At 39.7% G+C, this 275,717-nt stretch overlaps 6 protein-coding genes and 1 long non-coding RNA gene across 38 annotated transcripts; 2 read left to right on the top strand and 5 right to left on the bottom strand.

Annotated features, from left to right (window-relative positions):
- Positions 1 to 76,843: 76,843 nt before the first annotated feature.
- LOC310902399 lies at positions 76,844 to 127,865 on the bottom strand. The gene is made up of 3 exons (XR_014586699.1): positions 126,803 to 127,865; positions 125,755 to 125,859; positions 76,844 to 79,340 (listed from the first exon to the last, which is right to left on the bottom strand). It is a non-coding gene; the product is annotated as an uncharacterized lncRNA (long non-coding RNA).
- An 8,623-nt stretch (positions 127,866 to 136,488) lies between these two features.
- On the bottom strand, positions 136,489 to 159,058 carry BMS1 (BMS1 ribosome biogenesis factor). Of its 2 annotated transcripts, none has more exons than XM_083843787.1 (23): positions 158,918 to 159,058; positions 158,345 to 158,580; positions 157,746 to 157,936; positions 156,107 to 156,186; positions 154,770 to 154,958; positions 154,128 to 154,270; positions 152,830 to 152,951; positions 151,996 to 152,192; positions 151,190 to 151,326; positions 149,830 to 150,629; positions 148,898 to 148,999; positions 147,611 to 147,768; positions 146,992 to 147,073; positions 145,962 to 146,038; positions 144,795 to 144,977; positions 143,012 to 143,200; positions 142,222 to 142,402; positions 141,627 to 141,685; positions 140,510 to 140,632; positions 139,360 to 139,507; positions 138,241 to 138,416; positions 137,701 to 137,862; positions 136,489 to 137,004 (listed from the first exon to the last, which is right to left on the bottom strand). In XM_083843787.1, the coding sequence occupies exons 2-23, from the start codon at positions 158,527 to 158,529 to the stop codon at positions 136,768 to 136,770; spliced, it is 3,921 nt and encodes a 1,306-aa protein (XP_083699913.1). In that variant the 5' UTR covers positions 158,530 to 158,580; positions 158,918 to 159,058; the 3' UTR covers positions 136,489 to 136,767. The 2 variants fall into 2 exon arrangements, with proteins under 2 accessions (XP_083699913.1, XP_083699914.1); XM_083843788.1 differs by having other exon boundaries at positions 145,962 to 146,035.
- Positions 159,059 to 159,216: 158 nt separating this feature from the next.
- On the bottom strand, positions 159,217 to 182,591 carry LOC310902381 (uncharacterized protein). 2 transcript variants are annotated; one of them, XM_083843867.1, is made up of 2 exons: positions 181,232 to 182,591; positions 159,217 to 161,451 (listed from the first exon to the last, which is right to left on the bottom strand). In XM_083843867.1, exons 1-2 carry the CDS (start codon positions 181,235 to 181,237, stop codon positions 160,513 to 160,515), a joined length of 945 nt encoding a protein of 314 aa, XP_083699993.1. In that variant the 5' UTR covers positions 181,238 to 182,591; the 3' UTR covers positions 159,217 to 160,512. The 2 variants fall into 2 exon arrangements, with proteins under 2 accessions (XP_083699993.1, XP_083699992.1); XM_083843866.1 differs by lacking the exon at positions 181,232 to 182,591 and adding an exon at positions 161,658 to 166,494.
- Positions 172,247 to 177,802, top strand: TMEM254 (transmembrane protein 254). The gene is made up of 4 exons (XM_083843906.1): positions 172,247 to 172,454; positions 172,574 to 172,677; positions 173,705 to 173,764; positions 176,225 to 177,802. The coding sequence occupies exons 1-4, from the start codon at positions 172,347 to 172,349 to the stop codon at positions 176,343 to 176,345; spliced, it is 393 nt and encodes a 130-aa protein (XP_083700032.1). The 5' UTR covers positions 172,247 to 172,346; the 3' UTR covers positions 176,346 to 177,802.
- A 139-nt stretch (positions 182,592 to 182,730) lies between the features above and the next one.
- On the bottom strand, positions 182,731 to 237,364 carry LOC310902372 (L-threonine ammonia-lyase-like). 26 transcript variants are annotated; one of them, XM_083843802.1, is made up of 14 exons: positions 231,314 to 237,357; positions 224,704 to 225,271; positions 223,510 to 223,582; positions 221,686 to 221,885; positions 206,315 to 206,657; positions 203,035 to 203,151; positions 201,924 to 202,165; positions 197,092 to 197,257; positions 195,746 to 195,842; positions 194,775 to 194,850; positions 194,210 to 194,335; positions 192,530 to 192,697; positions 192,162 to 192,219; positions 182,731 to 186,008 (listed from the first exon to the last, which is right to left on the bottom strand). In XM_083843802.1, exons 5-14 carry the CDS (start codon positions 206,480 to 206,482, stop codon positions 185,910 to 185,912), a joined length of 1,317 nt encoding a protein of 438 aa, XP_083699928.1. In that variant the 5' UTR covers positions 206,483 to 206,657; positions 221,686 to 221,885; positions 223,510 to 223,582; positions 224,704 to 225,271; positions 231,314 to 237,357; the 3' UTR covers positions 182,731 to 185,909. The 26 variants fall into 26 exon arrangements, with proteins under 26 accessions (XP_083699928.1, XP_083699936.1, XP_083699932.1 ...); XM_083843810.1 differs by lacking the exons at positions 224,704 to 225,271; positions 231,314 to 237,357 and adding exons at positions 210,142 to 210,168; positions 223,837 to 223,947; XM_083843806.1 differs by lacking the exon at positions 224,704 to 225,271.
- On the top strand, positions 227,281 to 242,927 carry PLAC9 (placenta associated 9). 3 transcript variants are annotated; one of them, XM_083843911.1, is made up of 5 exons: positions 227,305 to 227,367; positions 227,514 to 227,688; positions 240,299 to 240,399; positions 241,138 to 241,258; positions 242,743 to 242,927. In XM_083843911.1, the coding sequence occupies exons 2-5, from the start codon at positions 227,631 to 227,633 to the stop codon at positions 242,751 to 242,753; spliced, it is 291 nt and encodes a 96-aa protein (XP_083700037.1). In that variant the 5' UTR covers positions 227,305 to 227,367; positions 227,514 to 227,630; the 3' UTR covers positions 242,754 to 242,927. The 3 variants fall into 3 exon arrangements, with proteins under 3 accessions (XP_083700036.1, XP_083700035.1, XP_083700037.1); XM_083843910.1 differs by having other exon boundaries at positions 227,281 to 227,688; XM_083843909.1 differs by having other exon boundaries at positions 227,281 to 227,688; positions 242,525 to 242,828.
- Positions 242,928 to 244,150: 1,223 nt separating this feature from the next.
- ANXA11 (annexin A11) lies at positions 244,151 to 271,477 on the bottom strand. Of its 3 annotated transcripts, none has more exons than XM_083843849.1 (15): positions 271,252 to 271,477; positions 258,747 to 258,831; positions 257,460 to 257,584; positions 255,647 to 256,024; positions 255,082 to 255,169; positions 254,573 to 254,667; positions 254,036 to 254,149; positions 252,859 to 252,949; positions 252,662 to 252,741; positions 252,426 to 252,482; positions 251,408 to 251,501; positions 250,535 to 250,630; positions 247,853 to 247,911; positions 247,089 to 247,211; positions 244,151 to 244,919 (listed from the first exon to the last, which is right to left on the bottom strand). In XM_083843849.1, the coding sequence occupies exons 2-15, from the start codon at positions 258,820 to 258,822 to the stop codon at positions 244,860 to 244,862; spliced, it is 1,536 nt and encodes a 511-aa protein (XP_083699975.1). In that variant the 5' UTR covers positions 258,823 to 258,831; positions 271,252 to 271,477; the 3' UTR covers positions 244,151 to 244,859. The 3 variants fall into 3 exon arrangements, with proteins under 3 accessions (XP_083699975.1, XP_083699976.1, XP_083699977.1); XM_083843850.1 differs by lacking the exon at positions 271,252 to 271,477 and adding an exon at positions 262,069 to 262,182; XM_083843851.1 differs by lacking the exon at positions 271,252 to 271,477 and adding an exon at positions 259,082 to 259,104.
- Positions 271,478 to 275,717: the final 4,240 nt, after the last annotated feature.

The raw sequence follows: 275,717 nt of genomic DNA, 5'->3' as shown, positions 1-275,717 counted from the left end.
TAAAGACTAATAAAAGGTTGCCAAACTATATATGAAGAACTCTGTTCTCTTTCTCCGAGCAACAAATGAGTTATTTAGATTTACCAAAACACTTTGAACATGACCTAGAATACTCTGCTCTAGCACAGAAGTCAATTAGTTTCTACTGCTTGTCTAAGCATTGACTCACCTACCTGAAGTGTAAAAACCAACTTCCATTAATGAGAGCTAGAATAGCCAGTTGTATAGTGTAAACCTCGTGCATCTTGCCTACCAAATGATACTCAAAGGCTATCAGAAAAACAGCAGTTAATATTTTGTCTTTACTGAAATAGAGCTTTTAGCCATTATCAAAATATCCATATTCAAGGCAAACCTTCTGAATTTGTGAAGTCCACTTCCAAGGAACAGTGTCCCCTGTGTGTGCTCTCCTAACTGCCAAACACTCGCAGATAGATTTTAAATATTTTACTAAACAAAGTTCAGTATGATATTTTGCTGCCAAAACATACTTTAAAGCAATTTCAGCTGACCAGATAAAATATTCCACAGTCTCAGTTCAACCGTATTCTGCTATTTAATTATTTTTTGTACAACTCCACAGTTAACGTAAGTTGCAAATATATGAAGTCTTCACACTACTATATTTCAAAGCCAGGAAGAGTATGCAGAGAACAAGTTGTTGTTTTCATCGTTGCCCTGGAGCCATTATCAGATTGCTACACTGCCAACACCTGGCTCAGATAAAAAAGAAAAAAAAATCTGTAATTATTTTGTGTAGTAGTATGTAGTTGATAGTTGAAAATACCACAATAAAAAAATAAAAATAAAAAAAAGCTCAGAAAGAGATGTAAGAGATGTCACTGAAGGCAGTTTTCCAAAAAGTAGAACTACCTGCTCCAAATGCACCTGGCAGAAACGCACTGGCCTGCTAGCAGCAGGAAGTTTAAAACATCAAGATCTGTCTTACAATTAAATATTTAAAATGATAAATTAAGTATCATACTAAATACTTAGCATTCAAATGGAAAATGACTAAGAAAACCACTTTTGCCCATTTGTGGTTATCTCAAAGAAGGTCAGCTTCATCCTTAGTATAAGGCAAAACTCATTTTTGATGTAATTCATTATCCGTTGACAAAGAGGTTGCAGCAGGAATAAATGTGACCCATTTCCTTTAGAAACCCTCAAACTCCTTAATATTTTTTTCAGAGTACAGCTGAATAGTCTTCCATACTGCAAAATGCAAGCACTACCAGTACTGTTTTACTGATAAATTCCAAATGAAAGAAACATCATGAAAGTATGTTTCTCCAAGGAAAGGTCACAGCCCTAGTAGCACAAACACTGTGTTTCTACTTATTCAACAGAAGCTGTGAAATCAGAGGGTTTGATTCCTTTTCTTACCATGCTAAGGCTTCAGAAGTCATTGACCAGTGTTAACTGTAGCAGTTAACATAATATCCACAAGTTGCGATTGAGAAGGCTTAGTCAAGTGAATTCCTCGTATTCCGGTTTCTTAGCCAGCCTGTAAAAGTTAATATTTTTGTATTTGATTACTGTTCTTTTCATGATAGCATAGCTAGCATATCTCGTAAGAGAGCTAGGTAGTTTTACTATATCAACAAGGTATTTCTCTCCAAATTAGAAGCAATACAAATCACTTCTTGTAATGCTCACAATCAGATGATCCCTTGTACAAACAGCTTAAGGTAGTGGTGGATACCATCATCTCCTGTGCAACCTGTTTCTTCTCCTGCACAATCGATGTATTTTTCATCATCCCTTCACATCCCAGGTAACTTCCATGCAAATTAAACAAAAATTAATATCCGCTGCCAAGTTCCAGTTCTTAATGTATTTCATCATGAAATTGTATTGATATTACAGCGGGAAAAATTTAAACAGAATAAGCAGCTTTGTTTGCCATTCATGGTTACTACTTAATGTAATATATTACTATTTTGTGCAATACCCAGGCTGATGATAAAAGAACCAGTAAAAATAATTCTTTGTTTTGCTATGTTTGATCTTCTACTCAAACTGAATTTAATTTAAAAGTATAATAAGCCAACAGAAAATATTTTTCCCTAATTGAGATGTACCATCTGCTGCAGTAATCAGCAAAACACATCTCAACTCATTTGGATGTTAGATGCACTGTTTTTGTGCAACTGACAACAGGAAATATGATCATGATTAAAATACACAGTAATTTTTGTCCTATCAATATTTGTTTTACACATGCACTCAGCGGAGCTGCTACTGGTAACATTAACTTGTCCTGTTTTTCTCCTATCCCAAGTACGTTTTATTGGTATTGTATCCATGGAGAGTCTAAAACAGGGATTATAAAAGTAAATTTAAGTGATCTTTAGATGGGGAACTATCTGAAAGCAGCTATTCTCTATTCATAATTTTCACACAGAGTACCTGTGCAGATAACTCACACAAAGCGACATTCTAAATTACTTCTCTAAATTTTGAAATAGTTTACATATTGTAACACAAATAGTCTTATTAAGTAAGTAAAATACCTAAAATTTTGAAGTGGGTTTGCTAGTTTGAAATATTGTTCACTTACTCCACATACCAAACCAACTGTGGTTCAGAGGTTGGAGGTCTATGCTTAGTTCAAATTCATCTGTCAGCATTGGTCAAACCTTGAGGCTCTTACATATGTAGAGCCCAGAAGTTCTTCCAGCAGCTCAGCTTGCATGCTGCAATATGCACTAATTGTAAGAGGAAAGTGTTTCCAGAATAAATCACACCTGAGATAGACGGGGCTTCTTTACTGGAGAATTGCTTTTAAACTTAAGATGAATCAGCTGAAACTGTAACAATAAGAGAAATCATTTTAAACTGATGTTGATCTTCCCTTGTAGGAGGGATTAACGTGCTGTGAATCCACGGCATTTTGTCTGAATCTCCTTGTTTTTCCCTTATAAAGCAAGATGCAGAAACGTTTTAACCTCATACAAATTGAATTTTCACTTTGCTGCCTCTATGAACTGGATATGAAGCAAGTCATCCATTCTTCTTGAACAGTTAGCGATCGCTGGTGATCAAGGTGATCATTAGGCATCTTCTGTTTTGTAAGGCAGTTATAATGCTCGAGGTTTTCAAGGACTATTTTTCTGGGAAATAGAAATTTTAACTCAATTGAATAATTGATTTATTGGAATTAGTTTAAAGGTAAGGTTCTTATTTTAAGTGTATTTTTATTTTATATGACATTATTCCAGATTTACACTGAAATAGCTTTTTGTTTAGTAAAATTAGTTTTCATTATTTTTGTCATGAAAGAGGGACCAAGGCACTGCTTCTAATGATAGAACATGGATGAAAAACATAACAGCTACATAATGAGCAAAGTTGTGTATGAATTCTTCTGTGACAGAAGACAAACAAGGGCAAGATACCAAAATATACACAAACTTCCTTTTTCTTATTTTCTAGAATCTGTGCAAATGAAATAGCACTTCAGAGCTCTGGTCTCTTAAGTTATCAATTCCCTTCTTTTCTGCCAAAACTAGGCTTTCTTTTATATTTAAATTATCCTAGCTGTATATATATTTTTAATTAAGAGATATACGTGGAAAAAATAAAGATGACTTCAAGAGGAAGTAAGACGGTGTAAGGGGACTTTGGGAGGTATTCAAAGGCTCATCTGGTCTTGCAATATCTTAGCATTGCCAGCAATAATTCTCAGTATTGTGCTTTTTGCCCTCAGACCTCAAAACACAATGGAAATCTATTTTAGATGCAACAAATGTAGAAAAATGGCATAGCTCAGAAGAGAATTACCATTTTCCCCTCTCCCACTGAATAACTATCAAACAATTTAAGTTTATATTAAACACATACGGTCAGCGGCTAAGATCAGAACCAGTATAGGAAAGGTCAACCATTGGTCAACTGATCACATAATACATTCAGAGGTTTTGTACCTTAATTAACAGCACCGTTGTAAAGTTCAGCAGTCACTAAGATAATTTATTTCATTTACTTTAGTTCAGGTTTAAGCTTTTGATTGTTTGCATTAATATTTCCAATTGTGCAGTGATGATACACTAAAATTTAGACTTCTGTAAATCTATTCTACTTTGTAGCTATTATTTAGCTGTAAGCATCTGGTACTTCTTTTGTTGTCTGTTATTTCCTTTTAAATAGATTTAAGGAGAATTATAATGTTCTTTATTGAACTCAGGCTCAAACTCTCAACTTCAGAAACATAAAAAAAATAGAGCAAATTTGCTACATTTCAGTATTTTTTAATGTGTTTGAATGAAAAATGAATCATCACCATAAACTCTTGAGTTCCAATGCAAAGTAGTATACAAATAAAACTATCTGAAGTTTTTTGTCATTTTTCATTTTTAATTGAAAGAAAACAAAGATGCATCCATTTAACTGTTTATATGTAGATTAACAAAGGGATTTTTTTTTCTTTTCCAACTGAGTATGCTTACTCCTGTCTTCTGTCCTGTATTCAATCACTGAAACAATATACATGTGTGTATATACCCACACATGCACATATATATATATATGTGTGTGTATATATATATATATATATATAAAATGGAGGTATGGCTACTGGAATTACTGCTGCTTCTAGCAACTAGCATTGTTCCTGTGCTTTTACTTCCATGGCCTGCCTAGCTGACTTTATTCCACTAGCGAAAAGTTACAAAATACAGATCTCATATTTGGACCTCTTTACCTTCTTTCCATTGGGGAAACTATTCATGCGTTGGCTGCATTTAAACCCATGCACATTGTCACCATACAAGCCATGGGATTTTGCTCAAAATGTAGCTATTCATTTTCTCAAATATTATGAACTTATTTCTCTCACACCTTTTTGTTCTACTGTCCTCAATCTGGATTCTGTCAAAATTTAACTGTGGGAACAAAAATCTTAAGAGAATATCTTGCTAACACTTATATGTGCTCTTATACGTCACAAGATCCTTCTCTTACATGAAAAAGCAGATTTTCTGTGTCACGCCAAAGAGTCAATATGGTTGGGCAAAGGTTGGTAGAAGAGGATGAGAAAGAGATCCAATAACCAAAATAACTGTTTGTGTCCATGCATGAACACAAACTCCAAGACTGAAACTGTGGAAAAGCAGAAATCTAACGGTACAACGTACCACATTCCCAGAAACTGTGTTCTAGACTCATACGGGTCTTGTGAGTTTAAATAATAGTTGTTAGTTACATTATGCATAAACACCTTCCTAGTCTTCTTATTAATCTTCATTTATAAGTAACTAACAAACATGCTACAAATCTGCTCTGTTTGCAATATGCTGAGCTTTAGGCTGTCTCCCCAGACAATCTGTGGATGCAAAATATGCAAAAGTCATTGTCACCAACACAGAGGTGAATGCTAGCCTTGTTTTCAATATTTCAGGGTCCTAACTTGGGGCCTATTAGTGAGAAGACAGAGTGTTTTATTATTTGAAAAGCTGCTCGCTGTGATTTATGGCCTTGTATTAGTCTCCTCATCGTGAGATATTAGACAATCATACTGTGTCACAGACAATCCGAGCTGGGGAAAACACACAGCATTCATCTTCTCTTGCTATCTAGGACACTTCTTTTCATCTATTGTTTTTTTTCCTCTGGCATATCATTTCCTTGTAATCAATTTAAATTGGAAACTTTAATGACCTTCTCTGCATCTTACAGTCACCCTTCACCTGCTCTGGAAGGGATTTTCTGCAAGGAAATTAAAACCTCAAAACCTTCTAGAATTTGCAGCCTTTTTTTTAAATAAAAAATAAAAAAAAATAAAAAAGCACACATACCATCATATCTTTAATCCCATCGGTGATTAAAGGGTTTTAGCTAACTACAATTTATGCAGATTCAAGATACTTTGTGTAAACATTTCTACATTTTAACTTATAAAAATGTTTCATTTGTGTTAAAATTATTATTCTCATGTCTATCTTTTAAAGTAAGAATTTAATGAAAAACAGAAAATCAGTGAAAAGAGATTTTGGAAATCAAGAGCAAAGGTTTCTAAAAGCATAACTTTAGAAATAAAATTCTTCCTTGGGACTACAAGATTCTAAAGAGCAGGTACATGGCTAAGAGAATTACTGCCAACTGGTGACTTGAGGTTTTGTGTGTTGTTTTTTTTTTGCTTGTTTTACTTGTTTGTTTGTTTAAAAAAAAAAAACTCAAGGCCAGTCACTAAACAAACTAATATGGAAAAAAATAACCATTTGAGGTTGTCTTGATTCACTAAACGGGATCAGGTGTCAAGTGTGCATAAAAAGATGTTCTTGCACTAGATTTTAAAATCTCTATTTGGAAAAGAATGAATCAATGATAGGCTAAGTAATTCAGGTTGAAAAAAAAATCACAAGTATGAACAAGATCAATATATTCATACAGTAAAAATGTAATTTAATCAAAGAAGCATACAGTGAAGACTGAAGGGAAAAGAGTACCACAGACCTACACTTTCTACCTGCGCGTTTGAATGCATCCTTCTCATTAAAGGGTTTAAATGGACAAATTTTCATGACAGTAAAATACAGCGATCTGTGGAAAAATATTTACAGAATCACAGAATCCTCCGGCAAGAAAGCAGAAGATGAAAAAATAATAATCTGTAGAGCTAGTTAGGGGAAAATCAGGGAAATGGGGAAAAAAACTCCATTGGAAATAACAGATTTTTTAATCTGGAGCCAGCCAACAAGATTGTTGACATCTTTGTCTATCAAAAGAAATGTCAACATTATGCTTTATTCTAAGCTAACAAACAAGTAAATGCAAAATATGCATAGAATGAAAACAGATACTGACATTTGAAACTGCTCTGCCACAGTGCAACTGCACGCCTTCGGCAGAGTCTCCTGCAGGTCATTTGAAATGGTAAACCAAAAGGTCATATAGGATATAATAACTGATCTTTACAATTGTCTTTCTGAAAGATGTATAACCTGAGGACACATACAAAGTTGTTGAACTGCAGTAGTGAAGTCACAGCAATGAAAACCCAATGAGAGCAAGTTATGCTGGAGTACAGTATAAAGAGGTTATGGTTTTCTTTTTTTATATAAAACCTTGGATACAAAATAGAGTATGGCTTTGCAGTGTGGCATGTAGATAGACACAGGTTAATGTTTTCTCTCCTTACCTTTTATGTACAAGAAGCATTTCGCTGGCAACCCCACTACATCCTATTTTACTAAGAGGAGAACAGGAGACAAAAATCTGGTATTTATGTTGTTGTTTTTAAAAAAAAACACTACCATAAAAGCATAGTCTTCTTATCAATCATATTTTTCCTCTCCTTCTATCCCCATACAAATGAACAAAAGAGTCACAGTCCCCAAATCAAGTGACTTGTGATGAAAATATTCCCCCACAATGGTAGGAAAGCTGTGCTGCTGGACTTGAGGAAGAGCACGTGATAGAACAGAGGGCTCCCTTTGTCACATGAGCGTCCTAATAGCAGGCCACCAGATAACTCCAAATTGCCCTCCCTTACATTCATCAAAATATTTTCTGCCAACACCTCAGAAACCTTCCCAAGAATATCTAAAGAAACATGACTGTTTTTCCCAAAAATGTGTGTTTCAAGCAATTGTAACCTAACTCTACATGGGATAAAGTTTTAGGTTTTCACATCTCAAATACATAATGAGCTGAATTCAGAGCAAAGAATACCTAGTATTTAATTGTCCTAGGTGTTCAAGTGCCACTTACACACACAAAAAAAAAATAGAAACTGAAATAATTTGAGCAAAACGTCAACAGGATTTAGATCTGAATGTACCACCGGTACTACTGAAATTTCACTTCCATCTTCTTTGCGCTTGGTTTTGCCATTTAGACTAGGCCGACATGATTCATAGAGCAAACATTCACCTTCAAGCTGTGTTGAGCAACGAGCACATAAAATTGTCAAAATTATTTCAGAGACCAAAAAAGGATAAACCAAGAGAGCACTGAAATTTAACCAGGTGATTGATAAGCCTTCTATTTGCATTGTTTTTTTGGGTCATGACACACATGTAATAAATGTCTTCATGAAATGATTAAACCAGAAAAAATTGTCAGCAGTTCTATGAGTACATTATTTTGGAAAACAAAGCTAAAGCTGCTAATCCCTTTAGTCATTTCAAGACTGCTGTTTCTCATCAGCCAAAAGGTGCCATGTAAACTGTGCCATTATAGATATTCTTAGGTCACCATAAATTTTTCTGCAAGCAGAGACAGATTACTTTAGAGATATGCTCTCCTAATTCATGGTAAATCATTCCCACTGAAGTCTTAGATACAGAAATAGCCTTCCTCTTGTCCTCTGTGTTAACCCTTTGAACTTATTTTAAATATCTTTACATCAAGAAGCCTTAAGATGGCTGTCTTGCTGAAACCAAATGTTAGAGAGCTGGGCAGTTTGACAGGAGCAAGGATGAATTGTGTGCTCACACAAAACAAAGTTGCAGGTGACAAACATGATTGCGAATCCAAGTGAAAAAATTCAGTCTAGATTTTCAGCTGAAAAACACACATTAAAAAAAAAAAAGTAATAATAGACTACAAACATTTTAATGCTTCTTTTTGTTTGACTTACCTTCAAAAAACCCAGTTGCTGGGTATCTTTGTGGTTTAAAAATAAAATGGTTTTGTTGTGGCTCAAATTAAATATTCCATCAACCAATAAATGACCAAACAAAAACCAACGCTATATATTCTGTTTTTATGTGAGTAACATACCTGAAATACTCAGGTGCCAGCAGGACACATCAGACAGCTACCCTGCCTTCAGAGCAGCCGTGGTCAGGAGGGACAATGTACTTGACTGGAGCCCAGCAGCTGCCAATCAGAACAAACAAAGCAAACATTAGCAGTGAAACGCAGTTGGAGATGTCCATCTGGGCACTTTAGAAAGTCTTCACATACACATCAATATTTAAAACCTTTTCTTCTTTTGTGCGAATCAGCAGGAAAATCTGTTTTAACCAGACTACAGACAGTCTGAGAAAGAAGCAATTAAAATCTGTTATCTGCATCCTATCACTTTCACTTCAGGGATTTCTTTTCTCCCCACTCTCTGCAAAACTAACAACAGTACAAGTTATTGCCTTTATGATTTAACATTGCAGGGAGCATAAAGCAGCCCATCAGTTGTCAATATTAGGGCTTGCAGCTAGGATGCAGTTACAGGTATGGGCTGAGGATGAAGTGAAATAATCCTATGCTAGGACAGTTTCAGACTTGCACATATGCAGGTACACAGCACAGTACTCAAAAGTTATGCCAACAAAGGGAAATATTTAGAAGCCTGACTCTCTATCGCTATTTTCTTGGCTGCAGCTGACCGCCAAAAAAATAGAGGAGACATCATACTGATGCCTCATTTTGTGGTGGCTGTAAAGGCTCTGTGGCAAAACTCAGAGGATGAGAAGCAGCAGGAGTGCCTCTGAAGTGAGCCAGCAGCAGCATGAGCCACCACAAGCCATCGCAAAGCATACAGACAAGACAACAACCTGCCACACGTGTAACCTGGAATTTACAGCCAAAGCCAAAGGACAGCCAGTTTAAATCATGTCTGCCTGTGGATACAACATGCAGACTCCAATGTCACTGCCCCAGCCCAGGGCGCTGTCGACACCGTTCTACACCCACAGTAATATATAAAGGTGCTCTGAGGCCACGGTTGCTCAAGCAAAGAGCTGCTCTAGCACAGCACGGGAATAACCTTGGGTCTCACCAACCAAGCAGTCAGAAGAGCTCGAGACAAGCCCATATAAAACATTTCCCTGCTTAATGTCCCCTGAGCTCAGCAGAGCTGGCTGAAATCCTCCAACAAATATTCTGTGAAGGCATGCCAACTGCTGAGCTGTTTGAACCTCTCCAGTATGACAAACTTTCAGTGAACCAATGGCAAATATCTGAAGGATTTTTAGTTAACATTTGCAGCCTTCTTCATCCTAATACTTTCATACTAATACAATAACTACAGTGTCCAAGAAAAAAATATATAGGTTATTGATCCAACTGCTTTGAGACATAACTGATTATTAACAGGAGCCAGTAAGAAATATTACCCTTTGGTTCGGTGCAGTGTAATTAGGGATATTAATCAATCCCACGTGTTTTCTTGTGCAGAACATCATCTTTGCCATGAAAAGTAGTCTGAGATCCCAAAAGATAATGAATACTGTAGAAAGCATAGGAATAACCACATATAACAAGGCTAAATATAATAATCGATTAACAGATGTTGTTAGGTTCAATTATTTAATTTTCTTTAAAAAAAAGAAAATCCTTTCTATTTGAAAGATAACAAATTGCCAGCATTGGAACTGACAATGATCAATGATTAAAAAAAGACAAAGCATACTGGTAGCTAACAGCCTTTCTACAAATGAACATAAGTTGCTAGAAACTTATTGTTTTTTTTTTAAACAAATTGTATGTCAAAATTGTAAACTAACATCACACAGAAATCAAAAGCAAAAGGACAGGCCCTGTCCCAAAATATTGTCTCCTTGGAAAAATAAACAAACACTGAAAACCAGATGGCACTCAGAGGAGGGGGAAAAAAGGCAGAAAAAAAAAAAAAAGCAGCAGAATCTTCAGAGATTCTGGAAGAAGTTCCCCAATAAAGCAGTAAGGACAGAGATGATTTTTTGGCCCCAGCTTTGGTCTCATGTTCCCAAAACTTTATGTTCCCAAAACTTTAGAGAAAGCCTCTCTCGCTCATGCAGTTTCTTAGCAGCTGTCCTCAAATGCCAAAAAGTTATTTCATGCCTCGGTACATCCTGGTGCTTGTCACTTCCCAACCTGCAAATACACACCTACTGATAAATCTTTCTTTGCATAAGATCACCATCATTTTCAAACCATTTTCCTAGACTTTAAAGTGCATGATGTTACACATCACAAAGAGAACCTAAGGATTAATCAACAGGGTTCATACCCTTAAGTGTTGGGCTTCATCCAGCCTGTATTGTCCACTCTGAATGAAAGTATTCCCATCAGTACATTATTGCCACTTATTCTTAATGTACTCTTAAGCTTTTGTTGTGCAAGCATAAAGGGGACGAAGACGGACGAGGATGATCTTTCAGAGCATTCTGCTTTCTAGTTTTTCCTCCATACGGAGGAATCTATGTGCATAAAGCACAGAGTAATAACATTAAGGTATCTGACTAGCCAAGAAATATTACTTCCAATAAATAACCTAGACTTCCCATATTCTTTTCAGTGTGGCTTTTTCCTCAAGTATTTATGCATCCATTAGAAAATCCCCTTCAGATTTCATCTGAAACATCAAACATTAAATGAGGTTTCTAGGTGAAAAGACATACCAGTATTTTGGTACAACAGAAAATTAAATGCCACCATCATTTGCACATAATTTTGTTGTTCCTATACATGATACCAGATACTTCAGAAGCAACTGATAACCTTGGAATATGTGCAGGGAGCTCCAGCTTCTCTAAACGTGCTCTGTGAGAAGCTTGATCTCCAACATGCCCTTACCAGGACTCCTTAAATAGTGGCTTACAGGCCAGGGGCAGCAGGAGCCCTGCTGTCAGCACCAGTTGCCTTCCTCTTGCATATGACCCACGTGTAAGTCTCTGCAGCACAGGATTGAAGGTACCTGGATAGTATGCAATCAGCAGCAATCTTGACTATATGCATGTTTTATCTTACCTTTCCCACCTAATAAAAATAAATCAAGAAGTATTCTTTTGTATACATCATCTCTGTATAGTCTAAATGGGGGAAGAAAAAAAGATGAAAAAATCTCCTAAGGTTTGAACACATTTAGGGTTTTGTTCCATGCAGATCATTCATGTCACATCTTAACTTACATGTCACCATCAGACAAAAGAGAATTAGGAATCTTCTGCAGAAAATGCCTCTAGGTTGACACAGATCTTTCCTACAACTCCACAGTTGTCTCGCTCACTAGCTGGCCTGATAATCTGAGATAAAACTGAGCGACATCCTTTCCTCTTGGCTGAGTTTTTATGGGGTCCCTATTATTCTAGTGATCAATAAGATTTATTTAATGTAGTCATGTGTCTGAAATAGATGCTGTATTAGAGCAGACAACTTTTCTTGCACCAACTGAGGTTGTATTCATCTATGGACTACGCTTTATTGTAATTATATAGAAGAACTAATTAGCCACATAGAGAGTATAAAGATCATACACTATAGCAACTGGATTTAAAAACAGAAAGCATTGCGAGAAGTTGTAAAATATCTTCCCTAGGTCTGTCAGTAGCTTACATTTTGAAAATATAGATTATTTTACATCCTTCTTTCTTTTTTTCCCCAAGAAGAAAGTGCATCTTTCTGAATATTAGCACGAGCAATAAAAGCACTATCAACAAGCATGGTTCAGGGCATTAATTCTCTATTATATACATTCTTCAAAACAAGAAAACAAGTGGTTCAGGCAAATTGCAGCATAAGATGACTAACTCTCATGACATTATGAGATTTCTGCTACAATGTGTTGGGAAACACATTTGGGAAACGTGATACCTCACGGTGTCCACACACAGAAGCAAAGGTCTGGAAGGGAGACATGCTTTTTCTAGTTCATCAGGTTCATTTTAAACTATATTCGAAAACCGAAAAATAATATGTGCAAAAAAGTCTTGTGCCATACCAGTGCTGCAACATTTAACACAATATTTGGCATTCTTATTTCCTTTATATATTTTTCATTCCATTAGCAGAGTTTCACCAGCTCTTCTCTGTACAATTTATTTTCAGAGGCTTGACTTTCTTCTAAGTCAACCTTGGAATACTTGGCTCTTTGGCACTTAACTGGTAGCATAACACTACTGTAACTAAGCGTGCTGCCATTCACCAGGGGATCAGCACTTTGCTGTGCCAAAGTATTCTAAATGACTAAATTCACCCTGATTTTCCCCTGTGGCAACTAATGCCTATATATCAGCTACTGGCCAGCTGGCAGCTTCCTCAGAGGAGAAAGCCTTTTCCAGGACATGCTAATAGTACAGAGGACTGTAGCAGTGGTAAATTGCTGAGGAAAACGGAGTGCACAAAAATCTGTTGCAATACTTACACAAATAAGTATCATGCAGCAAACTGCACAATAGAGTAACCTAGTAGGCCAATTCTGAGGAGACTAAACACAGCGGCTGGCTATCATACCAGTTAATTCCAACCATGGCAGTGCTACATCCCTGGAAAAAAGGTGCAACATCCAAAATTTCCCAAAGCAAGCCTAATTTGGTCACTGATTTAAATGACGTATGGTAGCGTGTGAATATCAGAGACCAGCATTGGAGTAGTGCTACATGCTAACTGCCATTTAGAAATTCTTGATGATGCCAGACAACGCTTTGATTTCCATATAGCATCTAGTTATACAGCTTTCCAAATTGAGCATCAAAGCTTAGACAGGAAATGGTGTGTTTGACTCCTGGTGGGTTAGATTACTCTCTAAGGTTTATGAAGGAGGCCACAGTGTATCCTTGCTCTTTTTTTTCCCCAAAAACTGCAATCCAAATTTAAAACGCGCATAGAAAAACATATTCAATCTAAAAACTTTCATCTTCAATACTTCAGCAAATGTAAATGAAACATCCAATAAAATTTACAATTCAGAATATTTACAGTCATTTGTTTTGCCTTGAATAAATGACACACATCCTCAATTTAAAAGAAATTATTCATAAATTAATGTAGTCTTTGTCAAACATATAACTGAAATTCAACAAAATCTAAACACAGCTTTTGCAGGAGCCCAGAAGTGTCTATTCTGGAAACCAGTAACACAGTTACGTCTAACCTATAAATATTTTGCTTAATTTACTTGTATGCAATGCAGCAATATCAGGGAGACTGATGTTTTTTCCTGGTTCCAGCACTTCTTCTCACCTGTGAGCACTGCAATACACTACAAGGAAAAGCAAATTGGCAGGTCTTTGGAAGTTTTTTATCATCCCTGACTCCCACAGTCTAAACTGGGACATGTGAAACAATCCAATCTAAAACTCCCAGCTATGAGATTCCTACAGAAGCCTCGTTTCCTGCAAAAGCTGTTAAGACAGAGACTGTAGATGCAAGTTAACAGAGGCACAAAATATCAGCGCATTGTTTGGAACTCTGTTTCATACACTGTACCATTTCAAATAGATGACCGAGAGAATCACACTGTACAGGACAAAAGCAAAGGGAAGAGGTAACACTCAGCTTTTGTTATCCTTCTGTTTCCCATCTCCTTACAGTCCACTCAGCACAACATTTCTGTTCCTCAGATGCAGTTAATCTAACTAGTAGTTAAGCCTTATGTAACCTTACTCTGAACTAATTAGGATTCTTTGAGCTTATTTTGTCACTAACTGAAGAGATCATCCTCTCCTCCTCTGGACGTGTGCCTAACTGCTTATCCCACATTAATACACGTCTAAAACAAAGCTGCCTCCTTGCATATGTATTCATAGCTGTCTTCGGGGCAGTCTACCACACAGTCTAGGCATCAAATTACTATCATTGTAATGAAAAGGGGGTGAAACCCTCCCATGATGTGTATCTGCTGGTTGTCACTGCAAAGCAGATAGAACTCGGACTATTTCAAAAAGCCGCAAGTCCCGTATCCTCACTCTGGGTCTTGCTCTTGCTTCTTAGATGCCAGTAGCAGGGTGTAGCAAACCTCTGAAACCGTAGAGAGGTGCAGTTCTCTTGAGGTTTATTCTAATTGAGCTTTCAGCAAAAATGTATTCAGTCATCACCTACAGGCCTGCAACGCAAGCCTAAACCACATTTGTCTGCAATTACAGAGCCCAGTGGTAAGGTTTCATAAACCACAGTAAAAGGAAGGTTGTCAAGTATCAATGGAAGGAGAGTCAGAGCACTAATATTAATGCTAATAGCATCTCAGAAAAATCCCCTTCTGAAAAGAAAACCGTGGTGGAGTTTTACAGAATTCTGATATCAGACACTTTCTCAGGTTAGTTCACCCATGAGGCATATCCCAAAGTGGATAACCAGTCACGTTCACATAGCAGGAGAAAACCTCAATGTGAAGACGTCAGAAACAAAGAGAGGAAACAAACTCTTCCTATCACTTCAGGGCTGTCAGGAAAGCCCCTGTGTAGAGCAGTTAATAACCCTAGGATTAAATAGCATTAGGGTCCAAATCTGTGCATCCTTCACACAGAACACTTCACACTAAGCATCTTCCCCTGCATGTCCCCCGGATGAGGTCTGTACATATTCTGAGCAAAGTCTCCTGAAGTTCTCCTGACGTTGTTAGCCCTCACATACCTCCATTATAAATCTTTCCTTCCAGTCAGGGTTTGTTTGCTTCTAGTGTCCAGAGACACCAGTGCATGAACTGCAGACAGTCCCATGGTAGCTACTTGTCCCCTGGGTACCATTGTCTTCTGTTAGCTGCCTCCTCATGCAAAGCCAGACGGAGCAGGTCCCTCTGTGCAGTAACCACAGTGCCTTCCTCAGCTTGGCCCGACTGCCGTTGCAGCAAGCTGGCACTGCTAGCTCATGCAGCTGAAAACGTGCAGGGGACACACACACAAATGCACAGCAGCACTCACATATCACTGTGCTCAGTCAACACCCAACATGTATTACTTTAAGGGAACTGCAATGGGACATACCTATGCCTCAGTATCAGCTCACTCTTGCTCAGAACAATCTCAAATTTCTCTCTGAGAGACCCCTAAAGAAAGCTGAATTTTTAAGGCTTCCTGACAGGTTTCTTCAGATACAATCTGACACAACACTCAGATGCTTTAGCAATTACCCTTCCCCATGGTGGGTACTCATGGCAAACCCTGGCGTCTGCATTACAACAGCTTAGTACAGACCATTCATTCATGCACTGCTTTTACAAGACTATTTACCTCCCATTTGTGCCACAAGCTTTGTGCTTTATATCTCACCCTAGTTATGTGCCTTCACTTCCTTTCTATAAAATAGAGTTGCTTTGTGTTGGCTGAACAACAGAAACTGAGCAAAACAGAAAACAAGAAAGTGATTCACTAGATAAGTGAACCACACACATTAGCAATACTATATATATTCATTTCTCAAAACAGTTTCAGTGCCTAAAGGCTTTGCCATGGGGGCAGCAGAAATGATACACCGTAATTGTTGTTTCTGAAAGTCTCCAGATCTGATTATTGGCACTAAAAGTATCGCAGTATTTTACTAAACTGAATTAGTGAGCTATTCTTGCTGGAAGCAGCAAAGTGCTAATAGCTTGTTGTTACAATATTCACCACACTAAATGCCTGGGCTCTTGCAGACAATAACTAACTATGCTGCTGGTAAATGATGCCCAGTGTCCAGTGTTATACTGCAATATTCAAAGTAAAAATTTTGATTATGAATTTTCCTAAAAGAATGCTTAGCAAAAAAACAGGATTTTTATAAAATATATGTATTATGCATGCAGTTAAGTTTTCCATTCCTTTAAAACATCAACATTGGTGGCTCCATAGCAAGCAGCGGTATCTCAGCCACAATATAAACAGTTCTAAGTTGCTGACAAAAGACAAACCAAACCCAGAGTTCATTAAAATGCAAAAGAGCATATTGTCTTCGTAAGCCTGCCTATTACGCTGAAATCCCACAGTTCAGGACTCCGTAATGGTAAGATTCCTGTGCCTAAAGAAAGCGCATAGCAAAATTGATTTGACCTAAAGGAAGAGACATAAAATTATAGTCCTGACATATAAGGGGAAAAAGTGCCTAGGTGTGCATGTTTAATGTATATTTTCTATGCAATAACAGAATAATCTTTGATTACTCAATAAAACTCCCTTCCCCTAATAGCTGGCCTATCCAAACTCCTCCCTGCAAAAAAACTTTTTTACCAGGTGTCATTTTTCTTTGTTCATATGACACCTTTTTCTTAAATCTTTTCAAAAATACTTTTTCTAAAAATGAAAGGAAGAGCAGGATGACACAGCCACGGACCTATGTGGCCTGAGCCATGGACAAGGCACCGTGTCCACCACCAGCTTCCATCACCAGTGACACTCCTGTCCACCATATCTATGTACACATTGGTTGCGCTTCAGTACCTTCACTTTGGAAATGTGGACAAAGCCAGAACCACAAAAGTCTTTGTAATGAAAATTAACCAGGGACAGAAGAAACCTGTCAGCATCAGCTAGAATGTCCCCATTTGTCAGTTTTTCCATTTTTCCAGAAGGAAACAAAACCAAGCAAAACACAGATACTTCAGGTTTATACCCAAAGCAAGTCCCACAAGTTAGAAGCAATTTTATTCTGCTGTATGGTTTGTGTTCACAAAGAAACAGGAGCTCTAGCTAGTTTTATTAAACTTCTGTACTTCAGTAATAGCCTCAAATGTGTGAAGAGAGGATCAGTAACTAAAAAAATTGTTCAGAAAACTTTCCATATTCTTAAAAACAAACATAATAAATTGTAAGTATCTGCGTTTTAATTAGTATCAAGTACAGAGCAGTTTAACCCTTGCACAATTCCCTTAATTTATTTTGTACTTCAAAGTTCTTAATTTTTGCCCTGTCCCACAGCACGCTGCTTTTCAAGACATAGCAGTCACCTGTGTTGCTCTGAAGGTGCACCTTCATTTCCATCTCTTGATCCTCTCCCTTCCCTCTGGCCAGCTGGAAACCACCAGCCCGCCTACTTAGATTGTGGCCTTAACACTAGCACAGCCATATTACTATTTGCCTTTGTTGGAAATTCTGTCACTAGTTCACTATTTATTCTTAAATACTGAATTTTACAGCAGTTGAAACCATTCCTGCTTAATGGCTGACAACTACTCTGGCTGCTCCTTTGTTTACTTTTACTAGTATAACTTGACACTTGTTCTTACCTCATCTTATAGAAATATTTCACATTTATTGCTTTATCTATTGGCACACACTACTCCTTGCCAAGATAGAGATGAAGGGACAAAGAGCACAAAAGGGATGCTTATGAAGAATGAACCTTAAACATTGCCCAGAGCTTATGGATTGGTCTTGCACAGCCAGCTATGTGTCCAGACAGAGAGTGCAGAAGGTGAGGGATATGATGCATCAAAATAAATACTAATGGAAATACAGGAAATAATTTTCATCCTCCCCCTTAACACTTTGTAAAGAAAAAGAAAAAAGAGAGAGAGAGAAAGAATGCAGAGAGAACGAAACAGTTTGGAAACCACATCAGTGAAGTGGTGAACACACAGTAATGGATTTTGTGTGAAAGAGTCAGCTGGGGCTTCCTGCATGGAAGTGACTTGCTGATTCCTGCAGCTGCAGAATGTGTGTCACCTAGTCTCCACTTTTTGCTCTCACAGATATTATGACGAATATAGCAAGCAAATCTGATCTGACTATCAAAACTTGCGTCACTCTCAAGCCTGGTCCTGATGGACATTATTTCCTCCTCAGGCAGCCAAAAAGCACATTCCACTGACAGGGAGCAGCTGCTGAGGAGACAAATGAGCATTTCCTGGCAAGCAGTCAGGTCACCTGTAAATGTTTTTGAGTTAGAGCAACGCAGGCAGGTAGGAATGCCAGGCAGAAATGATGGCATAATAACTCCCCAGAGCCTTGCGGGCTCTGTGCCAAACATAAATAGGCCTGTGGCATAGCCCTGGCCAGCCTGGAAATGTTCAAATCCCTGGCGGTGCAAACCTCCACAGACCACCCCTGATTAAAGGCAGTGGTACAGCAGCCTGATCAGTGGCCAGAAGCACAACAGTGCAGAAGCAATTGCTCACCCTAAAGAGCCGCGTCCAGCCTACAGATAAGGAAAACAATGGTGACGTGAACACTGTCTGCAGCACCAGCACAGCTGAGGATGCCTCTGTGCATGTAGCCCTCCACAGCAGCGTGTGCTCATTGCTCTGATGTAAAGGGGCTTCAGACTTTTCCCTATGGCTGCTCTAACCCAGCCTTCATAGTCATCTCTTCACCATCCTGAATCCAGCACACAAATGCAGTGCTCTCCCACTTATGGCACAGTCCGCTGTCACAAGTTACTCAAGTACTGAGACCTCCTAGAGAAGTCGTGCAGACCGACACAGCAGGTACAAAGGTTATCACCATTAGCAAGACCCGTCAGGCTGGTACTACAGCCAGCTGCTGGGTGACCTCAAAATCAAGCAAATTACACAGGACAGGCACTGGTACATGAAACGTGTCTGTTACTAGCTTTAATATTAACTACAGGTGAGGATCCCTGAAGTGACTTGAGCACAGATCAGATATTAGAAACACAGAGGGGCAGACCCAGCAGTGTTGCCTTCCAACTCCCCTTACTCACTAAGGTCATTGCAAGCAAAAACAACAGAGATTTTCCTCAGTAACACCCCTTTGCAGATGAGTTGGTACCTGCCAATTTACACTGAAATCACACTGGGAAGTTGACCTAATGCAATGTGGATTATCAAACAACATACCTAAAAGGCACGGGGTATAATCAAGCTAAACCAGGTATGACAAAAATGAGCTGATCACACAACAATACCTCATAATAGATAAAATCTGATCCAGCAAATGATACAGATACATGTAGGTCCTGCTACATGTATTGCTACTTTGCTCGGGAAATGAGAACCAGAAGTCAAAGCTTCTCTCCTGAGTTGCCACACATTGTAAAGCGCCTTATGGAGACAAACAGATTTTCCTCCCAACATTTGTCATAACATCCTACAGAATATGCCATTGCTGACTAATATTCGGGCTATTCAGTGAGCATGAGAGCATGCTGTGTTCCACACAACACAGTTACCATCCACCTGCATTAATTTATGTGACTGCCATCAGCATCTGCTATTTTGTCAGCTAAGGATAAAGACAGGAGCTTTCAGTGCATATGCTACAGGGCATATGCTGATCATGGGTTGGTGTCAAGAAAGAACATACCCTCCTTGTACACTGTTATACAATTACAGGTAAATGTATTATGGGGATTTATATCTTCATTTGAAACGTCTGGTATAAATCAACATTGTGGGCAGGATACGAGATTAGATGGGTCATTGGGTCTTTCCTGATACAGCAAATAATTTGCTCCATATCAAGTGAAGCGCTTTTTTTTTTTCTTCCCCAATTCCAGTAACTCCATTCAACAGCTTCAATTTCCCTTGAATGTTTTTGTGAAACCTCCTCAGTGTGTCAATCACAAAAGCAGAAGCTAATCATCCAAAAATGTCCTTTCCACTTCCCCAAACATCTACTTAACAGGATTCAGGCAAAGAGATTAAAAAGCTAAACTCAGCAACTTGTTCTGACTCTCCCCATGTCATTCGAGTCACTGAGGGGTAATTCCTTTTGCTTAAAAAAAAAAAAAAAATATATATATATATATATAATGGCGTTTATTTAGACCTTCTTGCTTTAAGTAAGCAAGTTTTTAATCTATCACATACATTCCTGTAATGTAGGTTTGATGTTAATGGGTTGTAAAGTGGGTAATAATTTTCTAACTGACCTCTTCAATCAGATTAGATCATATTATTGACCATGCTGTTTGTTTTATAACCACAATCATATTGTGGAAGAACATCTCTTGCTAGTAGCACATTTGTAAGTGCCCATTAAGGCAAAGGATGACAGGTCTGCATGTTTGGCACTTTTTTTTTTTTTTAATATTTCTTTTTTACCTTGCTGGCAGTATTCCCATCAGCATCCTAAAGCTATCTATTTGTATGTTTCTGAGTTCCTACTGAGGTTTTTTGTTTTGTTTGAAAAGATGATGATCTGTGAAAGCAACAAAGTCCAAAATATGCAAACACAGTCAATCTTGAACAAACACCCAAATCCACCAGGTATTCCTTCATTTTTGGTCACTGCAATATTACTTCTACAGAGTAAACCCTGGACATTGTTTCATAGTCCCATAGCAGGTATTTTTCACACAAATGTTTGTAAGAAAATGATCATTCTTGTGTACTTCTCAGCACCAAATACAATTTGTCTGCATCAACACGTTGTAAGACTAACGATCAAAAGCATTCTTTAAACACCACTTATGTCTCATCCACTTGTGCATTCAATAGCTGCATTTAGCAGAGATTCTTGAGGTCTTTAGCAGAAATGGTAACTCATGGCCTGGCACTGGGCTGGGACTGGCCCAGTACATCCCTGAGTCCTCAGGAGTAAAGTCAGCCAAAGAAAGTTTCAAACCTCAAGTTCCCCAGAAAGTGGTTTTACTTTCCTTTATCACAGTTCATCAGACAAACGATCTGTGTACAAAATACAAATCTGAAAAACAGCAGTGGAGAGAAGCAGACAAACAGACTGGGAACTGGGTTTGCTGCTAGAGGAAACAGAACATCAATTTCTGTCATCAAGACTCTAGTGTGGCTTTGGCAAAAACATTTTTCTCCTAATGAGTCAATTGTTCCTCTTTAAAATGAGGATAATACTTTCCCTCACTGTCCTTATTGTTTTGTCCATCAGGTTTTAAGGTTTTTCAAGACAGGATTTATGTTCTTGTGATGTTCAACATAATAGGGTCCTAAAATTAACAGTAGACATTAGAAATGAAAACACGCTCCCATAAAGAATTCGGCTTCATGACATGAGAATCCCAACTGAAACAGCTGCGGTATTTATGATGGGCAAGCAAGGGCGGGGGGGGAAATCCTGTCTTCCATTTTCATTTTATTACACTTCACTGAGTCTCCAAATTGTGTTTCAGAGTTGCAATTCAAATGATAAGCACAGAAAAGTAAAGGCAAAAGCTAGGAGGAGCAGTAGTGGTGTCAACTACATATTATTTTCTGGATGTTATTTCTAATAATGAACCAAGCTGTTTTCCTCCAGTTCAATGAATATAAATATACAGATATTCTCTCCCTCCCTCACGCACTTTTTTCTCATTTTATGAGAATTATTTCTATAGTAGATTTGCGATGACTGATGCTGAGTTCTTAGGTTTCTATTACAAATGCCCTCTTTCCATAGAATATAAGAATTTCTCCTGTCACAAATGGAGTAACTTCTCCAGAATTTTCTACACACAGAATGAAATTCTAACTTTTGCTAAATCTGTCCGTTACTAAATCCCTACTGAATTTTAATGCAGAGTAATTTGAGTAATCTTTACCCTGCAGTAACTTCTTCATTAGTCTGAGCTCTTACACACCTAAATTAACCAATATAATTTGGATTTATGTAAAGTCTTTCTTCACTACGTACACAGAAATTATTCTTAGTCAGGATTCTTAGTCAGGAAAACATCAATTAAATGTTAAACTGAACAACGGGGATTCAGCCCAACAACTGCTCGTTGCTGTCTGTCTAAATTAGGCAGCAACATATTTTCTAGGAAATGCAAACACGATATGAAACACAAAAGTTCCAAAAGCATGGATTTCTAGCAGAAGTACCTGAGTAAGCTACCATATCCACATTGCACTATAACGCAGCTACTTTCTAGGAGGAATATAGCTATACTATCACCATGCTGCACTCAAGTGACACATTGCTCTAGGATGGCAATACTGCTTCCAGTGCCAGCTCAGGTGCAGCAACATATTGAGGTACCCAGAGTCTACGCCACAGGTTGTAACCTGTCTTCACTCATTGTTCCCTTATATATGCCTTATGTATTAGGTTAAGGATAAATTCAAAGAAACCAAAAGCAAAATCGAATTTTTCCTCCCCACTAAAGGTCAGGTAAATTCTCCTGGAGAACTCATGCCCACTCTTCACTAGGCTGATCACACAGCTGAAAACATGGACCAAGTCTGTGCTGCAAAGTTGATTTCAAAAGACTTCCTGTCTTGGTAGAAAACAAAGCACAATTATATTTTAACTGTAAATGTTGGAAACTGTAAAGAAGGTTCTCCATTTGATATAAATCAGTAATGGTGTGAAACTAAAGAAACAGTCTGTAGATTTAAGTACCACCTCAATATTTAAACCTCTTCCGTGGTTTGTTATGTAAAGGTGCTCTGAGTTTTTTAGACAGAAACCTCTGAAGATATTTGGCTTTACAAAGCAAATGTTTAAGCTAACTTCCAATAGTAATTTCCGACTTTAATTTTTTTTTTCAAAATTACAGATTGCAAAAGCATTGTTAAACACTCAGATTCCCTGTTTTTTCCCTCTTCTCAATAAGCCTTTGAATGCTGTAGACTTGTGTAATGCTTAGAGCCTCTCTTCTCTCACTCTTCCAACACCATAATAGCCAGATCAGATATTTCAAAACCTACAAAGTGGAGATTTCTATTTTACCAGTAAAAATCTACTCATGAAAGTAGCAGAATTAACTTACAGATGCATGTGGTTTTCCAAGAGTAAAATATATATGTAATTAAAGTGTATGTTATGAAGATGGTGGTTTATAATCAGAATAAATTGATTTGTGAGTCTGAAGTAGAGCAAGAAGCAATTATTGTACTTGACATCTGACTTACTCATTTAACATACAGCTCTATACCAGGAACTGTAGTTATATGTTACTGAGACTTTTGGTGGTGGTAACTTGATCTTAAAAGCTTCTCTTTAGCTCTCCCAGGTCAATACATTCTTTTGAAAAGAAAAGATCAGCAAAACTGGGTAGTTACAAACCTTGCTCAAATGTAAAGGAGGAACCTTCACAGACAACACACCAAGACTATAAAATTAAAAAATGAACTCTAGCTAAATAAAGTAATGGTCCTCCAGTGGAAAGACAAAACACAATTAGAATTCACATACTTATTTCAAGATCAATATTTTTCTACTGATTTGCTGAGGAGGCTTTTATGAAATTTAAGCATAGTTCACTTTTAAATACTCTTACCGCCAAAGGGTATGGTAGGCTGTTTTAATTCCTTTCCTTTTATAAATCAATAATTAGATTGCTGATTTGCTTAAAGTGCTTTGGAAAAAAAAAAAGGAAGGAGGAAGGAAGATGGAAGCTATATTTTATCATTCTACAGCACGTGTTGAAAGGTTCAGTAACTCACACCATCAGAGTTAACGAAGATCATGACACTCAGAGACCAACGGGAAAGGAATCAAATCCAAATAAAATACATTATCCTCTCAAATTAAATACATATACATTAAGTATGTATATATATATATATAAATATATATATCTTAAGGTTCACCAAGACAGACAGCACTCAGAGTTAAATATAATTCTGAGGTTAACTCCGTTTTCCCAGCTTATCATGTGCACCGTAAGGGTGGAGACTCAAGGCTGGAGGTTGAAGCAAGGGAAGGATGATAAGTTGAGTGTTAAAGAGAGTCTGGTATGATTTCTGTTAGCTAGAGGTCTGTTAGCTAGAGGGGGAAGAGAAGTGAGGTTAGGAGGGAAAAAATTACGCAGTCACCATACAGACTACAAGTTGTGTTTGTACACAGTACTGCACAGTATCACCCAGCCCTATTCAATACACAGGTCTCCAAAACAAAGTATTCTACAGGATTGGGAGGATTGAATTTTCTCAGGGACAAGGACTAAGACTTAGAGAAAACGTACAGTTTGGGGAAGCTGTAAAAGCCCATGGATGGATAAGCAGAAGAGACATCAGCTTGCACAAATAGACACAAGTTGTGCAGAGAGGATTAAAATACACTAGAATATTTGGAGGAATCCTTGAGAATATTTGTTAGCATTAAGCTCCCTGGTGTTGGCTGACTCCTTGGAAAATTCCTAAGGAAAAGCATATTGTCTGTACTGTCTTAGAAAGATTTAATGAGATGAGTAGAGATATACTCCTTTCAAGATCATTCCTTTCTGAAAGAGAATGAGACAAATGGGTATTGTTAAAAAGACTTTTTTTTTCTTGCAATCAGTCATTGAAGTAACAGAGCATCTGTGACCAATGAGTATCCAGTTTGTCTTACCACTCGTCTTATCCTTAAAGACAAAAAACAGAAATCACCACAATCTAATCCTACCTTGCTACCTTGTGGTATTCTCTAGTATCTTATTCTGTAAGGTAACTTCAGGAAATCATATTTTCTTTTATATCCTTGCACTGAAGCCTTAAAGAATGTCAGAACTTTTAAATCCTTATTCTTACTTCCTAGGAAGGTGTATCCAAGGCAATCAAGCTGACTAGCTTGACTACCACATTCATTCCAACTTATTTTAACTTAAAATGGACACATCTTTACTTTCTACAGTAAGACAGGAAAAAGACCATTCCTTTAACCTTGGAGAAGAACCTGAATAAGTAAAAAACAAACCCCCAAAAAATAAAAGTATTTTCAGAAATATCAGAAGGATATTTCTGCATGAACCATACAGTAAATACCTCAATTTCTGAAGCATACATTTTACTTGATGTTTTTGCTTCATGAATTGAGGTTTATTAAATCAAAATGTTTAACTGAGTTCAGGAAATTCCAGGGGAAAAAAAAAAAAAGATTGGAGGGTTAGGGTGAGAGAGTATTAAGGCGGATTTTCAGAGATATTTGCGTAATGTATGGTTTTGTCCCCAGCACAGACAGGATACTGGATCAGATAGACCAGTGTGTGTGATAAACTCATGTATAAGACCAAATATAAAAAAAAAAAAAATAGGAATTTTTGTGTTTGTAGAAAAAGTAGAAACCATAAAAGAATACTTGGAATACTTCAAGTTAGCTCATTGTATCAAACCAAAGACTGCCAACTTTTTAACTAGTTTCCAATGTTAAAAAACTTAAAATGATGATATTTTCCTGATAAAAATAGAATGTGAGTATTGAAGCTTTCCTGAGAATAATAGATCTTGCACCTCAAATCCATTCTGAAAAAGAACGGTGAAATGATTCACTGATTGAAAGATAACAGGAGGAAGGCAGAGAAAATTTGTTTTCTATTAATGATTTACACGATTAACTCATTTGCAATATCTAAATTCCATGTTAACTAATACATTATTAATACTAGAAAAATAGTGTATTAATACATAATAATTCAGCAAAACAATGGCTTATGCTTGTATCTAGATAATCAAGCCAATAATATTGTTCATCCATCTATTAGTGATCAAAAATAAGTAATTATAATTCATAACAGAGTGAAACATAATACTCTGTGCCTGAGATCTATATGGGCAAACAAACTTATTCCTTCTGAAAGATCCTGTCACTGCAGACACTGCCTTGACGTAAGGGTCTTTTGTCCTATGTCAGTGGGTCCCAGACAACCCTCAAAACATTGATCTGGATAAAAAGAGGCACAAGTCACTCACAGATGCCAGGAAAGTGTCTTTTATGGTACACCACTGCGTGTTCTGGACTCTTTCATCTATTCCATCATTTGCAAATAAGTTTTGATACCACAGGAAGAAGTTAAGACTTGGTTTCTCCTATTACTCACAGAGATGAAGCCTCCTGGGAATATGTAGATGCCCCAGAATGGCTCTAATGGGTGGGCTGCAGCAGAGTCTGATGCTTGAGAGTCTCTCCTATGTTATGCAAGAACCACAAGTGCTACTCTCCTGTCTGACTGGCGGGTTCTGGGTTGCAGATCCCTGCAGCTTCCTTGCATTAGAGCAGCAAGAAAGCCCATAATGCCTAACCTCTGCTGGCAGATAGCTGCATAAACAAAACACCAGTTTGTAATAAGCAGCAGCTTTCTGAAAGGAGAGATAACAGTAGTTGCGGAAATTGATAATTTTGCAGGTTTTGTTTAGGAAGGAGGCACCATGCACAGCTTAGTTTTAATCTGCTTTAGAGAAAAAACTGTATTGCTTTTGGCATCAGATAAATACAAAAAGGAGACTGAGGAGATTAATTAGTTTTAGTTTACTGAATGCCCTTCATTATTATTGTTGGAAAAATGCACTTAGGCAGCTAATAAGGAAAGTATTTTAACTCTAATGGACATAAACATTGTATTAGGTTTTGGCATCAGAAAATGGAAGCAGAGTTGTCTTAAGGCTGGCTGACATATTAAATACTATCTTCTATTCTTCCACATTATAAATGTTAATTGAACAACAAGAGACATCAATATACCAGAGAAGTTCTTCTCAAGTATTAGCAACTTTCCCTGGTGACCCTGCAATACTGGATAGGTGAACAGCTGCTCAGGAGCGCAACCGTTATGAATTTTATTCCACTTAATAGCAGATGCAGGAAATGGAAGGTTATATTACAGATCAATACACAGGCTAAGGGAACCTGACAACCTCTGGTTAGAATCAGAAGAATAGATGGCATTAATTAATTCACTGAGTTGTTGAAAAAAATACCATTTTTTTGCAACTGAGACAGACTAGAAATGCTCTGCTCTGAAATACAATATTGATTAATGTGAAAAGCAGCCTCATTTATAAGTATCCCTCTACTGTAGGACTATTATATTTAAGAAGCCACTTAAAGAAATCTTGACTATTTTCTTTTGATCCTCAAAGTTTTAGGTGACATGGTTGTACCTAGTTGTACTGAATATATTTCGTATTTTAAAAATAATCCCTCTAGAATGACAGTTAATTTTTAGAACTCTATTTCATAGCACTTGCAATTATGCTCATATATTTACATTCCCCAACCCTGAAACTCTACCTTTAAATGTCAAAAGCATTTGAAAAACTGGAGTTACAAGCCCCATTTATAACTGGAGTTTTTAAAACTTATCACTTACCAAGAGTTATACAGAAAAAGCACGGCACACTATTCATTCATACCATATAGGTATGTAAGAGGTTATTTCTGTAATGGGTTAGCACATTAACTCCAGAGTACTGCACAAAGGATGCTGAAATAGGTTCATATGCACAACTGTTTATTAGCATGGTCCATTGCTGACAGCATATTTTGAGTCTGAAAGTAAAAGTTATTTTGGAGAAAAAAAAAAAATGCAGGGAACCAGAAGGGGTATCTTTCTTTGGGGGGGGGGGGGGGGGGGGGGGCAGGTCTAGAGTATCTTTGATGAGGGGCAGCTGCTGCATATGCTGCATAGCTGGTTGATGGTAAGCTCCGTGCAGGCCAATTATTGGGTCTCCTACTGCCAAAAAAAAAGCTGCTATCAAGGGGTAGAAAAACGGGTAAAAAGGGGTTATTTGCACACTCGTTGTGGTCATTTCCTGTAAGAATTTGCGAGAACAACATCAGAGTTTGCATCTGTAAAGCCACGGGAGCAGCAGCATGAGAACACCAATGGAAAAATATCACCCTTTTACCACATTAAGGATTTGGGGTGCTTAGGTCAGTGCTTTTATTTGGGAAAACAAAAAGGGAAAAGCTGAAGTGTTTAGACCATAAGTATGAGATAAAATGTCAACTCACATCACCACCTGCCTCGGCAGAAAAACTATGTATATACACGTCTCCATTCCTCAGTATTTACCTTAATAAATCAAGTCTAAGCTTCTATTTTGCCGAATGCTTCTAGTGCTTGTTCCCACAGCACTTCTCACCTTTGCCTTCGGACCTTCCCTCAGTACAGGGCAATCCTCTGCATAACTAGCTTTTAGCTACCAGGAGGCACCTGCTGCCAGGGGGAACTCAGGAAGATTGCTCTGAATCTCTGTGAAGCATTTGATGCCTATGTGTAAAAAACACAACCCCAGAAAAGCAATGAGCTAAAGGACAGAAAAGTGAAGGGGCTCACTCATTCAGCTTGTTCTTGATGACAGCTGTCCCTGAAGTCACTACAGAACGATCTTTCCAAAGTAAACGAGGACCAATCCTGCCTTCTGTGTCCCAGTGAACAGAGATAAACACCATTTGTTCCAGTGGTAAGCCACCTCTCTACCTGATCAAACCAGTCCCAAGCTGGGGCAGCCAGCCTTAATGGACAATGACAAAACACAAAACAAGCAGAGAGAAAATAGCATGAGTCATTCTGACTTGATCTTTGTGATGTACTTGGGGAATTCTCTGTATGCATTATCAAGATAGATCTAAATATGATCAACACCATTAATGCCTTACCATTCACTGGTACAATGCCATTCTGAGAAAATCAGCAGAAATTCTGTACATACAGCTTGTACTGAAATAGGGGACATGAAATCATTGGCTACCTAATACACACCCTTAACACTCAGCTTACTGGCTCTTACATTTTTCCTTTCTTGCAGCAGTGGCTAGAGCTGGTTCTCACAAACGGCACACCATGTAGCCAAAAAGAGCACATCCACATAGGCTTATTTTCTGCTTCTCACTCCTCCAGCATGAGCAGCCAAGATTTCTTGACTACCTTCTCCTGAACACCAGAGCCAGATAACAGCTTTCCAGATCAGTGCTTTCACTGTCCTTCTCCAGACATACTAGGAGAGGATATGAAGTGGGCAGGCCAGAGCATCCTCAACATTTCGTCCACATATTTGACATCTGTTCCTCTATTCATATATTTGTACTTCTGCTCACACACAGTGGTACCTGTTCACAATCTGGAAGGGAAATATTTGTGATGTCTTCTCTTCCAGGACAACCATGACTCACAACTATCTACAACTCACTGGAAAATCCCGGTACATCTTCTCTTACATTAACAGCTCCTCACTGAAATTAACACTTTAACCTGTCAGCTCTTCTCCTGTTGACATCTTTTGTTCATGTATTCTGTGTAGCTTTTCCCCTAAAAATACAGCTGGCGCACAGACTATTTACTCTTCTCTCAACTATATGACTCCTCGGCCTCCAAGTTTCCTTTCTCCTGCACTCTCCTCCTCTCTCCCATTTTTCTGTCTTGTCGTGCATTTACTTTCAGGTCTTAGAGATTACTGATAATAAAAAATCTTGTGGAACTGTCACCTTAATGTGGACATGTTTGCTGTATTTGTGCCGTATTTTTGAAGGGGGGTTGCTTCCACCCACCACTACCTTTAGAAATACCACGCATATGTGAAGGAAACATCAGTCTCAAAATTAAGGTGAAGCAGGTACCTGCTGAAGTGGAGGACCAGCTCAGGAACCAGAAAGAGGAGAATGCAAGTCCTTTAAATCCTTCTGGTAGAGCAGAATCATTTCCAGCTGAATACCACCCGGGAGTTCCCAGCTCACACATACATAAAAATATCATCTAAATCTAGGGACAAAACAGAAGTGACAGGATAGATGTGATCCCTGGCTGACCATTATTATAAACTCCAGAAGTACTTCTGCTGTATTGATCTTCTCTGTATGAGCATCCTACTAGGAAATTGTTCCAGCACTCTCTCTTGGGGATGAGCAGCAGGATGACCATCCAATTAAAATTCATGGATAGTATTCCCAAAAGCCTGGCATGTTAATATCCTGTAACTGTTAAGCAGCAGATATTGCATCTGGAAGAAGCCACAGAGCAGTCCTTACATAACCATAAGTTTCCTGTAATTTTGGCCAGGTTTTCCAGACTTGCCTTTGATTTTATCAGGAGCCATCTGGTAAGTGTCTTTTCAAGCTGCATTTGTATTTAGATAAGGGATTTTTAATGTTATTGTTACTGCCTGTAGCCCAAGATGACTCACAGTCACCCTAGTGAAAGAATTCCTGTAGAAGTGGCTGAGGGCTTCTAGGACCTCTATATAGTTTTACCAGCTGCTGAAATGGGTGTCAGTCATCTTTTCTTTTTGGGCCCCAGATTCTATTGTAAGTCTACTGCTTGGTCTTTGGAGTTCTTTCTGAAAGACTCCTAGCAAAGATACTCTCTTCCAGCCATCTAGTGTACTAGTATATGAATATGTTCTTGAAACCCGTTAGTTCCAGTACAATGGCATTAACTACAAATTTGAAGGTTGTGTCAGTGGGAAATGCATTCATCCAAAATAATCATTGGTGGCATCTACGTATCTCTGCCCTGTTCTCAAGCTACAAGTTATCACTCCTATTCCCCCACCACAGTTAACTACCCAGAAGGTCAGAAACGGACTTCCCCTGTGGAACAAACTCTCTTGACTTTCTGTGAGAGGGTGCAACAATTTCTGAGGGCTAGCAAACCAGGAATGGATGCAACTTCCAGGACAGTATTACAGCTTTCAGCACAGTGCTTTTTTAAAATCTTCAAAATAGCACAGCTTAAAATAAGCAGTTCTGATACAATAATCTCTTGGAAAGTGACAGTAGTATACCATTTACCTGCCTCTTATGGCTATGTGATCATTTTGGTCTGGCTGTCTGCGAGACCTGAATCAGTCTGCTTATGCTCAGTTTGTGACCACACTACTATGTATTTTTTGGAATTCAAGTAAAAATTAGGAGTGACTGACTGAATCCCTTCAAGTGAATCCATGAAGCAAGTACATACATTGAACACAATTCTCACAGCTTGCATTGTACGATGCTACGTGTCACAGTGAGAAACACGCTAAGTTGAAAATCTATGTAATTAATGTATTTTTCATCCTCTTTTGAATGCTTTGCCTGCTTTCTGCCCTCTGCAGTATTTCCCGCAGGACTCTTAACTATTTTATACCCTTAGGCAACTTAAAACAGCTGCATAGTTTAAAGAATAATACTCAGAGAGTCCCAGAACTGCATTTCCTCCATCTACTCGCAGAAGTGACTTCCTTCCAAACGGTACCCCAGACCTCTGACAGTTGAAATTCATGGAACAATAAGATGGTTTTTTCAGCCTACCAGTTAAGTACCATATCTTAAGCCACAGAAATGTAAGCTCTGCACTCTGATAGAGACAAAAGACCCAACTTCCCATGCTTTTACTTTCAACCTGGAAAACCCCCAGAACAAGAGAGTCAATAAAACAAGGATGTTTTTTGTATGCATCAACTGCAGTTTGTTCCCGTACAGTTCCCCGCAAACCTTGCCCAGTTAGCATAATGAACAGCTGAAAGAACAAACAACACACTACAGTTCCAGATGTTTATTTCTTAATATATTCCTTCTCTCACCAATACATAGCATACATTGCACTGTTGCATGCTGCTGAACAGAGTTGGACATGCTATTGACACCTACAGTTATAACTCACTTGTGCCCAAGTTGCACCACAGAGCAAAGCAGCATATGTCAGGTCTTCAAGACCACTCTGTAATCTCCCTGTTTAGGAGAAATTATAATTGTTATCATCTATTTCAAATATTACTGCAGAGAAATTTTTAAAACATTGAAGAGGATAACCGTGATGATATAACCCACTTGAATATTTCCTTAATCATTAGAAGGAAAATAGGGCCCAAGCAGTTGTGATTTTTTTGTGGGAATTAATAAGAAGCCAAGTTGGAATATTCAAGCCTGGGGAGACTCTCATGCAAAGCTGGGTTACGTATTACAGGCAAGAAGGTTAGAAAGGAGAGGAATCCCTCTATGTCTCTCTCTGGCTGCTAATGCACACAGGGCTGGCTTTAAACTAGATGTTTTAGGGAATTTTGCCCTCCTCTTTTCCTCTTTTCAAAAATGCAGGAGTGGCAACAGAGCATACCAATAGCACTGAAACTTTTAGGTTGGTCTTCAGCTTATAGGCTACCCAAAGATCTCCAAATTGCTCTGATAAATGGCGTTCCTCAACAGCTTTGGATGGAAACTCAGGCAATTCCTTATATTCTCTTTTACTTTCTACCTCCTACTTAGATCTATGCCGGTGTTTAAGTGCTGCAATTTTTGTGCGTCTTTTTGAAAATATGCTTTGTATTTTCAGTCTCCCCTCCAAGATTTTTTTTTTTTTTGTGTTGGCCTCTGCTTTGCTGAAGTAATGCAGAGCAGCTTCTCTCCTTTGAGAAGGACAATATCCTACCAGCTGCTTAAGCAGTCTGAGAACAGGATTGCTCCTACTCACTTAACTGGGACCTATGACACACAGTGCCTTTGATCTAGTAACATTACACAGATAAATGATATTTCATCTACATTTGTTTTCAGTGGACTCACCTACCTCCTTGGTGACAACAACAGTGCTCACCTCCGCCTCTTCCACGCATCTCCCCAGCTCCGGAGGATTTAGAACGTCTAGCTGCCTAAGACCACATTTATAATTTGGAATAAGACTTCAATAAAGTAACTTTGGCTTTTGACCTGCCTATTATAGGAAGGAGCAAAATCTCCCCACACACTTGCCTGCAAACATGCCATTTCAAAGACAACTCCATAAACTGGGCTGGAGCCAAAGCTTTCAGACAGAGACAGGGCTTGTTGTCCAGCCCAAGACACTTACAGGGCTGGTTATGTTTGCAAAAAACAGTTGCAATATACCACAAAACACAAGATAGGATTTGCATAGCTGCAAAACATGCCATTATAACTTATTTACCAATGAACTGGATTTTTCAAAAGGAAGAATTGCTATACTTAAAAGGGGGAAAAGTACCATACTGATGACTTAATCCACTCTTTTTTACCACAGTGAAGAAAAAGCAACTGTGGGCAAATCAAAGCTGCCAAATACTACTACTCTGCTTTGCTTTGCCAAAATACATATGTTACAGAGCTACGATTTATTAAGTGCACAGCACAGAAAACTTTATACTGGAATACACCTATATTTTCTTCAACTCAGCATAGTTAAACAGGGAATGACAAGGATTCTACAGGCCTCACACAGTAATACTCATTGACTTTGAGGTGGATATCAGCTGATCCTAGTTTTAAAGGCATGCTCACATCCACAGGTACTACTTAAAATGGAAGACTAAAGGATATAATGTGCCCCCAACACCTGAACGAATTTGATATTAAGCATTCCCACTGCATGTGATTTTGGAGTGATCTTCACACATTAAATAGGACCATTCAACAACGGCTGTCAATCTGTCTTGTAAGTAACGAGAATTATATTCCTGACCGTATAGAACTAATATATTGCAGATCTATTGGTATAATTTTCCTATATCTCGTAAATGTCATTCACTGTAGCAATAATGTATAAGCACACAACAATTTCATTTCAGTAGGTATGTTGCATTTTTCAATACCTAAAGATTAAGCCATGTACTAAAAGTGTGGTTTGGTACAGCTTTATTGATTTAAACTGAAATTGTTTGCTTAATCGGACTGGTAGCTCTACTCACTGAATTCAAATTTTTTGCACTTTTCTTTCCCTATTCTAATTTTTCATATTTTCTTCCCTTTTGAAGTCAATTTAATCTTGATCTTCAGCAAATGAATACCTCTTCTTAAAATCCATTTAAAGTTTTGATTTAGAGGTCCATTTTGACAAAATTCTATCTCATCTTCTTCTCTTATTCCCAAAGGATATGTCATTATGCACATGTGAAACATAAGAATAGATATTTGCACAAGTTATCTTTCTACCCTAACTTTTGTGTATAGAATGGTGATTTATTAACCTTTTTATTGAGATTAGCTACTGTTTTTCATGCTGTTTTGGGATTTTATTAGCAAAAGTCAATTTGAAGTGAAAAGCAGTAAATATCGGAGGAGCTTATCCTCGGAAGAAAAGCAATTGCAAGTGCATATTCTGAAACAGAGGCGAGTAAAGAAGATTGCACATGCTTCCTCTGTGAGACAAGGCTGCATGCAGACAGCAGCCCGTGCAGGAGATGGGGCCCAGAGCTGCGCTGGCTGAGCAGTCAGACTTGGATGCCCTTCTCCAGAGGTTTTTGGTAAGTCTGGGCTTCAGACTTGAGGGAGACAGGTCATGCAGTTTCTTCTACTTCAGTTATGTCAGCACAACAGCCTGGAGGGCCATGCTCTAAACTCGCTAAGAAGTAACTGCAGCTAAGAGCAAGCAAGGCCAGAGACATCTCGTGCCACCATATCATACTACAGCTGCAGTGCTCCTTCCCTTGGGATCTGCGAGGCTGTTAGTACATCTGCCCTTTGCCTGGCACTGTTTATATTCTCCATTGACCAGCACAACTGTCTGGCCAGCATATTTTATAATATAAACTTATGAGAGAGAAACAATAAGATCAGCATCTGTTCCTCCCACTTCCTGCGTCTGGTTGCCTTTCATCTGCTTTTGTAATTGCACATGCACATGACTTGCCTTCAGGTGCCTTCCCACCCCTCTGACCCATGCTTCTGCACACAACTAGGCATTTCGGAACCTGCTCATCTTGCAGGACCACTGCTGACAACATGAAATTCTTCTTTGTATTTCCTCCTCCTCGTTCAACAGAGACTGACCATCTTCAAGAGTATTTTCAGCTTCCCTTTCCACCCTCTAGACAGGTGCAGGGGTGTGGTGGAAAAAGAGAACTGAAAACTGTTCAGAAGCTCTATTTCATTCTTATCCCTAATGTAGCTTTGTTTTGTAAAACAAACTTTTTTTTGTTTCAGCTTCCTAGACGTCAACATAAGTTTCATATTTTTCCAGAGATGCTTTCCTCTAAAATCTCTTGGTATCCCAATCTATTTATATGTGTGTATTTATATGCGTGTATGTATTTATATATGGAGTAGGGATGAGGGAATGGAAATTTAAAAAAAAAACACATGGCAATGCAACCTCACTCACAACATAATTTGCTGATATGAGTGAGGCAATTTAGACAGTTTTGGTTAGACAACCATCTACCATGAAGTTCAAAAATTTCAAGTGCTTGAGTTCTAGCTAGACTTAGGGCCTAAACTTAAATCTTTTAGTAAAGTCATTTAATACAATCATCACTTTAGTTTCTCCTATTTTCATCACATTTGCCGAGGTTTTCAACAAAACTACTCTTTTTTTTTTTTTTTCTTGGTCAAACTCTCAGTTTGCCTCATTGAAAACAAAGGCATAATGTAAGACTGGAGTGTAAATTAAGTTTTTGTGGCTCAGGCTCTCATTTTTCAAATTGCATCTGTTCTAGGAGTTCTGTAAAGCTGGAATAAAATTTCTTTCCATCAATGATTTTAAAAACAAGACCAAAGAATCTGTCATTTGTTTCATTGTGTATAATACTAAAAAAAAAAAAAAAATCATAAATAGCACATATTTGGGCAAATTAATTTGCAAATCTATGTACTAATAAAAGAAAAGCAAACCAGCTAACTGATTAACTCGTGTGATATTTCAGATGCCTCTCTTTTCCTAAGGCTAAGTACTACTCATTCTGCTGCTTCCCTATTCTCTGCAGTCTTGGCATTCAGGGTACATTGCACACATATAAAGAAGAAAGGAAAGGTAAACACAAAGCTATATGAGGAAGTCCTCAAATGACTGAATCCTTAGCTCCATAGAGGTGATTGCACATGGTTAATCTATGCTTCTGAGATCAACAGTTTGCGCTGTCATGCTGTATGATTACATCGTTTATTTTCTTTTCATTTTAAGAGCCTAAAAATTAAGAGATGGATCAGGTCAGGATGGAAGTGCAGAGTGAAATGCACTTTCTTTTTTCTCAATAAGAATAGTAATTTCTTTGGACTCCGGTTCTGCATAATTTTCAACAAGGATTCAATATATCAAACATCCAATTTTACCTTCCTTTCAATGGGGAAAAAGCTATGAATTAGAAAGTATAAAGTTTAAATGTTATTTAAAAGACCCCACCAAATCGCATCTGCACTGCTGTGACAGGCATCACATCAGGGCTGCCTGATTAAGCTCTCTTCTGAACTCTTTTAGAAAACTCTCCATTTTATTATGGGGGCCAGGTTCATTATGAACCTTAAGGTTCAGCAAGTGAAGGAGGAAAAGAGTGGTTTTCATGTTTTTTGTCTAAAAATGTAATTCAGGATATTTGATAATATATGATCTAATTCTTAACTCTTTGCTGATTCAATATAGATTAGTGATAAGATTCCATCAAATGCATTACTCTGAATCCCAGTAGAATAGCCATTGCCATTTCCAGATTATATCGCTCGTTATTATACGTATACTGTCACATTAATGAACTTCAGTAAGTATGACGTCATAAGGTTTCCGAGTCCAGACTGGAAGGTTTTGAAACACAAAACAGAACCACAAGACAAAATGTGAAGATTAAACTTAAAGCACAGAAGAGATTTTTAGATACATTTTACTAATATCACATTTTAATCTTTTCGCATCATCATACCCCAGCAATTTAAAAAAGCTTTAGGCCCTCCACTTGCTGTCTATGTACACCCAGTTACAATTATGTCCATTAGTTGCCTTAGCAACGGAGGCAGAGGTTAAGTCATTTTCTAGAAGAGGCCCAGTGCAAATTATGGCATTATACCAACTTATTGCCAATCGTTTTAATTAAAACATTTCGCTTTCAACTCAGCTAACAGCAGAGATCAGTAAACAGGGCAGATCAAATTACTGATATTTAAACTCCCCTGCCTTTGGAAAGGCCCGCTAAAGCTTAATTACTCTTGGGCAGGACTGATGAAGCGAGAGCAAGGAACCGCAACCATTCAGGTATGCCTTGACATGTGAAAAACACAGTATCGTAATTCTAAACGCGTGCAATACAAGATGAAACTGATATCATTTCTAAGCAATTACCACTGTGCTATGGAAACGTCCATGATACTGGTAGCAAGAATACCTTCTTCCATAGTTCTGTCCTGCCTCCTTCCCACATTCTTTCATTAAGCTGTCACAGGGCAGAGGATACTCTCCCTGCTTTGCCTCTGTGACTGAGGAAACTAATTTTGGTATAGCCAAGAACTGTGCTAGAGCGAAGTAGATCAAGCATATGCAGGCTCATGTACCTAGGGACATACCTGGCAGATGCAAAGGAGAGAAGAGGGGGCTCTTAGGTGGGAAAAAGATTTTAAAGACTATATAGTGTGGTATAAGTCAAGAAAAAGGGAAATGGACAAGGAGATTCCAGGACCAAGCCTCGGGACAGGGAGAAAGCAGAAAGCAAGAGCTCCAGCGCACGGTCATCACCATGGGACAGTCATACTATCACAGCATTTGATTGCATTAATATGGAAAGAATTACCACCCCTCCTCCCTACCCCCTTCTGCCACTCCGCACTCCCACATCTCTACACACCTGCAGGAAGGAGTCATCCATAGACCAAATCCCCCCTTATCTAATGCAAGGTAGATAAACCTCTCTTTAAACCTGGATGGAAAGAAAAACAAAACAACATCAATGAAACAGATGCTGCATTTGTTCTTTTCATCTGTGGTATAATATTCCGCCACACTATTACTGAAACACTATTACTATTTCTAAAGGATTCAGGAAGAACAGCAAAATCCTATGAAATGTATAGAGTGGGATGCACCAGCCCCGACTTTGCCTGCCTGAAGATCAGACATGTAAGCGTGCCCCATTTGAGGGCAGCTACTTGCCCAGGGGCAGGGACTTGTGTTCCTCAGCTCTGAATAGAACTTTGGTCAACTTGCTCAGGCTCTATTACAAAGCTCCCATCAGTCTTCTACCTCTAATTAACAAAAGCCATTCTTACAGCAGAAAATCCTATCTTTGGCTTCTGGCAAGCATATCTTTCCTTTTCAAAGCTTGTACACATCCCTCCATTTGATCTAGAGAAATAAAACATACTTTTCCCATCACTAACCAGATGGCATTCAGGAAAATTTCTTTTTTTTCCTTCTCCTCTCCAAATAGATATATTATTAGCCCTCACTCACAGAACTGCTACAGTATGATTAGTCAAGATGGGCAGGTCGGTAAGGGAGAGAAAACATTGAAGTCAGGCTTTCCGAGAACAAGCAGGGAGGATTCCTTCTGGAACATGATTAAAGCTTGGTTTTCTTCACGGTAATATAGACAGATTTATTTGAAAAAAAAAAAAAAAAAGCCAAAGTAGAAACTGTTGAACAAGTTTTACTAGAGAAATTTAAAATTTGTCCTTGACAGTCAAAAAATACCTCTTCACACAAGAAAAAATAATGACATTTTTAGGGCTTACTTCTATGCTTCCAATAATTTTGGAAGATGAAAGATTTAGTTTAAAACTGCTTGTTTTTCCTCACCCCCTACCCTCAGCAGTAGATACTTTTTCTCTGAGTGAAAAATAGTCTCCATAACAGCAAACAGAAAAAGCAAACGTGAAAACATTCACTTCTCTCTAGTAAGCTGTCCTTTCCAAGGTGAAAACTTCATAGACTCTCAGGGTCTATCTAAATACTGTTATAATAGAGAAAAAGATGTTTTTCTTGCTCTTGGCAGCAACCAAATTGCAAAAGGAATTACACAGACCACTTTCTCCTAGCTCATAAGCAGCTCAATTATTCTTTCCAACCAAAATTCTTAGGGGTCTAAATTTTTATCTTCCAAAAATACTATAAACCTACTGCCAATCTACTGCAAACTAACACAGGTATTTTTGCTTTATGAGTAAAATTCAGAATACAAAGTAATGGTCACTCACTTATGCTCTGACATATCTGGAATGCATTAGCATATAATCCTTATTCCGTTGTTTTTATTACACATCACATTTTGATGAAGAGGGTTAAATCAGAGAAAAAAGAAAATATCCATTAATGAAATGCCATTGTTCTTCAGATAATTGCAGAAACTAATCAGAATAATTAGCCTAAGAAGAATCACAAAAAGACACCTACTATCTAAAATATACAAATGCATGTAAAGATCCAGGACTGTTTCTGTAGTTGACCTTCTAAGTTATCTTACTATCATAGCACTCTCATGCAGTCAGAATACAGGTAATTTGTAAAAAGAAAATTGGCAGAGAGAACATAGGTCTGTAAAAGGTAAGATACCAATGTATTTCAAGTCGCTGAACATTTTAATAATGTCTGCTTTGTATTTCTCTGCTAATCACCTATTTAGTTTCATGCACAGTAAAATCAATTTCTATGATTATTTTGAAGTCCATAAAGTTTACTTTTTTCTTTTTTTAAAAAAATAGTTGCATAGAGTTTTGACACAGTTTAGCAGCCAGTTGCACAGAACTATGTGCTAACAACACAAAAACAAATTTCATTTTTAAAGAATGAAGAATTTTAAATAATATAAATCAAATCTTTTTTTCCTACCCTAAAGAATTTATAATAAAACCCTCTTACACTAGAAGTGCTTTAAGTCCTAGATCCTGAAATAATATTACAAGAACTTCTGTAAGAATATGAACTTTTTTTAAGTTCACTTACTGTCTATCTAGCAAAAAATGAATGTGTAACTAAAATCTCTCAGCTCAAAAGCCTAGCATTAAAATAGATTTAAAGTTTTCCCTTTATATTTTTTTTCTACATTGATAAATTGAAATTAGAATTTTGAATGGCTGATACTACAAAACCACAGTTGTATCATTCTCTTACATGCTGAATTAATGAGCGCTACAGCTATCTTAAGGAGAAACTTCTAAGACCGCATACTGATATGACACGCCTGTTTGACTCTGTCATGTGCTCTTAACTCTAACAAAGATAGTACAGGGATATGTTGATGTCTTTGTTTTATTACACTTTCCATTCTGTCTTAATATCTGAAGAAATTATTTTCTAGAACAAGGTATCAGCTTCTCCAGAGTTCTGGAATAACTGGCTGACAAAACTTCTTGATACCAGGCTCACTTTACTTCTAGTTCCAAATGATTTTGCCAAACCATGGCCTTGCATCCTACAGTGTAACTTACTCACAACCACTCAGTATTTTATGTAGCCATTTATGCCCATTCTGATCAGGTACGACTCAGCAGACAAGGGGACATTTCATCCATCCAGTCCAAAGTTTCTAAATGGCTCCTCTATTCCAAATTCATGATAATATTTTGATGACTCACATACTGCTTTGGTGAGTTTTTGAAGCCAGTGATTTGATTGATTGCAAGGTTTGAAGAAATTACAGGAAAACAATTGAGTGGAGCCTGATAAGGAAGAGTTCAAATTGAATTTCGTCATGATAAAGATGCTCTTAAGCCTACTACGTGCTGTTCCAGACTGCATTTGATATCCGAACTCACTCAGAACAAATCTGTATTACCAAAGGATTCTACTTTTAACTGACTCTTAATTAAAGCCTAGCATCTTTTAAGAAAAGATGCAAACATCTGTGAAATCTATTGCATTTAGCACTCTGGAAAAACACAGGGCTAAACAATATCAAAAAAGATGATATCCTTTCAAACTAGACATTCCTTATGGGCCTAAATTTACCACTGTTTTCATAGCTAGAACTTGACAGTTCCTCAGAGATTATTTTATGAATTAGCTAAGCGGTTGACAAAAGTCAAACGGATCAGTACCTAATCCCCTGAAGTAAGGCAAAGGCTTTAATGATGAAAAACTGGAGAGAAAATAAAAAGAAAAATATAAAGCAACTCTTGCCACTATTATTCTAAGGGGAAAAAGCATTCTGTAAATGAGCCTTGTTCCAAAATTCTCATCACTATCTATCCTGTCCAGTACAAGGACATTATATAGAGAGAGATTACATACACATATGTAGGCATGGACCTACACACACTGGTGTTGCTTCATTACATCAAGAATTTGATTGCAATACCATAGCTTCAAAGAACCTCAGCTTTGGGCCAAGTTTCCAACCTTAAGAAATGGAAATAATCTAGTAGAGTATTGCAGCATAGTTTATGTCAATAAAATATGACCATGCATCCTTAAAAATAATGTTGCGATAGAAGTCAAGATGCCTTCACAGAAAACAAACTTTGCAAACAGACTGTTAAGAATTTTTTTTAGTTCTGAAATGTTTGGTTCTCATAAATAATGCTGACTTTGAACTTCAGCTGCTAGAATGTCTATCATCTATTCTCTGATGTACGTTCACTGACATTGTCTTTCTTTCAGTGAAATGATATGCTGTAAGGTTGGAGACCTTCTTTTCATCATAGCTATTTGTCTCTTGGCCAAGATACCTAACCTATGAACCACTAGATTGATATTATGATTTTGGTTTTGTGTTGGACTTTTATATAAGATTTTTTTTTAAAGTCTTCATTTTACATTATTTTCAAATTGCTAGTTTTGCAATTTTTTTCCTTTTAACTTCTCATGCAAAGCATCAAGCTCAGAAAAAAAAAAAAAAAAAAGCAAAGGTTAACAACTCAGGATATTTCATTCCAATAAAAATATGTTGGAAAAAAAATACTTAGTTTAGACTAAGAAAACCATGCTGTGTAAATAGGTCTGCGATGCTGCACCCAGGCCCAGAACCAGCTCACTGCAACAAGCTAAGGTCTACAAAGATGCCACCCTGGAAGATGCCCACCTAGTGAACCTGCATGGCACAGGCACAGACAGCAAGATGGCATTGACCCTTCAACAAATGCAGTTGTTAGGTAACCATTTCATACGCAAGGTCCTAGGGTGGAAAAGGATGGAAATTAAATAGCAAAGAACGAAGAGGTGAATGAAGCCTGGCAACAAGAACCACTGGGGTCCCACCTACAGCTGAGATGCAAATCATGTTTTCCTGAATCCTGAGATCCTGAATCAACCTATTAAAACAGCGCTTGAGCAGTTTTATTTTTCTAACTATGAATACAATTCAGGCTCTTAATGACTGTATTATAGGAACACTAACAGAAAGGTGGGGGGGATGGGGGGCAGGGGAAGGAAGAAACTTCAGTTACTCCAGTCTAGACATATATGTTGCTATGAACAATCACGTCTTTGCAGCAGCACTTTTTGCATGGATTCTTCCAAATACATTGACAGAGAGTACCTCATTTTAGCCTCAAAAAAGTTGCAGATTACTCACCTCCACCACCTGTTTAGAAGACTGAAAAATTCATCCACTTAACACAGATTCTAGACAGATCAAGAATTCTCTTGCATTTGGGAAGTTTTCATTAAGCAAGGAAAGGAACACAGAGTAAATGAGTGTCCCAGCCTTGGGATTGCCCTGCACTCTCCTCTTCCTCCCTCACTGTCACCCACTCAATATGTAAATGGGGATGTAATGAGGATCTCCTCTAACACAAGAGGCGCTTGTCCAAATATTAGACGACTGAGCAGTAAAAGACCAAAATTCACTTCCCTACCCTCAGAGAGTCAGAGAGTAAATCTGAGACCCTAGCTGAGTAACTATGAATTGATCAGTAGTTATTGCATTTGATTTCTCCCCACAAGGTAATAAAGACATCTGCTGCTAATGCTAATGGACCACCTGCCAACAAGAAATTGTGGTAAACCATGCAACAAATGATACAAGAAGCCATCCTGAACATCACTGAAACTCTCCACTAAACATAAATCCTTTCACATACCAATCAGGTGCAACAATGAGCCATTAATTCATTTACAGTTTCTTCCCTGAATACCTGCATACATCTATTGCTTACTTCTCCTTACTGCCCCTTTGGGAGCAATGCCTGTTAATTGAAATGGCCCCCCTTTGTAACAGTCAGCAGCTGCTTTGATTACTGTATTCCAATAAATAATACAGCTGTATTAATTCAGACAGAGCAATTAACACACAGGCCAGAAATTTTTACTGTGTCACTTTTACTGTATACTGCCAATTAGGTGTTTCTATCTGAAATACAATCCTCTATTGAAAGCCAAATAAATTCAGCTATGGTTTGATCTTTTCAACAACCATGTGTCCCATTAAGAAGCATCTGACAGCATCCTTCAAACCATTCAGTGATTCTCTCTGCCCTGAACCAGCATCTGGATTCACTCTCAATCTTTTGAGGATGCCTTTTATTTTTAAGGAACAAACCTAAACACTGATGTTTTGGATCAGATATTGAAAAATGACATTGGCTAATTAGACCTATGTTCTAAATTTACTTCCTACAAAAATGAATATTCTATCAAAGCAACGCCAAAAATTTTGAAAGGAAGGGGGGTAGGAGGAGAGAAGACATGGTATTTGCAAAGCACCACAGTATTTGTAGAAGAACATCCCATCTTCTGCCAAAAATGTTGAATGATTTCTCAGAAATTTGATTTTCAGGGATCACAACAATATACTCATTTCGTAAAGTCGCATTACAGCAAAAACTGAAGGGACGTGAGGATAGGTATAATTCAACAGTTTGAGATTTTCTGAATCAGAACAAAATCTGAAAATGCTTTATGATTCTTAAGCACAACAAACGATAGATGGATGTTCATTTTTTCTATTCTTTTAAGTGTTTTACACTGGGTGCTATCTTCTTATTTATTTTCTGTATGCATTCGAGAGGTTAAAGAGAGGTCTTTGTACCCATATTTCTCTTATTATAAAAAGGCTCTACTGGTCATTGCTTGGACAGTTCCTTGACAGTTCCTGGTGTTTTCCAAAGAGTCTGTGCTAATAGCCTAATTCACGCAGATATAAAGCTGTTTTAAGAGTATATGGTACAGAGAAACTGAAGCCGTACTTAATATGTAAGGACATTTCATGCTTACACATCCTGCATTCTCTGCAGGTTGCATTTCTAAAATGGAGAAAACAGTTACTGTCATCTGCTTTTCTTGTCTTACCATGTCCACTTTAATCCTGGTCTAACTTAAAAAATCAACACTTGTAGGAATATTCTGACGACATTTTAAAGGGAATACGAGTGAAATACTTCAGAATGACTCCTTGTTTGAGAGAAGCTCGTTATATATTTTGTTTCTTTTCACTTTAAACAATCATAGTCTCGTGTTTTGGCTTATCAAATAAATTCAGAAGTTTGTCATTAAAGCTATTAAATAGAAAGACAAGGAAGTAATAGGGGTTTCATGCTTCAGAGACCCGAGCAGATTGCTCGTTATCCCCCTTACTAGATCATATGACTATGAAGATCTTTAGCATTACACAGTGTAAAGAAAATGTAGGACCCAGGCAGTGATTTACTGCATAATTCCTCTAGAAATAGGCTTCCCATCCTTCATTTGAAGGAAAGCCAATTTGTGAAGACAATGGACAGAAAGTACAAGATACCAAACATGGTATAAGACACTTGATCCTGACCACTCTCTACATCCTGTTGTTGCATACTACAAAATGTCCTGTTCATTCAAAGCATTTAAATTCTAGTTTATAATGGTTCAAGAAAATGATAAAAGTCTAAAATAACTGCTGTCAAGTTAGTGGGTATGTTGCCTTTTGACCTCTTTAGTTCCTTAAACCTTTCTTCACATCTTCTCTGCTTAGCCAGATATCAGCTTTCTCCCTGCAGAGCCTCTGAGCTGCACTCCCGCAGATGGCAGCTGTGAAATGAAGCAGAGCCAGTAAGTGCAGCAGCAATACAAGCTACCTTCAGGAGCCCACGGCTGCTAACTGTAGTAAGCAAGACAGAAGCCATAGTTTCTGCAATGTAAAATCTGCTTCCTGGAAGCTTCACAGAAGCCAGAGGAAACTATTTCAAGGAACAAAGAAACCCTACTGCTACATCAGTAGCAGTACATGTACAGATCCCTACCTCTGTGATCTCCTGTAAACCTCTGGATAAGGCATAAATCAATGTAGATGTCTGTCACAATTGCTTGAGAAATGAGTGCAGCCTGCTTGAATGAATCAGTTAATCTCTATCACAGCTTCATCTTCCTGTCACCTAACTGACATGTCTTGGGAAGAAGTAGCCATCTAAGTCTCAACGTAGCCTTGTGGGAAGTCACAGTAAACTGTTTCCCCTATTCCTTCTTCAGGGGCAATTGTCAGCATTTCTTCTTTGGCCCCCTGCCAAATTGTTTTAGATTTAAAGAATCAAATGCTCATGTGCAGAGAAAGAAATGCTGGCTTGAGATATTAGGAAAGCGTAAAAAGTTTACCATTCGTTTAAATCTGGGTGGAACTGCAGTCAAAGTCAATGTCGGCACTTCCAAGCACAAAGCCCTAGAGAATGAGGAACTTGCCAGGAATAGGAGATCTTGAGCTGAAGTTGGAAGGAGGTTGCTGTATTCCTACTAAGCCAAGCATGAGAGAGACAGCTCCTTGGGTAGTTAAGTTAGAGAGCAGTTCTGATATGTACAATTTGGCAACTTCCAGGTTTTTAAAAAAGCCGTCTCTGAACTACCTAGAATGACCTTCCCATACAGCCTAGGACAAGAGTAAATCAGGCTGAAAGGAGAAGCATACAACCCCCCCAAAGTATTCTCTTCCACCTGCAGCCATGGCCATCAAGAAGACCCCTAACTGCAGTCCATCAGCACTGCCCACACTTCTGATCTGCTTGTGCAACTGGTCCCTTCCCCGTCTCTGCTAAGGTCAGTGCACTACCTTGGAGTATTTAGCCTACCTCTGCTGACTCAGACAATCTCGACGTGGAGCATGCTCACCCAAGTGGGAGTTGGAGTGGCCCAAAGAGCAGGCTGGAGGAGATCGCATGAAGCGGGAGGCAGTCAGCAGGACGGCAGCGGGAAACTCACCCAGAGGGAATTTCACAGTCGGACCATGAAGTTTGCATAAACCTTCTTTCCCTTTTTAATTCACCAGATACATGCTTTAAACTTTTTCTTTCATCAATAGAAGATACCACATGATGACAATTCACTGACTCAGCTTAAATAATAGGCACTCAGAGATAACTATTCAACATGCACTGGAAAAAATTTACAACCACAATGAGAGAAAGCCAACTGACACTCCCAGCACAGAGTAAACCACTAGAATTCTCTGCAAGCCCTTGGAAAGGGAGCTAAGAAGTGAGTTTGTGCTAACTTCCTTTTTTACCCCCTGTATGAACAAAGAAAAAAAAAAAAACTTCAGACCTTCAGAATTAGGGTTTTTTTGTTTGTTTTCACAAATTACTGCATCAGATCTAGACTATCCTCCCTTAGCACCACCTTCTTGCACCTTTGCTCTTGCACGCTATGCAAATGACATCATCTTCTCACAAGTCTCGGTAGCATAGGAAACACTTTCAGAATAGGCTTTATAATCCACTCATATTCATTTAAGTTCTTGCATAAAAATCCAAGTAAACACTCCAAGTTTTAGTGTTAATTCTCTTATTCTAGTTTCCCTGTCACCACAGACAATACACATAAATACAGTGTGGCTGCCTTGGCACATGCAGAAATGAATAAATGGTAGCTCTCCAAGGACTATAAAAATGATCACTTAAATAAAGCATACATTAATCTTAAAGACATGGATAATGCCAGATTTCAGTAATACCAGAAGAATCTGATGAGAAGCATAACGTATCATAGTGTCCTTTACTTTATATTGCATAATACCTTCATTATTTTCAATTCCACAACAAAACAAACAACAAAAGTAAATAATATCAGTGGTAGACACTGTATTATAATTAAATACAAAATAACCCCCCAGTGAACAAGTAGCAGCCCTAACTGTAGAAGTGGTGGTCTCTTTTTCATTGAAAGCTAAGAGCTTTATAACTGCCTAATTTAGTTGAAAGATGCACAAAGCCTGGGGAAGTCATTTCAAAGTTTTGAGTATAAGTTAAAGTAAAACATTTAAATAATTACCAGCTACATCTGACAAATTGAATTTATATTCTGATTCCATGTGCTGCTGTTGGCAGCACAAGAGCTGCTGATTATTACAATAAGCTGCAAAGTCCCTCATGTCATCCCTCTGACCCTTGATTGTTTCTCTGATCTGTTCAGAGAACACCCACAACGACAGAGGCTTCATAGCCCAGAGCTTAATTATCACCACCTTCCGAAAGCTTTTCCCAAACTGTAACCCAAATTTTCTTTGATACTTTAACTTTGTCATTTTCTATCCCATTCACCACAAATATGGCAAAAACGTATTTTATGGCCTTTCTACATATCTAAAGGCTGCTATCCTGTTCCTCCTTAGCCTAAGGATTCAAAATTCAGTCTCACTTAATAGGTTTCATCTTTACACCACTGCTCTTTTCTGGATTTTCTGGTCAGCCCACATTCTCTTCTAATGATGAGACACAAGAACCTAGTTGATACCTAACCGATGCCAAGCAGGGTAAGACTACATCATGTGTCATACAGATTATACATCTGTTTATAAGTCCCTGTTCAGTGTTTGCCATCTCTACAACCAGCATGACATTGCTGATTCATGTTCAATTTCTGATCTGCTAAAAACCTAAATCCTTTTATGCAAAAACTGTTACTTAGCCTGTTTACATCTGCTCTTAAGTAATTATTCACTTGGATGATAGCAATTTTCCCATCAGAGCAATTCCAAAGAAGTAAATATGCCTACTGCAAACACATTAATCAGAAGGATCTGAAATTTTTAAGTTACATGTGCCACAACTTAATACAGAGTTACTGGCAGCTCAGACTCACAGTTGATACTGGATGGCCTAACTTCTCTTTTATTTCCAAAAACGCTCTCTGTTTCACAGTGGCATGATAAATACAGCCATTTCTCATGTGGAAAAGAGATTTAAGGGAAACAGATAGTACATACACTATCTTCTTAATCCAAAAATTGGCTCTTAATTGAGCCATTAGAAGCAAAGAGATCAATTAACAGCAGCAGGACCCTAATTCTAGAACTGCTACAACTAAGTGCATCCTGCTGGTTTTAGCTGTTCTTTAGTGACGAGGTTTTTGTTCCCCTGCAGCCCAGTACTAGATAGTCTTTTGAGTGTGTGAAGACTTTGCATTGTGGTGATAATTTCGTGGACAATAGTTGATTTATGTATTGAGCCCAAACTTTGAGGGCAAAAATTTAATCTCAGCTAGTTCAGTCTTATTGTATTACTTTATAATGTATTACTTCATTACATCTATTAAGATTCAAACTAATTCAGAATAACAAAAACAGATACAACAATTTTACTCTGAGTTGAACCTGGCAGCTCAATCCATTCCTGAGTGACTGAAAAAATTAGCAATCCCCCTGGACAAAGCGAGATGACACTAAGTATCTACTCAATGCTGATAAGGGGAGGATAGGAGACCAGAAAAGGATGAATTATAAAAAGGAAAAGAAAGAAAGCAATGTGCTAGTGAACATATTTTTAACTTAACAGTGGTCCAGAAAAACACCAAAACTCATGATATTTTGTTTCACTGATGTTTTCTCCCACAAAACCATTAGCATACTCAAATCAAAGCTTTCACTACCCTTGTCAGTATAGTGGTATATCCTTGTTGCTCTTAGTATTACTAGCACAAGGAATACACACCATAAAATACTGCTTAAAAGGTGCGATAAACAGCACCCAGGAGCCGTTTTTGACATGTAATGAGTCTTGACAAGCTTTGGGCTGACTTTGCTGGCCTAGTGACCCTGCCCATGGGCACAGCATGTCTCTTTGCCACAGCTAATCTTTCCCGGACACCTCTGTCACAGTGCAACTCCATTTAAAACAGCTGAAAAGGTCAAAGACTGTCTCTCCAGTTTCATACTGAATTTAAGTCAATTCGTATCTAGGCATCCAAAGTACTGAGTTTACTACAAGATCTTTGCATGTGCAATGTGCTCTCTCTTTCCTCTCCTTTCCTCCATCCATCACATTCTGAAATAAGCTTTGGCTTATTCATATAATTATCAAATTGTTACTTGAAGGCCTGATTCCTGCATTTTATAGAGCTGTGCATGCCCTCCCGAGAGCAAAGGAGTGCAAAATCAGAGTAGGCTTTTCCACCCACCGTTGAGTCATCTTTCACCCGGTCACAAAATCCAGAGCAACTGTGAATAGAGCCTCTGGGCTGCATTTCCCCAGCCCGGGCCCTCAGACCCATTTCAGTCAATTGGAGCCACTGGGCTTACTCCCAGGAGTTAGAGCAATAGCTTGGCACCTACAGAAGTGGAAGAAAGGGAAGATCCACTCTTCCTAGGGATTCTGCCTCCAGTAACTCTGCTGACTGTCGCTCACAGCTGCAGTGTTTCTCTCATGCACTTCGTGTGTTCCCCAAAGCCAGAGCAGTCACCAGGTACTTGCTGATGCTTCCAGTCCCTTGCTACTAAGAGGAAGGGGACAAAAGCACCTATTGCTAAGGCTATTAGACACATCCAGTAGTATGGCATACATTCGTATATGCTGTATATTATCTAAATGAAAGAACTGAAAACTAAAAATTATCTTAAATGCCTGATGCAAAACTAGTTGGAATAGTGAGATCAAAGTAAGGAAAATTATGAAAACAGCATCTATTTGCTCAAGTATCTAATCCACAAAACACAATTTTTGTTACCTCCTAGTCAAAAGCTACCAACAGGTTGGTGAGCTTTCAGTCAGATTTGCCATCACAAGACCTGTTTTACTACAGAAGCTGCTGTGAAATTACTTTCAACTTAAAAGCAGGCATAAACCAGTCTATAGATAAAGGAACCTTTGATCAATATAACACAAACTGTGGAAAGAAGTGATTTTTTCTCTTCTTCCTCACTTTTTTCTCATTTTTCTCTTACATAAATATTATAGAGTCAAAAATATAGCTTCTGCAAAAAGCAGCAAGTGTTCATTCAAGAGATCTTTAGCTGTACATAAGCTGGAATTCTAAAAAAAATATTTTCAAAATAACAAAACTAAATAAGGTAACCATCTTCAACTCTCTCTGATCTTGATTAGAACAGAACAAATGCTACTTTCCAGTGTGTAACTCAGCAAAATACAGTTTAACCACCTCATCTTAAAAAGACATCAGGATAACTTTCCAAGTCCCAAAGTGAGTTGGGCTGTCAAGCAATGCCTTTTGGCATTCAAGAAGCCCTGAGAAGATAGCAAGTGCAAAGAATTAAAAATTGACCACAAAGAGGATAAAAGTATATCTGTCTTCTGATTTCCATTGTTTCTCCTCCCCAAGCCCCTTCCCAAAAATCAAGTCACACTGCTGCTTAGGTTTAACCCACGGCCCACAGATACCAATGGAAAGATACCCAGCTTGTCCATTTCTCATTGCCATTTTCATCTTTCATCAAAAGTGATGCATAAAGAGAACAATATCCACAGAGGTGACTTTGCTGAACACAGTGCTCCTCCTGCTCCCTCCCTGCCCCAATCTATTGGAGCAGAGCTCATTTAGGAAGAAAAATATTAATTCCCTAGGATAACAATTCAATCAGTCCCCACTGGAGAGCTCTCCAATAAGCTGGCTCTTGTTCCAGAGTCATTTCCAGCCAGCCATCTCACAAGTATATACCAACAGCTTAACTAAATGGAAGCAAGCCACACAATTACCTGCTGTCATCAGTGGAAGCAAGGTGTAAGACACCGACGATAATGAAAGTAAGTGTATTGTTTTCGTCATTCCCAGTGGAGGTACCATGAGGCAGGTAAGTTTCATTACTACATTATTGCTCCATGGTAGCCCAGAAAGGGGTTTGGCCAGAGCACAGATTTTGTGTCCAGGTCTAGAGCAATCATTGTTATCCACTCACATAGGCAAACTATTCAAGGGTAAAATTCCCCTTTCAAATCTGTGAATTTTACTTTTTAAAGTAAAATTTACATTTTTACATTTTACTTTTAAAAAATATTCTGTTCTCCCTGAAAACGTAACACACAAAGGGGAGTGAAGAGGAAATATGTGTGGAGAATGGAGATGTAAGAGCAAAGATCCTTTTCGCACAGATCCTGTTTCTTGTCCCTGGGAGGAAAAAGAAAGAACACCAACATTTTTTACAGTTGCTTTCTCTTTTTCATGTTCCCTGAAAACTCTTTTTTTTTTTTTTTTCCAAAAAAATTTTTGAAGGAACAATCAGATAAGGTTGATGTTTTTGACACATACAGAATGGGCCAGGTCCCATGGCTGTTCCCAGTGCTATTGCTATACAGAATGACACCTATGTGTAAAAGTTACTGATATCTTGCAATTTCCTGCTGTCATAAAATGATGAAGCTCCTCTTAAAATGATGGTTCTGCTCCAGTGGACATATTCCCTTCTATCTGTGGCACACACAATATATAACAATAATATAACTTGTTCCATACACACATGACACTAAGCCTTTGGCCAACAAGAATTTGAACTGGCAACCACTAGACCTACACATCTGTCCCATTTCAGGATGAGCTGAGAGCCAAGCAGCTGAAAGTTAGCACAGTACATATTCTCCGCAGATTTACACAACCATTCACCAAGATCCCACACAGATTGCGTTTTACTACTAAAAATGTGTTTATTTAATCTTCAGCCTTGCTTTCATACCTGACAATAAATTAAAACACAGTTGTGAAAAATAGGCTTCCAGTCAATACTAGTTTGGATCCAAACTGTACAGCATAGACCTACTATTACAAGGTCCCTTCAGATTATTCTCATCTTCCAAACATGTTATGTACTTGATTATTCTTTTGAAATTTTGAAAGGGAGGAGAAGATTTGGATTAGTGTTATACTGCACATTACATCCCATAAGACATTCTAACTTTCCTAAAAATTACCTTTACATAATTTTAAAGGGAAAGCAAGCAGAATCATGTATGATCAACTGCAGGCACTGTCTTTATGTATTCCAATTATAATAAAAAAACTAAACCACATTAATTATTTGCAGGTGTCTGTAGAGCTGTAGGTGATGTCAGGTTCAGCATACATGCTGTCTGACAGTGGGTTTCCAAAGAGTTAACATATTGCAGCCAGAGTCCTCTCTGCCAGTGATTGCTTTTCTGTTTAGTTCTATAAATGAAATTTATTAAAACCATTACATGCACAGTGATGCCACAATATCCAGAGCAAAGTTACTAAATCTAAAAGAGCTTTTATTTAATCAGGAGATAGCTAACAGATGTAATGACTGGGGGATGAGGCAGAACCTGGTTTTACATTCAGACTCTGACAACATGGTTTTATCACTTTCAATAATGTGGATTCCATATTTCTCTGAATCTATTACTTCAAATAAAAACTGTTCATTTCTAAATATGTCCCACTTATTACACCCAAACTGTTCTGCTCATGTACCTAACTGGAAGCAAATTTTTTCTGGTCTTCCAAAAACCTACCCCAGTCATTTTTTTTAACGAGTAGCTCTATCCCCCCCATCCATCTTGTCTGCACGAAGAAGGGATAACCTGCAGCTGAATTACAGAAAGCCTATTCTCCCACTGGGATCTGAGATAAGATAGACTGCATTAACCCTAAGATTCATTTCCCAGCTAGGAATTCTCCCTAACTCTTTTAAGAAGATCACAGGAAACAGGCTGGGTAATGGTAAGAGATCTATTGAGTGCACTTTCATCACCAGCTTTCGTGAAGAGAGAAATGGTAATAAGGTTGCAGAAGCCTGCAATGCTGTGGGTGGCTAGAAGACATTTCTCTAAGTACACCAGCATTTCAATCTTGACATACACTATGGCATTATAGATTGTGACTATCCAGACATCCAGGATGTTTTGTCCACGTAGGATGGGTTTCAGATGAAAATTCTAAGATAAATCAGCTTCATTAATCCTCTCCATATAGTTTGCTCTCTAAAAAGACTCATCAAAAAGTTACTTCATACATAGGATTTAATTCTACTAATTGTTAATGATTGCTATTTTCAAGGCACAGTTATTTGAACATTTCAAAATGTTGTTTAGAAGTGTCAACATTCCTGCTTACCATCTAGTACAGATCAGTCCTCTAAACCACAAGAAACAACCAAGTATTTTACACTATACTGTCAGTGCTTCAAGTTCCCAAATATTTTCTATGCATTAAAGAATGCATACAAGTCTTATCCTGTAACAAAGGGGTTTCAAAAAGCACTTTCTGTATCTGAGTAAGTTCTACTCAAGTACAGATGAAAGTGAGTACGCAGCAATTTAATGCAAAACTTACATTTTGAAAAACTGTCGCCTGCTTCTCCCTCTTGCTCACTGCAAACACATATCCCATAAAAGAACACATGCTAGAAACCCTTCCTCCCACTATAGTCTACAAGCCAAATGTGTTGTACAGTCTATTGATTTCCTTAACCTAACGTAACACCCTCTCCCTGCATTTCACATTTCAATGAGAACATCAAACTGCAGAGACATCAAACTTCCTGCTTCTGTTTCCCTGGTCCAGCAGCTTGATGAAATCTCAGAACAGATGGAAAACATTGTTTTAGGAAAAGGTCTCCACTTTGAAAGCAAATAGAGGGTGAAATAATTTCCTCATTATTGTCTGTGTTTTAGTCATAATTAGCCACCATCTTCAGAAAGTGAAGCCAGTTCTGTGACACACATTTGGAAAATTCCAGTCTATTTAACTGGTTCATTTACTCCCATTAAGCTTAGATGCTAAGATACACATGGAAGCAGGCTTCCAACAAAGAATATTACGTGAAGACTTTCATGCTTACTAATTTAGAATATATGTAGTTATTGAAAATAGAGTTAATATGTAAAAAGAAAATCACTCTGCTTTGATACATCACAGAACTCAGAAAGAAATTAAAGACCTGCTTTGTAAATACTGCTTGCACCTGGCTTTTATAGCTGTTAATGTGATGGGGCTGAGATGTTAGGTTTAGTTGTTCTGAGCCATCCTTTCTCTCATCCCCTCCAATTAGGATGGGCAGAATGATGAGACCGAATTTTTACCTAGCTAACACAACCAACTGCACAATGTTTACATGACCACCTTCCTCTTCAGGTTGTTCAGGAGTACTACAAAATAAATACTTAAGTTGTACATTCATTAGATAATTCAACTTATTTGCTCATCTGTGTGAGTATACGACAAAGTAGGCTAAATCATCTCAAGTTTAAAGCTAATAATTTTGTTTCTTGAAGTCCTTACGTCTGCTTTGCAGCTGTCTTTTGTACAAAATCAATAGCACAGCTGATTTAATGCCCTCTAGGACAGCTTCAGAAAATTCTTCTACAGTTAATGTAGCTGCAATTTTTCTCTGTTCCACTTCTGGCCGAGCACACAGGAAAGGTGCAATGTCAGGACACATCCTCTGATTCTCAATCACAGGTTGACCTCTATAAACTCAACATGAATTAGAACAACCGCTCTGAGCTGCATGATCTGTGACTGTCTCTGCACAGAAGGAGTTCTGCTCCTTCGCAACACACACGTAGCATGACTCTCTCCTCCTCAGCAGAGGGAAGGCATGCCCGCAGGTCTGGATCAAAGCTGTGACAAATAATCTTGGCCTGAAGGCTTCTCTTCCACTGCTAAGAAGTATTTACTGGGCACTACCTTTATAAACAGTGTATATCACACCACTAACAAGCAAGAATTATGTAGTTAATACTGCAAGGTCCTTGCCTCAAAAATCATATAATCTGTTCTCTCTAAAGCCATCATGCAAGTAACAGGTTTTAGTTTAATAGATTAGGGAAAGTAAGAGATAGCCAAAGTGAGTGAATGCTCTAGTTTTGTTCCTTATGAAGATAAAAATAGTCTTCTGGGGACTACCCAGCCACAACAGGTGACCATCCTCTTAACTTACCTCACTGTCCACTGTGGAAATATATTATCTCCTACACCTTAAAACAAATGGCTATCAGTTTTACATCATTCTAGTAAGATTTGTCTCTGGAAAGTGAGGCTATAAAATTCCAGTTTTGTCCACGGCTAAATACTATCAAAGGATTAGAACATAAATAATGTTGTATGCATGCCATTAACAGGAAGTTCTGTTTTTATTTAAAGAATATTTTTAAATAAATATGCAACAGGAAAGGTTACCAATAAGGAGAACAAGAACACCAAACTCTCTCCCCTCTCTTAGGAGCACTAGTTTGAAAGCAGCCCAAAACGTTATGTGGAATAGATTTGGCAGGCAGACACTGATAAAACATATCATGTTCTCACCATGGAGTCTGACGCACTGTACTTGGCAGCATCTGCCTAGCAATGGACAAGAAATAAATTAGCGCAGAGGCTAAGTGACCCCAATCTCACTCAGCAAACCTAGTTCCTTCTTACATGGGTCGAAGTTACTGGCAGAAATGTTTGCACTTGAAATCTGCATCAAACTGACTATGTATATTATTTATGTGTTCTAGATATTGCAAAAGCAAACATCTCCCTGAAAAGTTAATCTGTTACCAGTTCCTAAATCTTCCGTGTTTACAAGATACACTGACAACCCATTTTTAATAACTAGTTCACATTACACTAAAGAAAAAAAAAAAAATGCCAGCAAAGTGAAACTCCCATTTTGTTTACTGCTTATTGTGTAAAATCCCATACCATAAAATAGTAAGCATTCTGCTTCTCTGAATGCTATGAACGATTGCAAGCACAGTTTTGATGCAGCGGTAAGCTGCTATTTAAATGTGCAGGTAGCTTTGAAAACAAAGAGGTGACTAAGTGTAAATACCTCTGAAAAGAACTTATCCAACAAACTGGAGGTAGCCAAAACTCATGGCTCTGAATCTGCCAGAGGTACCATACATATCACGGATTAAGCTTGGATGCTGGCTAAGAGCTCCCAGCTCTTGAAGGGGGGAGGTAGCAAAATCATACAGTTAAACTGTAAATAGTCTAAATCTTACTGAATACTTTCCTAAGTTCCTGAAGGCAACGACTTTGCTAGAAGTGCCCTGAAAATTAACTTCCGTGTTAAACAGTGCCAAGCAAATGAGTCTGCTTGTGTGTGTATCGGTTAAAATTGTGCTCGGCACACAGGGAGGCCAGCACAGATAGTACTCGTCGCTTTGTAGACCCCATCTGCACATGTATGGCATCTTCTGAAGACAGGGTTAGAGCCTGGACATGGACTGTTCCAGAGCTGGTGTAAATTTGACATGCCCTCACATGCTGGACTACCGCTCGCAGAGTTGCAAACATTGATAATGGTGGTTTTAATGTCATTTTGCAATTAGCACCACTGCACCAACACTTACTATCCTTCCTTTAAAACAAAATAAAACAAACAAACAAACCCACACACATCCCTAAACTATTGATGCTTAGCTAGTTATTGACATGTTTAACACCTGCTCCCAGAACTGATTCTGCACAGCCCCCCTCTTTGCACAGTAGAGTTTTGAGAAGTACCGTCAGGGGGCAACAGGGAAAAAGCTTATCTTCTTTGTTACAGCCAATCCTTTTGTTGTGAGGATTTTGACACAGATAAGGACTTTACTAGCTCTACTGGGAATTAAACAAATTGACTCTAATAGGTTTTAATGTATAATGATTAGCTCATTTATAAAAGAGTCTACCCAATCCTCAATTATTCAGATATGGGTCAAGATCAAGGGAGTACATCAAAACAAATCCTGCACCTGCAGAAGAATTCAGATGTTAATTAAAAGAGAAACAGATCGATGGACTCTAACCTCATACAGAGAGGTAGGAAGAAACACATTAGAATTCTGGAGAGTCAGGACATCACCCCTCCATGTAACGTTGTTTCGAGTAGCAGTATCAGCTGCTTATACAGCACTTGCTGCTTTTTTCTTTATAAGGCTGCATTAAATAGAATTGTGGATTGTGATCCATGATTCACAGCCTGACATAGGTGGATGACATTTGACCCGCGAGAAAACATTAATAATACACAGTTGAGCTATAAATTGATAAATGCATCTTACGCAGAAACATTGAAAGAAAATAAATCATGGCATATGTCACATGACATGTCATTAGGCTGAGACTCACTCGCTAGGTTAAGCTTGAGATTCAACCCCCATGAAACAGTTCAACAAGTCAGAGTTGATTGGCTTCATATTAGTCTTTTACACTCGTTGTTAAAGTAGAATACAAAAGAATTTGAAATGCAAGAATATAAATCTGAAATGGATGAAATTTAAATGAAAAGGCAAATTAACAGCAGCAATACTGAAGCTGAGATCTCATTTGGTTCCTGCATAACTAAAAAGAATTAGCTCTGATATGCACTTCTGCCTTCTAGATAGTCTGCATTTCCTTTCCTTCAACTATTTGTCTTGATTTGGGAAGGGCCAAATTTTTGTTTGTTTTTTCTAGTAAGGGGAATGCTATCTAAAGTCTGAATTAGCCTTCCTTATAAAAAAAATAAAATAAATCATTAATTCTGATACTGTTGCCTAATACTCTTAAAAATATCTCAACAAAAGATGAAATAAATTATTAAAATGTGTAAACAAAGTTACATGTAAATTAACATTATGACTCTTATTGAAGTCCTGGGTCATCTTTTCCTGGGCATCTGACTTGTTTTTGGATGTGTACTAAACATCACTTAACTGCAGTGGAAGTAGCACCGGGCCATGTGCTTGCTGAATGACAATAACCAATGTGATAATTATTGATCTTGAAGAGCATTATTACAATTTTCAACATCTTAGTAGTAACGTTGGGGCAGAAAAGTGATAAAAACTTTGAACACTGAGCACCACAAGCAGCCATACGGCTGTTTCAACCAGTCACTGCCAGGGCTTCCCTCTCAGAACAGCCGCGTCACCGCTGTCACTCAGACACCACCATGCCACCTCGCCCTCACCGCAGCCCAGCTCCATGCACAGCACCACTTCCTCAGCGACAAAGCACTTGACCCCAAAAGCCTTGAGCCTTTCAGAGATACTACACTGTAGCATAAAAATAGATGAATAAAAATAAGAGAGACTCAAGCCTCTTTTTAATTTTTCAGAAAGCATTTTCTTTGCAAAAAGCATACATTCCAAAATGAAGATCCATCTTGTATGAAAGTAATGATAAATGCCATCATGTAAGAATTCTTTCTCTGAGGCGGAAAGCTACCCTGAGGATCCAGAATACCCACTCAGAAATGCTGTGACTTGGAACAGCTTGGCCAAAACAGCTCTCCCTCTACTCAACTCAACATCCAACCTTTATTACTATCTAATTCCACTGATTAGTACTGTATAATGAAAATTTTAAGCAATACTTTCATGTTTGCTATATTGCAAGTATAAAATAACATCTTAGGGCATTAAATTTATACTTCAAAAATTTAATATTAAACTTTCCTTCAACCAGTAAACACCCTCTCCTTTTTCTTATGGAAACACCATTCTCAGAAAACATGGGTGCCTTTTACCCCATTAATTTTAACCTGTTCTAGGGCTGTAGGAGGGACTTTCCCCAATCATGCTGGAATATGGGCTAGCACAAGGAAATAAAGGATCTGCTCCTGTACATTGATGAACCAAGACAGGCTTATGAGTTAGAAAACAATCCAAGCAAAACATCATTCAGGTTTCTCCTGTTGGCAGCATACACTGCATCTCCTGAAAAACTGGAACATCAAGAGGCCTTTGTGCCACGTCCTCAGTTACACAAAGGCCACTTATTGCAGTTCAGCAAGTGAAGAGGGGAGCTGGGCAGAACAGAGCAGAACAAGAGAGAAACATCCCTCAGGACTTGCTAATTTCTGAGCCTTATTTCATACAAAAAATGTAGCTTCACAGTGAATTCCAAAGCAAAGGAGAAATTAGGACAGTGGTTTTGCTGTCTTTTTTTTTTAATATATAAATACTTATCTTGTGCAAGAACACAGTTGTGTAACTCATGACATTTTGCTCATTATAGTTTAGATATGTGGGCAACCTAAGCTGAATTTATCTCTATAACCACTAGAGCTTCCAGAAGTTGAAGAGTATGTACTAATGATATGAGAAGGCATGGCTCCGAGCTCAGGCAGGTAAGAAAACTCTGCCATCCCACACACATTCACACCCCAAAGCCAGATGATGCTCTCACCACACACACGGTCCTTGTTGGATTTTTGAGAACCACAGAAACATGAAACTAAATGGAATTTCAGGAAATTAGCTTTTTTTTTTTTTTTTCCTAGCCATATATCATAGCAGTGAGCAGCTTTTCAAGCAGTATTTTCCACAGGCCAGTTTCTCATTTGAGTAAACATTTACCCAGATACTGGGGTGCTACTTTAACTGTGATGCATCTCAGATGTATTCCTTCAGCAGTGACAAACCCTGTGCACCCTGAAGTGAAACAGAATACTATATACATTTCTGAAAATCCAATTAAGTCTCAGTGAGGCACTAGACTTTCCTAAATCATGTTTTTCTCCTTCGTATTTTACAATAGAAGATCATTGTTCCTACCAAAAGCAGGCTTGTATCTCCATCGACCCAGCAGGCCTGCAGAAGAAACCTAAATTGCCTCATAACCAGCTCATGACCTCAGTGCCTTTTAATTATGTGGGTTTCCCTGTAGCCTTTAGTTAACATAGACATGTGGGGTGAGAAAGGGGGAGTCTACAACCCACACAGAAGAAATACAGGCAGTCTATGTATTTGAATGTACAGATACTGCATCTTACTTCTGAAATATGTGAGCCCTACATAAATTTAATCGTACTTCTTTTCAAACTACAGTGCTCCCATTAGTAGCCAAAAACAGCTTAATTACACCTCCAGCATTGTGTGTACAGCACCCTGCATGCACACCTAAGCACACTTGAGCCTAAGTACATCATGCACCAGCAGCAGGGGAAGAAACATCTGCAAGGAAAATATTTGGGCAACTAGTTCATGCTGAGCACTATGGTGCTGCAGCACAGCCAGGATGCTCACAGCAGGACCAAATCCCACCCAAGCCTTAGAAGAGCAATGAAAGCCTGTCTGACTATTTCGCTGCCTAATAAAATGGAGAGGTGTTGGTATTTCTTTTCAATCTTAGATTCAGACTGAACTAGCTTATTTCAGAGGAGTTCATGCATGGATAGGTAAGTCCAAGCAAGTAGTGCATTCAAATGACAATACTTACTAACCTAAAGTTTACAACATTTTTTTTAATTTTTTTTTTTTTTAACTAAATTGGGACTGCATATGGCAAGTTTCACCTCTATTTTCTCATTGTCTAGACATCTTAGTGTGTATTTATTTCTGCCATTTAAAAATTGTTATTTAGTTTTTCTCTGCGTTTCCGAGGTAATAGGTACATATCAAATTAACATTTTAGCTTTCCAGAGCATTATTCATTTAGGAAGTAAAAATTCAGACAAATTTTGACTGTTCAACAACTATTCCATGTTAATGTCATTGATGTACTTTTCATTCCTCTGGGAATCTTAAAGCAGAAACTGGTTTTTGCTTTCAAATTGCCCTTAACAGCATTCTTCAAGAATAGGCCTAAAAAAATCAAGTTAGTCTACCAAAGTCTTTAGGTAACTGTCTTAAAAACAAATTAATACCACAGAGCAAAATTTTTCGTGCATACCTCCCGTCCATTCTCATACAATGAAGTAAGTCTTATACTGTTGCATTCTGCTAGTTTGCAACACTGTCCTGTTTTATCTGTACCATAAAACTATTTTGTAAGAAGAAAGTATTAGTAAATAGTGATCCAAGAACTTAGGTTCTAGCGAACAGCATCCATTATTCCCGCCAAAATCACTGAAACACTCTTAGGTCATGCATTTCTCACTTCCTTGCCCTGTGCACCACACTCACTGTTGGGAGTGACTTGTTCCCCTGCTGGGTTTCCCCAGCTGGAAGATGTTCTGCTAACCATGGACACACAGCCCCCTCTGCCAGCAAGTACTAGAAACTCTCCCTACATTTAAAAACATTTAGTTTAATTGCAAAATCTAAACCTAAGCGTTTTTATGTTTTTTGAAGTAAACATCATTTCTTGTAATCTTTCGCGGAGATCTTTTATCCCCCAGAAGTTCTAAAACATTTTGATTGCATCTGTCCTGTAAGCTGTGGCAATGCCTGTACTGAAAACATCCTCACAGGATTTCAGCTGTTTTTGCAATGTAAGATGGCTTTCAGAGCACCAGTGGTGAAAGGATTCTTATAGCCTTTCCCTGTCCCAAATGCAGGCATAATATTTAAACAAAGCTGCAGACACATCAATAATGAAAATCTGGTGAACCACTTACTCTTGACTCTTATAGGAACGCTGAATGCAGAATATCCATTAGTTTCCTGACAACATGGATTATTTATAGGCAAGACTGATAGCACCACCTATTATTAAGGTTGCTCAATACTTCCTATTATATGACCCCTGGTTTCAGTCTTTTTATACCTTTGCCACCTGGGATGAATATTGCATACTGATGTCGGCACTGATAATTTTTTGTTGAAAGTTCATCCCTTCTAGGACTGAGGCTATTGAGAAATGTAATGTTTTTGTCCATGTTTCACAAGAATCTGTAAGCCATACTGAAAATTTGTTATCCCTTATTCTGCAGGAACCTGAACTTTAGAACAACAGAGCTTTTGTGTTGTGTTTGCAACTAAGAAAATGGCCCAAATTTAGCCAAGTTGCAGGGGGAAAAAAAAAAAAGAAAGAAAGAAAGAAAAAAAACTCTTTGATATGAACATTAGAATAAAACAACAAAACACATACGCACAAAAAAACAAAAACACAGTGGAGACCTGACTGTCAATGAGCATCAGTGAACAGTTCCTATTTATATATCATTCCTGCCTGATGTGCATACATGTTCTATAGCTCAAGGCTATGGGGAGAAAGTGGGGAGAAAAAGGCTTTTCTTTCCCCCCTAGAATGGTTGTTCTGTGATGTCTGAAAGCAACAAGTTACCATAGCACTGAGCTTGAGCACAGTGCAAGAGACTGAAAGCAGCATTGCACTACTAATACTGCTCCTGGTTTCAGTTCCTAAGTATGTTCAGTCAGTCACAGATTGGGATCCTCTGGACCAGCGTTGAATGTTTAATTCTACATCATTCTTTAATCTCATAATGCTCTTTTAAAGCAATTTCACTTGTGCACTTTATTAAGCCTGGAGATTGATACCAAACAAGGTTAGACTTGCATTGTGCGCAGCAGTTTAAGATCTCCCAGTAACAGACAATGCTGTCCCAGTTGGTTGCATTCCCAACATGCATGAAAAGTCCAAACTCAGTTGGTTAAAATGGTAAGGCCAGTGGCAGAACTAGCCAGAAACAGAACCCACATGTCCTGGTTTCTGCTGGGACGCCTCATCCTCCCAACTATGCTGCCTAGCATTTCATTCAAAAAAAGCCTGTAATGAACAAAGCAATTTAGAGTAAAGATTGGCATTTATTTTCCAATATCATCTGCTTCCACATACATTTTCAGCTCACAGCCATCCAGTGCTACCTACACAATCTGGTGAGCTGTATATGAATACAGAGGGAGGACTCAAACCGAACCATTCCTTTGAGGTATTTCAGCACAGCCACAATTCCTCTGACACACAGAGCTGCAGGTCATACTCAATGAGCAGAGATTCAAAGTTTCACAGCTTCATAAAAAGATCAGCTTGACATCTGACCCATGTGCAACTACACAGGCAAAGATGTAAGCAAAGGATTTCCCCTCTTTTTTCATTCTGTTGTCAAGAAACACACAGTATGGCAAAGAGTAAAGATGGACCTCTATCTTGTGATCCAGTGCTGGCCAATTGGAAGAGTAGCATATAAGTAGCCTCACAGTTTTTAAGACAGTTATGAAGATTTCTCCAAACAGCCCCTGTTACCATCTCTTCTGGAATACCCATACTCCAAACAGTAGAATAAACAGGCTTCCCTTGCTACATTTCAGATGTTGTTGCTGATTGAAACTGGTAGATCTTCCCAACTGCAGCTTTGATTTCAGATGACGTTTGCATCTGACACTGGCAGAGAGATAAGCAAAGTATTCCTTTCTGTGATGATGTCAGTTCAAGTACTAACACAGAAAAGCTTTCTCTTACTTGTTTCTTATACCCTGAGCAGTCTCACTCTGTTATGCAGTGTTTCTTTCCAGCTTGTGTCTACCTTTCTAACAGGGGTAGAAGTGTTCAAATAGCAGACTAACTATAAACAGAAAACTTCAGGTCAATTAGGTTGTTCTTCCAGTCTGGGACTTTTACAATTGCTGGTTTCAACAAGGAATGAAAGCGCCAACAGAGGCCTGAGCAATATTCTGATCCTACAGTGAAAACACAAGGGTTGTCCAACTAAAACCCAGGCAGCAGGCTGTTGTCATCTCCAGTTACAGTTACCTCTAAAACACATGTATTCTTAGAATCTACCGCTGGCATGCTGCTCGCATTGAGCCAGATTTGCAAGTCAGCCATAGATCAAAACACAAAAAATAGTTCCTGACAGAAACACTAGAGAACACAAAATAGCTAAGAGGTCTAACTCATCCATGGAAGCAAAAGAAAACAAGCTGTGATTCCCTGTGCTGTGTTTTCGTAGCGTGAATGATATTTCCAGTGGAATCACAGATCCTGTTGCCTTTTGCATCTGAGGAAGAAGCATTCTGTATATACGCCCCCCACAGAGTAACTGCTAGAAAATACCAAGTCAAACACCATAGCACCATGCTTCATCTATAACATTTAATTCAAACTGTAAAAGCAATCCCAAAGATAGCTTCAGCACAGAAAGAGTTAAATATGTAAAAAGTTTAGATTTCTTTTTAACTCCTATTTCCTGCTCTGTTTCCACGAGTCAGGAAAATAGACAAAAGTAAGAGAATTAGACGGAAAGTCAGCACAGCCTCAAAGATACCAAACTTCTGGGCAGCTAGTGCACGCCTATACAGGCATAAGCAACATGGAAGAAAAGCAGGGATGCAAAGGCATGTGACTGCTTTGTATATCACACCAGGGTGATAGTAATCTACAGAGGAAAGACCAGCCTGCTGTTCCCATTCAGGAAAGTAATCAGGTCACTTTTGCAATGCAGTTGGCCTTTACTGGCCTGCTGCCTATGTTGGAGTCATCCGGCTGTCAGAGCATCATGCTGCTCCTGCTGCAGCCTTTCACTGCTGCCAACTCCTGAATTACTGGAAAATTACTTGACCAAACAGCATGTGGGTAAAAAAGAGAATCCCAGAATTTCCCCCCATTACAGATGAAAAGGAATATTCTATTGCTATCTGTGGTCTCTGCTACAGAAAGAAATTAAATTAACTCACTTTATCTCATTTGTGTACCCATAACGTAGCTCTTATGCTATGAAAAGATGCTAGAAGAAAAAAGTGAAATTGCTGAAAACAGCCGCAGCCAACTAAAGAAATACAAAGGTTTGCACTAAATAAATTAACTAATAAGTTAGATTTTGCTTGTACTATTTTCCTCTCATTCTTTCCAAGTAGATCCATCTTGCTCAGTTTTTAGTATTTCCCAATGATTTTGGAAATTAGCACTGAGAAGCTAAATATGGAATGCCTCCGTCAATACAGCCTGAACTTAGTTTTTATAAAGAACACCCACAGCAAAGTTTGAATTTCACACAAAAATGTCCCAAACACTGAGATCCATATGTCAGTTTGAGTTTGTTTCTAATATTTTGTGATTATATTGAACTTCAGGGGAAATTAGGGTTCTCATAAGAATGCACAACCCTAAATAAATTCTACCAGCCTGGGATCCCAGCTGGACAATCCCCTTTTTAGAAAGCATTCACAGACTTGTGGGTTTTTTTTCCAGCATTTCTACTACACTATTTTCCAACATTTCCACTACATTAATACAAAACATTTAGGAATGTTTCTGTATCTTGCATGATTTTTTACATCTTCATCTTGTAAGCTCACTCATGTAGTAAAAAAAGACAAACCCAAGGGCTCTGATAAAAAGTTTTACCTTCTAAACGTGTCCACAGGAAGAAGTCATCCATGTCATGCAGTCTTCTATGAAGTCAGGAAGTCATTCAAGGCATCTCTTCCTGTAGCTGATCTTCTGCCAGGTCTCAGATCCTGAACTGTAACAAGAGAAACATACGACTAATTACACTACCAATTATTTTTGTTGTCAAAAATTCACAGAATAACAAAGGCTAAAAAACATTCCTTAGAAGGATTTCCATGTTTGTAACAGTAGCACTCAGAAAACCCAGTGGAGGCTAGGGTCTGTGACTTGCTAGGTGTAAATGGCAAAGGCAGTTTCTAACTAAGAACTCGCAATAAAGACGTCAGGTGTGACAGAGACAAACAATGGTGGAAGAGGAGCAAAGAGAAACATGGCAGAATGAAAAATAAAGCAACCCAAATTAGATAAAGATATCCTTGTTAAATGATCTTTTTTTTTCCATGAGCCCTTTTAGGGGAAGTTATTAAATGCTCTATCCCAATAATGGTACTTGTAGTCTCCCAAGTAAATATATAACATAAACACATTCTTGATTATACCAGCAGCGTTAAAACAAATATTTTGCAACACAACAGGTACGAACCAACTTTCCACAGAAAAGAAGAGAGCATGGCAGGAAAATTCTGCTGTTGAGGAACTCTGAGTTTTTCCTTTATATGCACATATTTATCTATCACATTACATATACATACATGTTGTTATACTTTCAGGGTATCTTATCAACTGGAAACATACAAAAAAACAACATGAGAAAATAAAAACAGAATGTCTGGATAGTTTTATCGCAGGCCACATTTGGGACAGTACAGCAAACAAAGTGGGTTCCAGGGACAGAAAAGTCTACACAGACCAGTTACAACAAAAATCAATGACATTATAAAGAGACTTTTCATGTCTTCCATGCTATTGACAGCTCTGAGAAGCTTTCCACAAACTCTCTGGGAAACTTTGCAAACACTCCTAGAGAGAGGGTGGAAATTTAGGAGCCCTGGAGTAGCATAGGAAGAATGAACAGAAAAGTAGCTGCAGTGGTCTACACAGAGTGTGAAGTAGAGATTCAGAGTTAGTATACCTTGATATATATCTCCTGTCACATACAATATGCCTCTATATCTTTTATATACATAGGAAGTTTACATATTAATGTTTGCATGATGGTAAATCGGAGGACTGCTTCATTAGATTTGAAGGAGCACTTCTCCTCAGGCCAGGCCTCTGGTTTGACTCAGATTGAATTACAAAGCTAAACAGAACAGGAAGGATCTGTGCTCCTAATTCTGTTTGATAGATCTCTTTGTCATTTTCAGATGCCAGATTGAAGATAGCTGCCTCTTCCTTGGCAAAGAACAGCGCTTTTAAGCTCCAGGCTATCAGAGAGAGCAAGCGCCTACAGTACGTGCACAGACTGACAGTTGCATTAAGATGTTTCCTGCCATTTCTTTAAAAACTTATGGCAACCTGCTCATTATTAGCCTTCTGTAGTTGCAAGTAGTTAAATTGGGCGAGATGAAGTAGAAATCACGGCTGAGGGTGCTCTGGGCTGTAGTAACCACACACCTCTGCAGATGTGCTGACTCGGGAAGTCATCCTATGGGAATAGAAGCAAAGTTTAACAGAGATTACACAGATTGATCGGGAAAAGTCTTCAGGAAATTAGTTTGTTTTCTCCCATTCTTTCTGAATCTGAGGGGATTTAAAAACACCTCATCTTCATAATCATTTCATGTTTAGTTATGGTTATTGAAAGCTCTTCTCCTAATTTGCTGTGCGATTCTCAAATTGCTGATTAGGAAAAAATGACAAAATGTGAAGGCAGATCTGAGAACATGTGGAGCCCATTAACGGAACAAACTCATAGCTTATTCTCTCTGATCCGTATTTAGTGTTTGTAGAGGGCTTTTGCTTTCTGCAATTTAGCAGGTGCAGGCTGAATGGATATAAAACAGACTTAAGCCAATATGCAAGAATGCACACACAAAACAATATCAGTTTAACTAAACGCAATATCATCCTCACTATGGAACTACTGTACCTCAGACCTGCAACTAAAAGCCCATAAATTCCGACCCCTACATCATGTTTTCTAATACACTAAGCAACATAACATTTGGGACACAAACAATAAAGGCAGCAGGTTTCAGGAGTTCTCAGGGAGTCGGCGACCAACTACTACTCTGCTTCAGCAGTAAGTGATGCACAAGTCCCCAGGGCTCTCTGGCCTGAGAGATTTCTGATACACTATGAAAAGACCAACATGTTGCTCTCACACAGAACCTTTCCCAAAAGAGCTTAGACACATACAAAAAATAGATATTAAATTTCATAGAAAAAATGTCAGTATTATTCCAATTGGACAACAGATGTATAACCTAAGGATTATTAAAATAGCAATACCTAGTCTTCGCTGAGCTTTTTTTTTTTTTTTTTTTTTAAATTACCTCAACACCTGTTAGAGAACAAATCTTCTGCAAACAGAGGAACAGAAGCTGTCTGCCCGGACAAAGCTGAGAGTATAGTTAAGAGCCCCTTGTTCCATTTTCTAGCCTCTATTCTTGACCTATCTTACACTAAGTAAATTTATTCACCATGTCTTAATAAGGACCTAATTTTTCCACAGATTTTAATTTCTTAAGACAATTAGCCTATAAAACAGATGACCTAGGAAAACAACTGCAATGAATTAACTTTAAGTAAACTGCTCTTTTTCAAGAAAGTACATGCAAAAGAATTAGCACTAAAACATCTGCAGCCATTGAAGAAAGATCCTTCACTTGTTTATTTCAAGCCAGCCAGACTGCTAACTGGCAATCAGGCTGGGAATTTGCAGCTGGGGGGCAGAAGGATGAAGGAATGAAAATCATGCTGATTTGAAATAAAACTTTGCCACCTGGGATTACTTAGGGATAGCTGGAACATGGAACCACTCCAGTTTGTTTCTGGAGGTGAGGTTCTATCTCTGACAGCAGATAGGCGCAAGCAAGTAGGCACAAACTGGGAAACACGTGCTAGACAAAGAGAGGAACAGGTCACATTGACCTCTATCCTGATATTACTTTTTCCATATCCTCACCATTGCAATAGTATTTCAGAAGGTTGCTCTAAGTTACAATTCATCTTTAACATCTCACCTTGCCCCCAAAGTTGCTAACCTGAACACATTCACTATCCAAGCTGATATCACAACTTAACCTGGGGCTTTGAGAAAAAAAATATTTATTGTGAGGCTTCCCTTATTTTAGCAGCTGAAAAGTAATCAGTTGTAATGAGGAGTCTAGGAAGGCTCGGTAAACATTCAGGAGCTCTCCAGCTGGACCAATCAGTAACCTAAACTGTAATTTGGCAAACAAAAATGTTAAAGTAAACATAATTAAAATGTTTACTTGTTCCAAAGGGGCACTTAATGAACAATACATAGAACGTCTATGAAGTGGTATAAATAATATGATATATATACAATAAATATAAACAATAATGGACAAGTAATACAAAAAACAATTCACATCAGCGTGGGGCTGGAACTGCAAGAGGGACTCATGCCCATGGTGGGGGCACGCAGGCCACAGGGCACCTGCACAAGAGGTGGGCTCTGAGACAAACCACCAAGACACTGGAGAGCAAGACTGGCGAGGTGACCTCCAAAAGAACAGAGACACAAACATGTGCTCTGCAGAATACTTTGGTTTAATGACTTCTTAATTCCTTTTTTGACTCAGATTGTTTGGGGAGGAGGTAGCTTGGGTTGTTTTTGTTTGTTTGTCTTTTGTCGTTTCTTTTAGTCTGTCTTTTTTTATTTTTTTGGTAAAGTACAGTGAACATGTTGTAAAGTAGAATCATATTGGGAATTCAACCTTTACTTTCCCTAAATCATTCAGTCATTTCAAATGAGGTTAGTTGTATAATCTCGGGGGAAAAAAAAAAAAAAAAGTGATTTAGATGAAACAATCTGTTCTACCCTAATCCATTTGTGGTGATTTCAGCTCTTTTGAAATGCATGCAATTTCATCTTTGAGAAAAAAACCTCAATAAGGTCAATCAGCCTCCACTAAAAGATGCTGAGGCTGTGATAGAGCATCTGAGATTTAAGGGAGAGTGCATCATAAGTAAGGCCCAAGGTTCAACTTTATGGTTAGCTACATTAGCTTAAGCTATTATTATTATTATTATTTCAGTTATTTTATCCAGCTCTTTTTTTGTAATCCAGCTGATCATGTGGCCACACACATAGTTTCTAGCACAGAGGAAGGAATATGTGGCCAGATGTGAGGGGAAAAAATAAAGGCAAAGCATTTCTTAGTTTTCAGAAGGGAAATATCTATTTAGAGCTTTGCTTTGACTCAAAATCTATATGGGAATATTTTTATACATTTATTTTCCTGAGAGATCCTGGCAATTCACACAAACAGAAAGCAAGAGGCAGTACTATAGCTAACCTGAGCATCTGCTGGCCAACCACATGACATCGGTCACTTGAGAAGACCACAAGGACTCTGAAAGTTTGCATAGCAAGGTAAAAACAGTTTTGTTACTTTCTTAGTCCACCATTTATTGAGATCACACTATCTAAAGAAACAGAAATATTTCCTACATCTACTGTTAGAAGTGCTGTTAATTTAAACTCAGCTAAAATGCAGTCTTTAACAACGGAGCACAGAGGGTTTTACAGTGTTGTGGAGGGTCTCCAGGTGCAGCTGAAGGGCCAAGGAACTGACCGAGCCTAACTCCTACAGTAACCGCCGCGGAAATCAAGCACGTGTGCTAATGCATCTAATGCCCAGACAAGGACTAGACCGAGTCCATTACGTTACTGCTATGGTTTGAGTAATGTTAGATGTTTGTGCCATTCATGTAAAAACCCTATGAGTAGTGAAATAGCTTGTACCTTATAAGGTCTGCCACTTCATTTCTTAACCTGCCGGAAACTTTTTTGCCACAATAATGATAGCTCAATGACTTAATTCCGCTTGAAGGAAATTTATTTATGAACACAAACAAAACTCTGCTTTTAGATTATGTCTTTTTCCATTCCTTGTTGCTGCTAAATTTAAGACTGACCACTTTTGCATTAGGCAAACCCATTTATTCACAACTGAGAAGCAGATAGAAATCCATGTAGTTACTTGCGGTCTATTATTCAGACATCAGTGCAGACAAACCAGACAAACTGTACTCCCCGGAAAATGAAGGATACAGAGTAGCATAGGAAATCTATTTGTCTGTAATTAGTAGCCATTTTCCTTAATGAATGGCTCCTGTTTAAACTTGGCTCCACCTATTATGACTGGAGTAACTGGGAGCCTTGTTATGCTAGGAAGAGTAGATATTACTTCTACAACAAATATTTTATTCTTACAGTACAATTTGCATCTGATAAGCAATGCATACAACTTGATTTTTGGTCACATTAGACCTTATTGCTTTTCCTGACTGAAATACTAAAAGATTTTAAATTTCATTTTAAACAAGAGTGAGGAACTGCTCTAGATGGAGTTTGAGGAGTTTAATCACTTAATATATCTTGAGAAAGTAGGAATTCATTGGCTATAATATTTTCAATAATTTGTTAATCTGTTCTGCAAAGAGATTCATTGAGTTCTTCAGTAGAAAAGTACAAATCTTATCACAAGTTTCTTATAATGTGCTAGTGCACTGGGACTTGGCCTGCCTGCACTTCTCATCTAATATAAAAAACACGATGATTCATTGATAATGGAAATGATTCCTCAAGTAAATTGCAGCCTCTGCTGTGCTTGGGTATTTCAAAGCAGTAACTGGAAACTGTTTTGATTTTGCTATGAAATAAGATAATTACGTCTAACCTCATATGTGTCATCAAATCAGTGTTTGTGGGGAACTTCCTGATACCCAGGCAAATGCTTCATCAAATCACTGTCCTGGGAAAGAGGACCACAATACCACACTAGCACATAAACAGGCAACAAGAGGCAACGTCCTTTGAAAAGTTACCACTGGTATGGAAGAAAAGTCCAAATGGTCAAGAGGTTGTCTTTACCTTTGTCTCTATTTGGCTTTTCAGATCAGTCCCTGGGACAAGTTCTGTGTTTTGTCAGTTGTTTAAAGTAGTAGTATCAAAGAGTTCAGGAGAGGAATTAGGAAAACAACTCACTGTATTAAACTGAAGATATTAATTGACTAAGTGTAACTGCACTTGCCAGCAGGAGGGAAAGAGCTCCTGTGCTGTCAGCTGCCACAAGAGAATCTTCTGCCAAAACCCTCCAAAAAGATATTACGCTAAAAGCACTGCATTGCACTGGCAATCCTCACTCCCCTGAGCATTTCTATCCCAAGGACACCTTCTTCTGTCTGTGCAAGCAATAGCTTTATACCTCTTAACCCCTTCACAGGTGTCACACTCTAAGCAGGAAGCAGAAATATCTAATGGGGGGATGTGGTGTGGCCTTAATTTTTAGACCATGCTGTAACTGTAGGAATTTCATTTAAAAAGCATGCACAGCTATGGTGTTACAATAAGTACCATCTCAAAGTGCCTGTAGTTTGCCCCTTTATTTGCCCTGAAGTTGGATCAGAATCCAAACACCAGACTTGTTGAAACCTGATCCACACCTGAAGCTTACAAGTGATATTTATTATGCTTCTTAAATAACAGAATGAATCAAAATTCTTGACCATTCTGCATATGGATATGAATTTCATGCATCTTTTACGGTTCCCAAACAAAGCTAATGGATGCCGCTGTGACTCACATTAGGAATCACACCACATTAAAAAAATGCCCTTCAAGATTAAGTGCCTGAGCTAGAGGGCAGACTGCATTCCCCGTAAACTCAATTCCTTCTTCTCTTGATGAATGTTATCACTTTCTTTATTTCAGTTTTATATCATTATATGCACCTGATTGACTGAAGCCCATTTAAAACCAGATCATACCTGTGATCCATTTTTCTTATGGAACAGTGAGAAAGAGCATTATCAATTAAATTCAGACTGCATCACACTTTAAAAATGACCCAAACACTCACATCCTGTTGTTCTCATTACCTTTCTCCCTCCAAGCAGTACTTTTATGAAAAGCGATCTATCACAAAGCAGAGCTGCAGTAGACTCAAAAGCGTCCAAAATGCACAATGCAGTAAATCTCATGCTGAATATAATGTATGTTTGCATTACCAGGTATGCTTACCAGCCGCCGAAGTGTGTGAGGTACACAAAGCCTACCTAAAGCAAAACACTAACTACTCTGGATCAAACCAAGCACTCGACATATTTCATCTCAACTTTACCACTGATTTGGTGAAAACTAAGCTCCCATTTTTAAGACTCTGTACATGAATACACAGAATTATATGTGCTTATATGTGTATTTGTGCATGTATTTATATCTACTGTATTTTTTTTCCTCTTCTATCACACGAAACCACTTGTGATGCCTATCAAATACAGGCAGTAAGGTATCAAAAATTTGTCATACGACCACACTAGCAACATGAGGAAAAATAACAACAACAACAATAATGCCTCAAAAGCCATCCATCTAAAATGTAGAATTAGAGAAAAATTTAGGCTAGAAAGGGCCCAAGCCAAGATCCGAGTAGTTCTGTGGATGGAGACCCCTCCACTTTTAAGGGCACTCATTCCAGTGTCTGACTACTTGCAATGCAAACCATTTTTTCCTTAGCATCTCAGGATGTTCCCTCCCTGGTTTCCCCTCTGTGCCTGCTGCCTCTCGCCTGGCTGCACCTTGCTCCTGTGGTCCCGCTGGGTGCCTCCGGCCCTGCTGGAGAGCTGAGGTTGGGAGCCCACCAGCACCATGGGCCAGCAGGACTGTCCTCAACCCCCACGGGCCCTGAGCCCCCCTACCGAAGTGCATGACCAGCTGTGAGACACCCCGCGAGGCAGATGCTCTTCCTCGTTGGGCTTTCTTTCATAGACAGTCCTCACTGACAGTACCTAACCTGGCTACAGATATTTGCTCAGATACTCTTCTTATCCCTACAAGATTAATATATGGCATAGGCTCAGAAGTTCGAGCTTATATCTGCTCCTGGATCAAAATTATGCACTTGTAATGACAGCTTCTTCCAAGATTTAAATTATAAAATTGTACTCCCTCCTAAGTATCTAACAACAAGGTATTTGTTTTTCAAATCAACACTAGAATAAACAGAGACCACGATATGATATATTTATATATTTATATCGTGGTCTCTGTTTATATCATTCTCGTTCAGGTCAGAGCCCAGGTCTGATATTCTCCCCTACCTACCTTCCCTATTTCTGTTTCAAATTTCCCAGCATCACAAGAGGCTGGCCTGAGATCAGATGCTACCAGGCAAAAGCTAACCCACTCCTCCCGTGCAGAAGCAATGCCTGCTAACTGTAGGACTTGACTTAGCTCCACAAGCAGCTATTGGGAAAAAAAAAAAAAAGTTGGCTTTGTCTGCCCACTGCAGCCAGCCCAAACTGTCCTATAGTGGAGAGATGGAGGAGAGGACCATCGGCTGTCCCACCACAGAGCGGTCTCCCCGCACAGTGGCAGCATGCCATTAGAGCCACTTAGGATAACAAGCCCTGTATAAACAGATTATCTAACAGGAAAGCTTTGCCAGAAATGCTTTGTCTTCTGGAATAGGGTTCTAATGTTTCAGTAACGCAGAAGGTGAATAAAAGTTTAGAAGCAGCAGATCTAAAATCTTTGAAGAAATAGCATTTGTTATGAAAAATAATATTGCAGTACAGAACTCTGCCTGTGTAGCCTTGGCTGCAAGCCTTTCATAGGTCTGGTGTTTTATTACAAGGGAAGTATTAAGCACCTGAGAACATCAGCAGAACATAAGTGAGGAATTTGTACTACAGGAATTCCTATGAATTTCTCCATCTGAAGAGGAGGAAGTTACAGCTTTCCATATGGTCCACTTAAATTAAACCAACCCTTGCAGCATGCATTGCTGAAACCGAACACGGTGGTTCAAACAGCCGGATGCCAGCAACTTTACGAACACCGTTACCCGGTCAGCCATCCTGTCCCCTCGGTCAGCAGCAGGCCATACCCCAGCGGAGAGCTCAGGCCATGCAGGACGCAGCAGGGAGATGCACCCTGGCCTGGGCTGGCTGCGGGGCTCCACTCAGCCCCACACCATTTCTCTGCCTGCCCCAGCCACCAGTAGAGCTGCTGGGGGGCTCGTGGCCGGCGGCAAAGCCCACTTAATAACCCAGGATCATAACAAGCAGCTCAAGAGGGCAGCGAACTGCAGAACCCAAGCAGGAAAAGTGGCTGGGGAGCCCAAGAAGGGGATTTTTGCTTTTGCACCTGAAGAAATGTTGGTGAATCAATGCCCTTGGGATGTCTGAGTCAGATAAGCCGATCTCAACAGAGATGGGATAGAGAGCACTCACTTTATCGACAGCCCCAAGAAATCTATCTGCAGCTCTACGTAAAAGCACACAAACTGAGTGCAAAAAAAAGAGCTGTCCAAAAAGCAGAGCATCTGAACTGAAGCCTTAAAGTTCTGGACTAAGAACTAAAAACAATCCCAGAATGCAAATTCTCAATTAACTGTAGCTATATTTACCAATTGTGGTCAGCTTAAATAAATCACTTCAAACACTATCACCTTAAATATAAAGAGTAATATTGATTACAGACTGGTCAAGTTATATTACTGATTTTGTGTGAAGCAATTCAGATCCTAAAAAAAAAAAAAAAAAGAAGCTGCTGGATTTGTCCAAAAAAAAAAAAAACAGATTTTGATGCTCACTTTCCAATAAAGTTTTTATTAAAGTCCATTTTATTTAAAGTCCATTTTTTTCTGTAATATTTTCAAAATGAAAAGCTGAAGTATTGGTCCAAGGCCAAATTTATTTCAGTTTAAGCACTGAAAAATTGAAACAGTATAAAATATTTAGGGTTTGAGTAACTATTTAACTTGAAACAAATATCCCATTAGTTTACATTACAGTTTGCATTTTTAATTCTTTTATGTCACCATAATAATTATATTCATTATTATTAATCTAGTATTTTATAATATTTTATTACATTTACGCTCAAGGATGGAAATTCCCAATCAATAATTTCTACATCTAAGGGAGAACTATTTGCAGTATATATGGCTAGAAATGCCTCATTTCCTTCTCCTCCTCCTACATTCAACCTGTATTGTCAATGTCCTGCATCCTCAGACCACTTCTCATAAACATACCATCAAAGCTATAGAAAACACCTTAATTTTAGGTGTTGATAAACCAACTATACTTGTAAAAAATTGTAACAAAACAAAACAGCACGAACAGAGGAAGCATAAAGCACTCAGATGTGTTTGGTACTTTTATTGCTCTAGACAATGAAAGTCAGGCCTAGGCCTATAAATGAGAGCATCATCTGGATGATAAATCAAGGACCATTTTTTTCTTTAATTTCAACAAGAACAAGCCTAGAGCTGAACAAAATTAGGAATTATGGACCTGATGTAGATAAAATTATCTGGCAGCTGCTACGTGGAAAATTATAACAGATTATCACAGTGGTACTCAGTGGCCTTAAAATCCTTGAATTTATTAAAACATTATGAAGAGATAAGACATGCAGTCAAACCCTTGGAAATTAAATTAGACATAGAAAACATTTAGTTGTTTGAATCCCTACCATGTGTTTCCCACCCCTTCTTGAAATGGAAGGTAAAAAGATGTAAAGATTTCGGGTCCTCTTCTTGGATGCGCTAGCTGGACAAAGCTCCACAGCGGTCACAGAAACCATGCTGACATACACACCCAGCGCATGTGCTTCTCATGTGGAAATCATCCATTTGCTTTCTGAATGGTTGCATTATTAAGAAAAAAATGCACTACAAGGTACAGTGTGCTGTGAGCTATCCTAAAGGAATAAAATTCTGCCTTTCCCCATTTTGTCAGTATGAAGATGAGATATGCTATAATAAAATAAAATAAAAATAAAAGTTGGGGGGGGGAAAAAGTGCGGTTTGTAGATGTCCTAATAAAACAATCAGAGACAGCTCTTTTACTGCTCCCCTCAGAATACATAGCTAGTAAGGAAATTTCAAGCAAAATATTTGTCTGTTCCATCACTCAAAGGAGAAAATCCCATCTTGCCATTGAGGCTACCGGGTGGTGTTCAGCCATATGGCAGGCAGCTGGGGAGGGTAACAGCTTAAGCCACTGCTGCTGAATTCACTAAACCCATCTGACAGTCCTGTGTTCACCATATGTAAAACATGGAAGATAATTCTCTCTTTGCTTTGACTGACTGCGTGGATTACAAATACTTCATGGCAGCTTTTCTCTCAGGTGTCTCTCTCTGAAAAAATCTGCTCACATAGTAGAATAAAGCCTGCTACACCATTCTGGGTTTAAACGACTATTACAGAGGTAAGATGTTACTAAATCTTCGCCATTTTGGATGAGAAATACAGGCTCCTGTTGGACTGACTGCACGCGGGGCTTCACAGGCAGGCACCAATGTGGTGTGCTGCAGGTCCCCGTGAGCTGAACACAGCTCTTCGTCAGCAAACTCTGGGAAATAAAACTGAGGATGTGCAAAGTAAACATGCCGGGCAGCCAGCACCTGATGGGAAGTTTGCCAGAAGCACCAGAGAGAACAGCATTCAGAGTCTATGCAATCCAAACAGTAATCTTTGTTTGGATTAGTCTAGGCCCTTAAAATCTTACAGCTTCCTTGTTACCTCTCCTGCTTCTGTTCCTTTCCATTGTCGCTGATAGCAGAACCAATGTGGCACCGTTCTCATTGCCACATCCGTCTGCTGCAGCAGATACAGAACAATAAGCAAAAAAGCCCTGCTTTCTTCTGACAACACCTCTGCAGAGGGAGGCAGAAAACCACAGAAGAGCCCCAAAGCAATTCAGTCGCTGAATGTGACAGCTATCAGTTACCACACTGGAAATGTTGGGGGGGGGGGGGGGGGGGGTGCTGGCTTGTTTGTAGATGTGCGTGTGTGTTTGTTTTCACAAGATTCTCTTCCAAGAACAAAACACCAGCTAGCCTTGTGTCTCCCTGTAGAGCTGATTATATTAGAGCATTTTATCTTGCTGACGGAAGGGAGAGACGGGCAGGGCATGATGAATGGCCATGGTTATACCCTACCTGGCCACCCTGGCGCCCACCCAGGCACACAGCCTGATGACAATCAGGTAACCTGACTCGCATGATATTTGACAAAGGATGGGTCAAGATCTTCCCCATCTGTTATCAGGAAAAGCCTTCTGTCTGCTTGCAGCAATATTGCATTGTTAAATTTACTGTTGAAAAAACACATGAAACTAAAACATGAAGTTTATGGGTTTCACTTTATTGTATTTATACAATTAAGGAAGAAAAGAGAGGACTTTCATGGGAATAAATGGCAGTTCTCTTCAGTACAGCACACCCCAGAGAGCGTATATGCTTAAAACAGTATTCTTGATCATCACTGACGTATTGAAGGGCTAACACTTCTACGTTAGCCACCCAAGTCTGCGCTTAGCTGCCTACGTTTTGAGCTTCCTATAGAACTTCTTCAGAACTGATAGGGAAATCTTTAAAAGATGTAACAGGCTTTGACACAAATCCCGTCATTTGCCTCCATCTGACATAAATAGCTGCTGCTTGCAGACTTATAACTGGAAGCATTTCTGTCGCGAATGATGAAATTCCAGGAACTCGGATATGGAGCTGCACACAGGGAGTTACTAACACATTAAGCAAGAACCTCCTCCGGCCTCTAAAGACGTGAAAAAATACAGGAATGATAAGTGATTACTGCATACGTAAGACCAAGTAACACATGGTTTTGGACCTTCTGACCTGAGTTCCCAGGGAAATCTAAAAAGTTTTTCAACTACAACAATAATTCTGCTCCCTTATGAAAAAGTACTGAAGCACTATACTAGATCTTCAGGCAGTCAAGATGTTATAGTCCCATTTATCCCCACAAGCTGTGATTTCGACAAATTATAAAAAGAACACCTACGTTCAGGGGCACAGTCACATCTAGCTCCCGTGTGTTATGGCAGTGTATTCATCCCACACAGTATGGGAACTGCATGCTTCCAGGACACTTTGTTTCCCTTCCCTAGAAAATAAGGAAACTTTTTGCTACCGTCACCTTATAGGCTTCATAATTTGTCAGTTTACCAATTTTAGCAGAAAGCAGTGTATTACATTAATTAATATCCATTAATAATTCATTGCTAAGGATTTCTTTTGCTGTAGAGAGTTACTCGAGGTAGATAGGCCAGCACAGACCCACCCTCTTCTGCTGCCCCAGTTGCTAGCTAGCCAGCACTGCCACACAAGGAGGTCTCGCCAAATTTTTTATTTTTTTTTTTTATTTTTTTTTTTACCTAGACTCAACACTGCTATTTCTCTTTAATAGTTTTGTGGGTGCTTTGGACTTGGTTCATTTCTAACTGGAGGGTCTCATTTTATTCTTATTCCAGAAAGCCATATGTAACCATTTCCTGTCTCTGCAGGCTGAGGACAAAGCCGATCAGCTGCACAGTTTTATTGCTGGTGAGCTCAGCCAACAAGCAATGTCTGTTCCTCAACTGTATCATGCACAACACGGCCACAACCGCACATAAAGTCGCTGGCCAACTTTCAGCAGAGCTAAAAATCCCCTTGAACGCCTCAGCAGGCAGCAGGGCGAAAGGCGCAGAAGCCGGGCGCAAAGCTTGCTTCTCGCAGCACCACGGCACTGCCGGCAGCCTGAGCCTCATCCCTTGCAGCACCAACAAGGGAAGCTGGTAAAAGCTGGGGGCGAAGGCTGGCCCCCATTTCAGCATAAAATCAGGCAGATGTTTCCAGAGGTTACACATTGCAGCGATACCACACCACATGACATATGTGCTCACGCATGTTTTTAGCGGCGCAGCCAGTATTCCAGCAGTACCCCGACCAGAAAAACTGAGCAAAGCATTTCCAGCGTAGCATTGTAATGCAGCACATCCACATAGCTCTCCAACAAAGCTTTATTGCCTTTTACAAGTTATTAGACAATTTAGAGACACAAATAACTTCTGGCAAAGTCCACAGTGATAGACAGTATGGCAATGAATTTCCTCGTCGTTCGCTACCAATTGTCATGCCATTTGGCTCAGCGACAAGTGGCAGATTTTAAACAAGGATCTTGAACACGCAGGGTTTCTCAAACTGCACTTCTCTTTCTTTCATTTCAGTAGTTAAAGCTGAAGCCAATCCCTGGATTACACTACCAGAAACAGCGATTTGCCACCATATTGCCATACCGTGGAAATAAAAACCAGAGAACCCCTCTCGACTTCTCTTATTCCATGCAACACGAGGTGGACAAGGGGCAGGTTTGGAGCAGTGGTGCAATCCTTCTGTTTGTGCTCAGCAGCCCAGAGGTTCGCCAGAGCTAAGTAGGAATGCTCCACACCTACTTTGCACTTGGTAGGTGAACACATAATGCCTAAGGCAAGGGAGAAGCGCAAATGCATAAAGCCAGTAAAACATGCAAGAGAAGACTTAAACTTAGATAGGTAGCAAAGACCCACAAGAAAATAGGTAGGATATATCTTGTCAAGCCAAGTTATTTAACATCACAAATTAGCTTTGTTATGCATTTAAAATTAATACACAATCCATAAACGTGCCCTTAATTACCACAGTCCCATTAAAAGGTAAAGACTGATTATACAAGTATTTCTCCTAATACTTTTTGCTATAATAAAAACCTAAGACCCATTTTGTGCATCATAAATAATGTATGCCGCTATACAAACATCCTCATAATTTTACTATATTCAGCTTAACAATTTCTGTGGTCAGAAAATCACCAAATTATAAGCTGAACGATTATATAAAAAACAAAGGAACCAAACATTAGTCCTTTGACTAGTAGAATTTTGTCAAAATGTACATCTAGAAGATGCCAAAAAGAGGAAGAAATGTTAAAGACCAAGCACCCTGTTGGCCTTTTCCTGGCAAAACAACACTGATCACACACAGCTGGGTTTTACTCTGCCACCAGCAGTTAACTGAAAATATTGCTGCAAAATTTTGTGTTCTTCTGCCATTCCTTCATTGTAGAGGGAAGGATAAAGCAGGTCAATTTGGATAAAGTATGATTTATGAGAAGTGCAGATTCTTATCAGTGAAAGATCTAATAAGATTATTTTCTAAGCCTCAGAAAGCAGTCAAAGTCATCATCGTCTTCTGGTTCTAGAAACAGCAAAAATCCCAGGAAAAATCTGACATTCCAATATCTAAGTAAAACAGATCCCAAAGAAGTTAGCTACGGCATCCTGTAGGAATCAAATCGGTATTTTTGAGGTTCTGTTAGGCTCAGTCTGGAGGACTTGCACACCACTGCACAAAGGGTCTGGACCTCTTTCTGTCTACTTCTGCTGCTTCTCTTGCGTTCGACTGGACAGTCAAGTTCAACAGAAAGCTGATCCGACAGACACCGGCCCTCTAAAAAACAACAGGAACTGCCGCAGCAGCAGAGCTAGCTCAGAGGGCAGACTGCAGGAGTACACCCGGACTCAGCAAAAGGTGTTTCAACTCAGCAGTCCAGCTGACTTCTACTCTCAGTGGCAACCTTAAAAACACACGATGGATATACAGTCATCATATCTGGCATGAGGGAGGCTAAAAGAAAGAGTAATGAGAAAAAATACTGCTCGGTAGAAGGCTACGATTATACCAGATACAGATAGAAAACCATCTTCTGAGGTTTACGTATACTCAGCACTGCAGCAATTTATAAACCCAGACCTGGCTCACTATTTCTTTGGTAGCAACAAAAAGATTTCTGAATCGATGCTTATGAATGTGGGCTTAGTGAAGAACAAAACTGTAGCCCTCTGTTCTACTAAAACCATTCTATTATTTGATGCTTTTATTAATAATAGGACTACATTCTTATTAAAGTAGCTATTGCCAACAATTTTTGAAAGGCTGTAATTCTCCTTCGCTTATGCTCTGCATGAGATGTGAGATTTTTATGGCCACCAAGGTAGCTAATCACACCCAGCTAGTTGGACAGTAATGCAGTTTTCATGTCATTTACACTCCCTTTTGCTCTGCTCAGATGGGAACAAATCCATGACTTGAGATAAGGCAGCATCAGCCTGGCGAACACTTGGTACAGATCCCAGTTGTCAGCTGCCACTGTGAAAATCTACACCGAATCGCTTTCAGATGGAAAACGGCACCCTCAGTCCTGCGAAAATGCGGAAGCAAGAACTGGTGGGTGCATGCCTCTGACACAGAGGGCTTCTGCAGGGATACAGACCACGTTTGTGCTCAGGCAGCCAAGCCAGTAAAGTCCCACAAAACTCGTGCCAGGAGAGGTGCCTGCACGGCAACGTGGGCACACCACATGCCTGCAAATGGGCACCTGCATGATGCATCTCGCTGTGCTGCATGCTCCAATGCAAGCTCAAGCCTCCAAAGATGGCTTTGGACTTAAATAGCAAGTGGCCTATGACTTGACTTCTTTTTGTTTCCCCCAAAATAACTGTTAATGGCTTATTCATAGAACTGAGTTATATTTACGTAAAAGTGAACTGAGGAAATTGTTTGATTTATTTTGGTTCAAAATCACGTCCCTTGGAAGGCGTGTCTTGATCTGGCATAGGCTTCTTACGGGGGTTCAGAAAATGCTGATGTCCAATACAAAGCTGCACAATCAGATTGAAATTTGAAGTTTGGTACTATTTCTTGGGGCACTTTTCAGCAGATAAAAAGGTTCTTGATTATGCTCTCAACTGAGGCTGGCACATCCTCTACTTCTGGCTTTGCATTTGCATCGATAGCCTGGGGCCCCAAGGGAGACTCGCAGATAACTCTGTCATCACAGGTAGACAAACACTTAGCAAACATCAAATTACTGTGCAGCCCAACCAAAACCAGGGGCATGAGGCAGCTCATAAGACATGGGGAATGCATACAGCCATAGCTCACGATAATGAAGGCAAAGGTACAATCCCCTATTCTTAACTAATAAATGTACATCTAAATACATCACTCATCACAGACTTCTATTTAGCTATTGAGGAAGCATAGGAAGGTCTTGCTACTTATTCCAAGTACCATTTCACGCAGATTCTGTCCATGTAGAGTGTATCACAACTTGCACATAGCCACTATAAACACACATTTACAGTGAGCTTTGAAAATATGAATATCTAAATTACTACATGCCCCCACAAAAAATCTTCATTAAAAAAAATCTCAGTCTCCAAACAGGATGTTTGGAGTGTCTGTTACTCACTGCAGATGAAAATTACTATTATTCATTTCTGCTCCAGACTTGCGCTATAAAATTTAAGCCTGACACTTCTAACATGCCCAAAATGTTCTGTTTCAGTACACTGACGTACAAATCGTGTTCTTCTATGAACATCTACAATCCAACTAAAACAAAGCAACAACAAATTGGTAAGAAAATTACAGTAGAAAACTGACTAGCATTCACAAGAAATTAGTGCACGTACAATTGCCTGGTTTGTTTAGAAATTAGTCTGTGGGTCAGTCATCTATTCCACAGCCAAAAGGCAAGATTTTTACCCTTTCATTGACATTACTCCTACTAATGCTGAAAAGTGGGCTTACTACTTCAGCTGTAGGATTTAACTTGCAAAGTATCTAATAGCACAAGGCACAGGAAAAGTAGCATATCCTACTCATATTTTTTCTGAATATAATATGTTTAAAAACAAAAGTGAATTACTGCAAGCCTAAAATCTATATATTACTTGTTGTAACCAAATATTCCTTTTGAGGAATTTACAGGAAGAGCTATGCTTTTGCTTCCGGAATAGTTATATGAATAAACAGTGGTCAGAGACATGACAGTATAACATTCTGCCTCATTGTTTTCCATTTATTAATTTAAGAACCTGAGTTTCTACAGGGACAAAGACAAACCTTTGAAAATTTACACATTAAATTATGTATTTTGATTCATTTTAAATTAAAGGTAAGAGGAAAAAAATGGAAAAAAAAAATACAAGAGTAGTCAGACTACTCCCAATATGAGACAGTTTGATTCAGAGGCTTAAGCACAGTCCACACTACACAGCATCTGACAGTAGGCTCCCCACCGCAGCTGTAAAACACGCTGACAATAAGCCTATCTATACCTTCTCCCATGTCAGACATAAACTTTACATACACAAAATGCTCTTAGCACAGGCACATGTTGTATCCACTTAGTGCCACGTTTCAAGGAAACTGCAGAAAAGACCTAAGACAGGTTGAGGCACTCTTGAAGCCTGGCAAGACCCAGATGGTCCTCTGCAAGGGGAGGACTTCACCAATTAAGGTCAAAAGGCAGAGAGAAATGTCAGCCCACCAAAGAAACCACATTTCCAAAAACTGTAGAGCATACCAAGAATAACGGATAGAGGATGATTCATCAAAAAGCATTCTAAAGATAGGAGCAGTAAGAGGATAACTGGTAGGGTACAGCTACCAGAGGCAGAGAACCAAGGGGGAAATACATGGTTAATGCTCAGCGTGGGAACAACGGTGATACTTGACTGAGGACCACCGCAGTAAGCAGAGGACACAAAGTTTTAATCAGAAAAGCCTCAAGAAGCTCAGAAGGACTAAAAGGAGGCAGCTAGGCAAATAGCAAGCAAAAGGCAGTGTTGATCAGCTGCCAGAACAGAGAGGACACCAGCGCTCCTGCCCTTCCAAGTACCTCACTGGTTTCTATATTAATTTAACACCAAGGGGAGAGACCTAACAGGCTGATATCTCAATGAAAACCTTTCTTTTGTAACCAAAGATAATCAAGCATCAAAGTAAGCAATGCTATAAGTAAGAAAATAAGACTGGAATAAAAGGTTTCATAGAATGGAAAATTATTATTATGCTTTCATAATGCTGTGTCCTCATGCTGCTTTAACAGCTTTCTGGCATGCTTTAGTCCCAGTAACTGCAAATATCAGCCTATTCAGTCAGGAATTCTCACATCAAAAAGACATTCAGTAAAAGGAAAAGTAACAAGAAGCATTTCTCTGAAAACTCCAAATAAATCCAGAAACCTCACTGACAATAGACACCAGCTGACCAAAAAAAAAAAAGTAATGGAAAGCAAAGGTGAACTTGTCGATCCTTCAGAATGATTACATTTATTTGACTAGGGTCCGTTTACCAGTATACTTCATACCAATACCTTAACAAATAAAAATTTGCAGTTTACTCCATGTTTCAGAGGTTAGAGAAAGGTAGTTCTATGACAGTACTGTAATTTCTTAATGGAAAACAGTTTTTCAACCACTAAAAGTTAACTTCAGTTAACCAGGCAAGTTTACTTGGTTGCAGCAAATTCCTATTGGCTGTGTTACCATTACATGGATTAAAAAAAAAAAAAAAAAGCTCTTTATAGTTAATTTTCCAGCAGCTTTCTCGTTTTCTCCTTTATATGTTTTAAGCAGGCTTTTTTTTTTTATTTATTTATAACTCTGTTCTGCATCATGTTCAGTACTGTACCATCTAGAACAGAAAGCTGTACCAGGGTCTTCAAATTATTAATTTAGGTTAATATGCCCCAAATTAAGCTCTGAGTATAGATTTGCTGAACATGGAGACACTTAAAAAGATGAAAATGCATACAAATTATCCCTTCTGCGAATTACTTCTATGGCCAAAATGTTTCATGTTCCACTCCAATGTATTTCCTAATCCACTGCGATCTCTTTTGTCCCAATGGAGCACAGATGTTTTGCTAAGATCTGCTGCAAGTAGATCTCACCAAACATGACTAGATACTGTGCATTATTAAGGCAACAGCACACATAAATGTACATCATACACCATCAAACCTATTGCAGATAACATTCAGTCATAGCTTTAACCTCTTGTATGAAACTACCAGCCACTGTATGCTTCCATGGGAAGTACATTTGAACGGTACAAAAAACACCCATAGTTTTTCCACTTGCTCTCATTGTCTCACTCTCTGCAAGTAGATGTTCCTGATAAAAATTAAGATGTGCTTTTGCTACATGACTTCCAGGAGTGTCTCTAGATCAATTAGCATTTACATTATCATTTCAGGAAATGATTTATAGCCCTGGCCACATTTTGAGCTCTCCCTTGGAGAGCCTACATTCAGACCTTTTATCCCTCCGTCAACTCAAATTTGTCTGCTCGTGAAGTTACTGGAAAAGATGACTCAACATTAATTTCAATTACAGCAGAGTGAAAGTCCATTCATAAATATTGCCTCTGACAGATTTCACTTTTGCTTCTTGAAGCTGACCTTGATTAACCAGTGCACACACACACTTCCAAAGAAAATGTATGGAGGCCTTGCAACATTTCTTTACTTCAGTTATAGTTCCACAAAAGAAGGATAAAGAACCATTTCTCTCCCATAAAGGTTTGATTATATTAAGACAACTTCCAGCACCCATGCCACCTTCCTAGTATTCTTTTGTGTAATCACCTAGAGAGTACTGGAGATCCAGTAAAAGACATCATTTTTATTCATTTTGAAGCTTCTTTGAATCTTAAAAGACCACTATCTTTTTTTTTTCTTTCTTGCGAATGCCTACAGAAATGCATCAGATCAGATTTCAAGCATCCGTAAGTTAAACCCCAATACAAATACAGCTTGATGGGAATCCAATTACTCTAAGAATTGTTTGAAATGTATATAGTACACTGCTCCCTGAAATGTGAAAACTCTGAAAAGCATGATACACATACAATAATCTATATAGACAGAAGATAGCCACAAAATGAACACATAAACCTCTGTCTGTTGCAAAGATTGATGGGACAGCAGACAGTAAGTGAGGTTAGTTTCCTTATATCACTAGCATCTTTTCCCTATCATAGTGCCTCAGGGTGCTTTGAGCATTCAACAACAACCCATTAAGAGAAAATGAGGAACAAAAGCCAGGAGGGATTGAAGTCCATGTCTGAAAGTACTTAGAAGGGTAAGGACCATTGAATACTAAAGTCACAGGAGTTTAGGCTTTTAGTTCTTTAAAGCCATCAGGCCTAAACGACTTTCCAAAGTAGTAAAGGAAGTTTGAAAGAATAAACGAACTCCCACCTCTACTTTCTGCATCAGCCTGCAGTCTCCTCTGGGCTTTTTATTTCAGTTTGCCTTCATCCAGAGAAGTGCTACAACTGCCAGAAAACGACAAAACTAAACGCACCTTTTCCAAACAGAAAACACGTGCCATGCGTGTGCTAGGGTTATTGTTAACTACAACATTCACACTAGTCAGTCCTGCATATAGGGTGGGATAATGTAAAAAAAAAAAAAAAAAAAATACTGATCAGATGATATATAAAAGACATATCCCCCCTTCTCCACCCTCCCCCCCCCCCCCCAAAAAAAAAAGAAGCCTACCAACTTTGAAGAGGCATCTGCTTTTTAAAAAAAAAATATGCCCTCAGGTATCACATTAATTTCATGATTGGATTTTTCTGAATTTTTCAAGTGCACTCACATTACAGTTAGTTATCTGAACCGGACTGTGATTTTGAGCCACGTCCAGCGTACACAGATGAATGAGTAGAATGACTTAGGTTGGAAGGGACATTAAAGCTCACCCAGTTCCAGCCCTCTGCCATGGGCAGGGACAACTCCCCCAAACAAGGTTTCCCCAAGCCCCATCCAGCCTGGCCTTGAACACTTCCAGGGACGGGGCTACCACAGCTTCTATGGGCAGCCTGTTCCAGTGCCTCACCACCCTCTGAGGGAATAATTTCTTCCTAAATCTCCCTTCTTATAATTTAGAGCTGTTACCCTTTGTCTTATCAATACACTCCCTGACAAAGAGTCCCTCTCCTGCTTTCCTGTAGGCCCACTTTATTGTACAAAAGGGCTTTTGATACCAGCCATGAGACAATACCCTGTGGAGTCACAATGGTACTGTACTTAGTTTCCGGCCAAGATGTTCACCAATAACTTGCTTCTGTTGAGCTAGTTTCAACATAACTATCATATATTTGCTAATTTAATTAAAAAATGGAATACTATATGTTCTCATGAGTCTATAGGAAATCCAAAGCAATAGAGTGCAAGGACAATCTGCTACTGAGCTAGTTGCAAAGTGCTCTGAAAAACTCTTTGTTCTACTATGGTTATAAAAATCTATTTCTGAAACCTCAAAGTTTGAGTCAGGTGACATTTTCTGTTAAAACGTTTCCTCTGTGTAAAGCTCATAGCCGCTGAAAGCAATTACTGACATTGCCAAAATACATACTGATAAGTGGTGGCAAACTACCTGAGCTGTACCCCAGACTAGGTGTTTGCTCAGCCAGGGGTTAAACCCCACTGCTGCAAGGAGACAAAATATATGTTGTGTTGCAGCCTACAACTGTGGAGAACAGCTGTTCACCAGAAACATTAAAGAAACCTGCCAATCCCAATACTTACAAAGCAAGTTAAGCCATCAGATTTAAGATGTTATTTTTCTGTAAATACTGGCCTTTTTTTTTCTTACTTTATGTAATTCCTTTTTGATTTCTCATGTTATCCATGATTTTTTCCTCCTTTAGATCCATTTTAGATCCACTGTGTACTGCTTTTTTTTGTGGGAAGCAAAGCTACCAACATCCTTAAAGATATCTCTATCCAATTTTCACGCTCTTTGACTCTAATAGGCTTTCTGCCAGCCAGCAGCCATACCACAAGAACTGACTTCTTACCATGAAATATCTCGACTGGCTTGAGATAATTCAACTAGAGAATATAAATGTCACTTCAAACAAGTCAGCTGCTGCAATATAGATATCTTAATTAATGAATCTGCAGTGTATTTTCCTTTGGAATATTTAAAGGAGCATATTGGAAGATGAATCCCTTCAGCAAAGTATTTAAAACAGTGATTGTTGAGCCACAGTGCTATCTTCCTGAGTGATATGCCATGATACAATTGAATCTTTTGCTTGGCTATACCCTGATAGAGAAAAAAATAAAATTTAAAAAAAGAGCTGAGAAGTCATTTGAGCGATATAACTTCCCTCTCCTCTTTCCCCAGACTGGTGTGTGCCTCTCCTGGAAAAATCCAGATCTCTGCCATGCAGCACTGGTCTTGAGAAAACTGCACAGTTTATCAACTCCAGTTTTCCACCCAGTGAGAACAAACTGAATTAGGATTTTTCAAAGCCTTGCTGAAGTTTACCAGCATTCAGTCCTATTCAGGAATTTATCCAACTGCGAAAATCTCCCAGCATCTAACAGAAGAGACATTTCACAGATGTTAGTAAATTGATTAACTATGCAGTTGCAGTGTAATAGCCCCGTACATGTGATTGGGGAATTGTAACTTGCAGCTCTTCAGCTGTTTGACACTGTTTATTGATTAGAAAAACAGATTGCCATTCTCAGTATCGTAACATAATATTTTAATTACTGCCATATACAGCATCTGACCTTCAGCCCATTAGAATAATATTAATCCACAATGTCCGAGTCCTCCTCTTCTCCCCAGTTCCCAAGAGCTGATTTATCAGTGATGCCTAGTCAGTCATGCTTCTGCAGCCTTCCCCTCATCCAAAGAAGTGTTATTTGAGCCTTCCCATAGCAAAAAATAGAGATAAAAGCAATGTTTTTTAAGGAGGATACATTTATAAGCAGCAAGCTAGTTGAATGCTTTTTATTTCAGTTCTTGTAGAAAGATGTAGAAAATGAAATAAAAGTTCTATAATACAAATATTTTAAAGCCGTTAACTCCTATGTCTCTAGATTATCCCTCCCTTGTTATCTGCAGGTACCTACACAGGATCTGGAAATGCTGTTCATTCTATAGTATCTGATCGCCTTTGCTACAGAAAACCCAGTAGCTCTAAACAGCTACTATCAATTCCACCCTTTAAAAACTCTGCAGGAAGAAGGAGTTGGAGTTGGCTTGTTTTTAACATATTATTCACCCCCCCCCCAAGTTTGTTTCTCAAGATAGCTTGTTTAACAATTGATGTGGTGAAAACTGATAAGAAACATTTTTACACGGAAAACTACAGATCTAATACTCTTGCAGGGAAGCTCTCCATGTCTTAACAGCATTATTTGAGAAAAAAATGACCCACAACAATACCAGCCCTAGGATTAGTCGTTAGATTGTGCTATATAGGCAACATTATAGCTGTCCCTATACAATATGCTTCTCTATTGAATATCATGAATGGGACTGAATGCTTGTACACTTTAGCAAGGCTGAAGGGAATGGATATTATTCAGACTGTAAAGACACAAATGTGAGAAATATTTATTGTTACTAATCCTTCTGTTCAAGGAAGTAAAGAAGTCAAGTACAGACATATATGATAGTTTTTTTTAATCAGCATTGCGAAGACACATGACAAGCAGAGGTACCAGGAGTTACTCCAGAAACAAATACCTAAACAACTGAACCAATTCATTTCACTCAGAAAGAAGGGGAAGGGTGAAGGGGAAGGCAGTGTGTGGCAATGGTTCCCAGTGACACACCCTGTTTCAGCATGTCTGTAATACCATATAAAAAATAAACGTCCTTCTGAACTGTACAATTCACAGTACAGAAAAAATTTAAAATAACCAATCTTAACTGAGAAAGTTATCCATCACTGTATTGTACCAGTAGTCTAGCAAGAACCTGAGTTCTGTGTAGTTACTTATATTCTAATATCCAAAACAATGGGTAGACTATCACCATTTAATTCCTTAAACTCTGAGAAGGAGATGATGGCACACAGACAACCTGAGAGATTTCAAGTCACCCCATTTGTAAAAACTCTACAATTCTGTGTGTGATGCATATTCTGTGTGTAAGACACAGAATTCTAAGGCTATTTTAAGCACAGAAATCTAAGAAGAGACTCAACTATCCACATATATTTACTCCAAAACTCTTTTACCCAAATTTGAGTGAGTTGTACAAGTCCATTCTCCTACAGAAAATGTATTGTTTAGACTGACACTGATATGAAAAGAGTCTCAAGTGGCACTTTTCTGCAGATGTGCTCTGTCTCCTATCCACCCATTTGTTCTTAAAATAATCACCCCAACATGCTGGTTCCCCCAGGCTGTGGTGGATATTCTTCAGCTTGTTAACGGAGCAGCCAGTCAGTCTTGCCTTAAGGCAATGTGAGTGAGACTGCAGCCTGTACTGTTAGCCAATAATGCTTTATTGTATCCTTGTATTCCCCAGTCCTATCTCACCACTTGTAACCTCTTGCTTATGTCATCTGTTCTACAGGACGACACTGTTTGCTCCTACCTTTTCTAATACAGTAGAGTTTGGCCCAAAACTATGATTTTTTGATGAGATATATAACTGAAAGAAAATTATATTAAACTAAATAGCATGTTTCTCTTTCCCATTTTTTTCATTTTATTATAAGAAAAAAGATTCCCTCTCTGGGCACAAACTATTCGACATTAGAAGCAAATACCAGACAATACTCAGGTTTACCTGAGCTTGACTCTTCACTACCACTAGACTGCCAGCAACGTTACACCTTCATCTTGGAACTCAGTGGATCGCCAGAACTTCACGCTGTTCCCCACCTTCAGCTAGCCAAACCCACCACATCTCCCCCAGCCTCTTCCTGGAGGTACAGTTATTTTTTAGCAGGGATGTCAAACAAAAAACCACCCAACTAAGGTCTCTCATTGAAATGGGTTTGTGTTTAGTTAAAACCAATAATCTGTGCTGATATTGATGGCGATGTTTGGCTGCAGGTATTCAGGAGTCACACAGCACTAACACCATTGCTCTATGATGTAATAAGGAAACAGATGAAAAGTGAAACACAGACTTTGCTGGAAGATGGGTTTACGCTTTGGGGGACTGACCAATATTTCGGCTCCACTCAGCTTACCAGCTGTCAGTGTAAACCTTCCAACTCTGTGTCCAATACCTGTTGTTTCTATTTTACAACACTGGTCACAGATCTGTTGCTTCCAAAAAATACTTCTCACATGGTGCCAGTACACCCTGTTAGCCCTTTTCTCCCTCACTAAACTCTTTTTATTGCCGTACAGATGCTTGTACTCTGGGACTGAAAAAGAATGCCCTCAAAAAACAGAGTTATCCTCAATAATCCTTCAAGAGCATCTTCAATCTTACCAGTTAAGTATTCCATATTACTAGATCTTGGATTAAAGTATATATCCCACGGGTGTACAGAAGCCAGAAAGTGGGCAATGCTCAATGCCCACAGATGAGAACGGTTTAAGAAGCATACCAAGGCTGTTATATAACCTATTAATTCAATAGCTTTACAGCATTTTCTGCTCTGCTGAGTGCAAATGAAAGGAAAAATTACCTATTCCAAGCCTATAAAACTTGCAAACCCTAAAAAGGGCTGGCAGAATCTATTCCGGGAGATATTGTTCACATAAGCAAGACAGACTGTTACTTTTCTGCTGAAAATACTGGCTGGAATGGAAACTGAGGAATGATTCTGATCTTTCTGGAACAAAGCTCTGCTGTGACAAATTTTCATCCACCCTCTTTGTAAATTCTGCTCACTGCAAAATGAAACTTGCAGACAAAAACCCAACTTTTGTCACTAAGATTGATTGGAAGTCAAGCTGGACTCCATCCACTTCAGTAAAGGTGACATGTTCCAAGTCTTTGGAGTCAGGGTCTGTCTCCATAGGACGCTGAGAAATAATGCCAGTGGCAGTTTTAATTCAAGAAAAAGAGCTTGAAATAAATACAGACAAGAACAAAACTAAGGATTCTGATCTCCAATGCTGTACTTAGATGATCACTAAGTCTTTCCTCATTAGCATTAGAGATCAAAAATATCACTCAGCATCAGAAAGAAAGTCCGGGCTGAAAACTCATCACAAAAAACACACACAGCAGCTAGTGTCATGAAATAGAATGAGAGAGAAACAGAGCAAAACACACCAAATACATACTGATAGTGCAAACCTAAATAGGTTCTGGAAAAATGGCAACATCAATAGTAATTTGCATTTATAAGTATATAAAAAATATTATTGATACTGTACAAAAGTGAAAGTCCATGTAAAACAAAGAAAATATTCCAAAAATGTTTGTATTGCCAAACTTGTTCTGTGTTGTTTTAACAATAGCATCTATAAATAAAGAAGAATGCTCTTAATCGTATATGATATGTGTACAGTCTTCTTCAGGTGTACATACTGAAGGAAGATGGTTAATTAAAACAGGTGATCATGAAATCAACATTTAATGGAGTTCACAATAGAATAATTACCTAATAAATGAATGCAACTTCAAGAAGGCTTTATCCATGATCTTGCTTACAAGGAACAAAGAATGGGGAACAACTACAGGGATTATAGTTACCCAGCAAACTCCAGGAAAAAAAAAAAAAGTATATACATTTCATACATAATCTGCCCGTAAAACCACATCTATACTATCAGTCTATTTTGTACTTGTTCGGAACAAAGCTTGTTAAGAACCTCCAGCCTCATACACTAGAAAGAATGCATTATACACAGGTTCTTCTATCAAAGTATTTTATAGCTCCAGTTGAGATATAATATAAATTTAAATCATGGTTAAGATGCCCATCGTATAAAACAATAATAAAATAAGCAATAGATAAACTTCATCATTGGATAATTTTAAAGTTATCATTAAAAAGGCATCTTGGCATTAGCGATGATCTCTATACCCTAGCAAGTGTGAGACTATTGCCAAGAGCTTCTTTTTTTTTTTTTTTTTTAATGTATTTATTGCTAAAAACACCCTGTGACTACTGAGCTAAGAAGAAGGGGATGTTCCTATGGTGTTGAAAGTTGATGTTTCTGGACTGGGGCCCTGCGTTCTGGGTAGCTGTGACCTTACTTGAGCAGCGTGACTAGATCCCCCTGCGTGACAGCAGTTACATCCAACCTGGATGGTGTGCTATCTTCTATTGCTAAGAGAAAAAGGAGTCAGGGCTCTTCTCCTCTCCCAGCACCCTCAGAGTGCGCACCCAGATCTCACAGTGTTCTCAGAAGTCGGTTTCTGCATGATTATAACTGGTTAAAGAGATGGGCCACAGAATCCATTGTCATGCACATATTTTTCTGAAGGCATCTGAAGTAAACACACACACACAATGCTGACAGCCCCATACTGACTTCAGCTGGAAAGCACTGAAATGGTAGATAAAGTACTGACTGGCAAACTGTATACCTGCCCTTCAAGACACCAATTTGTCCAAGAGAAGTTATTCAAATAGGAGCCAAGTACTGGCTTGCAGCATCAGAAGGACCCCCGCACAAGCATACAATTTGAGCCATTGTCCTCCCATGTTCTGTTCTTGTTTACATGCACACACTGCAGGTGAGAACATAACAAAAAGTGAAACTACAACAATTAATCTTTATTTAGTAATCTTTAATCAATTAATCTTTATTAACAATTAATCTTTATTTATCAACACGTTGGTCCTTGTAACATACTGAATATATAGACGCTGGTTTTCCATGTGGGCAAGGCAGTGTGACAGCAGTCCCTCTTGCATTGCCCAAGGGGAGTTCCCCTGCAGCTCCACCAAGATGTGAGTAACTCTTTTGGAGCCATACTGGAGCACAGAAGCAACACTGCCACATGTCACAGACTTAAATATATTTGCACCTGCTAAGCTAAGCTAGTAAAATGCTTCATATTTCCCAAACAGGAGTTCACAGGTCACATCACGTGAGCAGAGAGCTCCCCTCGGTGATTGAACATAGCAGGTATGAGAGGAACCACCTCTGCATCAAGCTCCACAGCAGCTCTCAAACAAGAAAAAGAACCACTGCCTAGTGTTTGTCTGAAATCTTCTCAGCACTCAAAAACAATACACACACACAGAGGTTAAATATTCTCAGCATCAAGAAAAACTAGAAGAATTCAAACTAGAAGAATTAAAAAAAAAAAAAAAAAACACTCCACCAAACTCAGGCCCCAAGAGCTCGTATTTTATGTTCTGTTGCCAGAGCTTTAGTAAGCTCACAAAGCATGCTTGCATCCACAGCCAATAGTGCTAGGAACTTATTTTTCTCTTTTAAATGAGAGCAAAAACTCTATTAGTGACAATTTGATTCCTGCAATCTGAATATGAAGAGAGATAAACCAGCACCTGGAAATTCAGAGAAACGTGCCTTTCAAATGCTTTTTACATATGTTCATACTAAGTTTAACAGCATAGCTGAATTAGCAAGAAAGTATTATTTAGTTGCTTTTACTTCAACTTCCACAATTAGTCTGATCAGGTAACATGGGGCACACTTGTTAAAGCAGCATACTTCATTTCAAGAAGGAATTGCCAACACGTTCCCTCACTCCATCAGCTAAAGCTCTTCTTTTTTTTAGACTAAATCCCTGCAGTGAAATGGCACACAGATGACAGCATTCAATTAAGTTCAGAATTAATGTAGCATGAAAGCACAGTCTTACCGAGAAGGCTGAGTGAAATTGAACAGTTGGATTGCAGGTATTTTCACCATATTTTATTGCAAATGATCACTCATTTTTCCTGCCATGCAACAGGTCAGGAGGGTGATAGTCTACACAGAAGGCCCTTTGAAAACTAAGCAGTAGCCTTGAATTCTTTAACATATTAAATTCATCTCTAATTCTTACTGTTCACTAATAACAGAGTTATTGCTCTGCATTGTTGTCAACTATTTTTTCCCCAAGAGCAGTTTTTCATTTTTCCAGCCAAATCTGTGGGTTGCTGAAGAGCAGTGCAATTTGCTACTGGACAATAGTCGCCATAAATTCAGTTATTGGGATTCACCTCTTGCATTTCTTGATGAGCTCTACTAGTAACTTGCTGCACACGTATACATACTTATGAGCAAGATTTTCAAAAGAATGGCCTCACAGAAGGATCTCCTCAAAAAACTAGACTGGCTGTAAATTACTATTCTTTCCTCAGGAAAGCTGAAGGAGGGGCAGGGGAATACGTCTATAATCAGAACGAAAGTTAAATTTTGAAAAATTGGAGACGAAAAAATAAAACTGTTTAGTATCCTTTACATTCAAACTGCTTAAACATACCTAGAGGTAGCTTATATTTTGAAATGATTCTATACGAACCACTGATTATAAGAATATATTTTATAAATATAAAACTAGACATTTAAATATTATTGAATAGTGAAAAAATATTTCAGCTAATAGAGTTACAAACAGTTACCCTTTTCTTGCAAGAATTTTCAGGTCTAACAAATATTATCTTTCCCAGAAAAGCTTGATTCCACTTTTTTCAGTCAGCAAATGAGGCTCTAATAATTATCTGGCAAATCTACAACTGCACCAGACTTTGTAGTTGTTATAGCCCTACAAACTGTTAAGGAGCAAACAGAGTAACATCAATATGATGCACACTCAGTTCTCCTTGTTTCAAATGCACACGCGAAAAAATTACAGACTTGGTTGATTAACACACTAGAATCTACAAAGAAAAAATAAAAGAAAAACCCTCTAATCTCACCCAACAGCGTGCTCTGCACAGTCAGTACAGCACTCGTGATTCAAGAGCATAAACCTTAGATTTCTCATCTTCCTAAGGACTAGGCCAAAAATCTTCTGAAGGCCATTTTAAAGCACAGTGCTCTGCACCTTGTATCCCTTAGCATCCTCTCTTTCTAGCACAGGTAGGCATCTGATAGCAGCTCATCATCTTCCATAGACCATTTACAGCAGCTCTGAATTTAAATGGTGAACAGGAAAGGGAACATCTCTTGTTGAATCCCCATCACCTGCTTTTGTCCCTTTGAGTAAAAGGAAAACCAGTGATACAAAAAGGGAATACTAATGTTTAAGCTCATTCATGAAATATTTCAAACAGGAGCTTTTTATTTTCACTAAAATTTCAGAGAGGCAATGTAATTTGAAGTTTGGTGTGGTGAAGCAGAGAATGACAGGTTAAAATAATTGAAAAGGAGCTCAAGTTCTCTTGTTAATTGCGTGCTGCAGGGAGAAATCCCTTGCTGCAGCCTCGCATCGAATCACTGAACAGAGACCCAATATTTACTATCAATCAACATTACAAGCATTTAATAAAAATTTTTCATAATGGAAAGACTGATGGAGCGGAGATGGATCATTTCCATTAACTAACTCCTCTCCACAAACTAGAAACCCATTACCAGATGCAGCAATCTCCTCTTCTTGTGAAGTCTAGTTTGCTACGAGAAATCAAAGAACAACAAAAAGCACACAACTTCTCCAGTACATAAGAAAAACACAAAGAGCTTCCCCTCTTTTTTTTTTTTTCCCCCCTCCTTCACTAAGGTGCAAGAAGCGTGCTTGGGACAAAAGATGTTTATATTTCTTCTTTAACAGGAGAGTCTTGCAGGAGAACAGAGAGGTGTGAGGAAAAGTATGGGATAAAATACTCGGCTTGGTCAAGCCAGCCATGATTCACAAAACATTTTAAATTAATTCAAATAAAACTGATGAACACAGGACCTTTATTCCTGTAAAAGCCCTTTGTTCAGCAGAAAAATTCAGATCCAGATCGTACACATGGCCAAGTCAGTAATAACCAGACTCCTTATCACTATATACCTGCTTGTTTTCTTAAGTGTATCTGAAGTTGGCAACTGAAAAGTGAGAGTGATTCGTATAAATGAATTTAGCCCTTAGTAAAAGCCCTTTAAACTCAGGTGATGATGTGGAAGAAAACAGGAAGGCATCAGAAACCTAGTGTGCAACACAGAGTGGAAATATCCAGTACCTACTAACCTCTGCATTCAAAGCGGACTGCTAATATCAGGTCAGGATGCTGTGCTGTTTCACACAACTAACCACACCTGGAAGTGATCCACGCCCACGCTCCACATATAACTACCCCCACAGTATACACGTACATACGCATTCAGGGCACAATCTCCAGAAACTTGCATTTTCTTCCTCACAGTCTCCATTCATTCATATATATTTTAAATAACAAACGGATCTGACAGTATAATGCAAGTAAAGGCTGCTGGAAGGCAAGGACATAATGCAGAAAAAAGGACAAAGAAGAAAAGGTCTATAAGCACTGTTACAGGAAGCCTCAATGCCCAGACAAGACTAACTGCATCAGTTAGCATGTCTGCATTACAAATGAAATGTTTGTCTAAGATATCTAGATCATAGAAGTTTGAGTTATTGTCATCATATATTTTCCCCATTTTTGGCAAGAGAAAAGAAACCTTTGAAGGACTCTCAGAGACTTTAGTCAAACGGCTGATACTGTCTGTTCTTGGCTAAAGTTCAAGCAATGACATGAGAAAGGATCTTGAAAAACGTCTGGCGTTGAGAAGAATAATCAAGTGGTTAAACAAACACATACTGAATGTTAGTCTATAATAAGTGCAACATAGTTTCATTAATATAGATATCTGAATCAAAACGAATACAGGCTTATATGGAACACATTAGCTAGTAAGTTCCGTAACCTAAGATTTTCTGGGGATAATATCCTTCCTGAAGTAACCTCAGTGAATTGAATGAACTACAGAGATCAATTTGGTTCTCCCTTCATCTGTTCTTCCTCCCACCCTCCTTTTTTTTTTTTTATTATAGAAGGAAACTCAAGCAGTTCAGACACATGCACAATTGTTTTAGGAGAAAATAAACAAGGAGGATGATTTTTCAAAATACAAATGCTCAAGATATATTGTCTTTTCCATTAAGTGCTTCATTAGTGGGATGAAAACCCAAGCCAATAAGCCTTGTACTGCTTCAGGAGAATCAACAGAGTGAAATCAGCTAACAAAATGAAGGAAAAAGACAGTTCCAAATATTGGTCCAGTAAGCCTAGAAATAGAACAAATAGCTTTTTTTTTTTTTATTTGTTATTAGTAATGCAGAGGGACCACTAAAGACTACTTTATAAAGTTTGCTGGTTTATTTGTTTTCACTGTGTACAAATATTGGATTCTTGTACAGAATATCCAAAACATGTTGTGAACTATTGGAAATGACTGTTTTTATTAAATACCTAATGGCATTAAATACCTAATAAAAGTTAACATGCTGGAAGAGAACAAAAAATAAAAGAACAAAAACAAGTAAGTCATACAAGACACTTGCAAGTGCCCGAGTACTTGCTTACAGCTCTTCAGCAACTGCTTTTCCAATTTCTAAGAGTCCCTGGATATTAATGTTGACGTTAATCAAGGCTTCATACTGCACAGGTATTGCTCCTTTAAGAAAAGCAAAGCAACAGTGGTGAACTTGAATATACTCATACATGAGCTCTCGTACATGAGACGATTCACATCACAAGATGAAGCGAAGTGGCAGGTGCAACATAACCGAAAATAAATATTCCAAAATGGTGGCCCCTTTAAAATATTTCTGTTTAAAACACTTACATGTGTGTGGGGAGGGTGGGGGCGGGTCTATCATGATTCCCCCTGGAGTGATTCCAAGTCACGTATTTATTAAGTGCAGCCAGTTACAGCATCTCTTAGAAACAAAACAAAAACAAAGGTTTCTACAATTTCCTCAGCTTTGCTTTGTTACAGAGAACATCTATTCCAGGTCAAGCATAGGCCACGCTGTTCCCAAGTACTTTGTGTCCTCAGCTTTAAAATACGGTACTTTCTTAGGTTTCTAATCAAAAAGGTCTCTGGCAGCCAGGAATCCCTAAAGATTGTTTTTAAAAAAAAAAAGTGTAGTTTTTCCTATACTAGGCGAGAAGTTTTTTTGTCACAATTTATTCATCTTCTATCACCATATGGTCAACTTTTCCAATGCATCCTAATTAAGACTACATCCTAATTAGATCCATATCCTTAGCAGTGACCAGAAGACAACTATTGTGCTGTGGGTCTGTTCACCAAGACAGTTCTCCCTAGTTTATTTCCAGAGGAAGCTCAGAGTGCTGAGGCTAGGAGATGCATATTCTATCATCTCTAGATTTTCTGCATTTTTCTGTCCAAGAGCCTGAAGAGAAACTAGATGCAAATCAGGGTAGGGTAATATTTGGCTTTCTGAGGACTTAACACATTGCATGGTGGGATTAGAAATAGCGCAGTGGAATACAAGTGGTGCCTCGAGATTTCCTGTTTTGAAGGCATTTTGCTCCTTTCCTGTGCATATGAAGATTTGCCTTTTCTGAAAAGTTCAGGTCCACACCTGCCTCTAAGGCAGTATACACTTCCTGCTTGCTCATTGCAACGAACTTATCAATTCATCCATTAGTTCAATGGCTAGAAAGAGACAGGAGTAGCTGTGTGCTTGCCTAAGTAAATAAATTCAAATGATAACTTCTAGGGAAAACGGTTGTCCATTCAGACCACGTTTTCTAGCCTTAGTGTGCTGCTCCTGCAACAAACCAGACATTTTAACCAGTTTTAACCTAGTTCTGAACCATCACCCATACACCTCAGAGTGCACCAGCAAAGCCACAGCATGGACGTCTCCCTCAGCTTTCTGCAGGGGGCTTTCAGTTCTGTGGTAAACCCACAGTTATCTCACCGTACACTTCTTAACGTCAACACAAGCGGTCAGGAAGGGAAATGAAACAAACGTGGACAGAGGTAACAGAGAGAAGATAAGGCTGCCTTTACAGAGCACCCTGGACTGCAATCTCCTTGCGAGTGACATTAAGCCTGTTAAGCAAAAACACTTCCCTTGCCTGGATTTTCTTACGGGGGAGATGGGGATAAATATATAAATATAAAATACACATGTATTTTTTGGCAGAACACTGTACAGAAGTGTTTTGGTCTACTAAATTTATTAACATTTTAATTCTGTCACTGTTAGATTTTATTGGTAAAGACACCTATTTACAAGTGTTATAAATCACAGGTAGTAGCACATCACCTCTTAGTACAGAGATGAATTTGTTTATGCAGGCTTTCCATTGTATGTTAGTCTTTTAAAAACAAATTTTAAGTAACGTTTAATTTTCCCCTCAAATTTATGAGGTTTCCTTTACCCACCCATCCCCACTCCCCTCCAGATCTTTGTCTACATTCCTTAAGTTCTATAAACAGTATTTACATACCTTTAAATTAACTACACAGTTTGCACTGCAATATTTAATCTTCCATGATATCATGAAGATGCACTCCGCTCTTTGAAGGTAGCAGTACGTCTTACATATTATTACTAGAAAAGGTCACGAAAAGATCAATACAAGCCTTATGCTTACATATCTTACCATAGGAAGTTGTCCTTTAGAAGTAATAAAAAAGCCTCCCTTAGAAGGGAGCAGAATCGTAAGGAATAAAAGCGGTAATTAATAGGAGGCAGATGGAATGCCTTGAACTTTCAAGGTTTGATCCTCTGCAGCCTAAGAGGCGATAACATCCATAATAGACTCTTAATAACACCAAGCACAGATGTAAGTGGAGCTGACTAACTAGGAAAAGCGAGGGGGGTTGCTAACTGAGAAGTGGATGAGAATATAATCAGTACATTAACAAAATTGCTTCCTCCCAGTGCCCCACCCATGCACTTTTTTGCAATACTGGTGTAATTCCCTGCTCCTTCCTAAGCACTGAGTGCATCGCAGACCCAGTGAAGATTTTACTCAATAACTAGTTGAAAGGATCCAGGTCAGAAATATAATTTTAAGTTGTGGTGCAAGTCACCAGTTGGCACAAAGCCTACTTTAATGATGGATTATTAGCACTGTTGTTCCACAACTTCAATTTTGTTTTAGCATAGATGGGCATACCAGGGAGGCAACCTTTCCCTATTGTATTGAAGACCTTGCTGAGACTTGCCTGTATTAGGTAGCATTTTAAATCTGTTCCCTTCCATCACTTTAGCATGAACGTTTTGCCTGAATATGTTTATCACAGCTTCCTTCTTGCATAGATGGGACCACCAGGAAACCTGAGTAATTCTAAATCACTCTTGTTCTTTTTGCACGCAGAAAAAATGAGGCACAAAATCAAAAAAAAAAAAAATCAATTCCAAGATCCAAGAGGGATTTATGTATTGAAAGTTGGAGTTGCTGGAATTTAGGAACCTACGCCAAAATTGTAATCTTCAAAACCCATGTTCAGTGCTTAAATTCCTCTGATATGCTAGTTTTCAACACTTAAAATCCCCTATCTGCTGAAAGCACTGCTTCTACATGTCCACGTTGGGCAGGTGAGGAAGGCTGAGAAATTCAGAGCTTAGCGTATGTGTCTTGCTAATGCACATAAAGCGAAGTATTGCCACGTATCTTAGCTGAGGGGGTGGTTTACCAAGTATTCCCATAGTAAGCTGAACAAATATAGTTCCATAATAATAGTAAGTTTTGTCTATCAATTTCTGCCCCAGTGATATGTGCCTCATTAATTCTTTTATAAGATATCCCAGTGATCAAATGACTCAGCCCAGACAGAAAGAGCTCTTGTTCCAAATATTCTATGTTTAAAACTGATTTTATAACCTTAATCACCATAAGGACAGATTTCGTCCTATAGCACATGACACTTCCCCCATTCCTTTTCCATTTTGTCTATCTGAATCCCGAGAGTCCCTTCTGAATCCTTAGAAAGTAGATCTCCATCTCTCCTGCTGAAGCTGACACCTCCACAGAGAACAGCCTGCAGCCAGACAGGGCACAGCTCCACTGAGGCCTCACCAGAAGAAAGGACAGCGCAAGTAACCTGCGTACTGCTGACATCCCCAGTCACTGCTGTTTCACAAAAGGAAATCATCAAATAGCTTAGCGCTTCATTTTACCAATCACTACAGTATCAGCAACAGGATTCCCAGTTAAACAATCCAGATTCGTTTGGCAGCTTCTGGAACGGAAATGAGTTTTAGCAGACACTGTGCTCAGTGCATGTTTGTGCAGTTCATCTGGCTTACTAACTCTCTTTAAAGGCGAGGTCAGTAGGCACCCACCTACATCAGCTGAATTTTATGCTTCTTGCTGAGAAACAGGTCTCTTACCGAAAATTACAGGGAAAGGTTAGGACTACAAATCTACCCGAAAGGAAGAAAAGGGTCAAAGCAATGTGACAATGAAAACCCTTCTCTAACTTGTTCTTGATAAGTCATGTACGCTCTCACAAAGGCACCGGGGCTGTGATCTGTAAGACCTCACGCAAGGCAAGTAAAATTGAGACCCTTTCCCTTCTTCTCGCTCTTATTCTAGGCCTGACCTCTAGTTGATTTTCTGAAGTCTGAATATTCAAGCTTATACACTGGCCTTTCAGCATTTCTTCACCGTCTTTAGTAGTGTTTTTTTTATTGTTACTATTTCTTAACATTTTGTCCTAGTTAAGTGTGTCTAGATGGACTATCCAGGCAAGAGTATCTTACCAGTCTAGAAAATGGTTTGCTGTACCCAGCTGCGACACTACCACCACAGGTCCTGATACAGACGCCTGTCCAAGCAGATGGCGCTATACATCTGGAGGCAATTCCAGTGTCTGGCTGCCAATCTGCACTACTTTATAAGTTAGAGCCCAAAGCCAGGCTTGCAAAGGTGGCAAGCACTCCTGAGCCCAGCTCTGCACCTTTCAGGAGCTCAAAGGATTTTTATCCTCCGAGCGTTTCCAAAAGAAGGCCACTTCCCACGCATCGTCTACAATAGATTATTATGCCTTTTATGGCTCATAGCATTTAAATAACTGGGCATTTTCCACACGGTGCCATTTATATGCTATCACTAGCAAGTGACCAGTTGCCGGCATGTGGCCAAGTTTATTTAAGCTGTCACCTGGAAACCACATATTTTTCTATTCGGAGCTCGACTGTCTCACATTGGGAAACAGTGAGATATATGCATGTTTGCAAAAAGCAGCAGCCTACCTTTACTACCATACACCTATTGCTTCACTTTCCATTCACAATTATTTTTGTTATTGAAATGATTTTGGCCAGAGACATCCTGTAGCATATCCAAAATCCACCTATTTTTTCAGGACTTGGTTGGAAAGCATTATATCACTTCTTCTGCCCTTTTTCTAAGAATTCATAGTCCTGAACTGTTTTTAGATTTTCTTTTTTTTTCTTATTATAGGCTTAGGGTTTTGTTGTTCATGTTTAAACCTAGAGACACTTGAACTAAAATGGTTTTTAAGGTTAGTTACATCTTACTCTAGGGAGAATGGAAACCATTCTCATCTGTGTTGTTCCTTTACTCCAGAAGGAGAGCAAACATCTCAAATACAGGTTACATTTTAGCCTTTTTCTGACAATTAATAGCAGACATCAAATCATAAGTTAACAGTTGTAACATTACTAAATAAGAGTATTTTAACTGCTAATTTCCCTCCACTGTTATGTAAACCTAGCATACAGCAGAGACTGATGAGGAAAGTTAAAGTGAGCAAGCAGTTCTGGTGAAAGCACAGTCCCTTCATTCACTTTAGTGATTCAAAGGAAATGGGAGAATTTAAATTAGGCAAAACATTGATTTTTTAACTTCCATTATTTCCTAATCTTAGTAGCAACTCAATGCACCTTAGACACAGATTCTCTTAGGCATTGAACAGGCACAATCGCCCTTTTCGTGTTCCTCTCCGCAGCACATCAGACACTGGAAGAAAAGGACAAAATCCATAACCACTGCGCACAACTTTCCTGGCCATAGGCAGCCCCACATGTGCACCAAGGTGGGCTGGAGGTTTCCTCCTGGTCCGGGCATGGGGCTGAGACTTCCATCCACATTTGTACGTGCAGCTCCCCAGCAGTTTGGAGGGAGACCTTCCCACAAGAGACCAGCAATAGCTTGGTCCCAACAGCTACTCCCAAGCCCCCCTTTCCTCAGGTTAGCCTGGGTACCTGTCATTTTACTGTCAATAGCTAAGGACAGGTAAAACTGTGCAATTTACTTTGCTCCTAAGTCTGCTTAAGCACCTTTTATTCAACTTCCTTTATATTCTCCGGATTCCAAGCCTCACAGCCTGGATTTTATACCAAATTTCTGGCTAAGACAGAAGATTCAGCAGTTTCAGTGGAGGTGAACTTTCCCTAGATCTGCATTTGGCCTCACCAGTCATCCAGCAGTTTTTCCATTTGCTTCACTTACATAACTGCTCCTGAAATAGCATATGGATTTACTATAGAAATTCAGTTGCTCATACTGACTGCGTTTGAAAGTGAGCACATTCTCTGACCTTGAAATATCTCAACAACGTAAGTCTAAGTCTCTAAGAGATTAAAATAAACATTTTATCAAGATATGGTCCACCAGAGCAATGCAGATACCTAAGCATACATCTTTGCTAAGAATTACTTGGCACATCAAACTTCACTTACGGTGTACACGCAAAATTTGTGCCTAAAAAAAAGTCCATATGCTACTAAACTTTATACAGGAACCTTAATCTATGTAAGAGTGAGCTTTAGCGTACAAATGAGTTTGTCTTGTTCTCAGAGCAAGTTTATGATGTTAACCCAGCACATCTGGTCAATATTTAATTTACAGCAGCAGATAGTGTGGAGCAGGCTGATTATTTGCTCAATGGTTGTAGGCAAATTATGTGCAAAAGAGCACTGCAAAAGGACAGTGAGAAAAAAATACAAATATCAACTCTTGAAAAACAGTTTCATTTCTTGCTTGTCTGACGGAACAACTAACGGAAAAAAAATTAAAAAAATAAAGAAAATCAATGCATACAAAGAAAAGTGACCAAACTGTGGCATATCACCTTTGCTTGATAAATATATCTCCAGCCTTGCTAAATTTGTATTCCTTCCAATTTCAAGTGTTGAGCTCAAAGAAAACCTGTGAAACATCACCTGGATAACTGTAGTTAAGGTACACAGAAGCTATATAGTCATTTTGGGCTTCTTTGGTTATTCTTGGTTTTCAAAAATAAACATCAGTTCTGTATGTAACTTGGGTTGAAAAGGGAAAAAAAAAAAAAAAGCGCAGATGAGATGTTCCTGATATTCCACATGGAATTGTGAGCAAGGCAGAGAATAATAGTCATATAAATGGGACCCTTTGGGGCAAATGGCAACAAATACATTAGCCAGTATTTTAGACTTAATTTCACCAATGAGCTGAAATAGACAGTAAAATAGCTTTTGAAATGTGAATGTGAAATATGAACATCTTTGAAATATGGTTACATGCAGAATTTTTTTTTTTTTTTTTTTTACAAGACGTTTGTTACTTATCCCCCTTTTTTTCTACTCATTCACTTTTTCCCCAGAATAGTGTCCTTAAGGCCTATTGAAGTACTTTATTTCCCAGGCACTCTTTTGCTCTCTTTGTTCTGCATACAAGTAGCCTGCATATTAGCCAAATATTATGAGCTTATAGCTAATAAGTTCTGTCTGGTGTAAAAGGCTCTAAGGGAAACAGTCAAGTGGGAGAGTGTGTGCAGACAAACTCAACAGTAGGACACCTAAAATCAGCCCATCAAAGAGACCTACAAGAACAAAAATCTAGGTATTTCTACTTTTAAGTAGTCTTCCATTTCCTATTGTCTTCCATTACACATTTTACAACTGAAACTTGTAGGGTTTAACATGTCCCCCCCAAGCACAAGACAACTTTACTTAGGCATCCAATTTGTCTGCCATTCATCAATGCCCTCCACGTGAACCTCGTGGCATCACAGAGACATTTCTATCCCCTGCATTCACAGTGCTGGAGTCTCCTGAGCCAACAAACTGTCAAATTAGTGCCAGCTCATGACAGCTTTATGATATGTAATCTTGTTCACCAGCAAATGGTCTGAGACCCCCTGCTTGCTACTGCTGTCAAACAAGAAATGCTTTTTTGTATCTCTCTGATAAATTTATATTTTGAAAGCAGATTCCAGCTGGGAAGTAGTGGTTTTGCTTCACAAAAATCTTGCATAAGTACACTTAACTGCTTTCTCCCTGTGCTACTTAAAAACAAACTTAGGCGTTTTTGCTTGAAAATGGTAACTTATGGGATAGTAAATTGGATTAGATTAATTCAAGATGTACACGGTGCCGTTGTTTCAAAATACTTAAGCACCTACCAACCAGCAAATCCCTACACCTTCCATATTCAATTATGATTGAAACAGTGCTAAAAATATTTTGCCTGATCTCTATGAGCTATAAAGCCCACATATCAAAAGTGGATAAGCAGATAAACCCAGTTTATCCAAATATATTCAGAAAGAGGAAAAGTTGAGACAGAGAAACAGTTTTCTTAAGCTTTCAAGATGATTAACTCTGGATGAGAGAACAACCAGGAGAAATTAGAAGAGAATACACACACACACACCTTACACAGAGGATTCCTTGAGCCAGAAAATAAGTGTTTCCTTCATGTCTCTTTATTCTAGTCACTGTAATATAAAGCAGTAAGAATATACTTAGTCGAGTTGTTATATGTATCCTGAAATTTTCAGCTTTTACATCCCTCTGTGTACAAGTGATCTGATATTAGCCGCCTGCATTTATTCCCTAATTGGTGGCAGAATTAACCACAAGCAGCAGCCAAAGAGAAAAGCGAGTGTGTGAGAAGTGCTTAAAAGCAAGATTGCTATTTTCAATTTGTTTCATTTATAATTCAGCAGACACAAAGGCTGCAATTCCGCAAAGTTCCCATACAGAGTACTGTAGCAAAGTCAGTGGAAGAACCGGGATTTACAGGAACAAGCGCCTGTAAGCAGAGTCAAGAATAAAAACAAACCCAAAAAAGAATGTGGGAGGGACAGAAATGGGACATGAAAGGCATCACTGATCTTTTCCTAATATAAGAAGATTCACAATACAGTCTCTCCTTTACAAAGGTCGAGGTGTAACAACTGTGCTAGAAAACAGCCTCTGGTTTTCTTCTACTGCATTTTTCTCTGCTCTTGCTTTTGTCCAAGAAAATATTTTTGCAACTGTAATACACGTACCCAAACTCAGCCAACAGTTTTTAATGAACATAGCACTCATACAAGTCTAATACCCCCAAACTAGTCACATAAGAAACAACCTGGACAATTAACAAACAAGCTTTCAACCACCATCCCATGGATCTGTGCCAGGACTTGAAGAGACTGCAAGGCCACCTGGAAAAGGGACCCTAAAGCACCAGAGCCTTGCCACATGGCTACCTGATACTGAGTTTCCTGTTGGGAACTGGAGGATTCTTTCTGATGTGATCCCGACCCCAGGAGCACACAGCTGCTTGAAGGGAAAGCATCCCAAAGCAGAGTCAATCATGCTGCTAGATGAGAAAATAGTGTCCCTAGGACACACAGAAATGCAGGTATGGGCATTTTCAAATGAGAAAACTCTGCTCCCAGTCAAAATCCCACAGATGGTTCCCCAACCTCATCCACCCTTCTGGTACCTGAGCACCGCAGCATGTTGTGGGACAGCCAGTGACTGAGAAAAATGGTAAGAAGCACAGCGTTGCCTTCTGGCTCTCCTGCTGGAGAGGAGAGGAGAGCAGAGCCGACCCAGGCCCACTCGGGGCACCAAAGGATCAGCTCCTTCTTGGTTCAAGCTCTGCTCCCACCAGCCCCACGTGCGGAGGCAGGTGGTGGCCCCTGCCAGCAGCAGCTGGACAGAGGTAGATGCTGCCCTACCCACGTCCGCTTCTCCTCAGAGATCACAGAATATCCCAAGTTGGAGGGGACCCATACAGATCATCAAGCCCAACTCCTGGCACCGCACAGGTCTACCCAAAAGTTTAGACCATGTGACTAAGTGCACAGTCCAATCGCTTTTTAAATTCAGACAGGCTTGGTGCAGTGACTTCTTCACTGGGGAGCCTGTTCCAGTGTGCGACCACCCTCTCGGTGAAGAACCTCTTCCTGATGTCCAGCCTAAACTTCCCCTGCCTCAGCTTAACTCCGTTCCCGCGGGTCCTATCACTGGTGTTTATGGAGAATAGGTCCCCTGCCCCTCCACTCCCCCTCGCAAGGAAGTTGTAGACCGCGATGAGGTCCCCCCTCAGCCTCCTCTTCTCCAGGCCAAACAGGCCCAGTGCCCTCAGCCGCTCCTCATGTGTCTTCCCCTCTAGGCCCTTCACCATCTTCATTGCCCTCCTCTGGACACTCTCCAACAGTTTCATGTCCTTTTGTACTGTGGTGCCCAGAACTGCACACAGTACTCGAGGTGAGGCCGCACCAGCGCAGAGCAGAGGGACAATCACCTCTCTCGACCGACTAGCGATGCCGTACTTGATGCACCCCAGGATACGGTTGGCCCTCCTGGCTGCCAGGGCACACTGCTGGCTCACATTCAACTTGCTGTCAACCACAACCCCCAGATCCCTCTCTGCGGGGCTGCTCTCCAGCGTCTCGTCGCCCAGTCTGTACGTATAGCCAGGGTTGCCCCGTCCCAGGTGCAGGACCCGGCACTTGCTTTTGTTAAACTTCATGTGGTTGGTGATCGCCCAGCTCTCCAATCTGTCCAGATCTCTCTGCAAGGCTTTTCCACCCTCATCCGAGTCCACAACTCCTCCAAGTTTGGTGTCGTCGGCAAATTTGCTCAAAACACCTTCTAGTCCTACATCCAGATCATTTCTTAAAACATTGAAGAGGACTGGCCCTAAAATGGAGCCTTGAGAGACCCCACTAGTGACCATCCGCCAGCCAGATGTGGCCCCATTTACCACAACCCAAATTTGTGAAGCTCCTCAGTGTATTCTGCAGCATGTTTGATTTCCCTTTGCAGCAGGAAAGCTGTTGTTGGAGGCATGTCTGCGGGTGCCATCGGACAGTTTTTTGCCAGCCCAAGTGATCTGGTGAAGGTGCAGATACAGATAGAAGGGAAAAGGAAGCTGGAAGGAAAGCCGTTACAGTCAGTTCTTCTCCAGGCTGGCATTTATCCAGCCTGTATTACTCCTTGGCTGAGGGCATGGTTCTCTGCTTTCTGCCACCTCCTTCTCCAGCTGCTCTGGTCCCTGTCAGAGGAAGAGCAGGGCCTAGGAGGCATGTGATGGCTCTAGGCAGAAGAGAGGGGGGGGATCTGAGATAACTTCCTGTTGCTCTCATGGACGAGGACTCTGGGGCTTTAAGATCAAAAATCAATGTAGATATTCCAATATTATTTTATAATTGAAGCTAACACACACACACACACCAGTCCCTAACAGTACTTTCTAACATGGCTGATATTAAAGCCCAATAATTAATGGAAATGAAAGATCTGCAGCTCACCCTATTTCAGCTTTAATGGATTTGAAAATGTTGCTTGTTCCTGTACTCCAGCTATTCCCTGCTAGGTTACATAGCCTGAAATTTGTTTGGGGTAGACTGAAAATTTGACAGGTAAGTAGGCAAGTTTCTGTGCTACATTTAGCCATACAAACTAAACCGCTGAAATATACAAAGCCTACAGTTCCTCCATCCTTGCTCTTTCTGGAAAAAAAAAAAAAAAAAGATGATATATTTTTCAAAAATACTTTGTCTGCTGGAGCTTCGATTAGCAAAACAGCTGTCAGATACTAGCTGAAGCAAGGTATTAGAAAGACAGAACCTCACAAGCTACTTACAAACCTTTAAATTTAGTCCTTTAGGTTGGCATTTCCCGTATTCTGATAAGAATGTGTAGATAATGAAAACAACACTGTATTTCCCCTGTAGTTATTCTTACTAATATGACTTGAAATTATTTGAATTCATAAGTAAAATCTAAAATTCATTTGGGTTGATATCACCCGGGACTTCAATGCACCTGACAGCTGGCCATCTCGCAGCTATCAGAATCACCATGCCTACACCCCGCAGCTCCGCATGTACAGCTGCCTGCCCGCCCAACAGCTGAGACGCATTACTTGGTCACACCTCAGGAGCCCAGCTTTCCCATTTACCTGCCATCTAATGAGAAACAAAGATGAAATGACCTTTCCACTCACAAGTTAACAAGTTGGAATTGCTGCTCACTTCACAGGGCAGCCAGAGACTTGAGCAACATATGTGATCTGCAGCTGCATTGCAGTAACACAGGGCTTAAAGTTAAACAGGAAGATGCCTTTTTTATTAGTCTTCTTTGTAGTAGGGAAGTCTTATGTTGTGGGCCAGATAAATCCCTGTTGTTCCTTCCTCTGTATCAGCACACAGGAAGGCACCTTTCCTTCTCAGTGTGAGTTTACAGTCTTAAGAGAGGGAGGGAGGCACAGAGGCTTCTTGATGCAGTAAGTGGAACCCAGGCTTTGGTCCCTGTTGAGATGCACCCATTAAGCCACACCGTCTCCCCAAACAAAGGCTCAGGGTATCACAGTGTACTCAATACACAATACAATAAGTTTATAAATACATATACTCAAGCATACTTATAAAATATGCTTAATCATTGTGGTCCAAGTTCCCTTAATGAAAGCTGCTGCTATAAAGTTGCATAAAGCAGAATCATCCAACTGCAGGCTGTAGCAACTAATATCTCTACAGTGAGCTTAAGCCTTCTTGTATTTGATCTTTGTTGGTAAACTTGCATTTATAGTCGAGGGAAAGCCATACAAAATGTACTCAACCTTTAATGGTCACTACATTTATAAACAGTGACATTCACAACAGTCACTATCAACCATCAAGCGAGTCCTAACAAGAAAAGGATTGGATTGTGATTGCAGATTTTGAAGAAAAGTACACTATAAATCTTTCAAATCTCAGCATCCGCTATAGAAAAGCAATAATGACCAAAAGAAAAAAATAGAGAGGAGGGGGGGAGAACAAGCAGGAGATTATGGAGCATTTGTTCTTTGGTGCCACCGGAGAAAGACTCCTGAGAACAATCTGTATTTATCATGATTGCCAGACTCAATTAAACTTCTGTGTATGCACCCCAGTTCCTGAGAGCAGGTAGATTGCTTTCATGGAGAAATCAGTTCTGCAGGGAAATCAGATCAATAAAGCCCTCAAAATGTGCCACAGTTTCTTGCTAATTTTCCATTGCTTACCACTCAATAAATGAGCATTAGCCAGCCTGCCTTTCCCTGATCAAGCATGTAGTTACGTCCCCCTAAAAAGTAATCTGCTGTGCTGCACCAGACGTGCTGTCCTCTAGGGGATCGGAAGAGCCAGCGTTCCAGGCATCCCTTCTCTGCTTAGAATTGAATTTGAGTTCAGACTTCAGATAAAGCAAGAAATGAAAACAATACTTCTAAATAAATAAAAGCATGAAGCTCATTCATTCTCTCTTTCATGAGAAAGCCTTAAAATTAATTCTCACTACCATGCTAATGCTTCACATTCATTTTCAAAAAGCACTGTTCAGTATTAATAACAGATGCTCCATCCAACTAATCCTTCACATATCCTGTCATATGTTTTGGCTCTCAGGATTGCTGTTCTTAATGGATCCTTTTTCCAAGTACATCATCCTTGATGTGATATCATTGCTACAGATAGAAGTGCCTCTTCCTCCCCTTTAAGGCCACGGTTTTGTGATGTACCTTCCCCAACCTATTTACCATACCACGCTAAAAATAAAAATCTTGGCAGCCTACTTAAGGATGACCTTTCAAAGGAATACCTTTTGTAAGATCAACATGCCATTCTGTTTAAAAAAAAAAAATAAAAAAAAATAAAGGAAAAATAGTGAATCAACATGGAGTTGATAAATTTATAAAAACAGACCTACAGAATGTTCTGATATATACATATATTCATACACAAATAGGATATATGCATAGAGAGAAAAATATGCATTTAAAAGTTCAGAGCGGGACTTGACATTCACTATGCGATATCACTGAAATTTTATCATTGTTGTCTTTAAGTCAGTAAAAGTACAAATAGGATGCACAAGAAAAGGAAATCTGTCCATCATCAGAAGTTGGAGTCAGTGTGACAACGTTTCCTACGTGCATATTCTTTGCTGTATTGATCTCTTTGATTAATGTTGTTCCAGGAAGAAGGCATATGATCTTATGTTATTATCGCTGTCAGCAATAAACTGACACTTTTGTAGCATCATACACAAAGCGAGCACACAAGTGCTCAACAGAAATTACTCTGGCATCATTCTTCCATGTTTCCAGCTCAGCACGTGCACTAACAATATGCATATTTTAATTCTCATGCTTGAAATTAAACATGGGTCTCAGTCCTTCATCTAGGTAGTATAAATATCTGACAGAAATATGAATTCCACTGGATCCTGATGTGGGCTGGGTTTCTACAGGTTCTACACACAACTCATGACATCCTATGAACCATGCTACCCCCTTAAAAATTTGGGTACAAAATTTGAGGATATAATTAAAAATAAATGAATAACTGACTAGCAAGAAAAAAAGACATGAGTATCATTAAGAATCACCTGCAGCTGAATGCCATTCTCTGTACATTTCATAGTATCTGAGTTAGACGTACCTGGAGAAGACAGGCTTTATGTTTTTGATAATTACATTTAGTCTTTCACATCACTAAGCTCTGACATTATACATCATATAATGGGGAATGCCTTAAGAAGAAGGAGCAGCAATACGTAGAAAGATGTATAGCTCTAACTCAGTCTGATTTCTAAGGTACCCATAGTTTCTCACTTCTAAGAAACTCCTCCATTCTGCAGATCTCTGAGGTAGGTGAGAGAAAGTTTAAGAGACACAGCACACTAATAAAGAGAGACGCCTTTGACTGCCAAGTTTCCTGTTCCTGCGAGCCCTGGCATCGCTCCTGGAACCGAGGGGAAGAACAGTCTGTTAAAGTGCTATTGTCTCCAATAGCTCAAACATCTGCAGGAATAATGAGGGGATTTACTCTTCTTTCTCCTTTCCTTTCTCCCACTTCTTGGCCACTTTCAACAACAAGCACTTGAGATGTTTGTGTACATGCCATACTGCAATATTGGCTTGAATCTGGCAGCAGAATGCCCCAGTTATTTAGCTAGCTTAACTCATAACACCAAGTTTCTGTAGCAGCTTTTCAAAGCGTTAGACTGAGAACTCATATAAAAAACATTCAAGATTTTCAGAAAACCATTATTCAATCCTAAGGAGTGAAAAGGAGCATCCATATAGATTTTATCTGAAGTAACTGGCCATTTCTCATTGTTGAAACTAAAGCTTTCAGTAGATCACAGAACATGAAACTTAAAGTCACATTTCCAAAATGGTCCAAGAGATCACAGAACATGAAACTTAAAGTCACATTTCCAAAATGGTCCAAGAGGATCTGTGGTCGAGCTGAGTACGTAAACATATCTAACACTAATTTTCAATATCATTTCGGAAAATGCTAACAATCTTTTTAGTGTATAGCTATTATACTAGAATGAGGTCTTAAGTATTTTCAAGCATATATGTAGGGCTTCTTCCAGAAATGTGCAGGGTTTAGCTTTTGTTAACATCATATGCTGAAACAAACAACTCCAATAGCCCCAAATCACTCCAAAATAAATTTTGAAAGCATTCCAAGTGTGGACATGAATTAATATACAGGAACTCATTTAAATAGTTCTGAACTTGTATTATCTGAAGCGGACTGCCAGTATAATCCAGTTTGTCATCAAATCACATGCCAACTCATGTTCTGAGCATTCTGGGTTGTAGAGAAGTATGTTTGGTCTCTTCTGAAGGTATGCGCATCTCCATTTCATAGCCATCAGCATTAGAATTGGTACATAAGAGCTGGAACAACTTGCCAAGTGAATTAGCCCTCATATTGGACTCATTTAAATAGACCAAGAACAGATATCTACCTTAAGAATATTTGATCACACATTAGAGGCTCAATGAAGAAATCACAGGATTAATTTCTGTGTCTTTGAGTTCTACAGCAGATCCCCCCACTGGTCTAAAAATCTATTATTCTTTAAAAAAAAAAAACTCACTCCCATTTTCCTATTCTGTAGTTCTATTTAAAAGTTTAGTTGGCTTAGAAGGGGGAGTGGGCATCCTCTCTGTTACGCTATACCAAGTTTTCATCTCAGAGAACTTTTAATGCACATTAGCTGCAGCATTCTGACATTGTGAAAGAGGCGTCTAGCGCACGTACCCTGGCTACATTACACACATTTCAAGCTTAGATGCAAGAATTTGGTTCCCTTCTCATTTCTCAGGTCAAAAAGGGCTAACAGCACTTCAAAAGATAGTGCACACTCTCAGCTGGAGAACTTCTTCCACTGTGGGGGCAATCAGAGTCCCAAAGGAAGCTCCTTTCTTCTACTAAAAGGAGAATTTTTGGCTGCTGAGGGAGGCAGGGCTGTGGGAGAAGATTTTTAATGAACTCAAAGCAGACACTGTGTGAATTAACAGCTGCGTCACTGGACCTGGAGTCAGGAGAGACATACCCTATTCCTGACGTTGTGACCTCAGGCAGATCAGTTTTACTTAATTACTGCATTACAAGTAATTGGTAGCAGTAAGATCTTGGAATGCAATATGTGCATAGTACTACTAGCCATTTTACGTTGCTTTCAGTTTAGTAACAAAATGGACAGAAGACGTCCAATGTTTCAGCCCTTCTGAAAAGCTGAAGTGGAAAGAAGACAAACCCCAGGACCTGGCTCACTAGGTGTCCCATGCATGCGCAGTGAGAAACAAACAGTGAGCATGCAGACAGCAAGAAATAAATTCAAGATGATGAAAACCCCTGGTCATGCTGACAAAGCAAGGAGTAGCAACCAGACCACCCTATTTCCAGAAATTTCCCCTTTCACTGGGCTATGAAACCATCTTCACCTGGTGCTGTTTTCAATAGCTTCATAGCTGATGCCTGACATTATTACCTTGGTTTAATCCTGCAGAAAGTACAGTGACTAGCAGTACCCACCATCAGCTTCTATTCAGTCCTTTAAGGAGATCCAAGGTGCCTCCTACATCCTTTTGAAGATCAGTTCAAGGTAAAATAAAAATATCCAATAGTTATCGAAATATCTAATAGCAGGAGAACCTGGAATACTGACATGATTTAGAGGAGAAGGAAAAAAATAATAAAAAAAATAAAGCCACACACTAGAAATCATCAAGTGTTTTAACACTACAAGTCCAACGCATGAAGTTACAGAATTCTCTAGAACTTCGCTGGTCGCAATGACAGGCATATTTGAGGAAACTAGTTAAGTGTAACAAACTATATATGCAATGGGTCATATCTTGCCTTCTGAAAGCAACACAGGTGGCTTAGAGTTTTGGAAGGGGAAAAGGATTACTAGGAGACTATCAATCACTCTGCAATAGGTTATAAAGCAGTGCCTAAATCCCAAAAGCCTAATGACATTTAGGAAGACATTCAGAATCCGCTTCCCTTCTGGTTTTGCCGAGGCTTTCTCCAGCTAGCATTAACCCCAACAACCTGTCTCTTTGCATTAGCCTCAAGCTAAGTTCTCAGTGCACCCTTGGTAAGGGATTCCTGTTCTTGTCCTGGCACCTCAGCCAGTAATGTTTCTAGTTCGAATGTCAATATTTTCTCTAGGTCAGGTCAATATTTGATATCTTGGCTTTCCTCATAAATGAAATTAATACTGCAACAAGAACAAACCATCCAAGTTTTATCAGTTTTGAAACATAAGCTCAAAAAAGAAACCTCTTAGGTGCCCTGGAAAATATTCCTGCTATGAACTTTAGAAAACGAGTGTCATTTTTAGTACCTGCCTATAATCCAAAAATTACACATTTTTTTTGTTTAAGAAAGTTTCTCCTCGGTATCAGGATGCATTAGCGTCATCCATTATGAATGGAAATTAAAGCTGGAGAAACCAAGTTTCTACTGTTATGGAAACAGGCTGTACAGAGTAAGAGATGTAGGATATTTGCAATAACTTCTGTCATGGAGAATTCAACTGAATGGAAATTTCTCTTTTCTGTCAATCTCCACATCGGCAGGCTGGCTCTAAGACATGCAGTATTTTCTCTCTTTCTCCCTTCTAGCTACATTTATAGGGCTGAAGAATTTGATTACCAAGGAGTTTGTTAGAGTAAAAATTCTTCATCAGGAAGAATTATGGTAATTAACCAATGCCAGAGTCACCTATTGTACCTGGCGTCTACCTGAATTAGCAAGCACTTACCACAGTTCTCACATGTGGTATCCAGTGTGCCATAGACAGGAAAAAAAAAAAGCCAAACAGAACAAGATAAGAACACAGAGCATTTTCCTGCTATAACTATGGTATGAAGAAAAAAGATGAAATGCAGCATGTCCTCAGTGGACAAGACTAGCCACAGACAGGGACACACATGTCAGCAGCGCCAAGAGAATACACACTCGGTTCAGGTTTGCTGTGTGCACCCAGACAACAATGGCAAGAAGCTCGCAGTCTGAAGCCTGCTTCTCCAGACACACATCATCAACTTCAAAAACCTATGAAGTACATGCTTAAATCCACAAGCATGAACAGAATACCTTTGTAAAATGCTTTTCATCCCCGCCCTGTAAAATCAGATTTTCTCAGCTAAATTAGAAAAAAAAAGAGCAGTACTGCTTTTCATACCATTCAAGAACAATTTAGTCAATATACTTGAACTATGAATTTGTAGGAATCTCACATTTAGTTGTGAGTGCCAGTGTAAGGCACATCTTTATTACATTCCTTTTTATAGTATTCGTCACCAACATACAACCGTACTCTGTGCAAATCTACTGAAAACTAAGAACAAAGAATCTAACTTCACCTGGCTAGAATGTTTAAATATATATATGTGCTATTTGAAGGCAGAAATAAAATTATAATGAAATCCTAGGGACTGAACTATATCACCTGCTGAAATATGTCGAGTGTTTTCCACTTTTCCAACACTTGCTGCCCATATTTTTGTGAGCTGTGTTGGAAGAAATCAGTCTTGGATTTTGTAACAAAATTGGAAAGATTAAACCCATCGTGTCTCAGAATAACAACAACAAAAAACATTAAGAATATGCTAGAACTGAGGGTGCAGTGCAAGCATCACCATCTGTTTTAGACAATGGAAATGTTCCAACGCTATTTTACTTCAGTAGCATTTGTGATAATTAAATACATCCTTCTACCATACTACCACTTCTCTAGTGACATAACAAATGAGAATCATGCCCCGCTACCAGTACAACCTGTAACATCCTGGTAAAGTGGCTGATGCCAGCAGGAGCCAACTGTGTGAGGTGGAAGCTAGGCACAGCTAGGAGCACCCTGCACTTGAGGGCTTGCCTGTGGCACAAAGCAGGCTCAGCTGCTCCTTCCTGCCATTCTTCATACCTACCCGACATCCTTTCATAAAAAGTTTTCTTCCCAGAGCATGGGACCGGAAGATTACTTCAGTCAGCCCCATTTGCACTTCAACCCAGCTGACCAACCCAGCTGACCACTTGAGTGGCTAGATGCTCTGGTTTCATGACTCACAAGCAAGCAAAATAGAGTGGTAACAAGCTTAATGTAAAAAGCCCCACATTACAGAATGAAAACACCTCGCCCATGTGCCTGTTCAAGAGAATGCAGTATACCACAGTATTACCCAAAAAATAAGTTACTTGCATGCATAATTCTGCATGAACACTTATAGATCTTCTCTGTGCCCAGTGGGTCACAAGACACTTCCAGCTCCCAGAAAGAAGTCAGCCTGACTTTTCTCATCTTGAGAAGGGCTGATTCACAGGACCTGAAAACAGGTCAAGATGACCTGCAGCTGTTTTTCTGTTGTAGACAAGGGCTCTGCACATATGCTGGAGACCATGGGGCAGAAGGTAACCACTCTCGGCACTGCCCCCTGCACACAGGCAGTTGAGCAGCCCGGGCTGCCCTGGGGAAAGAAGCAGCCTGTTGAAGTGTGTACAAAGCTGTTTTCCTTCCTGATGCCCTCTCTTTTTCTCCCTGCAATAAAGCACCACTTTATTAAATTATTTAGCAAAGAGCAACTTGTTCAACACTAGGACAATTAGCTTAAGTTTTTCCAGGTGGGAGCTTAAACCAATGTTCATTACTGACCCCTAAAATTCAACCTGGGTCCTTGTTGCTGTCAGCGACAGGCTGACAGTGGGGTTAGAGGTACAGCACCGCACAAAATAAAACACCACTGCCTGTTCACTCTGCATGCTTCCAGCCTTCAACCTGCCTAACACTCCCACTCGCAGGGTCACAGGGGAAAGAGCATTTGGGATTTCAGCTACCGGTTCATGACAGAGTCAAAAAATGGAAATAAATCAGCAAGACTCCCCCCTTCCTTAATACCAAGGGGAAAAAAAGATCTTAACCAAAGCAGCATGCTTGTCTTGTCACAGTAGTCATTTTCTCTACCCTCAGAATTCTGAGAGTTTATGAAAGCAGCCTGGGATTACACTAAAACTGTAACAATAACTTCACTGCTGAAAAACATGGACCTTGTGCCCCTTGCAGCCCTTTCCCTGTGCTCCAGGAATTCACTGAGGGCAGTGGAGGAAGAACCAGGCAAGTTCTCACAGGTCTGCAATGGCCTCTGCCCGAGGCGACACTCAGCAGTGCCAGCCCTGCACTGCAGGAACCATTTCTGCTGATGGCCCCTGCCCAGACGGGACAGCCAACAGCAGAAGTAGCGAGGCAGTGGCAGCTGCTGTCTACAAATCACATTGACTGGTGAACCAAAAGACTTTGCAGAGCTTCAGAGATACAGACCCCTAGGAGCAGGCAATACATTTTGCCCAGAGCTTCTTTTTCTTCTTGTTTGACATCTCTGATGTTAAACTGTGTATAAAAAGATGGAATAACAAGTTGGGAAAACAAAGTTCAGATGATAACAGGAAGAAAAAAAAAAAAAGGAGATAAAGTGTAAACACTTGAAAACTTGTGTATACTGAATAAAAGGAATTCAGGTATTTTTGTTTCAATATTACTTGGGGTTTAAAGAAACCAAGTGTTCATTATCTTTAGGAGTAACTGTTCACAAGAGCTTTGCCATTGGTGCAAAAGATACCAGTAGTGCTTTCTGCAGAACCAGATTAAGCAGATAGAATCAGAGCAAGTCACTTGGAAAGAGCAGCAATCCCAGGTAATACGTGAGGTAACATAACCCAGAACCACAGGTCGGGGCAGCAGCCTGTGCATCGCTGCAGTACTGGGGATGCCACATCAGCAGCACGCACAAACCAGACGCCATGCACATGCCAGCCCTCTCCTGCTTGCCCAGCATCCAGGCTTGCTTTTCCAGGGCCATCAGTGCTCAGGTCCACTACTGCCTTTCAGCACCCCTCTGCAGACCTGGTATCTGATCATCTGCCTGAGCCTATTCTGAGTTAGGAGAGATCAACAGCATGACTGAATATCATATGCAATCCCTAACATCAAGTCCTGTAACAAGCTGTGCATTTTAAGTGTATCACATCTGTTGGTGACAAATTTTGCAATGGAGACAATTTAGGGAGCTGGAGAGGATTTAGCACAACTTGCACACAGACAAAAATAAATAAATGAATAATACAGTCAAGCTCTTCTTATGGACTGTCTAAAGTTGCCTGGCTCTTTTGACCTGTTACAGAGAAAGAGCCACCCCAGGTAAGACAAGTGGGCACCTAAGGCTTGTACATTTTTCTGTTCCCAGAGCCTGGCCCACAGAGCAGAGAGTAGAACAGGAGTTCACTGAAGCCTGAGACATACAGAAGTAAACCGCTTCAAAACCCAAATTAAAAACCTGCAAAGACAATGAAGAGTGTGAGGTTAAAGCAAATGCTTTTTAATGGATATTAGTAAGAGAAGCATGCTAGCACATCTATGTTGCCCACGTTGATATAAAAGATGTGCTTTCAGACAGAAGAGTGTGACCAAACACTGCAACATCGATCTCCTCAGCAAAAGCCACCTCTGTAGTAAGAGCCATTTCTCAACCGACCTGGCAAAAACACCTCTCTTCTGCTCTGCTGCGCTGGTGGCTCACTCAGAAGTCCCTGACCCCATTTCTTTCACACTCTGCTCTCGCACCTCTCACCCAGCTCTGGAGCTGTCTGGCTGCCCACCCTGCTCACAGCAAGACATATATACATATGTATGTATATGCAGTTGCAAGTCACGATGTGCTGCTACCACAAGTAGTTTACCGTCTCTCACCATATACAGCTGAACTTCAAGAAACTGCCAGGTGGCTTTACTGGTCTAAACACTGAAAGCATTGTCATTGCAATTAAACATTACAACTTTTTCTGAAGGAGAGTTTCAGGCTCAGAGTTTCTGAGCAAGTCTCTAGGCTGGCCATCTCCCCGCAAGTGCCGTTTCCCAAGAGGCAACTGATGAACATAGGCTGGCCTGTTTTCCACCTCAGATTTACTACACTCTAGAGAAAATAAATCTTTGTATATATGAAAAAAAATAAATAAATCAACGTGAACTTATTACAAATGTGCGGTTTCTGAACTTATTTTTAGGAGCTGGTTGAAGCATCAGTGTTTTTATTTCCTGGTAAAATATTGTTTCCTTTTTTCTATCTCAAACGTGCCTCTGATTTGACTAACAGAAAACCAGAGAAGACAGTTATTGCTAGCCTGAAAATTTAGTTGAAATACTACCTCCTTCCTCCCGACAAAAACTTTAGTAAGGCAAAGCATTTCCTGAATATGTCAGAAAGAATATTATTATGTATCAAAACAGAAGAGTTACGTTTGCTTACTGCTTACTATTTATAATACTTATGCCAAACTTTCACATTTGGACATGCAGCTGAAGGTGTGATGCAGATCGTGACACAGGAATAAGCATAAGCTACTCCTTCACCTTCTACATCAAAGCAGGCATCATTCCCAGCCCCAACACACACACGGGAGGCATCAACCACCCTGTGCTGCTGCTCAGGGATCACCAGAGATTTGGTGTGGGGAAGGGGACATCAACCAAAAAATAAGGAGGAGGGTCCAAGTGTCTGTCTGCCTACTCTGGGGCTGTCAAGCCACTTGCAATCTCTGAGCACAGGTACTGTGCCTACAGTCCTGCTTCCAAGTTCTCTCCTAATAAATGCCCTTTTGCCACCTGAATGCAGTGACTCCATTCACATAAGGCAAATGGAGCAACTTCTGCACCTGACATGAGTTCAGAGCTGCATCATATTTGCAAAATAAGCCTCCAGAAGAAAAAGAGGGAAGGACAGAAAACCTGCAACCACAGAGTTGGTCTCCTCAGAAATTGTCATCTTTTACTCTTATAATGCATCTAGCAAACCAAAAGGCTTAGAACAGGGGACTGCAGGTGCCACTGTGTTTGCACGATTTATTTTATCCAGTGCAGATCCTTTCCTAAAGCTGTGATACCATATCCTTCAGGAAGACATAGTGCAATACATAGTGCATTCTGCAGAAAGTATGCTCAACCTCCAAGGAAGCTTAGGTTAAAGAGCCCTCTACTGAAACCTATGTTCTGTCACAAGCTTGCTCTGCTTCATAACTTCCCTTTCTCCTCCACCTCTCAGAGCAGTTGCATTGATTGTTCAAGCCATAACGTCATAACCTCTCTCTTTAGCTAATACAGTCATATCCTAGAGATATTCACTTTTTTTAAAATTACTTTTATTTAAAACACTTCTTCTGACAGTAATGGTGCTCACTAAGCCCGAATTCCCCATCACCCAAAACAATCAGAGAACAGTCTTCAAGACCTGCATTTAGCTACCCCGACTTACAACTTTGCATGCACCTAGGCATTCTTCAAGCTGAAAAGAGCACAGATGTTCTTGCAAAAATTTTACAGCACATGTAATTCCAAGCACAAAACAGTGGTTAATGCTTTCAAGAAGTATTTTCCTAGTCTGCCTTCAAGTATTTAAAAACATTGCGTTTCTTTGCTTACTAGCTGCCTTTAAAATGAATGTTTTTCCCCTACTAGCAAATACAGATCTCTGCATTGCAGGCAATTTTTATTTAACATTGTTCAGCATAGCTTCTCCTCCAAATTAGCAAAATATATCTTAGAAAGATCACTTCTGTGATGTAGAAGAGTGTGGATGGTTCCATATTTTACAGAAGATCAATTAAAATCATTTTCAGTAAAAATGTAAAAGATGGGGGAAAAAAAGATAAAAAGAAAACAGAACTGAAGAAGTAAATTGCACGTAAACTTTCCACAGATAGCAACCAAAGAATAAAACGCAGTTATCTGACACAGAGAAGGTTAAGGGGATGAAAGAATGAATTGGGTGGACATGAAAAATTGAAGGAAAGACAAATTCGGAACTGATGTCAGGCCACACATTTTAATTGCGGAACTGCATGCCAGACATTAACACAGAGCCGGGGTCATTCAGAGAACGATCAAAGGGCACTTGGGGGACATTGGGCACTGGGGTGTAGCAACTTTCTACAGAAAAATCTTACTAGCCTTCTTTAACTTGTGCTATTGCTGAATCATTCAAAATAGCTAGCACAAACTGTGCTGCTCCTTTAGGAAAAAAAAAAAAAACAACAAAAATAGTCATACCATCGAGGCTGTCAATCATAAACAAGAAAAACTACAGGCATTCAAAATAAACTGCCCCTTCGGAGCGGAGGTCACCTTGTCAATATCAATCTTCTCATTTTGATGCACATTAAGAGCTACTGGAGTATCCCCTTTTATCCTATGACTGTGAATTGACCTTACTGACATTACTGAATACAATATGGTCATTTAAGGATGTGGTAATTATTGGTAACTGCACTAACTAAGTTAGTAGCACACAGGACACCATTGCTTTGGCTTGTATTGCCACCTGGTCTTTATTTAGATAGATTTGTTATTTGCTATGCCTTGACTCAAACTATGTTCACACCAGTTGTTTTCCACTGGACTCCCATGAAAATTTACGCTAGAAAAAGACCATTTTTCACCTGGAAAAATAAAATAAAATAAAAACAAATCTGTTGCTTTACATATTTTAAGTTAGCCTATAAGAATTCATATTACACGAACACCTTTAGTTTTCCAGTCTGCAAACACACTTTTTTCAGAACAACATGTTTTAAAAAATAAGAACCGTTCAAGTGGGAAACCAACTCACTGTGGCTGTATGTTGCCTTGTATGATCTTCTTGCTCACGAACAGCAAGCAGTTCTTGAAAGGAAGTATTTTACGTGTACTGCTACCTTCAGCACAGTATCAGAATGCTCTTTGCCACCTCACATTCACTCCTCATGCAAAAACACTTGCAAATGAATCAAACAGGACTTTTGTCAAAACATGACATAGAAGGAACAACCAAAACTGAGTCAAGCAAAAAAAAAAAAGAGCTCAAAGAGCTCCTGTGAAATGTGTCACAGCTGGTCACCACAGAGGTGACAACATGCACCCCAGCACCTCTGATAACAGCTCAACAGAAGCAAAACCCTGCAAGATTCAGCATCCTTTCCCCAGGCCACACTCTACTTCCAGATCAAACCAAAGGCAAACCAGCCCATCTCCAAGACTCAAGATTAAGAAGGGCAGATGCTTAAGGTGTCTATGCATATATACATGAGCTCTTTTTTGCACGAATTCTGAGCAGCCACAGCCTTGTGAGCCCAAACATTGGCCTTGGGAGGACATCGGTCAGTCTGGACACACACACCAGCTGCTGTGCCACTGCTAAATGTGAGCAACAGCACTTCCTTGTACATCAGCTCCCCTTAGTCTGAAATCGGCTTTACTGATTTACTGGCCAAGATATATAATGTGATCACCATAGAGATGAATTTCTGTTAAAAGAAAAAAGAAAATCAATAGTAGCTTGGGCTGGAAAGGAACCTTGGAATTGATTTGGAGATGACAAGCTGGGCTTAGGCCCAAAGCAAAAGATCCTGGCCAAACAGAGTCTAATGCTTTTAGAGTTCATTTAAAGATGACCCCAAATTAAATTTCCAATTGCAGGGGCCTAATTCACTCCAGATTGTTTAGCAATACTGCTAACAAAAAAAAAAAAAAAAAAAACCTGACATGAATATCCTTCAGAGGTTTTGGAGTTCAGTTTAATAAATTTTTAATCAGGCGTTGTATATTCTTCCATGCTTGTTCACTTTTGTTGCTGTAGGTTGTCACATTCTGTTAAGCCTGAGGATCAATAAGGAGGCTCCTCTGACAGCTTGCAAACACTACTGTTTTCTTCACACTGTTTCTATTCAGTGCTTCTTCCTTCATAGATACACCCACATTTTTAAAAGCTATTGCTTTTCCTCCAAAATGGATACAAAAAGAACGTAGCCCCATTTTAAACTAAGCATCTCACTTTGTTTTGCCACATCATGAGTCAAATCTGAGAAGTTATCTGGCTTTAAAGATTGCCATGCACTCATCCTTCCAGACTGCAGCAGCCCCATCACATCTGATTCATCTGCAGTGCATTCTTACCTGTAAACTGTGCCAGAGGCATTTGCTCCAGCAACTGTGTGAGAAGTGAGAATAAACCACACACTGACAACCCATCGAAAGGTCACTGAACCAGGTCCCACTGGGCAATGCCATTACGTACATTCAGGAAAAGATCTGGAGCACCAGAAGGGCAGTGGTGAGCACCCGTAGCTCAGCTGTGACCCAGAGTATTTCAGCAGCCCCATCCAGGCCTGACTGGTACCTTTGCATGGCTGCCAATGCAACAGCCCTAGTGTTTTTGTTAAGTGTCATACTAAAAAGATAATGGTGACGGAGAGAACAGGGAGCGAGTAAAGAGAGGAGATAAAGGTGAAAAACACTTCTTTAAAGTGAGCTATACTTGCTTTGATGATGGCTTCAATCGTGTCTTCACACACAATTAATGCTAGATTTTCACACTACCACTCATTTGGCAGAACATATTTAAGTCAATACAAAATGCAGATCTGATTTCAAATTAGCAAGATCACCAATGAATTATATGATGAGAATGATAGCAAGTCTGCGCTGGCACCAGGCTTTAGCATGCCACCTGGTATTCCAGATTGCACTGATCCCAGCCTGTGCTGATCCTCACCACCTGGTATATTGCAAAAATGCCTCTCCTGCAATACTGCAAGGCTTTCTGAGCAGCCCTCTTGGAGGGAGAGCCCTTCTGTTTCCAAGGTCACCCACATTTCCAAGTAACAGCCTTGCAGAAAGGCTGCTCAGCTGGATCAGACCTTTGTTTGTATCTCAGCACTGCAAGAGCTGTACACTATTGTAACCTGCTGATCACCGACCCTGACCCTGTGCTCGTTCTTGAAACCAAGAATGTTTCCTCATGCATGCTCTGCTTTTTGACAACAGCTACAGTCCTCCTGGGCACGATCCGTGAGAAGCACCCTCATTCAAAATCAGCATACATGGTTCTGCCTAAATCGTCGTCTCTTTTCTGCTCCTCTGCTGCTGTAGCTTCACTTTATACAACATTGAGCACCAGCACTCCACAGGAAAAGACATGAAAGTGGTCTTAGCTTGACAGATAAATAACTGTTACAGACCCATCTCCTTCTCTGCTTTCTCAGGTCAATTTGCATATCAGCTCATCGCTGTCCCCTTGTTACAGCTGGGAGGACACCACGAATGAAAGCTTGCCCAAACTATGCCCAGCACACACCTTAAGAAGCCCTGCTGTTTGCTGAGTTGAGGATACCTTGTGTTATACAATCTAAACAGGAAAAACAACTTTTTTACTGTGAACAGAAAAATTTGCTTCCCCCAAAACAACGCAGGGGAATTTATATTGCTGCATTGAGCAACAGACTATTTTGCAACTCCAGACAACAACAGAATGACCAACCACACAGCGGAAGAAGTCAAATGTCTGACCTATGTTGACAGGCAGAGGGGAGTCAGGCAGGGCCCAGCCCCGCTTCCCTGCAGAAGCCTTCCTTTTAGCAGGAACAAGTTACCACTATCGCTGCGGGCATGCAGCTCTGCATTGCCATTTATCTTCTTGAAAACTGACAGCACAAAGCTCCAGGGGTGAGGGACAAAGAAAAATGGACAGAAGCTACAAGCCCCAGCCAGGGCCCCAAAGGGGACTCCCGGGGGCACAGCGTGGAGTATACGGTGCCCCAGCCATCACCACCCACCCAGGGACATGCGGACAGCTGGGACACAAGGCTCAGGGAGCAGTGCCATCAGCAAACCAGCCCAGGCCACCATCCCCTAGCTCCACACCTACCAAGTACCGGGATTGATACAAAATTCAGAACAACAGCACACACAGCTTGGAAAGCCTTTTTCTTACATTAACCATCGGCTCCTAAGGAGGAGCCCACAAACACTGAAGAGTCAAGAGAACAAAGGATCCTTCTCACTTACCAAGTTTCATCATGTCCTCCAGCTCTGGCAGCCTCCGCTTGTCCTCTACTTTCCAATAGAGCAGCTTCAGCCACCTGAGGCATGACAGCTTGAAGGCTGAAACACCTGCAAAACAAGATCAGTCACCTTAATCCGAAAAGCCTGTGCCTCATCTGTAACACCACAGAGACCCAGAAAATTTTCCTGGGTCTAGCTAGCCTAACAGAGGGAGGGGAACCAAGGAACTACCAGGAAGGAATACACAGAGCCTCCTTGGGCAAAACAAGAACAGTGGGCAAAAAAAACATTTGTGGGTGGCCTGGTTGTATACTAAAAACAAAAAAGATACACCAAGTGGCACAAGACCTGCCAAGATGAAGTTAAATCATTGTGATTAAAACAAACAAAAAAGTGCATATTTTAACAGGTAGGATAGATATATGGAAGTAGTGCTCAGTGTCACAGAGCTAGAGCGATCTAAATACAGTCTGAGGAATGCCAGAGCACATTGTCACACCATTGCTTTATTTCCCACCTTGGCAAATGGAGATAATTTATGATCTTTCTGTTATCAGAGTAGCTTATAGGTTTCTTATGCTAACACATAACAAGTGAAAAACATTCAGAGTCTTAGAGTGTAGGTAGAATAAAAATGCAAAATATATTAGCTTTCCACATTAGCTATGGCTGGAAGGAAAATAGGAGGCTAAGCAGACAAATTGCTTTACTCAGTATGGCAAATTATCCATTCCAAAACGCAACTAGTGGCATGAAAATAATAAGTGAATGTTAGAGGACATTAGCAGAAGAGCAAGAACTCTCCACCATTAACAGTGTTAGTTTATGCTTTTAGGTTTACTGGAAATTAGCCATACCTCTCTAAAGCTTATCAACACTTGACTCGCTAGAAATTAAACCTTGAACCCCAAAATACCAGCATCTCTGCCTTTTCATAATAACAAACCTTAAATAACATAAACTAATACTTTTCCATATCGGTTAGAAAAAAAAATAAAAAACTGCTTTCCATCTCCTGGAACAGTAGTTTCAGAGGCAAAAGTCCACTTACCCTTGCCTCTCTTAATATATGCTCATTTGCTTCAATGAGGACATTAAAATTCAAGAGCAGTCAGATCTGTTTCACCTCTCCAATTTAGCAGAGCGGCTGCTTTGGAGTCACAGCTGAAACCCCAATGGCACAGACTGTCCTCAGCAGGGCACACCGCGTACGTGTGACCAGCATACGCTCCAGCCCGAAGCTTGGCTGTGTGGTCAAAGTCAGCGGGGTGAAGCAGCAAGGCAGGCTCTCAGAAACTGTATTACGGGTGTGAATGGAGCAAGTTGTGTGATGTTGTGAAACAGTCAGAAACAGCTTCTGGGCTGGGGGAGTAAGAGGCTGGGCGGGTCCTGCTTTACACAACTAGTCACAGTTAAATGAAGAGCACATTTCCCTAACAAGCCCATCTCCCCCCTATAACAATATGATGAATTAGGTTTAATAGCTACTCCAGTTCACTGCTTGAGAAGATTAAAATGGTATCTTTCAGTTTTCCAGGAGCAAAAGATTGGATCTCTATTGTTCTTACTTGCAAAGCCGCCTGAGACTAACGGGTATCACTCCATCTGGGAGACAAAAATCTGCCCTTCCAGCTGAGACCATAACCCCTGAGTATCGATCAAACGTCCACCTCCCTTCCACATAATAGAATTTCCCGGTGAGCTAATTGTTTTCACTCCTTTCATCTCTGTAAATGAGGTCAATGGCAAGGGCAAAAAAGAGAGAATTAGCTCAAAGTGTTCTTGGCTTCAAAGCAAGAGGAGACGGAGCTTCCAGATTTTGGAGTGTGCCATACAGGGTCTATTATAAACCACTATGGGACTTCCCAAATACTCTGAACATAGAATTGCTTCTGCTTAGGACAATGCTTGCCCCCAGTGCCTGAGGATTTACACTTTCTACATCTACTATTATTATTACATGGCAGTGCCACTTGTGGTCAACGATGGCCTTAATTTATGCTGCTTAATTCTTCCAACAGTGACCGGCTATCATCCACCGCTCCTAAAACACCCTACAAAAATGCACAAAACTTCACACCAGACATGGAGGCAGGCAAGGACCACAGCACATATCAGTACCTCATCTTCACTGCCATCCGTCTGCCTGGGGAGACGGAGCCACACAGCACCACCTGCCCCTGCAGCCCTGCTTTGTAAGGGTGTAAGCAAGGCAAGCGGGAGCTGTAATGGCGCAAACAGATCTGAAAAGAAAAACTGAAGCACCAGGAAAGATGCACAAAATAAGGTTAAAGCCTAATCCTCAGTAAAAAAGTGGATTTTTGGCGCTCTCTCCCAAAGTAGCAACGACGCTCTGAGGTCTGGCCTTCCGCCCTCCTCCCATTTCACACACACACCCTGCTTTGCCACACGTCCTAAATCGAGGCTTTACCCTGTGTAATACTGCAGTTTCCCCTGTGGATGCTGAATGAAGAGCTCAGCACCAAATTAATTGCTTCCCCACCCATACAAGCAGAAGTCTGCAGGTGCCTGTTGCAGGCCCTCATTCCTGATCTTAGTTAATTGTTCTGCCTGCGACAACTATGCTATAAAATATTGGTTTGCTGAGGCACTAATGGGTCCTAGAGGCTTTTTTTTTTATGGGGAAAGTTATTAAGAGTCAACATATCCCCTAGTTACTTGCAAGAAGCTAAGGGCTTTTTTCTGTTATCTCCTCTTTCCTTCTTTAAAAAGAATCAGTGTAACCAATTGTACTCTGAATTAAACTGCACCCATAAGTATTTTCATATTTTAATGTCTCCAGTCTCCTGTGTGTCCTCGTTTAACTGTTTTCTTTCCTCTTCTCTTATACAAAATGTGTCCTGGAATCAGTTTGTTAAAACACAACAGCAGAATGAAGCTCCTTTGCCCAGGATAAGCACTGTCCCCAGGCGATTTCCAACAGAAAGAAGAGCAGGGAGAGCTGATACCACTCATGACCAGGCACACAATAGCACCCAGACCTCATTGGTGCTCAAAAACAGGAGTTGCTTTAATCAGTGTTATCAGAGAGATTCAAGAATATGTTTATTTCTCATATTTTGGGAACAGCTAGAATGGAAAAGAAACGATGTCACTAGTATACACAGCTAAATTTCAGGTTTAAAAAAAAAAAAAAGAGAGAAATAAAAGAAAAAACACCTAACTTGTATACAGTTCAGCCTGCACTTCGCATATTCTTTCATTTCTGAGTCCCAGTGCTGCCAGACTTGTAGCCTGAACGCTGGTGGCAGGCAGTGGAGCCTCTGCCAAGCCCAGGGCTGCTACAGCACTTGCTTGGAGGCCCCCAGGTTCCTGTCGGTTGATAACCGCCCAGGAATAAATCAGACAGAGCAGGGCAGAGGCTCCAGAAGGTGCACCTTGCTGGCTCAGTTCTGGCCTCGCCAGATCCTGATCCCACCGGTGTGGCTGGGAGGGCAGGATGGTGGGCTTCTGGCCACCACCTCCACAGGGCTCGTGAGCTCCCAGCTCCGGGCACCACCAAGTTGCCAGCCAGCACCAACACCTTGACCCTCTCCCGATCAGGGCAAGACAAAACTCCGTGGTGAAAGTCTCCACGGTTTGCTGTTCTTCCCTAAGCACTAATGCTAAAGCTGTAAAAATCAGGTTTGCTTTCTGGAAAGATGCGCTTTAAGCCAAGCTCTGAATTTGTGGCCTTTGCACTGAAGAGACCTTCCAGACACCACAGCTCTCAAAACACACGGACAGCGCCCTGTCCCCAGGAGCTGGCCCTCCTTAAGCAAATCCGACACCAATACAAGGCCAATAGCGGCACAACGTCCAGTATTTGCAAAGCAAAATTGTTACGGGAATCTTCCTAACATGTCCACATATGTTTTCCATGCTTTGTTGCCAGAAAGGACACCTTATAGAATGTGAAACCACCCCAAAAACATATGCAGCTCAGCTCTGGGAATAATTTTTGGAAGTCTGTTCCTTCCTGGATGTGAGCAAAGGTTATTTTGTGTCTTGAATAGATACAGTCTAGACAGATGGAGCATCACGGGGCGAGGACAGAACTCATGATCTGTTTGTTTCCTGAAGAGCCTTTTGTAATGAACTTTGTAAAAAGGCTTTTTGTAAATCCAAGTGAATTAAACTGCTTTATAAAGCACTAGAATAAACAACTTATTGACAATTAGATTTCTTTTTAATTGCTTAAACTATGAATATTGGAAACAGATGAACAAGCAGGAGAATTTGGATAAAATGATTGTAAAATACACACATTCCAGTAAGATGGAAATTAATTCTCTTCCAAAAAAGTGTTTTTAATTTAAATCACACAAGCAAACCCATCAAAGTCAAGGTTTTAATATTTTCAGGAATAAAGATCTCAATCTTTCTTTTCAAGCTAAGACCAGTGTCAGATCACAACCATTTATCAAGATCCTAAATAATTCATTTTTCCCTGTGTTGATTACTGTCTGAGATTAACAATGTGCCCTAGAAACTATTGCATGATCTGAAGACCTCTGAATCTTTAGCAGTCTGCCTGTCTCGCTAATTTTTGAAAGAGTATACAGCACTAAGACAACATGCTAAATGCTAATGCTTGCAGAAAAAGAATTCCTACGAGGTAGTAATTCAAAGAGAAAACCCAGTGAAGTATACAAGTTAACTTTTGTGTTAGCCAGTCTTTACATTGTTTTGCTTACATTCAGGGTATAATCTTCTATTGCATGAAAAAAATCTTGGTAAATCCTTCACAGATATTATCCACACATAATTTAAAATGAGGCTTAAATGGCAACCAGTATATAGACCATTAGTAAACCACAAAAGATGAAATTAATAAATAGATGATACTGTAAATAATTCAATCTACTTTTAATATTTAACTTCTATGGACCATAAGATTGTTTCATAGTTTCTGCAAAGCCTGCCCTTAACAGTAAGTGAGAATCATACAGTAGCATTCTTCAATCTTCAGTGTTTAAGTGGTGATTGCAGTGCATATGAGGGGCTAAGGCCACCATTCAATGAAGTAGTAAAAGCTAAAACCGGCTCAACGAATTTGCCCCCACCTCTATCTTCCCATTAGTTTTTGGCAAAGCAGGTCACACACTGCAAACTGGAGCAGGGAATTCACCCCGAGTTAAGAGTACCTCTCCACCTTTTATTTTAGACTCCATGGGTGAAGGAAAAAAGCAACATTAATTTGGGATTACTAATCAAATGCTCATGTCCTTAAGCAATAGTCTGAAACCCTGGTTTTGGACCTAGGAAACCTGGCATTTAGCAATAGAAATTCAAAGCCAAAGAATCAGCCTCTCCAGACTGCATCTTCACAGATGACCCGTCTCAGGTTCAGTGCTAAGTTACCTTGCTGCCAAGTAAGTTTTCAGCACGGTCTTCCAGAGGATGAATTTAAGAACCTCCAAAATAGGAAAGTATAACCCAGAAAAAAAAAATAGATCCAAATATACCCAACAGTATCTTGGAGAGAAAAAAAATAGATGAAGGAAAAAGTTGTGGATATCTCCCTATCTAATTTTGATACAACCAGCATAGAAACGCTTTATGCCCTACAACATAAGCAACCCAACATTTTTAGTACTGGAAGTAAATATCTTCTTTGTACTAAAAGAGAATTAATTTTATTTCCTCTGTTTCCTTCATTCAGGCAACTGCTTAATACTTTGATCTTCCATGCATTTCCATTTTCTCCACCAATACATTTCGTATAATTGGAATGAGCTACTCTATTAAGCTTCTTAATAGATTCTATGTTCTCAAAACCCAATAACTTCAGGAAAATACATTAAAATAGAAGACAAATTAAGCATGGTGTTTGTGAATGTGAGGCTTCATCAACAGCGACCTTTAAAGCTACAGTAAGGATGCTGTTCAAAATTGCTTGTGGAGAAACCAGTGCCTAATATGTCTAATTGCATTAGTTTGTTCCAATGCTACAGCACTCTGAAACTCTTTGAAAGCAGTTTGTTGTTGGCTGAGAACAAATTACAGTCCTGATATGAAGAAACAATGGACATGGGGGGGTATCAACGAATTGCCTCAGAGCTGTGGGTCCTTAGCACATGCAAAACCTGACCTCTATTTTTAGCTATATCACCTAGCATAGACAAAGCCTAGTTTCAGCAGTGAAATCAAGACTGGCTGTGGCTTTGTATATGCAAGCAACATCAAGCCATTACACATAAAACAAAAGTATTTTGACTGTCTAACATAGTTATTTTAATTATATCAATTGAATCCAATAACTATGCCACAATACCACATTAATTAACTTAGTTTGAAATACAATGTGAATGGAGCTTTTATTTCTAAATCATTACAAAGATGTAATTCCATTTTAATATAGCAAATGATATAAAATAATTCTCTCAAAGCTAGTTTGCTCGGAAATGATTCCTACCTTTTCCCACAGCCATACAGCCAGCTACAGCCACATGTATTTTATCCCACCTCTTAAGTCAGTGAGAGAGGAGTTTTTCAACACCAGTGCAGAACAAAGTGACCTGCCAATGTGCACAGGTAAAGCTCAAAAGCTCAAGGAACAACCAAAGCCTAGGGATGAGGACACCCAGACACACCGCAAAGTGCTGGAGTGGGTATTTGCCAGATATCCACCCAAAAACCCTGCCGCTGGGGCAGGGCATGAAACTTCTGCTGCTCCAGTATGGTATCACCAACTGCAGCTTGAAAACATACTGGAGACAATAAGAGTTGGGAGAAATCAGATCTAATCCTTGAAAAATTACTCCAGATAACTAATCAAAAATGAAAAACATTCATTTACCTTTATGCTTCCTAGGTAAGGTATTAATTCAAAAGCCAGCTCTTAACTGATCTTCAGCTAGCATTAGCATTTGCTGTTTCCACAGATAGTGTTGTGGCTAAAAGACCCTCCCCGTCAGTAACACAAGCACCCTCTTGAGCATATCCCATCACCCCCTTACATGTCAACTCCTTTTAGTTATTCAAAATTGACGATTAGCATCACCATCTATATAAGATATTTCAGGATACAGTTCATTTTGTGTTACCCTGCCCAGAAAACCTGTATAATGCATTCTACCACATTCTTTTTCCTTTAACATGGAAATTGTACAAAAGACTGTTTTTGTTAGCTTTTGAAGTGTGCCTGGGGCTTAATCATGAACAAGACTGCTAATTATTTGTACCTCCCGCAGCACTGACTAGGTTTATCCAAGGTAAGAACAGTTCAGCCTCTTCTGCCACCTGCCAGCACTGATCGTTGTCAGTGACGGTCTCAGATAATGTGGGCTTTCTTGCTGTACTCCACCATCTGACTAGTACTGGTAAATATATATATTTTTGGATATTTTTCCTCACAATTTTACTCAGCAGCTGCAGTAAGGGTCGCAGCCCAGGCTCTGGCCGCCTCCTCAGTGACTGTCTGTAGAAGGGCGGGCGGGCAGCTCACCCGCCTGGTGTTTTGGCGGGAAAACAGTTCCTGAGGAGAGGTGGCAAGTGGCCACGCACTGTGGGGACAGTGCTCCAGGGGATGTGGAAAGTAAAATCACAAGAGGTACCTCACAGGGTATCTTGTGTCAAGGACCAGATACCGTCACCAGATAATGCTGATGAACCAAAAGGAGACCGTCCCCACCCTTTACTCTCTATGACACAAGAACACCTCTCCAGACGCCATAGTCTTACCCCAGGAGGTTTCCTTCTACTTTGGGGGTTACTTCATGTATAGTGAGGCCCTCATTTTCCCCAAGGCTGGCAGCTTTCCCCTCAGTAAATGTGCAGCAGTTTCTGGCTGCAATTTGGCAGCTGCAGACCTGCAGCCTGGGGGCCAGGGTTGGCCCACAGCCCACTGGGGCAGGGCCTGCCTCAGGACTAACCCCCTTCCCTTTTCTACTCCCTCAGGACAAAGCTAAACAATTCAATGCTCAGAATGGGCCAAAAGCACTATTAGAGATCATTGTTAATGTAAAAAAAAAAAAGTTTTTGTTGTTTTTTTATTTTTTTTAAAAAGTCTTTTTGGATGAAAAACAAATACCTTTCTTACCAGGACTCTGGTAGCTGTCTTCACATACAATATTAATGCAATCTCCCAGCTATGCAAAGTCATTATTTTCAGACAAATACTCATAGTGACGATTTTAATCTATATGTTGTGCACTGCTTCTCTCATACCAGAGTTGAGGATTTATAGTGACCTTCTCCAGAGCACTGTAAATCACAGCCCAGGAACAATTAGCAAATGTACTGGACCTCGGCCAAGCTCTCTATCACCATAAAACCTGGGCAGTGCCGGGCCTCTTCGAGTCCAAAGCAGTGACAGAATCTGCTGTGATGCTTACTAAACCTGTTTTCTCTCATAAATTTCCAAAATAAAATCGGCTCTGCAAGAGACTGCAAGATATTTGCCTTTCTGTGAACAGAGCCTCTGCCACTGCAAGTTCTTTCCAGATGGAAGAGGTGCCCTTCCTCAGCCCACAGCACACCAGCCTTCAGACCATCTGCTCACACTTGCACATCAGGTATGCCCAGGTGCAAACTCAGCTTAACAAATACATATCGTGGTATGAAGGTGCCCCCTGTTTTTTCTTTTTCTTCTTTAAAACCCAACTATCGCTATTTCAGATGGCTATAGTCAACATTTTTCCATGGGTAAGCTACACCAAGACACCACCAAAGCTTTGGAAATTGCCACCCACCAGCAGACCCCCAGAAAGCCAAAGCTCATTTAAGTCCCATTTCCATTTGCCCTAAGAGTGCTGCTGTTAATTGCTGCAGACCAGTGGTAGGCACACGCTGACAGAGGCGCAGCAGCTATCTCCTACCTGGTTTTGGTGACACAAAGACAGAAAGAGGTGCCTGAGAGCAGGGAATGGGACAGAAAAACTGGGAACAGCTGCAAGTCTCCAGTGACAGACACACTCCAATTGCAGTAGCATGGTGCTAAAATGAACGTTAGCTAAGCCTAAAGATAGGACTTAAAACTGTACTTTGGGAGTCCTTGAAGAACTTCCCAAGCTCACAGAATATACCAGCTTCTTTGCACAACTGGCTACATATTAAATTTCTATAAAAAAAAAAAGTTAAAATTTTTTCTCTCCCTTTGAAATGGGCTACCTAAAGAGTAAAAAAAAGTACGATCCAGAATATTTTGTACAACCTTCACAAGTGAAACATTTTCATACTTGTTTGGCTCTCTGAATGGCTGTCTCCACAACAAAACTATTGTTGTTATCCACTGCTTCCCAATTTGTCTTTGGCAGAGCTATTACCAGCAAACTACATCAAGGTAATTTTAAATTACATATAAACAGCAGAGGTAGAACCGTAAGTGTTGCAGTGGTAACCTGTTAGATGCTTAAAAAAAAAAAAAAACACTTTGTAATTACTTGTCATGAACTGTGAGTGAAAATGCTAATCTGAATACATGGAAGATACAAATGGCACCTAAGACCTAAGTTTGCTCACAACAATATAAAAATGGGATCAAGGGGAAACACTTCTTGCAAGTTTAGGTTATACCTAACCGACACACACACACACACACACAGAGCCAACAGCTTTGTTGCAAAATTCTGAAGGCCGCAGTTGTTTGTTAAGCAGAGAATCTCAAATTATTTACGAATAAATGATATTCACATGACCTCAGTTGAACCTTACAGGGGAAAAGAAATTACCAGCAAATTAATTTGAGTCTGGTTTCAACCTAGTATCATATAGGCAGAAATGGATGCATTAGAATTTCAATATTAGGAGTACACAGAATGTTATGAGATTAATTAAGGAAGTCCTGAAATGCTAAACATTCGCATAGAAGTCCACAAACCCATTCAGCAGAAAGCTTTTGTGTGAGGGAACCTGAGCCCACATGGGATCTCCCATCAGAGATAGCAAGTATTACCACAGTGTAATAATAATAATGAATTTTGGCTTGACGATAAAGAGTGAATTCATTCAGGAAAGAGACCAAGAAATTACTGATTTTTATCTGAACCACTGCCTCTTTGAGGATGAAGTATTAAAAATAGGTATATCACAGTAACTATTTGATGGCGTATGTGGTGTAACAAAAATAAAATCCTCTCCTCTCCCAAAGATTGTTCAAAGCCTATCATGCTGAAAAAGATTTCAACCATTAGTTAATTTAACAGAATTGAAACTACCTGCTACTAGTACACTCATCTTAAGAAAGTTTAACTCCACACCATCAAACCAAGCTGGCCAGACACGATAAGGCATTCCCAAAGGAAGCAAATTACACTGTCTGCGCCTACCTCACAGAAAATCACTCAGTAGTTACCAGCATTCAGAAAGTATCTAACACTGCTTGGCCAGAAAGTTGCACTTACTGAGGGGTCTACTGGCAGTCTCAGCATGCCAAAACAGCTCAAGTAAGGGAAGATCTGGATGAAGCTCTATTCTGAAGATTTGTTCCAGATCTAGAGAGAAGCAGAAAAATCTGAGATGCCTTCATGCACGAACAGGTGATTTGAACAAAGGAGTAAGCTACTCTAGTGGCATCAGCTAGTGCAGCAAACCTAGAAAATGCAAAACTCATGCCCAGTAACAGGTGATCTTTGTGCCTTTTAGTGGAAGACTTGCCGACAGCAAAATTGAGGCAACAGCCCACAGTAATGCCAACGCAGAAACACATTCAGAGACATCCACTGGAGTTCCTTCTTCCACAGCAGTCCACTAGAACTAAGACAAAACACTTACAAGGAAAGAATACTCAGTAACTGGCAATAAAATACTTTATTAGCTGGACAGATTTGCAGTATGGATAAAATATACTGAAATACAAAGTCCTCCAGGATATCATGTAGAAAAATCACAATCCATACTTCTACATCTTATTTACATACATTTGCAAATGTGTTCAATAAATTGAAAGAGGTCATATTTGCATTTTTTCTTCTCTTAAAAGCACATTTAGTGTAGTCCAATGCCTTGGTTTCTTCAATAGAAAATTGCACAACTACCGTATTATTTCCATTTGCCCTGAACTCTGATGAAGTTTTACACATCCTTCTCTCCCTCACTAGATCCTTTCAAGCTTGACTTCTGCATTTTTTTCTCCCTTTGTCCCAGTATTCGATAAATTTTCTTCTTAGCCTCCTTTTGCCTCTTCAATTTTTGTTCCTCCTCCTTCTGCTTAACTTTAAGATATTCTTTAACCTGCTGTCGATGTTTTACTCTGGCTTTCTTTATCTTGTAGTTATTCACTGTACTCAAAGCATTGAGTAAGGCCGATATCTAAAACACAAAAAAAATCAATAGAAAGTTCAGTTTTGGAGCAAGAAACAGTTGAACTGCAGCTGTCAACCATCTAATGAATCAGAGATTAAGGGCAAATTCCTAACAATTTTTGCACCTGTTCCCTAATGTCTGAAGTGGTTTAATGTAATCCATCTTGTTGGGAAGTTAATCAAAGATGTAATTTTTGTGTACTCTGATTTTGGTTTGATACTATCTACAAGGCTGTGCTTAAATGCTACTATAAAACACAAACTGAAGTTCAGATCTTCTTGCCTGTGAAAGCACTCTGCAATTCTCAGTTTCTGAAGTAGAGTATTTGCTTCAAGTCCCATCTTGGTTAATAACACATAATAATGACAAGACACACAAAATACTGCAACTATCAGTTTAAGTCACTCCTACTATGAGAGCACTATATCCAACCGAAATACCTTGAAAATAATATGACGAGGACAGAAGTCATATTCAGGTTTCAGGGGAAATAGCTTAATAAACAGACACTATCCACTCAGAGCCATTTCTATTTCTGTACCATGTGCCAAACAAACAAAAATTGCAGTGATAAGTTTTCACTAGGAGCATAGGTATCTTTAGCATTAGCAATACATTCAAATGTAAAAACAATAGTTAGAAATGGTCTAAGCAACACATTTACCAGTAGGGAATCCGTGTTTCAGAATAGGTGATAATTACCTTCTTTTCATGAGGCTCCCTGATAACAGCTGGTCTCCACTGGTCTTTTGGAGTCTTGCCTTTCTTCTCAAGGTTCTTAGGCTTGTTCTTAAATGGCAGTGCTTTCTGCAGTGCTTTAGGAATATGGAGCTTATTGAAATGCCTTTTCTCCCTCACAATAGGCTAAAAGAATGGATATAGAACATATGTAAGATGCGTGACCCTAAGAAGTTTTCATTTTATTTTCCAACATTCCGGGGGAAAAAAAAGAAAACAAGTTCTCCACACTCTAGCACCAAACTGTGAATGAAAACTTCACTCCTACTTTACCATCCAGATTACTTTATAAACTCTCACTGATAAAAAACAATGTGCTTTCCACTGCTTCACTTCTGTCTCATACCAGGAAAGACTGTGCATAAAAACATTAAATCACATGTTCATACATATGCATATATGTGTTTATCCTGGTCTCAGTTTGCACAGGCCTAAGCCAGAGTGCAGATTGGACTGTGATCACTGGCTTAAAAAAAAAAAAAAAAAAACATGTATCAAATATACCTTATAGAGGGAATCTTTGTTTTGTTTCAATTTGATGCCTCGCTCGTGCCTCAGCTGGCCTGTTGTCTTCATTCCTCTCCAAGTATCTTTCTCACCCGCTGGCTTCAGCAAGGATGTTACAGGGTTATAAAATTTTGGGATAGAAACAGGATACCAAGTCCTCACAAAGACAATATCTGAAAGAAAATAAAAATATCACTTAGCTCTGGCAACACAGTTCATCGCATCCATATTTTAAGAAAATATTGTCTGAACAGAACATATAACTAACATCTAGACCACATGCTAGTATTGTATTTGGCACATACACCAAATCTCTTCAAATTTAGGCAGAAACCATGTAATTATTTGTACACCTGGATTCCGCAAAATGCCATTACGTCATGAGGACTGTATATTCCTGAAGAGCAGCCAGCTGAATACCACCCTACTTATTCCTATTCAATTAAGGAACTAGCACAAGAGTTCATATGTCTATCTGTGCCTGTACTACGACCAATAAAAAGGATTTGCCTAACCTCTGCTTATTTTTTTTTTTTATAAAAGAACTAACCTGCTTTTGTTTTGTACTGTCCATAATTTCGCTGTGTTTAGGACAACAGAAGTCATATAAACCTAGATAAACACAAACTCACGTTCTCAACATCACAGTGACACTCAGCAAACACAGGAGATCACTGACCCCTATTCCCTGCTTAATTTCCCCAAAACATTAGGGGAAAAAAAATTTAACCAGTTACAATGCCACCCACTGAATTTCTCAGAGGAAAAAAAACATCCTTCTAGCATTTGCACCACTAAATACAATTCACATTCATGGAGGAAAGCATACCATACTGTGTAAAACACTTCAAAACACTCAGAGAAATAAATCTCCAAGACAAACCTTTTCATCTGTATACTGTAAGACTTCCAAGTATAACTGAAAGAAATCCAACATAAACGTACTTCTTTTTTTTTATTATTTCATTCTGCATCTCAGCAGATTTCACGCTTTGTGAATTCACATCTCAATTATCAGATTCCAGAGACTGAGACGCTGCATTTCAATCTGTGAAGCAGGATGAAAGTCGTGTGATAACAGCCCCTTATCAATCTTACATGGAAAGTGCAACTTACCGCTCATCAGCAACTTGTCTTCAAATGTTGCTCTAAAAGCACCTGCTGGAGCTCGGAGGGCCTTTTTGATCTGTCCTCGGATACCACTCACAGTACGAATTGCTGCACCTTCAAATTTAGCCACTTCCAACTGAGAATTAAACATTCCCTGAAAGCATGAATTACCCACTATTATTCAAGATGCTAAGTTTATTTCTGTGACCTATGTAGGCCACAAAAACAGAAGTAATCCTCACAAACATCTGATGAAGAAACAGGAAGAACAGAGTACTGTCTTGATACCACAAGTACTGAGCATACCAAAAACCTACTGAACTGACTTCAATTTACTAGAAGTCATCTCCTTGGAGTCATACATCAGAGGCAACGTTTTTAGCATTAAATACATACATTTAAAACTCTAAAACTGAGCATAATTGAGAGAATCTGTCCAGTTCTCTTTTTGAAAGTGATTTGCTGGAAAATAACAAACCTTAAAAGCAAGTAAACTGCCTCAGCTTGCTAGCTGTGAGACTAATGCAGCTCTGCAAGACTTGTGCTTCTCCTTGCATAAACCACAGGGAAATCCAGGAAAATTCTGTGTATGCTTAATGCAAATACTTGAGTGCTTGGCTGTTAGAATCAGTCCTTAGATGCTTAATGCCTTAAATGCAGAATAACCTAATTTCTTCCTCAGAGCCTAACTAATGAGAGCTGGAGGGTCAGTCAAAATTCACTTCTGCAACATTTTCCGCCCCAAACTTTTTTGTAACTGTAGTTGTGAAGTCCTAAAGTACTGCTAGAAGCCATTCTTGACCCCAGAGCTGAAATTCAGTGGGATCAAGCTGCTTGAATGACACTGTGGATAGGTTCACATTCTCCAAAATTGTCTACCACTACAGCAAGCTAACCAGTGGGTTTGAGGAAGAAGTAAAAATAAACTAAAAAGAACGAAACAAAACAACAACAAAACCCACACCGAGTGTCAGCCAGGTGGCTGTTCCAGAAATCTTGTCTGGTTAACAATAATAATTGATATTTGTTGTCTAGTACTTTTAGAGACACTGTGCAACGATTATGGAGAACTTCTGCCTAAGGAAAGACAAATGAACGTATGCCCAAGTTGCACTCCTTCCTAACACTGCTGAATAGTTTTATAGTACATACATACCTTAATAAAAGAAGTGTTCTTGTAAATTTTGAATGGAAAGCCAGTTAGCTTTAATTTCTTCACAACAGTTATGGATTTGTCTAAATCAAGCACAACTCCTGTGGCAGCTATCCGGAAATCAGGCTGAAACACACAGAGATAAAAAGACATGGCTGAACCGCATTTATCACATAGCAATACATATATTTACTAAATAGTGAATAAACAATTTCATTGATACAAGTACATTGCTTTTTAGAGTTTTGAATTCAGAATTTATAACATTTACAGGAATAGCTCAGGATGACAAATACAAGCTAACTTCATACAGACTAGTTAAGATACCGCTGACACAACATTCCTGCCATTCACTAATGAGATTCTCAGAGCTTCCATTCTAATTATCTTGGAAGCAACCTGGAAGTCCTTGTTATCTTTCTGTTTTTTCTCTGTAAAACAGAATCTTGCTCAAAATCTCAAAGGAAAAGAGTCATGCACTGCTGTAAATCACTATTATGTTATAGACACATGACGAGAATAACCTTCTAATACTTGTAACACATTGTCTGTGCAACAGGACTTATACAAGGTGTATTTAAGAAAGATAATCACTACTGTTACCCTTATTACAACGCCACTCAAAAAACCTTTGTATGCTGTCTGTAATCATTGATCTCTATATGGGTAACATATGCAAAAAAAGATCATATTTGATCAATACTGCTTGAACATTATTTACAAGAATTCAAATACTCATAAAAACTCTATTGAGATACAGAAAAATCACATAAAGGACAAACTTTTTCAACAGAAATATCAGAATCTCTGAATTTAAAAAGGTTTTTAAAATTATCTAAATACTGAATACCTGAAAAACAAGTAGGCATAAATCCTTCCATGGAAAACAGTAAAACAGCGTTTATCATTTTCAGTATAGCAGATAAAAATTGTTGTAGGGAAAAAAAAAAAGCCTCAGTTTAACTTCCTGTCTCATCACAATACATCTTTCAAAAGATGAGTCCACCCACCTGCTAAGGTCCTACAACATCACTGTTTTACAACACGTAAATCTTCCTCCCTGAATCCATTTATTATGAAAATATAAATCCTATGGAAATTGACACTTTAACAGACCTACCGTTGTGCCACTGACAGACTGAACTGCCAAAAATCCTGTCCCCTGAGGAGTGATTGGCCCTACAAGAAAATTAAATAAAAAAGCATGAAGGGCTTTATTATACAACATATAGCTTCTATTGAAAGCTCAAAAAGCTTAGAAACACCAGAATAATCTCAACAAATACAACCAAGGACAGGTTAAATAAAATATTCAATCCATTACTCAAATAACCAGCCCCACTAAAGTTAAAGCAATTATTTGTGCACAAATTTACTTTCATATGGAAGCATTTGTATGTCCAGCCCACGTGTGCAAGTGCTCACCTTCTCTCTGCACACAGCCAAACAAATCAGGTTCCTCCTTGATACAATACAACCAAGCAGAATGCTCACAATTTGATTAAAAGCCAAATAATCCACCTCCCTTCTTTCTCTTTTAGCAACTGCCTGTTTTACCATACAAATTTTGTTATTTTATATTCCACAGGGAACACAACTTCTTAAAGATCTTTCATCCCCAAAGTTCCCAGCTGTGTTTGCTTAAAATCTTTACAAAATTCTCAAGCTTTACAGGATGTAAGTAATTCAAGACAGTAGCTCCATAATGCCCTCACCCCAAAAAGTTGCTCCACAATGCATATGTTGTGGTGTGTACTTTAGAAGTCTGTGACGCCCATTGTGATCTTCAATGTAGAACATCGGGATAGTCTGAAATCGCCTCCACCCTAATGACAGAATTAAAGGATCACGTGTCTTAAGAATCTTCTTATACCATCGGTGCTTCTTCAGGCGCAACTAAGTAGAAGAAAAGATGAACAATGTTATAACAAGATAATCACACTGATTTGGAAAGTCAAGCCTTAATTTTCAGGAATGATTGAAAGCAGCTTCCATCTACACTAGAATTTTCTTACTCAGAAAGCTTTTATCCTTGAACACTCATTAATGCTAGGTTGACTGGAAATATAAAGCTAATCAGTATTTCACTTACTTCAAAATCATGTTTGCATTCATATATTACAACAAACAAAACAAAAGTATAAATTAGTAACTTTTCTCTAGCCACCTGTTGATAGAACATGAACCTCAGAGTACAAATCATGCCTGTGATTCAGCGATCACAATTAGTGTACCTTAATCCTGAGACCTATCTGCAGAACCCTATTATGAACGTTAAACAACAGTAACATTTTTCTTCCCGTTATGCATCTAAGCCTGTGAAACTCCAGCGTCTGCTATCATAGAGTTAATTGTATCAAAAGCAATTCCACTATTCAAGAGATTAAAACAAATACTTCTGCCTGATTACTATATCCTTAAGAAACAGAAAATAAAAAGCAACTCCAAACACAATAAAGCACATCTGTACTGAAAGAAAAAGTACTCACAGCTTTGGCTACATACCTGTACATATCCGACATTTCCTTCACTGTTGCCTAAACCTCCCAGGATAATAGGATAATGAGGGTCAAAATTCAGGACAAATTCACATGGGACATTCTCAATCTCTATTCGAACATACATCCCAGGCCGAAAGCCCTCATACTGCACTCTGGTCTCATCGTCTTGATCTTCAAATTCAGCTCGATTAAGCTACGTGTCAAAGAGAAAGTCACGTGTTTTACAAAACTCAAGTATTAACAACTTGTTCACGAGGTGCCGGTTCTATTTAAAACATGCTAAGATTTATATAAATCTCTCCTGAAAGATCTAATAGGTTTTATGACTTTTTATTCAGAACCATGAATCCTCTCTGCCACCATGAAATCCTTCCAATTTGAAATCCCAAGTGGGCCTGTTAGTCTACTTGAAAGACAGCGCCCAAGAGAAGCACATGACTGAGTCACTTCTGATACACCTTTCATAAGGGTGACTTTGGATTTTAAAAGGTACAACTGTCAAAAGTACAGTTTTGATTTAGGAACCCAATTACCTTTTAAAGATAACATCCTGATCTGTAGGTGCTGCTTGTAAGGGGACAGGGCTCCTATCTTACTCAGCAGCTTAAGAATATTTGTGTCCTCAGACACTCTGTATCCTCAAATGGGTCTTTTAAAGCTCTTCTGTGCCATGTAAATGCAGATATTGTGTAAATATTTAACAAGATATCCTTGTGAATAAGAAAAGCTTTACCATCCTACTTTAGCTCCTGATGTTCAGTGATCTTGCAATGTAAGATGCCATGTTCAAGCAAACTAATTACCAATTTCATTTTTCAAGGTACTAAGATACGGCACAAATCTTGTGGCCTGAGTTTTTTTTTTTTGAAGAAGCCTTCGCACATCCCCAGTTTGAGATACTTGCCCTTCCATCCTGCAGTAGGAGCACAGCCAACTGCAGGTATGTATTTCTTAAAAAGACCTCTAGTGAAACAATTGTAAATTATTTCATATAATTTTACTGGAATTACTTGTTAACTCTTTAAGTGTTCTTAGTAAGTATGTCAGTATACCATGATCACTGATGGCACAGGCTAATACAAGAGGGTAACAATTAGTTTAATGACTATCTGGGGCAAGATTTTGTCAGAAGGGAAGACTGAAATTATTAGGAATGTAAGACGAAGTTCTTCCAAGCCAGCCAAAGAAATAAGCCACTTTTAAGTTCAGAGGATTTTATCTAGAAACAAGGCCTGGAACAAAATCAGTACCGAATTGTGAATAGTTACCCTCAAGACTCCTACTACATGTATAGAGCATCATCATCAACAATTTTTCTCAAAATCGCTTGACAGTTTGATGAGAAGACCACCATGCAAAACTAACTCATCTATTTTTAACACCGCAAAAACCACACCAAAACAATATCAGGGAAATATTTGATGCAAGTTAATATGAGAAGGATTTTCACTTCCTTCCACATAAAAAGCTTCTTCTGGGGAGAGAAGGGCATCGGGATTCCTCTCTCGTTTTTGTCGTTTGGTTTATTTTTTAAGACCTGCCATGCTCGTTCCACTACTAAGTGACAAATGGATTATTGTTAAAAACTTCTAAATAGGTCAACATACGTCACGTAAACTTTATCTATTCAGTGATTTAGAATATAGTTAACTAAGTAACTCAGTTTAAATTGAACTTTCGTTTGTTTGGTTTGTCATGTGTGTCTCCAGCAAAGACCTTCAGGCAAACTCTGTGCAGCATTTCTGAAAACATACAGTCAGATAAATTGACAAGTTAACAGCTTGTACCTGGGCCTGTTTATGCATTTCTTCTTTAAGATCATCAAAGTACGTGGCATCCCCTTCATCATACTCTGCATCAAACATTTCTTTCAGTTTCCTTTTCTTGTCCAGCCGCTCCTTTTTCTTTTCTTCTTCCTCAGCTTCTGGTTTGGACTTTTTTCCATCATTGCCCTCCTCCTCGTTTTCAGACTGACCAAAGATAATTTAGCAAACATGTAAAAGCGTTGACTGAAAACAAGCCATTCTGATCAACATTTTTAATACAAATTAAGAAATATGTTTTCACAATGCAAATGATTGACTTATTTCTACCTAAAATGGAAATATTTTCTAAGTTACTCATAAAAGAACATGTGACTTCGGCTATGACCAAAACATTCCATAATTTTATCATATCCCTTTTCACTAAAAGGGTTCTTGACAAAACATTTATTTTAATGTCAGGGAACAGACCCTAAAATTGGCCTGTTATTCTACGTCTAAAACAAGCACGTGTAGTAGAAGAGGAAAAAAAAATTGTTGATAGCATTGACTAATACTGCTCTGAGGGAAGCACTCTAGAGGCCAGAGAGGAGCAAGCTTGTTCACAAACCATTTGAACGCTGTCAAATGGATGATGTTACCCTTAATTTTATACCTATTGTAAAGACATCAAGTTGTTCAGTCTAAAAATTTTTTGATTTTTCAATCTATATTGTCACAGATGACTACAGCTCTGTTTTTGGGAGACATCCAAGTCACAGCAGAAAAACGCATCCACCAGTCTCTTTTATACAGATGTAAGGAATCTAAGTTTCCATTGTTTGTTGTGTTTAAACAGAGCTCTATAATCTTCCACATCAGATGACACGGTATGAACAGTTGTGATAACACTCGCTTTTAAAATATTTCTCGTTCTTCAGATCCAACTCTTGATTAAGCCTGACATCTATTGTTAAACAGTGAGATGACTTAATTAATCTACTCAATTAATTTTAAACAACAAATAAGTTTGAATCTGAAAATATATGATCTTTTTATAGGTTGCAGAGTCACTTATCTTTTCTTCCTTGTTCCTATTCATTTCTTTCAAGTCACAAAAATGAAATGTATTGCATAGGTTGCCTACTAGTTGATCAGAAACTCACATACACATATATATGTTGCTCCAGAATACAGAAACACAGGTCATACCTCATCTCCTTCAGCAGCAGGCTTTCCTTTGTGCACAACACCTGTTTCAAGATCTTCAAAATCTCCATACAGTTCTTCTGCAACAAGAAATAACCATGACATCTGACACCTAAGCTGTTATATTGTCCCACAGAATTTCTCATACTTTCAGTGTTGTAGTTAGAATTACTTTGTAGATTAGTTTCAGCCCAAACGTATTTCCTTCCCATCAACAGTTTTAGAAATATGTTCTGTCTTCTCTACATTCTCAGCTGAACTCCACTGGATACTCCTTTTACCTTTTGATACCTATACTTTACGTTCAAATACATAAATAAAGCTTAATCATTCTAAATGAACACATAGACACTGCCTCACAAAATTAACTGCAACATGAATGCTCTTAGTTAATACTCTAAATGACTCAAGGCACCTAGCAGAGCAATTGAGCTTCTTTATTAAAATAAATAAATAGATAAGTAAATATAGCAGACAATTTTAAAGTTTAAAAAACTCCTAGAAGTGTCAAACCTCAATCTGCAGAAACAGTATAGACATATTACTAAATTTTTTTAAGTTTTTCCAAACATTTATAAAACCACAAACAAAAAATAATCTTAAAAAAAACCCTCAAGATACATCTCACTTTTGAGCGAAATGCAAGCTATCAGTTTGTCTTTCCATATTAAGAGAATTTCTGTTTATTTCCACCCAGACTATCCAAAGCAATAAAACATAGATAACAAGTAGCTAAAATAATATAAACAATGTGAAGTTGGTATGATCAAGTGTTAAATAAGGACTTCATTTCCTAATTTAAAATGTGCAGCCTCTTTTTCAGAGAGCAAATTTTCAAAATGTGCTACTTGCACATTTTTACATTTAAATATATTCACATCTGTATAATACTTTATATTCCAGTTTGAAGAAAATTTCAATATATAACTAGTTCAAAACATTCTAAATGCATAACTATAAAGTTTTTTTTTGTTTTGTTTTGTTTTTTACAACTCCTTTATCCATTAGCCATTTTTAGAAGTCTTACACATACCATCTTCCTCCAACAACTTGGCAGCATCTTTATCATCTTCCCACTTTCCTGTAACAAAGCAGTCTTTAATACTGCTCATAACCTGCAAAATAAGTGTTGATAACAGGCTTTAACTACCCAGGTCAACAACGCAAAGGTTCTCTAATTCATTTGCCTCTCCTCAACCATCTTCCCAGCTTAGAGATAATCTGATATTCTCACACACAGCTTCGTATCAAGACATCATTACCAAAACTATATAATGCCTCAGCTGAAAGCAGGAATGAGAAACCACCTCAAATCTTGCCCAAATGTCTTTACACATCATATTTTCCCTCATGATTCCCGTTTTTTTGTTTTTTACATAAACAGAAAACTATGATCCATCAGATAGTTGAGAGGCAAGCATTAAACTATCTTATTCTACCTAGGTTTCCATTCAAGTGAGAACAGACCCTGAAACCTGTTAGCTAGTAAATACATCTAATGACCTTAAGTAGCAGAATGTATGACACTCATTGTCCCTTGCATAGGTTTGTTTCAATGCCACTCCTCAATAACAACTTAGTAGTGCTTTTGAAGACATACCCAAGACATAACCATTATAAGATTTGCAAAAATAATTATCTAAGTGCATTACCTCTTCTAAGTCCCAGTCCTGAGGCTTTTCTATCAGAAATTTGGAGCAGTCAAGAGCATTAGCCTTCTCTTTGGATTCTTTGTCTGGACGTCTGACTTGAAACAAACCTCCAAGTTCATCACCTGCATCCTCACTTTCATGTTCGTCGTCCTCAACAGCTACATGAAACATAAAGACAGTGATTATATCCTCCACAGTCCATGGCTTCCATTTGTCAACCACCTCTTTTCCACCTTGTTTCACAACACTTGCAGTAGCTTGAGGGAAAAAAAAAGCAAGCTAAAAGCACCTTATATCAAAAATATCAAAGACTGAAAAAAAAGTCATGGTTCTGATCCAGTGTAAGAGTTGAACTAATAAATAAACAAGGAACAAGTCAGGTAAGCAACAGCCAGGAAGATAACTATATGCTGTGACCATACTCTGCTTCAGTTGTGCAGTTGTTCCATATTGAAACATAATTTACTTCACAAATTTCATGTACTTACTTGAACAACCTGAAATCTAGTTCTATTTGCGTAACGGGAATCAGCAACCAAAAATAATGCCCAGTAAGTAAACAGAGTGTTCTCTCAATACCATGACTAGAAACAATATCAAAATGATCTGGCAGTAAAAGCAACACTAAGCTAGTCTTTAAATCAAGGATACTGGACTTGAAAATCTGCCAGTAAATCTTTCCATTCCTGCACTGTGAGAGGTTTATAGAAGTCAAATTCTTATTTTGTATGTTCAGACAACTACTGGAAAAGTTGTGAATTACATAGGACAAATTGTATAAAAACCTATTTTATCTTCTTTTTAAGTCAGCTGGCTTATTTATTGTTTTTCCTTGACAAACACCCTTATCTCAGACATGATAATACTAAGACATGTCTAAAAGAATATTCCATTCTCTGTCACTGTGAGACAGAAATTACTGAAAACAGCCAATAAAAAGACATGCCTTTATGAAAGGCATCAATCACCACAATGGATCTGTGTAATAACTACTATACAATTATAGAAAGGACTAAAATTTTTATGTCTTGGGGAAAATAGTTATTCCGTAAAACATGAGTAACAACCCAGTAGTCTGCCAAATGAGCTCAAAATGTTTTTATTGGAAAAGTAAAAACTGTCTTTATTAAAATTATCAGTGAAAATTAGTATTGGCAATTAAGTAACTCAATTAACTCCTCTCAAGCCTCCCTCTAAAAGTGCTCCAAGATTTAGACTTAGGAACTGGGTAGCAGCTAAAAGCCTAGTATATATTAAGATAGTACAAGTTTCCAGACAAATCTGTACCTGTTCCATATACAAGTTTACGAAGATTAGGGGTTGACTGTTGCTGTCTTAGAAAGGCCTGAGCTGCCTTCTGTGTGAGGTCCTCTTTCCACTTCAGTGCACCTGAAAAGGAAAAAATGCAAATTCCATCCCCAGAAAATGGCAAAACTTAGGAACTACATAAATAATTTAAATAAGGACATAGCCGCCACAGGCTTAAGAAATGTAAACAAAACCCAGTTTATCTTTTTTTCATACTTCATATATACACAGAAACATAAGTTGTGGCTAACAGGTTTTATCTTTTTTTTTTCTCCTGATGAATGCTAATTGTAGAAGGACAAAAGCGTAAGAGATTATTAGCAATAATAACAAATTTGACTACTTTCATGATGATACTTTTCCTGTCCAAAGAGTCACAAAATGGTTGAGGCTGGAAGGGACCTCTGGACGTTATCTTGTCCAGCCTCCCTACTCAAGTAGGGTCACCTAGAGCAGGTTACCCTGGACCACCCAAACAGCTTTTGAATCTCTCCGAGAATGGAGATTCCGCAGCCTCTCAGGGCAACATATTCAAATGCTCAGGTCAATGGTTAAAACATTTTAGTAATATTCCCCCAAGAACGGTTTATTCTTTCTAAATGTAATAGAGCGTCTTAATTTATTTTACACACATATCCAGAAAGATTAAAGAAAAGAAGAAACGTATATAGAAACACTGGATTTTATAAAACGAATCACCTCCATTTTTGAGCAAGGAAACCTGAGACCTGCTTACTACACTGCAAATCAAAGGCTTAACAACAAATAATCTGAGTTTTCCAAACTTGAAGTTGGCCACTCAATACATTGCTGCCCCTCCAATACATATAATATTTACTCATTACAATATCCTTTACCAGTGAACCCAATAAAAAAATCTGCATTAGAAAAATTTAACATGCGCAGTCTACCTGCAGTGTCAGCAGAAAAATCTGTTTTTTCTTCATACTCCTCTTCCTCTCTCAGTAGATTTTCAATATCATCATCTTCAGCTTCTACAGCTTCAAGTTTATTCTGTCTAGAACTATCAGCTTTCTTTATCCAAGTGTGCTGAAATTGTTTTTGATTTGACACTTCAGCTTCTAATTCATCATGTGATTGTTCTTCGTCATCTCCCTCATCAAGGGATTCAACCTCAGATTCTGATGCCTCTTCTGCTGTGCAATTTCCCGAATCTGTAGTGAGCACTGTTTTCTTTTTCAGACTGCGAGCTGACAGTTGTGATCTCATTTCCCTATCTTCACTAGCTATTTCATATTTTTCAGAGTCAGCAACTCCTTTGCTTACGGCCTCGAATTCACTATCTGAGCTTTCATTCCTGTATGTGCCTTGCTCATCGTAATCATCTTCCTCCACCTCGTTCTCTTCAGGTGCAGTTTTTCCTTCTTCTTCAGAACTCATTTCAAGATCGTCCTCACTATCTGCAAATGCTGGCAGTTCACTCATGGATTCTTCTTTAGCCACCTCTGTTTTCAGGCGCTTAGCACTCCCAAGAGCCATCTCTTCCCCTTCGTCACTTTCTTCCTCCGCATCTTCTTCATCGTCACCATCACTTCCATCCTCAGACATGGCTTCTTCTTCTTCTTGGTCGTCTTCCTCATCACTAACTGCATCATCATTTTCTTTCTTCTCTTCTTCATCAAATAATGCCTTCCGACGTACTCTTCCAGTCTTCAAATCAATCTGCCTCTCTTCTTTTGGCATCACAAACCTGTTTTTTCAAAGATCACATTTGGGGGGAAGAGAGTGAAGTGCAAGGAAATTTTAGTGAAACAATTAAGCTTCATGTTAATTTTAAACCCTTTTTGTAGGAGGAATATAAAAAACACAGAGAGGTTATAGAAAACACTAGAAAGGCAACAGACTTATTTAAGTATGGTAAGCCTCTTAGTTCAAGAATACACACTACATTATAGGCACACAGAATTCTAAGAAATTTCTTAATTTGCCACTGAATGAAAACAGGTTATACAAAGAATTTCACTAAAGATTATGACTACCGCTCTCCAAAGCTCTGACAAAAAGCACAGTTGAACTTCTTAAGACTGTATCAGCAAGACATTTCTGGATGGCAGAATTATACTGCTTGCAAAACTTTCTTAACACCAATTATTTCTCAAAATATATACTTGGCATGAGAAGTCTTCGAAGAAGAAGAAATAAGCAATGAGCCATTTTACTAATTGTGCTCTATTAAGAATTTTTCTTAAGTTAAAACATAAAACCAGAGACCCTTTAATGTTCAAACACTACTCAAAATTCAAAACTTACTCTTGTCCCACATCTTCTGAACCTAATGGTCTGGAGTCCATGAAGAGAGAAACCTTGCTTGATGCCATCTTAACATCAATGGCTGAATGAGTGGAGATGAGGCTCTGAACTAGTTCATGATTTGGTCTCACGCCCTCCTGGAAAACAAACATTTTTTTACATTTAAATTAGGATGAATAAATAAACACCTAATGAAGTCATTAATCTGCCTAAAACAGTAGAAATAGGCATTTGTAAAGAAAAAAATTCTGAAGCATTTTCAATAAACATTTTCTCAGCGTAGCAAGGTCTCACCTCTTTCAAGAATGCATGTAATATTAACCCATGAAAAATGAAAGATGGCCTCCTTCAGAGTATGTAACCACTACGGTAAATATAAGCCATCTTATGTGCTATCGACCTTTAGAAGAATACAGAGGAAAACAGCTGAAGTCAATTGTTTCATATGCAAATATACGCCAACTCTCCCTTTGACTAGTCAAATCCTTTAAGTGCTTTCCTGCAAGTACCCTACTTTACAAAGCAAGAATAATAATACCCCAGCACCAGGAGCTTCCATAAATCTTAAGTCAATGTTTTGAAAGTTTCCAAAACTAACTTCAATTACTTACTAGTAATTGATCTTTCAAATGTTTTGCACAATATTTTACAAAGAAAAATCACTAGAGTAGAAAAAGTAGTTAACCAATATATAGGGATTTTTTTTTCTTTTTAAGAAGCTTATTATTAAGCACTTAATTTTGACTCTAAAGGTGAAAACTACATTCTGTAAGAAAGGAGAATTCGTATCAACAACATTCCTTTACCTCTTCGTTTTCATGAGCGTGGCTTCCACCAAGGTCAATATACACTGCATCTTTATCATACACGATACCCCCCACTCCTGAGAGAGGGGCATAGATTAGCTTCTCTTTCTCACTTAACGAACGCTTCTTCTGTTGTTCAGGTAGAGCACAGGGGTCTGGTAGGAAACTCACATCACTCACGGTAAAGTCCCCTACACCTGGAGTGACAGACAACGAAGCAATAAGGCTTTCACAAAGTTTTAATTCTAAAATGTGTACAATTCATCACAAGGAGGTAAAGAAATATTACAGCAAGCTTTGTATCAAATATCTGATTCTTCTGTTTACCACTGAACTTAGAGAAGCTTGCATATGTTCACTGGAATATTGAAAAACTTTATGTTTGTCTAACTGTTTTTAATAAGAAAACTACTAACTCACTTTTTCTGAACAGGATTGCAAATTTAGTATTAAACCATCTCCGAATTTAAGCATTTAAATCATGCACTTAAATATTAAATTTATTCAATGAGTATGAGAAATTTTACATAAGCCAAATTTCATTTTCACTACTAGAGCTATTTTACACTACAAGCATCTTTTAAAGAGAAACACCACTGAAGATCTTTAGAAGCTGCCAATATTAACACTATAAGAAAACTGCAGAATTAAAAGCAAAACTATTTACAAGAATATATTTCTACAGAAATGTTATTATAAAAAATAATTTCCAAGAGCATAGAAAGGTGAAAAATTTTACAACGTACTGCTTAAAGATGCAAATAAATTCACAATAAAAATAACATCAGCTACACAGATCAGCACAAATACAGTTTTAAGAATCTGATAAATTACCTGGCATATGAATTTGGCTTTTATTTTTTAGGTGTGCTCCTCTTAAGTAGCCGTAAACTGATACCTTCCTGTCACATTTGGGATTGATTCGGACATCCTCTGGGTTTGTCAAATCTTCCATTCTACCCAACATTTACAAAAAATAAAATTAAGAGAATAGAACCATGGCACCAATAAGTCATGCTTTGCAAACTCTAAAAACAAAACTGGTATAAGACAAATATCATGAAGGAAAAAAAAAAATCAAAAATATTTTACAATTTTATTTTACAAGTTGCATCATGTCCAACAACATATTTCCAGAAGACATACTGACATTTCCCTAAACATATACCTCTTGCTTAACATTTTAATCATTATTTATATGCTTTCCACACACAACACTCCTCAAATCAATTCTGCTAGTAGAGGGAAAACGGGTTACCACCATAAGAATCTGAAAGATGTATTCCCTTTAGCCATGTAGTACCTTCTTTTCCTCAATAATGTCACTGAGCAACACAAAAAATACCACAGGGACAGGCAGAGGAGAAGATAGACTGATTTCAGGCAGATGAGATGGAAACTGCAACCACCGCTGCTTTCTACACTGCACAAAGGAGGGAACAAAAACAGCCAAGGAGGGGATGCTTGTTCTGGCTGCAGGTGAACTTAAAACCCAGCCAGAAACCCAAGTAATTTTAACAGTTAGAGTAACCTAAAACAATGTGACAAAGACTACACAATATTTTTTTCTCTTTTTCCATGTCTTTGCTTTACGTATTTCACAGGACTTTGCATGATGCTTAGCTACTTCTGTAACATTTTTTTCTAAATAATTTCAGCTTTGAAAGAAACTGTTCTAGATCCTTGTAAGAGTTTAATCATAACTGTAAGCATTCTGACAATAAAACATGAAAGGAGAGGTAATTTCTCAGGTAGGTACAGCCATCATCAAGATCACTTTCGTGTTGCACATGAACTAATTCACGAGCCCTTGTTAAACTGCTAGAGTGCTTTTACTTTTCTACAGAGATTTAATATAATCATAAACAAGGAGGATCCTTTAATTATTTTTTTTTCCTGGGCTTCAACAGGATTTACTATATACCAAAGGCCAGGCAACATGATCCAGTTCAAGTAGAAAATGAATGGCTGAACTCACGGACACAAACGTATGTTTTAATTTCCTCCAAGCCATCAAGATAATTACTAAATATCCGTTACACACATAAAGCTGACTGGTTCTAATAATATAGCCTTTTTAACTGCAAAGGTGTTTTCTATGCTGAGACTGAAGATCAGAGAAAAGCACACACCTGTCCACAAGAACATATGGGTGAGACGTTTGCCACGTAAGAGGTCGGAATTTCATAACGGAGATAAAACGCCCTAAGTTGTGAATTTCCTGCTTTTGATATTCTCCATGAACCATCCCAGACAGATAGAACAGCTTAGCACCCTAAACACATTAAAACGACACAAAAACATTAAATATCATTTTAGTACCTGCAAAACTGAAAAAGCTAATGGAATTCTAATTTGTAAGTCATAAACGTAAATTGCAATTTAAAATGGATTCCAAAAGATCAAACTAATTAGCTTATTTCAACATGAAAACTGCCCCCTAAATCTTAGGAGAAAACAATTCACAGTGAAAAAAAAAAGCTGCAAAGGTTCAATTTGTCTCCTAAATTGAACAAGCATATCCCCCTTGCATAATACCTGCGTAACAGACCTTTTTACTAGTACAACACGTTTAGTAGCTTGGGACACAGAATAATTATCCAAGTATTTCAGTAAATAGAAGATCACATTATTTGATATAATATCAAAATTTTCCATTTAGAGTATTATTAAAGGGATTTTAACAGTGCCATAATTTTTTTAAGTATTGCCTTATTCTTAATTCAGCCTAATTTAATGCAAAATACACAGAAAATGAATGTTGGATGTCATACCGGATATACTTCAGTCCAGAATCTGTGCTTTAACTTCTTCTTTGTCTTCTTTAATTGTTTGTTGTTCTTGAACGTATCCAGGTGGGTAAGAACTCCCATAATTTTGGGAAAGCCATGTACCTGACAAATGTTTAGGAATTCAAATGTTTCCATCTCAAATCCAAAGCTGGCATCAATGAGCATCAGAACCTGAAGACACAAGATCATCATTTCACTAGAAGACCACCATGATGCCTGTACGAGCTAATTTCAAAGACCAAGCCTTTGAATTCATAAGCTTCTTCAGAACCAAAATCTTGCAAAAGTTTTGTTATTTATTTTCATACAACCTGAAAATCAACTTGGTATTTTTAATTACAGTATGCATCTTAACTACTTCAGTAGTTCAGTTTAGGAAATAAAATCTGCTTTTCCAGTTAACCAAATCTTTGCACAGATCTCATTTGCTCACTCTCTCTAACAGAACTATAGAAGAACACAGCTGCCCTATGAATACAATAATATACACTATTATACTGAGGCTCGAACGGGTGTTTACTTGGCAAATTTTAAAAATGAAAAATTGAGCACCCTCCAATATTTGCAGGAATGCCTGATAAAATTAATAAGTCCCCTCAGCTTTGGATATATTTCTCTTAGATTCACTAAGGCCTCTAAGGCAGAGTGTTTCGGTAAAGCAAGACAAACAAGCTTTCTTCACACACTGCAATACTGCTGTGCATCACTCAAATACACTGACACAGGAAACTGGCACCCAAAGTAGCATGAAAATGGAAGCAAAGCAATGTTAGGTCCTCAGCAATGAAGAACTTAAAATGCATAGCAACTGATGAAAAAGGTTGGCAAGTTATTACGTAATCTCAGCCTCCTAACAATAAGCCCAAATAGATTCTCTGTGTCACTGTGTGCATTCAGCATCTTAAACATGTCACACGTACTTACTAACAGATTTTTGCAGATTTCTTTAATACTTCTCACTTCATCGAGTAGAAAACATGCAGATAGAACAGTATCTGGACTATTGCATGTACTTGAATTCAGTCAATGTTTAGCTAAGGATCTCAAGCCCTAATCGGCTATGAACACTAAATGTACACAAAATAAAATTCTACATGGATACATGGACTGTGCATCAGGTCCTCAATACAAATAGACTTAATACATTTTACTAAAAGTTACAAAGGTGATTGCGTTTCACTGAAATCAACCACATGGCTGCATAGCAGCCTTCAAAGACAAACATCAGATTGCACCAAAAACACTCTTGGTGCAGTCTAGTCAAAAGAAGTACTTTCAATATGAATTATAATAAAAATGACCATCTATTGTTAACTTACCAAATCAGCAACTTTAGCCAGGTCAATCATTGTGTTAATGTCACATCCACATTCAATAATAGTTAGCCTGCGTTTTTTACCTGAAAACAAGATTAAGAAGAACCAAAAACTGAAACAGAAAGCAAATTAATTACTCCACAGCTTGCTTTTCAATTTATACTCCTTAAGTTCCTAAATAGTAACTGGCACTCACATTCTTCTCTAGCATACAGACTGACAAATATGTGAGATTGTACAAGTGCCTGTTAACAAACACTTTTATTTCTGCTAAATTTTAACCTTTTGTTTTAAAATTACCAGGTTGCATACATGGTTTCAAAGAAGTTGTCCTGATTTTTCCAAAAACAATGCTAACAGCAAAAAAGGTTGTTTTTTGTTGTTGTTGTTTTTTTTTACTTTGAAGAAAACCTCTGCTTATCCTTAGTAACCCATAGTTAGTACCAAGGACTTTATTTTACAGATACTTTTTGTCCTTTTGAAATTACCAGGAAAAATACACCCTGATGCATATTTAAAAAAGAAAAAAAAAAGAGTAGAGGGCAAGAAAGATTTCTTAACATGCACCTCAATTAGAAGAAAGTACCCAGAGTTAATTTGACCTGACTAACCAGAGCTGTCTACTGAAACTTTAGACAACAAGAATGACAACTTTAAATAACTATTGTCTAAAGTTATCAAAGTTCAGTCCCTGCATCCCAGTAGACCAACCAAGAAGTCCAATTTAACACATTTTTCCCTTTTCCATATTTGTCAATTATTCCTTGCAAATAGCAGATCACAGAATCGTAGAATGACTCACGTTAGAGAAGATCTCTAAAATCATCTAGTCCTGCCTTTAACCCAGTACTGACAATTCCACCACTAAACCATGCTACGGAGTTCTACATCTACATCCTTCTTGAAGGCCTCCAGGGATGGTGACTCAACCACTTCCCTGGGCAGCCTGTTCCAATGCTGCACAGATTTATTAATTTAAATCTGTGGAGTCTACCTACACCAAACACCGCTGTCTGGGTCCAAGCAAGATCTCCCTTAAAAATTCTTTCACTGAGATGCTCCTCCTAGGACCTCAGTGATCCAACTGGTAATATGCAAGAAAAGTAAAGAAAAGAACAGGCTAGGCCAAGTGGAAATTGGGACTGAAAATTTCACAAAAAAGAAACGGAAATGACTAGGGGGTGAGATGGAGAAACATAACTAGAAATGGCTAAGCAAATTAACTCTTGGTCTAAGAAAGAAAGGTAAACAAAGATGGGACTATAAGACGGGGAACCTTAAAGAATGAGAAACGCATGTAGAGGGTAAGATAAAGCTAGAAAAAAACAGTTCAAGAGGGAAAAGAGAACCCAATAGAAAACAAGAACTAGGAAAAAATATTTGGGGATGGAAAAAACAGACAAAAGGCCAGAAAGAAAAAACAGAACTGGGATCCCAGCAGGGTGGAAAGAACAAGTTTAGAAGGGCAAAAGCCCTAGTCTCACTATTCTGTCACTGTTAACAAGTATGCCTGATAACACACCCAAATGATTTCTTCAACGTGACCAAGAATTATGAGAATGTGAACACATCCTAGCTCTAAAAGAAAGACAACTAGGGAGTGTAAAATAAGCATTTCTATTTCTTTTATCTTTGTTCTCACCTGAAACAATCGTAACAGGACCCCGGATTTCAACCAATTTTTGTCTTGTGAAGTTCTTAATGAGACATTTTATTAAGGTGCTCTTTCCAACCTTGGGAGGGCCAACAACAACCACCACCACAGGAGGTGGCTCCAAAGGAGTACGGTCAACCACAGGGATGTGATGTTTTTTAGTCTTCAAATCCTGAGTTCTGAAATTTATAACAAACAAACAGAAGAAAAACGTACAATTCAGTAACATTTCTTTTTGAAAATCTTCAGCAGATGCAAAAATCCAAACATGAAGTTTCAACAAGCGCCTGGATGCTACCATCTATGTGGAACTCCAACAATCTGAAGAGCTACACAGATTTTGTTCTTTCCATTAAGAATAGCATACCTGCAGCACATAACACAGATGCAGAAAGCACTACACTGGTGACACACGTGTAAGTTACAACACAACCTTGTAAATGATGAAAGCGTCATAAGCATGCCAGTGAAAGTTACACTACGCGCATTTCTACACAAAGGAGCAAAGAAACCCCGGCCAACGTCTATTCAGCCGCCTGACTCTGCACGTTGTATAACATATATATATATATATCCCTGTTCCTTACCTATGGAAAGTCCTGGCCATCCGCACTGCGGACTGGACCGTGAAGGCTTTGGGGTTTCTTTTCCGAGCATCCTCCTCTTCCCCTATTCCTAGATCATTGAGGTAACGTTTCCTTTTCTTCTCCGCCTTCGGTCCACTGTGCTTTGCACGGTGCTTCTTCTTCTTCTCTTTCTCCTTCTCCTCCATCTTACTCGTTCAGCAGCAGCCCACAGCCAGCCAGCAGCAGGCAGACGGCTCCTGCGTGCGGCACAGGAAGCGAAGCCATCAGCCCACGTGTAACACCGCGCACCCGCGACCGCACCAGCACCCTGTGGGACCCGCTCCAGGCGCCGGCCGCCTCCCGTCCCGCCCGGCCACCCGCGGCCACCACCGGCCTCGGCGCTCCCGGGGCTGCCAGCACCGCGCGGCCACCGCAGGGCTGGGCCGGGCCCGGCCTCCTCCGCGCCCAGCAGGCCGCGGGCCTCGGGGCGGCCGGGGCCGCTCACGGGCAGCGCCGGGCCGGGCAGCGCTGGGCCGGGCCGGGCCGCCCCTACCCGCCCGGAGCCCGGTGCCGCCCGGGGAGCGCGGCACCCACCTGCCCGCTGCCTCCGCTCCCAGCGCCGCGCTGCCGGTTCCCGTCTCCCCCGAAAACAGCGGCTGCGACCGCCGTTCCGGGCTGCCGGCGGAACCCTTTCGCCGTCGCACCGTAGGGCGGGCGGGGAGGCGGGTAGACCTGTCGGCCCGGAGGACAGGGGCACGCCTGTTGTCCCGGCCCTTTGTGTCGGTGTCGCTCGGTGGGGTTCTGTGTGTTCGGAGGGCCTTGGAACGACGGGACGAAGCTGTGGCTCTTCCACGGGACAGGAGAGGGCTCCAGTTCTTCAGGTCAAGGCAGAAAAGTTAGCCATGGCCGTGAAGAAGTCAATTATAAACTACTGACATAAATCAGAACAAATGGTCCGGGCTTCTGGTGTACACATTCACTAGACAGCTTCTTCTCAGAGACAGCAATTTTATTCATAAAATAACAGCCTGTGTTTAAGTTTGATTTTATTATATTTATTTTGTTCTATAAAAAAGGAGTTAACAGCATATGTGTTAAAATCTAGGTACACTTGTACAAAAAAAAAAAAAAAGATTTGCCTGTATAGTTTTCAACACCCTAGGCCTGATAATGCTTCAGCACAACCACAAAAGCCCTCCAGAGCTATACAGCCACCCCATTAATTTCATCAGAATATTTTTTATGATTACAGTGGTCTTCCAGACAGCCATGGAGCTCAACGAGTCTAACAACAGGCCCACTGCATGAAGTGCGAAGAAGGAACACAATTACATTTTTCTGTGACTGCAGTTCCACAAGTTCATTATCACCCTGGTAGAAAGCCTTCCTTTGGTAAAGAGAAAAAGACTTTTTTTTTTAATTAAATTAACACCATTCTTTTAAAATAATAACAATCATACAATTTGAAAAAATTATACAGCGGGACACCACAAAAAATATGGCCTTTTAGAAGGCTACAAATTTGGTCATTTTTAAATGAAAACACTATACATTAAGTATCTAGAAGGCCGGGAGTGTCCTTTATCAGGAGCACACCTAAAACTCAAATACACCCCGTGAGCCATTCCCTGCCACCACCCAGATTGCTCTTGCCATGCGCATACCCGTTTTGTGTAAATGCCTTCTCTACTAGAGGCTGTAAATAAAGTCTGTTTTCTACAAGTTCTTAAGTTAAAGAAAGTGAATTCAGACCCAGGTAAAAAGAAAACCTTGTACAGCAAGGCTACAAACCCAATTCCATAGTCTCAAGCCTCCTGGCAGAATTAATCCAACACAGTCTGAGCGTTGGATGACTAAGTCTTCAGTACGGATGTATTTGTGAAGATCAGTCTGTACATACAGGTTAAGGAAGCTACCAAAAGCCAAATGCATGCAGGAATTCCTCTGCAGGCAGCTTGGTGGCAATCCCAGCAGAATGGGGCTGGGAAGGGGCAGCAGCACACATTCAGCAAGTCACTCTCTTGTATACCTTGCTAATTGTTTTATCTTTCTTTCCCTTCCAGACAGCACATAAATCTCACAGCAAGCATTCCACCCTTTGACCTGCAAAACCTCTAGCCAATTTAGATGGCACTGCTAATCGAACGAAAATCACTCATCTTTCATCGGGCAGACTCGCTGTCACAGCTTCATGTGTGACCCAAATGACAGGTTGAACTCTGGCCACCCAAAGCAAAAAGATAACTTTTAGGCCCTTGCTCCCCATTTTGCTCATTCTCAAACAGTGAGTCTAAGCCGTTCCCCCAAATTTCGTTTCTTATACCCAGCCAATGAGGGTCATAGTCATTTACTGTCTCCAGCAGCTGCTGCCCATATGACGGGGCTGAAGCAGTTGTTGGGTATCTCCCTTCATGTTTTGCAGGTACCAAAGGAGGACTAGCATCACTCGCTGCAACCACAGGTGGGCTGTGCCTCACCTGCTTAAGCTCGAGCGTAGATTCCCCTTCACTGTAACTCAGAGTGGAACCCTTACTGAAGGGGGAAGTGTTTGGCTTCATATACAAACAGTTCTCATTGACCAGGCCTTGGTCAGCACTGAGGTAGTTTGAGACAGGCCTCCTATACATGTTCTCTTTAGCTGACAGATATTGGTAATCTTCTGTACATGGCTGGAGAACATCTGCATCTGTGTAGTAGTTTTCAGGGAAAGATTTCTTCAAGTATGGATAGTCCTGCACTTGCGGGACAGGGAGCGAGAGCTGAGCAGCACTCCCTATGGCTCCCGCACCGAACTGGACCCCTTTTCCCACGTAATCCATGCTGAAGTGAGATGGGGTCTGGGTGAAGCCTCCAAACGCATTATCCAAGCTCCTGAAATGCGCATCGAGCCTCGAGTACTGCTGCCCCGAACAGGGCAACGGCTGCCCGGAGAAGTTCAGGCTCCCCCCCGGCAGCCCAGGCTGCAGACCGAGGAGGCCGGGGTCCGGCCCCAGACCGTGGGTCCCTCGGCACCGCTGCTGGCAGCCACCGTGGCTCCGCTCTTCCTTGCCGGACACGGGTTTGGGCTGGAGGGCGGCTTCGCCCTTCTTGCGGTTCAGCTGCCGGGCCCTCCTGTTCTGAAACCAGACCTGTGAAGGGTGAGCAGGCGTTAACCACGACCTCTTGGCGCTGTTAGAAGTGCTTCGGCTCGCTCCTGCCAAAACACGCGGCGAAAGGCACCGCCACCGGGGAGACCCCCGGCACCCCGCACCGCCCGGCTGCCTCCCCCGCTCCCCTCGCTGCCCGGCATGGGGGGAGCGGGCGGGCCGGGGCGGGTGCCCTCCGCCTCTCCTACCTGGATCCTGGCCTCGGGGATGTCGGTGAGGCCGGCGAGCTGCTCGCGCAGCGCGATGCCGGGGTACGGCTGCTTCTCGAAGGCGCGGACCAGCAGCTCCAGCTGCGCCTTGCTGAAGGACGTGCGCTTCCTCCGGCCGCCCTCCCGCGGGGCCTCGCCTGGCGGCGGCCCGGGCCGGCGGCCGGGGGGCGGCGAGGCGGCGGGCTCCATGAAGGCCGAGCTCTGCGGGTCCCGGGCCCGGTGCCCGCCTTATGAGCCCTCCGCCCCGGCCCTCGGCGCCCCCCACCCGCCCGGGCCTGCCCCGGGGTGACTCAGAGCCGTCTCCCACACCTCCATTGTCATCCCATCACCAAAATACACACCGCGAGGGCTCGCCCCGACGCAGGAGCCAAAGCGTCTCCCGGCGAAGTCCCCGCCGCCGCCACACACCCACCTACTTTTTTTCTTTTTTTTTTTTTTTTTTCTTTTTAATTCAAGTGGAGGGGCAATAATTTCCTTCGTACTTCGGCTCGGCCTCCTGAAAAGGCTGCTTTTGCCCTCCGGCAGGGCCGGGCCTTTCCTGGAAACCCAGAGCTCCCCGGAGCGCTTGGGATGCCTCCCCAGCTAGGGAATATGGGTGCCCCACATCACCCCTTCCCCAAGGGGAAACCATCCCATTTCCTGCTTGTCACCATCCACGTTAAGGTCCCTGTCTTCCATCTTCGGTTATACAGCTCCACTCCTGTTCCTGTCAGTGGGAAACTTCTCACTAACTTAACTGGGGTAAGCAAAACGCTGGTGGCTTTGCCAGACTGCACCAGAACCCACCACCGAACACCAAAGCTCCCCCTGGTACTCTCTGCAGTGCCTTGGGGGGAGTGAAGGAGAAATTTCCCTCCCGTGTGCCTGCTGAAGAGCTCAGCATAACCTATTCCCTTCCTGGGGCTTCTCGTCCTCCTCCAGACAGCTCTACACATCCAAGTCATGTACAGAACAAGCAAGCTCTGTGTTTCAGTCCAAGGTGAGATCATGACCAAAGTACTAATTCAAATGAGGGGCCAGAAATATTTTTAGAGAGCCAAGAGCGACTTAAGGGTTTACAGGGAGCAACAGTTGCAATGCCAAAAGGGATTAGATGTTAAAACAGGATTAGAACAGCAGCAAATCAATTAGTTAATGTAATAATTTGTCAAATGAGGCCATTAAAGGCTATCACTGAAGGAGTTCAAGAGCAACAGCATCATTACTTCATGTGTCTGTTGTCTCAACACGTCCCCAGTCATTTTCAGCATTGGGACCTGCTCCAGCTTGCTGTGAAGCTTAAGGGTACAAGAACAGAGCGTGAGCTATTACGTATTTGCATTCTGCAGGGACCACCACGTCTGTGATGCAGGCAGCCACTTCTGGGCTGAGCTGGACAAGGATTTTAATGTTACACACACCACCACAGCCATTCACAACAAAAAGGAATGCTCTGCCAGACGGAGATGACAATCCGCCCCTGTGAGTCTGGTACTCCAGAGGCTGGGTTTGTTTTATCACCTCTGTCCATAAAGCAAGACGAATGCCCTCAGAAACAATAATACGATAACAATACAATAATTATATTACAATATTATATATTACAATAATATACATTTAAATATAAATGCTTATAAATTTGAAGAATACTTTCTAGCAGAAGTGTATATGATGGCAGTGACAATTTCAGAGGGATGACAGCAGCGTGTAGTCCACGACATCTGGAAGAAACAGCTTGAAACAATTTCTCACTACTCCTTCCCATTCTTCTACCATATAATTTTCATAAGCCTGGACTGTCACAGCACGCACACATTCCACAAGGAATTGATTTCTCTCTCAGGGTTCCAGGGTGGTTCAGAGACCTTCCTTTCCGTGTAACAATACAATTTATATATAGCCAAGAATTTGCATGTGGGAGAAAGGGAAAACCAGGTGGCAAATGGTTTGGCAGTTCTAGGTACTGCAAGGTATGCTGCTAAGCCTTCAGTTTTAGTTCACTTTTAATATTCAGATACGCATGTAGGGAGAGGTAGATTAAGGTTCAGACACAACAGGCAAATTTACAGAGCTTGACGACATAGTTTTACGGACAATCTTCTCCACAGCAAACCCAGCTACTGCTCCTTGTTCTGATCGTGCAGGATGCAATTCTACTTGCCTTTAAGCCCCCACATAGCTTCACACAGAGTCCTGCACATGCCAGCTCCACTGCGTGCTTGACTAGAAAGTGCACCAACTCACGGAGCTTCTCCATCCAAAAACTGGTCACTTTTTTGGCCATGTTAGTTCTTGGCCGGCTTAATTCAGGCACCAAAAAGGGAGGGGGATGCACAGGTGCAGAGAGAAAAGTAGAATTGGGGAGCTCTGCTTTGAACTGGCCCAAGGAAGCATGGAATTGCATATGACCCTTCCATCTCTCTGCATTTCATCTCTCCGTGGGATGCATAATGAATCGGATCAGGGAATGGTACTGGATCATCTGCCAGGTACAAAGAGAGCTAACTCATTCAGTCTGGCCACAGTGAAAAGGATGCCATGGAGAAGGCAAAGGAAAAAAAAATAACAAGTCATTTTCCCTTTCTGGCTTTCCAATTTTTTCTGGCAGAAAAAGTCTGAAAACATCATCTCACGAGGATAAAGACAACAGAAAGCCGACCCTGCAGGCAGCCTGCAACATTGGTCTGGAAAGGAGAGGTGACCTCCCCCAGCACACACACACGCACCCCTTACAGACAGACAGCAGAGAAGAGATAAGGAGGAGTCAGCAGAAGAGAACCGCTGGGGCTTGCAGCGACTTGCACTACTTGCTAACAGCGAGTGTCCATCGCTGCTAGCTAGGTCAAACAGACCGGGCTTTTGTTAACATCCCCTGGCTATAGAGAAAGCAGTTCACACTTCCCGGAGTTATTGTTCCAGGCACTCTGCCAGGCAGCCTCTTTACACCCTTCATTTTCAGAGATTTTCTTTGCAATGCTAATTGATAGAGACTTAGATTGTGAGTTTGTTTTTAAGTGAGATTCCAGGAAACAAGATGGCAATCTTTGCCTCCCCCTCCCCTTCCCCTTCTTCTGCTCTGACACACGGACTTGGCCTAAGAGCTAATTTCTGCTAGTGACAGTTTGGCCATGCCGTGATCCAGGCACCGACCAGCCCTTGCTGACCATGTTTCCCTGGCTGTTGCATGTCTGTCATAATCAAAACAACTGTTTGTGAGCCTCCCCATCTCTTCTCTAAACCACACCAAGGGAAATGGTCTTTTTTTTTCCTTCCCCTGTATTTTTTATTCATTTTACAAAGGACTATAAAATAAATGCCAAGAGAAGTGAAAGAGGGGAACAGGAGAAGTGTGGAGTAAGATGCAGAAATACAGAAAGCAGTATGCTTAACAAAAACTGTATCTCTTCAGATCATAGGTTGTCTTTAGGCTCCCACTAATGCGCACAGAACTTTGCTGCAGATTTCAGTAGGGTCTAAATGTGGAAACCCACCGTGTCCTCTGCCAATGCCCCTTTACATCAGGGTTATGGTATAACTGCATCTACAGAGGAATCAAAATCACACATGGAATGTACCGAAAATATTGCTCCCCCCTAAAAAAAAAAAGTATGTAACAGACATTTAGGGGAGGCAACAAAATAATTAGCACTAGCCACAGTGCTCTTTAAAATGGCTCTGAAAAAGGTTTGCATCTATCCTAGCGCAGATCAGGGCACCAGGAGCTCCTCTCCTCTCTCCCTCCCGAGCAGCCCAGGTGTTAGGAGCTGCGAAGGAGGCCCCAGAATCGTGCTAGCACGAATGCGGTGCCAAACAGCGAGTGCAGCACGGGCCCTGCCGCCAGGCGCCTGCCTGGGGAGTCTTTGGACAAGCACAGACCCCTACAAATCCCTACATCAAACATCTTCTAGGGCAGTACCATGCTATTGATATTTAAGAAGAACTTTCATCCTGAAGGAGGCAAGATCAATTTCACTAGTTGGTCTTCAGACATTAACACCTCATAAAAAGGATGTTCATGCCTCGCTTATCTAGAGTGCATCTTTAATTATCTCCTGGTACACATTTTGCAGCCCATTACTTACCAGTCAACACTGCTTTAATTATGGGCTTGGCAGTGAAAGACAGCCCTTACATCACTGAAATAAAAACGCTACAAAGCAACCCTGGAGAATAGCAGAGATTTCATGTTCAAATGTAAAACCGTGGAATTCAGCCCCAACACTACAAACATCTCCCCCTATGTGCAGTCCTGTCATAGCCAAGCGTGCCCAGGGGCCCTCCAAAGACCACGAGCAGCCAAGCAATGCTCGTGCTCTCACCTGCTCTGCAGGGTAAGGAGCGCTTACAGGGGCGCGTCTTGTTCTGAAGGTAATTCAGTAATTCTGAAAGTCTCGTGCCAGACACACACACGTCCACGACGTGTTTAGGCAAGCCGGATGGAGACACATCTTGCACCTTGAGCAAAGAGACGTGAAATTTAGGATAATCCTTCCTTTGCAAGAGCATTCATTGCCCAGTTCAGAACCAGCTGTTGAGAGCGCTGTCACCAGACCACTGAGCCTTTCCCTACAGCAAACGCGTTTCTTGGGACAGAGCATTGTTCTGACCTCTCTTCCTGCCTGAAACGAATGTTGTTTCTAACAGCTATAGTGAAGGAAAACAATATTGCTGAGAACAACATGAACTGTTAAGGCAAAGCGGTCTTGGTCTGCTGCAGTACCCGTTAAAACTGACAGATTTCAAGGCGAAAAAAGCATTAGGCCAGCTTCATGTAACTTGTGAATAATCTTAGACTTCGGTTTTTCTTGCACATAACCCTTAAAAGTTCATAGCGTGGACTGCAGTTACTTGAAATCTGGGGTAACCATTCAAAAAGGGCCATACTCACTAAGACCAGATGTGTGTCTAACCTGACACTTAACTCTCCAGAAACAGCCAAAACAGGATTCCCGTCTAGGGATCGTGGGTACCTATAGCCAGGTCAGTCAGCTATGTAACAGCATGTTTACCTAGTACTCGCTGTCATTTGCAACTCAGGGACTTCCTAAGGTGGATTAGTTTCTAAGAACACAGAAAACACAATGTGCTTCTATTTTGTGAATTGAAACGGTCTTTTTTTGAATCTATGTAAAATTTTAGCATCTGTAGCATCCTCTCACTAAGACTTCTACAGCTTATCTACGTGATCTATGAAATAACGCTTACTTTTATTTGTTCTCTATGTGTTGCCTGCTAGAAAAACTTGGTGCTGGCTGCCTCCCACACAAGAACTTGGAAAGCCCCGTGCTGGTTCCATTGGTTCATGCTGCCTGCTATTTCATCAAACCCCATCACTTACTCCCTTCAGCAACCTCCTTTCTAGACTGAAGAATCCCACTCACTGTAGCTGACCCACAATTATTCACCCTATGCCCCATGCCTTTGTTCATTCATGTTCCCCTGTGAGAACGTTTTCCAGTGGTACTGTATTTTTCCGGAGACAGGAAGACTTGAATGACTTCCAACATCTAAGATGTGTATAATCATGGTGTTTCAAGTATTATCATGTTTTCAATGATTTTTTTCTTCACTGCATTCCTAACAACTCCTAACATTATTTTATTTTTTGACCATCACTGAGCTGGCATTCTCAAAGAGTTACTGACCAAACTCCGAGATTTCATTTCTGAGTAGTAATGATCATCTGTAGTCTGGATCTGAAAATTGTTCCTTAGTTGTACTGTCATTATGCTCCCTACTGTTGCGTTTTGGAGTCCTGTGACAATCCTGAAAGAAGCTGTCACTTCTTTAAAGAGAAGACTGCCATAACTTTTAAAGGAAATAAGACCCTAGGTAAAACTGCAGACTTTGTGCCCTGTATTAAATAGTAGTCCAGTGGTGCCCAACACTGTTAATTTTTCTTGTGATCCACGGAAGAAAAATCACGGGAGATGTACGCAGGATTTGCTGGGAAGGCAGTAATTAGTGCTCCCATTCCCACAAAATACGGTGTCTCCTGCTTTGGTTGAAGGAAATCTCTTCTGCGGGCCAGGCCGATCTCACACAGCCATGCAGAAGAGTGACTTGCAGTTTGGGCAGGCAGAGCCTGAGCCTGCACAGAGTTAGGATGACCACAGGGAAGGGCAAATCAGCAGAGCCAAGCAGGAACCAAGCCAAGCTGGATTCCCACGTGTATGAAGCCTAATGCATAGATCACAATTCTCATACCCCTTTGAACTCTGAGTAGAAAAACTGTGCAGTGACCTGTACAGCTGCAAAGGCATTTACTAAAATCTTGCTTCAAGAAACATCAGAAAACTCTGTACAAAATATCCTACCAATATCTGTACTCGGAGCACTCCCAAGTGCAGTTTGGACTGGCAGGCCCGCATTTGCCCAAACCCCTGAGATAAGTACCATTTTTTTTTTAAGTGCAGCAGTATTTTAAGACCAATAGGGTCATGTTCACAGTCTGCATTACCTTATTGTAATCCTGTCCCTTGTACTCCTTACCGTCTCCTTCCCCGTCTCCCTCCCCTTTGTGAGAGAGGCTCTGCCAGCCTCCTGTCTGCAGATGCCCTAGTACTGAGCAGCGCCAGATCCACCCAGGGGCTCTTAGCACCTCGGAGGGTCAGACCTCTGAACTGCAGATGTTTAGGACAGGGACTACATCTTGTGTGTGTGTGTGTGTGTGTGTGTGTGTGTTGGCGCAATACAAACACACCCATGTGATACTATAGAAATACTACAAATCCCAACATCATAGTCTGCCAAGCTTGATTACGGTAACTAGTCACCTAAAGACGAGTGAACGTGGCCTCAAGGCTAGTCTGCTGGGACTGGAGACAAGTTGTCTGGAGTCCTCTCCTCCCTGTTCAAAGACCTATCGGTCTAAGCTCCCTTGTCAGTCCTGCTCCTCATCTCCCAGATAGTATCCCCGCCCATGTGCTTGTATTGAGGTGCGCTTCCCACTCATCTGCTAGTGACTCCATTTCTTTGCCAGATCTGTGCTGGCTTTTTTGTACTGCAGCCAGTTTTCCCTCACAAGATTCCCATTTCAGACCCATAGGGGAAAAAAAAAAAACAAAAACACCACTACCCAGAGCTAGAAAACTGTGTCTATTGACATGACATTTTCGTTAACTGAGAAATACATTAAAAATGCATTAGCTGGTCCCAACAGACCCTCAAGAGTAGAGCACTAATTGGAAACCTTCCCTTTTCCCAACACTGCATGCCTGTGCTTACTACCATGCACGTGAAAAACTTGGCAGCCTAAGGCTGTGGCTTTCAAAGTAGAAAGCAGAAATAAAAAGTTAGGAATTCTCTCTGAAAGAAACCAGAAGCGATACCAGATACCAAATACTACGTATTAAAAGACCCAAACACTGTCATCAAGTGGTTAAGGGACAGAACAAGGCATCCAAATGCTGATGGCTTGTTGGAGACTTGCTCCTTCAGCCTGTTCAGCCACTCAGAGCATAATGCTGCCCGATGCTGGTATGCAGTCATGGCCCCCTTATCTCCATGTAACACGGTTTTAGAATAGTTTGAACTACTCAAGTTTTTCCAACATAACTAATATGAACAAAGCTGCCTGGTCACGTTTAATTTATCCTGGTGAGGTAGGATCAGTATTATTAAACAGTCTCCCCAAATGGCATAAAATACCTTTTTGTTCACATACCTTTTAAAAACCCTACCAAATACCCATTGCGTAAGTCCAACCTAAAAGAAACCCATCAAACACTTGTAGCACAAATCCAAACTTTATAAAGTGAGATTTCAAATGGATGTCACTTGTTAGTATTTCACTTTTTAAAGCTATGTCACACATGAAAGAAATCCATCAGAAACGCGTGCATAATATCTTAGTAGGACTAAAGTTACTGACTTCCAACAGATAACAGTAAACCCAACCACAGATCTGTAAAATGCATGCCTGCAATGGAAACTGAAGCTCTGTTTGCAACCTGGACTTCAAACTGGTGAGTTTTTGCTATTTAGAAGAGCTTATTAATGCTGGAGCGTTGGCTGCAGCGCATTACAATATAGAGGTCTGTTCCTTTTTAATAACAAAAAGCATGGTGTTAGGATAGGCACACAAAACTTGACATAAATTGATCTCTAAAATGCATGAACTGAATCTGTAGAAGATGTAGCTGGGGCCTTTATAGGCAGTAATTTCCAAGACTTACATTATGCTCCCGATTATATTCACAACATGATAGAAGAGAACTAGTTTTATCAAGCACCCACGGAATCCATTAACCTATGAGAGCTATAGATCAAAGAGATGTGTGAAGGTTTATTTACTTCCAAGTCAGAATTATTGTACCCCACTGCTTCCTCTTATGTACTTCTCATCACTCCTTGAAGTACACGAATCTGCTAAAAGTCTTGACCATTAGTTGCAAAACTGTAAGGCTTTAAAGACCATACACTTCCTTAGCTTGTCCAATTTTAAATCTCAAAGAGAAAATGAAATATTTTTTAACTTTAATTAATTTTCAATTTAAAATAAAAAATGACAGAGGAACAAAGGTATATGTTAACTAGTTAAATTAGCAATCAGACATTTCTTGCAGTAGATTCATTACAGCATTGTCATTTAACTCTGATTTAAAAATATTTTATTGATAATTCCATCTCCTTAGGTAACTTTCACTGACTATCTCATCTCTTTTAAACCAGCCACAAATCCAGGTTAAAGTTGGGCTGCAGTTCGTTCCCAAGTAATTTCCTGAAAAGATCCCAATCCCTTAATCATTCTTTATCCAAAAAGTTGCTGTTTACACAGTCACATCACTGACTCCAGTAGGATGACTCACGCAATAAAGGTTAGTCTGGATTAGAGTAACCACCACCACCTTTTTTCTCTCTCTCTCTCTTTTTTTTTTTTTTTTTTTTTTTTTTTTTAAGAATTTTAAAAGCCACAGAAGAGCTAACATGTCTCTATCTAGTCTCTGGCATCTACCAAGAACACAAAACAAAAGAGGCAGACTACCTGGCAAATACCCTTTGTACTTCCCGATGAAAGTGAGATAGTCAATATCTCTAAGTTAGAGATAGCAAATGTTTCTAAACTGAAGGGGGAACGAGTTTTCTACAGTATGAGATACAACAAGAACTTTATTATTTGAAAATCGACTAGAGTAATATAGTGCTATAAACAATGTATGAAACGAGACAGGTATGTTTCAGGGATTACAATGCAGTGGTCCATTTTATTGTTTTCAGCAGGACTAACCCGTCTCAGTTTACACACATAGTCACTGTGAAGACCTCAGGACCCTACAGACACACTTTCAGTGAAAAATCCTCTTCTTCGCCTTTTTCTCCTCCACCTCCTTTTTTTAAATTAATTTATTTCTTTCTTTTAAACTACCATATTTGTCTTTGAGATCTCTAGGAGGATCATACAGCCATAATTTTCATGTTAGGGCACTGTTAGTTGCCATACCTGTTGATTTCATAGCGAACATCTATTTTGGTCTTAGATTCTTCAAGAATACTTGTGGCTTTAATTACCAGCCTGAGTTTGAATCTAAATCAAGTGGGGCAAATGAAAGAAAAATGTTTGCATGCAATTATGAGGCGGTACACATTTTTTTCTTTCAAACTTGTTTTTAAGATTATGCTTTCCTTCAGTTTTCTATGGCTTCAGCTAGTATAAAAATAGGCTCAGTGAGCAATCTGCGTAGCCTGGAGCAGGGTAAAGCCAGATTAGTCCATCCTCAAATGCCTACGGAGCCCTGTCACCGTGATGGCAGCCGTGCTGATTGTTAGCCACCACTGTTCCTGTCCCCTAGCACAGGAAAGGCCTTAGAAAGAACACGAAGTTGTTTGAATCCTGTCACACAGAGATATGTATTTCAAACTATATAAATCTAAATGCGGCCTGGCCAGAGCTGACTGAGCTGGCCGCCTGTGCTAGGCCTTGGTGACATTTTGCTGTGTAGTGTGCTGTGGGGAGCTGCCAGACCTTAATTCAGTCACTTTGTGACACCGATTAGAAGAATGAACAACAAAACTGTAGAATTCTCAGAAGTTAAGGTTGGTGAAGTAAAGCATGAATAAATATTTTTATTTCTTATAACCTTGACAATGTAAATTAGCCCAGCATTTTTTGATACTTCACACAGTACCATTTGGCAACTGTAGCTTCCAATTCAGATTATACTTGCAAATAAATGTAATTAATTACTGACAAATCTTCTGGCATTGAAACCACAAAAGTGTCTAGGTATTAAGGCATAACCAAACACTTTGCCGAAACATGATAAAGCTTCGCAGCTAGACCCTGAGCAAAGGCTCCCCCAACGATGCCAGTCGTTAGGCGCATCCTAACAGCGCTTAAGAAACAGCGAGAAGGACTAACAGTCACCGAAGGCAGCGGGATCGCTGTGCTTCGGCATCTCGAAACCAAAACGCCCCCGAGAAGCACGCCGTCACTGCGCTCGGCTCAGAAGGGCCGAGCCCTTCAGGGAGGAGCGGCGGGCGGCCGCCTTCCCGCCGCCCCCTCAGCCGCGGTCCCGGGGAGCGCCGCCGGGTGGCGCCCGCTGCTCGGACCCGGCCTGAGGCGCGTCCCGGCCGCCATTACGTGCGGGGGGCCGGGCGCGGTGACGGCCCCGCCCCGCCCGGCCCCGCCCCCCCCCCAGCAGCGCCTTAGCGGCGGCGGCGGCCCGCGGCCGGGCGCAGGACGACGGGATGGCGGCGGCGGCGGGCGCGGAGCGGCTGCAGGACGGCAGCTGCCACTTCCAGCGCTCCCGGCTCCTCTGGATGATCGCCATCGCCTTCGGCATGATCGTGCTGGGCGTAAGGCGGGCGCCGCGGCGAGGGAGCGGGGCGGGCCGAGGGGAACAAGGAAGCTAATTCCAACGTGAAAGGGGCAGTTTCAGGGAGCTAACCTGCCTTTCTTTTTTTTCTTTTTCAAGTGGGTAACGCTTTCACCCTCAACCATACCTTATAGCTATCTGGGACTATTTGGCAGCTTCCTTCACCATATCGCAGACCACTACCACACATGGGTGTGCTACGCGTAAGTTGCATCTGGCTCCGTGATTTTTTTGTATCTCACTTGCTGTCTCTGACTTCGGTGCTTAGTCTGCGTTAACAAGCTTTCCTGTAACCCGGCTGTTAATTACATGTAAAGAGGTCTGCCTGCGAGCTCATTACAGCTCGGGAAGGGGGTGCTAAGCATGTAGAAGATGAGAGAGGCTAAGACCTGGCAGAAAGCTTAAAAACTCAGCTTGCAGTCTGGTATTGGTGTTGTTACAGTTAACAGGGACAGGAGGAAGATACTGCGTTTGGAGACATTTTCTATCCTACTGCTAACTTATCCTGTCCACGTGAGAAATAGTCTGCTGAAGCAACTGCATAGTGCTGAACTTTGCTGGGTTACAAAACATGTTCTCTTACCTTATTCAACCAGAGCTGGAATACACTTCCCTGTAGCCAGCTCTCTCGCTTGCAGAATTCCTGTAAAGGGAGTCCTCAGACTGGCTTGTTTATTTTACCATGCATCATGTAGATTATAGCCTTCATCATTGCTTTTGCATAAGTATTGAACTGATCGTAACTGAATATCCTGCATAGCTTTTTAAAAAAGCTTCTGTACAAAAAAATTACAGATCAAGTTTGATTGTCACGTTGCGTTCTGAACCTATACACACAATTCTTTTCATAGAGCTATACCTGTAAAAGCTTCCATAACACTTCACTAAAATAACTTCTAAAAGTAAACAGATTGGTTAAGCCAAGTGCTTAAGTCAATCTCACTTAAGTGTGCAAAACTTAAGTGTTGAAAGTTTTGGAAACATACAGTGGATACTTGAAATGGGAGGTTCAGGTATATTCTGCAACTTTCAGTTTAACTTTCTCAGTGGACTTCAGGTAGTTTTAAGACTATACTTCTTTTCCCCCTGAGATAATAAACACCTCACTGTCTAGTTTAAAATGTAGAGTCAATTCTGCATTCAGTTTGATATTCCTTGCATAATGGATTTTGGATACATTAGTCTTCCCCCAAATTTTCAACAAAATAAAACATGTTTTCTTTTTATCAGGTTCTATGTATCCTGGCTGATTCATCTAGTAGAAGCCTTGTACGGTGTTAAGTTATGCCAGTAAGTTGGTCTTCTCCCTTACCTTAAATGCTCTGGAAAGGATTTCCGATACAAGTGACATGAGTTACAGACTGATCTTGGTGGTCACAAGCGGCAATATTATTTCTGAGGATGCTGATAAAATTCTTGCTGCAGTGATAGTTTGCTGTCTTCCATAAGAGGTTACTGCTGTACTGGGCAGCAAAAATGGGGGGTGGCAACTTGCAGAACTGTCAGCAGCAAGGTCTGCCAAAGCTTGTCTGCCTGCCTCTGAACTCACTATTCTTTGTATTTATTTGAGAATCATTCTTTATATAACAGGCAAGCGTAGTTTCTTATTCTTCATTATTAGTTCAGATACTGGGTAACATAGCACTTCAGAAAGCAGTGGGTAAAAATAAATAGGTGTCTAAATTCAGTCAGATGTTCTCAAAACTTTGAGACTGTTAATTAGCAGCCTAAATAAATTCCATCTGTATTGTGAAAATGCAATTGGATACTTCTGTTTGGGACTACGCAAGATCTGATTATATATGCAAGTGGAGGAAAACATTGACCAATCAGACTCTAAAAGTAATGCCAACTAAGTCTTAGATTAGGAGAACAAATTGTGTGGAAAGGGCATGCAGTCCATACACATCATCCTTGTATTCATTTGACTTACGTTTGTAATAATTCAGAAGAATGCAGTTACTACTACTCATGCGAGTATTTCTTTTTGATTCTTGTGTCTCTACACAGAGTAGCTGGCAAGTCAGTTTGCCATTCTGAACACTAGATGTTTTTTGACTTGATTTAATTAATACCCTGTTTGTCACAAGCTTCTCAGGTAACATCTCATGGAAGCAGAGGGATTTTATTCCATTTAAGCTATCCGAGGTGGTTCTCAAGGCATAAAACATTCAACAAAATAGGAGTTAATAATCAACTATTTACTAAACTCCAAATATCAGTTGTATAGCTTTAAGTTAAATTCTGCAGATGTATTTTAGATATATGGGCTTAAGGTGATTTTAAGCATTAAGACACTTCATACCATTGACCATACCAAATGGGTGTATTGTAATCAAGTTAAGTAATGAAGTTCTTGCAGAGCACTGTTAAAGACCAGAAGAAAAAGAGCATGGGTTTCCCTGCACATTGACTTAGATTACTAAGTAGTCACAAACACTACATGCACTTTACTGAAGTAAAACATGGTGATGTCTGCTTATGAACATCACAAAGGGAGGCATGAGGAAGAACTAGAGAGCAGGTAGGTATATGTTTGTTAATCAGTAGTGGTACTTCCCTTTGGCTTCTGGCCTGTATTTCTGCATATGGTCTTTTCAAGTAAGCTTGCCTTATATAAGCAGGTACAATTGTTAAGACCTAGTTTTTATATTTTTGCACTTATTTGAAAACACTGCAGCTGGGATTATAAAAACAGTTTTTCTTTTTCCACAGCTGGTAAGAAAACTTAATGAGTATTAAGAAATGTGTTAATCAATACTTGCTACACATTAATTTGGTCAGTGTAGACACAATTAACAGCTGAACTGTTCTAGAAGAGATCAGTAGAGGGAGCTCCCTTCATTAATGTGTACACTTATGCTCAACATAATTTACTGGAAATGTGAAATCAGTTGTTCTGTTGACTATCATGTTTTTACTTCTATTCTCTGTAAATCCGGGAATATTTCCCAACAATGATAGGGTGTGGGGATAAAGTATCACATGGTTGGTTGAGAAGGACAGTTGTCTTCAGGAAGGTCAACATGATCCAATTTTTAAGGGATAAAAAGTGTGACAGTATGGGTAGACTGAGGTACTGTAACTGTTGCTTCAAACTCTTAACGCATTTACTTGAGTAAGTCAGCTTACAGATGTTCTTTATAGCATTACTAGACCTTTTTGTGTAACATAGAGGAAAAAAATCAGGTGCTAATTTAAATGACAAATCAAGTCAGGTCTCTTGATCTTCCTGTACCCTTTTCTAGCCACAAATTCAGGCAACAGTGCTCTGCCATCCTGCATTGCATAGTGATATCTAAACAATTGTCAGGCCACTTTGTCCTGCTAGTACCCAGACTACCTTCACCAAGAAGGTATATATGGATTTGTGGTAAAGAGCCAAGGCAGATTAGTATTAAGCTTGTCTATTTTCTTGATTCTTTGAAGTGTGTAAACTTGTCTTATAGAACAAGTCCTTTCACATAGCATAGGCAGAAATTGCAGATCATGTATTACTGAGGAAATTGTATGCATGATATCTATAAAAACATTTGTTCAATAGACATCTTAAAATCCAGTAAAATCTCAGTACTAACTGAACACACTAGTACTTACCTTTCAAGAAGTAACTAAGTAGTGACAGTAATCTAAGATCAAATGTTCTAATCAATTCTGACATATCAAGGATATCTGACCTTCATAAGTATTAATCTTGCAGACTACACTTTAAGCTTTTTGATACATTTTATGGTTTTGTTAACGTTACAGATCTAAAGGCATCACTGACCCAGCAGTTCAGTTTCATTGGTTCGTTCAGACACTTCTATTCGGGTACGCTTCTTTTGGTCTTCTGGTGTCCTACAAACCTACAGCCAAGAAGCACTTCTAGAAGACTGTGAAAGACGTCTCCTCTGACATTCTTCATCTTCATTTTTCAGAAAATAACCTGTAATTAGCTAATTTATGTTCCTGCTATGTGATGTGATACCCTTCTACGAAAGTAACTCTCCTCTTACTAAATAAGAAACTTGAATTATTTCACAGGGCCCTGTGGATAGTTCAGCAGAAATTCAGCCCTTCAGTCATGGCACTGCCAAAGTTTAATCCACTTTATTGTACAAGAAGCCAAAGGTTGCTCCTTTGCAATGTTTGGCATAGATTGCATACTCTGATCATCATTGATAAGAAAAATCCCTGACAGCTGGTAGCAGTGGTTGATAAACAACCTTTTCATGGAGAGGAAGTTTTTCTATAACAGGAACAGTTATTTGCAGCCACAAGGCAACTAGCACCTGTTTTGTGGTAGGATTTAAGTTTTCCTCTGTTTTCTCCACAGGACCTTTTACTAGCTTCTTCTTTTTAGTTAGATCTTGGTCTCTGTACTTTGTTCCACAAAGGACAGACCACTTTATTGCTGCAGGCACATTAAAAATACCAAGTCTCAGTTCAGGTTGAGGTACAGTGATGAGCAGGGATACATAAAGCACTTTAACTTGGTTTAATACATGTGCCTTCAACTTCATGCAGCATGACCTCATCTTTTGAATGAAGATTTTAATCTTTGGGTTACTGTAGTATAGAGTGTAGTCTCCCTAGTATACTCTGCTCTCTCTATAGAGCATAAGGAGAATCCTGTAGCTTTTTTGAGAACTAATTTATTATCCAAGAAAAAGCACAAACAATTAACATCTGAAAATCTAGCTGAAAATTTTCTAGATTGGTGAATGAAAACACCCATCGTTGTTTACGAGATGCTCATGCACTGAAATCTTGGTTGAGAGACCATCTTAAGCATCCCTCAGAGTACTTTCCGTATGGGTGTGAGCCCTTTTATTATATTGTCTGTTTTATACTTCTCAATATTTTAACAGCAGAATTCTCCTGTCTTAACGCTTTTAGAAGTAATTATTTATAATATTAACTATGATGTGAGGAGAAGTTTTACCACACAATCTGTGATGTTGTAGGAAAAAAAAAAGGACAAGAAAAGGCGGGTTTTGCTCTAAAGAAAAGCAGTAACAAGTAAATATACCATGTCCAGTACATACAGACTATACTGTAAAACTTCTGATAGACAAGTCTTATTAAGTACAGGTACATGAAGTTTTTGCTTTTCAGCTGCTACTAAGAGCAGGGAGAACTGATGGGTTTAAAATTGGTGGTTTTTTTCTTTCTTTCCTTTTTTTGGCCAGTGGCCCATGGATAACACTAACAGTTTTTAGAGTAGAAAGTTCTGTTTAGTGGTTAGAAATTGACAGGAATGTCAAGAACCTGTGCTATGTTTGTTTTACCATCTAATCTTTCTTCTTATTCTGTGATCCTTGAATAAAGTTTAAAAAATGGGAAGAGATTGTGGTTTTTTTTTTTTTAGTTTATGCTGGAAATAGATGTCTATACCAAATATATTTCACCTATCTAGGCAACATCTTTACACTAATACCAGTATTTATACTTGCAGCACACAGCATTAGCTGGCTGTATATTTTCCAAAGCAAATCCCACGGAAGTCTAGAATTGCTGTTTGGATGAGGTATTGATGCATTTTCTCTCTGCCAAAAAAATAAAAAATCTCTATGGTACTAAAACATGCAGAGGTATAATTACTGGGTGTATGAAGATGAATTCTAATTGAATGCTTAATGAGCTCTTAAGAATGGGAAGGCACTTATGCCTTATGCTTTGGTTCAACATTATCATGATGTTCCTGTACAGAGAAAGAGATACACAGTAACGTTGAGGCTAAGAAAAAAGTCATGATCACTTCTCTAGTCCTTACCAAGCAATTTGTATGTTTTTGTTTCCCACTATTCACTTTCCATCAGTAAAGCTATAGAAGGACTATGCTATTTTCCCCTCCCAACACCAGTCTGCTGGGACACCACTCGTGATGCCAACCATCACAGCTTTTAGGTGGGTTCTGGATGGCTGTAGGTAAATTGGAGAATTTAGTAGCTGGCTGCTAGACTCAACTAGAAGGTCTTCCTTTTAAAGAGGCAATGGTAAAAGTTTCTCAATGCCACACAAGGAAGCAATAAACGAAGAAAGGTGGTCAACTGATAACTGCCCTTAGTTACAAGCCATTATCAGGCTAAAACAGTTTTTTAACAAGACAACTGCATCAGCAGGTATTTTTGAAGGCTCTCCATTTTTATTTATTAACTTGGCAGACCTCAGCAGCTCTTTGGAGGTTGTCGGACATAGCTTTTCAGACTTTTTGGAAGTGTAACTACATTGCATGTCTGCTTTCAAGCATTTTCTCTTCCCTACCCTTGCTTGGCAGGGGTTCAATTTTCCCACCTGTTAAGGTGTTGTTCTTTTTTTTGCATGCATGTATGCATTTTTGCCCAGAGCTGTAAGAAGCAGCACTGCTTGACTTTTCATGTTTTTGAAACCCTTGAGACAACCAACTGAAAAATTTGAGAAGTATGGGATAAACAGTTCTGACTGGCTTTTAACGTGAAGTACCCTTGAGGAAAAGAAGGAAACCCACAAAACAAAAAGATTCAAAGTCATCTGGAGATCCCATTTCTGAATATTTGTTTATAGTGAATTTAATATCACAGCAAGATAAACATAACACCTCACAAAATTATTTGCTAAGAAAAAGCCTGCAGAAGAACCAATGTAAGTCACCAACTCACTGAAGTTGTAAGACATTTACAGCTAGCAACAGGCTCTTTGGAAAAAACACTTGATTACACCAGGGAGAAGCACTTCTCCAGGCTATCCTGTTAAAGTGTTACTCTTAATCATCTGGAGCAATTCTTTTCACTGCAATCAAAATACCCTCTCTACAACAAAAGGAGAAAGCAACAGAAGAGTGCCGTTATGTTCTTACAGCAGCTCAAAGTCTAGGCTGGATGTCAAACCATCTTCTACATCTACACCCAACCCACCCAGCCTTCCAGAAGGAAATACACATTAGTACTTCACTGTAAAGTTTCAAAAATGTTGCTTCCCACCAAAAATAAAACCATACGAAGCTTACAGAAGGGCTTTCACTGGTAAAGAACACTGCTAAATAGTAAGGTAAGCCAGCAACAAAGCTAAGCTGACACTATAAAAGATTTTCGGGATGCGTATTTCAGCCAGCCAGCCAGCTGATAGTACTAAAGAGAAATGCAGCTTAAGCATACATTTCAAATTGAAACCATAAGAAAAAAAATGCTATGAAAGCCCATGTGCAAAACTAGATATGCTTTATTCTAATAATGTAAGTTAGATGTCAGGAAAATTCAAGACAACAGTGCCTGTTATTGGCAGGCATTTACCAAAATAAGGTATTTATCTGACCTGCATGGTGTCTCCCATTTGTTTACAAGAGCTATTTCTAAAACCTTAAGGGCTTTTGCTTAGTTTTGCAAGGGAACAATGAAAAAACTCAGTCACCGTACATTTTCTTTTCTTCGTTTGCCACTCTTCCATTCTGACCTAGATTTTTGTAAACACAATAGGAAACAACTAGGCCAACCTTTGGAAATCCCCAAAGTGTTGGTTCATTACACACATTTAGTTTGCCTTGGGGCTGGACAGCTGATCTCCTGAATAGCAATACAGCCCAATTAAAGCAGGGCAAACGGTCTTCTTGTAGTCTGCAGTAAGTTTGACCACTATAGCTAAAGTCTTAGAAGTCCTACAGCCTGCTGCTTGTGGGCACTGTGGTATAATCTCTGGGTTAGGAGAGGCAACAATGGCAGACTGTCAATAGAAATACAGTAGATTTTAGAGGAACAGGGAGCTAACAGGTGCTTTCCAGAACCCTGATTTTAAGGCTTCCAGACAAATGACCTTCTCAAAGGAAAAAGTAACTAACGTAGTGATGTTTTCATGAATGAAATAATTCAAATCATATATTTCTTCTGTATTTATACCTCATGCTTTAATAATGAGAGGGCAACATCCATTCACTTTTTTGATTACATAGCTGTTGTACATGAGCACTCATTACTGAAGCCATGGTCCTCACTTCACTACTTACTAGCATAAGCAGTTTAAAAAATCCTTTGCTTTTTTTGCTTATTAAATACAGGCTTGTACCTTTTTATCCACCTGCCTTCCAGCAAGTGATCTCCTTATATAAAATAAAAAGATTTTTGTAGTGGTGTTTTTTTTTTTATTATTATTAATGACTCTGCTCATTTGAGGACTTAATAAAAAACTTTCGGTGTATTACCATACACCTATATATTTGGTTTATCTTGTTAGTAAAGTGTTTATTCAGACTGATGCCTGCATGAACAGATCAAGAGATTATCATGGTTTTGTAGTCCTGAGGTGAAGAAAACAAGGAGACATTGAAGAAAACGGTTTGTTTAAAGAAAAGGGGCGAGGGGGAACCTCAGCATTTCCTTCACTATTGCTCTTCAGAGGAGAGGCAGCACTACAGCACCATCTCCGTACTCTACTACACCACACAGCCCTTGCAAGGCCCCTACAACACTAAATGTAATTGCAGTACCTGAATGACTGGAAACAAGGAAGGGAGAAGTATAAGGAATACAGCTGTACGTATCCCCAGTGCACTCATTTATCAGAGTACTTCCAGACTTCTCTTGAAGAAAAACCTCCTAAGTGCCCCTTGAGAAAACAGACAGGGAGGCCAGCTTACTGACTTCAGAAACCACAGAAGTCTCCTTCTTAAGGCCCTCTAGACTTCTTATCACAAGAAAACAAACACGAACAAACAACACTCTCCTCTACAAGCTTCAGAGGCATGACAGACTAAAAAGTCCACAGTCACCAAAAAAAACCCAACCACCAAACAAATATGAGTACCTGCATTTAGAAGAACTTTCGGCTATCACCACCAGCACAACTGAAACCCCTTACTGCCGCACCCTTCCCCTCTCTGAGGCAGGACAAACCCCTCATATCCTTCCTGTGGATGCACTCAGGTGCAGTTGATTCAACCCTGCCCCTTAAGGACTTGCCAATCTCTTCCTTTCTTTAGAGAGAGACTATGGTCTTAAGGATCTTATGCGTGCTCAATACTGAATTATTTCAAACATTCAGATTTTATCAGAAAGCTTTCCAACCACAGCCAACAATTTTTGCTGCAGCTTTATTTACCACCACCACCAACAAAAGTGCATCAAAGTGATGGGAAAAGCATCAGCTCAGGAAGGCACACCGTTCAGCAGGATTCCCCCTACATTTGGATATAGCAAAAAGTTAGGAGCACATGAAAGCAAAGGTTTGGAGTAGAAGAAACTCTGCAAAGTTCAATATCCTAAATGTGGCAGTCTGCTTACAGTTAAACACACAGCAAAGAAGGTGACAGAAAAACACAAGGCCATCAAATAAATGACCAGCAATAATTAAAGGCCAACCCAAGAGTCTTATGATTTCCTTTTCTGGCCACTGAAACACATGCCTATCTCTGGATCTAGCAACAGTGATACAGCATGTCAACTGCACTTACTGCATTGTGGCATGGGAAGGAAGAACATGTGTTTCCAAATCTTCCCAAAGTAGCCTAAATAGCAAGGTACTACTTGTGAGGACACACTACCTGTATGGGGAGATGAACGGTACCTGATGCTATGTAAACATGTACTGGTAGCATTTTAGATGTTAATGCAGAGCTAACAGGCCCTGGATGAGAAATTAGGAATCAGTGTGGGAAGAGATACTTTCAACAGAAGATATGCTTTGTTTGCATCAGTCCTTGGAAGAAGTTGTGCTGAGGCCCTGGCAAACCTTGTATTCACAGCTGCTCCCAAAGTTAAGTGGCTTACCTCTAGCAGAATTAACCGGGACAAAGCAGCCTCTTCCATCGGAGACATGAATATGTGTCTTACCTGGTGGAATCTGCTGCAACCTGCAATTGAAGGCCTGGTTTACCAAAGTTCACAATGTTCATGATGAGTATCTCTAAGATAGGATAGGATAAGGACTTAACTCACCCCCACAGGCCCAGCCCAGGATACCTCTGTACCAGACTGTACCCAGACACATTGCTCAGGAATACCGCTGGGTACAAGCAAGGCAGTATTTGCACCTGGCTCAGTACGTGAAGCAGAAACGCTTTCCAAGCCAGCAAGGAGCAATGCTTATCCAGCCACGCTGGCGAGAAGTCTGTCAGGCTCCTGTGCTACTCTGCAGGGCAAGAGGGCCAATCCTGGCCTGCTGGGTCACCTCCCTGCAGCCCAGAGCTCATCCTGCACAAGAGCTGTGGATTTCGCATCAATGTCAACAGTGGAGAAAGGGAAAAAATGAACTCTGAAATTCTAATGCAAGGTTGCTACCAGTACCATATGAGAGGATGATAAACCTTTCATTGCTGAGGCAGCATAATGTCATTTTTATTGTTTTTAAAATAAATACAATGCTTAGATGTAAATTTTGCTGATTTAACAACTTGCAGATATTTTTACATAATCATTCATTTGTTGTTGTTTTTTTCAAGATACATAAGAACACTCTATAAAAATATTTTTTTAAATGAAACATTTTAAAATACATAAGTATGTCTTCAAAATGCCACAATCTTATTATATTTCATAATGCAAAAAGTTTAGCAGCACAGATATTTCAGTATTCTTTCCAATCACATACATTCATTTAAATGCCCCTTCCCCCCAGAAGTATTTTGTCTTACCTTTAAAGCCATTGGACTTGCCTAAAAGCAGTACAGAATGGAGATCACTTCTGGTATCATTATTTTAACATATAAGGAGTTTGCCACTGAATAATACTTTACAGTTTATGTTTATACTTAATACAATAAAAATAAAACCCAGCTGCATGTCATATGTGACATACTAAACAAATAATTTTCATTTTTTTTTCCGAAAACAAATTTTTGATCATATGGTGATCTCGAGCACACTGATTTTTGGATGCTCAATCTATTAGTTCTCTAATCACTGTTACGTGAAGACCTGCTAAATGCAGTTACCTCTGATTAGAAATGAAATCCCTAATACTCTGAGCTTCTAGAAAAATGAAATCCAGGATAATGCATAATAATAAATCAAGAATTCAGAGGCCAAAGGCTGCTGGCCACTGCTGAGAACTTTGGTTATAAAGCCTGACTTCCTTTTCACATAAATATCCAAGACATTCTCAAAACTTCCTGAAAGGTTTGCCAAAAGAGATGAGAGGGTAATTACACCCTTTTATATATATATATATATATACACACATATATATATATACACACACATAAAAATATTTACATCCCCAAATCTGCTCTTTGATGATGTGATTCATTACCTGTTTCAAGGGAGGCAACAAGTACTCAATATGTATTCCATCATCATGTATTTCTATACAAATTTCTTAAACTCCTGTGACTGAAAAAAAGGAGTTGTGTCTCACAGGCTGATTTACAGCACATTCTGGTGACCAAGTCCTGTACTCATTGCTGTGGCTAGCACGAAGGGAAAGAAAGTAACCATTGGGGTATCGATAAATTTTTACGTTCATTTGCAAACCAACACGATCCTTCCAAAAATATACCAAACCAGTGAACTTCTCTTATTTATTCACCATTTGTGAGAGTCTCTTCTCCATTCCTGCTCCTTTCTGAGCCACAATAAGAAAAAACAAATAGCCTGTTACTTCTTAGAAGAAATACCACAGAGACAGCCAGGATGCTGCCCTCATCATCCCACCTTGTAGGCACAAGCTAGCTTATAAATATAGGTGGTTATCTGTAAATAATAGACATGATACAGGGAAGATATGCATAAGACTGGATATGCAGTTCGTTCTGTGTAGTCCATGGGGACCCTCTGATTAGATTGCTCTAACTCTTTAGATGATGTTCTTCCTATCCGACAGATGGACTAGAATTGAGAGAGGATACAAAGAGCATTTGCCTGCCCCAGGGCCTCCAGTTTTCCACGTGACTTTGTTTGTGCTCTAGAGACAGAAATCCCACATTGCAGGACTAGGAAAGGAAACGTCCTAACAAGCGCATGCTTCACTACAGGGGAGGTCTTAAAGAAGAAAACTCAATTTATGAGTTGTAATATGGCAACAAGGGAAGGTCATTACAGGCTTGCAGCATCTTTCTCCCCAAAAGCTATAGTAAAAGTTCATTTTCATTGACACTGAAAAATAGTTCACCCAGCTCTGCTCATGGGAACCGGATTGATTTGATCCCACGCTGCCTGTGAGGACACTCTGACCTTGCTGGATTTTGAGCTGAGCTCTGCTAAACATACAGTATCTATTTTATATACTTAATTATCAACTTGATATTCTAGAGACAGGATTAAGACTTCACATTAAAATACCTGCACCCAAAATTTCGGTCAAATCTGGTGAAATTTAAATGAATGGAATAGTTTATATTGGTGCTGTTGCAGACAATCTTAAATTGAATTTTGCCCACGTGGAAAAGCAACTGTTGAACACACATTTATAGGTGGGCTTGAATTTCCTCTTACATCTCTTGCCATCCCACAATGTTACCTTATTAGTAGGTCTCCATCTCTAGTGATGAAAATGGTATATAGGTCAATGTGTTCTTTCTTAATTGCATTAGCTGCTGGCCTAAGACTCGGGCTTCCTCTTCTCCCTGAGCTGTCTTTGCTTAGTAACTTGTGATCTTTAAATATATTTCACTCTTGACATTGTACTTAATCTGTCAGGTGAGATGGATCGAGTTTGTTTTAGGCAGACTAAGATGATCAGTGAAACTCCAATTAGAAAACTCAAAAGGGTGAGAGACCCCTTTTTATAAAGGAACATAGCCGTTTCATGGGCTCACTGTTACACTGAATCTCCAAAAGCAGGAGCTACAATTACATCTGTATTCTGCACATGCAAACCTTTTTTTTCCCCCCTTTTTAATTATTGCAACATTTTCCGGAACCTTACTTTATAAATAGGGTCATTTTTCCTTTGGGGAAAAAATACGGTATTAGCTTTTATCTGTTAAAGGATTCTTTTGAATTGAATTTTATTAGCATAATTTTTCCTCATGATAGCGAAGTTCTTAGCAAATGCAACCATGTTCACCCACACACATGTATATATCCCATGAAGCAGATTCAGCAAATGAAGAACTGCTTCTGGCCTGGAAATGAAAAATGACTATACTAATAATATGGCAAAATCCAGCAGGAGCTGCATTAATTTAACTAGGGGCATCAAAATCAAAAGCCCTTTGAGGGGCCTACATTCAGATATAAAAAATATGCCTTCTCCCTGTTTATTTACTGAATGTCATCGTATTCTACACACTAGTCAAAACCCAGTGAAACAGCTGATAATTCCAACACTGGCAGAGACTATGAAATTTCCCTTAGCTAAGCTAAAGTTTCAAGTTCAACTCTATTCCCAAGGATGTTTGCTACATTTTGAGCAGGAAATAAATATCCTGAATCTACTTGCTAACTGTTCAGCCTTGAAAAATAATATTTGTTCTGAATGCCTCGAGATTAGTGCTCTGCAAAATGCTTGCCCGAGGACCTCAGCCCCTTCCCTTGTGCTTTGCTCATCACCGCTCTGTCCACGCGGCTGTTGGGTAGCGTTCCAGGAGCGCGTTCCTCAGCTGGGCTGTGTGCATTTTGTCTCTGGTCTCCACGGTGCAGGTAACCTGGGAAAAGAATTAGGAGCATTCCTGACGGCATGGCAGCGTTCTCAGACAAAGGCATTTCCAGCTAAATCCTAAAATGTGCTCATAAAAGCATAAAGATCAGCTTGACATAAAAAACTCTGGACCTCACATTCCCTATCTATGTAGGTAAAAAAAAAAAAAAAAAAAAGATATAGAAACTCTGTGGCTCCTCCAGTTCTTCTGCATGATCTTAAAACTCTCCCTGCTTTATCGTCTTCACAGTTCGAAGAAGATAGGCTGACCCTCAGATAGCTCCTGGGCAAATACTTTTCTGCTGTTGGTCTCCTGGTGGCCTCCCTGAAACCATCCATTAGCAGCTTCTCTTTTCCATTCCCTGGGGTATGTATCTGGTGCTGCTGCCGCCTCACCTCTCTCTGACTCTTGCCTCGCCTCATTTCCACATTTCTCAGCAGTGTTTGCTCCAGAACCTCCATCCTTCAAGCTTTTATATTCTGCTCTTCTTCTCTCTCACGGACTTATCCCCCGATTCCTTATCTCTGCAGCATTCTGGCTGGTTTCCTCAATTCACACACCTTGTTACTGTTTTATTCCAAGATTTTTTGTTTGCTCATTGAATCACTTCTTGTTTTCTATTACAGTTGTTCTGCTGCTACATCAAACAAAACCCAGGCAAACCTAAACTTGAGAGTTATTTTTAATCTTCGCTTGCCTTCACAATTGACAATCCTGTCACATAGCCACTGAAGACAATAACTTCAATGTCATTTTTTCAATTCTTCTTTCATCCCTCTTTTACATGCTCACATCTCTACTCCATCACTGTAAAATCTGGGCTCTATCACAGGTGAGGCACCAATGTGAAGGTACAAAATTTCACTTCAAAATTTTAGACTACTAACTTAAGTTACCTCTGACCCTGCTGCAATTATTATTGAGGCTGGAAGTGCCACTTGGAAAAAAGACCTCACAGAAACGTGACAGTCTAGCAAGGAAAGGATCCAAGATAAGTCAGTGTGACAACAGAGAGTTTATCCTAACAGGCCAACCGACAGAACAGGAGAAGAACCGGTCGTGATAGCTTCAAGATGGAGTGCTAGAAACAGATGCCACGTGTAACATTCCTATCAGAACTGCATCCTTCAAAGAAAGCAGCAAGACAAAAAATTGTCTCAACTCAAATGTATTTATGGGGATATGTCTTAATAAGAACTTGGAGAATTCATATTTCCTGGAATGAGCTTAAAATAACAATAACCCTTTAGCAGAACTATTTAATGAGAACATATAATACTACCACCAATAAACAGCCATGAGCTCAGTTAACTGTGAAACTAATTCTGAAACACACATCATGAAATAAGACATTTCTGATCTGTTTCTGTAATTCTTTGCCTCTTTTTCTGAACATGGTTCTATTCTTTTTTGTGAATCTTTGGAACAAGTTAGATGCAAATTTCTTTCTCCTCTGAAAAAGTGGGATTTTGTCTCAAGGAAAGGATAGTCATGGAGGACAGAATTAATAATGAGGGCAGAGGAGAGAACACAAACACTGCGAAAAGTATCCAAAGGATATCTTAGCACCAAAGCACCAAATACCATTAGCTACTCCATAGTTCATATAAAATCCCTAAAGCTTTGCAGTCATATCTTTAAGAGCACATACTCATCTCTCACAGAGTCTGTAATTAAAAAAAGCAACAAGCCCCCTCCCCCATGAGCAGTCCTGCCTGTTCTGTCCTGAGCAAATCAATTGTTGTGCGAGGAACCAGTCTGAACTTGCTAGGTTCAGCTTGGAATATTTGGCAGCAAGCAATTGCTCTGCTCTGGGAGCAAACACAGGAACAAATTGGGATTTATAGTGCTAACTCTTCTCCTCTCTGCCCTTATTTTTTGCTAATGATTGAAGCCAGAAAGAATTGGAGAGACTGGAGCCAGAGTGCTTGCATTTTGGATAAATGTCTTTTGTTCTGTGCATGCACAGCATCCAACACGTGATAATGGCTAGTAATGTGCTGTAGTGTATTAGAAATGTAGTAATAACAACAAACTGCTCCAGGAATTTACCTGATCTTTTACACTTGTCTAGTAAAGGAAGAGAGAACATTTGCTCACAGTAGGAGCAGAGATAATCACACTACGCTTTATGACAGCTAGGGATCTAAACAACCAGGCAGGCAAGAACATGGACTGTGGTAACTTGCTTTTTTGCACAGATTATACCAATTTGCACTGCAGTTTCATCTTCACAGAACCCCTCTCTCCTCTTTATTTTGCCTGAGAACAATGATTTACATGGGTGTCTGACAGAGTAATTCTTATATTCATGTGTAGATATAAAAGGAGTCCTCTATTTATCTAGGATAAACGTTTACCTAGGTGCTGCTAGCTACAGGAGGTTATGAACCTATTCATGAGCTAAAAGTAAGTGTTGCAAATTTGTCTTATTTAAGGTATTCCTTGATGTTTCTTTTACTGTAGACAAAACCCAGGATAACTAGACAAAATTTGACTGGGCAACTATGACTTCAACTCCATTTCAAAAAACATAAGCCCACAGTAGTAGACCAAGGCTTTTAGATCCAGCAGAGTTCTCACTGACTGCAGAACCATGTTTGTGTAGGACCTTTAGTCTGCGTATCAAAGAAAAAAAAATCTAGTACATTTTATGCATTTCTCTCCAAGCAGATTGCATCCTTGCTGGATAATAATAACAACAACAACAATATTTTTAAAAGCTGCTGCAAGACTTAAAATAAGAAGCTAGATGGATCTCTTACTGCATTTAGAGTTCTACTCTCTGCAGCAGGTAATCTGAAGATTGATTCCAGCCTAAGGGTTTAGCTAGCCTGTTTTTGCTTTGTTTTTATAGCAGGCTTACAGATAATGGAAGACATACCAGTCTTCACTGAATATTGCTGTCCTGTGTGTAAAGTAGAAATAATTAGAAAACATGAGGGAACGGGACAAAGACTGAAAAAAAATATAGGCAAAGATTGGTCAAAAATTATCACTCTGTGCAACACTAAAACCATATGCATAAATTAAAATCATTAATTGGAATTAATTCAATTTCAAGGAGAGTAAAGTTCAAACCTTCACAAAAGGAAGAAATTTGCAAAATTCTGTGCTCCATAACTTGAGCAACACAGTGGATACCTCTGCTCCCCTTTACTTCCAAGTCTTCCCTATGGGCACTTTGCCTTTTAGATCATATTTTCCCAGATACTCAAAATTATTTCAGTGTGCCCCTTGACTCCTTGATGCCCAATATCTGTAGGTTGTGTGTGCCAATAAAGATACTGGGTGGCCTTTATAAGCCAGCACTAGTGAACAGACAAAGTATGAGCAGCGTTGTTCAATCAAAATATTTGTCTTAAGTGCCTTTCCAGGCTCAGTGTAAAGGCCGATGCCAACCAGCTAGTGCAATTCCTTAAATCCATGACTCATCCATTGCACCTTTCTATCCCATTTCTTTAATTCTAGAAACAATATTCACCTTCTTTTAAGATGTTAGTCTCCAGCAATTCACATAACTTAATATTCATGATACACCATGCTCAGCAAAAGCATAGGTTTGTTTGTAGGCAAATGACCGGAGTTACAAATGATAAATTCATTTACATATATTGGTTTCAGTTCTATAAATAAACAAGGCCTTTTGTTTCTGTTAAGATCAACAACAGGGCAATTTTCTGAATTATACAGCAAACTCCCACTGCATGTTGCCAATTATCTGGCAGCAGCACTTCCGTTTATGATTTTGGGATCAGCTGCAGGTAGCCCCCATGGTCAGTGCCATGCAATGCCTGAGAAAGAGCATAGTATCTTATGCAACTCAAGCCCTTATCTTTTGGCACTGTCTTGTATTCAGGCCGGTGAACACTCGCACAAACAAGTTATCACAGCATTACACAAGTCAGATAATAATCAAGCAGGTCTACTCTTGGCCTCCTCAGACTGAGTTTCTTTTTTTTATCAAATTGGGGTAGGATATTCTGTACCACGTTAGTCTGCTGTGGAATGCCATTAAACAAAATGACTGAATTATTTTGGAGGGCCTCAGAACAAACGTATTGTCAGACTTCCCACTCCAAACATGTCCGTTTGGCAGACAGGGAAATGAAGCAGGGAAATAGTGACTTGCCCAAGGTCATGAAGGAAATGCTTTATGAATGATAGCATCCTTCCTGTAGCTGGACAGCTATGTGCTCATCTATATCCTTTCAACAGGTCAATAGCATGGAATACATTGGCAACTGGGAACTCTAGTGGAAAATACTCTCCTCTGCTCTTTTACAACATGCAAGCTGGCCTAAAGGGAATTACTCAAATTGACCAGAACAGACCAAAATAATTAAATGACTTCTGGCCCAAGGTGAATAAACAGTATGCAAACAGCAGGTATTACACCACACAAAGCCAGCCAGGAAACTGAGCACCGCTGAGACCATGTGTAATGTTATCATAAAGAAAAAACAACATTTTACTTATGAATTCATATTTTGTTGCAGTCAGATGGAAAAGTAGTGCGATGGATGTTCTTTTTATCACTGGTCTCTTGTGAGTTATTTAAAACCATAGCTGGGAAGAGGCCAGACAACCCCATAACTTCAAACAGGACTGAGGTCAGAGGGAAAACTGCCACCACAGCTGCTTCTCTGCCAAGCTGCTGGAGCACCTCATGACCTTGCAGGCCCTTGCTGCACCATTCCAGAAGCCCTCCTGTACCTGCCTGTCTGCTCATGCTGTAGTTTCAGTGATGAGAAGACTTCTCTAGAAACTAGATGAGTGCAAATTTTTTTTTTTTTTTTCAGCTGAGTTGCCTGAGTCCAAATAAAAGACCCATTAAGAAGGTTAGATTGGTTTCATAATGGTTGGACCAGATAATCTTGGAGGTCTTTTCCAACCTTAATGATTCTATGATTATATAACAAAGGTATACCTCACCTTACTAGGTAGCTTATTGATTTTGCCCATTGACTACTTCTAAGTTATTAAAACATGAAATGAAAGGGATTTAAATAGCTGTAAAGAGGTTTACAAGTGGAAACATTTATTTAAGCAATAGGTTTTCCCATATTGGATTTGAGAGACATTACTAATAAAGACTAGGGAAAGTTCACAGAGGCAAGCTGTAGTTTCCTCCCACAGAATAGGTAATCCTGTAGATCTCTATATCCAGTTAGCTGGTGATGTTGGATGATTTTTTTTCCTTAGCTTTGACCTTCATTACTGTCTAGATATTCCTGGCCATCTAATCTGCTTTAGTATGTGTAAAATGTAAAGCTTACCAAATTTGCTATTTGTATGATTTGCTAAGAGTTTCCTCTCTGTTTCAATACTAAGACTTTACAAGTCATTTCCTATCGGCTTAAGTAAATTAGGGTACAGTCCTCTGCTGGATGGAAATCCAGTATGAGACATGGGGGAAGAGAATTTAAACTGAAGGAGAACCTAAACTTCCACCTGTGATTTCACAAAGTCATGTTAGACCTGGACAGTAGCAGCATGAAATCAGTGGAACCACACCTTTGCTAAACCAGTTGAAATAAGAGAGATGTCATGAGATGAATGATCCTTTTAAGAGATCATATTAGGTGATAACACCTCCTCACCATTATTGGAGTTGGACTTGATGATCCTTATGGGACCCTTCCAACTCAGGATATTCTATGATTCTATCAAATATTCAGCAAAGGAATAATTACTTTACTCTGTTCTCTTTGTGGATAGGGTACAAAAGTGTGGCCCTAGTTAAAAATGAGGTTTCCTTAAGAGTAAGGGTGTTCTCCGCCTTGCTTTAAGGCAACTTGGTCTTCAACAATTACAGCCAGCCTACACAGCTGGCTCTTCAAGTTCTAGATTCTGCAGCTTGCTCATCACTTCCGTCACGGAACTATTCATGTAATGAAGGTTTGCAATGTTAACATCTGGACTGACTGTCACAATAACAGGTAAAACAGGTCCTCTATTATTTATATATCTGTTAAGTGTTTGGTGAGGCAAGGTGCTGTGTAACACAGAAGAAATTATCTATTACACTGCTCTCAAAAATCATTGTGAACACTCTATTGGACTTCCCCAAAATTCCACAGTCATATAAAGATTATAGGAAAACAGAAAAAAAAAAGGGGGAGGTCAGCATTGCTAGAGGGAATGGAATTGTCTTACCTCAACAGTGAAGAGCTCAGAGGTCACAAACATTCGTTCTTGCTTGATATCCAAAACTCTAAATCAAATAAGGGATAAATAGAGATCATAACAATTCTTTGTCATTATAAACAATTTCTCTAAGTGTTTGAACAGTAGCTATTTTTACTGCTTTCTGGGTCAGATACTTATTCAATGCTGAGAAGCTGCTTTTACTTTGGAACAAAAATGAAGGGAAAAAAACTTTTTCTGAAACATAACACAATAAACACTGATTAATTAGTTACTTATGGACTTGCCTTCAGAGGACATTTGGAAACACGTCCAAGTCTTTAATAATCTTTGTGCTATGCAGTGACTACATTTCCTTACTACTATACTGGATTTACCTTGCTTCTTCCCGAGCCAGAATCTCCAATAGCTTTGAAATGTCCCCTGGGCAGTCAGAAAGCACAAGGGAAAATCTGCACACTCTGTTATCAAGGGTCAGGGCACGAGCTATGCACTGCTGCAGCAAATGTAACTCCACATTTCCACTGCATATAACAATTGCCACTCTGAATGCAAAAAGAAAATATGATTATTTCTTAGCTCTTCTCTGTGCAAAGCCGTCATAAATCACAGACATTATATTCGATATCAGCTTAACATTTGCAGGGACCAGCCTTTCATAAACATTTATTACATTTCAGAGGAGCTCCTAGTTCTCAGTATCAACTGTGGGTGGGCTGTGGGACTCTAGAAGCTGGTTGCATTAGATCATCTGAAGCTGTTTTGTTTTCACTTGGTATTTGTTGGGGATTTAGTTTTGTTAGAGATAATTAGCTGGAGAATTCTAGGTCTATTGCAAATTTAAAAAATGTAACAGCACTTTCACCAGAAATTCTGAGTCTCGGGCTCTTAACAGTTCAATGTTTTCTGTAGCCATTAATTAAACCCACCTCAACCTTGCAAAATGAATATAGAAATGTTTGAAGAGCAACTGAAGAGCCACATGGTTAGTCCCTGATAATCTCTTTCTGCAGAGGCAAACCTGTGCATTTCCTCTTTTATTTTAGCTGTGCTGAATAGAATTTTGTTGCTGCTCTGTACGTTGTCAGCCCTATCTGAGCAACTGCCTCAGTATCATTTTAGCATCCAATGATGTATATTGGAAACTTTGTCTTGAGCACACGTATATTTAAATACATTCTGGACTGTATCTTGAGTCAAGGCTCTATCTGCTTAAGTACTGAGTGCTGATGCCCAGATGCAAGAACGGATTTACCCACACATTTAACGCTAAGCACAAGGGTAATCCTAGCTGGGCAGGAGCTCTTGGGGTTGGAAGGCAGGTGTCACTCAGTGACTGCAGATGACAGCCCAGCTCACTTGCTAGCGAGTTGTTTCTTTTTCAGGAGGCAAGGTCCCACCACAGATGGGGTTGATTTCCACATGTGGGATGAGAGAAGGCAGCAGGCTGGCAAGAGCAAGATACTCTCATAGCAGATGTGCGTAACTGCCTTTCTCCCAGTCATTTGAGAATACTGACATTTGTCTTGTTCAACATGGTCTTCTGACCTGTGAGTGGTCTCTTCAGCCTGAAGTAGATGCTGTAGATAAACCTACTGGCAGTGCAGGAACAGCAACTGCCGCATTGTGGGAAAGGAATTCGCAGGGAGCTTTGTGCTGTTTCACACGTCCCTGGAGTTAGAGATAATGAGGAAAACAGCAGTAGAACCAAAAACTTGAGCAAGGTTGAGATAAAGTAAATTGGCTACAGTGTTAAAGATGAGCTTTGGGCAGTGGCCAATTGCTGGCTGGCTCAAGGCGCGTGTCTGAGGGTCTCTAACCAATTGTATGACAGATTCAGGCGTGTGGACAGCGCATGGAGCTACGGGGAAATATATGTAGTGGTTAAAAAATGGCAATAAAAGGCTCCTGTTCAAGAGCCATCAGGAGTCCGTGTCTTGCATCCCCTCACCGCATCACTCATAAAACAAGTACCTCCATTTCCCGTGACCAAGGCACTCGGCCCCATGCTTTTGCCACAATTCCCTACTGAGTCCCATTTGCAATAGCTGCTGTACCTTTTACCCTTCAACTCAGGCAGCTTCCCAGCAACCAGTGCTGCAAGTCCAATGGCCCCTTCTGCATCAACCGTGGCTCGCTCATACTCCAGCAATCTCAGCATGGAAACGAGGATGTCCTCCTCTCTGGCGGTCAAAGAGTTGTGTCAAAACAAAACAAAGCAAAGCAAACGAACAAAACAGAAGAACTACCAAAAACTGAAGACAATACACTTATGTATGAAGGGATTCCTTCTGTCCTCCTGGGTACATAATGATCCCACTGTGGTGTTATAGAAAGCTGTGCTGATGGGGGCGAATGTACAGTCTTATTACTAACTGGAAGACAGTGGTGTTTTTTACTAGAACCACTGTGCCAGCTAAATTCTAGTGTGTAAATATATTATTTGAACTTGTATTTTGGTGAAGAATTAGAAGGGTTTATTAGCAGCCCATGAATTGTTTTGGCCAAAGGGGTCAGGTAAGTGGGGTCAAACTCACTGTCTTCAGTGTCAGGTACAGCACAGTTTTCATACACAGCAATGTTCACCCAATATTATTTATTTTGCTGTTTTTCTTCACCTACCTCACAGCAACAACTTTATCCACAAGTTTCCCAGTCAGCTGCAAAGAATTGCTGCCAAAGCAAAGTCCACTCACATCTGCAGATTTCAAAATACAAAAATGTGAAGCTGGCTGCTCTAGAAAAGTTCAACGTTTTTTAGAGTCCTGACATTGTTTTTTGTCCTTAATGACTGCAGCACATTGCTATTCTATGATCTCAGGCAGCTTGATTTTTACATGACAAAAATGAGTTTGGTACCAGAAGGCCAAGGATCTTCCAGGAAGATTTTGCCACTTTGGATCCCATTACAAAAATACTGGTTCTTCCAGTATCCACTGGATCCTACAATCCAGTGCTTCGCAGTGTACGATGAGGCCTTAAACCACCAAGTGTGGCACTGGATTTGCAAGCTACAGCATGACAGTTAGCAAAGGAGTTCAGGGACAGGCAGAATTTACTGAGAGAGTTAAGTTGTTTGGTTATAAAGCTCACATTTAACCTAAAGCTTCAGGGGATTTGAACATCCGGTAAACAGGACATTCTTAATTTGCTTAACAGCTGAGTTTTTTTTGTTCAAATTATATGGGAACAACTGAATTGTTTATAAATGCTGTTATCCTGAGAACATTTTTGCAAGTCTAAATATTTAAGTGCCACATTTTTCTGCCTTTTCACAAATTAGCCTTCTAGGCAAGAGCTTTCTCATTGACTTCACTGGTTAGGATACTGCTTGTGAGTACAGCAGTCAGATAACTACTCTCATATCTCCAAGTACTCACCTGAACATTTCATGTGCACTGGAAATAGTATTGTACTTTGATTGTGTGTCAGAAGCTGCTCTTACAAAATGCATTAAGTTTTGACAGATATATTCAGGCAAAATTTTATTTAAATATGTTGAAACTCAATTAGCTGGAAAAGAACATGACTGGTTGGAGAAATCAATTACAACCTTTATTTTACCTCCACAAGAATAATAGATTTTTTCCTACCTCCATAAAAGTGATGATTGCTGCAAGCCTGGTCTTCAGCTGGGTGGCCAGCCTTTAAGGATTGTTGCAATACAGGGAAACTTTCAGATTCAACACCCTGGGGAATACAAATGATGCCACTTTTTTAGTGATTAAATTCTAACAGAAGTCACTGTTATAACCGAAAAAGTTTCCCCTCAGAGTTAGTAACAAGGTAATTTGAATCTCACTCACATTCTAGATGTACATTATCTTTTTCACGTAGTTTAATTTTTAAAAGGGATGAGGAAAATTTTTAGAACAAGTTTCCAGAGAAATTTCAAAGTGAATTAAAATTGAGTACAAAATGCAAAAAGCTTTTCATCTTTACAAGAATATCATTTTTCAATAGTACAAAAGACATAGAAGATGATAATGAGAAAGTTAATCTAGTTGTTATGTATGGGATGATACCCAGGAGTAAATGGGGCGGGAGTGCGGGGTGGAATTGATCACAGTCTTGCAAGAATTCCCTCACAGAAAAAGTTGATGGAAAAATAAATCTTGATCAACCATCCCGCTACTATTTCACAGCTCTGAAATATACATTCCATGGTTAATATAAAGTTCCTAGATTTTTTTTCTTCTACCTGTTTGTCTCATTCCTCATCACTTTTGAAGAGAATTATGTTTGGAGAAAAAAAAATATATATAGCTGACGTTTAAGTTGATTACTGTTGCCTTCCACACAGGAAGATTCCCTTACATCAGCAATGTCAAATATATCTATAAATTACAGCAGCAGAAGTTGCTAAGTATAAGTGAAATGTATCCAAGATGCATTCAAGACAGCAATGCTGTATTATGCGTGTTTATATCCCTCTTGAGCACACCAAAGTCTGCTAGCTTCGATCACAAATAATTCTCCTTTTCCAAAGTGTTCACAATAAAACGGAAAACAATAGCACACGTACTCAAGTTGAAAGTTACCCGGCCATAGCAGAATAACAATAATAATAAAAACATTAAGCAATCAACAACCAATAAGTAATCAACAGAAATTAAGAAATTTTACCATAACAACTAAGCTACCACTAAATTTATCCTGTGGTATCTTTAGGGTCAAACATTTCCAGTAAAAAATCAATTCAAAGCACAGAACCAGATGTCATTTGCTTTGGAAGAGCATTCCCAGATTTCTTCTTAAATCCAGCCAAGAGACAGGAGGCTTCCTAGGCTCTCAGGTCCACTGCTGGGTAGTGGACACAGGTAGTCCCTGTCCCCTGGCAGCCTTTGCCGGCATATTACTAGATTCCACTGCCTTTTGAAAAAAAACTGTGGTGAAAGCTATCAAAAATGCAACGCTTTCTAGGTGAAAGGAAACTTACAATTACAGAAATATGTGGATTGAGGTGTTTGAGTGCAGCAGCTGACCCTGCCAGCAGGCCACAGTGGCCTCCTGCTGGGAAAATCACCGCGTCCAGCTTTGGCACCTGCTCGTACATCTCCAGTCCCACAGTTCCCAGGCCTGACAGGTAGACAGCACTGTCCTCCCTGTGGGAAGGAAAGACACATCTCAGCAGAGCTCACAGTTGTCAACACAGTAATAGTTCAATCTGCTACTCGAAAGATAACATTCAGCAGGAAAAATACATGAGAGTAAATCACCAGCACAATGAGGCCAGGAGGTGATGTGACAGGTCACTGCCATCAAACAGACCATTGCATGCTTTGTAAAGTGCAACGTTACCTACTGGAAGAACACGTCGTGCCATTGAGAAACTGAGCAGACCCTTTCCACAGCAGAGCAAAATCAAAAGGTGAAAAAAAAATTGATGACAGAGCAAAAATCCTATGAAAAACAGGGGCATAAATCCTACAGTTACAGCCAGGTCAGCAAACTTTTCAAGATACCTGAATCACTTTGTTATCACCAATCATCTGGGCTTAACAGGAGTGCAAGTCTTCATGCAGGAGTGAATCCTGGGATTAAAGCATAAAGCGCGATCAAGGAAAATTCATAGCACAGTCTGGCCCTGGGTAGGCCTGCCAAGTAGCCCTTATGCTGACGAGCACGTATTGTTGTTGTTACCAATATCAGGGATTTACAGAGATAAGGAGAGAAATCATTCTTCCATCATCATCACTTCCTTAAACTTCATAAATTTTGAATGTTGTGGTCAAAACGAAAAGCAAAGTCTCAAAAGGAGATCTCGTTCTCTTTATTTGTAAGTGGAATTCAGTGTTCGTGATAAATAGGATTTTTTTTTTTTTTTATGAAATTCAAGCACTGCGTTCAACCTCACAAATACCAAACAGTGTTACAGAGCTCAGTCTTTCCACAGCCCAGAGCCAATATCTGATACTTGAACATTACTCTGGAAGACCTCATGGAAGGATAAGCAAGGCTTTTAGTTTTCCAAAATACTCACTGGCAAAACACTTTCAGGCAAAGTTAAGTTAATGAGCAGAATATGGACAAACAGAGTACGAAGACTGAAGAAAAGTCCACTGTACGGTCACACGATTGGCTTCGGTCTATTTCTAAAAGCTGTTTTGGATTGTATATATAAGTTAGCAATGCTGTAAATGTAGGATGATATATGAATAAAAAATAAGAGACCTCTGTGTGTCTGCATATTTTTTTTTCCTGGCCAAACAGAATTATAGACCCAATGACTTCACTTGATTTACTTTACCGAGTACATTTTGGTACTAGGAAACTGTGCTCTTCTGTCACAGCTAAGACATGTGCAGGAGCACAGAATTGCTCAGGGCAAGAGTCAGTTTAGCTACACAAGAAAAGATGAGAGAATTGAACTTTCACTCCTGTACCAGAATTAAAGTAGTAAAGAAATTATAGTGGAATGGACAAATGAACCCTTGAATTTATTGTCTTTATGAAGACACTGATGCAGCTCTCTCCTCCTCCATATACACAGCAAAATATATCACTGGTCTCCTGATTTTTTTTTTTTTTTTCTGGAGCGTTATTCACAAATAAGGTTCAGAACTTAGATTTCAGAGTTGCCCTAGAACGGTTGCATGGGAACTTGCAAAAACGAATGAGGGCCTGGGATATTCAATTCACAAGCAAAACTTTAACAACTAAAAACCGTGTCCAAAGGAAACTGCTCTGTGTATAAAGACTTCGTAGCAGTTTGAATAAGGGTTTCAGATAATCACGTTTTTATTGCTAATATGTTGTTAGAACACCAGTTCACTGATCAGTTTTCATCTCTTTATCATAAAATGAGTCACTTTATTTGCACCATCACTGATTACTTTTGCTCTGCAAAAACAAACACCTCTCTCTTGGTATCATATGCCATTGAAGGAAAAGCAAGGAAAAAGGACAGGTAAATCCAAAGATGGCACATTTAAATAAGTATTTTTGAGTCAGAGCTAGAAATCTGTCCATTTGCCTTCTGAAATGTGCAACATATCAGCAAACAAAATGGGCTGTCAGGCTTCAGATTCACAATGAAATTTTGACTTGAGAGTTACCAGGTTCTATTCCCCTGTTTTCCAAGTAAAGGGCTCAAAAGCTATCAGCTGCCCTTCTTAGATTGTTAGACTAACCAAATCACAAATGAACTAGCATCAGGTCTGGTGAGTATTTGGACAAGGAGTCACATGAGAAAAAAATGGACTCTCAAGGAAGGAAGGTGTGTAATTTATTCTGTAGCACCTCATTTTATACCTGACTCAGAAATCAATTATTCTCTAGTCATCCCGGAGGTACTCTATAATTTATTGACAATCTTCATACTACATTTATAATGACGTCCTGAACATCTGTAGTTACTGGAAATCCTACATTACCTGAGCAGCAATTATGTAGACTTCATGAGCAAATTCCAACTTGGAAAATCACATTTCCTTTCTGGCATTTCACAGGAAGATGCAATAGGATGATAAATTTCCCTCCCCTAATTGGATACTTGCATGCTAGTTTTCATAACAGAGTATTTTAATTGCAATCAAGAAAAGAGAAGAACTGACATTGACACACCCAACTACAGGATATTACATGCACAGGTAAAAACAAAGACAGTCATGAAATGCCTGCTTCAGAAAGGAGAGAATAAACTGTTGGTTAAGAAGATCCAGAGATCCCATGAAGCCACCTTGCTCTATCTGAGCAACACTGCAACCTGTGTGACTAATAGATAAGCTTCATCTCTTGGATTTCGTTTGTGCTACCCTAGAAGACGACAGAGGTCTGGACAGCTTCAATTGTTTTCACTGTTCACTATTTATTTTTATTTTTTTTCTCCTATATTCAGTGAGGAATAAATACAGAAATAAGCTCATGAGCATGCCTTGTATGGGAATGCTTTTCATATCTGGAAAAGCATTACTGTGATTTTCTAGGGATCAAAGGATCAAATTGCTGGGGGTTCTAGGCAAACTAGAATTAAAATGAAATAAATTCCATTTCATAAGTTCCATTCTAAAGCATGGGAGAATGGCTGATCTTTTACAGACAGCTTTGGCAAGTGGTAATGAATGCATGATGGACACACTGAAGAAGACTAGCTACCCATACAGGCACACATCTCTCTGGAAAAGTGCTCCCAGTCTATATCTAACAAAACATGTTTAAGGCATCCTGTTATGAAAAGGCCCACTACTGTACTGGTTTTGCTATTTTTTTTTTCATCAGCATGTGAAAAAATTAATCTATTGAGAGATAGGTTTTAATTAAACATAGTAATAGACTGAATAACTGTTTTCTTTTAACTTGAAATACAATAAATCAGAGTACGTAGACATCATTAATGATAATTTCATTTCATCAATGGTAGATGCTGAAATCCTTTCCACACATTGTCTGTGGAATTTCATGAAGTTAGAGAACATCTACTTTACATAACATAAATAAATCTGTTGGGGAGGAGACGAAGATTAAACATGAAATTACGATACCACAATTTAGTTCTTATGTGTAAATGTGATAGCTGATGCAAGCCAGCTGGGAGTTAACACACTGATTGAAAAACATCTGACAGAAATTTGGAAATCATAAGATTATGTAAAGCTGGTTTTCAAAAAGAGCCTGCATGGGTTTAAAATTCAGTGGGATCTAGGGTACCTTGTACCCTTGGGTTTCTTCAAAAGTCTCACTCTGAGAAAAGGCTGTGCCCATGGTGGTGGACAAGGCACACCAACCAGCCCTGTGGGTCTCTAGCTGTTGGCAGAGCTGACAGTCCAATTGTAAAGTACAGGTTTTAATATTAATTTCCTAATAAACCAGCTGGGAAAGAAGAAAGGACTTCCTTCATCTTGTTCATTCTGAAGTCCTCTTTCCAAGCAATATTACTCATTATTACTGTGTTTACTGCAGTAGTGTCTAAGGGGAACAGGCACTCACTGCAGTAGGTGCTGTACAAATGCCCAGTGGTGTGTTGGCACAGAGGCAGCAACGGGCAGGGAGCGTAAGATTCCAACTCAGTGCATCATCAGAGGAACTGTCGGCTATGTCATGCTAATGATTCAACCCTCTGCCCCTTTGGTGATCTTACTTAAAAAGAAAAAAAAAAAAGGGAAAGGAACCGCAGAAGAGACTGCAGAGAGGAAAAGGGGAAATTGGATCAATTCTAAATAATTTTCCCTACCTTATCTTGTTCTAAATATGCTTTTATTAGAGCTGGTTTGTTTCATGACCTCAGATAGCTTGCATACTTAAATTTATAATCATTCTTAGCTACTTATGTGTGAACTAGCCTCCTAATCAGCTTCTTTCATGCCAGAAACACAGCTTTGTCAATCACACCAGATATGCGAATACCTTTGCAGCATTAACCTCTTGCTCTGCCCTACACCATCAAACCTTTTGCATTAAACGTTAATTTTTACCTACCTTTCTCCTCACAGAGATGCCAAAAATGAATGCAAGCCTAAATGCACACGGACAGGTTTCATAAAGATTTAACATATATCCAGTGCCACACCAGGCCATGAAGTTCCTAATCAGGAAATTTGCCTGGAAAAGGGAGGGTGTTTCATTTTGGATTCCATCCCAAACTGCTATAGAAAGGTTCACTATTCATACCTGAGAATATATAACTGTCCATCCCCCAGGTAAAAGGAATCTTTTGATGACGTGTGATCAAATTTTAAGTTTGAGACAACTAATACCAGTAATTGTTTTTGCAGTGCTGGGCAAATATTTAAACAATGATAATCTTTTTAAACAATCTGACTTTCCACTTACTCTTCAAGGTAGAGGTAACCATTCTCCTGTGCCAACCGTCTTGCGTGCATCTGGGAATCCTTAGCTGTAGTGCCATAAGATATAACCATGGCACCGTACTCACGGCACATTTTCACTCTGGCAGGGGAAGTGCTGGCTGACATGATGACAAACACTGGAATACGAAGCTCTGAGGCGTGGTAGGCAACAGCCATGGAAAAGTTACCATCTGAAGCCACTATCACCCCCTTTCTTTGCTGATCCTAAAAAATAGGATTGTTTATTGCACATTATATAGTGTCACAAACTTGTCCCATATCATCCTTAATCTAATGGTCTAATTTCTTTCTATTAGGAAGCCTTCTTTTCCTTTACTGTCTGATCATGTTATGGTATTATGATACAGTATACACATGTACAGAGCTAAGACAGTATAATACCAGTCCCTGTATTCCCTGAATTCAGTTCTTGTTCCACTGGAATGAGCTGCAAAGATTCAGCTGATCCCAGAAGAGTCAACATCTGGCCCCTCAGAGACGGTATCTGTTCCCTCTTCCTTGCCAGTGGGAAATCACTTCATATCAGGTTTCCCTTTAACAAAATGATTTATTTATATTATTGCAAAGTGCAGGAATAACCGCTGTTTCGGGGCTGCTGTATCATGCCAACTATCATTGCTACAGAGATTCATTAGCCTCCTACAACAAAAGATAAGCAGGCTATTCATGCAATGGTACTGAAATTCATGACAAAAATCAATCGGTGATCTTGATAGTTCTCATCACCCACTGTAACTCGATTTCATCATCACTTCAAGTTTGGTGGTTTCAGCATGTCAGAACATATACACATACAAGCACTTCCATCTAAGCGTCACTTTTAAACAGTGAAGTTTACATTTATTTATTTATTTTTTCAAACATTTTAAGCATTTCACCAGTGGAGTAGCCATGCACAAAGAAGAACAATATTTTACATGCAGATATTTGCAGACCTATGTTATTCAGGGCAACAGTTCAAAAGGCAAGAAACACTCTGGTTCTATGAACACTGTAGTTAAAAACAATTCTGCTTGATTTCTGTGAAGCCAAACTGATTCTTTTTATTTTCACATATTGGCACTTTGTTATACCTGAGGCAGTGATGTCAGAAGATAAAGTACACCTCGCTCCTTCACAGATCCTGTGTACTGGAGGAACTCTTTCTTTAGGTAGATATCCATTCCATACTGCTTGGATAGCCTGGAGTACTGGAATATAGAAACATTATTATGGCAATAAACCGAAAATTAAGAAAAACCTTGCACACTTCATTAGCTCCCTGTTGAAGCAGACATATGACTGCTATGTGTGACCTCCAAAAAGGAAAATTACATATTCAGTTTCTTTGGAAATACATGACAGCGCACTGTTACCTACCTGACTCCTGTGGTTTATGGAAGTAATTTTCAAACTTGCAATGGTGAAATATGTACAGCATGGGATTATGAATTCTGAAAATAGCATTGGTTTTGGTCTTGATCAAATACAGATACAAAGATAAGTACTTTCACAAGAGATGGATTAAAAGACAGCTTGACAACATATATTCAGTATTTCTCTCAAAAAGTGTCATGCATGTTACATAATGTATATGATATCATGTACTGGCAATATATTTGTCAGATTGTGGGACTTTCAAACAGTTAAAAATTTCTATAAACTAAACATATCTGAAATGGATACTTGCTTTAAGGTATGCAATTAAATTAAATACTTCAGATGAATGTTTCCAGGCTTTTTAGTGGATTTGGAAGCATTTATTAACTTCCTCACCCATAGGTGGGGCCAGATTCTCTATTTTGCTTCTCCTGCAATAGGAGCTACGCCACTTGCTGCTCCCATAGGAAATCTGGCTGCAGAACTGAAAGAATGTAAAGTGCTTAGGAGACTAAGAGAGTAACGGTTTCTATCCTAAACAGCTTAAACTACGGAGAATGCCTAAACAAACCAGAAGAGTGCTGGACAGGAAATGCTGCCTTACTGGGTCTTCACATACCTCACTAGTTTTATCATATCAGTTTTTGTAGAGCATCTTGGATTCTAGAGTGAACGTTAAGAAACAAGATTTAAAAAGATGAATCCTGTGATTTAGTAAAATTGCTAAGTCTCCTACATTTTAAGATATGCATCAGTTAGTCACAGAAGTGGTGTACTTCAGATGTATCTTTTTTTTTTTAATTTTGTTATTCAACATTTATGTTATGTTTTGGTTTTGTTTATGTTATCCTTTTCTGCTTCCTTTAACCGAGGCTTATTTATGTGGCCTAAATACAACAATTACTTCTAACAAAGAAGGCGTCAATGCTATTTTCAGCAGTACTGACCTGATGTATGACCTGGTAAGAGTCATTGAACCACCCTGTAACTTTTCCTTTTTGTCACCTTGGTCTTATCTAGGGACTACAGATGCTGTGTCTAAGGTACAACACACAACACAGAGCATCATCCACTTGGCATCCATAAAGCTAACACAAAACAACCTTTTAAGTTCCTACACCAGCGACCAAATCAAGTGCCCAATTTAATGCTCAGTCCTTGCTTTCCTTTACCTACAACCTCTATGACCATCATACATCATGTCATGCCTCAGCTTCAGGCAAACTGCCACATAAAGATCCAGAAGGATGCTTCATCCATGGTCTTACTTGCAGATTGGGAATCACCCTGCAAAGTTTTTGTTTATTAATTAACTGAATAGTTCTTAGTCATACTTGTTTTTTTATTAAAAAAAAAATTCCCTGAGGGTGGCTCTTACCTCCCGCTGATGAGGATTTCATATAAAGGTTATCTGTGTTTTTGACACTACTGTGTGCTTTCAATACCTTCCTTTTGAATCAGTGCGTGAAACAGATACTAATTAATTTTGCATGAAGATTACTTGGACTAGCAACAGCCATAGGCTATTTTAACACTAAAAAAAGAGGGGATGTAGACTTTACACTATTCTGATCATCCTAAATACAGTTCATAAAAAGAGACTGAAGAAAGTAGGCCTGTTTAGCTTGGCATAGCAAATGCAGAGAGGGGATACAACTGTGCTGCATAAATCTGCCAGCGACGCCCAAGAGAAAAGAGCTATTTAAGTTAAGGGGCAAAGCTATCTGAGAATAAATACTGTGAAATGGCCAAATAGAGCTTAACTAGTTGTAAGCAGGAACACTACCAGTTTATGAAAAGTTTCCTATTACACGGATGCCTGCAGGAGCAGAACATGGACTCTGTGGCTCACCTTTTCCCACACTAGGATGTGTTGGTTTACTTTCAGAGCAGGAGCCACAGTTTGGGAGCTCGGGGAATGGGGCAGAGATACAGACTGCACCGTGAGCTGCTGGTCAGATCCATCTAAGCTGAGAGTGTGAATGAGATCCTGCAATAACCCACATGGCCAAGACTACCCTTGTTCAGGGAACTCTGAGCCAAAAAAAGCAACACTGCAAGTAATTATGATATCTCTAGATCAGCAGGCACCATCTGGGAACCAGCAGAACTGCTGTGCATTGCAGACTCAAGCAATTTGCTCCAGGGAGCGGACACCAAGGTCCTTTACCTGTGCAGGCCAGAAAGACAATCAGCAGCCAGTGAGGCTGGCAGCGTGCCCATGGGGGTCAGTGACAAGGAGGCATTCCTCCAGAGAGAGATCTGAGGCTGCTACTCTGAACCGCCACTTGCAAAGACTTTCTCTTACGCACTACAGGGAAAAGAGATTAGCCACAGAGGGCCTACAATCACCTTCCTGAAGAGTTCCCAACAGCAGAAATTCACCATGAATTAAATAGCTAAGTCACTGCACTTCCATATGCTTTAACAAATGTTTTTACATATGCAATGAGAACGTCTCCATCATTTTCATACCCAGACCGATCAATAAGGGTGTGTGTTTATCTCAATATCCTTGTTTTGTTGGAGGCACGTGGCAGAACCACCTGGTTATAGAACAGATTCATCCTTGCCAGGTTTGCCAGGCTAAGAAGGAAAATCTGATCCTTCAAACTTCCCAGATATGTGAGCTGGTGCCAAACCAGACCCTCTCATCTGACTGCTTTTCCAACAGTGGTAGTCAATGGTCTCCAACTCAGATTCTTTGTAGCAAGTGTTTTTCAACAGGAGCATAATACCACAGTGCATTAAGACTACGCCTAATGTGGTTTATCCTTTGTTTACAGGTCACTGCAATCTTTGAGGATTTAGGTTAATGTAAACAGGTAAGAAGAAAATGATTATTGACAGTTCACAACAACTAATACGAATGTGAGTCATTTTACACAGATCTATCTGCTGCAGATAATGCATACTCTTCTTTCATTTCTGACCAATTTTTATGAGAGAGAGTGAGAAAGAGAGTAAGAATTCAAAGCCATAAGAATTCCCTACCATGCAGGGGGTTTTCTGAACACCGCTCTGGATTTTGAAAGCTGCTGCACTTATATCTTCAAATCGAATCAGCTTGTTGTGGCTTGACTGGCTGGTCCTAGTGCTTGACTGAGGAATGAGGGAAAGGGCATCCCCAAGTAACTCCTCGTTATGGCTGACTATCTTCATTTCCCAGGTCTTCACATCCCCATTGAGGTAATCCTCTTCAACAAAATCTTTCAGTCTTTCAGGGTTGATAGAGGGTGGCCTCTGCCCAATGTGGCCATTTCTTACTGGCCCATCCTTACAACGGTGAAGATCACAAATTGCCGGGGCATCTCGTTTGTTGATTTTATTGTCATCCCTGAAAACAAATAAAATAATCTTGTTAGGAAAGCTTGGATGATTAAAGGCTTGACATTTAGCATCTAAGTTGCTCTTAAATCTGTTGCACATCTCAGTTGCTCTTCACAAGCCTCAGATGAGCAGACTAAATTATTAATGTCTTATTACCTATCTTGCAGGTAGATGGAAAGATACTGTAACCAGCCAGCTTTTACAAATGTCACAGGTAACCTGCAATGTAGACAAACTCAAAAACTGCCACACCCAAGTAAATAGGAAAGATACAATGCATGCTGTCTGGGAAGGCAGACCTGCTTAAGTGCTTGGTCTCAGCTGGTGATGGTCCTACTTCAGCGTTGCAGGAATTTTGAAATGTGAAAACGTGTTTGCTGTATGCAATTCTAGGTTTTCCAAAAAATCACTGCTACGGACCATTCCCTAACACTTAATAGCAATAACATGTGATTGCATTGCAAACAAGAGGTCTGCTTCTCTGCTCGTGCCTACTTGCCACACATACTCTTGTCAATTGCCTTGTGATGGGAAGGAAATTACTCTGATGAGAGACAACAACTATATCGTACTATGAGCGAAAGGACTGGGACTCCTGATCTGTGAGCTAACACTTCATAGATAAAAGCACCTCTAGATAATAAAACACTGTGATGCCACACAAACCTCTTTCCCCAAGGAACCTTACAGACAAAATCTTTTGCTACAAAACCTTGCACTAGTCCTACCTTAGGCTGTCTTAAGCTATGGTATACAGTACTCAGGAGTTCATAGAGGGTAACATAGGATTTTGCAGCCCTGCTAACAAATAAAATCAAAACTTACAGAAATTCTCAGAATTTGGCGAGTTACAAGGAGGAAACAAAGCATTAAGCAGAAGACCAGAGATTTGGAAAAGAGCTGATACCTAGTCTGGTCCACGGCTACAAGTAGACAGATGGTATAAGTCTCTCTACACAAAGTACTCAGTATTAACATATTTAGAAGAAACAGTTTTCTAAAAATAAACATGTTAAATCATTATCAGAGATTTCAGCATCACCCCTGGAAAAAATTATTTATCAGTTTTGCAAAATAATTCGGATTTAAGCTATGCAGTTTTTCATCAGCAGGGCTGGTTGAAGCAAATACTATCCTAATTTTAGAGCAGTGATCGCTGTAATGTGCATGGTAATCATTTCCAAAAATAATTTTAAAAACATTTGGAAACAGCTGCTTTTTGAGCAATTGCTTCACTTTTGACAGTGGCATCCATTTTCTTTGTGGTCCCATAAGCTATGCCAGCAGCTCTGTTCCTATTATACTTCCAGTTGTCCCACTGAGGATCTCACATAACGATAAAGGCAGCATAAGAGGTTTTATTGTTTAAATCAAGTACTATACTAAAAAAAAAGAAGACAGTTTTAGTGGCAATTTCTTCTCTCTCCAAAATTCCTGAGATCAAATGTGCGCTTGCAGCCCAGAAAGCCACCCGTATCCTGGCTGCACCAAAGGCAGCATGGGCAGTGGGGAGAGGGAGGGGATTGTCCCTCTCTGCTCTGCTCTCGGGAAACCCCACCTGGAGCCTGCATTCAGCTCTGGGCCCATGGCACAAGAAGGTCAAGGACGTATTAGAACGAGTCCAGAGGAGGGCCACAAAGATGATCAGAGGGCTGGAGCACCTCTCCTATGAAGACAGGATGAAGAAGTTGGGATTGTTCAGCCTGGAGAAGAGAAGGCTCCAGGCAGACCTTACAGCAACTTTCCAGTGCCTAAAGGGAGCCTACAGGAAAGCTGGGGAGGGACTCTTTGTCAGGGAGTGTAGTGATAGTTTATTGAGTAGATCTATTCTACACTTTCCTGCATTTCTGCTCCTTTGGGGTTAGAGGGTTGGAACGTTTCCTAAGGATGTTACACTTCCACTGTTAGTTCTCATGCATCTTAGTGATCTTAATGCAAATACAGGAATCAGATCAAACTGTCTCCCTGTGAACTTGTTATGGCACAGCCCATGGCTCTCGGAACCAAACGGGACCATTGCATAAACAACAGCTATCATGACCTAAGACGCCACAGCTCTGGTAGGAGTTCACATACACACACACACATCCCCCAGACAAATGAATCATTTTCTAAATCACATTAGCCCGTGACCTCTCAGAAGAGAAGAGCATATACAACTTATCTCTAATCTTGTAAAATGTTTAGCAAGCATTGGCAATGAATGATATTTCTTATACCGATTGTATATAGAGAGTGATATATATAAAACATATATGGATCAAAAACTTGTGATTTTTCTAGGTGATTTTTTTAATGACTTGTATTTGAGACAGGAGATTAACTCCCATTTTTTCCCGGTTTCTTTTGTAATCAAAAACTGTAAAAATAAATAAATAAAAATAAAACCAGGCAAATATGACTACAAAAACTCCACCAATGAACCAGTAAAGTACAGAAAGTCCAAATTACAGGGCAACACCCACCAATCTAGTGCCATCAAATACTTTATCAGCAAATGCAAAGATCAGATTTGGATACTGATTTTGGGCCCTACCATAGGATTTCATCTTTTTCTCTCTCTCTCTTTTTTTTTTTTTTTTTTCAGAACAAAGGAGGTTTTTGCATCACCGCTCTCATGCACAGTGAATATTTATGAAGGTCCCTAATGGAGACAACACCTTATAGCCATAACAAAAAAATAAGTCAAACATAAAAGGCATATATAGTCTTCTCAAGCATGATATGGGTTTAAAACAGATTTGAAACATTAACATCTCAGCATTTAATATGGAAACTATCATCCATTTGCATCTGAAAGGTCAGCAGCCTCATTTCCAATGGAATATCATCATGCTTTTGTATATGCTATTTTCTTCACATGAATTTTTATTCTCCTCCTATGCACGTACTTTTCAGTTACACCAGTGAATGACATTTTTCCCTATTGAACCCACCTGGGTGAACACATAAGCTTTCAAACTTAAAAGGTAAACAGTGGTTTTAGGTTTGATAATCCATCACAAACAGGCCACTAATAACCCTGCTGAGTTAGATGTGTTTCTCTCCTCAAAACACAGTTCATATGTTTTGCACAGATACCTCAGTGCACAGATTAACTTAATACAAATTTATTTTACAGGAACGGTCAATGCAGGCAGTGGGGCATGCAAATGCTCATAAAACAAACAAACAAACAAAAAAACAAAACAATGTGAGTTCCCATGCACAGTAACAAAATATGGCATTTTTTCTAGTGATCATGCCCACGAGACAAAAAGGTTGAGCCAATATAAATACAAACTTAGTGTTATAAAACATTGTCACTTCCAAATGAATTGCTCATTCCTTTTTTGGAGTTTGTTTAGGAAAGTTTTCATGAGGAAGTCTGATATTTCCAGCATAAAACAAATATCTAGCTGGCAAGTTTTGTTACATGTTATAAATCACGCCATTTTACCTCTGAAGTGATTAGTAAAAGCAAACATGGAAAAAATAGTTTATAAACCTACTTTTTCAAGAACAGCTGCTCAGCATAACTGAAAAAAAAAAAAAAAAGAAGATCCGTATGCAGACATTCCATGAATAATTAAGGAACTGGAAGAAGTATCATATTTAACAGAAGATAACTTTAAATATTTTGAAGTCTCAAAGCCAATACAAAGACAATGTGTGCTGAAATGCACTCTTAGAATGATAAAAAAACAATTCAGAATAAACAGTTCTGTTTCTAGACTGTTTCCTTGAATATACTGATATTTTTCAAGTCAAATATCACTGGGGAAAACAAGTTTGGAAAAACAGCATTATTAATAGAACGATAATTTATTAAAACCACCAAAAATAATTCTAGGAAAATCAAACAGTGATAGCACACGCTATACCTAAGCACCACAACTCTTGCCTTTTTTACAGGGAGAAATAAATGCCTATGCAGTTATCCTGCAATAATGGGACACTTGCACGTCCCAGTCAGATGAAGCTCATGCAGATTGGCTTCCTCAGGTTCCTTGTGGAAACAGATTTAATAGATTAAACTGATGAACTGGATCTCTTCAGCTTCCAGAACTGAAGGAGTGAAAAATCAAAGTCACAGATGTCCAGAAAACAGTGATCAGGGAATGGTCAGTCACTGTTTCTCCAAGCATAAATTTTAGGGGGACATCGTATGAAATTATCAGATAGAAAAATTAAAAGAAAACCTTTTCTTACTGAAAATCATTAGCTCACAGAACTCATTGCCATGGGATGCTATGAAGGGCAATCAAACAAATGGCTTCCTAAAAATGCTGTGCAGCTCTGTGGAGTTAGCTCTAATAGTGACCATTAAATACATTGTTCAAGAAGCAATCTGTGATTCAGGAAGACCCCAAGCACTTGCTTGGCAGACTCCACAAGAGAATATGAGAGAAAGCATTTTTCTTGCGTAGCTTATATTTTTCTCCAAGCTCCTGTTACTGACCACCACTACAGAAAAGATACAGAGGTGGTTGTCCCTTTGCTCTGACTCAGTGTCGCTATTCCTACAGCATTTTGATTTGTTGACGTACTTAGAGCCAGCATTGGGCCTGTTTGGCAAAATAAGTCCCAACAACTCATTTTGAGGCAGAAGAAAGGCTGAAAACAGCATTTCTTGATCATTTCCACAGCAGTTTTTATCATCTGCATTCACAATGATACACACTCACCCCGAGGAGGGGCTGACAGTAAAGTAGAAGCTCTGTATTGTACTTTAGCACCCTTAAAGCTCTATGCCATGATGAGAAATTCAAACCTCAGTACTTCACTTGGACTGATCAGTGGCATAGTGCAAACTAGTGGCTAATGGTAAGCCTGAATGCCACTTCAAATCATCCCAGTGAATTAGGACTGGCCTGTAATTAACAGCAGCACATGCACATACATGCATACATATATATGCATGGCTTTTTTTGTTTTATACTTTTTTCTTTTTTTTTTTTTGGGTGGGGGGGGGGCGGGGTGGAAGGCATTTCCTAAGCACATATCCACATGCTGCCATCATCTTCAGGCTCTCTGAACACCAACTCGTAGCTCACTGAGCAATAGGCACTGGTGAGATAAAGCTTTAGATGTACTTGTCACCTGCTTTGTGAATAAATGGACTCAGATCTTATGCCTGCAAGTTGAGAATACTTCTTACAGGAAAAACTGACCCCCTTTGAAGTCACTTTTGCCTCATTCATGGAGCGTTGAGCAGAGATGGGTCATGGACTGGTTGGGGAGAAGTAGCCAGCTGCAGGCACCAGGCAGTCTGTTTGGCTTCTGACAGAGCGATGCAACTGTGACTGGCACCTCCTCTCAAAGGAGTGAGAAAAAAGTAATCCCAGGAGAGGACAGAGAGAGCCCTTTCCCTTATCTACATCTCTCTTTTATCCAGGGCCTCCCCAGCTCCATTAATCCTTCTTATTCCATGTCCCCAACCTCTTTCTCCTCTGCTCCTTCCAGATGCTGGAGCATTCCACACCCTTCTGAAACTCTCCTGATTTATCGCAGTCCTTTTTCCTCATAGCTCCTAAACCTTCCTGTTCCATCCCAGCTCATTTTGGCAATGTAAATCCCTATGAGCTCTCCTGTTTTTGTGAAATCCTCACTGGCTGCTTTCATTTTGTTTTTCCCCAAGCACACCCAAACGCTGTAATAGCGGTGATTCTTACAAGTGTCTCAGCGGCTTGTGCAAGTTGGTCTTTATGAAAGAGAAATGATGGAAAAACAAAGGCTTGCTTTAGATACCCAATCCCATGCAAAGGTTCCTAAATCACACAGGAATCAATAATATCCTTCCTTAAACAGAAATACAAGTCAGTAAGTATTAGCTTATCTTTGATAAGAACGAATCAATAGAATCTGGGGCACAGACAGATAGTGATTTGCCTAAGACTCCCACAGGAAGTTCATAGCAGGGCTACTTACTAGAGTGTCTTAAAGATGAAGAGATCATGGCTTAGTTAGCAGCCTGTATGACACGAGTGCTAGAGGATGTAAGCACCTGTGACCATCCACCACAGATAGGTACAAAATAACCAAGCCTTGAGACCGAGCCCACAGCAGGCATTTGTAACTCTACTCACCCTGTGCAGCATGGTCCCACAAAACTGTGTGTTGCAACACCAGCAATGAGTGCAAAGAGAGCTCAGGCTCATGCAGGGAACAACCAAGCTGCATTATCACTTCTGAAAAAAATGTATCATTGGCTTCAGTAATTGACATTGACCACAACCTGAGCCCAACACTGTATTTGCCCTCATCTCTGGTTATAATCCATCGCTAGTCTTCTGTACATGCTACTGAAATGTCATTGCTTGCTACTGGCAATAGCAACTAGGTGTCAGCTGCTAAAGAGATGACAGGAGAAAACAATCTGAAAGCAAGAGGAACTCAAAAGGTCACCCTTCTTGGTCACCACTGCTTCAACACCTTCCAAGTGTCCCTCAAACTGACAAATCCCTCTAAGTGCTTCTTAAAGATTCACATTGTGAATGTCAAACAGTCAGTATAAAGCACTGCAAGCAGCTTGGCAGTTAAAACAAAAACTCTTGCAGAAGTTAAACCATTTTCCTCTTTAAACTAAATCTTCTCTGAATTTAGAGGTTCTCTTGTGATCAACACATTCCATAATTCACCTATAATAAAGAAGGAGTAACATAACCCAAATGAGAGGAAAGGCCAGTCCTGTGATTAAAGGACTGTCCTAAGTTTCTCAGTTCACTGCAGATATGTGTGACCTTGGGCAAGACATTTTTTCAGTGCGTAACTGCAAACTTTTCCTCCCCTTTGGTCTTTTTTTTTTCCCCTCAAGCTGCCTGTTCCACGGGAGTTTATGTTTATTCAGCGGACACTGAGCCTGCTTGAAATAAATTGTTTTAAATACTACAAATATATGCAATTATTTACACGAAGCAGGAGATGGGAACTGCACCTTGTTTATCCAACATCAGGCAATACCAGCTTCTGATCTTGCTAAGAGTGGTCAGAAAACAAAATAGGGGGCCAAAATGGATACTGAAAAGGCTTAGAGTGAGGTTGTGCCAACACAGCTATGTCACATGGGTGCACCCACACACCCCGGTCAGTGGAATGCAGGGGCTCTAGACGTCTCCTAAATTGTCTCTGCACCATCCATGCCTGAGCACAGTAAATCAAGCAGACCATAAGCACTAGAACAAAGGTAACTGCAGAACACCTGTAATAGCAGAACGCAATACTGGCTGTCCTTATGTAGATTTTCAGCAATCCATTGGCCTGCCTAGGTTTATTCTAAGACTGCAATCATGAAGTAAAAAAGCTGAACATTGGCTGAAAGTACTCACAGCTCCACTGCTTCCAGTGGATGACTCCAGAAGCAGCTCATAGTCACAGAACCTTGAGAGACATTGAAAAATAATGAACAATTTCCTTTTTTATATAATAAAGGAAAAGTAAAAAGAAAGCATTACCTATACAGCATAGCGAATAAATAAACAACGAGGTGAAGCAAAACTCCAACTACGACACCATAAGGAGGCAGGAGGGGTCCGGGGGATGTCATGTCCATAGGCCTGGCCCTGGGTGGACCCCGAGGGTTGACCATGGCCCCTAAAGGGGAGGAAGGAGCGCTCTAGTTCTAAGTCAGACAGCAATATTCTCCAACCTTTGCCAGAAAGGATCATATTCTTCATCTTCCCTGGAGCGGTCCCTGGGAGTTCTGTTTTTTAACACCCTGGAGTAGATAAACTGTGCCGCAAAATTCATTGTAATTCCTGGTGCAAAGCAAAGCTGTGAGGCTGCGGGCAGTGGACACACTTGCCTGTGAGAAGTGCCAGCCCTGCACTGCCAGGATGGGGAAGAGCAGGCGACTTGATGTAAGCAGCTCTCCAACACTCCTGGGGGAGGGGAACGACTTTGAGAGATGGCTGCTGCTATTTAAAGAGATTATTTCAGAGGCCAACCTGCCCTTGTCAATTTGAGTCAGGGCCTGGATTATGCTTGGGTGACGTTCTGTTAGCAGGACACATGAAGCTTTACTTACTTACTGCTTAGCTGTGGAGCATGATCTGGGCTTGTTGCAGGGCCCATGATTTAACAGCGTACACTGGGGAGACAGAAGTAGCAAGGAACGGCCAACTTCTTTCTGTGGTATTTAAGCCAGGTACAAAGATCTGTTAGGGCAGCACCTAGGCACGCAGGCCTTTGTGACTGAGCAAAGAGGAGACTGGTTACTTCATTCGTGTCTTCTCTTGACAAAGTCACTGTAGCAGAGGAGAGAGATATGCAGATCATACAGATGGACAGAAAAGATCATGTACGGAAACGACTGCAGTAACAGTTAAAGAAAGACGACATCAAAGTTCTCTCTTCATTGCCCCGAGGGAGTGTTACCAAGCGCCACGAATTATTTCCAGACACATGATGGCTGTGTGGTGAGATGGGATTGGGGTCCTTCTGAGGTTCTTCTCTTCTGGAGCGCAGCCCTGACGGAGCGCAGGCTCCCATCTGCTCAGGGACTGGCCAGATGTCCCTCCCCAGGTGTCAGCGGTCCCTCCACGCCCTCTCTGGTTTCTGCCGACAGCGTACGTAAGTTTAACCTCCAACATGGAGAACAGGCACGGGGTGATCTAACCCAAGCTGTGACCTAACCCTCTCCTCAGAGCACCCTGACTAATAATAAACTGTTTTACATGCAAGAGTCAGAATAAATGACTAAATAGTCTTCTGGGAACTGTAGGAAATGGAGCCAGGTTGTTGGAGCCTTCCCTACATAGGTGTGGCAGACAGGTCCTTACTCCATGGAAGTCAGTGCAGATGAAACTCTAGATTCACCACTTTTTCCTGTCTCTCCCACCCCAAAACCCTTTATCATTCCAGACAGTGGATGTGCAGACTGTGGGTGCTGCATGTACTAAGCATGGCTGCAACCCAGCAGCGTGCTACTGCCAGAAGCTGAGACAAAAAGGCAGTGAGCTGCTGCCAGCACTTAAAGCTCTAAGTGAGAGTGAAGTTCGGGACAGCTTCACTGGTGAAGCAAAGAGAGAAGGCGGGTGGAGTTATTACTTTGCTCATAACACATCTGAAGTGCAATGGTGGACAGGAAAGGGAACATAAAACAGTAAAAATTGTAACGCCTAGCTTTCGGATGCCTAGAAGCCCAGACTGATGTGCTGGATTCCTAAGCTCTCCTTGCAGGAAACTGTGCAGATGAAACACAGACTTTGAGCACAGAGTAGGGAGTCACCTAAAAATCTGTCTACATGCAACAGAGAAATATTAACACCTGGGAGTTTCACAGCATGCTCCTCCCTAACATGTACAGCTGCAAGGAGGCACCACCTTTCCTTCTGCCTTTTTCCCCTCATTTCCAGTAATACACTTGGAGGTGGACACACCTTCCTTCTGGTTAAGCTAAGCCCATATCTGCATTTCCAAGTCCTCAGCCATGTACCACAAACACGTTAGGTACCATTAAGGAATGGAGCAAGCTTCCCTTCCTCTTTTTGCACAGGTAGACTGAGCCCATCAGGCAGCGAGGAACACAAAATAACTTGCACAAGAAACAAAACCAAAGTCAAGTGCAACTTTATATGCTGGTGGTCAGAGCTTCTCCAGGGAATGGAAAACATGAGAGAGCTGCTGTTCCAAGCACTGTTCAAGTATTTTTTGCTGAAGAATGATGAACACAAAATGCGTATGAACCAAACCTACCTCACAACCTGCAAGAAAGCTTATTTACCCTTTTTAACAGACACGGAAATCACATCAGAAAGAGCACTTTATCACTTTTAGAGAGAGAGAGACATAAACGACAAACAAACCTATTACACTGACTACTGTTCAAAACTTTACATGAATTCAGCTCCACAGAAAATGAGGCCCTGATCTGCAATTGGCATTTGTAGACCAAGCAACAATGGTAAAAGTATTTTTGGGTCCGTTTGGCCACGCAGTTGAAAAAAAAAAATAATGTACCAACCTTTTTCAGGACAGAAGCACATGAAGCACTGAATCACGTCCTTCTAAAATACTGTAAAACAATCAGCTCATTAGGAGAAAAGGATATGTGGAAATTTCTGCTGTAGATTTAGACCCACGTCAAACATCCTTTCAAAATCCTTAGCTAAGCATGTGCTGGAAGTGCTGACTGTGCAGTGTCCTGGAAGGTACTGCATCACTGTAATTGCTCTAAGTTAACTATGACCATTTTCTGAGCTGCTTATTTCCTTAATGAGAGATAAACAGTTAAACACACACTATTATTAGATGTGTCTTCCTTTCATTCTTGCCTGTCAAACTTCATTGTCCTTACAAGCTCCTTAAGCTTTGTCTGCCACTTTACGTATTTACCTTCCATGTCTTTGCCCACGGAGGTGATGGCTGTACACACCAGTCTCGCTTTCTCTTTCTAGAGCAATTAGGTCTTGTCACCTTTAACAGGTGCTATTTCCCGAGTTTGTGTGCTTTCTCTCACTATAACACCTCTCTTTGTTATTTAAACCCTTTCAATAACTCAGCAGCCTTTATATCAAGAAAGTTAATCTGGTCTCTTCCTTCTTCCCCATATCCTTCTCCAGGAAATCCCTATTTATTTAATTTGTCTTTACTAATGCAATTATTGCAAGGAGTTGCCATATCTGCTGCTGCTCCAGCAGAAGGCAATACACCCCTGTAAATGACATTTTCCAGGGGCACAGTCTCACGTCAGCACTTGTGCTGGTTTGGTATGCCTTTGAATCGACAGTAAAGGCCATCTAAATCAGATTTACTGTTTAAACTTGCCATTTTTTTTCCTACTTTTCTAACTGAAGTTACATAAAAATGAACTATTTCATTCATTTATAGCAAAGAAACCTTTCTTTTAATTAAACTTTTAATTGTGATGGCAGATCCTAAGATTTATAAAGAAAAAAAAAAAAGAAAGAAATCTCTGAGGCTTTAAGTTCCCTTGGTTTTCCTTAAAGAATCCCAACATTTCATCACACAAATTACCCACAGCTGTAATAAGACTACTTTCTGGGTGAGAATAGTAGCACCAGAGCTTGGAAGATATTTTTTTCCCCATTGCATCACCCAACACTATGCACAACAGAAGTGAAGCATTTCCTTGCTTCTTCAAATCCTTCTGTACAAATAAATTCTCATGAAGCTTTTCATAGGGAGAAACGCCCATTTTTTAGGTCTTTTTACACAGGAATTTATCTTAAAAACACCTAAAGCACCAGCAAATAGTGAAAGGCAAATATTAATTAAGGATTGCTAGAGAAAACAAGCAAAAGCCAAACCTGATGTGTTAACATGTTATTGTAACAGAAATAAATAAATCTTGAGTCTCATTTCTACTGATTTTAAGATTCTCATTCACAGCTCTCTGCAAACTGGAGAGCTGAAATTTAGCCTTGTATATATAAACAGACTAAAGTACTTTTTTTTCCTCTTTAATGTTTGTCTAGTACAAAATCTATGTCTAATTTTAGGGTAAGAGCAGAAGAGAAGAAGGCTGGCCAGAATGGATGGTTTACTAACTTCACGCTCCTGTATCAAGACTGTTACAAATATCGATGGAAAGACAACATTTCTTGAAAGCTCATAAGCATGTAACTAAGGGCATATTTAGCATGAGATAAATTCAAGTACGTATTTTATACTCTTTGATGCCAGGTTTAATATACTTGAACCAATGTAATCCATAGTTTAACAGCAATTACAAGCTTTTACAATGGAGTTCATAGCTCCTTCCTGATTTCATTGCCTTTTCAGACTTATTTTTCTTCTCCAAGGAGAGCCCCATGATTGTTAGGGGAGCTTTATAACTGCTAGGGTGGATGCAGACAGAGAAAGTCAGGGCAGCAGGGTACCACATAGCCTTCTTCCCACTGCCACCAAGAGCATCTAGTTAGGTGTGGAGAGGGAATCCAACCCATTGCCTGCAGCACTGGCTCCTTCACCTACACCAAAAAGCATATAGATCACGTAGACCTCTTCAGAAATTTAAACTAGTTGGTTAGAAAGGTGCTACATCCCGTTAGTGATTTCCCTAATCTATTTTTCTGACGATTGCTTTTTCAGACTGAGTGCCCCAAATCAATTACCTGCAAGTGGTTGTTGCCTGTTGCACTTGGAATTTCCAGGATGTCCTTGTTTCTCTCTGGTTTTGCCCCTAATTAACAGAAGTCTTCTACAGTATATAACCTTTTAATATCCCCTGTAAACCTTTCACATATAACCTCACTCTTAACTAACATATTGAAAATAACCTATTTTATTCTATTTGTTCATCTTGAATAGGATCATGATTATCACTACCAGAAGACCAAAACACATGGGAAATGAACAATTTACCTAAGTGTTGGTCCACTAACTGCTCAGATTGACAAGTATGGCCCATAAGACTAACCAAAGAATTAACATGTGAACCACAAAGCACCTGTCCTAGAATAGATTGGCATGAACTTTTCTGTGCCTTTTGCATTGATGGTAGAAGATTTGATCTGGGGTACAGACTATTTGGAGACCTTGAAAATGGAAAACAGTGCTTCATTCTCTTGAAACCAGAGAGAAATCAGTTTGGAGAGCGCAAGGAGAAATAGCTATTACCATTGTAAATAAAGACTTCATTGAATTACAGGACTTGAAAGATCGTTTTGAAGGGTTAGCCAAGTTTTTCCCCCACACTACATAAAATAAATAACATTTCTAACCTCAGTGAGAACAGCATGGGTGGGAAATGATAGTCTATCCAAAGTGGAGAACTCTTTGCAGAATTTGATCAGTTACAGAGGGAAAGTGGGTGGAGACAGTCTACAGTTAAGCCAAAAAAAATAAAAGTTGTTCAGAGTAACAACACAGAAAACTAAAACGATAATTTAGGATTATGCAATGCATTGGTGCAACAGCAATACGGTGGTAAAACACTACAAAATGCAGTGCAGACAAATATAGACAATACAAAAAGAGCTGCCAATAATAATAATCAAAAGGAACAGAAACCAAAACCTTCACTTTTTTTTTCTTTACCATGCTAGTTTCACTTCTATCTCAGTCTCTGCATAAATCAATAGTAATAAAGCAGGCCAGATTTTCACCCCTCAGAGTTTATATTTGTCAGACAGCAACTGACCTATGGTATTGAAATTTCATGTTACTCTTTGTTATCTTTAGGCAACTGAGAAAAAACTGATCAGGCAGACTGAAATCAGTGGTAATAGATCTAGCTTCCTCAAGATATATTTTGTAGTGGGTGAGAGAAAGGACAGGCATTAGCTCAAGGAACATGTTTGCTACCACAAGTCTAACAGGCAGTCTGGCTGTGCTTTGTGTAAAGTTAGGATGTGGTACAGACCATCTGCTTATCAAGTAAATATTTTGAAGAAAGGATGAGATATTTGTCAAGACAAAGAGCAAAACCTTTTATTTGAGGTTCAGAATTTATCTCCCCAAAATATTATTTAGAATTAGATCACTTAGGAACATAAGATGCTGAACCAATACATTACAATGGCTGAGCAAAAACTGGAAACTCCAGCACAAAGCTTGTGCTTTGGTATTAAAACAAGTAAACAAACAAAAAACACAATCAAACAAACAAAACCAACATCACACACTTTTCCATCTGGACTAAATAACGGGTAAGAACCAGTAAAGCATTTTGCCTTGCCATCTGGAATATTTAGCTCTGTGATATCCTTCTTATCTCAATTTCACATTGTAGGATAACATTTTTAATACATGCAGAGACAGCAAACTAGTATTGCAAATGCATGTAAGTATCCAATAATCTATTCAAAGCCACTTTGCAAAATGATATTAACTAGTGAAGACTATCTAGATGTCTTTGGGTAACATCAGGTACCTTACATTATCACTGATCCTGGACTCTACTCCCAAGAAGACTTGGTCGCACACTTGTGTTCGCATTAGAGGAGAAATGCACCAGCTGAAAGCCCATAGAGTGAACCCCTGAAGCAAGATACCAGCTTGTCTGTGCAGAGCACAGGCATGATAAGTAGTGGAACATATTCCACTATTTCAGAAGGCAGTACAACATGGCAGCAGCACCATATAATTTCAAAGTTTTACTGTAGTAGTCATTAGTTTTATGTTCAGTAACAAAAATAACCAAGCATTTAAATGACAAGCGGACATGACCTGAAACAAAGTGAAGCTTTGTTTTACAGAATTACTCAAACTGATTCTAGTTTGCCACAGTCTGTAGACAACTACTATACGATGCTTTCAAAGGCTCAAAAAGCCTGCAAAGGTTTTTGACATGTGTCTGCTTAGACATCTAACTGCAGTGAAGAACATGCAATTGTTTCCGCTGAAAGTAATAAATGCTTCACTGGAGTGATGTTTCTGAGACAGGCTGAACTCCTTTGCTTCCTAGTTAGCATAAGTAATCTCAAGGTCAAGTACGTAACAGTTTGGAGTCTGTTACCTTAGCTTAGACACTCATTGATCTAAATCCTCTTCCCTCTCCTCCTGCTGTGTCTAATTAAAACACTAAGCTCTAGGTTGCAGCTCATGCTGTGCCTGAAATCAGATCACCCAGCCCGGATCTCATCTTCGTTGAGCACAACTGGAGGAAGATCAAAACAAATCAAATGCCTGAGTACAAGATGGGGGTGGAGAGATGGAGCAGAGCAGAGCGCCTCCTCGGGGAACCGGGCAGCTGGGCAGACAGAAATAGATAACCTCTCTGCTCACCCGTGAGGCAGCAGGGTTCTCCTAACGCATGATGCCTCACCTCACCACCTCTCTGGCTGTCAGGTGAGGTTCACCTGCATCAGCCAGCCTGCTCACCGCACATCTTCCCTTGCCCTTCTTGCCTGGCCTCACCTGACGGCCTCACCAGTGTCTCTCCCTGCCTAGCCTCTTTCCACTACCTCCATCGAGTCCCTCCCTGTGGTTAACTCCTGGTCTTGGTATAACACCTATTCACCCACATCAACAGGACACTTTCTGCACCCTAGACTGGTATAATTTCTTCGAAATTCAAACCACAGGCTCTTGTCCTATCAGCTTCTTGTAATTCACTTTGCTAATGATACAGTTTAAAGAGAACAGTTTACCTTGGAATTATTTAGAGTCCTGATGATTCACATGGCTCCTCAATCCTCACTTCTGATGCTTCTAATTCCTTGAACACATTCAATTAGCCCTTCATTCCCCTTCCCTGTATGTTATCATCTGATCTTCTATTTCCTCTTTTCTCAGCGTTAATTAGAAGATGCCTAAAATAGTCACTATTGTAGATGGTGAAAAGTAGTATCTAAGAAGAAAAAACAGAAAGCACATAGAGAAAAATACAAAATGGCATAGATGAATATCTGAACTAGGAAATAATATTTTTGTTAGTCTTACAATGAGTTCCAGTGGTGGGTCTGAGTTGAAGAACAGTTTGTTTAACTCAGACAGATAACTTTAAGCAAAATCGTACATTTCACTGCATCTGGACAGATTACTGTTACACATATTTTAATATACCCAGATCCAACTGATCTTTTAAAGCAAGACAGGGTGTCCTAAAATCTGGCATTAGAAACCGCATCTGCACTATCCTGCTTTCCTGTGAGAACTTAGTTTCAGGTTACAATTCCTGTTCTTATTTGTTTTGTCCTTAGCACTAACTAGAATATCCGTGCAGATACATCAAACTAGTAACAGGTGTAACCACTATCAGCCTCTCCCCAAGACCATATGGAAATAATCACCCTTTAAGGATCTCATTAGAAAAAAATTCAAAATAAGGGGTGGAGGAAAAGGATCCAGAGTTCACATCTGTTTTCTAACAATCTGAGTTAATGCCCTGACTCTAGAGCTTGTGGTGCATGCTAATCTATTAATTTGTTCATAGTCTCACAAGGTTTTTCATGCCTTGGCTGAACTTTTAACAAAAATTGTTTCATGGGCCCTTCCCATTCATGATGACAAATTTTCCCCATGACAACTACCACAGATTCTCCTACTGAATAGTACCATTATGTAAGTATTTGTCTTTTAATACAATTTTGCAGCTGGAATTAAAGAGGTAAGAAGCCAGTACCATACGGTAATAGCTAACTGTACTGTTTGGGAATCTTGCTAAGCAGAATCCAATACATGATAAACTATGCAGACAGCAAGATAAAAAAATATTCATCCAACATTCTTATTCAGTCTCTTCATAAAAGCATGCGGCGGAAGCATGCTTGGAAGAAAACTTGCAGCTGAAATGTAAGGGATATGTAATAATAAAGGTCTACTAACACCCTGCTACAGTATTCTATTTCCTACAACACTCTAATTTTAAAAGGAATCTTAACCTGAGATTTTTACTCCATCAGCTGTAAAATAATACGTGTACTGCAAGTGTTCAGGAAAAGAACAGTGAGGAGATTAGCTTGGCTTCTATCTCTGGCAAGCCATTCTTTCTTTTGCATCTATCCATGACCTTGTGGTAATTAAGGGCAAAAGGAGAATAGGCTGACTAGTAATCCAAATAGAAATTTATTCCCAGCTGTTTCTTTGTTTCATATCTCCACCTCACAAGTACCTCACATGGCAAATATTACCTGTATTCAAAGGCTTCATATACACAGCTGATGAATTACCTAATGGAGTAAGGTACACAGATGTTAAGTAACACAGACCTCTACTTTGCAAACAGTCATGACTATTTGTCATGACTTGTGCTCAGCAAGGTGCTACTCAACAGATGAATAGCTTCTCAGATATTAATTACTCCTTCACAGAATGAAAATGTGGGTCCAGTTTCAAGTCATTATTTCTTTTAATTGGTGTGGTGTGCAATATTGACGTGCTAAAGACACTAACTGAGTAATTCTAACTTGAGAATAATCAAGTATTTCCCCCATGAGTATTATTTTCTAGAGGATTATCTGAAATAGACTCGCAGATCTAGTTGACATTTTTTGAGTGACTCAGATGGGTGGATGCAAAGTTGCAACAGCAGAGGGATGCAGCCTTCTGTAATAAAAAATACAGTATGTGTTATCAGAGTCTCTTGTGTGCAATACAAGCTCAGGAGTCAAGAGTCTATTCCTGATTCACTAATTTAGCTGAGAATATTGCTAAACCAGCTTTGTTAGGGTTTCATAGGGGTTTCTGAGGCATGGCCAGGCTTCATAAAATGTATGAAATCTGTCAAATGAAAGTATCTAACCACTGGTTAAAAATACAAAACAATCTGTAAAACATCACTAATGTTCCACGTGACCCACCTTTTCCTTCAGTTTTGTGATTCAGTTTTCGTGCAGATGATTGCTCAGGAAGCTGAAGCCACAGATGCAAAACAGCATGAAGCCATCAGATGCTTACCTAATGCCGGCGAGCAGAATCCAGCTTAGTGTGTTGGCACCAAGATGACACAAGAGAATTGATTCCAGTAGCTGACTCACTGTTGGCTTTAGGCGTAGTACAAAATGTATTGTTTTGAAGAAGGCTGGATCAGAGTTGTCTGTTCCATGGCACATAACGTTTGTTAAACTTCTCCAAGGACGGTACAGTCAGAGACAAAGCTGATCTTGACAGCACCTCGTAACATCAACTGTGTGATTCTTTTTAACAGAATCAAAGATTGTGCCTTTATGACGACAACAGGAAAATTTTGCACTTACTATGTTCCTTGCAAATCAATGTAATAACCACTAATTCAAGTTGATACATAGCAGATGGGAGAGGGGATTGCACTGGAACAGGACCTGAAGATATTCACACGTTGAAGGCTGCAGCCCACAAGACCTGCAGCGCCAACCAAGGCTGCCCCCATGAACAGCAGGGGTATGGAGGCTCAGTGGAGACTGCTGGGGATGTGGTGCTAAGAGTCACTACTATTGAAAACTTCAAATGGCAATGTCTACTTCATTCTGGTGAAAGCAGCACTACAAGGTACCTTTGATTTGTTCACCAAAAAGATGCACTTGTTGCAAAGCAAGCTTCTGCTTCCCCTGAAAGCAGTCAGCAAGCTGCAAACCTGTATTTGGAAATCATCCTCTCCCAGCAACAAGTTCTGCTTCCACATATATTCAATTACTGCTTCAACTCAGCAGCCAGGAACTGAGTAAATTAAGAGGGTAGAAATAACTCACCTTTTCTAGAATTGTGAACTAAGCCCCATTTTACATAAGGTATTCAACAGCCTCCAAGTAGCAAGAACTTCTGGTCATGAGTAGCTAGCAGCTAGTAAATGTGTGATGAAAGCCCAGGGAATCTCCACAGACCCTAAGTGCATGAATCTTCTCGCAGGAGCACGTACACAGTAACCTTGTGCTGATTTCATCATCCCTCAGCATTAAATCCAGGACAGAGACCATTCTCTTTCATTCTCTTCTCCCAGTGTAAGGCACTTTTTCTTTCTTTACAAGGATGGGCTTTCTACTGTATTTTTGTTCCTAGAAGTAATCTCTGCTTAATTTTCTGTTTCACTTAATGTCCCAAGGAGCTGCAGTACAGCGTACTCCAATTTTGGCAAATTTTACATGCAGCTATATTCCTCTGCCAGTCCACGCTGCAGGATTTCATACCCATGAACAATAAGATCTTCTTTCTTGTGGCACATACATCCTCTACTGACACATGCCCTTTCTTTATTCTGTCCCTCTTTCCTATGCGCTCAGTGGTATCTCCTCTGTGCACTTATTTACTGCTTTTGCGAAGCTGTAAAAAAAAAAAAAAGAAAAGAAAAAAAAAGAAAAACCACACACACTCCCAAAATAGTTAATCCTTGTGTTTACTCTCCCTTTCGCCAGACTGCCTGCTGGCAAAAATTCCCATCCCTGTTCACTGGTATGCTTTCTTTGGCTGCTGGTATCTTGGGAACATCTCAACAGCTGGATTTTGTGCAAACCTATATTCATATGATCTCATTATATTCTCATATATGGACATTTCCAAGATGAATGTGCTGAAGAATGCTTTCTCCGATGGTAATCTGTTACTAACTTTCCAGAAGACAAATAGGTTTGTATATATCATATTCTTTCTGCTGTTCTCAAATCTTCTCTCTTAAACTGAAAAATCTACTTTGCAATTTAATGATTTCTGTCATATCCCGGTTTTTTTTTTAATCTCATGTTACTAGTTAAGTGCTCTTCATCTGCAGCTTCATTCTGAGTGCTTACGAATTAACAAAAATCATCTTAGGCAATTACCCAAGACCATCAAAATTCTTTGGACAGGTAGTTCTACTGAAAACCAAAATCTTACTTGGCATAAGCGTTCCTTCTGGCTGCGTTTCCCTGCAGCAGAAAGAACTTCTCTCTCACTACAGAAACAATCCCTGGAGTACGATATTAGAGAAAATCCTCACTATTTTATTTAATTCTCCAAGGATATCAGACGAGCACTTCACTATAGTTGAACATAACACTATTTGACAAATTCCTTGGAAGACCTGAACTGTTCCAGGAGCCTGAGCCCAGTTCAGGAGGAACCCTGAGGACATGTGCTGTAAAGGGGAGCGAGTGACCTCAGCAGCAGTGGTCTGGAAGGACAGTTCCAAGCTTTGCTACAGTGTACTGAGGGGAAAACCAATTCAATGTATGTTCATTGCTTTTTAATAATATAGTGTAAAGCAGAGCAGAAAACATGCAGAAAAGCATCCATGAACTGGCTTCATTTGCAACAGATGATTCTGCTTGAGAAATGTATTTAGTGTAAAGGCAAAGTTAATGGACAAACACATTCAGAAAACAGAAATCAACTATTTTAAAATGTTCTTCTTCTGCCCCCGAATCTCCTGTCTCCGAAGTGTTACACAGGGCTCTCACTCCTGCAGGTGCGCATCACAGTTGTAAAGAAATCACCAGGACAGCATTTGCATTTCCTGAGTCTGTTTGATTACTTCCACTTCTCCAGCAGCCTCAGAACAGACATTGTCACAGGCAAAGCACGATAACCTCTCACTTCAGAATTCACAGCCTACCACGTCAGTATGTTCAGCCCTTTGTCGTATACAAGCTTTGCAATTAATTCCTAACTTGCTCTGTGATAACTATTCCTTGCTAAAATATAAGAATTTTCATAGAAATGTGTTTTTTACTCAAACACCGCAACAAAATTGACAAAATAATTATTAGTCATGTTTGTTGTTGTTTGTTTTAAGATTGGTTAAAGGATCGTTAATTTTCCTTCAAAAGTATAAACTAATGATCTGCAAACTGGGAGGCATGACCAAGGCTGTACGAGGAACTTGTGGCGGACTTGGGATCGGAGGTCTAGCTCCACACACCACCTCATGTCATACATTAATACTTATCAGTCAACACCTACAAACTCTCAAGACAAACAGTTAACATTTAATTAGGACCCTGCTCAAAATCAATCACATTATCATTTTAGCAGGTAATGCTATTTTTGCACATAATGTTACCAAGTGTAACCTATTTCAAACACCTTCCCAACTGAGAAGAGCTCAGAAGTCTCATCCAGAGCTCCTACGATGCTTTCTGAACACAAGGCACCACAGTTACTGCCTCCCACAGTGCTGCCACACTCAAACCAGCAGGACTTTTACCTGCCCAGAAGAGGTTTTTTCGCAGTCTTAAAAAGGAACACATAATGAAAAAAACACTTTTTTTTCACTACACTAAAGATACTGTTTTTCAGTACTCCTGCTTTCCCCGCCCTAGGGAAAGAAACACCCAAAACCCCTTCCTCTTCTCTCACTTCTTCTGTAGCCCTATTTGCTGCATTTACAGGATTCAAAGCTCTTCAGCACATTCCAGTTGTAGGCTGCATAAATAAATATAAGGGTAAAAACTTTGGGCAGTTTGGACCACTGCCAGCTTGCCTGGGTAACTGGACTTTTTGTGGAGCTGGAAGGGTGTTTTTTAAAAGGAGGGAAGAGAAAAAGCACAGCCTAAGAATCTTGGCTCAGCCTGAACGTATTTCCTCCTAGCTCTGGCTAAACATCAGCACGAACGGCAGGACGGACAGAGGAGTCTATGTAAAGCCGGAGAGGGAGCCTGCCGTGCTCTCCACCAGGACTACGACAGAGTGTGGAGGCTTTGAAACCATGCTTTTCATCTGGGCGTTGGCGTTTATTGTAGTCCTGCAGGAGCGGGATCTTTTAGGTGAGTGATTCCACGCTTCTCAAGCAGAAACCGTGGCACGGTAAAAGCCTTTGCGTCGGGTTGGTGGGGGGGAGATACAGAATTGCCACCTGTATAGGTTTTACATGAAGGTGAAACAGGTATATGTCCGAATTCTGTGGGAATATTGTTTTTTAACAGAAAAAAAACTCCGATGTTGTGCTACTCAAGTCCATCCTGAAGGCATACTGCACCGTTAGAGGTGTTTCACTACTCATGGGAGACTATCATTGTATTTTGAGAAAATCAGAGCCACATTCATGTGCTGCATCCAGTGCCCTGCCACTCCATAATTACTGCTTTGGAGCCTTAATAACATGAACACTAATCCACTCAGAAATGAGATCAAAGTTCAAGGTGAATGGAGAAACGTTTTCCTTTCTACAAACCCTTCTTTATAGAGCTGCTGTTAACAGTACTGTATTTTTTTTCTCTACGGCTTTGTATTACTTATTCCTGAGATTTTTGAGACAAATAACACCTTCTTCAAATACCTTACGACTAAGAAGTATAAAAAGACAGCTTCTGATAAACTGGCATCTAAATTTTACTTTCATTAACAGCAGGTCTGGCACTAGACTAACCTGTAATCACAGTGCAGCTGATGGTGTGACTGAAAGCTATTCTCTTTAGCTAGTTCAAGGTTTATAGTCCCTCTGTTACCACAAACCTGGCTACGCAGCCTGTTTGTATTATGTGTTTTCTGCTAGCTGAGGCCCCGCATCATTTTCCCTCTGCTCAGACTTCTTGACAACATACAATGTTTGTATTTCATGGCAGGGTAGTGAGTTTCCATTACAATCAAAACATTTCCCAAAAAACTGTTAGTCCCTTTTCCCCAAAGCCCCAGTCACCCTTCCGTGCCCCGTCTCCTTCCCACGCAGCTGGTTTTGTAACATTTAACAGTGATGAACTGAGCTATCAGTCCCAGCAAGGGCACTCTGACTTGTTTTCACCCCATGAAAACTGCTGGAAAACTGGTTTTGTTTATTCCCCAAAAATGTCATTTGGTCTAAGCTGAAATCATTAGCAAGCTCAAGTAAAACTTGAGCCAAATAAAACAGTATTTGAATATCAACTGCAGTGGAGACGACTACCCAGTGTTATGCCAGGTGGTAGCTACTCAGTTATGGAATCATTTTCATTGTCTCAGCAGAGTATTTTGTGTAAGATGGAAAAGAATCAAAAGAGTTTAAAAAAAAAAAAAAAAGAAGAAGAAGAAGAAAGAACCCCATCTCAGAACAGCTCTTGCCAAAAGAGGCAGAAAGGGGATATTTTCTTGGGAGGTGGGAATCTACAGTCCATACTGGCCCTGGACCATATTCAAGTCACTTTTCTTCAAGTCACACTGAGGAAGGATTTGAATTTGTGTCTGTCACAGCCAGGTGAGTATCCTGGCTAGCTGACAGGCTTAAAAAAAAGGCATCCCTGTTCTCCCTTTGCTACCTTTGAGATGGGGAATCTGACTTTTGATTTCATTACAGATCCTTCCCCTGCCCGCTCTCCACCACCCCCATGATTCATCCATTGTTTTTTCCTGTTCTGTTTGGCAACAGTTCCTCTTAAAAATGCTTTGAGGATGGGTAAAGTAGAGTTTATGTTTTAATTCAGCCATTAGTAGAAACAATTTCATATTCACAGAGCTCTGACTTCAAACAACTCAAGATGAGGGGCTAGCATGGATTCCCTTTTGGATTAATCACACGCTCCTAGTTAATGGCTGTAACTTTTTATTCCTTGCTGTTGTTGGTAGGGTAGTTTGTGGGGTGCCGCTGCTGCTCAAACATAGCATTTAACATAGCCAGAGGCACTGGACCATTCGATACCTGCCCCATTTAAACATGTTTGCATTCTTATGAAAAGCTCTGGGCAAATTGTTGTGAGGGTGCAACACTCCAACAGCACAGTCTCTCCCATGTGTTTATGCATGGCGGAGAGGTGACCTGGAGTCCTTGGGTAAACAATTATTTGACAATCAGGTAAACAGGCTGGGCCCCATGACGTGCTCCATTTAGATGAGCAAACCAAATACTGAGCATGCTACTGGGGAGAGCAACAGGAGAGCTTGAGGGGAGGCACTGCTCAATACTCCACACTGTGGTGTGATTTGTTTTTAAACAGCAGAAATTCATTTGGTTTTAACTGTAAGTAAAAGTAAACCAAATATAAGATAATGTTTTTTCTTCATTCAGCTAACATAGTATGACTTTTCAGAACATCTGGGATCTTCTGGAGTGAAAAGGGCTATTGTAAAGGAGATATACAGCAATCCGAGGTAGACTATTGACTAGAAACTTCAGAGAAAAAAAAATACACCTTCAGAACCTTTTTTCCCAGAATTGACTGCTTGCTTTCTCATAGCAAGTATTTTGGCTCCAAGAGATTAAACTACTGTATTTTGTAATTAAATCCACAGTAAAACTTATGAGAGGTACCATCTGAAATCGGACTTATGTGTATATATATATTTATTAATAAACCACTGATAGTTTAATCTACACCCCACATCACTTGTATTTTCTGTACTTGTGCAAAACTACAGCCATTACCATCTCCAATTCAAAGATAAGTCTTTGTAAACACCCATCTCTGAGCTCCAACAAGGAAGAAGAAAAAGTTTGTCACATTAAAGTGTGCCCAGACGTAGATGTGTTTCTTGAGAACATGAGGCACCTGAATATAGGGGTTCAGTGTACAAGTGAGCCCTTACACAGATTTTACATATCTGCAAAACCCTGTGTTTTGTTATATTTAGTTAAAAAAGTTATGTATTGAGTTATCTGGACTCCATGTGTAAATCAAAGGTTATTATCAAACTCCAAGGAAGCCAGGGGTCTGGAAATACAGGACTCCTGCTGTTCATCTGTACCAGCTGTATTTATAAATTCAGCTGATCTGCTCTGCATGAGACAGTTGTTGGTCTTGGCCACAAATGCTGGGAACTGGTATGCTTGTGTATCTATCACTATTCTACTTCCTGAGCTGTTGCAGTACACGTGAACTGTTTGCCACAAGAGAACACAGCTTTGGTCACATTCCTAGGATTTTTTTAAGTATTAGGACAAAACTACAAGGATTGTCTTTCATTGTACTATCATATTTCTTTCTACTGCCATAATTTACTCATATGCAAACTACACAGCCACAGAGCTGACTAATAAGTTGCAGGCTCACCTCACACCTCGCTCCCCATGATCATAGCTCCTATTACTACACACAGACCAAAAGCCACATCCTCGTAAATTTGAAGAACTCTTTATCCCCAGATACCAATGGTCATCTTGAAATTTATGGTAGCATCAAATATTCACATATCTCACCTACTCCATTCTGAAACAGGACTTAAGCTCACTCATTCTACATAACTTACATTCTTAACATATGCTTCAACACAACTCCTCTTCTTCCTAAAACAGCTCATACTCTTCTCCATACACAGCTATCTCCTATATGGCTGCTAGCTATTCACATCTAACACTTCGTCTTAATTTCCAAAACAAACATATATACATACATAAATAATGCGTAATAAAGGCAGACTTTTGTTTGCAACCCAAAACGTTAGGGTATCCTCTCCTATGCTACAGAATGAATTAGAGTAACCTACCTGCAAATTACATAGGCTCATTTCTCTTTTCACTCTGATTTCCTGTAGTCATTTTCCACTGTAGCAGCAAGCACAAGAAGATATTCCCTGGCTGCTTGTTCAAAAGATCGGCATGTTGGAAACATATTTGAAAACAGCATGGGAACTTTTTATTGTCATCTTCCTTCCTTTAAATAAAAATATACAAAACTTAAGTGTTTCTTACAATTACTAGTACAGTAACACAGAAGAAAAGTAGTTTTTCAAGTAGTACTTTTGCTTCTGGCAAACAGCCATAGCCGATTTTGCTGAGCCTGAAACAAAGAGCATGCACTACTAGCACACGGTTATCCCTGGTTTTGTATACTCTCTGTCAGTCTCCGCTGCTGCGCAAGTGAGAGCTGAAGATCCCACGTGAAATGAGAATCACAATAGTAAAAACTTCACCAAAAGGAAATAGTTTCATACAGTAATACACGGCAGCCATCTCTTAACCAGCTATAATTTCTGCCAATTCCCACCTCTCATTTTGAGTATTTCACACACTAAGTGAGGCACGTTAGGACCAGAAGAAGTCACAACATGACACTTCACATGTAAGTTGATGGGCAGACAGGTTAGAAAAGTGGTAGACTAATATCCTGACCATCTTCACCAATGCAATATATTCCACAATGCATGGTATTTCCTTTTTGGTACTTTTCTTTCAGGGAAAAAAGAATTAATTTCAACCATAACTGATCTAGGATCTGAAATAACATTTATAGTGGCATATTCTATATCTTGATAAACAGAGTATAAACCTGCAAATTTGGATTCTGACTTTTGATGTGGCTATTCAGTTTCCAAATTCAATATTAAAAATAATTATTTTCATGGAAGAGACTTATTTCAGAATGTTCTGTTATTATAAGAGGCTCATGAATATTTGATACCAGAAGAATCCCTTGGATTTCATACCATGTTTGGATTCTTCCCAAGACTTGGTATTCAGAAAGAGGTTTAAGTACACAGGTATATAGTGAACGTACAGATTACAGCTTAATCCCTGATCAGGCATCGAAACTTTGTACATTGTTGAAAAGATTAAAAATAATAATAATCCATTCCAGAAGAGCTTTCTACTTTCAATTGCCTGTCCAATATTCAATGCCTACCTTCCATCTCCTATTATAGACATTCCCCACGTTTGCACTGTATGGAATTTTCAGTGTGGTTCTGCCATAAAAGCTACAGCCTAATAAAGGTGTGTGTACATATATACACATACAAACACATATTTTTGTATGGATATATAAGCAAAGAAACAAAATCCTGCAGTTGCCTCCAGAGTGAAGCATAGCAACGTATGACAGAATAAAAGAAGCTAAGAAATGATTTTTTACATACTATGTTTTTTGCAGTCTTTATTGCAATCACTGAAGACAAGACACCCTTTATTTTTAAGCATGTAATTTAAACTCTAGAAAGGGGCTCAAAAGTGTCTAAATCACAGCTAAGCATTAGGCAGTGTTTTAGGATCACAGCCTTTAAAATCTTCTATGTCCAGTTACAGATAAGCTCCCAAGCATGTAAGAGCTTGAAGACAATCAGCATTTCCAATACAACACATTCTATCCAGATCAATTAATCTTTGGCACCCTAACAATAAAATTTAATACAGATTATATTATATATAATACAACTTAAAATGAATTTGGGCACATTGGCGGTAATGAAACCACTAAGTGGCACAGCAAGTTAATCCACTACTTCCATATCTAATTAAGGGTTGACATGATTGGAATTAGTCCCCCAAATTAAATATGACTAAGTCTTGTGTTAAAATGGACTTGGGTCTGAAAGCACCAAACACTGATAGATATTTGCAACTGAACTTTTTCTGTACTCAGCTACAAGTTATATTCGCCATTTTTGTAAACTGTGTGATTTCTTGAACTAACATTTCAAATTTATATACACACTTTAAAGTTGAGTCCAACGCTATATTTAGATAAGGAATAATTTAAGCGAGGATCAGCAAATCCCTTCAGAGGTCCATTGTATTCTTCACCAACTAGTTATGTGGTACGCCAAATGTACTCAAGTTGATGAATTTTTTACTATTGGAACATAAATCCATTACTATCACCTTCATTTTCTTCTTAAAAACTATCTCACCACTTCATGGTATGTGCTACAGAAATGAAACGATACTGCTAAACCTAAGGTAGTAAAAACAAGAACAGAGACCATAGTATGTTTTCTTCAACAGTTAAAAATATTCTTTTATTTGCTTTCCTCTATCACATGATTTCAGGTTTCTTCATTTGCCATCTGGTTCCTGTTTCAGTCCCATTTGTCTTTCATTTGGCTTGTGGTCCACTTTGTTTTACATCTCCCTCCCTACTGAGCACAACATGAACTCTCAGTTAACTTTCAAAATCACACTGGTCATAGCATGATGCAAAAGGGATTTTATAGAATTTAAGACCAAAAGGGAACATTATGATCACTTAGCCTGACCTTCTCCATAACACAGCCCAAAGAACCCAACCCAGTAATTTCTACAGCAAGCCTGCAACTTTGGTTTGACCTCTAATGCATCATTAGGAAGGATACTTAGTACAAGTAATGCAGGAGGCACTTCAATTGCTAAACCGATTCATTGGCTTTTAAAAATGTGCATCTTAGCCTGAATTGTCTTGTTCTAGCTTTCAACCATGTAATGTTTTATGTATTTATTTATTTTTCCTATCAGGTGTCTTTGTGACGCAGGTATGGGGACAAGAGTTTTCTTATATGTAGCGCTAATGGTCTGGGACTAGATAGAGGGGAGCACAAAAGCTATCCTGTAATAACTTTTATTAGTCAAGTGAAAGTTAACATCACCCTCTGAATCTTGACACTAACCTCAACAAGATGTCCATATTTCTATATATTCGCATAATATATGGACAAATAGACACATATCTGTATACCTAGATAGATCTATAAAACAAATAATAAGCCTATTCAGCCTTTGTATACGCACTTTTATATTTAGTGGAAGAGCAGGTGTATGTGTATATCTAGAATTCAGGTACTGGCAGGTAACTATTATACGAAGAAGTTCACACACACAAGAGGAAATGACACAGCCACTTCACTTCCTTCCACCCAACAGGAGACTTCTTGCGTAAGAAGGTCCTGCTTAAACTTCTAGACACAAAAGCACTTCTTGTATCTCCTGGTACCCTTACATCTAACTTGGAGATTCTCAATTTCTCTGCTCCATCTGCTGGTTTCTGACTGTATGACAGTGCAGGGCAGTAGAACTACCCAGCTTCTATGGGCACCATCAACCCCACATATAGGACTTAATCAGAGTAGGAAAGGCACAAGGCACAAAGTATGTCAAAATTTCTAGATGACAGGTAACATAAATAAAATAAAAAATTAATCCTTGTATAAAATAAGGGTCATTTTGCTATCTTGGATGAGTGAGCCCTTACTCTGGATGTAAAATAGCCACCTATGTATTAAGTAGTGTGGACTTTAAGAATTGAACGACGCATATCACTTGCAGGAAGCATCAAGTGGCAATTTCCAGATGAGGACTTAACTGAAAGGTAATGTTCTCTCCAAAATACTGAAATATTACAACAAATATCTGTCCAAAGTAATCCATGAAGTTTCAAAAGATATATTCAGGACATGGAAATATGTCTCCTAGAAAATTGCCCAAAATCCCACATTCGTTCTATAAGCATGCATACTTGCTCAAGCTTCCAGAAATTGAAATAACCATACATCTTAAATATGTATTTTATACAGCATACAAAGAAAAGTTTACCTTTAAAAGTTGTTAGCTTTAAAATTGACCATAAAAGTTTTGTTGGGTTGCGCACGTGCTTTGACACATAGGCAAGAAAGAAGTCTAATTAATGTTTTTAAAATGTTTCTTCAGCAGCAAGAGAGTAAGGAAAAGGAGGTACCCTAACAGGCCATTACTGATTTGTTTACACGGCCCGCAGCCTTCCATACTTTGCTCCTTTTACAAGATGACTGCTATTATTATATTGGTAAAGATGCTGCCAGAGGTGGTCAGCACCAAAGTCAGACCATGTCATTTTCTTTCACCAGTTGCAATACAGAGAAGGGCAACACTCATAAGCAGCATGTGATTCTCTTTGAGCTCATGAAAATTGTTGCTTAGGATGAACTGCCTGACCACAGTGACCCAGTTGCATGCCATATTTACAAGGGACCGGATGTGTCCTGTGAACAGCCCATCCCAGAGATAAAGGCTGTGGGTTAACAAGGTAATAATCAGGTTTCTAGCAGCCAAAGCCTCAAGCCAAAGCTCTGAAAACAGAATAAAACTAAAAACTACACTGACCAAAGCAGTGGCTGCCCAGCCAGTGGCACCAATCACTCCCTCCCTCCCAAAGCGCCCTGTTCTAGTGTGGTAGTGAGGGGGCAACCACAAGCACCGGGGCGCCTCCGCTCCTGTGTGAAAGTCACTGACCAGACAGGGAGATGCAGGACCTCGCTGACAGGTTTTCTTCTGGGTCTGCCCCCAGAGAGCTCCGTGTCACGCAATCTGGGAACTAGAAACATTTTGGTTTCAAAACAGACATCGTCCTAACTCTTATCACTCACTAACAACTGCTTTCGGATGTTTCCTGAGACACTGAGGCCTAGACCATCTGTCAGGTTTTTTTCAGTCACAGCACCAGTTCTGGGGTTCTGCTAAGATGCCCTATCAAACCAGGATGAGACATTTCCTCCTCCTTCACCAAGCCCGTTGCAGCTTATAAAGCAGCAATGCACCCTCAATGCCGGAAAGCTGTCTCTTTCCGCACCGGAGGAGAGGAACGAATTACACCAAAAAACCAAGCACTACCAAGACCTGCATTTCACGGCAGCTTCTTTCCTGAGTTCTCTCGGTGTGCATGCATACACAATACTGTATAGTGTTTTGCAAACCTCACTGTGAGATGCAACAGCCTTAAATCGGCTTTATATACCTATCCCAGCATGTCCTGCTTCGAATAAATGAGTCATCCATCGTACTGAACCTCTCCTTCTGTGTACATCTGCTTAGAGTAGCAATCAGGCCTCACAGCATGATGCTGTGGTTTGTGCAGAACAGAAAACTCTTTCGCACAAAAGGGCTAAGCTGAGGCAAGGAATAAAGTGGCATTTTGGGTAAGATCATCATATTGTTTCTGCTTCAAAGAGTCGCTTATAAGATTCAAGGTCCTGTGTCAGGAAAAAGGTAAAAGGAGTCCCTGCACAGTGCCAACAGGCATGCCCACCATGCCAGTTTGGAAAGGTCAGAGAGCCTCTGGGCTCAGAGTCCAATTCGGGCAGGACAAACAGTGACTTCTGCTTCTCCAAAGGCAGAGCTCTGGGTTTTCTTTTAAGGACCAGCATGATATAAGATGCATGGTCAGAGAAAGAGAAGTGGTCAACACTGACTCATGCTAGCCAACAGTGACTCTCATGTATTTTCCATTTTTAGGGAAAAACTAAACTGAAACAAAACTGAAACAAACTAAACTGCCTCACTATCCATGAGGAAATGGTTGGTGACCTGCTACAGCACTTGGATGTACGCAAGTCGATGGGGCCGGATGGGATCCACCCGAGGGTACTGAGCGACCTGGCGGAGGAGCTGGCCAAGCTGCTTTCCATCATTTATTGGCAGTCCTGGCTATCAGGGGAGGTCCCAGTCAACTGGCAGCTAGCAAACGTGACGCCCATCTACAAGAAGGGCCGGAGGGTAGACCCGGGGAACTATAGGCCTGTCAGTTTGACATCAGTGCCAGGGAAGCTCATGGAGCAGATTATCTTGAGTGTCATCACGCGGCACTTGCAGGGCAACCAGGCGATCAGGCCCAGTCAGCACGGGTTTATGAAAGGCAGGTCCTGCTTGACGAACCTGATCTCCTTCTATGACCAAGTGACGCGCTTGGTGGATGAGGGAAAGGCTGTGGATGTGGTTTACCTTGACCTCAGTAAGGCTTTTGACACAGTTCCCCACAACATTCTCCTCAAGAAACTGGCTGCTCGTGGCTTGGACTGGCGTACGCTTCGCTGGGTTAGAAACTGGCTGGATGGCCGGGCCCAAAGAGTTGTGGTGAATGGAGCCAAATCCAGGTGGAGGCCAGTTACTAGTGGAGTCCCCCAGGGCTCAGTGCTGGGGCCGGTCCTCTTCATTATCTTTATCGATGACCTGGATGAGGGGATCGAGTGCACCCTCAGTAAGTTTGCAGACGACACCAAGTTAGGTGCGTGTGTCGATCTGCTCGAGGGCAGGAAGGCTCTGCAGGAGGATCTGGATAGGCTGGACCTATGGGCTGAGGTCAACTGTATGAAGTTCAACAAGGCCAAGTGCCGGGTCCTGCACCTGGGGCGCAACAACCCCAAGCAGAGCTACAGGCTGGGAGATGAGTGGTTGGAAAGCTGCCTGGCAGAGAAGGACCTGGGAGTATTGGTTGATAGTTGGCTGAATATGAGCCAGCAGTGTGCTCAGGTGGCCAAGAAGGCCAACAGCATCCTGGCTTGTATAAGAAGCAGTGTGGCCAGCAGGGCTAGGGAGGTGATTGTCCCCCTGTACTCGGCTCTGGTGAGGCCGCACCTCGAGTACTGTGTTCAGTTTTGGGCCCCTCGCTACAAGAAGGACATGGAGGTGCTCAAGCGAGTCCAGAGAAGGGCAACGAAGCTGGTGAGGGGTCTGGAGAACAAGTCTTACGAGGAGCGGCTGCGGGAGCTGGGGTTGTTCAGTCTGGAGAAGAGGAGGCTCAGGGGAGACCTCATCACTCTCTACAGGTACCTTAAAGGAGGCTGTAGCGAGGTGGGGGTTGGTCTATTCTCCCACGTGCCTGGTGACAGGACGAGGGGGAATGGGCTAAAGTTGCGCCAGGGGAGGTTTAGGTTAGATGTTAGGAAGAACTTCTTTACTGAAAGGGTTGTTAGGCATTGGGATGGACTGCCCAGGGAGGTGGTTGAGTCGCCATCCCTGGAGGTCTTTAAGAGACGTTTAGATGTAGCCCTTAGTGATATGGTTTAGTGGAGGTCTTGTTAGTGTTAGGACAGAAGTTGGACTAGATGATCTTGGAGGTCTCTTCCAACCTAGACGATTCCGTGATTCTGTAAACAAGCCTGGCACGTAACTTACAGCCGGCCACAAACTCCTTAAACAAATGCATACAACCACTGCTGGCCCTCACTCAAACTTCCCACTCAACCTTGTGATTCAAGGTCCTCCCTTTGACATGATGGGCAGTAGTTCAGCATAAGGCCATCAGGCTTGATGCTGAGGGCTAAGGCTGGGAATATTGGGAAGGCAGAAATTGTATTAATCTCCGACAGTAAAACAGAGCTTATCTTGTTATTATCCTACTACCAGAACAGCCAGAGTTTGTATAGAAAGACTGGACATTGCTTTGTAACATCCAATTCTGACATAAAATTACAGCATTCCCATATCATTCCAACTGTGATGGAAAAAAAAAACCACACATGTAAATAAGTAAAATTTTCTAGAAACAGCATGGTTCACTTGACTACTAAGTTACGAAGTAACAACACTCCCAAAACACAAAAAAGGGGAAAAAAAGGCAATTGCAATGCAGCTATCTTTGAAGTACGTGACATATTTCGTCTTTTCTAAGTATTAAACAGACAGATTACATCTTTGGGTTTTTGTCCTAACAGCACCACCTCCTGGTGAATGCAAAAACAAACAAAAACCACTAACAAAAAATCTTGCTACAAATAAACAATCAAAAATTCTCTCTGAAACTCTGCCAAACAAATTTTTAAATAATAGCACACATAGTACATAAAGTCACACTTAACTGTTCTCCTCCCTGCCCTCAAGAACTCCAGCCCACACTACACCTCTCATCCTATCAGACTGCAATGGCTACAATCCTTACAAACGTGTTTGCTGTCATGTGATAACTACATCCAAAAATTCTTGGCACAGACTTGTGATGAAGTCCTGTATCAGATCCAAATCATGGCTCTCACACAACACTACTGGAGACAGTACTAGTTGCTCCTCTTGTTTTTAAGTGTTCGTTATAACACAAGCTCACAGTTTCCTCTGTTTTTCTCCATTACAAGCAAGTAGCAACAGAATGAGTTGCTGCTGCCTGCACATTGTTACAGTCTCTTCGGGGCTCATGTCAGAACAGGACTTAACATCATGCAAATTATGCTATCACTCTAGTGGGTTTTAAAATACTCTGTCACTGTTCCATATGCATTAAAATCCAAAAGTTACTGAATGTTGCACAAAAGCTAAGAAGAGAAATCGGCTCCATTAAAGCACAGGCACCAGCAGGTACTGCCCTTTTATGGCATACAGCCAGCAGAATTAGATGCTCAACGAGCAACAAGTCATGAGTACTGAGAGATAAACACAGGTAACTGTAAGAGACGTGTGATTTTGTATACAGCATTGTAAATGAGTGACTTGGTCAGCAAATGGCACTAGCTGTACACACATTTATTGCTTCCCCTCGCATTGTAAAATTAGACTGTTACAGGCAAGCTTCTGCCACAACGGAATCACCAGCTTGAACCCATTCTGGACATAAGTGGACAAACTCAGCTGCTCATCAAAGTTTTACCATGCCAGTTGCTTCTGAAGAAAGTCTAAGAGGAACTGATATGTGAGATCTTCCCAACACTTAGGTTTTATACTTGTGGAGACAGAGTTGAGTCTATAAACTTAACCCTATACAGGAAAGAAAAACAGGTTGTGTAAAACGAAGGCAACAAACAAACAAATAAAAGGTCAAATGAAAACAGGTTCTTCCAAACAACTTTGACAATGTATGCACCACTGCAAGACATTCACAGCAGTTGGGTACACCTGTATTTACTGGGCAATTTCTACCTGGTACAGAATACATTTTCTTTAATAAACAATGCTCTTTAGCATGCCAAATACAACTGCAGAAGTCAGAAAGATAAGCACTGTTATTAAAAAGCCCCCGGTTAATTTAACTGTGGCTGTTTTTCCAGCTGCTGCAGAACCTGTCAATGTGTTACCTGGAACTTTGGGAAGAGGAAGCTGGTGTCACGAACATGATACAATCCATGAACGCTTGGATATTATTGAAGAGGTAAGTGCTACTGCATTGGTTCCTGGACTATACTAGACCTCTACCTCAGCCTTTTGACAAAAGAAAACAAAGAGGAACCATGTTGCTAGCCACTGACCCTTCTTGATTCTGTAAGACAAGATTCAAGACAAGATGTGAATTCTGCAGATGACAAAGCTTGACGAAGGAGTTTCTGCTCATTCCTGCAGACACTCAGAACAATAAATGAACTGTCACTGGGATTGTAGGAAAGCTGAAATGTTTACATGTTTTTCCCCAGTGTCTTAAACATCCACAAGACACGCGTCCAGTGCTAACTATTCCCAGCTGGATAGCTGCCAAACCACCTTCTGTTGGTTCTCAAATGGCCATGTTAACTTCCTGCAGCTCTAGCCTTAACCCTCTTCTTTCCACCCCATCAGCTCCTCTCATCCTCCCCAAAGATTTTTTTTGTGGATATGATGGTGGCTGAGAAATAAGAGAGAATTAAAACTAAATTCATACAAAGCTCCTTCTAAGAAGTCAAATTACAGGTTACAGAGGTGCTACAACTTGCAAAACCAAATTCTAGTACTTCGTGCCGCTAGAGGACAGTATAACGTAAGAAATACTTAAAACTGCAATGCGCAGTATAAATTAAATTAGCTATTAGTAGTATGGGACAGTAGATTTGCTCTTGCACTAACACATTTGGTAAGATTCTTTCCACTTGACCCTCTGACTACCCCCTTCTCCATTTGCCTCCCTTGTTTTCATTAGAAGGTAATAAAAACAGTGGAGCATCTAGAATCAGAAGTCAAGTCACTCCTCAATATCATCAGTGAGACCGCATCAAATATCCCCATTGCTCCAGGAACCCCTCTTATGGATATTTTTGATGGTAAGTATCTAGTGGGATATAACCTTAAGTTGACAACGCTGTTGCACGTGCTATTGCCAAATATCTCATCCTTTTTCCAAACCAGATGTGCAGAAATTTATTCACTCAATTCAGCGCAGTTAAGGCCTCAGCTGAAACACTGGGTCCAGTTTTGGACACTGTGTTACAACCACCACTAAAGAGAAGAAAATTAATTAATAAACCAACCAGCCAAGGAGCTAGATACATGAGGTACACAGAGAGGTTGTTAAGTTGGGGATGTTTAGTCTACAGAAGATTGAAGTAGCCCACCGGAATAACGCTGCTGCAAAGATGAAAGCTGTATTTTTTTCACCACTACAAAAGTGAATAAAACCAAAAACAATGCACCAAAATACATTCCAACAAAACACAACACAAAACTTTCTTGCAAGACCAATGAACCTCTGGAATTACATGGCTGTAGTTTCCCCAGCACTGGAAATGTTCAAGAAGCATGTAGGAAGGAACAGGTACGTAGTTCAGGATCCCTTAGAACAGCAGGATGGACTAAGGAATTGCAAGGCTTGAGTTTAATTGTCCTGTTATTCTTTAGTTTCATGTGCGACATAAATGAAACAACTAAAAAGGCAACAAAAAAGTTAATGGAAATATTATAGTTCTGGTATCTTAAATCTAGTTGCCACTAATGAAAAACATGCTCCGAGATAAACATTTTGGGAATAAATTAAACAACAACAAATTACTTGGATATCTATCCTGCACATCATCTTATAACACTCTGTCCTCTTCAGTTCTTGCCTCACTATCAATAGTTCATTTAACAAGGTGAGACACACTGCTGGTGGAGAATAAATCTCGTGTGGAAAGACTTGAACATCCTGCAGTGATGCTCCTGAAGTCAGTTTTGTCAGTTTTTTAATATAGCTATACTTTTATGTACATACATGCATAGTACAGAGCACTTCTGTGACATAAGGTGGGCAGAAAGAAGACAGTAGTAGAATTTTATGTTGGTTTTTAGTTCTTCTTGCAGTTGGCTGTACAGATCTGGGCACCATGACTGTAGAGAAGATGGAATTTCTATGTCCTCACTGACTTTGTTATTCATTAAATTTTCCAGAACTCTGTAAGGGGCAGTTAATAGGTACCAATTAAGTTATGCCCCTGCAGTTATCATTTATTTTAAAAAAGTATCTTCGTATCATTTATTTAAAAAAGTATCCCTGTAAAGCATTACAGTGGATTTAGAATGCAAATCCTAAGTCAACTTCTGCATATTTACAGCACATCTACAGTAAGTACCACTCAGATGGAAGTTGCATTAACTGCCAACTGCTCCAAGAACTGCAGAGCTGTAGCACCTTCCTTCTATGGTTTGATGAATCAAACTGAGAATTCCTCACTGTAATGTAACGGGCATCACGTTTTCTATGATGTTTGCCTGGAAAGATTGATCCTGATCTTATAACCAAGAATAATTACATCAAATCTTCTTTATACAGATGCCAGCTGAACACAGAGACAGAAGACAGCTGAATGTAACAGTACGGTTGTTATAAACAGTTGCACTTTTGTTCATTTAAAAAGCTTTCTTGTGTTTCCAGAATTTGAGCAGAGATAAACAATTCTGAGCAGTAGTTATCCTTCTGTGTTTTTGTGCTTTTTAATAAAAAGGTGTTTGCTTTTAGACATCGTTTCAAAGCTTTGTATTTTAAAACTGCATTTCAAATACAGCATTGTCAGTAAGAAAACACGATGAGATGGGATCCTGGACAGAACCACAGCTAACAAACTTCCCTTAATTCAAAATGATATTCCTTCCCTGGCAAAGAAGTAAGCCCTTGCTATCAGTACAAATCAATGAAGAAACACTTTCAGCTGCAATGTCCTCTCAAGATACGGTTAGATTGTCTGACAAGAAAGAGCACGTGTAGTGGTCTGGCTTTGGACATAGTCACATTACTGCCATTGATTGAAATAAGAGTTCTGGTTGCACATCCTAGACAGAATTTGTAGTTAAAATACACAGCCAACTTATTCTGATGGCTTTACACTCCTCCACCTCCCCTGCTGCGGTGACAATGCAATCTCAAATTCATTCCAACATCCATCTCCCTCATCTTAGGGAGGAAGAGGAAAAAATAGAAAGGAATTCACTGATATTTTATCTTCAAGACACAGACAATTAACATGAAAATTAAAAAATACAGCAAAAGGTAGGGGATCTGAAGAGATGTAGAAAAGTATATATATTTCATTTCCTTCAAAGAAGGATTTTTCAAGCCCCTTTCTATTTACCTGTTCATATCACATAATCTTTGCTCCCCACTAAATGTTTTTTTTTTTTTTTTTTTTTAAACTCTATGTATTGTTTCATACTTACGTTCACAAGATCTGAATTCTTCCATGACAAACAAAACCAAAACTTCTTCTAGGAAAAAAGGCCTGTGTAACCTTTACAGAATGGGGGGTGTGTGGGCACGTGTGTGTAGTAAGAGAAGGAGTTTGCACATTCTTGATTAATAAGTAATCTCTTTTCACTGACCTAGCTCTATGCCTCTTCACCCTTGTTCTTTTTTTTTTTTTAATTAACATTTCTATTTTGAGAACGGCAAGCTGAAGATGTCATTCATCCTAGCAAAGAACAAAAAATCAGAGTTCCAGGAGTCAGAGAAGAGATTCCAACACACACAACAAAAATACTAAGAAATAGCTACAGATTACACATATCATGAACAGAAAATTGCTCAGTGAACAGATCGGTCAAGTCCTGAACTTTTGTCAGCACCAAATTTCTGAATAATTCTGTGGCTACAAACAGAAAATGTCTATGGAAAAACTAAAATTCTTAAAGCAAGTCTTCACTCCCATGTAGATCAACATGAACAACAAAAAGCATAGTCTGCAACATTAGAAGATAGACAGCTTTAATTTCATAATCTCTTTTTAGATACATATATTTAAGGCACAATCCAAAACCTTACGATCATAAACTACAGAATGTTTACTATTGTCAATTTTGCTGCTTCCTTGTGACAGTTGCCCTAGTGAGAATGAAATGTGGAACACATCTTCCTTAAAAACAGAAAATCAAGCCAAGAAAACAGAACTCACCAAAACCTCTTTAGAACAGTCTTAGTTAGACAAAAAACTTGAAGGCTGTTCTCTCCACGTATCACTGTTAGTACGAAACCACCCCTGCATACAACATATATATAAATGGCAATAAAATGGCACATAATGTTTATACAAAATAAAGCAACCTTAAATCATACAACTGTGATTTTTGCTCCAGAAAACAAACACGTTATTTCAGCCAAATAATATAAGCAGAAAAATAACCTGTCATTCATGGATTGTAGAAGGTACTATAAAGAATCCTGAGCAGATGGTACATCAGCTTTTCTTTTTTTGTTGTTTCTGATTTTTTTTTTTCCATTTATTACCTACCATTTTTTATTTGGAGAGAAGTGATATGCAATATTATCTTTAAAAATGTAATTGCTTTAAGAGAAACAACTCATATTACATCTACTTGGTGGAAAAAAAGATACTTTAAAGCTAAAAAAAGCAGCTTTTTTTTTTTTTTTTTTTAAAAAAGAAAAGCTAAATGTTCCATTTAGTCATTTCCACCGCACAACTTGAGTAGGATTTTCCGGTAGTCTCCTGAAGTATCACCCTGGAAACAAACCCAGAAAAAAAAAAGTTGACAGCTTGTTCTCTGCTTTCTTCTTTTGGGTGTCGGGGTTGGGAGGGGATGAAAGAGAGGAAGATGAGGTCTAAGCATCTCAAATGCTAAGCTAACAACTAAAAGAGATAAGACCTGGGCTGAGATAAAAGTTAAACTCTTATAAAAAAAAAAGATACGCAGTAAAATCTGTTCTTTCAACAACTGAATTGGAAGGTGTCCACAGGAGAATATATTCCTTCAACAAACTGAATTTGGTATAGGTATACAGGGTCAACTGCCAATTCTGGAAAAAATCAATAGAAATCTTTTATTGAAAAGCTGTCTTCAGCAACAGGTACAGAAAATATAGGAATAAAGAATAAATATAGGAATAAAGAATAAGGAATAAAGATTTTTAAAGTAATTTTCCTTGGACTCAACATAAACAGATTTTCAAGGGGCAGCAAATAAAAGTTCATGCTTTATTATGTTCAAACACTTAAAGTGATGCTCTGGCTTCAAAAGATCCCCACCCCCCCACCCCCCCCAAGACAGAGAACATCTCTTTCATTGTTGCGGGCAGTGAAAGCCACTATGGATGTACCTGCAAGCATGCACTGAAAAGAAGACTTCATGAACATCATCATCATCACAAAAGGCTCTCATAGCTGAATTTTGCCTGGTGCTCTTAAGACTAACAAACATTCCCTGGGAACTGCTCAATAACTAGCCTTGGTTGATGAGGCTTGCCAATCCTTTTCACAGGACAGTTTCAGCTAGTGTATTTATCCATGAAAACTTTTTTCAAGATCAAAATTACTAGGAACAAAAAGATGCCTCAAATATCAGAATAAATCCTGTACAGACATATAGCACAGTCCGCAAAATATAGAACATTACTGTTTATACATGTGGTGAAGGAACTGCTATGCACTTAGGAACAAAGAGAAAAGAACTAAGTTACTTTTCAAGGATGTTTTTAACTCTGCTTTTACAGAGTAAAGGTAGGATTTACATGTATGCCCCACACTTACTGAAACCATGTTTTGAATAAGTTCAGTCCAGTAAATGGAAATGTGTTCCCATTTCTGAACTGTACAATTATTCTGAACTGTACAATTACTTAAAATTGGTTATTGCTAATAATGTCAGATCAGAAGAGAAAAAAATGCAGACATACAGCTTTTCCACCAGTGTCTCACTGTTATTTAATTACATCTTGGTGGTTTCAGGGCATATAAATACTGTAAAAGAGGATCTTCACTACAGAGTTAGACTTGGAAAAAGCTTCTGCTAGTTGATCGTTTGTGGCTCATGACCAGAAAGACCACATAGTTGCTGGCAAAACAGCCAAATCAAGACTTTTTGGTGCAAACGATACCCTTCACTGTCTTTCCATGTTTCCTCCCAAACACCTAGTTGCATCTCCTCCATGTCAACAACAGGAGAAATATACAGGGACTTAACAGATTTGGCACCTTCACTACATGGTGAATGAAAGTGGCACCACTCACTCTCCTCCATCTTTAAGTTTTCCCATTAGTCCGGCATTCTCTTGACTTGCTACAGCTGCAATTACAGCAGTAATAGGGCAGATCATTTGCTAAAAAATCCTAAGTTATTTTCCAACTCTTGCACTTTCAAGGAAAATAAGAGGAAATCTCTCAAAAACATATTAGAAGCTTTAAACTTTTGCAGCACACACGAGGTAAAGCAACATCATTACTTATTTGGAGGGCTAAGTTGTTTCTACAAGGTCATACACGGAGACTGGGACAGAGACCAGACTAACATCCAGGTCTCTGAAATCTCTCTGGACTAACTTTCTCTTCTTTCCTGTTTGTTGGCTTCCTTCCCATCTCTGGCCCATACAAAACCAAGTGCTGTCTGCTCCATGGCACTTGTGGTGTCACCGTCCCTGGGGGTGTTCAAGGAGAGGCTGGACGCGGTGCTTAGGGACATGGTTTAGTGGGTGATACTGGTGGTAGGGGGACGGTTGGACCAAATGGATCTTGGAGGTCTTTTCCAACCTTAATGATTCTGTGATCCTATGAAATGCAGCAAACCAAACACAGCTACACTTGGTGGACTTAATAGTTATTCAGTGTAAGAATCCATGTTCTACTACCAGAAAGGATGCCACATCAGGAGAAAAAAAAATAATAAAAAAAGTCTTACAGTGATATCTGTGTAGAGGGATTTGCCATACATCCGCTTGTATTCTGCACGTATGTCCAGCAGGTCAACCTCACTGCGTGACACCATGATTCGAATCAGAGTTCTGTCTTTCGTTCCTGCTCCCTGAAACAAACAAAACAACAACATAACGCATTAATAATGTGTGGAATTGTGAATAATACAGCACTAGTCAAAACAAAAAATCATCACCTCACAAAAAGCTAACCCTTTATTAGCATAACCCCACTGACTTCAGTAAGCTTGAAGAGAATTTGGCCTATCATGCTTTAATAAATTAAATTTACTGGCAGGACACTAACAGTCATTTTTCTGCACAAAACAAGTTTAAAAAAATTTAAAAAAAAGGGTTGGTAGGGTCGAAGGGACACAAAGCCAGGAATGTTAGGTGGGTTTAATGACCTATTTATTTATTTTCCCTGAAAGATACTAATTTCAGCAAGTCTTAAGCATATTCTTAATCATTTTACTAAGGGAAGAATTTATTTGTTTGACATATGGTTACATACATCTTTGTTAAGTGGATCAAATAAGGTAGTCTTTTTCAGCCTTTTATAATACTGACTGCATCTTGTTAGTCTTCTGCTCACTGAAAACAATTAGTATCTTCCACTTATTCGTAATGGTTTTGCTTTTTATTATCATCATTATCCTTTCCAAGGGGGCTAAAGGATATATTCCAATGAGCTGTACTAGCATTTTAAAACACATGCTGTAGATTTATGTAACTTGTCACAGGCACCTACCTTCATAGCATTCCGCAACCTCTCTGCAAAAAAAGCTGGTGTGTTCTTGAGGCACTTAACTGCAAAAAGAAAACCACAGAAATCACATACTCCTACTCGATCAAAACTCATGGTCATTTTTCAAGCTTAGTCACATGCTTTAAATTTTACATAAACATACACTTGCAGCTTCCACCCCTTCAGTTAGTCACTGCAATGATTTTTAATCCAAACTCTAGCTGCAACAACGAAAACCTACAACACTTCATGGTTCAAGGCAAACTTTTCAGTCACTAGCGTCTATCTAGTGTGAAGCAGCCATAGCAAAACTTTTACATCTAATGACCAGACTCCTACTTCTGAAAGGAACATAGAGAATGGACAGAAGGCATAAAGGAGAACGCACTTAAGTCCCCTAGCTTTTTCTTAAATTAAGTAATTCTAGGTCCTACATCTGCAAGGAGTAACAAATTCAAGTCCTGTCCTAAGTTGGGATGGGATGCCTGAAGACAAGAAGCCATCTACAATAGAAACCTCACCCTTTATTCAAAGTCAGTTACACATTTCTTTAGCCACAAAGTTCACACGGATTCTTGAAAAATCCTTGACATGTATTGACTAGTGACCATTTTTTTTTCCATTTAATTAGCACAGTTCATTAGGAATCTTTTAAGATCAAAATCCAAATCAAATTACTGTTATATTAGCCAGCATAATACGAGAATCCTTCATCACACGAGTATTAAAATCTATATATTGATCCTATGTTAGGTACCAGTAAACAATCATGCAAACAATCTGTGGCGAACTACACAGAAAACAAATCACACCCGGCTTACATTATACAGCACAAAAAGGTATCAAAGCGAGATAGAATGAAAGCACTAGACCTAAATACCTATTTCACAGCAACACATTCTATACAGGCAAAAGAACTTTTCTGAGTAGGAAGATGTATAAGTGAGAAAGAGAGAGAGAGAGAAGTTCAACACACAACTGTCCATGATATGTACAATATATTTCAAAACAAATGACAGATGAAATGCATGTTTATTGATCACTGTTAAAACACAGTTGCACTTTAAGATGTTTGAATATGTTATTGTAAATTACCAGTTGTACAATCCAGAAAGCTTTAAAGAAAGCAAAATTAAATATTTTCAATTAGAAAACCTTTCTTTTTCCTGAAAATAAGGTTCACAGAACAAATGATGCTAGATATATATACACGTGTGTATATATACATACACATATAAATAAAATAAAAATTTATTCAACAAAGTTATTTAGTGAATATTAAAGACAATTCTTCCTCCAAAGGCTATTGACTTCTTTCAAAGTTACAGACCGAGTTCTGAATCAATATCCACATGAAAGACCTGTCACATGCCTGCAAAGATCCTTGAAGTCAAAGAACTTCCAAACTCCGACAGTACAATTTCTTTATTGAGGTCAGGTTCTACTAACATGGGGCACTGTTTCTTTTCTCTAAGCCTGTTTTTCTAACATCAATACTTCCTGAGGTGACAAATTTTGAACCCTGGAATAGGTCTGCAAATTTACCACACCAATAGAACAGGATCCAGTATGGGTCGTCATTGGGTCACTGTAAGGGGCAGCTTTGCCAAGTAGGGTAAGAAAAATGCTTATATAGTTCACATCTGCACCAGATAGGAGTGCAAAAAATGACCTTCTAAAAATTGATTCCCATTTTGAAAGATTCTGTTATAAAGTTCAATGAAAAAAATCCACAACTTTGTTGCAGGTGAGCAAAATGCTCTCTCCTATCTTATTCCCATTGATGTAAAGTAGTATTTTCCTATTTATTTCAATAGGAGCAGAGTAAGGTGTTCTTTTATTTACTTATTTATTTATGGCTTTTCATCTAGGTACATCCCTTTTCTTGACACTACCATAATTGAAACAAAAGAGAACACTTAAGAAAGCGGCACTAGATACCACAGTAAATTCAAAATAATACACAGAAAAAGAAATGGAGATGTAAAGAAGTAATCTTGTCCAAGAGAGAGAGACAAGACAAAAGCAAATGCATGATTTTGTCTAGAATAGACCACCGCAAATACAACTACTGCACAAAGACTCAAGGGCTTGTTCCAGCCCCATGGAAACCAATGCCTACTTTCCAAGGGACAAAAGTAGACTTGAGGTAGTAGTCTTTGGTCTTCAGAAATGCTGGAGGTACTTCTGAACAAAGTATTAACAAAGCTTTAATCAGAAGAAATGGGGGAAAAATAACCCCTTCAGAATCAAATGTAAGTTTTCTTTCTAAGAAAACCAGAGAGAGGTATCTAATTAAACATGAATAAATGCATTTTTATTTATTTCCAAAGCTGTCCAAAATATGCCATTCTCATTGTCTCAGTGGTTGCTATAGATTTTCATCACTTCTTAAAACAATGCCAAGTACAGTTAATAATTCTCTCTCCCCACTTTAACACTCAAAATTTAACATGCAAAATTTAAATTCAGCAGCTGCCTGAAGCAAAAGCCTCATCTATCTTTTTGAGGTGAACTTAGTGGCCTGCTTTACCAACTACAGCCAAGGTCAGAGAAACCTCAACATAAAAAACAGAAAACTGGAATTATTACAAAGAACAACCACCTTAGCTGGAGTCACAGATGGAACCATCAAAGCCAGTCTTGGTGGAATACCAGAAACAGACCTGCTAAGCCAACACATACCTACTGCCAGCATGCCCTTTTCCAGGTCTCCAGACATTTCACTACATATGCTTTTTTCAATGTCCCGGTTACACATCCTCTGGTACTCGCTGAAAACTGTTAAGATAAGATTTCAGGAATCAGTGTCACAAAAGAGATGGCACTGGTGCATGCCAAATGGCTTTGTTTTAATCACACTTCTCAACTTGGTATTAAAGTACACTCACAAAGTTTTAAAGTTTCAAAAATTAATACTACATTATTAACCATTTTGTTCCATTTACGTGTCTTAATGCTCTTTCTAGGTTGTCTAGTCATATCCTTTTTGAAGAGCTACACCAAGAAAGTGCCATAAGGGAAATAATAGGAGTTCTTCTAGGAAAGCTTGGGTGTTCAATAAAATAAAGGAGAAAACATTTAGCCACTCTCATCACTCCCCACATACACGCACCTTTCCCCTCTACATAAGTACCTCAGTTTGAAACAAATTTCAAATGTTACGTGGTTACTGAAATATTTCCACACCACTACAGACTAAGATAACGCCTTATCACTAGCAAGAAAGAGGGGAAAGGAAGGGATGCAAATGCCTTGCATATACACAAGCATTTAAAATTGAACCAATTCTAATTTCTCAGTCCTTTTATCAGAGAAATATTTGAACATGACCTCTACCAGCTCTGATATTTAAGAAAGATGATCATAATGTACAGCTCTTGCGCACCCTTTTCTTCAGCAGAATTCACCCTGCTTTCCATTGAGGTATCATTACCCTCATTTTACAGACAAGGAAAAACAGACAAGGAAAAACAGACCATAGCAGTGTTGTACATTTTTATCATTACACACAACAGAATCAAGTTGATACTTATGTAGAGGTCTGGGCACCATTACCTGCTCTGAGGTGGGCCCTGCTTCTTGCACACAGAATGGCATTGAATTTGGATTCATCAGTTCCTAGACGGCTCTCTCCAGCTGCATATAGCTCCTAAACACATAAGAGAATTCATGTTTCGTTAATTAGAAAAGCATTTAAGCTGAAAAGCTGAGTTACAAATCAGTTTGCTTACAGGCTCTCCTCCTTTTATACTCATTTTTTAGTTTAAGTACTGCTGAAAAACAGGAGGACAAAATAAAAAGCAACTAGTTTTAATTTTCCTACAACACACTATGAGCCTTATTTGCAGACTTGCTAGCTTACTGATGCATAAGTGCTTAAATGTAAGAGCTCTGGATTACTAAAGGAAGAAAAATTTGTTTAGAAAGTAGCTGAAAACAATTCTTCCTAGTAGAACTTATGTATAGCTTCTTCTCTATACCCCTAGACATGTGCTGGGACACTCATATCTATGTTGGCATACTATGTTGAAAGCTTATTGCATTACTATTCATATGACAGGAGTGTCCTGAAATGATCCAGGGTTTTCTCTCTCTGCTGTGTGGTGAAACAAAACACACTGAAAAAGTAACAAGGGCAAGAGTTACTAGGTCCAAGTGCCTCATTTGCTGCAAAAATCCAGAGTTCCTTTTTAACATGCAGCAGCTAATGCAGGTGTTCACCACATTAAATTTTCCTCCATACACACAATTAACACAAATCTCTTCGGAACATTCCTTTAATAAGCAACACAATGGAGTCACCCAACACATAAAAAGCAAGAGATTAAACAAACAAACAAAATAACAGCCAAAAAGTATGGCCTCTATTCCCTAGAGCTTCCATCTTGGTAATGGAGCTCCATAGCTATAATGCTCTGGCAAGTCCTTTCATGACCATTCCGTCCACTGAAACATGAGCAAAAGTCACACAGTGTCCAAAACTAAGACTAAGCAGAAACCACACAGTCACATTTCAGAGTATTGACTTATTCAGTTGACTATACTTAATAAAGATGAAGAATTTCTTACTGACCTGCACATCTTTCTGGACAAGAGACATGTCAACAGCTGTACTTTCATCTCTGTTTCCCTGAAAGAATTCAAAGATACAAAAATTGAAAGATACAAAAGTTTTGCTGGAGGGCTCTTTTCTTATTTTTATTCATTTATTTTTATTTAAAAACAAACAGAAAACCAGCCACTACAAACACGCACACAAAAAGCACCCAAGTTCCCAAAAGCCCTGCATGGAAGGACATTTACAAATACCTGAGAAAGTGAAATTAAAAGTCTCTGGAAGTGCCCGGATGTGTCACTTTTTATTGCTTCCTCCAGAGTTTTCTTAAATTCTGTAAGAGAGCCATAATCATGAATTATCATACACGCCTGCTCATTTCCCAAATTTATATCGTCAGTGATTAAGAAAGAAAAGGAAGACAATTTGATGGGACTGTAACAAATCTAACCTGCTTTGTAAACCCTGTTGAGTTCTTGAATATGCTCATTACTGCGAGAAGCTAAGATTTCAATGAGACAATTTTCATCTGTGCCAACACCCTAAAAACAAAGCACAAGGAGAAAACACTCATCAGATTCTCGTCTTACTTCTATAACCTCATGTGAAAGACATGGAAAAAGAACATAAAACAAACACAATTCAGAATAGCACCTTGATAAAGGAGAATTCAAAGCACGTAGGTTAAATGGTGCATATAATACGTTTCCAAGATACAGATGTGTATTTAAGATATAAATTGAAGGGATAATTAAAATGAGTATGAAGGCAATAGTTCATTTTAAAATGTCATCTTTTACACCGTATTTCAGGCATTTTACAAATCAATTGTATCTACCATTGAAGACTGATCTGATAATTCTAATAGGTAACTTCCACTAATAGATAACAACAGCTACAATTATAATACAGTTAATATTTCATCCTCCTATCTACTCTAAAATTTAAATGAAAGAACATGTAAATATATGCAATGACTCAGCAATGAAAATATTCCACCTTGATTGAAATGCTGTCTGGAAATACAGATGTTTGACATTTTTACTTTAAAACTCAAATATTAATAAAATAGTTTTATTGTTTTAAACAGAAACAATATACAATACTTCTTTAATATTTTAAAAAGTGATCAACATGGGCTAAGAAAATATACTTTACAGGTGGAGAAAACAAAAAAAGAAGGTACACCCTGCTCCAAATCTTTATTTACCTAGTTTTTAATAGCTATTTTTGAGCACTGAGTGTAAAGGCACTGGAAATTCTAAGTTAAGCTGGCTTAGAAAAGAGTTGCTTCAGTGGCTTGCTGACCATGCAATAAATGTACTGCAAAGTCTATCAGAAATTACTTTCTGACTTTTTTCTATTTATTAATGCTTTTGTTACAACACAAACCTATTAAATGGTCTTCACCTTTATTACAGCTTATTTATTTAAATAACCTGTGAGAATAAGAATTCTCTATTTTACTATTATACAACTCTAAGAAATAGGGTAAAGAGTAGGTTAAACATCTGAATGGAGAGGACATAATGTAATGTCAAGCTTTTAAATGACTACCAAAAATTGCACCAGCTCAAATATTCCTTTTATTTTACGGATTAGATCTTATAGATATCTCCTACACAAACCTTTATAGCTTCCTTGATTTCATAAGCATCAAACATGACAGGTGTCTTCATCATTGCTAAGATTGTCCTCTCGAAGTTACCTGATAACTCGGACTTGAGATCCTTGATCAAATCCTAATGAGAATTAAAAAGAAGGGAAAAGAATTGACAAATATAAGCACCAGAACTGCGGAGTTTAAGTAGAATTCTGTATGGGTAAGCATCAATAACTTATCTCCAAAGTAAAGCTATTCCACTTAACATTAAAATCAGCAAATACTCACGTGTATATTAAATAACTAACATCAAATTAAATAGATTGTGCAGACCAAAAGGGTGAAAGTAATCACTTAGCAGAGAAACTGTTTTATACATTTCATCTGAAATGCTGCATGCAAATTAAGAGTGGGCAAACAGGCTATGGACTTGTAAACCATCTTCCCCGTAAACAACCTCCAACCTTCTTTCCAAACACTACTGACTTCTGATGAAGTCATGTAGGCCTTATTTCTTCTTCTTCTCTTTTTTTTCTTCTTCTTCTTCTCATGATGTATTTACCTTTCCATAAGCTGTTTTGAAGGACAGGATGATCTGCTGCCGTTGCTTGTTTGAACGACTTCCAAGACAATCTATAATCGCTTGCTCATCAGTTCCTGCATGCGCACAGACACCAGAGAATAAGCATGCACGTCACGTGAGGATTCAACTTTTTACTTCCATTTCATTCTACCTCTGTCAAGCTCAACTGAAGGACATACACATCTCTAACTCACCTACTACATCTCTTCTTGGATATATAGCCACAGAACTTCAAATTCTACTCAAGCCCAATCACAAAAACAGTGATAATACAAAAAAATAAATAAAAAACAACCACCCCAAAACCACAAACTACTAAATATCAAATTCATTAAGTTAGGTTCACTTCCAATAATTCTTCTGAATAACTGAGGACATCCACATTTGAACTAGCCCACTCAATACATACTTTAGCAATGGCAAAAGGCCGTATTGAATCAAAGCTACAATTCTATTTTAATTAAATTGTAAATCCACAGACTGCTCACCAAATCCCTTCATGGCCTTCCTCAAGACTTCAGCGTCCCTCAGAGGGTCAAATCCTGGTGCATCGGTGATTGTGCCTCTGTTTCCATACTAAAATCATAAAAGTTAAACTGCGTATTAGTATTATCAGTAAAAGACTTTATTTTGCTATTTAGGAAAAAAACTATTATCATTTTTTTTTGTTAGAAAAGCAAGACAGTAAATTCAACAGAACCTAAGCAATTTGTTTCTATACCTATATGATGATAGAATATAAAGTCCAAAAGGTTTGATATTAAATTTCCCGTCCAATTAATTAAGGTTTAATGAAACTCCATATACACCTGCATATACTTAAGAAAAACAAAATTAATGAAATTTGAAGTAATGTCAAATCTTTCTACTCTGATAATGTAGTACAACAACATTTATTTGAAATCATACGTGCCTATATTGCTTGCATCTCCCTCTTCAATCAAACTTCTTCTCATGACATTTTTAGTTTTACGTGTACTCTCATATACATAAAGAAAACGTAGACAAATGCACAGAGTCACATTTTAAAACAAAAGCTCTGAATGTTCTTACTGCTCCAGGAGAGACTGTAGGGCCTGAAGGTCCTGGAAAAGAGGGCATTGATGGATTCACGGCTTGGCCTGGTGGGTAACTTGGCATGGGCTGCTGCCCTGGGTAAGTTGCTGGTTGTTGTCCCGGATAGCCCACAGGCTGCTGACCAGGAGGTGGTGTGGGCTGACCCGGCACAGGGCCGCCTGGGTATCCTGGGTAAGGTGGCATTCCTGATGGTGGATTTCCTCCAGGTGGAGGATACATCCCGTAAGAGGGTTGCTGTCCTGATGGAGATTGTCCAAAGCCACCTGGAGGGACTGGTGGAAAACCCCCAGGTGCTGGAGGATACATGCCTTGTGGTACATTTGTCCCTCCAAAAGTCCCTGCCATACTGGATGCCTGCAATGACAGTCAATAAAGCAAGAGACAAGAGGCATACAAACACTTGAGTTTTAATGACATGCTTAGCACAATACTTCTCCTCCCTCCTCCACCCCCAAACAGATACGCAGTTGTGCATCTGCAAAGGAACTTTGCAATAATCAGGTTTTAGTGGCAAGCACAAAGGAAAAAACTGCATTCAGTTGACTCTCGTCTCTGTAACTGTAAGCTGCCCTACATCAAGAAGCAAAATCAACAGCTACATACCTAACCACTGCATCCAGCATTACGTTCCACTCATTCAGGAAAGCACAAATAGCTAGACACCTCTAATTACAAAAACCTTATGCACATTAATCCCAGAAACACAAAACTATGCTTATTTCTTCTCTGTCCATGGCTGCCTTACATTACCACATCGTCATTTGAGTGCAGAGATCCACTGTGAGCATCCCTAGGGTATTTTATGTGGGAGATGCATGCATTAGTAGTTTAAAACTAGCAAGAGTTCCTGAACTACATTAGGAAAGACATCTGCAGAAACTGCCACGTAGATATCCATACAATATCCACATGCAATATCATCTTTTCACATGACACACTGACCCTCTTCTACAGAAGATCCAGAAGGATTGACATTTGATGACTGCAGTGTTCTCAGAACCTAGTAGCTGTGGATATTGTTATGTGCACCCTAAATAGTTAGTTGCTCATTTCGACCACTGATTTCATTTAATCACAGCCTCAGAAATGCATCTATGATGCAAATGTCTTTGTATACTGTGCCTTCTTTATGTAGTATAACAGATTTCTGAAGACTAAATTGTCAGAAGTGTCACTCACTTCTACCCTATGCAAAAAAAAAAAAGTCACACTGGAAATGTCTACATTTTTTCAGTCAATATAAAAGGTTTTTACTGCTGATCTGTTAAACATTATTGCTTTTAAGAGATCTTAAAATATACATACATATATATGTAATGTATTTATATTATATACAGCTGATTCTCTATTTTCTTCAGGAATGAATCACTTACCTCAGCTGTAGAACCATGTTCCTTAATCAACTGGCCAAAACTCCGGTAAATAAGCAAAAGCAGAACTGTGTTTTCCCATGTGAATATATTAACAATGGACAGTCAGTGTTAATCATATGTTCCCCTATACCTCTGCACAGCAAAAGCAAAGTTTTATTACATCTATGTCCACAGCTTTGGAAGTTAGGCTCTAAAGCCAACGTTAGCTAGTGGTCTGCCTTCCTCAAATACGGAATAGCTTGTGGCAACCATTTTCTTCAACAGAAAATATTGAATGCTCAGCACTTAAAACAGACTACACAAAGGCACAGAACTCAAAATAAACCTGTAATAAACTACTTGTCTGCAGGGCCAGAACCACAACTTTGCAATTAAGGAAGTCACAGTAAGATATACTTAAATGAAAGCAAACTCACCATTCCAGCCATGTAGTTTGGATTGAATTGATTGGCATAGCCAGCCACATTTTCTAGACCAATTGGAGGTGGATTCGAAGGTGGATTCGAAGGTGGATAGGCAGCACCATCCCAAGGACTGCCACCTGAAATCAAACACAGTCATACTGAAATAAAAATCTACACCTTTTAAAACTTATTTCTTGTTACATATATTTCTATTGTAACGTATATTTAACACTTGAAGTTTGGGCGAAGGAAAATCAACTGAAGAGGTGCATGCTAACAGTACAACTATGATATAAAGAGAAGCCTCACAGATAGTTCTAAACACAATAGTTACCATTTAATCTATACATTCCTCTTTAAAACAATATATTTGAAGGTTAACATTCAGGAAGTAATACTGTAAACAACATATTCTGATTACAAAGTAGCTTCTCAAACCACAAATTGTCTGGGTATTCCAATAGGAAGATATTAATTCTTCGGCTGTTAATTTGAGAGATGCCTACAGAGCACGACACAGCACATTCACAGAAACCTGAGTAACAAAACAACTTGGCTGCATGCAGCAGCACAGCCTTGTCAGCACAGCAGTCACCCCAAGTCAAAACATTTTGCAGAGGAATAGGCTAGTATGGCTATTTTCAGTCAGTACACCGCTTCCCTTTCTTGCGTAAGGTTGCATAACTCTACATTTCACCATTTACGTGTGATGACAACCATATAGCTCACCCACATAACAACTAGTAGTTAAATATTTAATCAGTTTTGTATTAGTATAATCAATATAATCAACATCCTTTTCAACAGTTCTGTCCTTTCCATGTACAACAAATTGTCTGCCTAAGAACGGTGAATTAGGGATATTATCATAATTGAAGTCATAAATTTTTGTGGGATACGGTCTTAAATTGTGCAACTGTTTTCTCTTGTTACTTGTTTTTCTCAACAGCTGTGAGACTATGTGCTGACATGGCCCAATACTGACAGGACACTGTTCCCTAACACTTATTGATTTGGGTCAAAACGATGACCATCTCCCGGTTTTACATGCTTTATGCGAGATGAATTAAAATGGGCCTTATATGAACACAGGCCAGAGCACTCATGTAAATCAGAATCCCCAGCCAAGATAAAAACAACAACCACCACCAAAACAAAACAAGAGGACTTAGCAAGAAAGCACAAAAAGCTGAAGCAGGCCAGGAAAATCCTTAAGTCTTCTTCTTCGTTTATTCTGCCTTTCCACTCTTGACAGGGCCATCATCATCACTTAACGGTGACTTCACCTGAACAACTTACCTGGGGCTGCTGGGGGATATCCCGGGGCTGCTGGGGGATATCCTGGTGCTGCTGGGGGATATCCCGAGTAACTCATTGCAAAGATCTGAAAAACATATGACAGTTATTTTCTGTAATGCTTCACTAATTATAACATATAAAATAAACACGCAACGTGTTAGCAGTAGCCAGTCAGCAAACTTTAGATATAAACTGCACAAGTTAGAGGCTTTTCTGGTGCAATCTCTTCCCATTTCCTTTTGTTGGGCCAATAAATACATTCAGATATCTAACCAGCTGTACAGTCACTCCTCAGACTATTTCTCTTATTAATTTCAGTTAATATTTACCCTCACCTTGTCTATTGTATTAAGGATGCATCACTTGAAAATGCTCACTTTATTGCACTGTTGAAGTATCGACAAGTTTGCAACCTATACAGAAAAGCTTTATTATTCAAGAGTAGAAAAAACAGCTGACAAACAAGCGACACCTTCAAAGGAATCATTTTATGAGAAGTGGCAGAAGGCACTTAAACGCGAACGTCTGCAGAAGTGCAAGGTCAGAGTAAGAAGCTGAAAGGATACACTTCATGCTTTATGGCAGTGCTGTAAGCATGAAGGGTTTACTGAAAGGATAAGATCACTAAAACAGATTGGATCTCTCGGACTTGATATTGCCTCTGTCAGCACAGAAATGTACCAAGTCATTACTGTCCAAAAAGAGAAGTGGAGTGTCAAAAAGGAAGGAGACCTACGTTAAAAAAAATAAAAAGTGAGATATCAGAGTACAGAAATTCTTATAATTAACACAGCAATTATCAGGATGAATGCTAAAAGTAACTCAAGGAGCTTGGTTTCAGATCAAGAAAAGCATCCATGGAGTCTTTAACATTTTCAAGGTTATTTTAGTGACAATTCCCAGTCTATTTTTAAATTGCTGTGCAAATACTATCCCTTTCTTTTCTTTCCTATCTTCCCCCTACAGCACGCCTTTTTGTATCTGGCCTGTTTTGCTGTGTTTTGGATTTCATCTGTGGAATATTATTTATTTATTTATTGACTGTTTTTGTGGGATTGTTTTCTTTTTGCACAATCATGTTGACTTTCTGGCTTGCATAGTTCTTTTCCATAGCAGCAGTGGAATGAAAAAACACTTTTTAATTCTTTCTATTTTTAAAAAGAAAAATGTGTTTAGGAAATCTTCACTTTATTTAAAAAAATGTTTCGACTTCATGCTGAGCGTACTCATTTAGATTTAAAGAGAGAAGTCATCTAACAGAAATTACAATAAACAGAACTGCCTACAAGTTACAACTCTGTCCTACCTCTACTTCAGTGCATAAAGCGTCTAACAGACTCAATAAATACATACACTTATTTCCCAGCAATAAAAAAACTCGTTAACAGTAAAACTAGAAGGGATGTCTGTATCTGGAAAAAAAAATAATTTCCATGCATGCAAATCTAAGCACTGCCCCTTCCATTCATCCCATCTCTTCATTCTCCTTTCCCCATAGGAACAGCAGCAAGAGGTGGGGCTCGGCCAGGGCATGGCCGTTACCCCACCAGCACCTTTGGTCCTTTTTTTCTTGGTGCTGTAACACATTAACAATTCACCCAGCTTCACACACAAGACCAAGCAGGATGCACAGCTGGCAAACTTATGTTTTACAGCATCAGGCTGTTTAGCTCTGTGAATTGTCAATCACAAGTACCCACATTTAAACCCCAAGAAAGGTCCAGGGAAGTCAAAGGCACCCACAAACATCATGGCCTACCTCTGCATGTTTACTTGCAAGAATGGGCTGGAGATTAGGCAACATTACGTTGTTCATAACAGGTTTATATCTAAAAAGAGCAGGCTCATGGGATGTTTTATATTCTATCAAATGCTTACAAAATGTTCCGTATAACACGGTAAATATTTTTCTCATATTCTCTTCAGCCTTGGTTTCCAATGAGATCTCCTACTGCACTGGGGAGCCTGGCAGGCGAGCAGCAAGGTGAGCAAGGGCTGAGAGGAGAAGGGCTGCCTGCAGCGGTGGAGGGTGACTGCTCCTCTTTATTACAGCTATTACTCCTGGCAAGGGATGCAACAGAGGTGGATGCTCTGGATGCTGATTCCTGTCTTTGACAGCCACAGCCTGGGACACAGACACAACCACACCACGATGTGCTCCTCTCCTCGCCCTCCTCATCACTCAGCCAAGAGCTGCCAGGGCTCTACAGGACGGATGCGAGAGACCCAGCTGGTGTCCTCTTCTAGCCCTGCGGGGAGCCGGGAGCTAGAAGCTCCCCACAGCCATGGAGAGCTCCACACACCCTTTTTCCCAGGTATCCATTTCTTATTTTCTCTTCCAGCTGCTGTTACACATCAGTCTTTTTCATCCATCTGCTCTCCCAGAGGCCCACCCAGTGTCATTCATGGCTCAACTCTGGCCAGCAGCGGGTCCATTTTGGAGGATCTGGAGCTGGCTCTGATCTGACATGGGGCAGTTGCTGGGCTTTGCTCACAGAGGCCACCCCTGCAGCCCCCTACTACCAAACCCTCACCACATAAACCCAATACAATGAGACAGCCCAGGCTGCGGGAATGCTGGAGATCTGGAAGGACGAAAATATGCAGAGAAGCATTTGCCCATCTCTGTACCTTACAAGAGCTAAAAATCTGTGAATGACCTACGCAGAGAACTGATTTGTAATTGGAAGATCAGACCTGGAAAATTCAGGATTTAATCTGGGACAACATTTCCTTCAAAGACTTAATGATACCTTAAATAAATTGCTCCTGGCTTATATTACCTGACATAAATGCACCTGGAGCTAGGTATGTCTTCCTGATTGTGTCATATGCACATGAGAAGGTCTGTCCTAAGAGAGGCCTCAGGATCGGGTTCCGAAGGAAAACAGACAGCTGAGGTTAGCTCGGACCAAACAGACACTAAGAGGAATACTATGACAGGCACTACAGTGGGCCAATCTACTTGCTAACACCAGTAGAGTTTCCAATTCTACACTGGCTCCAGTAGAAGCTGGCAAACTACACAGCCAAAAACCACTTGGAGAGGCAACCAAGCTCCACACTGGCAGACAAGTTGATGACTTCCTATAAGGCAGATTGACGTTCCTCACCAGTTTCATCACAGAACTGAAATGTGAATCACAATGAATTAATCCTTAATTGGTCACTGCCACATTTCTAAGTAGCTGCTGCTGCTACAAAAAGAATGAAATACATCCTTATCCATTTCACGCTGCTTTCACTGCATTCTTCTCTACTTGCAAGGACTTGTATGTTAGGGAACTATTTTGTCAAAAGGCAAAAAAAAACCAACTCCCACCTCTATGCATTCAGCTACACGATTAGTAGTCAAAGACAACCATTAATCTTTGAGGCCAGGAAGAGTAGCCATCTCTTCGCCTTTTTTTCCCAGATCCATGAACCTTCCATTGCTCTAGGAAAGAAAACACCTTGAAGAGCTTCAAGCAGTCAAGCAGCACATCCCCAACTTCAAGTCTTTCTGCAAGGTTTTCGCTGAGGCTCTTCCAGCACCTCCTTGTTACTCCCTACAGTTACTGTGTGGCACACACCCTTGTACAGAAGACAGAGCCGAGGTCACCACCCAGGTCACCACCCAGGTCATTGTGCTTCCTGACAGCCAGGATGAAGCACACACAGGTATGGCTAAGCCTCTTCCCCTATGTATATTGAGATATGGAAGTTAAAATTAAGTTTATTTGTTAAATGGCTGCCATAGTAACAGCCTCCAGACCACATTTTTCATTAATCATTCCCCAGGAACACCGCAATGCTTTACCTTCACCACCTAATTTACAGACACCACGACCAGGGATGGCCTCAGGAGCATGGAGCCCTGTTCTGGTAGGACACAGCAAGAGACAAAGGAACAGGGAAAACACGCCACACATGGTCCTTGCCCACACAAGATGGGAGCTACAAGAAGTTTAAATTCCAATCCCACACCGGGAACAAATACAGTTCAAACTGGTTGGCAGGACTGCAAGGAAGCTTCATCAGTCAAAGCTGCTGGGTTTCCTGCTCTTTTTCTGTGGTAAAATCTCACCTAAGCTGAATAATGATTAAGAATTGGCACATCAAAGACGTGTTTAATAGCAAAGGGCACAGAGAAGGCATTATTTTCAAATTTCTCAGTAGCAGATGATCTTAAAAACTCAAAAACCAACAGAAAACGAAACTGTAGTTTACCTTGTTTTCCTTGATAATAATCTTCAAATGCATGCTGTAACTACCTGCTAATTTATCCTAGGAAAAATATCCAGGCTTCAAAGCATTCTTAAGAATAAGAAATAATGCTTCTTTACAGAAAGCAAAACAGAATTATCATCTGTTGGCAATGTTCTTCCAGTTACCCTTTTTTGCAATGTTTAGTTTATAGTGTAAGCACAACTATGGTGCTAAAATAAAAAAAAAATAAAAAGGACAATTACTACTAAAGTCGACCAAAAAAGCCAACCTATAGCTAAGTCAAATCCCTAATGCTTATTAGTCAAAGTGTGATTTTTGATGTTCAAATTATTAGAGTGCTTGTTTATTTATTTTTAGCTTTATAGATAATCGTGTCGTTTATCTGCTTGCTTTTTTTTTTTTTTACCCCCCCCCTTTTTTTTACTTCAAGTGTGAATTTAGTAATGATAGGACACTAAAAAAATGACAAGATGCTTTTTCAATACAGCTTTACATATAAATTTAAGACAAAGGCTTTTTTTTTTGTGTGGTGGAGTGTGGGGAGGAATGGGATAGGAGTTGTTTGTCTTAGGAGGGTTTTTGCTTGCTTTTAATCCCATGTAGGTGATTCCGTTCAGATTAGGAAAGAAAAAATAAAAGAGCCTTTTAGCAGTAAAGCTGAAGTTGAGAAATCCAACCTCATTAGCACCCAGAAAAAAATGTTACTATACATGAAAAAGGTCTCTTTGCTTCTTTTGAATGCTATATTTATCCAAGTCTTTTCACAGGAAATTTTTTCCATGTGGGTTTGATTCCAGGCAAACTAGATCCACAAACACACCAACTGCTCACATTCAAGAACTTCCATGATCACCACCTCTTCCGTACGTCATCACGTCTCCGCTGGCCATTTCTCTCACTTAGCAAATATTTACCCCTCTAAGTTAACTTCCATGACCACTCCCACAACCTTGCTTCCTTTTCACCTTCTAAGCCCACCTTCTGAACTTTTATTCTGCTACATCCATAGCACCTTCCTAAAATTGTCAGTGAAGAGGGACACTTGCCTGCTGACAATAAAGCGGTGACACAGGACAGGGAAAAGAGGATTCAGAAGTCCACCCTTTAATACAAATACTGTGTGGGAGGATACAGGAACAGCAAGTTCTGTGTTTACCCAGCCATAACAGAAGCAGTGCACAAGAGGGAAAAAAAAAGGCACAAAAACAACCCACAAACAGAAAAAGGGAGCACCTTGAAGAAAACATAGAACAAATACTGTTAAAATCATCTCATCACTCCCAGTGTTCACCCTTAAAGTAACACCTACAAACTCTAAATAAAGATCTTAGGTTGTACTGCTGCAGTGGATACCGCTATCTCACCTCATGGTGCAAGACAACTGCTCAGGCTCTGGAGTGTTTTCCTGCTTGTTTTGCAAAGGAAGGGGGGAAGAGAGCTCTTTCTAAGACATGAAATCTGTAATCTCTAATACATTTTCCAAAAGAATTTTTAAAACAAGTTCCTGTAAGCCACAGCACAGCAGAAAAGGCCTACAAATGGATTTCTGTAACTTACTTAGTGGCTGTTGTTCAGTCTCCAACAACGCCAAGTTCCAATAATTTGAGGGTAAAAACTGAAAATATCACGGCCTATATTTGTTCCAAATAACTTGCTTAATTACAACTGTTTCCCAGGGAACACTGAGTAAAGGTGAACCCTTGGCCTTTTCCTTTTCCAGGTTAATTACCAGGATGTGGTACAAAAGGCTGCCTAAAGCTATAAATTACAGCACTCCTCTGTGCAAACCTGCTCAAAACCTGCTCAGAAACTGATCCTTGACTATGAAATCAACAGAACAGAATTGGACACCTTACAGTATGCTGTGGATTTTCATTACAGTTCACGTAGGGCATCCACCACTATGCTTTTGTAAAACAAGGACAAGTCACAGTCAGCATCACATTAGCTACCCGCCATTGCCCTACTGCAGTCTAAGCAAGATTTATCTTGGACTTGCTTACCCACTGCAGCGCAGAAGTTGTTCTCTCCTACACCAGCTCTAATGTTCTTCATCCATCCTGTCAGATGAAGAGCCCTGCAACATGGCTTTCTCTGAAGTCTTCTGCACCTGACTCCCTGACTAGCTTTCCTCTCATTCCCAACCTGTTTGAAGAAACTATGGTAACAGCATTGGCTCCCCCTCCAAAAAGGGTTTAATGTAGTTGAGCTCATGTCAGCCAAAACTCTAGAAACCTCTTACACAGAAGGTACCACTCACGCTTTGTCTTTATGAACCTTTTCCGGTTTTCACCCAAAATGCACATTTAAAGAGTACTAACACATCATCCATTCCCTACAAAAATACATTACTTTAAAAAATAAACCAACACCCACAACTCTAAATTGATGGCAAAAATGTAAAACGAACTCCAAAAAGGTGTCTTTTTAAAACTGTCAGTTTGAACTGTTTGCTAGTATTACAAGTCAGGAGCACTGCTGGTTTTGATTATATAAATATTTCAATAGCTTTACTATTAATAGTACTGTAAAAACACTTTATTGGATGAAAAACTACCTTTTTTGATCTGCTGCAGCAAACAAGAGCGGAAAAAAAAACATCAGAAAAGGCAGCGCTGACAAGCCTTGGTCAAAAAAAGGTAGAGCAGAAGATAGATGCTATGTCCAACAAAGCACATCTGAATGGGAAGAGAGACCCATAAGCCACAGCCAAGCTGCACAAATGTTAATTAAGAACATTCGTGTGACCGATAATTTTTGGTTATCAGTTATGTGTAAGAAGCACAAATCACAGCGTTACAGCCTTACACTGCCAGAAAATTCTGAGATGACTGTCACCAATTCTAAACAAAGTGCAAATATTTGCACTGCAATTTTCAAACCTCTTGCAACAAGACATTAAAATCTAAAACCACTGCTCACTAATGAAATTACATATAAGATTAGCCTGTTTAAAATATTTTGTACTGTTCAACGCTATTTGAAGAGTCATCTAAACAGCATTAGAAATGCTTCTCCATGAAACAGGGAAATGCATGAGAACATATGACCAAAGTAAGATTCTTCAAGACAGCGGAACAGTTGCTTTGATGGTACCTGCGCCAGTACAGATTTTCTATTTCATAGAATCATAGAATAATTTAGGTAAGAAGGGACCTCTGAGGTCATATAGTCATAGAATCACAGAACGGTTGAGGTCCCTCAAGTACGCTTCCTCAACAACTCGAGAGCCATATCCTTCACAAAGGGTCAAAATTTCGATGGGCAAGTAGTTCAACTTCATATTCTAGCTGCTGGCACAACCAGGCCTGCCCAAGATGCCAACGTAACACCTACACTGTTCACCTGCACTGAAGAGAGAAGGCAGGAGGTTGAACAGAATGAAACCTACTTCTGTGCTTAGCTTTTGGAGCCTTCATCTTCGGGGTCCGAAGAACAGACAACAGGGGGAGAGAGAACAGGTAGCATACCTTGCATCGTCATGAAGGTCACACTTAGGTAGTTAAACACTTACTCCCTTTGCATGTTGTTTGACACTTTTCTAGGAAAATCCTAAGCCTCCCTGGGTTTTCTTACTAGCCTCTGTATACATACTCAAGACAAAACCCAAAGAACTTGAGTTAATTCCAGACCAACTTCATTTTGGCCTTCTACTCTGCCTCAAACCAAGCGTCTCCTTTTGTAGCACCCTCTTCCAGTGTTCTCTTTGGAATATTTACATTGCAGTCAGTCAAAACATGTGTGACAACACAGATATCGCAACACCATCCTTAAAACACAACAAAACAGAAATTCCAAAATAGAATTACACGATGTTTGAAGAAATAATAGAATGAGGTTCTATTTCAAAGTCATAACCTGCTATATAAGATAATTTGTTGCAAGAACAGTCATGCTATAAATAGTCTGAGTTATGTTCTCAACTGACTAATGCCTCAAGAATTTATACTGATCTATTTTAAGTTTTACCATGCAAAACAAACTTTTGCATCTTCAGTGAAAGCCGGAATAGGTAAATACTAATTATTCCATTTCACAAAGTACACTCTGCAAGAAAACCATCAGAACTAAAGCAATAGTGTAGTATTTAGTACACTAAAGCAGTTACCAGATAGTAAACTGTACAACTCTTGCCACTGATGTGTAATTAGCTGCTGTGTGCAAGACAGAAGTGCACAGCCAGGAGCGGCCCTGCTACAAAAGCCTAGGGCTCCTCTGCTCTTCAGAGACAACAGAAACAAAAGGAAGAATCAAGTTTTCCACTATGCTCTCTGCCAAAACTTCCTGCATTTACATTGTCTAGGCTGCAAAAGAAGTCAAATAACAACACGGAGCTTTTAAAGGGACAACTCCTCAAAGAAAAGCATGCTTACGAGACCTGCAAGGGACCTTTGTTAAAAGCTGTACACGTGAGACCTGCACTGCGTACCAAACACCTCTGCTCTGCACCAGGCTGGTGGCCTTGGGACTCTCCCACCTGAAAAACTGGAAAATGTGAGTTTGCAAACATATCAACTTTTTCCTAAAGGTGACTGCTTTTATGCTTTCTAGACATTGAAGGGCATACACACAGAGGTGTCCAGAAACATTTGGTAAGTTATCACTCACCTCACTGAGCAAACGGGCACGCTTCGTTTATTTCTGACCAGAAGGAACTACTGATTTTCAGCTGATCGATTTCTCTGTACAGTAATTGACATATTGAAGAAAGAACCAACTTAGTGTAAAAGACCAGAAAGCTGGGTATTTCACAACAGCCATAAAAAAAGTAAATGCCTTATGGTAAAGGACCGACACACATTTCACACACGTACAGGACAGTTTCCTACACCAAGGACGAGTGCCCCGGCATGGGCGCAGCACCCAGCCCACAAAGCACAAGCAGAGCCTCCTCCTGGGCTGGCTGGGGCTCCAGTGGCCACCATGGGCTCTGCACAAAGCCAAGCTGGGTCTGGAAGCAGCACACAGATGTCACCGACAGCATGACCTTTTCATCTTTTCAAAGGCTCTTTATATGTAGCCTTCTCTTCAACAAAATATGCTTTTCACCTTCCCTATAACCAAATAAGCCAGTGTCTTCTTTCTGAAACAGCCAATGCATCAAGAAAAAGAGGAAGCAACGTCCAGGCAGGCCTTCTTTCCATTTCTTTGTATATCTGTTCTTAGAAAGCACAGTTGCTGCCCATCAGATAGCACCATGATCCTGCTCTGCGCCATGAACAGCTGGGCTGTGGGGTTCTGTGGGTTTTTGGTTTTGAGAACAACCACACAAAGCCTATTCAGTCTAAGTTCCTTTGATCTGATGATTAGCACCGGCCCAGACTCAGCACCTGGGATGGCTGAGTAGTACGGATACAGTTCTGCACATCACACACAAAAACCAGCTGCTAAGCACAGTCAAGACTGACTGCCTGGTCATCACACCCAGTTAATAAAAATATTTTTTCGAAAGATCCCAGCAAGTCTCCACTCTGACCCACAACTGACTCTCCGTCTGCTCCAACCTCACATCAAGATCTACCTTCGCATCAAGGTTTTGTAGTGAGCTTTGATAAAATCTGGAACAAATGTGAAGCAACAACAGAAGTAGTACACTGTAAATATTTACTGCTGCTGTTTGATTTGCTTATCTATCATCTGCAGCAGGTACTGCATTATGTTCTTACCAGCTCAGGGAACTGCCTGAAGGAAGTTCAGCTTTTACACCATGTGCAAAGCTGAGGATGAGGACAAAACATTCACCCATGCTGCCCAAGTAGGCAAATTAAAATCACAATAGCAATATTTAAAGTTTACAGAAAAACTAAAGTAAAACTAAGTAAAACGTTAAAAGTAAAAAGTAAAAGTTAAAAAACTAAGTAAAACTGAAACAAACAAATGAAACCCCCCCAAAACAAAAAAGCACAACAACACCCACAGATCCATTCGAAGATGAAGCCATGTAAAACATTTATCTATCTTCTGAAAAAACTGATAGTTAAACCTGGGTGTTTTACTTTAAGACTGTGGCTTAGAAAAATGACGAGCTCTTAAAACACTGCTACCTTTTGGGGGGAGTTTCTCCAGCTCTCTGGAGGTTGTTACTCATAGTTACTCCAGGTTATTCAAGCCTGGCACCAAATGCAGTTGTAGACTACGGGGTCCCAGGCTGAGTTTCTGGCAGATCACTCTTCCTGGGGTTGAACAAGATGGCAAATACAGGTTAAGAAGCTGCTCCAAAGACAGCCCTCAGCTGCCCTCAAGCACTCTTGGGCCACCAAGTTCAGCACTGGATTGTGCCTCCTCCCCTTCTAAATTTGGGTATTTTAACATGCAAATACAATTGCTTTCAAGTAACTGGCAACAGCAATAGGAAAGGAACCACCTCTGTTTCAGCACACTGCAACAATTCCAGTTTCAAATTGGTGGAAGTGTCGCTCACCTGAGCATACACATGCAGCCTTCTGTTTTTGTTGTTGTTGTTGTTGCTTTTTAAATATACTTTTGCTGTTTCTGTGATTACAGAGCCTTGTTTAAAAACAAATGAAAATTTCAGGAAAAAGCACTGCTATTTCTGTAGTCACCATTAAAGCACCTGCTCTTTTTGAATATGTCTCTGCTTTAACTATAGCTTCCTTTTTTTAACTCCTACAACATTACCACATTTCATCGCATCTTAGCTCTGATTAATGCAATATTATTGAACAGACTCTCTGCATGCTCCATCTTCTGAAACCTGTCAGAGCTCTAGGAAACAACATCCTGTAGGCTTCAAATGAGCAAACTCCTTGGCTTGCCATTTTGTAATAGAGCAGATGATGTATTTTGAATTATTTAATATTATTCTTCAAAATGTTTTTTCTTTTATAAACTACCTTGCCTATATAACTCTATATAATATCCCCATCCCGTAATTTTTAGTTTTTATTTACATTGCACAGAATTTTCACTCTGATAATTCAGAACTAGGGACTATAAAGAACAAGCTCAAGAAGTGATGTAGCACATGAATTAGTGTGATGACTAGGCTGGGAATCCTAAGTTCAGGTTTGCAGAGATATTTTGTCTCCTGATGTCATACCAAGGTCAAACAAGACAAACGCACATAAATATCATTGTTGACATAGATACGAAATCATTAGGCCCTTCAAACCATGCTGAATCCGCATAGGTCCTCTATTACATATGTTTTTTGTTTGTTTGTTTAAGTGCCTGGAGGCAGGGAAAAGTAACAGAAGTAGCCACAAAAGCACTTTCAGGAAGGTGAAAACCCACAGAACTGCCACAGGGACGTGGGCAAGGCTGGAAACACCCAATGCAAATTATCTGATGCGTCAGTCGGAAAAGAGTGGTCCATGTGACTTTCAGAGCAGTTCCAAAGACAAGAAATTACAGAAATAGCTAAGCTGGGGCAAAGTTTGTGAACTCAAATTTCAACTAGCGCTGTGTTTGGCACCATTTCTGGCATTATCACTACATGCTCCAGCAGACCACTGACTCATTCCACAGCAAATATCATGCGCTGGTAAGGTGGCAATGAGGTCGAGGAGAGAACCCCCCACCTCCCACAGCAACTATCCTTTTAGACAGATAAAAAAAAAATAAAAAGTCACAGAAACCAGCTCCTTCATGAAAACATTCAGCAGTGACTGCTTCCCCTGCTGTCAACCTGCTTGCTTTCCACTCCTTCACGTCAGCCTATGTCAGTGCGTCTGTCCTCATTCTTTCCTCAGCCGCTTCCAGCTCTCCTGCCACTCCCTCCCGCAGCAGATGTGCCCCTTAGCTGTTCCTCCTCATCCGGAAAAGACTTCCAGGAACTCCCAGGAACCTGACTGAAGGGGGAAAATACCCCAGCATAAAATGGTATACTCCCTGCTGCCCAGCCTGCCTTTCTGCAGAAAGGGTTTGACAATGCGCAAGACCTCTTCTTTTCTGAATATTGAGACGTTTCTGCTATTTTTTTTGTCTTACAAACGAATAAGATCTAGCAGGAGCTGAACAGTTTCGGTATTAAGACATTTTCAGACCACCCAGTGTAAATAAAAGCAAGGCATGTTGCAAGCAGCTTGCAGAAAGAGACGTTTGGTTAAAAAAGGTCAGCGCGGCTCTCACGGAAGTGCCATCTTAGGTTTACTTCTCTACCCGCACGCACCAAAACCAGAAGCTCGAAACAAACCAAACCCAGGCACTACGCGGGGACCAGCGCCCGCCGGGAACCCGGCAGCGCTCCCCCAGCCCTGGGCGGGCTCGGGCCGGGCCGCGGGCACCCCCGGCGTCCCCCCCCGGCCCCCGCCACCCGTCTCCCACCGGCTCCTACCGCGGGTCCCCGGTAGCGGCTCGGGTCGCGCTGCGAGGCGGTGGCGCAGGGCAGCAGCTGGGGGCGGCGCCGCCGGGCTCCTCCTGCCCGCCCGCCCCGCCTCGGGCCGGGCCGGGGGCGGGCAATGACCGCTTGGGGCCGGGCGCTACACGACGAGCGGTGGGGGAGGCCGCATGCGTGCGGGAGCCAAGAGGGGCGGCCCCGGGATCTTGTTTAAAACTGCTGGGTTTCAGCCTTCTGTAGAAAAAAGAATTCCAAATAAATAGAAGTAAAATAAAAGGGGAGGGCGTTGGTTTGTAAGGCTTGTTTACAGGCGTGCGTGAGGGGAAATGCAAGCAGAGCGCCTGCTCGCCTCACGGCACCGGCCGCGGCCGGGAGCCAAGGGCACAGGCAAGTGCAACTTCTTAATTCTTCATTTTCATTTTAATAAGACCAACGTGCGGTATTAATGACGTGAAACATTTCCGAGAGAGCCTCAGGCCCTCCTGCGTGAAAAATAAGCTGGCGAGTTGCACAAAACAGGCCTGAAAAAAAGGCAATATAAGTGGAAAGTCTGTTTCACAGAAATACACACGGCTCCACCCTGGGCTTTCCCTTGCAGTGAGTCATCTCCTGAAGAGCCAGCCCCGTGACACAGAGGCAGCCAAACCGAAGCAAGGAAGTTGTGCTCCACGTCCGGGGGTTAAGCGCTCGGCCTAACATCTGACCTAAAACCAGAAACTGGCTGCTTCAGATGGGAGCTCCGCGGGGAGGCCTGAAAACAAGCAGCGCGCCTGCCTCAGCACTCTCACAACATACACTAACATTAAGCTCTCCTACAAAGTTCTCCTAACTCTTCTGAGGACAGCCAATATCCATTCTCATTAAAGAAAACATGGTAAAAGACACTTAATTTCACCATTTGAAAATTGTTTTGCTATTCCAATATACTCTTTGCTCTTAGGATGGCTGAAAATCTGTAATAGCAGAGTTTACAGACAAATTTTAAAACCCTCCCAGGATCCCTTCACATTACCAAACCTTCACCTTCCTAGTATTGCGTAATACATGCTCCTGCTTCCCAACCCACCTCTGACAGTGACTTAGTGACTTGTACTTCACAGTAGGGGCTAGAGCGCTGTGCTCTTACACCAGAAAACACTTGCAAAATAATCCTACTAATGTTAGTCTTAATACCTAAAACACTGTTTTACCTGGCTCTATAAAACATGCCACCCAAACATGTTTTCCAGGAAAGGTAGGAGAGAAAAAACAGTTTTGTTGTATATAATATACATTTCCTTCAGTAAAATTTTACAAGAATTTTAGACAGTGAAGATTTTTCACGTTGACCTTTCTTTTAGTACAAGCAGTACTAGCTAAACACTTAATACACATTTTTTTTTTCCAACCCTACATGCATTCTTTGAAGATGAGTGAATTGCTCACATGGAAGCATTCAGAGAGACAAAACAATAAAAAAAATGAAAACCAAAAAGACCTAGCATTTTCCAATTAATTTTTTTTTTTTTTTGCCAAGACACTCATCAAAATAACATTGCTCACTGAATCACAGGATTATACAACTTGCACAGGGAATAAACTCTTTTTGCGTCTGGGATTTTTATGAACAGGGTCTCAGAACCTCCTTTTCAACACTAGATTCCTTCATATGTATGCTTTATACACAGCTATTTCATTTAGAAAATAGAACTAGTCATGACGGATATGTTGAAACATCGACAAAGTATACGTCCTGGTTGCATGGGTGGAAGCTGCAGTCAAAGCGTCTGTCCTGGGCTGTAAAGCTAGCCAAGAAAGGAAGGAAAGCAGATCAGAACACAGGAGAAATCCACTCTTACCTGAGATTTTGTCACTGATCATCTTAAGCAGTAGTGGTGTGATAGCCCCGTTTCTCCAAGCTCTAAACTGAGATGGCAGTCACAACTTTGTGCTCTTGTGCGTGGTCACCCACAAGCTCTTTTCAGTGGAGGGGCTGTGTTTCTCTCCTCCATACAGCTTCAAAATACCATCATGGCCAATCACTGAAATAAAACAGCTGATGGAACTAAAAAAGAAAATGAATTTTCTTTTTCCTCATCAAAATTTTAGCTAGCAATGCAGAGGCCAAGGCTGTACCTCTGGGAAAAAAACAAAGTAGTTCAATGCGGGTGAACATCTCAATTTAAGAGTGGCTTACTGTTGTTTAGCATAAACTATAAGTTTATTCCTAGCAAATCTTAAGCCTGATAAAGACATTCATGATTATTAGCCAAAACTAAGCATCAGCACATGTTTTGATGCAGTACAGTCCCACATTCATTAAGCAGACAGATGGAAAAATTAAGACCACAGAATAGCTCACATTCAAATAAGGCCAGGGACTACTGAGTTAACTTTCTAACTTCTGCCAGCCAAAAGCGACCGCATTAGCTTTACCGGGAGAGTTTTGTTAACCAGAGTAATTTTGACTGAAGCAGGTTAGGAGCAGCAGCTACTCCCATTAGATGAGGGACACAGGGACAGCTACAAAGATCCAGTTCTTCTTCTGGCAGAACTTTGGAAAAAAAAAAACACACACAAAAACATATTTCTACAACTTAAGTACCATTATCTTCTCATGAAGAAAAGCCCTTTGAGCATAATGCCTAGGCTAGAGAGGATATATAATGATGCTTGTACTGCTGCAACCAGCCTGCTATTTATTCCAGACCTGGCTGTGCTCACTTTGAAGTCGATTGCAATGTTCCATGGATTTAACTAAGGCTCAGGTTTCAGCTCACTTCTATGAAACCCTCTATTTATCCTGTATCTGTGGCTCTAAGTCCCACACCTTTGATGCTACTTTCATAAACAGAAAACTAGGCTAGCTATGGCAGCATATGAAATATTTTTTCTGACAAGGAAACCATTGTATGGAAACCTCGCTAGCAGCTGTTTTCATACAGGGAGTGAGGTATTTGCTTAACATATTTCATTTCTGGAAATTTTTCCACAGGAATCATAACCTCTGAGTCCAGGCTATTTGGGAGCTTTGGGGGGAGCAAATCCCTCTTCCTGCAAAAGCTGTTATGGGCAGCAAATGTTCTTCTCACCAAAAGAAAAAGATACTATGGCACAGTAGCTTTGGCAGCATGTTATATCAGAGAAGAATTAATCAAGTTGCATAACACCACTGTTAAAGGAAACATTTTCTTTAAAGAAACAGATGTTTATAATTAAGTGACGCACATCAGAGCTATTGAAAACCATTTGTAAATGGTTAGGATGAGTTCTTTCATTGTCACTGAAATAAGGGGAACTGCTAAGAGAGCCACGTGAAGCTGATAGATTGAAGCCACAACAAGTCTCTCAGTAGACTTCAGTGGGTTTTGGTTCAAGCAGTGAATTTGCACGATTGTCTGTGAGAATATTTATGATTTTGTTAAAGTAGAGTACAGTTTTGAAGACTGGAGAACTTAAAACAGGAAGAGTTTCTGCTGAAATTGAGTCAGGAAAAAACCAAAACCTGTATTTGCCTATGCATGTGCCATCACTATGCTGTCCCATCAAAATCTCAGCTTATACATAGTTTTTTTCATCACAAAATAAATAAAGAAATAAATAAATAAAGTGAAAAGTGATCCAAAGGTAAGTAATATAGTGCAATCTGCTGGGAAATGTAGTCAGCCCAAAACAGTAACTTTCACCTCCATAGATGTCTTGATGGCATCTTAATTACAAAAAGGGTCCCTGAGGAAAAAGAAGCGCTTGGGGAAATTTTTGTTAACAATAGAAATGTTAGGACTAAGGCTTCACTATATTCAATGACACCTTCTCTGGCTGCTACGGTTCTCCTCTGCTTCCCTCACACCTTCAGAGCAGAAGGGGATTCATGATACTCTGGGAGAGAGCAACACCCATGCCTCCAACTCTTGGAGGAACACGTCTCTCCATTCTTGGAGGAAGAAAGCACATGACAGTCAAGGCCTGTGTGTTTTTAGAATAGAAGAGCAGAACTAGTGAGCCTTTGCCTCTGCTTTGTTCAACAAAAATAATTAAAACCACTGAATTTCACACAGTCCTGGGCAAAAATCCAAGACAGTGAGAATCACAAGAAGAGACATGAAATATAAGTTTCATGTGGATCATGTATTTTCAATGCATGCATGAAGGAATTACATGGCGTAGATATAACACTTTCAGAAATACCCAGCAGGATGTCCGTGTGCAATGATAAGCATTGGTCATGCTGTTGATAGGTCCTTCATAAAGAAGTGGCTCATGGTTAAAAAAGAAAATAGAAAAAAAGTAAAAAGAACCACAGCACAGAGATAATCTGTTTGGGAATCTGTATGTTCCTTTTTCTATGGATATGTACAAGTATGTTGTCATAAGTCACATAAGTAGGTATTTGGGGCATAAAATTCTAATATGTCATCCTCTTGTATTTTATGTCAAGATGAAGACCAAGCTCCATCAACATATTCCTGTAACTCCTTAGACCA

The sequence above is a fragment of the Anser anser genome (genome assembly GCF_964211835.1).
Source record: "Anser anser genome assembly, chromosome: 7".
Lineage (NCBI taxonomy): Eukaryota > Metazoa > Chordata > Aves > Anseriformes > Anatidae > Anser > Anser anser.
This window is presented reverse-complemented; position numbering and strand designations above follow the sequence as displayed.

What these genes read in the sequence shown, in the direction of transcription:
- BMS1 (XM_083843787.1), bottom strand. Translation starts at nt 158,529, where the DNA reads ATGGAGGAGAAGGAGAAAGAGAAGAAGAAGAAGCACCGTGCAAAGCAC. An exon ending in TGGCTAAAGTTGCTGATTTG is followed by an intron (nt 154,959 to 156,106) that starts GTAAGTTAACAA and finishes TTGTGTCTTCAG; the next exon opens with GTTCTGATGCTCATTGATGC. An exon ending in GAAATGTCGGATATGTACAG is followed by an intron (nt 142,403 to 143,011) that starts GTATGTAGCCAA and finishes TCTTCTACTTAG; the next exon opens with TTGCGCCTGAAGAAGCACCG.
- LOC310902381 (XM_083843866.1), bottom strand. Translation starts at nt 161,867, where the DNA reads ATGGAGCCCGCCGCCTCGCCGCCCCCCGGCCGCCGGCCCGGGCCGCCG. An exon ending in TCCCCGAGGCCAGGATCCAG is followed by an intron (nt 161,452 to 161,657) that starts GTAGGAGAGGCG and finishes CACCCTTCACAG; the next exon opens with GTCTGGTTTCAGAACAGGAG.
- TMEM254 (XM_083843906.1), top strand. Translation starts at nt 172,347, where the DNA reads ATGGCGGCGGCGGCGGGCGCGGAGCGGCTGCAGGACGGCAGCTGCCAC. An exon ending in TCGGCATGATCGTGCTGGGC is followed by an intron (nt 172,455 to 172,573) that starts GTAAGGCGGGCG and finishes TTCTTTTTCAAG; the next exon opens with TGGGTAACGCTTTCACCCTC. An exon ending in CACACATGGGTGTGCTACGC is followed by an intron (nt 172,678 to 173,704) that starts GTAAGTTGCATC and finishes TCTTTTTATCAG; the next exon opens with GTTCTATGTATCCTGGCTGA.
- LOC310902372 (XM_083843800.1), bottom strand. Translation starts at nt 224,088, where the DNA reads ATGTGCCATGGAACAGACAACTCTGATCCAGCCTTCTTCAAAACAATA. An exon ending in TTCAGAAAACCCCCTGCATG is followed by an intron (nt 203,152 to 206,314) that starts GTAGGGAATTCT and finishes TCTATATTCCAG; the next exon opens with TACTCCAGGCTATCCAAGCA. An exon ending in CCTGAGTTGAAGGGTAAAAG is followed by an intron (nt 192,698 to 194,209) that starts GTACAGCAGCTA and finishes TTTTGCATTCAG; the next exon opens with AGTGGCAATTGTTATATGCA.
- PLAC9 (XM_083843909.1), top strand. Translation starts at nt 227,631, where the DNA reads ATGCTTTTCATCTGGGCGTTGGCGTTTATTGTAGTCCTGCAGGAGCGG. An exon ending in GCAGGAGCGGGATCTTTTAG is followed by an intron (nt 227,689 to 240,298) that starts GTGAGTGATTCC and finishes CTGTTTTTCCAG; the next exon opens with CTGCTGCAGAACCTGTCAAT. An exon ending in GCTTGGATATTATTGAAGAG is followed by an intron (nt 240,400 to 241,137) that starts GTAAGTGCTACT and finishes TGTTTTCATTAG; the next exon opens with AAGGTAATAAAAACAGTGGA.
- ANXA11 (XM_083843849.1), bottom strand. Translation starts at nt 258,822, where the DNA reads ATGAGTTACTCGGGATATCCCCCAGCAGCACCAGGATATCCCCCAGCA. An exon ending in CAACAGGGTTTACAAAGCAG is followed by an intron (nt 252,742 to 252,858) that starts GTTAGATTTGTT and finishes GCTCTCTTACAG; the next exon opens with AATTTAAGAAAACTCTGGAG. An exon ending in AAAGGGCATGCTGGCAGTAG is followed by an intron (nt 247,912 to 250,534) that starts GTATGTGTTGGC and finishes TTCTTTTTGCAG; the next exon opens with TTAAGTGCCTCAAGAACACA.